Below are 235,004 nucleotides of genomic sequence, written 5' to 3'. Positions count from 1 at the left end.
CTGTCATTACACAAGACTGTCACCCTGTCATTACTGTCACCCTGTCATTACACGAGACTGGCACCCTGTCATTACACGAGACTGGCACCCTGTCATTACACAAGACTGGCACCCTGTCATTACACGAGACGGTCACCCTGTCATTACACGAGACTGTCACCCTGTCATTACTGTCACCCTGTCATTACACTAGACTGGCACCCTGTCATTACACGAAACTGTTACCCTGTCATTACACGAGACTGTCACCCTGTCATTACACGAGACTGGCACCCTGTCATTACACCTTCCTGGAGAAGAACTGCAGCGTAACGACACATATCAGTGAGTTCAGCAAATCTAAAATGCAGTATCCACTTCTGGGCACATGTGCTGTCAGGTTTCTAAGCTTTATGCATCCTTATTGACTGAATGGCTATGTGTGAGTGGTGGCTGGATGGGAATGGTATACAGGGGACTGTTGCTCTCAGAATAAGAGACGCTTAAACACTTTCTCATTTCTTCCCTCGACACTATCATCACCTGTGTGCCCCAAATAACAGCATAGCAAATTGTAATAACGCACAGTGAAATCGTGGTAAGGCAAATGTAAGCAGAGAGATGTGGTAAAGCATATTAAAAACATGGCAAATTATGTTAAACTATTGTAAATCCATAGTATAACCATAGTATAATCACAGATACCACTGGTAGAGCATGGTGAAAACTATTGCTAAGCACAGTTAATGCCCAGTACTGTATAAGTGCAGGGAAAGCATGTTCCTGTGTTAAACGTTTGTTGCACACGCAAACTCAGACACACGTTTTTAATAAGGTGGGCTATTGATTCTCCTCAGAATGCTACCAACTGAATTATTTAATGTTTTGCTGACAAAAAAAAAAAGAAAAATATGTAACCAATTAATGTAATTACGCTGTTATGTTGTACAGGGAACAGGAAACCCTGAAAAAGACAGACCCACAGGGTCTCAGAGTTTCTCTCCTGTGCTGTGTGCTGCAGATGTGGAGGGCCGTGGCTGTGACACCACAAGCCACTGGAGAAGGGGAAAGCTGCCACTGTGAAACCTCGTCTCCAAAAAGGACAGGCCAGGCCCACCTGATCCATCTGTGACCTCCAGAGGAAACAGAAATGCTCTGTTTTATCAGGCTGTTATTTAGTTGTTGGCTTTGACAGTTTGTGCTGCTCATGACTGTCCAGATGAAGAGGGTTTTAATTAGAGCTATTGAAACCTTTGAATTGGCACAATTAGGGTTAGCATTAATGAGTTCTGTGTGTGCTGATTCGAACAGTGGGGCCTTTTTACTAGTGAGGGGTGGAGCAGTGTGGGGTCAGGAAGAGAGGGAAAGGGGAAAACAGAGTGTCAGCCGACACTGGGAGAGTTAAATCATTTCAATGACAGCCAGCTTTGATGTCCTAGTTGATTAATTCTGTGATTCAACTGAAAACTCAGGAAGAAACCACAGTAAACAAACTCACACTGCTCCACAAATTGCATTTTTTTTTTTAACTTAAGGTCAGGAAAATACAAAGTAAAGGGATTATAAACCATGTCAAGTCTGGTTCAATTAAGGTAGAAATGTTTTAAGAGACATTCAGTGGCAAAAGAAACAGTGGATTACTTCTCCAATTTATCACATTTTGGGAAAGCAATATAAGAAAATACAAAAGAAAGAAGCGTTTTGCAGTCTTTTAAACATGTTGGAGTCTTTTCAATTGAGCCAGGGGTGGATAAAAATATCTTTATACAGTGGACCCTCATTATTTCACTGTCTGATTTACACAACATTTGTGATTTATACAAGAAAATATAGGACTTTTACAATTTGCTGTCAACATGGCCTAACAGTGGATGAACTAAACTGAGACTTGCATGCATTGTTGCATTGGTAGCTGTGCTTGTTTTCATAATCCAGCTGCTGCTCAAATGGGTTGTTTGCACCCTAAAGTAACATGCAATAGAATAAACTCAATAAACAAAAGTACAGTACTGAATACTGTCAATAGTACACTGAATACTATAAATAATACACTGTACTACTAGAAATATTACACTGAATACTATAAATAATACACCAAATACTATAAATATTACACTGAATACTATAAATAATACACTGTACTACTAGAAATATTACACTGAATACTATAAATAATACACTGTACTACTAGAAATATTACACTGAATACTATAAATAATACACCAAATACTATAAATATTACACTGAATACTATAAATAATACACTGTTCTACTAGAAATATTACACTGAATACTATTATTATTATTATTATTATTATTTATTTCTTAGCAGACGCCCTTATCCAGGGCGACTTACAGTCGTAAACAAATACATTTCAAGAATCACAGTACAAGTAATAATGCAATTAAGAGCAAGATAAATACAATGACTTTGGTTCAAGCAAATACAAGTGTGACAAAATACGATTCAATAATACAGCAGATAACAGTGTTAATGATAGTTACATCAGGATATAATTAAATACAAAATACTACAGATTAAAAACTTGGCAGCTTACAGTGCCCTGAAGTACAGGATTAAATGCAGTAAAATAGGGGGCAGATAAGAGCAAGTAAAGCGCATTTAAGGAAGGGTGATAAGTGACCCAGGGGAAAAACAGAGGAGTTCTACAGGTGCTTTCTGAAGAGGTGAGTCTTGAGGAGGCTCCGGAATGTGGTCAGGGACTGGGCAGTCCTGACATCTGTAGGAAGATCATTCCACCACTGTGGGGCGAGGGTGGAGAAGGAGCGGGCTCTGGAGACAGGGGAGCGTAGAGGAGGTAGAGCCAGTCTTCTAGTGCAGGAGGAGCGGAGAGGTCGAGTGGGGGTGTAGGGAGAGATGAGGGTCTGGAGGTAGCTGGGTGCAGTCTGGTCAAGGCATCTGTAGGCTAGTACAAGAGTCTTGAACTGGATGTGAGTGGTGATCAGGAACCAGTGGAGTGAGCGGAGTAGTGGAGTTGCGTGGGAGAAGCGAGGCAGAGAGAACACCAGGCGAGCAGTGGAGTTCTGGATGAGCTGGAGCGGACGGGTGGCAGACGCAGGGAGGCCAGCCAGGAGGGAGTTGCAGTAGTCTAGGCAGGAGAGTACCAAGGCCATCACAACTTCAGTAGAGCTCTCAGAATTCCGTCTAAACGCTAAGAACATCTGATACATAAGAATGTAACCATTATCCTGTCCCCCTTCAACACTGCCCCTATTGGATATAAGAAATACCGCATTTAGAGCAAACGTGCTACAGTATTTGACATCCACTAGTGTAGCAGGGAACAGGTCAGTGGTTACATTCTGCTGTACATAGACAGTTTAGACATGATTCTGAGAGCTCTACTGAGGCCACAGTTAAAGTAATGCTGTGAACCTCATGCATTTTATTTATTACATTGTTAGTTCTGTTTCATCTTCATGGCGTCTATCTTTGCAGTTTCCTTGTTTGGTCAGAACCCCAGTGCCTCACCTTGTGAATGCGCTGCTTTCTGGATTGTGTAATGAATTGGCATCTCAGCCCATTGAATTGAATGGAAAGACGAGGGCTGCACATGAACCGCAATCCATAGAGGAACTTCTTACATTTCAACCAAAGAGCAAGCTCTGTAGAGGAGCGGTCAGTACGAGGCTTACAGTATGCTGATATCAGTGTTATTAACTCACCGCTGCTAGGAGGGAATTGATTACATTTGCCAGCGCTGAGTCATTCAAGCGTGGTTTAAATCCTGTTGCTGTTGAGATGTTGCTCTTTGGTGGAAGCCACAGGGTGCACTGGACTCTGTGCTCCCTCGGGGCTAGGGGGGTACATTGACCTGAGAATAATTCAGAGGTGGCCCCTACTGGTCAAGCACTTGATGAATCCAGATGGAGGCTCCACAGGTTCAGTAGCTTGGTATCATCTGTTAAAAGAGGCGATTGGCGTGACTGCAGGACGGAGGGTGCTGTTTGTTTCAGTTGTTTGCCTGCTTGGCTTACATTGGCAAAGCGTTTCCTCCAGTCTTTTATGAACTGAATGGAAGTAATTTCACGGTAATGTTAAAGACATTCCAAATGCAGCTTTAATGTGTACATTAAATATTTGATTCACAATTACTTTCCATGTTTAAAGTATACATAATTACTGACCAATGCAAAATGTGTGTGAGAATGGATGATGTTAAATGTATATGTGTCTACTTTTTGGTTCCTGGATCCTTCTTGAGAAAAGAAAAAGGCAGCTGATTAGTTAAAGAGGGGCAGTTGGCAACTCTGCTGATGCAGGCCCCATGATATGTCAACGAAAGGTCACAACCTTCAAAACAAATAAACTGGGACTATAATCTACAGGGAACCCAATAGGTGATGTATTAAGAACCTCTGTGTGGAGCAACATCCAACTGGACAGTCCTTACAACCATGCTACCGCCCCAGATGAAACCTGCAAAACCCTTGCATTAGACTCAATTCATGTGCTATGGTTCAGTTCAAAACAATTGCATTAGACTCAATTCATGTGCCATGGTTCAGTTCAAAACCCTTGCATTAGACTCAATTCATGTGCCATGGTTCAGTTCAAAACAATTGCATTAGACTCAGTTAATGTGCTATGGTTCAGTTCAAAACTTGCATTAGACTCAATTCATGTGCCATGGTTCAGTTCAAAACAATTGCATTAGACTCAGTTAATGTGCTATGGTTCAGTTCAAAACTTGCATTAGACTCAATTCATGTGCCATTGTACAATTCAAAACCCTTGCATTAGACTCAATTCATGTGCCATTGTTTAGTTCAAAACCCTTGCATTAGACCAGTGTTTCTCAACTGTTTTAGTCATTAACAATGCTTTTTAATTAACATAAATTATTAATTACATTTAATTCCACTAGTTCCGAGAATTACAGATAAATAATTCATAAAACGAAAAAATAATTAACTCCAGTCACTGGTATAATGATATATAGTACATAAAATGTGTACTATTATTGAATATTTCCGACATATCTCCTTTGCTTGCGCCATTGTGTGGATAACAATAAGAATAAACTGTGAAATTCAGACTTGTACTGTAGCATGGCAACAGGCATAAATGGAACGGCTGCTTCATTCTAATTGGACCATATTAAATTTGCATGACAAACCGGATAGCACAACTGGCAGTGATGTTGCTGAGTAACAACACACATTTCTGACTTGATGTTTACACAATCTTATAGTTCACAAGTCAGTGAGTACATCACTGGCACATTGTGTGGAAGTAGTTAATCAACATTTTAATCAACATAAAAGTTTCCTTAAAATTTTAATTAAGAAGGAAGCACGATGGCCCCCTTTTTAGATAAAACGCCCCCTTCCTGCCCTCTTGGATGTAAATGCCCCCTTTTGGCTTCAGAATGCCCCTTGGGGTGTGGTATCGCCCCTTTGAGAAACACTGCATTCGACTCAATTCATGGTTCAGTTCGAGCATTGCATGTCTCAGCTTTGTTACTGAAGTGCCATGCCCACCACAGCCCCACCTCCTTCAGCCTGAGTAAGATGCTGTACCTGCATTGGACCAGCCGTCTCTAAGATGCTGTACCTGCATTGGACCAGCCGTCTCTAAGATGCTGTACCTGCATTGGACCAGCCGTCTCTAAGATGCTGTACCTGCATTGGTACCCCTGGGAGTGATTTCACTTGGCTAGCCCTTGGGTCAGGTTTGATTATGCTGGTCGTGTGTGAATATTCCTTCGGTAACCAAGCTCTATTACCGGTACTTGATTATTCCATATTTATCACGGTTGCCAATATTTTTACCTTAGTTACCCAGTGATTCACCACCGTGCTTTCACTATGTTTAGGCGAGTCCAAATAGTTAAACCATCGACACACTCACCTCTCACCCTTAATGTAATTTCTTTTGAAAAAACGGCAGTTCAACTTGAATAAAAATTGAATACTTTATTTCCTTAATTCAAAACAATCCTTTTGGCATCCTGTTTGACTACCAAAATGAAAGTAATCTTGAATGAATGTAGACAATTATGAGCTCAGTGGAAATTTTATAACAGCTGGGCAAAGCACTGACCTTTAGCCTTCTGTGGGAAACATGCCACAGTCCAAAGGTTTTGGGAAATATTTTAGGGCTGTTAAAAAAAAGAAAGAAAGAAACTGAAAGAAAAGGACTTCAAACAAGTAAAAAAAAATAAGGTCAGGTGGCAGAACCTGCTCATCTGGATTTAATTTCACAAATTCCACTTCTTTTTCCACTTGTCTGTTTACAGGCCTGGAGTAGCCCTTCAAGGTGCCCTGTCCTGGTTTCGTTTGTCTGTGCTGGCTGGGAGTAACCAACGCTCTCCCTCCCCCTCCCCCTCCCCGCCCCCCCTCTCTTTCTGCCTTCAACATGAAGCGCGTGAAAGAGCAGCGGGTCAGTGGTTTGAAAGGGGCGAAGCTTGTGTGAAAAAGGCCATGGAGCTGGCCTGCAGTGTCCTGCACCTGCACAGTCTATTCAGCACCACTGTTTACACACTGTCATCCACAATGAATGCTTCCCGTGTGCCTCTATGGGCTGCCCTTTCCCTGGGATGGGACCCCATCCTGAGTCCTTGTGCCTGTTTAATTGAGCATACAGCGCTCTTGATTAAATGCCTGCCCTGTCTCTCTCTCCTCTCTGCTTTCTAAATGAGGGGACCTATCTGTGAATCAGCGGTGTGGGCCAGCGCCTTGGAGAGCTCAGAGCCGTCAGGGAAACGTGTCTCGTTCTGTGAGGGAGCGCAGACTGGAAATGTGAACTGGGGGCAAGCGGAGGTCCCGGCCTTCACAGGGAAGGCACGGAGTCCGCAAGGCCCTAGAGCCTGCATCTTGTCTGCACTGCACAACCCAACAAGAGCGGCAAGAAGAGAAAGAGTGGGATTGCTTTACTGCTCTACTCCCTGATTACACCTGAAGCACGAGGTCTTGCTTGACTTGAGGGCATCACAAACTCCCACAGGGTTTCTTTATAAATTATATGTCCAAGGCCTGAATAATGGCAAGCTGATTCGCTAAAAAAGGTCCATAAACCATTATAACCAGCCTCAGACCTCATTACCAGACGCTGGAAGCCATGTGTCTGTGCCCCACATGGAGAACTGGAAAAAAAGTATTTTTAAAGGAACTACTTCCCCCCCCAGTAGAAAAACCTAAAATGCATTGAAATAAAATGGACATTTCAAATCTTCATTGACATATATTTGCAGAATTATATTATAGATGACAAACTAGTTTGGCTTTAGCTGCCAAAAACAGCTGATAATATTTGGTACTTCCATATGTGGATGTATTATTGCTCAGTACCATGTGTCTGTATTATTGCTCAGTACCATGTGTCTGTATTATTGCTCAGTACCATGTGGATGTATTATTGTTCAGTACCATGTGGATGTATTATTGCTCAGTACCATATGTCTGTATTATTGCTCAGTACCATGTGTCTGTATTATTGCTCAGTACCATGTGTCTGTATTATTGCTCAGTACCATGTGGATGTATTATTGCTCAGTACCATGTGGATGTATTATTGCTCAGTACTTTCTCCCTCTGGGTTTACATCTCTAAAGACAACGTGCAGTGTACACATTAGTAGAAAGCAAATGATGTTAAAATGAAGCACTGATAAAGAGATCTGCCCTATATTGCATGTGTCTATGCAACTAGAACCAAAGAGCAGCTCCTATTCAACACAGCTCATATTCAAGGCAACTTAACAAAAAATTCTGAACACAATATTTGAATATTTGCAGTAATAACCACAAAGAATGATTGCAAACATCCAAAAGGAGTAAAATAACTAACTAAAATGTCATTTGAACCAATGAATCCTCTGAACAGGTTGAAGACATGAGCTTTAGAATGTTTCATTTGTGCCGCTATGGTTACGGTTTCAACTTCGTTTCCATGTGATTTCCACCATTAATATCTCAGCAGTGGCAGGGGGTAGAGTGATGTTCTTTGGAACATAAACATTTTGTCTCTTTTTAATCTTTAAACAGCCTTTCAATATGATTAGTATTTTAAAAGATAAAGGAAGAGTCAAAATGTTAAAGTTTCCTCTGCGCACAATAATTATCCAGAACTGGAGAAATAACGGTACAGCTACAGCTTTAGTACTCGGCACGGAGGTAGCGGTCTCTTCTGACTTCATTTCCTACGGTGGTTAGAATTTGAATGGATTTGTAGTTAAGTTATTCTTTTTGTACTGTCGGTTTTTGTTGCATCAGCTCAACTCAGAAAGACACGCGGCCAACACACAAGGCACTGTGAGAATGCTGCCTGCATGACGGAGAATATCAGCTTTCTGCAGCTGACCTCGTGGAACTGATTTCGAGCTGCAGGTCTCCCGTTGAGGACTTCCATCCCTATTCAGTGAAGCAGCTTTGCACCCGTGTCTTTTTCTCTCTGCCTGCCACACCAACAGCCTGTCATTTTTGCACACTCACTGCCACTACCTCACAGAAACACAGACGGGCCTTATACGTCCAATTAATTAACAACATTTAAAAACTATCTTTACTTTTTTATTTTAAACTGTTAGTTAAAACTTAATATGAAATGCTTAATGGATGCTTGTGGCAGTGTGGCAGGGTGAAAGCCCTGCTGGTGCACGGGTGTGTGTGTGGGGAGGATATTGGGTGGCAGGGAAGGGGTTAAATTCCTCCCTTCAGAAACACGTGGTGTATTTAAAGGGTGATCACGGGTGTTGTGAGGATGGTGATGGTGAAGGTGCTGTGCAAAGCGGTGTGCGGTTTGTTGTTTTTGTATTGTTTGTATGTATTGTAAATAAATGTGCTTGAGCTCTTAAACTGCAAGCTTTCTGGTCTCTGAGTCTCCTTGCCGACCCGGTCACATTGCTATAAACTCGCTTCCTTTAAGTAAACATTATAGTGGCATGATTTATGGTTTAAACTAATGCCTGATTTCACTGGCCAAGTAAAAAGTGATTCAGTGCTCGAAACTTGTTCTGCATCAAAAGGTCACTGGGGGATTGTGGGATAGTATTGTGCTGTGCTTTAAAGAAACCCGTAGCAGTACTATGTTCGGAAAAAAAACTGCCCGTGCTGATGACGTAGTTCTGTGACCAGGTCTGGCACATCTGGAACTTCATCACAAACCAGGCCAGAACAAGCGTCCGCGGCCGGCCAGGGCCGATCGGTGAAAATTCCTCCACCCCAATCGATATAGCCATATAGGAAATTATTTAAAGTGCCTATGACACCCTCCGAACCATTTTTAGGAAACATGTATGACTAACAAGTATTCCCAAACGAGATTGTTGGCAGTGATACATTTTTTTTTATTTTTTATGGGAGTTCCCAGGGGGTGGCGCACAATTGGCAGAGCACCGCCCGGGGGGGGCTTAGATCAGCCAGGGTGTCCTCGGCTCATCGCACACCACCGACCCCTGTAGTCGGGTTTGCCTGTGAGCTGCCCAGAGTTGCGTTGTCCTCTGACACTGTAGCTCTGAGGTGGCTGCTTGGTGGATCTGCAATGTGAAAAGAAGCGATCAGCTGACAGCACATGCTTCGGAGGACAGCGTGTGTTCGTCTTCGCCGCTCCTGAGTCACCGCGGAGGTTGTTGCAGTGAGCTGAGCCTAAAAATAATTGGCTACTCTAAATTGGGAGAAAATAATAAAAAAAACAATTGCCGACTAACAATTGCCGACTACTAAAAAAAAAAAAATAATAATAATATTGCCACTGGATAAAACATTAGATGTATTTATTTATTTATTGTTTTCAGTTCAGGTGTTTTGGGTAGAAATAGGGTATTTTTATTTCCATTATTTATGTACTTTATAAAAGCTGACCACAGATATGAAATATGAAAGACAAAAATAAATAAAAAACATATACAGTATGCCTTATTTTACAATGCATTTCCAGTGGATTGATTCACCTTTATGCTGCCTCGGGGAACAGGTTTTTTAATTGTTTTTTACATATCACAGTGTAATGTTTACAGGAAGAATTATTATTAAAAATGTATCTTTGCTCATAACGTTTAAGGTATCTCAGAAGTTGTTTAGTACAGTATAAGTGATAACAAACTCAGACATTTCAAACAGAAATAAAAAAAAGAAATTAAGGCTCTATCTACATTCTTTTAGCCCAAACTGCAATAGTCAATAAAATCAATACACCTTTTCAATTCACACTGTGTGCAATATCAATAAACCAAAGATTGAACCTACATATTTAGCAATTGGATTACAGTATTTATTATATTATATGACAGAAATAGTAATACCAAACATTTTTTTCCAAACATTAAACTTTCCAGTACATCGTAAGCACAATACTTGTTGTAATGTTGTTGAAGCTGACACCCTGGGATTCTTCAAGAAGCTGCTTGATGAGATTCTGGGATCAATAAGCTACTAACAACCAAACGAGCAAGATGGGCCGAATGGCCTCCTCTCGTTTGTAAACTTTCTTATGTTCTTACAGTGCCTATAGTAAGTATTCACTCCCCTTGGACGTTTTCACAGTTTGTTGTGTTACAACCTGAAATCTTGATGCATTTCAATGGGATTTTTTTCCCTTTGATTTACACAACCTACTCAAAACTTTCAGTGTTTGAAAAAATGGTGGGGGGGGGGGGGGGGGAGGTGCAAAAACAAATCAATTAAAAAATAAAAACCTGAAAAGTCTTCATTAGATAAGTATTCACCTGTCTTTGTAAGGCCCCACAGTTGGGCAGTGCATTCAAAGCAAAGATACTACCATGAAGACCAAGGAGCTTTCGAAGCAACTCCGGGATAAAGTTGTGGAAAGGCACAGATCACGGGAGGGGTATAAAAATATATCAAAGATATTGAATATCCCTTGGAGCACAGTCAAGTCGATCATTAAGAAGTGGAAGGTATACGACACCACCCAGAATCTGCTTAGATCAGGCTGTCCTCCCAAACTGAGCAGCCGGGTAAGAAGGGCATTGGTCAGAGAAGCCAGCAAGAGGCCAATGACAACTCTGAAAGACCTACAGCGTTCCATGGCTGAGATGGAAGAAACTGTCCATGTGTCAACAATAGCTCAGGTACTCCACAAATCTGGCCTGTATAGAAGAGTGGCAAGAAGGAAGCCATTTCTGAAAAAAGCCCATGTAAAATCCCACTTGGCAATTTGCAAAAAGACATGTGGGAGAATCTGAAAAGATGTAGCAAAAGATTCTGTGGTCCGATGAAACAAAAATTGAACTATTTGGCCTAAATGCAAAGCATTATGTCTGGTGCAAACCCAACACAGCACATCACCCAGGTAGTACCATCCCTACCGTGAAGCATGGTGGTGGCAGCAGGGATGCTTTTTATCAACAGGGACTGGGAAGCTTGTCAGGGTAGAGGGCAAAATGGATGGAGCTAAATTATTATTATTTCTTAGCAGACGCCCTTATCCAGGGCGACTTACAATTGTTACAAGATGTCACATTATACATTATTTCACATTATACAGATATCACATTATTTTTACATACAATTACCCATTTATACAGTTGGGTTTTTACTGGAGCAATCTAGGTAAAGTACCTTGCTAAGGGTACAACAGCAGTGTCCCCCACTTGGGATTGAACCCACAACCATCCGGTCAAGAGTCCAGAGCCCTAACCACTACTCCAGACTAGACGGAGATTCACCTTTCAGCAGGACAATGACCCCAAGCACGCAGCCAAAGCGACCCTGGAGTGGCTTAAAAACACAAGAAAGTGAATGTCCTAGAGTGGCCCAGTCAAAGCCCAGACTTGAATCCGATTGAGAATCTGTGGCAAGACTTGAAGATTGCTGTCCACCAACGATCCCCATCCAACCTGACAGAGCTTGAACAACTTTGCCAAGAAGAATGGGCTAATATTGCACGATCCAGATGTGCAAACCTGGTAGAGACTTACCCCAAAAGACGCACAGCTGTAATTGTTGCCAAAGGTGGTTCTACCAAGTATTGACTCAGGGGGGGTGAATACTTATCTAACCAAGACATTTCAGTTTTTTTTATTTTTCATTACTGTTGTTGCACAATAAAAATTCTCTTGCCTCTTCAAAGTGTTGAGTAGGTTGTGTAAATCAAAGGAAAAAAATCCCATTTAAATGCATCAAGATTTCAGGTTGTAACACTACAAACTGGGGGGGGGGGGGGGGGGGTGAATACTTACTATAGGCACTGTATGTTCTAATAAGTGTTTAACCATTGCTTACCACAATAAGAATTGAGAACTTGTTCACACTTGCATCTTATACCGGTATCTTTGTGGAACAGTATCGCAACGTCTGTTCACACTGGATTTGTTCCCAGCGTCAAACCGGTAAGACCTAGACAAGCGCATGTTTCGTACCGGTGTAGGTCCAGAAAGTGGAACATTGTTAGAATGTGGTACATGTACCAAAACGTGACCCGTGTAAGGTCACAAAATGGTACGCTGTCAAAAAGTGGTACGTTTTTATATTAAGTCTTTTACTGTGCCAGTTTATGTACCAGTTTTTTTTTCGTTTTTCAATATATACACTGATAGCTGTATAGCCTACAGTACACTGTGAAGCTAGAAAGTGTTGAACAGGCTACTGATGTATGCTTGCTTATATACATTTCAGAACCATTCATTTTGTTCATAAGTTGCTACAGACCTTAACATTGCGTTCAAACAATATGTAGATTTAGCTCTTGGAATCTACATTTATTTTCAAATGTTTACATGTGATTGTGTTCCCTCATTTAAACAGATGGATAGAATATATAATAATTGTATTAAATGTCACATGCATTTTTAATACTAAACATATCGGAAGAGACGTGTTCCCAATCAACCAATAAACACCCTTATGGTATTAACAAGCATAATCAGCGTTATTCAAGTCATACCTATCATTTGAATCTAGGCAGAAAATTGAACTGCAGGTTATGAACATATTTAATCATAAATCAATGCAACAGTTTGTCTGAGTTGAGGTGAAGTATAATACTTCCCTCTTTCTCTGGTTTCACAACAAAACAAACAGAACTGCAATATTGTGTGCATGCAAAGCTACATGACTGCAACGTCATGCTGTGTGACGTCCATCAAGGTCTTTAAACCCTTACAGATGCTGCCTGTGTGCGCGCTGTCCCAAGGACTCAGCACTGGATAGGTCATGCTGGCTACAGCTAGATAATAAAGTGGAGATAAAATAGTGTTTGTACTCTACCTAGTCACTCTGTATAGGAATGTTACCGTGGAAATGTAAGCTACATTAATATGTGCAGTTCACCCTGGCTCTATAACAGTATCAATGTTAATATGTGCAGTTCACCCTGGCTCTATAAGAGTATCAATGTTAATATGTGCAGTTCACCCTGGCTCTATAAGAGTATCAATGTTAATATGTGCAGTTCACCCTGGCTCTATAAGAGTATCAATGTTAATATGTGCAGTTCACCCTGGCTCTATAAGAGTATCAATGTTAATATGTGCAGTTCACCCTGGCTCTATAAGAGTATCAATGTTAATATGTGCAGTTCACCCTGGCTCTATAAGACTATCAATGTTAATATGTGCAGTTCACCCTGGCTCTATAAGAGTATCAATGTTAATATGTGCAGTTCACCCAGGCTGTATAAGACTATCAATGTTAATATGTGCAGTTCAACCTGGCTCTAATGGTACAAGAGTGTCATTTAGTGCAACAAAGTGCCATTTGTATTTCATCAGGGAAGTCTAGTGGGTATGTTTCCTGACTCCCCTTCACATGAGATTATGTCATAAAAGTCACTGAGGCGAGTCATCGAAATTTGACACTAAATCAAATTACCCTCCTTCTTGAACTTTTCAGGATCCTTCACTTTATGAAGTCTAACCAACATGCTGACCACCCATTGAACTTCACTGCAGCCCAAAATACCAAAACACAGTGAAAACACCTCTACAATACTTCCATTGGACACATCTATAATATACGCAGGTATTTCTGACTTGCTGCTCTACAGTTGACTAATTGCTGCTACCTACTTCTATATTGATGTACATTTAAATTGTTACTATACTTGAAGTCTTTGCTATTGATATTGGGATTTTGTGATTACCAATTAACCTACTAGACTAAAAGTGTCTCGACTTACTTTACTATAAAATACCTGTCTATTCCTTTTGTGCCACCAGTTGAAAGGGAGCTACACCTGTGCTTTCACAGAGGTGTACCAGTTTTGTGGCTGTCATACACAGAAACATTTTTAAAGCAATGAATCCAGTCACATGTTCATTATTTTCATTCGCTATGATTCCAAAAAAATTCCACGCTTGTGATTTTACCTCTCGAACTACTATCCACTATGATATAAACCCTGCGCTATCTTCACAGACATTTTTAATATCACCAAGTAGACGTGATAAAAGGATCTTGCGACGTATCAAACAAGCAGCAAAACAAAACGTGAACACTGTTTACTCAGCTGACTCCCGCCTAATCACATCCTGCTTTAGTACAGGAAATACCGGTATATTTACCTTCTAATACGTTATTACAGACGAATACACTGACAGGACACAGAAGGTTTTTGTGATTCAAATTCAGACCTGAGCCTGATCCGAAAATTACATTTTTGGACCCGAACCGCAAACCGCGAAAGTTCAAAATATACAGTTGAAAAAATACCGAGAGCCTTATGACAAAGGTCATCACAGTTATAAAGACACAGATTTGAAAGACAATATATGGGCCTCAGTTGTATAGATGGCAGTTTTCAAACCTGTCGCATCGCCTCTGTGTCGCTTCTGCTGTGTATGTGTCAAGTCGCTGCGAAAGTGTCTCGTCAATTTTAAAAATTGCATCTTGTCTGGTGTGTGGCAGCCTTTAGTCCTGTAACACCAACGGACAGAAATGATCATGGAAACCACAGGAAGGCATGATGCACAACTGAAAGATGTTTTGGGCTAATGAAGTCCATATTTCAGGACCTAAGTAAGTTTCCAGGATCCCTCTGTTTCCATAGAGCATCTGGTTGTTGCTGTAGCTCTACTTCACAGTATTGATGTGTCTTTTGATGACGATGATATTAGGACAACAAGATTGAGTAAAAGACAGGAATTAATTCAGAGCGCATTATTGCACACATGCAGTTTACATGCCAATGTGTAGAAAAACATGTAGTTAAGCAGTTTTATTCTACATTTTTGCAGTTTTACGTTACAGTAAAATAATACAGTGAAGCTGCAGTAATAAATAAATGTGCACATCCATGAAAATAAATGACCAATGAATTCAGCTGTAATACGTTCTTACTTGTGGGTGGTTACAGGCACTCAACCTAGGGCCTCATACCTCACAACGCACCCTTGTGTGATAACTAGTGCTTGAACTTTTCACTTTTTATTTGCCGAATCCCTACCTCCCTTTAAATGTCAATTAGTCGTTGTTAAGCTAATAGAGAACTATTAATTACAAACTGGGTTTAAGATTTATTCTCTTCTTTGCTACAAGTCAAGGAGATTTTAAATGCAGAACTTGCTATCAACTCAGTTTTGGGTATTTTCTGTTGAAAAGAAAATCTGTCAAGATAACTCTGTTAAATGAGTGAAAATAACAATAGCACAGCGATAAACTAAGGGAGTGCAAGAATTAAATGGAATTAGGGTCCGCGATGAGCAATTCATTTGTCACCTCTGTTTGAAATAAAAAATAAAGTGAAACAGAATCAGGCTCAGTCAAGATATGAAGGTAAAAACAAGTGGCATTGTTTTGTAATTAACAGCAGTTAAACAGAATCAGTTTAAAGGGACGTCAAAAATAAACCCCAAATACTTTAAGTCCTATTGATAACCCTAACCCTGTCATGGGTTGTTGCTTACATAACAAATACTAATATTCAGTACAAAGTTAATTACAAAATATTAACTTCAATAGTGCAGCTTGAAGCCACCAATTCAGTAAATGCCACACCACCCATAACTCAGCTGCATCCAGGTTAGGCATTTAGCAGAGATTCTGAGATGAGATGGACAGGGCAGCATTCAGTGATAAGGGGAGCAGTGACAATGGCAGAGATAGGAGAACCTTTAAGAAGGAAAACTTCCACTAAACAATAAGGGAAGAAGTGAAACACTTTTTGAAATCTTTAGCAACACAATGAAAAGTTAAATGAAGAAATGGTGACTGGGTATCCCTATCAAGGATGTAAATAACCCATTACAGATATCATTATAATTAATAAACAGGTCACCATGTCCTGTATCCACAACATGTAGTATATATCATAATAAATGCCTATGCAAAGTTTAATGAAACTCTGGCACGCAGTTCCCAAGAGCTAGCCTTCAATAGCTCAGAGAATCATGTGTCAGTAGTGTGAGGAAGTATGTTGGCATGTGCAATGCTCACACAGTATATGGAATAACTTCTTGTAACGTGTGCAATGTCACACAGTATATGGAATAACTTCTTGTAACGTGTGCAATGTCACACAGTATATGGAATAACTTCTTGTAACGTGTGCAATGCTCACACAGTATATGGAATAACTTCTTGTAACGTGTGCAATGTCACACAGTATATGGAATAACTTCTTGTTATGTGTGCAATGTCACACAGTATATGGAATAACTTCTTGTAACGTGTGCAATGCATATTTTTATCCAATTTGGGGAAATGGTTTTGTAGCCTTCATTAGCCCAGCTAATCAGAGGTGAAAGTTCACGCAAACGTGGCCACAATGAACAATTGTGGATGTCCCAATGCACTTGTGCTAATGAATGTCCATACCAAGTTTCATCACAACTGAATGTCATTAAAACATCCAGGCATCTCCCCTGTATCCTTGTGTGACCAGGATGGCTGGTGGTGACGTCAGACCCAGAAGTTAGACAGACAACAGTACTGGTGTTGAATGCTCTGGTGTGCGAGTTTAATTATAAACACAAAGTTTAAACACCACAAAACACTTATACACAAAACAAACGGCACGTTGGCCAAAATAAATAGACTAACCAAACAGTGGACAAACCCCAAACCAGTATCGTGCTGGTCCTTTCAGCACGAGTAGCAATTGTTTCTTTTTAGTTCTTTTTATGCAGCTGTGCTGGGACTCGCTTCCTATATCGATCATTCACTTGAATCCCAGCACAGCCCCCATACAAATACCCACTTTAATCTGCATGTGACGTGATTGTGCAATCCCTGTGCCCAAATACAAATATACATTTTAAATCACCTGTGCTACACACCCCAAGCTATACCGTGCACCAATACCTACATAAAACAACAATAGACAATGCAAAATACACCCAGGGGCGGGGGTACCCCGTCACACCCTGTCACCGGGGAGCCGTGCAAATGGAAACGTTACTGAAGTGAATGAGGTAGCAAAATTAATTTTAAAACCACCCTTAATAAAACATGTTAACAACGTTCAACAGCAGAGGAACTGTGGAAATGTGACTGGAATTCATGTTCACTGCTCTTCTCATCATTGCAACAGCAGAGGAGCGGTGCAAATGTGACTGGAATTCATGTTCACTGCTCTTCTCATCATTGCAACAGCAGAGGAGCTGTGGAAATGTGACTGGAATAGATGTTCACTGCTCTTCTCATCATTGCAACAGCAGAGGAGCGGTGCAAATGTGACTGGAATAGATGTTCACTGCTCTTCTCATCATTGCAACAGCAGAGGAGCGGTGCAAATGTGACTGGAATACATGTTCACTGCTCTTCTTATTGTTTAGTGGAGCTTGTTAAAGGTGTTGTTGCTAACATTTTAAAATGTATTTTCTTACCTCTTCCATGTTCATTGCTTCCCTAATCACTGAATGCTACCCTGCCCATCACATCTCAGTATATCTGCTTAAAGTCTACCCTGGATGCAGCAGAGTTATGGGTGGTATGGCATTTCCTGTCTTTTGTGGCTTCAGCTGCACCACTGAAGTTAATTTAATTGTCTCATTTTTTGTAAGGAATTTCCTGACTTTTGTGGCTTCAAGCTTAAACCATAACAATATTTTTTAAACAAAGTTTTTTGTAATGAATGACCCTCCATAACTTGAGTTACCCAGCCCTATACACAGGTGTGCATCTGCAGTGCTGATTTTTGACACAATGCTGACCCCTAGTGGTGAGCTGAGGTAATGGAACATAAGCAGGCAGCCAATGCTTTGTACAGTGGTTGAGACGTTTGTTGTTTCACATGCAGGCTCTGTTACATGTGCAAATGACTTAAATGTAATGACTGTTGCTCGTTCCACTATAACATGCACTTCAACTGGCGATCCTGTGTTGAAAATGTTCAAATTGGTTAATTTGAACGAGGTTTTAACTTACTACACAGCTCCTACCAGTGCCAAATGGTGTAATGCTCTTTCTCTAACAGTCATAGAAATCCAGCTGGTTCTGTTTAATATGAGGCATTCACTCAGTTCTAACAAAGTGCAAACTAGACATCAAACATAAACATGCCATGTTGCATTCAAACAGTGCAGGTGAGAGGTGCAGGGGCTATGCCATTCAAACAGTGCATGTGAGAGGTGCAGGGGCTGTACCATTCAAACAGTGCAGGTGAGAGGTGCAGGGGCTATGCCATTCAAACAGTGCAGGTGAGAGGTGCAGGAGCTATACCATTCAAACAGTGCATGTGAGAGGTGCAGGGGCTATGCCATTCAAACAGTGCAGGTGAGAGGTGCAGGAGCTATACCATTCAAACAGTGCAGGTGAGAGGTGCAGGGGCTGTACCATTCAAACAGTGCAGGTGAGAGGTGCAGGAGCTATACCATTCAAACAGTGCAGGTGAGAGGTGCAGGGGCTGTACCATTCAAATAGTGCAGGTGAGAGGTGCAGGAGCTATACCATTCAAACAGTGCAGGTGAGAGGTGCAGGGGCTATGCTAATTCACTACCCAAAGCTCATCCTCCAGTGTAAACACTAACCCATGCTCAGGGAGGTACAGAGTGGAGCTTGTCACAGTGACCATTCGCTCTCCCCCAGAATCAGGCGGCTCGCAACACAGCATGTATTCTATAGCTTTTAAATGCAAATAACATGACATTAAATGACCTATTTAACCACAGGGGTCCGGATTCTTTCCTCATGGGCACCACTGTAGAGGCAAGGGCTAGACGCAAACCACAGACCGAACAGTTCAAAGACGAATGTCTTGCATTCAGCTGAAAAGCAAGCTCTGTAGTCGAGTGGTCAGTACATGTCTGATGCTCATGTCAGTGTTATTATCTCACCAGCCACTGAGAGGAGATCCAAGTTAAACAGGTTTGGTGGTTCCAGCTTTTGGCAGATTTAAGATCACAAAAACCTGCACACAATTCCACACTACTGACAGGGAGGCCAAGGACTGAATGGTGTTCGGGTTAGGGTTTTACTTTGTAATAAAAAACAGCAAAAAAACCACAATTTGAGCCTGAAAGTAATTGTAGCTAAGAAAAGAATTCTATAAATTGCAGCTGTTTTGCATGTCCATCAGCTACATGACTCAGATATGCAGTTTTGAAAGAACCTCATGTAATAGCAAACATCATATCTGGTACTAAACTAGGTTAAAAAATGTGATCAGTTTCATTGCCTTTTTCTCAGGATATCTGTTACACCTGCACTTCCTGGGTTATTTCAGCTTGTCTTCAGGGTCAAAGTGTGTTACTGGCTGAAAGCATGTTAGTCAATAGGAGAAGCAGCTGGTTGGTTAATGACAGGAAAGAAGCTGTTGAAGGGGTAGGAGCAATCTCACCCTCCAAGTGAAATTACCAAGCAAGTGCAACACTATCTGAAAGCAGGGCTTTAACCAAGTGTGGTACCAGATAGCATGTTGTTTTTAAAGACATGTTTACTATAACATCAAATTCATTCTTTCTCAGAGTGGCCTGCTGGTTGAACTGGGTGGTGTCTAGGACCCCAAGGAAGGCCCTTACACTTGGGAGGGTGCAGCAGTTCACAGCACCAGCGGGACAGACAACTCCCACGAGACCAATCAGGAGTGAGCTGCTAACAGGCTGTGGGCAGGAGGGGGATCAACCACAGCCCACAAACAAGCAAACAGTACTTTGAACTTCCAGCCCCTAAGACACCCCAACCTCCCCCCACCCGCCACACAAGTGCATCAGGAGGTCACTGAGATGGGGAGGGGTCTGTGAGACTCACAGACAGATAGATAGATAGACAGATAGTCATAAGATTATACAATTAAAAATAGAAAATTAGTTAGGTTATGATATTGGATGACACATTGTCCCAGGGGCTGCAGGTGGAGCTAATAGAATGCTCTGTGCATTGATGACACATTGTCCCAGGGGCTGCAGATGGATCTAATTAATTCCTCTGCAATGATGACACATTGTCCCAGGGGCTGCAGATGGAGCTGATTGATTCCTCTGTGCAATGGTGATATTGGATGACACATTGTCCCAGGGGCTGCAGGTGGAGATGATTGATTCCTCTGTGCAATGATGACACATTGTCCCAGGGGCTGCAGGTGGATCTGATTGATTCCTCTGTGCAATGGTGATATTGGATGACACATTGTCCCAGGGGCTGCAGGTGGAGATGATTGATTCCTCTGTGCAATGATGACACATTGTCCCAGGGGCTGCAGGTGGATCTGATTGATTCCTCTGTGCAATGGTGGTATTGGATGACACATTGTCCCAGGGGCTGCAGATGGATCTGATTGATTCCTCTGTGCAATGATGACACATTGTCCCAGGGGCTGCAGATGGATCTGATTGATTCCTCTGTGTAATGGTGATATTGGATGACACATTGTCCCAGGGGCTGCAGGTGGAGCTGATCGAATGCACTGTGCAATGGTGATATTGGATGATACATTCTCCCGGGGGCTGCATCTGTACACACCGGCTGCACTGACAGTATCCCCACTGACAGATTCACATAAATGAATTAATTAGTTATTAAAAGGATCACCCTTATAAAACTGTTTCCCACAGTAAAATCATAGTAAAATGTAATAAAGCATACTGAAAGCATGGTAAAGCATAGGTAAGCATTGTAAAGACCAGCAAGGTATGGTAAAGCATATTCAAAACCATGATAAACCGGGGTAAAGTACGGTAAATACATAGTATAATCATTAGGAAAGCATGGGAAAACTGCAAATATACTGTGGTAAACTTTTATAAGGGCCACTGTTCAACATTGCTCAATTGATTAATAAACAGTAAATCAGTGTTGAACAGTAAACGACATGAAAGGGTCTGCATCACCCATCCAGGGAAGTCCAGAAGACACAATGCAGTGTAAAGCTGGCCCAGAATAATATCAAACACTATGGAATATAGACCTTTTAATTGATAAATAGATAGTAATTGAATACAAGCTTTTTTTGTTAGGCACACACTTCGGAGGACAGCGTGTGTTCGTCTTTGCCCTCCCGGGTCGGCGCGGGAGTGGTAGTGGTGAGCTGAGCCTAAAAATAATGGGATATTGTAAATTGGGAGAAAATAATAAAAATAATTGGCGACTACTAAATTTAAAAAAAAAAGAAGAAAGTCATTTGAAGCTACTTTTTAAAAATCTGTCTAATTAAACACGATCCTACTTCAGACCACTTCTTTTATGATTTTGTATTTGATCTATTGTTACCATTTGCCAAGGAGATGTACAGGTACTTTGTGAATCTCTCTGCACACTGAGTGCAATCTCACCTTGCTGTGACCTGGCTAACTGGAAATGGACTTTGTCTTCCACTGGCATCTTTTTTTCTTTGGTCAGCTGTGCTGCCATGGCACAGAACCACATGACTACAGAACAAGTCCTTTTCCATAGTCACTTACCCAGACGACAATCACACTGTTCAATTATCATGCAGCATCATTATGTTCTGGAAAACGGTGCTGCCAATTAAAACCGCACTGATGTCAAACATAGGTCAACAGTTTAGGGGGTCAGATGGGTGCATTCACTCTATTCATCCAATAGCGGAGATGCGCCGAGTGCTGGGTTCTCAACCCTATCCCACGGTTGTTAGAATGAGCTTCCTGTAGCAATGAATGTCATTTCATTTAATACTGCAGCACAGTGTTGGGGAAGTTACTTAGAAAACCAAATCAGTTACAAGTTACTCAAAGAAAACTGTAACTAGGTACAGGAACGTATTAGCTTGAAAAATATGAACTAGTTCCAGTTACATCTTAGGCACAGGTTACAGTTTACAGTACAGAGATATTTTTTGTAGTTTGATCAGGCTGCAGCTCGAAATATTCTTTGAAAATCCAACTATCAAACCTACCAGTTCTCTCCTGTGACACTATTTTCGAGCAAGATGATCTGAAAGCACATTCACTGGGACATGTAAGGGTTTATTTGCACTGCTGAAATGCTTTCTGGTGTTCTGCATTAGTCCTTTATTTTTAAATGCAACGGAAATGAACTATGTTATTTTTTTTACATTAGTTGTAATCTTACTGCATTTCGTTACCTATTTTAAAAGAGAAATTACAGTTACAAGTCACTGAAAAATGTAATCAGAGTGCAGCTGGGTGTTACATGTGATGAAAGCAGCAGTGTTGTTGGAGCTGAAGAGAAGATTCAAACGAATTATTGATTTCATTGAGAAAGTAATTGCTCAGTGAATATAGTAAAATACAGGTCTGCTTCATTGTACAGATTTGAATGATTTTGAATGTTTGAACTGTTACAACTGAACACTAGTGTAAAACATTTCATTGCAAGTAACTTAAACAGTAGTCATGTAATTGTAGTTTCATTTGTCAAATACCAGCCCTCTACAAGCAACATTGTTGGTACATACACTGCCTGACAATTTTATTAGAACCTGTAACTAATATAGGGTTGTGCCAACGTCTGCCCTGATCACAGCCTTGCCATGACCAGGGATAGATTCCACAAGGTGATGGAAGGTGTCTCGAGGGAAAGTTTATTCCATGCTTGTACTCTGCTTTTATCATAGTTTAATCCATGCTTGTACTCTGCTTTTATCATAGTTTAATCCATGCTTGTACTCTGCTTTTATCATAGTTGAATCCATGCTTGTACTCTGCTTTTATCATAGTTTAATCCATGCTTGTACTATGCTTTTATCATAGTTTAATCCACTTGTACTCTGCTTTTATCAGTTTAATCCACTTGTACTCTGCTTTTATCATAGTTGAATCCATGCTTGTACTCTGCTTTTATCATAGTTGAATCCACTTGTACTCTGCTTTTATCAAAGTTTAATCCATGCTTGTACTCTGCTTTTATCATAGTTGAATCCATGCTTGTACTCTGCTTTTATCATAGTTGAATCCATGCTTGTACTCTGCTTTTATCATAGTTGAATCCATGCTTGTACTCTGCTTTTATCATAGTTGAATCCATGCTTGTACTCTGCTTTTATCATAGTTGAATCCATGCTTGTACTCTGCTTTTATCATAGTTTAATCCACTTGTACTCTGCTTTTATCAAAGTTTAATCCACTTTCACTCTGCTTTTATCATAGTTGAATCCATGCTTGTACTCTGCTTTTATCATAGTTGAATCCATGCTTGTACTCTGCTTTTATCATAGTTTAATCCATGCTTGTACTGTGCTTTTATCATAGTTGAATCCATGCTTGTACTCTGCTTTTATCATAGTTTAATCCATGCTTGTACTCTGCTTTTATCATAGTTTAATCCATGCTTGTACTCTGCTTTTATCATAGTTTAATCCATGCTTGTACTATGCTTTTATCATAGTTTAATCCACTTGTACTCTGCTTTTATCATAGTTGAATCCATGCTTGTACTCTGCTTTTATCATAGTTTAATCCATGCTTGTACTCTGCTTTTATCATAGTTTAATCCATGCTTGTACTCTGCTTTTATCATAGTTTAATCCATGCTTGTACTCTGCTTTTATCATAGTTTAATCCACTTGTACTCTGCTTTTATCAGTTTAATCCACTTGTACTTTGCTTTTATCATAGTTGAATCCATGCTTGTACTCTGCTTTTATCATAGTTGAATCCATGCTTGTACTCTGCTTTTATCAAAGTTTAATCCATGCTTGTACTCTGCTTTTATCATAGTTGAATCCATGCTTGTACTCTGCTTTTATCATAGTTGAATCCATGCTTGTACTCTGCTTTTATCATAGTTTAATCCATGCTTGTACTGTGCTTTTATCATAGTTGAATCCATGCTTGTACTCTGCTTTTATCATAGTTGAATCCATGCTTGTACTCTGCTTTTATCATAGTTGAAACCACTTGTACTCTGCTTTTATCAAAGTTTAATCCATGCTTGTACTCTGCTTTTATCATAGTTTAATCCACTTGTACTCTGCTTTTATCAAAGTTTAATCCACTTTCACTCTGCTTTAATCATAGTTGAATCCATGCTTGTACTCTGCTTTTATCATAGTTTAATCCACTTGTACTCTGCTTTTATCAAAGTTTAATCCACTTTCACTCTGCTTTTATCATAGTTGAATCCATGCTTGTACTCTGCTTTTATCATAGTTGAATCCATGCTTGTACTCTGCTTTTATCATAGTTTAATCCATTCTTGTACTCTGCTTTTATCATAGTTTAATCCACTTGTACTCTGCTTTTATCATAGTTGAATCCATGCTTGTACTCTGCTTTTATCATAGTTGAATCCATGCTTGTACTCTGCTTTTATCATAGTTGAATCCATGCTTCTGCTCTGCTTTTATCATAGTTTAATCCATGCTTGTCCTCTGCTTTTATCATAGTTTAATCCACTTCTACTCTGCTTTTATCATAGTTGAATCCATGCTTGTCCTCTGCTTTTATCATAGTTGAATCCATGCTTGTACTCTGCTTTTATCATAGTTGAATCCATGCTTGTACTCTGCTTTTATCAAAGTTTAATCCATGCTTGTACTCTGCTTTTATCATAGTTGAATCCATGCTTGTACTCTGCTTTTATCATAGTTGAATCCATGCTTGTACTCTGCTTTTATCATAGTTTAATCCATGCTTGTACTGTGCTTTTATCATAGTTGAATCCATGCTTGTACTCTGCTTTTATCATAGTTTAATCCATGCTTGTACTCTGCTTTTATCATAGTTTAATCCATGCTTGTACTCTGCTTTTATCATAGTTGAATCCATGCTTGTACTCTGCTTTTATCATAGTTGAATCCATGCTTGTACTCTGCTTTTATCATAGTTGAATCCATGCTTGTACTCTGCTTTTATCATAGTTGAAACCACTTGTACTCTGCTTTTATCAAAGTTTAATCCATGCTTGTACTCTGCTTTTATCATAGTTTAATCCACTTGTACTCTGCTTTTATCAAAGTTTAATCCACTTTCACTCTGCTTTTATCATAGTTGAATCCATGCTTGTACTCTGCTTTTATCATAGTTTAATCCACTTGTACTCTGCTTTTATCAAAGTTTAATCCACTTTCACTCTGCTTTTATCATAGTTGAATCCATGCTTGTACTCTGCTTTTATCATAGTTGAATCCATGCTTGTACTCTGCTTTTATCATAGTTTAATCCACTTGTACTCTGCTTTTATCAAAGTTTAATCCACTTTCACTCTGCTTTTATCATAGTTGAATCCATGCTTGTACTCTGCTTTTATCATAGTTGAATCCATGCTTGTACTCTGCTTTTATCATAGTTTAATCCATTCTTGTACTCTGCTTTTATCATAGTTTAATCCACTTGTACTCTGCTTTTATCATAGTTGAATCCATGCTTGTACTCTGCTTTTATCATAGTTGAATCCATGCTTGTACTCTGCTTTTATCATAGTTGAATCCATGCTTCTGCTCTGCTTTTATCATAGTTTAATCCATGCTTGTCCTCTGCTTTTATCATAGTTTAATCCACTTCTACTCTGCTTTTATCATAGTTGAATCCATGCTTGTACTCTGCTTTTATCATAGTTGAATCCATGCTTGTACTCTGCTTTTATCATAGTTGAATCCATGCTTCTGCTCTGCTTTTATCATAGTTGAATCCATGCTTGTCCTCTGCTTTTATCATAGTTGAATCCATGCTTGTCCTCTGCTTTTATCATAGTTTAATCCACTTCTACTCTGCTTTTATCATAGTTGAATCCATGCTTGTACTCTGCTTTTATCATAGTTGAATCCATGCTTGTACTCTGCTTTTATCATAGTTGAATCCATGCTTCTGCTCTGCTTTTATCATAGTTGAATCCATGCTTGTCCTCTGCTTTTATCATAGTTTAATCCATGCTTGTCCTCTGCTTTTATCATAGTTTAATCCACTTCTACTCTGCTTTTATCATAGTTTAATCCATGCTTGTCCTCTGCTTTTATCATAGTTGAATCTACTTGCACTCTGCTTTTATCATAGTTTAATCCATGCTTGTACTCTGCTTTTATCATAGTTGAATCCATGCTTGTACTCTGCTTTTATCATAGTTGAATCCATGCTTCTGCTCTGCTTTTATCATAGTTGAATCCATGCTTGTCCTCTGCTTTTATCATAGTTTAATCCATGCTTGTCCTCTGCTTTTATCATAGTTTAATCCACTTCTACTCTGCTTTTATCATAGTTGAATCCATGCTTGTACTCTGCTTTTATCATAGTTGAATCCATGCTTGTACTCTGCTTTTATCATAGTTGAATCCATGCTTTTACTCTGCTTTTATCATAGTTGAATCCATGCTTGTACTCTGCTTTTATCATAGTTGAATCCATGCTTGTACTCTGCTTTTATCATAGTTTAATCCATGCTTGTACTGTGCTTTTATCATAGTTGAATCCATGCTTGTACTCTGCTTTTATCATAGTTGAATCCATGCTTGTACTCTGCTTTTATCATAGTATAATCCACTTGTCCTCTGCTTTTATCATAGTTGAATCCATGCTTGTACTCTGCTTTTATCATAGTTTAATCCACTTGTACTCTGCTTTTATCAAAGTTTAATCCATGCTTGTACTCTGCTTTTATCATATTTGAATCCATGCTTGTACTCTGCTTTTATCATAGTTGAATCCATGCTTGTACTCTGCTTTTATCATAGTTAAATGCATGCTTGTACTCTGCTTTTATCATAGTTTAATCCATGCTTGTACTCTGCTTTTATCATAGTTTAATCCATGCTTGTACTCTGCTTTTATCAAAGTTTAATCCATGCTTGTACTCTGCTTTTATCATAGTTGAATCCATGCTTGTACTCTGCTTTTATCATAGTTGAATCCATGCTTGTACTCTGCTTTTATCATAGTTGAATCCATGCTTGTACTCTGCTTTTATCATAGTTGAATCCATGCTTGTACTCTGCTTTTATCATAGTTTAATCCACTTGTACTCTGCTTTTATCAAAGTTTAATCCACTTTCACTCTGCTTTTATCATAGTTGAATCCATGCTTGTACTCTGCTTTTATCATAGTTTAATCCATGCTTGTACTCTGCTTTTATCATAGTTGAATCCATGCTTGTACTCTGCTTTTATCATAGTTGAATCCATGCTTGTACTCTGCTTTTATCATAGTTATATGCATGCTTGTACTCTGCTTTTATCATAGTTTAATCCATGCTTGTACTCTGCTTTTATCATAGTTGAATCCATGCTTGTACTCTGCTTTTATCATAGTTGAATCCATGCTTGTACTCTGCTTTTATCATAGTTGAATCCATGCTTGTACTCTGCTTTTATCATAGTTTAATCCACTTGTACTCTGCTTTTATCAAAGTTTAATCCACTTTCACTCTGCTTTTATCATAGTTGAATCCATGCTTGTACTCTGCTTTTATCATAGTTGAATCCATGCTTGTACTCTGCTTTTATCATAGTTTAATCCATTCTTGTACTCTGCTTTTATCATAGTTTAATCCATGCTTGTACTATGCTTTTATCATAGTTTAATCCACTTGTACTCTGCTTTTATCATAGTTGAATCCATGCTTGTACTCTGCTTTTATCATAGTTGAATCCATGCTTGTACTCTGCTTTTATCATAGTTGAATCCATGCTTCTGCTCTGCTTTTATCATAGTTGAATCCATGCTTGTCCTCTGCTTTTATCATAGTTTAATCCATGCTTGTCCTCTGCTTTTATCATAGTTTAATCCACTTCTACTCTGCTTTTATCATAGTTGAATCCATGCTTGTACTCTGCTTTTATCATAGTTTAATCCATGCTTGTACTCTGCTTTTATCATAGTTGAATCCATGCTTTTACTCTGCTTTTATCATAGTTGAATCCATGCTTGTACTCTGCTTTTATCATAGTTGAATCCATGCTTGTACTCTGCTTTTATCATAGTTTAATCCATGCTTGTACTGTGCTTTTATCATAGTTGAATCCATGCTTGTACTCTGCTTTTATCATAGTTGAATCCATGCTTGTACTCTGCTTTTATCATAGTATAATCCACTTGTCCTCTGCTTTTATCATAGTTGAATCCATGCTTGTACTCTGCTTTTATCATAGTTTAATCCACTTGTACTCTGCTTTTATCAAAGTTTAATCCATGCTTGTACTCTGCTTTTATCATAGTTGAATCCATGCTTGTACTCTGCTTTTATCATAGTTGAATCCATGCTTGTACTCTGCTTTTATCATAGTTAAATGCATGCTTGTACTCTGCTTTTATCATAGTTTAATCCATGCTTGTACTCTGCTTTTATCATAGTTTAATCCATGCTTGTACTCTGCTTTTATCAAAGTTTAATCCATGCTTGTACTCTGCTTTTATCATAGTTGAATCCATGCTTGTACTCTGCTTTTATCATAGTTGAATCCATGCTTGTACTCTGCTTTTATCATAGTTGAATCCATGCTTGTACTCTGCTTTTATCATAGTTGAATCCATGCTTGTACTCTGCTTTTATCATAGTTTAATCCACTTGTACTCTGCTTTTATCAAAGTTTAATCCACTTTCACTCTGCTTTTATCATAGTTGAATCCATGCTTGTACTCTGCTTTTATCATAGTTGAATCCATGCTTGTACTCTGCTTTTATCATAGTTGAATCCATGCTTCTGCTCTGCTTTTATCATAGTTGAATCCATGCTTGTCCTCTGCTTTTATCATAGTTTAATCCATGCTTGTCCTCTGCTTTTATCATAGTTTAATCCACTTCTACTCTGCTTTTATCATAGTTGAATCCATGCTTGTACTCTGCTTTTATCATAGTTTAATCCATGCTTGTACTCTGCTTTTATCATAGTTGAATCCATGCTTTTACTCTGCTTTTATCATAGTTGAATCCATGCTTGTACTCTGCTTTTATCATAGTTGAATCCATGCTTGTACTCTGCTTTTATCATAGTTTAATCCATGCTTGTACTGTGCTTTTATCATAGTTGAATCCATGCTTGTACTCTGCTTTTATCATAGTTGAATCCATGCTTGTACTCTGCTTTTATCATAGTATAATCCACTTGTCCTCTGCTTTTATCATAGTTGAATCCATGCTTGTACTCTGCTTTTATCATAGTTAAATGCATGCTTGTACTCTGCTTTTATCATAGTTTAATCCATGCTTGTACTCTGCTTTTATCATAGTTTAATCCATGCTTGTACTCTGCTTTTATCAAAGTTGAATCCATGCTTGTACTCTGCTTTTATCATAGTTGAATCCATGCTTGTACTCTGCTTTTATCATAGTTGAATCCATGCTTGTACTGTGCTTTTATCATAGTTGAATCCATGCTTGTACTCTGCTTTTATCATAGTTTAATCCATGCTTGTACTCTGCTTTTATCATAGTTTAATCCACTTGTACTCTGCTTTTATCAAAGTTTAATCCACTTTCACTCTGCTTTTATCATAGTTGAATCCATGCTTGTACTCTGCTTTTATCATAGTTGAATCCATGCTTGTACTCTGCTTTTATCATAGTTGAATCCATGCTTGTACTCTGCTTTTATCATAGTTGAATCCATGCTTGTACTCTGCTTTTATCATAGTTATATGCATGCTTGTACTCTGCTTTTATCATAGTTTAATCCATGCTTGTACTCTGCTTTTATCATAGTTTAATCCATGCTTGTACTCTGCTTTTATCATAGTTTAATCCATGCTTGTACTCTGCTTTTATCATAGTTGAATCCATGCTTCTACTCTGCTTTTATCATATTTGAATCCATGCTTGTACTCTGCTTTTATCATAGTTTAATCCATGCTTGTACTCTGCTTTTATCATAGTTGAATCCATGCTTGTACTCTGCTTTTATCATAGTTTAATCCATGCTTGTACTCTGCTTTTATCATAGTTTAATCCATGCTTGTACTCTGCTTTTATCATAGTTTAATCCATGCTTGTACTCTGCTTTTATCATAGTTGAATCCATTCTTGTACTCTGCTTTTATCATAGTTGAATCCATGCTTGTACTCTGCTTTTATCATAGTTGAATCCATGCTTGTACTCTGCTTTTATCATAGTTGAATCCATGCTTGTACTCTGCTTTTATCATAGTTTAATCCATGCTTGTACTCTGCTTTTATCATAGTTTAATCCATGCTTATACTATACTTTTTAATTTGCTTTAACATAATACTCCGGGCTTTACAATGCTTACCTATGCTTTTCTATGCTTTCACTGTGCTTCATTGCACTTTAAGGGTTAGCCACAATTTGGAGAGCTTCACTGAGATCAGCAGGATGCTTTTAAATATTTCTGAGATTTAAAAAGTCACCAGTATGAGATGACTGAAACTAAAGGTATGCAAAGGGAAGCTAAACAAGGAGATGCTAGTGACGATCTCATTGGTATTTCACACCCATACCCTGCGCTGTTTGAGAAGGAAGTCAGCACTGAGAAATGCATGCATGGCTGTCACAAAGATGGCCGGAGTGGGTGGCATCAGACCAGAAACAGGAAAATAAACAGAGAGAGATGTGGAGTTTGTGAAGCTGAGCGAATGCTTTCGCTCAGCATTTAATAATTACACAGAACAGAAAATAAAAGGGTTGAACAAACAGAAAACACAGGGCACGGCACTTACGCCAAAATAAAAAGACAAACAAAACGTACTACACTTAAACAGACAAACGAACAAACACGGTGAGTGAAAACACTTACTATTTTATTATTCTTTTCGTTTATTTTAACTCCTCTCCACACCCGTTCTCCACTCACCGAACACCCAACCCCGAGTGAAAGAAATGTGCATCTATATATACTGTTGTGCTGGGATTCAATTAATAATTAATTATTCACTTGAATCCCAGCACGTGAATTAATTCTGTGCAACCCCGTGCTCACATATTACATTTAACCAGCACGTGAAGTGATTTGTGCCCTCCTCGTGCCTACATACAAATCTGCATTTTTAAATACACGTGAAACACAGACCCGTTTATATCCCGTGTACCAATGACTATACACCAACATTAACACACGCAACATACAACACATAACACACAAAATACACACAGGGGCGGGCACTTCGTCACATATACCCCCCCCTGTGCAAAGCACACATGGCCTCAATGGCCACCTCCCCCCTTAAAAATCCAGCAGTCCAGAACAAAGTCTTGGGCTGGGAAGGGAGTCTTCAGTGGGCCCATGGCTGGCCATGCTGTCAGCACCCCTGCCGGTAGTGGCACGGCTGACAGCCTGCTGGTCCACGCCTGCAGCGAAATTGCTGCTGGGGATGCTGGTCTCCTGACCTCTCCCCCTTTCTTTGTAGCCGGTAGCTCCCCTTGGTGGGGCTCCGACCACAGTACTTCCGGCAGCGCAAGTGCTGCAATGGGAACAGGTCTCCGGACCTCCCCCACGATCTCCGGCAGCGAAACTGCTGCAGTGGGAGCAGGTCTCCTGACCTCCCCCACCTTCTTCGTGGCCGGCAGCTCCCCTTGGTGGGGTTCCGGCCACAGTACTTCCTGCTGCGATGCGGAGCAACTGGCAGCCCCAGGCGATGCGGAGCGGCTGGCAGCCCCAGGCGATGCGGAGCGGCTGGCAGCCCCAGGCGATGCAGAGCGGCTGGCAGCCCCAGGCGATGCGGAGCGGCTGGCAGCCCCAGGCGATGCGGAGCGACAGGCAGCCCCAGGCGATGCGGAGCGACAGGCAGCCCCAGGCGATGCGGAGCAAGCATCCTTGGGCGAAGCGAGGCAGGCATCCTTGGGCAAAGCGAGGCAGGCATCCTTGGGCGAAGCGTGGCAGGGTCAGGACAAGCTGGGGTGCGGGTGTTGGCCCTCTTCTCGACCTCTGCGGCCGGGCGGTTCTTCCCCGTGCTTCCCTCAGCAGCCTATGCAAGGGCTGCTGAGGACTGCCAGCATCTAATCCTGATCCTTCTGGTGAAGGGAGAGGCAGCTCCTGCTCCTCTCCCCCTGATGGTGATGGAGGCAGAGGCAGCTCCCGCTCCTCTCCTCGTGATGGTGAGGAAAGTGATACCAGCAGGCATTCATCCTCTGCTGGTGGAAAGGGACCCAGCAGGTATTCACCCTCTGCTGGTGGACGGGAACCCAGCAGGCATTCACCCTCTGCTGGTGGACGGGGACCCAGCAGGCATTCACCCTCTGCTGGTGGACAGGGACCCAGCAGGCATTCACCCTCTGCTGGTGGACAGGGACCCAGCAGGCATTCACCCTCTGCTGGTGGACATGGCGGAGTCAGAGGCAGCTCCTGCTGCTCTGCTCCTGCCGGTGGAGGTGGTGGAGGCAGAGGCAGCTCCTGCTGCTCTGCTCCTGCTGGTGAAGATGGCGGAAGCAGAGGCAGCTCCTGCTGCTCTGCTCCTGCCGGTGAAGGTGGGAGCAGCGTGTAGTCTCCTGGCGACGAAGGTGGGAGCAGCGTGTAGTTTCCTGGCGATGGAGGTGGGAGCAGCGTGTAGTCTCCTGGCTACGGAGGTGGGAGCAGCGTGTAGTCTCCCCCTTTTGCAGGGGACTGGTGCTGCTCTGCCTCTCTTGCAGGGGACTGGTGCGACTCTGCCTTTCTTGCAGGGGACTGGTGCGGCTCTGCCCCTATTGCAGGGGACTGGTGCGGCTCTGCCTCGGCAGGGAAAACCAGCAGGCATTCTTCCTCTGCTGGTTGTGCTGGGGAAACCAGCAGGCATTCTTCCTCTGTTGGTTGTGATGGGGAAACCAGCAGGCATTCTTCCTCTGCTGGTTGTGCTGGGGAAACCAGCAGGCATTCTTCCTCTGCTGGTTGTGCTGGGGAAACCAGCAGGCATTCTTGCTCTGCTGGTGAAGGTGGGAACAGCTGCCTCTCAGGCTTCGGATTCCCGCGGTCCCCCCGTCTGGGCGCTGGACGCTCGCGGTCCCCCCGTCTGGGTGCTGGACGCTCGCGGTCCCCCCGTCTGGGCGCTGGACGCTCGCGGTCCCCCCGTCTGGGCGCTAGTTCCTCCTCTTCATACTGGGTGTGGCATATGGCTAACGTGTGCCCATAAGCCCCACAGCCAGGGCATAACTCTGCCGCGAGGTTCTTTAAAAAAACCTCCCAGCCATCATCCCCGACCTCCTCCCTTTTGGGCTGTGGACGCCCCGACTCCTCCCTTTTGGGCTGTGGACGTTCGGGCTCCCCCCACTCAGGCGTAGGACGTTTGGGCTCCTCCTGCTTGGGCTGTGGACGCTCAGGCTCCTCCCGCTTGGGCTGTGGACGCTCAGGCTCCTCCCGCTTGGGCTGTGGACGCTCAGGCTCCTCCCGCTTGGGCTGTGGACGCTCAGGCTCCTCCCACGTGGGCACTGGAGAGGGCAGCGACTGCTCCTCTCCCTCTTGCTCACTGGAAGGCATCCCTCCCATGTCTGCAGCTAGGTACCCCAGCACCACCATGGTGAGGTCACGTACTGATGCCGGGTTGTGCTGTTGCTCCCAGTCCTCCCATCGTTTCCCATCTCGCATCTGCAGCGTGTGAATAACCCAGGGGAGGTCACTGGCGAAATTCCCCTCGGGGTGCACCAGCCAGTCCCAGGGAACCCAGTGGCAGTGGGGGTAGATGGGTGGCTATTGATGCTTGGGGTGACAGCTGCTTCCGCTGCTTCCTGCAGCTCTTTCTCCCCATCCTCGCTTTACTATTTTTTTTTTTTTTTTTGTAATCCAAAAAATGCGGTTCCTGCTCTGGCCTGAGTCCTGGAGGCGCTGTAGATCCCACGGAGGACACCACGTGTCACAAAGACAGCCGGAGTGGGTGGCGTCAGACCAGAAACAGGAAAATAAACAGAGAGAGGTGTGGAGTTTGTGAAGCTGAGCGAATGCTTTCGCTCAGCATTTAATAATTACACAGAACAGAAAATAAAAGGGTTGAACAAACAGAAAACACAGGGCACGGCACTTACGCCAAAATAAAAAGACAAACAAAACGTACTACACTTAAACAGACAAACGAACAAACATGGTGAGTGAAAACACTTACTATTTTATTATTCTTTTCGTTTATTTTAACTCCTCTCCACACCCGTTCTCCACTCACTGAACACCCAACCCTGAGTGAAAGAAATGTGCATCTATATATACTGTTGTGCTGGGATTCAATTACTAATTAATTATTCACTTGAATCCCAGCACGTGAATTAATTCTGTGCAACCCCGTGCTCACATATTACATTTAACCAGCACGTGAAGTGATTTGTGCCCTCCTCGTGCCTACATACAAATCTACATTTTTAAATACACGTGAAACACAGACCCGTTTATATCCCGTGTACCAATGACTATACACCAACATTAACACACGCAACATACAACACATAACACACAAAATACACACAGGGGCGGGCACTTCGTCACAATGGCCCACTTGTTTACCTCGGTTTATATACTGTATATCACCATCTCTTTCCTCAAATACTTACCGTTTTATATTTTCAAGTCTCTGGCTACAAAGTAGGGATAAAATCATTACTAATGATGAAAACATTTCAGCTCAGCCCTTGTAAATAACCAGAAAGCAGGTATTGTACCAGACACTTAACCTTCATAGTGGACCAACCCACACTTTGGGGAAAATACAGTATAAATAGGCTTGCTACTTTTCGTTTTTAATCAGTAAAGCTTGTTAAATGTCAAATTCCCCCAAAATATGAGTTTGACTGAAATAAATTTATATATGATAAACGTCGTTAAAACCACTCGCTATTTTTTATTTCTTACCAAGATTATAATTAAAAAATCATATTATAATTTAGAAATCATCTCTAGTTTGTGTAGTTTTAATACTTGCTGTCTGTCCCGTCTCTGTTCCGCTCTGAACGGCTGGCGGTCGCTGTTGGTCATCTCAGTTACTACGTAAGAAATAACCCACGACGGTGTGCAGTAAGACAATTCTTACCACACACCCTGGAGTGGGTTATTTTGCCTAGAAAATGGCTAATTTTTTTTTATTTTTTTTTTTAATAATTGCACAAACTAACTTTTTTAAGGAAAAAATTAGAATTATGTATTATGTATCCATCCACTGAAAAAAAAAGTCCCTGAATACATATATTTTGTGCTTTTTTATTTGCCATTAACATTACATTGAATGTTCCCATTTATCGTAAAAGTTTCGAGATACAATGGCATTTGGGAATTGAAAGCAGACTAATTTCCCACATCTGAGGGAGGATTCATGGAAGTACACAGAAAGAGTACTCAGAACTGCAAACACAAGTCAAAAAGGAAGTTAGAAAGGCCAAGAGAGAGATAGAAATCAATATTGCTAAGGGGGCTAAAACCAATTCCAAAATGTTTTTCCAATATTATAACAGCAAGAGAACATTCAAAGAGGAGGCTAAATGTCTAAGAGACACAAATGGTAAAATCATAGATGAAGAAAAGAAATAGCAAATATACTAAATGATTACTTTTCACAAGTTTTTACAAAGGAGGATACGGACAACATGCCCTACATGTCGACCTGTTCCTATCCAGTTTTAAATAACTTTAGCATAACAGAGGCAGAAGTGTTAAAGGGACTAGGAGCTTTTAAAATAAACAAATCCCCTGGGCTAGATGAGATCCTCCCAATAGTACTCAAAGAAATGAAAGAAGTTATTTACAAACCACTAACCAAAATCATGCAACAGTCTCTTGACACAGGGGTTGTACCGACAGACTGGAGAATAGCAGATGTAATACCGATTGTGGCAGGATGGCTCGCAGTGGTGAGGTGTGGTGATGTCACGGACCAGGAAGTAACTGAAACCAAAACAATAGATGGGCGGGTGAAGCTGAATGCAACTGCATTCAGCGTATTTAATAAATAAACAAACAAAAGATTTAAACAAAACAGAAAACAGAAACCAAAGGGCACGAGGGCCAAACAAATAAACAGACAAACAAGTAAGTGTCGTGCTGGCTAATCCAGCACGTTTTAGCAATTGTATTGTCTCCTTGCTCTCTCCTCTCTCTGCTCTCCGTACTCTCCTCTGTACACTCAACAACCCCTGCAGAACGGACAGCTGCAGCTTCTTATACTCTGGCCGAGGGGTTAACTGGCTGTTAATTATCTTATTACCCCTCGGCCACAGTCTGCACGCGTTTGGTAAGGATGCATGACTGTCAGCTAGTTAAATAATCAGTAGCTGATCAGTCATGCATCCTCACGAGGTTTTTAAATATAAATAAGAAATACGCAGCGCTGTTATCCGTGCCGCAAACAATAATACAAATAATAATAATTAGGGGCGGGACACTCCGCCACACCGATCCACAAAAAGGGAGACAAAACCGAACCAGGTAACTACAGACCAATAATCCTGACTTCTATTATATGTAAATTTATGGAAACTATAATAAGATCCAAAATGGAAAATTACCTATATGGTAACAGTATCCTCAAACTGAATGCAGTAGGGATTCAAGGAAATGCATGCACATGGATTAGGGAGTGGTTAACATGTAGAAAACAGAAAGTACTGATTAGAGGAGAAACCTCAAAATGGAGCAAGGTAACCAGTGGTGTACCACAGGGATCAGTATTAGGTCCTCTGCTATTCCTAATCTACATTAATGATTTAGATTCTGGTGTAGTAAGCAAACTTGTTAAATTTGCAGACAACACAAAAATAGGAGGAGTGGCAAACACTGTTGCAGCAGCAAAGGTCATTCAAAGTGATCTAGACAGCATTCAGAACTGGGCAGACACATGGCAAATGACATTTAATAGAGAAACGTGTAAGGTACTGCATGCAGAAGAAGGAATCTATGAAAAAGATCTAGGAGTTTATGTTTACTCAGAAATGTCTTCATCTAGACAATGTGGGGAAACTATAAAAAAGGCCATCAAGATGCTCGGATATATTGTGAAAAGTATTGAATTTAAATCAAGGGAAGTAATGTTAAAACTTTACAATGCATTAGTAAGACCTCATCTAGAATATTGTGTTCAGTTCTGGTCACCTCGTTACAAAAAGGATATTGCTGCTCTAGAAAGAGTGCAAAGAAGAGCGACCAGAATGATCCCGGGTTTAAAAGGCATGTCATATGCAGACAGGCTAAAATAATTGAATCTATTCAGTCTTGAACAAAGAAGACTACGCAGTGATCTGATTCAAGCATTCAGAATCCTAAAAGGTATAGACAATGTCGACCAATGGGACTTTTTCAACCTGAAAAATGAAACAAGGACCAGGGGTCAGAAATGGAGATTAGATAAAGGGGCATTCAGAACAGAAAATAGGAGGCACCTTTTTACACAGAGAATTGTGAGGGTCTGGAACCAACTCCCCAGTAATGTTGTCGAAGCTGACACCCTGTGATCCTTCAAGAAGCTGCTTGATGAGATTCTGGGATCAATAAGCTACTAACAACCAAACAAGCAAGATGGGCTGAATGGCCTCCTCTCGTTTGTAAACGTTCTTATGTTCTAATGTTCTTATGTTACATCACCACAGGGTAATCACATGATCCCTCACACAGCACCCTAGACGTATTACATTACCACTGAGTGATCACGTTGTCAGAATTCTCCCAATGTACTCTTTTATTTAGGTATATGCTCTGAGCACACTCTTAAACTCAGGGGAGACGTTCAGGAGGACATAAAGATGTTTCAAACTCCTGTAGTGGTTTTGTTCGTGCACTGGGCTTGCAACGTATCCAGATGACTTTTTAATAATACAGAAAATTGCACAGACTCATTTAATTTGAAGTTTTAACGAATCAGAGCAGTAGTAGTGCTCTTTTCGGTTTATTAAATGCTTATGTTAAAAATAGGATTGGTTGGTTGCGCAGACAACCATAAATAAGAACATAAGAAAGTTTACAAACGAGAGGAGGCCATTCAGCCCATCTTGCTCGTTTGGTTGTTATTAGCTTATTGATCCCAGAATCAGCTTCTTGAAGGATCCCAGGGTGTCAGCTTCAACAACATTACTGGGGAGTTGGTTCCAGACCCTCACAATTCTCTGTGTAAAAAAGTGCCTCCTATTTTCTGTTCTGAATGCCCCTTTATCTATTCTCCATTTGTGACCCCTGGTCCTTGTTTCTTTTTTCAGGTCAAAAAAGTCCCCCGGGTCGACATTATCTATACCTTTTAGGATTTTGAATGTTTGAATCAGATCGCCGCATAGTCTTCTTTGTTCAAGACTGAATAGATTCAATTCTTTTAGCCTGTCTGCATATGACATGTCTTTTAAACCCAGGATATTTCTGGTTGCTCTTCTTTGCACTCTTTCTAGAGCAGCGATATCCTTTTTGTAACGAGGTGACCAGAACTGAACACAATATTCTAGGTGAGGTCTTACTAATGCATTGTAAAGTTTTAGCATTACTTCCCTTGATTTAAATTCAACACTTCTCACTATACAGTGCCTTGCGAAAGTATTCGGCCCCCTTGAACTTTGCGACCTTTTGTCACATTTCAGGCTTCAAACATAAAGATATGAAACTGTAATTTTTTGTGAAGAATCAACAACAAGTGGGACACAATCATGAAGTGGAACGAAATTTATTGGATATTTCAAACTTTTTTAACAAATAAAAAACTGAAAAATTGGGCGTGCAAAATTATTCAGCCCCCTTAAGCTAATACTTTGTAGCACCACCTTTTGCTGCGATTACAGCTGTAAGTCGCTTGGGGTATGTCTCTATCAGTTTTGCACATCGAGAGACTGAAATTTTTGCCCATTCCTCCTTGCAAAACAGCTCGAGCTCAGTGAGGTTGGATGGAGAGCATTTGTGAACAGCAGTTTTCAGTTCTTTCCACAGATTCTCGATTGGATTCAGGTCTGGACTTTGACTTGGCCATTCTAACACCTGGATATGTTTATTTGTGAACCATTCCATTGTAGATTTTGCTTTATGTTTTGGATCATTGTCTTGTTGGAAGACAAATCTCCGTCCCAGTCTCAGGTCTTTTGCAGACTCCATCAGGTTTTCTTCCAGAATGGTCCTGTATTTGGCTCCATCCATCTTCCCATCAATTTTAACCATCTTCCCTGTCCCTGCTGAAGAAAAGCAGGCCCAAACCATGATGCTGCCACCACCATGTTTGACAGTGGGGATGGTGTGTTCAGGGTGATGAGCTGTGTTGCTTTTACGCCAAACATAACGTTTTGCATTGTTGCCAAAAAGTTCGATTTTGGTTTCATCTGACCAGAGCACCTTCTTCCACATGTTTGGTGTGTCTCCCAGGTGGCTTGTGGCAAACTGTAAACGACACTTTTTATGGATATCTTTAAGAAATGGCTTTCTTCTTGCCACTCTTCCATAAAGGCCAGATGTGTGCAGTATACGACTGATTGTTGTCCTATGGACAGAGTCTCCCACCTCAGCTGTAGATCTCTGCAGTTCATCCAGAGTGATCATGGGCCTCTTGGCTGTATCTCTGATCAGTCTTCTCCTTGTATGAGCTGAAAGTTTAGAGGGACGGCCAGGTCTTGGTAGATTTGCAGTGGTCTGATACTCCTTCCATTTCAATATTATCGCTTGCACAGTGCTCCTTGGGATGTTTAAAGCTTGGGAAATCTTTTTGTATCCAAATCCGGCTTTAAACTTCTCCACAACAGTATCTCGGACCTGCCTGGTGTGTTCCTTGTTCTTCATGATGCTCTCTGCGCTTTAAACGGACCTCTGAGACTATCACAGTGCAGGTGCATTTATACGGAGACTTGATTACACACAGGTGGATTCTATTTATCATCATTAGTCATTTAGGTCAACATTGGATCATTCAGAGATCCTCACTGAACTTCTGGAGAGAGTTTGCTGCACTGAAAGTAAAGGGGCTGAATAATTTTGCACGCCCAATTTTTCAGTTTTTTATTTGTTAAAAAAGTTTGAAATATCCAATAAATTTCGTTCCACTTCATGATTGTGTCCCACTTGTTGTTGATTCTTCACAAAAAATTACAGTTTCATATCTTTATGTTTGAAGCCTGAAATGTGGCAAAAGGTCGCAAAGTTCAAGGGGGCCGAATACTTTCGCAAGGCACTGTATATCCGAGCATCTTGTTGGCCTTTTTTATACCTTCCCCACATTGTCTAGATGAAGACATTTCTGAGTCAACACAAACTCCTAGATCTTTTTCATAGTTCCCTTCTTCAATTTCATTGTCTCCCATATGATATTTATAATGCACATTTTTATTGCCTGCATGCAATACTTTACACTTTTACACTTTTCTCTATTAAATGTAATTTACCATGTGTCTGCCCAATCCCAAATAAAAAGCAGTCTGGGCGATCCAGTGCTTTACAGGTTTAACAGCATTAGTACTTCAATACAGTAATACAGATATGGTTATCATATGCTTAGCCCTTAGGCCAGCCATGCAAAAAGCTAAAACACCCACAGCTACATTTTAAAGCATTCAATATATCACTCTCTTAAAACTAACACATAATTTCTCTACCTTATAGCAATGCATCAATATAAAAGAGATATTAAATTCAAATATATGCTTACCTTCCAGTATATGGAAGTGTAGTGTAGGATACATTGAAAAATAAGAACTGTCTTCAAAAGGCAGACTTGTGAATATGACCTAACAGCAATCAGTTTTTCAGAGATCTTCAGAGCATGGATCACATCAGCTTGTAGTTAGCAAGTTGAGCGATACTTGACTGGGGTTTTACCTAGGTTTTTATAGGATTTTCCCTCCATTGAATACATCAGGTCCCAAGTAAATCTAATCATCACTCGGCCTTGACATTTCTTATCTTTAAGTTAATGATACATTATTATTATTATTATTATTTATTTCTTAGCAGACGCCCTTATCCAGGGCGACTTACAATCGCAAGCAAATACAAATACATTCAAGTGTTACAATATAAGTCATACAATAAGAACAAGAAATACAATAATTCTCAAGTGTGACAAACCACAATTCAATAATACAGCAGATAATAGTGAAAGTTACATCAGGATATGATTAAATAGTGATAGTTACATCAGGATATGATTAAGTACAAAATACTACAGATTAAACACTTGGCAGATTACAATATTCTGAGGTACAGGATTAAATGCAGTAAAATAGGGGGCAGATAAGAGCAAAATAAAGCATATTTAAATGAAGGGTGATAGTGTCCCAGGATACAACAGAGGAGTTCTACAGGTGCTGTTTGAAGAGGTGAGTCTTAAGGAGGCGCCGGAATGTGGTCAGGGACTGGGCAGTCCTGACATCTGTAGGAAGGTCATTCCACCACTGCGGAGCAAGGGTGGAGAAGGAGCGGGCTCGGGAGGCAGGGGAGCGTAGCGGAGGTAGAGCCAGTCTTCTAGTGCAGGCGGAGCGGAGAGGTCGAGTGGGGGTGTAGGGAGAGATGAGGGTCTGGAGGTAGCTGGGTGCAGTCTGATCAAGGCATCTGTAGGCTAGTACAAGAGTCTTGAACTGGATGCGAGCGGTGATCGGGAGCCAGTGGAGCGAGCGGAGTAGTGGAGTAGCGTGGGCGAAGCGAGGTAGAGAGAACACCAGGCGAGCAGCAGAGTTCTGGATGAGCTGGAGCGGACGGGTGGCGGACGCAGGGAGGCCAGCCAGGAGGGAGTTGCAGTAGTCTAGGCGGGAGAGTACCAGGGCCTGGACTAGGAGCTGGGTAGCATAGTTGGTGAGGAAGGGTCGGATTCTTCGGATGTTGCTCAGGAAGAATCTGCAAGTGCGTGCCAGAGTGGAGATGTGCTGGGAATAAGAGAGGCAGGGGTCCAGGGTGACTCCAAGGTTCTTAGCTGAGGAAGAGGGAGAGAGTGTGGTAGATTCCAGAGGAACAGAGATAGAGAGATCAGAGGAGGGGGAGGAGGAGGGAAAGAAAAGGAGGTCAGATTTAGAGAGGTTGAGTTTGAGGTGATGCGAGTGCATCCAGGAGGAAATAGCAGACAGACAGGTAGAGATACGGGAGGAGATGGTGGAGTCAGAGGTGGGGAAGGAGAGGAAAATCTGAGCATCATCAGCATAGAAATGGTATGAGAAACCATAGGATGCGATGAGGGGGCCCAGGGAGCGGGTGTAGAGAGAGAACAGGAGAGGACCCAAGACTGACCCTTGGGGGACTCCAGTTAAGAGAGGGTGAGGTGTGGAGGTTGCTCCACGCCAGGTTACCTGGTAAGTGCGGTTGGAGAGGTAGGAGGAGAACCAGGCCAGAGCAGTGCCAGAGATCCCCAGGTCAGCAAGAGATGATAGTAGAATAGAGTGATCAACAGTGTCAAAGGCAGCAGAGAGGTCGAGGAGAATTAGGACAGAGGAGAGAGAGGCAGCTCGGGCACACTTAAGTGAGTTGGTGACAGACAGAAGGGCGGTTTCAGTGGAGTGAGCAGAGCGGAAGCCAGATTGGAGAGGGTCAAGCAGAGAGTGGTTGGACAGGAAAGCAGAGAGCTGGCGGTGTACAGTCCGCTCGAGGGTTTTGGAGAGGAAGGGTAGGAGGGAGACAGGACGGTAGCTCTGGAGGGAGGTGGGGTCGAGGGTAGGTTTTTTGAGGAGGGGAGTGATAGAGGCTTTTTTGAAGGCAGAGGGGAAGATGCCAGAAAGTAGAGAGGTGTTGGAGGGAGGAGATGAAGGGGAGTAGAGCAGGAGCAGCAGCTTGAAAGAGGTGAGTGGGGAGGGGGTCCAAGGCACACGTGGTGGGTTTGTGACCCTGGAGCAGGGAGGAGAGGTCAGAGTCTGAGAGGGGCAAGAAGGTGGAGAGGGAGGGCGAGTTAGTAGGGGATGTAGTGGGTGTAGGGGTTGGAGCAGGAGGGGGTGCGGGGGAGGGAGAGGTGTTAAAGAGTTTGCGGATATCTGAGATTTTAGAAGAGAAGAAGGAGGCAAAGTCGTCAGGGGAGATAGAGGAGGGAGGAGGAGGGGGGGGGAGGGTTTAGGAGGGAGGAGAAGGTAGAGAATAGTTTACGTGGGTTGTTAGTGGAGGCTTGGATTACAGATTGGAAATAAGCACATTTAGCAGAGGAGAGAGTAGAGGAGAAGGAGGAGAGAAGAGTGCGGTAAAGGTCTAGGGCAGCAGGGAGTTTGGTTCTCTTCCATTTCTTTTCAGCAGATCGCAGTGTGATTCTTGCCGAGCGGAGCACAGAGGAGAGCCAGGGATGGGGAGGGGAGGGGCGAGCAGGTCGGGAGGTGAGGGGACAGAGGGAGTCGAGGGAGGAGGTGAGTGAGGAGAAGAGGGTGGAGGTAGCAGAGTCTACGGAGAGTTGTGAAAAGGAGTCGATAGGAGGGAGGTGAGAGAGAGCAGTGGAGGCAAGGACAGAGGGGGAGAGAGAGCGGAGGTTACGGCGAGAGGTGACAGTGGGGGTAGGAGGAGCAGGGAGAGGGGGGAGAGACAGAGAAAAAGAGATGAAATAGTGATCAGAGAGGTCCAGGGGGGTGACAGAGAGGGTGGAGGGGCAGCAGGCCCTGGAGAAGGTGAGGTCCAGTTGACGGCCAGCTTTGTGGGTAGGAGGGGACGGAGAGAGACAGAAGTCGAAGGAGTGAAGGAGAGGGAGGAATCCAGCAGAGTGGCTGGGGTTGGAGAGATGGATGTTGAAGTCACCCAACAGGACAGTCGGGGTAGATAGAGAGGGGAGGGAGGAGAGTAGATAGTCGAGTTCATCCAGAAAGTGAGTGAGAGGCCCAGGGGGGCGGTACAAAACAATGAGCAGGAGTTGACAGGGAGAGGTTAGTTGGACTGCATGAAATTCAAAGGTAGTGACAGAGAGGGAGGTGAGATCAGAGGGGACAGAAAAGAGTAAGGGAGAGAGGAGAAGACCCGTCCCACCTCCCCGTCCGGTGAGACGCGGGGTATGGGACAGGACGTAGAGAGAGGACAGGGCAGCAGGAGTAACAGTGTTATCAGGGGACAGCCAGGTTTCAGTGAGAGCAAGGAAATCGAGCAGAAGAGTGACAGTTCCAGAGTGCACCAGAGAGTGTGCGGGAGGGGGGGAGAGGCAGAGAAATGAGGTTAGAGGGGTTGGAGGAGCAACAGCGGAGGGAGGGCAGAGGACGAGGACGGGAGGACAGAACAGGGATGTGACAGACAGTCATAGCAGGACAAGCAAGACAAAAGGCACAGTAGGAGCAGTGGGGTGGAGGATACAGACCTGACTAGTAGATGGCTTCTTCCAGAGCGCTGTTAGGTTCGGATCTAGTCGAACAGCGTCTCAGCGCAGGCCTCCCCTCGCTGGACTCCCACAGCTAGACTCCCGGCTCTTTTGTTGAGGCTCTTCTGTTGGCTGGCGCTTCGTGCTGGCGCTAAAATAAGCTGCTTGAATAAATGTTGTTACCCCTGCTTGGCAAAAGAACCAACTAAACTGTGTGGAAACCAATCAAATAGCAAAATCAACTGCTAATCAATTTAGCCACTCACCTGGTACTAATCACACACAAACTCAGCCAATTCAAACACCACCTTACAATGTCACCAAATGTAGTAGTTACAATTACAAAAAGCAGGAACTTATCTATCTGCCTCTCTCCCTGGTTCCCTGTAGACTGAACTAATTACCAGATGCCCACTCTTAAATAACTCCCTTCACTTAGCAAGGGAACTAGCTGCTAACTGCTCTGGAGACAATAGTTTCACACACTTTGATGGGATCACACAACTGCAGGAGCTGTGTGGAGACCAATTCAAATGCAAACTGCTCTAATCAAGTTAACCCACCCTGATTCAAATTTACAAATTACAAATTAAGTACTCAAAATAAGCACACTGCCTGGGATAAAATCACACACTCCTCCCCAATTAGAAACACCAGGTAATGATACTATATAGTTAATGGAAAAATTACTAGGAGCAGGATCAAATACCTATCTTGCTTCAGATGCTGGTTACCTGGTTACCTGGTTACCTGTAGACTCCCACAGCTAGACTCCCGGCTCTTTTGTTGAGGCTCTTCTGTTGGCTGGCGCTTCGTGCTGGCGCTAAAATAAGCTGCTTGAATAAATGTTGTTACCCCTGCTTGGCAAAAGAACCAACTAAACTGTGTGGAAACCAATCAAATAGCAAAATCAACTGCTAATCAATTTAGCCACTCACCTGGTACTAATCACACACAAACTCAGCCAATTCAAACACCACCTTACAATGTCACCAAATGTAGTAGTTACAATTACAAAAAGCAGGAACTTATCTATCTGCCTCTCTCCCTGGTTCCCTGTAGACTGAACTAATTACCAGATGCCCACTCTTAAATAACTCCCTTCACTTAGCAAGGGAACTAGCTGCTAACTGCTCTGGAGACAATAGTTTCACACACTTTGATGGGATCACACAACTGCAGGAGCTGTGTGGAGACCAATTCAAATGCAAACTGCTCTAATCAAGTTAACCCACCCTGATTCAAATTTACAAATTACAAATTAAGTACTCAAAATAAGCACACTGCCTGGGATAAAATCACACACTCCTCCCCAATTAGAAACACCAGGTAATGATACTATATAGTTAATGGAAAAATTACTAGGAGCAGGATCAAATACCTATCTTGCTTCAGATGCTGGTTACCTGGTTACCTGGTTACCTGTAGACTCCCACAGCTAGACTCCCGGCTCTTTTGTTGAGGCTCTTCTGTTGGCTGGCGCTTCGTGCTGGCGCTAAAATAAGCTGCTTGAATAAATGTTGTTACCCCTGCTTGGCAAAAGAACCAACTAAACTGTGTGGAAACCAATCAAATAGCAAAATCAACTGCTAATCAATTTAGCCACTCACCTGGTACTAATCACACACAAACTCAGCCAATTCAAACACCACCTTACAATGTCACCAAATGTAGTAGTTACAATTACAAAAAGCAGGAACTTATCTATCTGCCTCTCTCCCTGGTTCCCTGTAGACTGAACTAATTACCAGATGCCCACTCTTAAATAACTCCCTTCACTTAGCAAGGGAACTAGCTGCTAACTGCTCTGGAGACAATAGTTTCACACACTTTGATGGGATCACACAACTGCAGGAGCTGTGTGGAGACCAATTCAAATGCAAACTGCTCTAATCAAGTTAACCCACCCTGATTCAAATTTACAAATTAAGTACTCAAAATAAGCACACTGCCTGGGATAAAATCACACACTCCTCCCCAATTAGAAACACCAGGTAATGATACTATATAGTTAATGGAAAAATTACTAGGAGCAGGATCAAATACCTATCTTGCTTCAGATGCTGGTTACCTGGTTACCTGGTTACCTGTAGACTCCCACAGCTAGACTCCCGGCTCTTTTGTTGAGGCTCTTCTGTTGGCTGGCGCTTCGTGCTGGCGCTAAAATAAGCTGCTTGAATAAATGTTGTTACCCCTGCTTGGCAAAAGAACCAACTAAACTGTGTGGAAACCAATCAAATAGCAAAATCAACTGCTAATCAATTTAGCCACTCACCTGGTACTAATCACACACAAACTCAGCCAATTCAAACACCACCTTACAATGTCACCAAATGTAGTAGTTACAATTACAAAAAGCAGGAACTTATCTATCTGCCTCTCTCCCTGGTTCCCTGTAGACTGAACTAATTACCAGATGCCCACTCTTAAATAACTCCCTTCACTTAGCAAGGGAACTAGCTGCTAACTGCTCTGGAGACAATAGTTTCACACACTTTGATGGGATCACACAACTGCAGGAGCTGTGTGGAGACCAATTCAAATGCAAACTGCTCTAATCAAGTTAACCCACCCTGATTCAAATTTACAAATTACAAATTAAGTACTCAAAATAAGCACACTGCCTGGGATAAAATCACACACTCCTCCCCAATTAGAAACACCAGGTAATGATACTATATAGTTAATGGAAAAATTACTAGGAGCAGGATCAAATACCTATCTTGCTTCAGATGCTGGTTACCTGGTTACCTGGTTACCTGTAGACTCCCACAGCTAGACTCCCGGCTCTTTTGTTGAGGCTCTTCTGTTGGCTGGCGCTTCGTGCTGGCGCTAAAATAAGCTGCTTGAATAAATGTTGTTACCCCTGCTTGGCAAAAGAACCAACTAAACTGTGTGGAAACCAATCAAATAGCAAAATCAACTGCTAATCAATTTAGCCACTCACCTGGTACTAATCACACACAAACTCAGCCAATTCAAACACCACCTTACAATGTCACCAAATGTAGTAGTTACAATTACAAAAAGCAGGAACTTATCTATCTGCCTCTCTCCCTGGTTCCCTGTAGACTGAACTAATTACCAGATGCCCACTCTTAAATAACTCCCTTCACTTAGCAAGGGAACTAGCTGCTAACTGCTCTGGAGACAATAGTTTCACACACTTTGATGGGATCACACAACTGCAGGAGCTGTGTGGAGACCAATTCAAATGCAAACTGCTCTAATCAAGTTAACCCACCCTGATTCAAATTTACAAATTACAAATTAAGTACTCAAAATAAGCACACTGCCTGGGATAAAATCACACACTCCTCCCCAATTAGAAACACCAGGTAATGATACTATATAGTTAATGGAAAAATTACTAGGAGCAGGATCAAATACCTATCTTGCTTCAGATGCTGGTTACCTGGTTACCTGGTTACCTGTAGACTCCCACAGCTAGACTCCCGGCTCTTTTGTTGAGGCTCTTCTGTTGGCTGGCGCTTCGTGCTGGCGCTAAAATAAGCTGCTTGAATAAATGTTGTTACCCCTGCTTGGCAAAAGAACCAACTAAACTGTGTGGAAACCAATCAAATAGCAAAATCAACTGCTAATCAATTTAGCCACTCACCTGGTACTAATCACACACAAACTCAGCCAATTCAAACACCACCTTACAATGTCACCAAATGTAGTAGTTACAATTACAAAAAGCAGGAACTTATCTATCTGCCTCTCTCCCTGGTTCCCTGTAGAAGGATCTGTTCAACTCCTTTTTCAAAACTGATTGAATATAACTTCTTGCCAAAAAACATTGAAACATGATTTCATCGCTCTGTTTTTCCAACTCCTCCTTTTTCTGAAGTCAGGTGGACCAAAGTTCACAGAATCCTTGCTATAATATAATCCAAGTATATGTGTATATATGAGAGATGTTTTTAATATGTAACACCAGCTCTATTTGATTATATTTAGCTAAAATTATATTATTATTTAGTCAAAAATGTATATGTCCGTCTTAGCCACATATTATATTACCTTTTCAGTGTGTTGTCAATGGGCCAGTTTAACTTCATATACAAATGCGTGTTAACAAAGTATAGGACAAAGACTGCCTTTGAATAAGCATACAGTGGTCAGTTCAGTTAGTTTCATTTAAATTTAAGCTATAATAAACATGTGAAGTATAAGAGCCTGTGGCAGAGCAGGGCTCTGCCCTTGGAAATATTGGCAGGCCCAAGGTTATTGTGTCAGGTGGGAATAATTAACAATCAATTAGAACCCAGCCACCTGACATAAAAGGAGGCCTCAGCTCCTCATTAGAGAGAGGTAGCTGAGGAAGTAAGTGGTTTTTCTTTGTGTGCTGTATTTTTTTTGTTAATTTTGCAATCCAGTGAAGGCAAAGCTCAGCCTGGAAGCCTTATTTCTGTAAGTTTTTACTTTGTGTTTATCGTTTGTGTTTAAGAACCTTTTTGTTTGGCCCTCGTGCCTGTTTATATTGTGTTTTTTATTTAATAAAAGTATTTTGTTTGAACTGCAGTCTGTCTCTGGGCCTCATCTCTTGCGCCATCCTGTCTCACAGCCTTATTTGACTGTTCCATGCTTGAACTATGCCTGACCTCTCTGTTTCTAAAATTTGCCTGCACAAGCAGGTTTCAGACACCCTGTTTACTTGCCAAGGCTAGTTTTTTATTAATATGAAACTCCACTGTAAGCACTTTTCCAAATTCACCGCATGAAGTAATTTTTTGGCTAATTCAAGAGACACCTGGACCGGTATCTTTTCAGATAATACCAAAAAATACTTACATCCTAATTTTTAGCTTAGCTCTCATTATTTTCTTATAATATAATGAGATACATACTCCTGTCTTTCAAGGTTGGCAAATCCTGCTTTCAAGAGCCAACACCAAATCCTGATTTGAGGTGCCAAAGACTAAGCGTTATTTCTTGAAGGTCTAATGTCCTTCCAGAATTCTACTGTGTGTCTGAGACAAACATCTAAATATTTCACTTTACAGTTTCCCTGTAAATAAGTAACTTTGTTTATTACTGCAGTAAAATCTTTATATAAACTAAACATGTATATTCTTTGGTTTAATTGCTATTGTAATGTCTAGACTTTTTGTTTAGTTGGAGAAACTGAACTAATTCTTAAATCGATTAAATGAAATGAACATTATTGCAAACGTGCCAACAGTATGGTTGCAATATTGTCAGTGCAATGCTTCTGTTATAATAAACTTTTACTGTGTTCTTTCAACAGTTTATCTTTAAATGGCATTAAAAGATATATTTCTAATTAAGTTACTTCAGTATAACAGTTGCTCCTAGAAATTGTAATATTATTTTACTCCATTGATAAATCTTTCAAGATTTTAATGGAAGGTCCAGTTATTTATATCTAAATACAGGCTAGCATTAATATACCAGAATGCCATAGTGCTACCGTGACTGAACTAAGTCTGACCTTCTTCACTGTTCATACAAAATCCAGTTAAAGCATGTTTTAAGACAACCTTTGGTTTTTGCTAATTTTAGAGTTGATTAATATGAAACACTATCGTAAGCATTTTCCAGTACTCATTATTTCAAACCAATATCTAACTTAACGTATTAACACGTCCTATGCTTTCCATTCCCATCTCTTCCTGCCAGGTTCTAATTCATTTGTGTTATGATAGAAAATGATTATTGTAAGACAAACTCCTATCTTCTGTTATACGAAAGGTATTTCCATTTGTTAATATTAACGAGATCGCTCATTATAGAGATGATCTTGGCTTTTAAATCACTGACCATCAAAAATCCCCTCTTCATCGGCCAAAACCAATGAGTCATCTTCAACACGGCTTTTACTACAAGCAGGTGAGAACAAGGTTACAACATTAGTTGTATTCCTTCAGCAAGTTTACTGTTAGAGTTACAGTTTATACTTTAAATGATTTTCTAACATTCAGATACGTCAATATAGCAATCTCTTATAAACTACAATTCTATTTTGCTACATTGATACACACAGAAGGCAAGAGGCTAATTTTTTATTATTAATATTAATATGAATTGAATATATTAAACTTAGGACTGCTCATACATTTACTTCATGTTATTATATTAGGTTTCTTATTTATTTAAATACTTTTGTTTTTTCTTACTATGATCAAACATAGTTCGATTGCTTCTAGCATATTAACTGTATTCCATAGATTCTGCCATTCTGCTCTCACTGGATCAGAATGTTTTGAGTCTAATTAAACAAGATGCTTTTGCCTGATAAGGGAAGTTTGGAACTTTCAGCAGGTCAGTCTGACCTTCAATGCAATGAACTCCTTCTCACAGGCCTTACACAGATCTGCTAATAAGAACATAAGAACATAAGAAAGTTTACAAACGAGAGGAGGCCATTCAGCCCATCTTGCTCGTTTGGTTGTTAGTAGCTTATTGATCCCAGAATCTCATCAAGCAGCTTCTTGAAAGATCCCAGGGTGTCAGCTTCAACAACATTACTGGGGAGTTGGTTCCAGACCCTCACAATTCTCTGTGTAAAAAAAGTGCCTCCTATTTTCTGTTCTGAATGCCCCTTTATCTAATCTCCATTTATGACCCCTGGTCCTTTTTTCTTTTTTCAAGTCAAAGAAGTCCCCCGGGTTGACATTGTCTATACCTTTTAGGATTTTGAATGTTTGAATCAGATCGCCGCGTAGTCTTCTTTGTTCAAGACTGAATAGATTCAATTCTTTTAGCCTGTCTGCATACGACATGCCTTTTAAACCCGGGATAATTCTGGTTGCTCTTCTTTGCACTCTTTCTAGAGCAGCAATATCCTTTTTGTAACGAGGTGACCAGAACTGAACACAATATTCTAGGTGAGGTCTTACTAATGCATTGTAGAGTTTTAACATTACTTCCCTTGATTTAAATTCAACACTTCTCACAATATATCCAAGCATCTTGTTAGCCTTTTTTTATAGCTTCCCCACATTGTCTAGATGAAGACATTTCTGAGTCAACATAAACTCCTAGGTCTTTTTCATAGTTCCTTTCTTCAATTTCACTATCTCCCATATGATATTTATAATGAACATTTTTATTGCCCGCATGCAATACTTTACACTTTTCTCTATTAAATTTCATTTGCCATGTGTCTGCCCAATTTTGAATGCGGTCTAGATCATTTTGAATGACTTTTGAATGACTTTTGCTGCTTCAACAGTGTCTGCAAATTTAATGAGTTTGCTTACTATATCAGAGTCTAAATCATTAATGTAGATTAGGAATAGCAGAGGACCTAATACTGATCCCTGTGGTACACCACTGGTTACCTCACTCCATTTCGAGGTTTCTCCTCTAATCAGTACTTTCTGTTTTCTACCTGTTAACCAATCCCTAATCCATGTGCATGCATTTCCTTGAATCCCTACTGCGTTCAGTTTGAGAATTCATCTTTTATGCGGGACTTTGTCAAAAGCTTTCTGGAAATCTAAATAGACCATGTCGTATGCTTTGCAGTTGTCCATTTTCGATGTTGCATCCTCAAAAAAGTCAAGTAGGTTAGTTAGACATGATCTCCCTTTCCTAAAACCATGCTGGCTGTCTCCCAGGATATTGTTACCATATAGGTAATTTTCCATTTTGATCTTATTATAGTTTCCATAAGTTTACATATAATAGAAGTCAGGCTTATTGGTCTGTAGTTATCTGGTTCAGTTTTGTCTCCCTTTTTGTGGATCGGTATTACGTTTGCTATTTTCCAGTCTGTCGGTACAACCCCTGTGTCAAGAGACTGTTGCATGATCTTGGTTAGCGGCTTGTAAATAACTTCTTTCATTTCTTTGAGTACTATTGGGAGGATCTCATCCGGCCCAGGGGATTTGTTTATTTTAAGAGCTCCTAGTCCCTTTAACACTTCTGCCTCTGTTATGCTAAAGTTGTGGTCTGAGTTTGCCAATGGTTCTCTGACCTCTGTTTTAGTTATTCTGTCTTCATTATTTGAAAAGACTAAATCAAGGCATGCCTCCCCTCTAGTTGGTGCCTTGACAAATTGCGTTAGGAAGCAGTCATTTGTCATTTCCACCATTTCAATTTCGTCCATCGTGCCCCCCATTGGGTTTTCCCATTTTATACGGGGGAAGTTGAAATCCCCCATTAGTATGGCTTCTCCTTTTCTACACGCATTTCTAATGTCATTGTACAACAGATAATTTTGCTCAGCATCTGAATTTGGCGGTCTATAGCATGCTCCTATTATTATGCCCTTTGAATTTGTGTCCATTATTCTGACCCATATTGATTCTGCATTGTTTTCTTTGTCCTGATTTAACACCTGGGCTTCAAGGCTATTTCTTATGTATAGCGCTACCCCTCCGCCTCTTCTGTCCTGCCTGTCTTTCCTATACAGTGTGTACCCACTAATATTATATTCGTCTCCATCACTCTCAGACAACCAAGTTTCTGTAACACCTATCACATCGTAGTTACTTGTTAGTGCAGTAGCTTCAAGTTCTAACATTTTGTTTCTGAGACTTCTAGCATTAAGATAAATACATTTAATAGTTGTCTTACCTGAGTTGTTGCCCTTGTTTTGATGTAGTCTCCCTTCTGTTTTTTTGTTTTCTCCCCCCTTCCTTTCTAGTTTAAATGCTTCTGTACCGCCTGAAGGATCCTTTCTCCGAGTAGATTGGTTCCCTTTCTGTTTAAGTGCAGTCCGTCCCACCTGTATAGATAGTCCTTGTTGTAGAAAGTGCTCCAATGTTCAAGAAAGGTGAAGCCTTCCTGTGTGCACCACGATTTCAGCCATGCATTTTGATTTTGTATTTCCAGCTGTCCATATGGTCCTTTGCAAGGCGCCGGCAGTATCCCAGAAAATACCACAGTTTTGGTCTTGTCTTTTAATTTCCTTCCTAGCTCTCTGAACTTGTTTTGCAGGGATCTTGGCCTGTCTCTTCCAATGTTGTTTGTACCAATGTGGACGACTACTACCGGGTCATCTCCTGTTCGTTCTAGGAGCCTGTCCACGTTCTCAGTGATGTGCTTGACAGAGGCTCCTGGAAGGCAGCACACTGTTGTAGTAAGGGGGTCCAAACTGCGAACTGAACTTGCTGTGTTTCTCAGTATGGAGTCCCCAACAATCATGACCTCCCTTCTTTTTGCTGCCTGGCCAGCACTGTTTATAGGGTCCTGGGTGTTGTTTCTTTCATTCTCTTGATGTTGGTTTTTGTCATCTAAATGTTGAAGTGGCTCAAATGTGTTGGCTGTCTGGATTTCTGGTGGTTGTGTTTGACGAAGTTTCTTTTTTTCCCTGCTTCTGCCTATCTGAACCCAGTTGTTTCGACTCTCTTCCATCTCCCTGGTGGCTTTCAGTCTGCTAGGGGTGCAGACTTCCATGAATTGTGGGTGTGTCAGCTCCTCAAGCTCCTGTTGCTGTCTCATTTCCTCCAACTCCTTTTCTAGCAGGCTTAATCGCTGAAGCAAGTCCTGGATGGTGCGGCACTTTACACAAACTTGGTTGAGCTCTGTTGGGTTTTCTCGGATTTCCCACATCATGCAGTTGTCACAGATTACTGGCTTGAAGACCATTTTTTTTGTTTAGTGTAGCTTCTGCAGCTGTCAACCTGCTTTCAAACTGCTTCTAACTGCGCTGTACTTGTCCACGACTGTACTTCTCCCACGATGTCGCTTCCACACGCTGTCGCTTGGAAGGTCCCTCACACAACACCCTAAACGTGTTACATCACCAGAGTGATCACGTGATCCCTCACACAGCACCCTAGACAGTAATAGCGCTAAGAAATGTTTTTAATGTGTATTTTAACGATAAACTAATCTGCTTTATAAATGCTATGTTTCATCACATTGTTACTTGACAAATTAGAGTGATTTAATTATTATGGCAATTAGAAAAAAAACGACATTTTGACACAAATGTATTTATAAAGGAATATCATACTAATGTTTTCCTTTTGTCTGATCTGGAACAGAATTCCTTTTCCAGTTCAGGCAGATTGATGTCATCCAGAATGTGTTGGTGTGAGTGACAAACTTCTACGGCGTTCAGTCTGCTTTGTGTCATGCCGCTGCGCAGCAAGGACTTCAGCCGTCGTAGGGTGCTACAATTGTGTTCTGCTTGGGCCAAAGAGTCTGGTGAAACAGAATCTTGCAGATGGCTTCCTAAAAATGTTGCTAATATCCATTTCTAAAATCAAAACCGTTATTGTACGCAACTGAAGCAATGACATGCAAGCAGTGATGTGCGAAACGTCCACAGGACCAGTTCATTGTGTAAAAAAAGGAGGGGTGGAGATCTGGTGTGTTCCAGTCCCAGGAAAACGAGTTACCCATATTTTTAAGTATTCTGAATCATAAAACCATTTAATAAGATTGTTAAGAGGTCATGAAAGTGGGGGGGGGACAGTTCATGAAGAGTGGAGAGGACTTGTCCCCCTTGTGATCTGCACCTATGTCCCTCGCACAACACCCTAGGAAAGTATTACATCACCACAGGGTGCGTCTTCATGGGGAGGGTGCTGCCGAGTCGCTGTCAGGTTGTTTTTCATGAAACATATAAAAAAATATCTCCAATAAATGATCCAGTGCACCCCCTGTAATCACAATAACCCTCTTGAACCATGCCCTTATTTTATATTGCTTATCTAGACAGAGGGGCATGAAGCACATCTGACCACAGCAACACGAGGCAGAGGAAACACAAGCTTAGTAAATCCTGACCAGATCCACATGGAGTCTGAAGACCTGCTGAGGGGTGGAGAGCACCAGGCTACCTGTGTGAATGAAACATCCAGGAGTCAAACTAACCACAGGGTTTTTTTATTCAATTTTTATTTTTTCAAACTCTTAATGAGAAAAAGAAAAATAATAATAAATTATAAGTAAGTACATTTAAATAAATTAGATTGATCTCATGCAAAATTCCCTGAAAAAACAAGGTAGAATATTGTTATTTTAAAGAATCAAACAATCCAACTGTTCTAGTGCTGGAGTGGATAGAGGCATGTCTGACAGGAGGCACTGAGCACGCTCCAGGCTCCTCAGCGTGTCACACAGGGGCGGGGCTGTGAGGTGGCTGCAGCACCTGATTGACTTACCTACTAACAGCCTCTGAACAGCATTGGACAAGGTCTTATCCAATCAGATTCCTATTGATGCCTGTATAATACAAACTCTTCAAGTGCAACATTTCAATCACAGTCTATGCTGCATAGTCACAGTAGGCATGTATCACAGTATCTATATCTAAAATGTGTCCAGAATTATAATTCCTCATCTGCCTTCGTATTATAAATGGTTTGCTTTCAGTTGTATGCACAGCTGTATAAGTACGTAATATATAATTAACTAAACCAGGCAACTAGCGTCTCTGCAGTAATCAGGACCCACGTACACACTGGCAGTGCATCTCATAGTGAAGTGAATCACACACACTGGCAGTGCCTCTCATAGTGAAATGAATCACACTGGCAGTGCCTCTCATTAGTAAAGAGAGTCACACTGGCAGTGCATCTCATAGTAAAGTGAATCACACAAACTGGCAGTGCCTCTCATAGTGAAGTGAATCACAGTGGCAGTGCCTCTCATAGTGAAGTGAATCACACATTTTATATAATAATATTTTTAAATATACTGTATATAATAACTTTTTTTAAATGTGTACAACTGACCTTGTATATATGTTTTTGTATCATCATTAAACAATTACATATTTGTCAACTATATTTTTGTGAATTATATCATGAATAAATACGCTTTTAACTACACCCCCGTTGCAGGGAATAATAAAGGATAACAAACATCTGGGTGCTTAAATTATAAGTGATGTCGTTAATGGATGGAGCTGCCTTCGTATGTGTTGCAAACCCACTGGAAACAATGGAACCTGCCCACCATAAGCCCCGCCTCTGGAGACACACCAATCAGAATCCTGCACCCCTCCAGCAGAAGTTGACAAAAGAATGAAGGAAATTCACGAGTTAAAAAGCAACAGGGAAAAGTGCATTGATGGAGATTGTTGTACAAAATGCCTGTGATGAAGTGGAACTAAGTGGAATCTGGTAAAACTGTGCTTGCAGTACCACTTTAAAACCTGGACCTTGTGTGGCAGCAGTGAGCAGATAAAACATACAGGGAAGCTGAGCTTCTAATACTATGGTGTTGGCCAACGATTTTTTTTTGTTTACTTTTTTTATACTAATAAAATAATACTTGTTTTTGTTTTGCTTTTTTTTTCAAAGACAATAAACAAAATAAAAACATCACCAGCACTCCACAGTCAACAAGTCCCATTTAAAGTGAAAGCTGCAGGTACAAAGGTAGGAAACCGAGGACATTGAGCTTGTGAAGTGAGCACACCTAGAGAAGTGTGGCTAATCCAGACCCTCATCCATCACCCTCTTTTTTAACAGTTTTAAGAAAATAAATTGCTTTAAATGTGCTCTTTGACTAGATATTTACAAAGACACATTTTGGGTGGGTGATGGGAGAAGGTATTCTTTGCTTAAAAAAAACTGCCCTGCTCTGTTTATCATATTACAAACTATTCAGGAGTTAGTTTAGAGACTCCGCTCCTAACCCTGTGTCCAGACTTGCCAGTTAAGGCCCTTTCAAAGCTAACAGAAGGAAACAAAAGCAACATACTCCCAGAACTGTAAAACCAGAGCAGACCTATTTACAGTACCTTGTGTATCATTGCGCATACCAGGAACTAAACAGAAGGACAATCACATGACCCATGAGGTGGGAAGCTAGCTGGCTTGTAAACCTGAGAGTCGGCAAGGGTTTCTAAACTGCCATTGGAGTAGTGCATTAAACACAGGAGGTATGGGATCCATACATTCAGGATGACATTCAGCATGAATATCCATTCCCACAATAAAGGAACCCCCGGTGGAGTGGGGTGTGTTTAAAAGAGCCCCCTCACCCACTAATGACACAGGGCTGCAGTCAGCATGAACTCCACGTTCACTATTCTAAAGGGATCATTCCCTTGTCATGGTTTCAATGGCACAGGCCATTGGACAGTGTGCTGGAGGGCCCTAGTTAAGGTTGTCTGAAGTGTCTTTAACAAGCCTTTGTTAAAGCCTGCAGCTTCGCTCACTGTCTACAGTGTAATGTCCTACATTAGCCACCAGGTAATGAGAAGAGCCCAGGTATTAAAGGATTAGGTGAATCTTTCACAGAACTTCTTCATCCTGTAGGCACATATTTATTATCATGTTAGCCTTCACCAATGTAGATGTACCTGATAAAGATGAAGATATGTTGAAGGATTGCCTGCTTGCACTACAAAGAATGGTGGAGAATTAATTTTGAAAGCATTACCTGCAACCCAACCTATTTAGTCTTACAGTTATGTAGTACTAAACCAAAGGGTTTGTACAGTATGATATTCTTTACCACATGGAAGGCAATTCAGTTTTAGTTTTAGGCTTCTAGAACAGAACAGTAAGACCTTTGCATCAGCTGGACATAGACGTGTCAGACTAAGCATGCACTTGCATCTGGTGATCATTTGTAAATCTAAGAGAGAACGTGGATGTGTTCTATCAACCATCAGATCAGCCACTGTACCCCAGCTTTATACGAAGCCCTCAATACCAGTCACTGTGTTTGTAGAATACACTTCTGTTGCCCATTGGTGAGTCTATAAACCCAGAGCGACTCTCAACTCCACGGGGATGAGCTTCAGCTAACAGACAAGACAGCAATCTCTGGCCACCTCTTTTCCTTCATATGTAAATAACACATAGAAACGGATATCCAAAATATACAGAAAGTATGTTACTATATATTGGAAGTTTTGTCCCAGGCAATTTGTATTTGTCCAGTTGTGTCTTGCTTCAGACCGTGTCCACTTTTAAAATCCACAAATCCTGTAACACGCTTTGAAACCAAAAAAAAAAAAAAGTGTATGAATTCTGCAGTAGATCTTCCTGAAGCTGTGCCATGCTTCCGTTTGCTTTCTGTTTAAACGTACGGTCATTGGCAGCTCGGAAGAAACTTCATTAGATTTTCTTTTTTTTTTGTCTTTTTTATTTTAAATAATTCATTTAAAAATATCAGTCACTCTGAGAAAAAATAGACTTCTGCTTTCACAGACTTTGTAATTGATCTCTCTTTTCTTTGTTTGTTTAAAAACCGTTTTTTTCTGTAAGAGCTGAAATAAAATAAAGAACACAAGTGCACATCCCCCGACACACGCTTGCAGTGAGGGAGACGCGTTCCCTTTATTTTCTCTCCCCTCACACTCAGCTATGTACCAAAGCGTACTTTGAAAGTGTGGGCTGCTAGATTTCCAGAGTCCCAGTGAGGGGGTCCAGAGAAAGGGTAAGGGCCCCGCTCTCTCTCGCGCTCCCCCGGACTGCCCTTTTAAAAGCCCTGTATATGGCAATAGGCCTCCAGTGCTGAGAAGAGGATGTAGAGGAGCCAGAGGCAGATAAAGAATCCCGATGTGGCGAGTCTGTGTTTGCGCGGGCCCCCAAGCTCGCCCCCTATGTGTGCCCTGCGGCGGTACAGCAGCACGGTGATGCCCAGGAAGGCGAAGATGGTGTAGAGGGTGACGGAGAAGGCGAGGGAGCCGGCCTGCACCTCAAAGTCCTTGCCCTGCGATTTCCAGTAAATGGCTGCCACGGACCAGGCCAGGCCGATGCCCAGGAACACGTTCACTGCGTTGCTGCCCGTCACGTTGCCGATGGAGGCGTCCGCGTACGAGTCCTGCACTGCGGCCACTTTGCTGGCGAAGGTGTCTGCAATAGACAGACAGGCAGTGTTGGAGATGGCTGCTCAGTACTCAGAATGCCCTTCTAAAAGCACTGTAGTGTTAAGTATAGTGAGTACGGAAGCATGCTAATGGTAAATCAGAAATAAAAGGAAACATGGCTAACCATGTTGAGGAACAGTAAGGGTCCCACGCTGACCCTTGAGGGACCACACTAACTTCTTCACCCCAGTTTCACTGAACACATCTCACTAGTTGTATTGCTTAGTAAGCAGTTAAATGTACATAGTGGATTAAGGTAAAATCAATGGAGATTTACAGCACCACAAATACAGTTGTTCAATTTATCAAACTTCAGAGATAGACCTAAATTGTACAGAATGCATTCACAACTTAGTAATAGGTTTACACTGTAGAAAGCAAATGTTTAATTTATTTTTAAATGTCAGCTTAGTAACTAAGAACAAGTGATACTGTAGCACGTTCTAATTCAAAGGTCATAGGTCATTCTCTCACCTCTGCATCCTTCTCACCTCCACATCATTCTCTCAACTCTGAATCATTCTCTCACCCCCACATCATTCTCTCATCTCCACATTCTCTCACCTCTGCATCATTCTCACACCTCTGCATCATTCTCTCACCTCCACATCATTCTCTCACCTGCATCATTCTCACCTCCACATCATTCTCTCACCTCCACATCATTCTCTCACCTCAGTATCATTCTCTCACCTCAGCATCATTCTCTCACCTCCACATCATTCTCACCTCCACATCATTCTCTCACCTCCGCATCATTCTCTCACCTCCACATCATTCTCTCATCTCCACATCATTCTCTCACCTCCACATCATTCTCTCACCTCCACATCATTCTCTCACCTCTGCATCATTCTCATCTCCACATCATTCTCTCACCTCCGCATCATTCTCACACCTCTGCATCATTCTCTCACCTGCATCATTCTCTCACCTCCACATCATTCTCTCACCTCCGCATCATTCTCTCATCTCCACATCATTCTCTCACCTGCATCATTCTCTCACCACATCATTCTCTCACCTGCATCATTCTCTCACCTCTGCATCATTCTCTCACCTCTGCATCATTCTCTCACCTCCACATCATTCTCTCACCTCCACATCATTCTCTCACCTCCGCATCATTCTCTCACCTCTGCATCATTCTCACACCTCTGCATCATTCTCTCACCTCTGCATCATTCATGGTCTTTAGTTCCTATTCTTGTCTTGTTTCAGTTTTCTGAGGTCAGTGTGGTTCACAGCAATATTTTCTCTACTGAAGACCATGACAAGATGCCTCTAGTTCAGGGGTCTCCAATCCTGGTCCTGGAGGGCCGGTGTCCCTCCTGGTTTTTTTTCCAACTGTACCCTAAATTAATTAATTTGACCTATTAAGTTTCTAATTTGCATTGGTCTAATTAAGTAATTTAGGGTATGGTTGGAACAAAAACCAGGAGGGACACCGGCCCTCCAGGACCAGGATTGGAGACCCCTGTTCTAGTTAGTTTCCCACAGGGGCTTTTTGCATCATCAAAGTCTGACTATTAGTCTCACCTTCATCACCTGTGTGAGCTTCCCTGTGATGAAAACCATTCCCTGCATCTTGTTAGCAGCAGCAATGAACTCAGCCAGTGCATCACAATGCACAGGTGTTGAAGGTGAGACTAATAATCAAATTAGTCTCACAGTTTTAGTATATTGCTATGAAACTAGCTCCAGTAAGTTTCCAGGATGTGATGAAGAATAGATACTAAAAAAATGGAACTTGTAAGACTCCATCAATGATACGTGGGTGAGAAAATGATTTGTTTTATACCCTCATTTACTCTAACTTTAAATCATGTTGAAATCAGGAGCCTGACCAGGGACGGAGGTGCCCAGCGCCACAAAGACCACGGCGGTGACGGAGTCTTTGAGGCCGATGGTGCAGCCGAAGTGGGATGCCAAGTCACCGATGATGGCGGTCAGGATCCCGATGATGCCGATGGACACCGCAAAGCAGGCCCAGCCGTTCCAGTACTCAGTAGGCGGCACACAGGCGAAGAGAACTTTCCAGAACACCGTGAGGAAGTGCATGACATAGTCGAAGCAGGACGGCAGCCTCTCCTCCCCTGAGTCATCCTCGTCTTCATCACCTGGAGAGAGAGAGGGAGGGAGAGAGAGCGAGAGACAGGGAGAGGGAGGGAGAGCGAGAGGGAGGGAGAGAGAGGGAGACAGAGAGAGAGAGCGAGAGGGAGGGAGAGATAGAGAGAGCGAGAGACAGGGAGAGAGGAAGAGAGAGGGAGAGCGAGAGGGAGGGAGAGAGAAATAACAGAATATATGTTGGCATCTGAGATATATTAAAACCAGTACACTGTAAATTCAAGGTATTCAATACAGTATTCCATGTTTTTTTATGACATGAGTTTCAGTAAATTGAGATGTTCTTAGCATTAAAATTCAATATTTTTGTCAAACTGCTGACATAAGTTTTACATCATGGAAAATCATGGAAACTACAATAAGGACCAAAATGAAGGAATATTTATATAGTAACAATATTATAGGTGACAGCCAACATGGCTTTAGGAATGGTAGATCCTGTTTAACTAATTTTCTAGATTTTTTTCATGAGGTGACTACTAGAGTGGACAAGGATAGTGTGTATGACATCTTTTTTTTCAAAAACCATTTGTCAAAGTACCACATGAAAGGCTATATCTAAAGATTAAATCAGTAGGAATAAATGGTAAAGTAGCAGCATGGATTCATAACTGGTTACAAGACAGGAAGCAGAGAGTTATAAATAGAGGACAGGCATCAAACTGGAGTAACGTAACAAGTGAGGTGCCACAGGGATCAGTATTGGGACCATCGCTTATCTTAATCTATATAAATGACTTGGACCAAGTCATACTGTATTCCTTCAAATTTAAGATGCACTTTTTGAACCATTTTTTGCTTCTCAAAAATAGCCTGAATCTTAAATTTGAGTACAGCATGGTAATGCATGTATTAAAACCTACAACAAAAGATGTGACTATCCGAGTACACAAACAGCAACGTGACTGCTGAGAAAAGACAACAAAGACGTTTGCCTGAATACACAAGCATCAACGTGACTTACTAATGAGAAAAGACGAACCAAAACATTACTGCCTGATCTTGAAGCAAAGAAGCATCATTAGCTTCATGAGGAATACCAAGAGAAACGTTTACAATTTCAGCGTTTCCAACAAAAAGCACCAGCTTGGACAGATCGGAAATGCTGATCAGACCCCCGTATTTTTCGACATGCCAATGCGATCAATGCTGTTTTGTTTGCAATGCGATCAATGCTGTTGTGTTTGCGATTATTATTATTATTTATTTCTTAGCAGACGTCCTTATCCAGGGCGACTTACAATTGTTACAAGATATCACATTATACAGATATCACATTAATTTTACATACAAATACCCATTTATACAGTTGGGTTTTTACTGGAGCAATCTAGGTAAAGTACCTTGCTCAAAGGTACAGCAGCAGTGTCTCCCATCTGGGATTGAACCCACAACCCTCCGGTCAAGAGTCCAGAGCCCTAACCACTACTCCACACTGCTGCCCTATTAGACCTTAAACCTCATTAATTAGACCTTAATTAGACCTTAAACCTCATTACATAATGGTAAATTCCTTCCATTATCCCAGAAAGTAAGACACACTGTCAGTAGCTCCCAAATTAATAAAATAAGAAATAAGATAAATGTTAACCATCCAACAATCATTTGTGTAAATAGGTATTGTAATGAGGAAGAAGTAAACTCCCATTTTAAGATTTGTATGATCTCATTTACCAATATATACTAGGAACCTTCACCCATCCCTGTGAATTAATGCTGCTATTTTGTTTTTTCTTCAGCTGTATTATAAACCGTCATTTTGTATAATGGTTTATTATATAGGCTATAACAATGCTGTGTAAAAAAAAAAAAAAAAAAAAACAGTTGTGTTGGACCAGTATCTATTAGCTATTAAGTATATTAAAGGGGTGAAATGGATGGCCATAGATACAGGCAACTGAAACTGATGTGATCAATGCTGTTGTGATTGCAATGTGATCAATGCTGTTGTGATTGCAATGTGATCAATGCTGTTGTGATTGCTGGGTTATTTGCCTGATGTTGAGGAGTGTTGTGTCATGCTTGATGTTTCCGGGATGTGTGATGCTGTAAGTGAGTGGTGGTATGTGTACGACAGAGACACCATCTTAAGTATTATACAGTAAGCAGCACAATAAACAAGCTCTGTGGTTAATCTACAACAACACTGTTTCGTGTCAGTTTTGTATGATACAACAGTGTAATTGAGGTTGTATCTTTGTAAATGCATATACTTGTAAAGCACTTTATAGGCGCTATATAAAAATACATTAATTTCCTATTAAAACTGGATGTTTTTAGCTCAAGTTTTTTGACTATTGTTGCTGCTTTTTTCACTCCTTTATCAACTTTGAAAGTATAATCTCTTTCTTTCTTTTCAAAAGTACAATTCTCTTTCTTTCTTTTGTCTGAAAGTGGGCATGATTTGAAATGTGTTTACTCCAACTCCAAGAAGCACAATTTATTTCTGAAATAAAAACTATTTAACACTAGAACGACCAAGGCGGTCATTTTGACCGTTTTTGGGATTTAAATTGAAATGGCGGTTTGTGTGTTTAAGATGCTTGTGTTTAAGGTGCTGTGCTTTCCTGACTTTTCCTAAATATATGTACTAATTACACTGACAAAGAAAGAATCACGTAGCTGCAAAAATTAGCGAGATAAAATACTGTCATACCTATTGCGTCAAGGAGCGGTCAAATTGACCGATACATATAAAACATATTATGACAATTAAATGTTGTGGTATTATTTGTATTTATCAGTCAGGACTTGCAGCCGTATTGAAGTTTGATTATATCAGTAATCAAGTGAACCGTCTGTTGACATTTCTGTTGTTTCAATGAGCCTCTGATAGCCCATCAATCAGCCTTGACAGTTCACTGCGCCAGGCACTGCGTCTGTCTGCACTGGTTACTATAAGTCACACGTCTTTCTAAGAAAGTCATTGTTACCCCAATACACACTGCAAATAGGTTGCTAAAGATGCAGGACAGAAAAGAGTGTTTGGAATTACTACAAATTTTACCAAACAAGATTCTGATGCAGCAGAGACGGACAATGCGGTAAGTGAACTGCATATTTTGAAAAGCAGTATCTGAGTGATTTATGCCAGCACTTACACTTTGTAAACAACTGTACATGAAGTGCGGAGTAGTGGTTAGGGCAGCAGTGTGGAGTAGTGGTTAGGGCTCTGGACTCTTGACCGGAGGGTCGTGGGTTCAATCCCAGGTGGGGGACACTACTGCTGTACCCTTGAGCAAGGTACTTTACCTAGATTGCTCCAGTAAAAACCCAACTGTATAAATGGGTAATTGTATGTAAAAATAATGTGATATCTTGTAACAATTGTAAGTATCCCTGGATAAGGGATAAATAAATAAGCTAATAAATAAATAATAATAATAATGAAGCCCATTCTGTTCAAATGTTTATTTATTGATGTCATTTCGATTATAGTATGTATGTATATAAACGCATAGCTTCGGTTGTGCTGTGTTATATACTGCTTTAGTGCCACTTCAGTACAGAAAGCCGGTATTCCAGGTTTCCCAGGATGCTTAGAGCACATCAGTGTGATCTGGCAGCAAATTCAAACAGCTAAAAAGTAGACGAAGGAGCTCCATGTGACATTCCTGGATTTAGCTATTGCATACGGTTCAGTACCACATGAGCTTCTTTGGACAGCAGTGGATTTTTTCAGTGTACCAAGGTCAATAACAAACTTAGTGAAGCCTACTTCAGAGATTTGCAATTTTGTTTTTCAACTTCAGAATTCACCACTACATGGCAATGTCTAAAAATTGGAATAATGGCAGGATGCACCATTTCTTCACTGGCATTTACCATGAAAATTGAATTATTAGGGCGTCAAAATGGGTAGTGGGAGGAGAACGCTTGGCTTCTGGAATGCGACTGCCACCAATTAGAACATACATGGGTGATATGACAATCATGACTACAACAGTAGCCTGCACTAATTGGTTATTGGGCAAACTTATCAATAACATTGAATGGGCACGAATGCAATTCAAGCCCACCAAGTCAAGGATCATCTCTACAATTAAAGGTAAAGTAGTGGATAAGAGGTTCTACAATAACGGTGAGGCAATACCAACAGTGTTTGAGAAGCCTGTGAAAAGACTTGGGAGATGGTATGGTGAGGACCTAAAGGACACAGTTCATGTGGGAGAAGTGAGACAACAAGCAGTGGAAGGGTTGAAGAGCATAGACAGCAGCGCTTTACCAGGCAAACATAAACTCTGGTGCTTTCAGTTTGGTCTACTGCCAAGACTTCTGTGGCCACTGACTGTGTATGAGGTTTCCTTGACAACAGTAGAGAAGCTGGAAGCGTTAATCGAGGTATGACACAGGCCCGGTTTTTGGGATGGAACCGCATAACAGTCTCGCGTTTTGATTGGTCCATGTCTGTCACATGAATATGTCGTCACACGAGTGGAAAAGCGTGCAGGCATTTTTAACATTGTGATCAGATAGAGAGAGTGATCTGCTTTCCACAATCTTACCATTAAAATATAATGTGGTATTACACTGTACTGATATTACAAACTATGAGGAATTACTTTATATAAATTATCATGTTATGCACGAATGTAAGAATTGGCTTTCTGTGGTGGTGTACTTTTTCTTTCAAGTAGCATATATCTATAATCGTTTTTGCGATATATTTTAATATAAAACATACACGCTATTGCAGTTTTGTTACAGAATACATTAGTTTATCTCTAATGTAATCACAGTTTTACATATAGACTGCCCCTGTTTTCATTTACGTCCCAAATTCTGGGCCGCTTTGCTTTTCAGATAATGTCCCAAATTCTGGGCCGCTTTGGTTTTTAGATAACGTCCCAAATTCTGGGCCGCCTTGGTTTTTAGATAACGTCCCAAATTCTGGGCAGCCTTGGTTTTTAGATAACGTCCCAAATTCTGGGCCGCTTTGGTTTTTAGATAACATCCCAAATTCTGGGCCGCTTAGCATTTCTGAATTCAGCCCAGTTTTGGGGAATCAGCTGACAGCCGAGTTTATGCATGCACAGTTTACCATAAACTGGATCGTGAATTCATTTGAGAGTAACCCTTAGTACATTAATCAAAGCTCATGTATTTTTTACTCTCCCCAGAAATCTTTTTTTTTTTTTTAATGAAAAAAACAAAAATGTAAATGTTAAAAAAACGTATTTCTTATTACATGAAGAAACTACATTGCACTGAAATAGATACATGAAAATTAATTTAAGCAGTCGTTTTCCTTTATTAAAGGCTAATATTAAAACACATTTTTGGGAAGGAACATGGTATTCTGAAAAAAGGACATCTCGTTTTCTTATGTAACGTCCATCAATATATTGTAGTGTTTCAGGTTCTTTTTGGACAGAAATGAGACTGCAACTGTGAGTAGATGAAGGCCGTTTATTTTGACAATAATTAAATAATCACAAAATAAAATCATAAAGTGAGGGAAAGGAGACTGGGAGTCGAAAGTGAAAATAAATGATTGTAGTAATTTTTCTTTTACCCTACCCTTCCCAGTCTTTTCCCCGCCCCTCTTGTGCGCAAAACCTGAACTCCAATTCCCCTCCACACACGTGTACCACCATGCAATCCTGGCACGCACACACCACCATGCAACCCCTGCACGCATACACCCACCATGCAACCCCTGCATGCATACACCCACCATGCAACCCCTGCACGCACACACCACTATGCAACCCCTGCACGCATACACCCACCATACAACTCCTGCACGCATACACCCACCTTAGCAATTCTTTGCAAAATATATTTTCGGGTATTCAGCCCCATTCATGTCTATGGCAGTGTTATAAAACACATTTTCAGGCATATCTCTCGAACCCGAGCACGTAGAACCACCATTCAAAGTGATATAGACTCAGGGGAGCACCCCAAACCACCCCCTAAAAAGGTGTGGTGGTTCACCCAAAAACTCATGTCATGACGAAAAAATTCACTTTGCCAACCCGTCCTGGCATTTGAACCATGAAAATGGTGACTCCTTGTGCGGGGCCCCATGGGGCCCCAACGCAAAAAAAAAATCAAGTTCCTAACCCCCACAGAACCCGAGATACGCCCTGTCAAAAATGTCCAAAAACTACCCTTTTCGGGGTCATATCTCCATGACCCCGGGGCCTAGAAACCGGGTTGAACTTCCTAGGGTCATGTCTGGAGGCCCTCTTTCACAGGGAGCAACCCGTTTTCAAATGCTACATTTTCAACAAATGTTCACATTTTCAGCATGATGGCATGTCAAGGTTGCATTTCCAATAGCTTTTGAGCTCCAGGTTGGCAAAAAAAGTCTAAACTGGTGTCCTTTCTAGCTGGGGACACGTGACTTGGAGGGATCGACAGGGGCCCCGAGGTGGACCTCCATACCGATTTTCAAGTCTTGGGGACCCCCGGAACCCGAGATACAGCACCCTGAAAAATGTCTATGGGAAATCCCATTATAAAACCCCTTTGGGGCAACGGCCACCATCTGGCGGTGGGGTGGCGTTTGAACCCGTGGCTGATGTCTTTCTTTAGCTAAGACTCTTGTGCATGCAAAGAATGTCCTTCTGAGTTTGTTGGCCCAGGGGTCGTGGAGATACGGGTACGATAAGAGACCACCCCCTTCCCTATGGCAAATCCCATTATAAAAACACCATCGGGGTAAGGCTCAGCTAATGGCGGTCGTGGGTCTTACGAACTCGAAGGAACCCATTTTCTTTAGCTAAGATTGTTGTGCATCTAAAAAGAGTACAGAAGCACCAATTTAAGTCCATTCCAAGTGTTTTGTGATCACAGTATCAGCCTGAGTGTATCGGAGCACAATTTTGCACCAAAAGCGAGGGGAGGCGAAAAAAAGCACTACATACCCTATTCTTTAAGATATCACTTTGCACTGCAAATTTGAGGAACGCAACCACTTAGCAACTTGCAAATTGGTACTGCAATTTAAAGGCCTGTAGTGCCTAACTGATTCAAGTGTTTTTGGAATGATTCTTGCAAAGACTGATTTATAAGAAAAAAGAGAGATTGACAAACAGCATTTTGCTTTATATGCAGAAACGGGCAACTACAAGAGGGTGTCAAACAAGCTGTGAATGTCCCAGGAGGCTACAGAGTACCTCTGAGTATGAATCCAGATGCTCGCAGTACCTTTTCTTAGATGTCCGAAACCACTGTATCGCTGTATAAATGTATACCCTATAAATATCACTTTTTATTGTGTATTTGAGGAACACAACCAATTACAAACTTCATTTGAATTGCTGTGCTATCAGAATATCAGTGTATAACTTTGCTGGGTATTGCAGTGTATGCTGGGTATCAAAAGGTCTTCAAACTTTTACAAAAGGCCGTCAAAGTTACAAAAAAATAGGTGTGCTCCTAACCTAATACTTGTCTTTTTAATTCTGTGCATCCAAATACTTGTAGTTAAAAGTTTTAAGAATTAAGCTTACTGTTTGTTGTTCTGTCCTAAACCAGCAGTTTGTCACCCAGATTTATTAAATAAACGGGGGGGGGGAGGGGGGGGGGGTCATCAGATTATTCTCCATTTTATTGTAACTGAGGTACCGTTCAGTTGAGCGAAAATTGTAAAGGGGTACTCGAGCTGAAACCTCCAGATAGAAGGGCTACAGTTTCAAAAAAAGGTTGAAAACCCCTGCACTATAAATGATCAGGAATAGATAAGGGAAATGCTGACTAATACAATACAATAGGATTTATTTGAAGTTGTTGAAGGGCACTGGTCTCTTAAACCCAGAAGTTCTGATAAACCCCTATGCCTCACTATATATTGATGGACATTACATAAGCAAATGAGATGACCTTTTTTTTTTTTTTTGGTATACCATGTTCCTAAATGTTTTCTGAGGAGAGTAAAAAATACATTAACTTTGATTCATGTACTCTTAAATGAATTAACAGCCCAGTTTATGGTAAACTGTGCATGCATGACTTAGAAACTCGGCTGTCAGCTAAGCAGAATATCTCAAAAACTGGCCTGAATTCGAAAATGCAGAATTCGGAACGTTATCTGAAAACCAGAGCAGCCCAGAAATTGGGATGTTATCAAAGCGGCCCAGAATTTGGGACGTTATCTAAAAACCAAAGCGGCCCAGAATTTGGGACGTTATCTAAAAACCAAAGCGGCCCAGAATTTGGGACGTTATCTAAAAACCAAAGCGGCCCAGAATTTGGGATGTTATCTGCAAACCAAATCGGCCCAGAATTTGGGACATTATCTGAAAAGTAAAGCGGCCCAGAATTTGCGACGTAAATGAAAACAGGGGCAGTCTATATGTAAAACTGTGATTACATTAGAGATAAACTAATGTATCCTGTAACAAAAGTGCAATAGCGTATATGTTTTATATTAAAATATATCGCAAAAACGATTATCGATATATGCTACTTGAAAGAAAAAAGTACACCACCACAGAAAGCCAATTCTTACATTCGTGCATAACATGATAATTTATATAAAGTAATTCCTCATAGTTTGTAATATCAGTACAGTGTAATACCACAATATATTTTAATGGTAAGGTTGTGGAAAGCAGATCACTCTCTCTATCTGATCACAATGTTAAAAATGCCTGCCCGCTTTTCCACTCGTGTGACGACATATTCATGTGACAGATATGGACCAATCAAAACGCGAGACTGTTATGCGGTTCCATCCCAAAAACCGGGCCTGTGTCATACCTCCGTTAATCAGTTCATACATCAGGAAATGGTTAGGATTTCCACGCTGCCTCAGTAGAGTGGGACTGTATGGTAAAGGGATACTGCAGCTGCCAGTCTCAGCTCTAACCGAGGAGTTCAAGTGTGCCAAGGTTCGATTGGAAATGAAAACTGGTAGAGTCACACAACAAATGTGTGAGGGAGGCAGCACGTGTTTTGAAAATAGGAAGAATGTGGGAGGCAAAGGAAGCTGTGGAAGATGCAAAGGCTGCCCTTCGTATCAGTGATATCATGGGGCAAGTTCAGCATGGAAGAGGAAGCCTTGGTCTCAGTTCAGCTCCTCCTACATGGCACTAAGCAGACTCAGCTCAAAGGAGGAAGCTGGTAGTTAACAAGGTGCAAAAGCAGGAGGAGAGGATGAGGTGCGTAAAGGCAGTTTCCCAGGCCAAGCAGGGAGGATGGACGAAATGGGAGAGTGTGGAACAACGCAAGATTGGCTGGCAAGACCTATGGTCAATGGAACAGAGCAGGATCAGTTTCCTCAAGTTTCCTCATCAGGTCAACATATTATGGTCTCCCATCACCACAGAACCTTAATCTATGGGTAGGAGAGGATCCGTGGTATCCTTTGTATTCATCGGCAGCTACATGTAAGGTGGGTCTTAGTCAAGGACGGTTTACTTGGTGCTGGCAGATGTTGGATAATGGCTTATTTTCCCACCTGAGACTGCCACCACTTGCCTTCGACCTGATATTGTCTTGTGGTCTGGATCAGCACGTCTTGTTCACCTTGTAGAGTTAACAGTGTCATGGGAGGATGCTGTGGATGAGGCGTATGAAAGGAAGAAACTTCAGTATGCTCAACTAGCTGCTGATGCGGAACAGCGAGGATGGAGAGTCCAGGTTTACCCAGTGGAGGTGGGTTGTCAAGGATTTGTGGCACACTCCACAATCCAGTTTCTGAGTTGAGACACATAGTGAAGAACTTAACTGAAGCAGCAGACAGGAGCAGCAACTGGCTCTGGTTGAGACGAAAAGATTCTGGTTGAGGACCTCAAGCATCGTAGAAAGAAAGCAACATCGATGTAAAGGAAGGTAAGTAATCTGGGCTTAGCTGAGTGGAGGATGGAGGGGGTGATGCTGGGATGTCAGAATCACTGTCGAGCCCTCTTAAGGTGTCATTGGCTAGTCGACGAAACACCAAGGATGGAAGGTGCCCACTTGAAGACCCCAGAGAAGTACCCTACTCGGCTCTGTCCAGATGGTTGTCATGCTGATGCACTAGGGAGACCACACTGTGGTTGATCCCTGGAGCCAGCATTGCAGCCATTGTGTGTGCTGATGCGCCAGGGAGGCAAAATAGGCTGATCCCTGGAGCCAGCATTACACTTCAGCCATCAACACTAGGCAGAAGGAAATCTACATTATCAGATGGAAGGAAACGCAGAGGGATCACATTAGTTTACAGTAAAAGAAGCTATGTCTTAGTTGGTGCTTATCTTGGCGAGAGCGAAGTCCAATATCAGCATGAAGTTTTAACACCTACTCTCATGTAATGGAAATCATGTAGGCAATATAAACCCATATATTAAAAATAAAATGGATACTTATTTACATCGTTTCAGTTTTGTATGTATATGATATAACTGTATATAAACATATATAAAACTGTATATAAAATATTTGTTTATTTTTTACCATTTTTTGAGATTGCGTGTTATGTAATGTCTGTATATAAACACATTTCTGTTGAAAAGTCCATTTATTTACAATGTTTAGGTTGTGTAGATGCTTTATATGACATTCTTGAATAAAGCTACGACTTATATTCAGTGGTTTGTCCATTCATTATAATATTTATGTTGTTTTTAATACACTGGTCATTCTAGGTGTGCCTATAACACGGTGTTAAGCAATAGAACCCTGGTAGAGGGCATTACCATTTTGAAGATTTAGAATGGCAGATAACTAATCAGAAACAATTCCCCCCTACATGTATTGTCCTAGTTGTTTATTTTAGTTTGGTATCTACTGTATATTGAAGGGTTTTTTTCTGAAAAATATGTGATAATGACGATTTAATACAATATTACAGTAATAAAAAATCTCATTAAGTAAAATAAACCCAGCAGCTCATCAAATGATCTTCTAAACAAAGTAGAGAAGTACTCTTGTAGAATGTGTGCTGTTATCCCCACAGGGATTACACCCCCTATATATAGAGGAGGTGTGCATACGTAAGTCACACTGACATGTTTGCATATGTCTGGAGAAGCACAGATTCTGGGATACAGGGGGGTGTCTGTCTGTCTGTTCATCTGATGGCAATAGGAGGGGGTGTGGTGCTTTACAAGGGTTAAATGCAGTTTTCTGATCAATTTGGTAGATTGAAGGGATGGTGGTTTAACAGGGGTCATAGTGAAGGAGCAACATTAATCAAATCAAAAAGCACCCAAGTACCTGCACTGACTGTGATGGCCTCCATGAACTGGTCCCTCCAGGAGTGAGTGCCCACCACAAGGGCCAGGTTAGTCTTCTTAATCAGCTTGTCAACAGTACTCTGCAAGGAAAAGACAGGCAACAGAATGGGCACAGAGCTTAAACCAGTAAGTCTCTTCCTAAGGATCTTCAATAGCTATGCAGAATGGGCACAGAGCCAAACCAACAGGTCCCTTAGGATCTTCAATAGCAATGCAGAATGGGCACAGAGCTAAACCAGCAGGTCCCTTAGGATCTTCAATAGCAATGCAGAATGGGCACAGAGCTAAACCAGCAGGTCCCTTAGGATCTTCAATAGCAATGCAGAATGGGCACAGAGCTAAACCAGCAGGTCCCTTAGGATCTTCAATAGCAATGCAGAATGGGCACAGAGCTAAACCAGTAGGTCTCTTCCTAAGTATCTTCAATATGATGCAGGCTGAGTATATCATTAATATATCCAGAGGTTAAAAACAATGTCATACTGAAATGGTTAATGTTCACTGGACACCACCGGTAATGGAATTGAGAGAATCACAGAATACAGCTGTGTAGACCGTTTGTCAAAACATGTGTTCTGTATCATTGACATGGCCAGAGGTTAAAGCAATCCAGCAGTGAGGGGGTGCACTTTTACTAGACAACACAGCTAATGGAATTCAAGGAAAAAAATCACAGAATACAGATGTGTACCTAACATTAGGACAATAACTAAAAGTGTGTAGTCTCTATGCTGCTGTATCTTCAATTGTAGTCCCTAGGTCAGATGGTAGCCTGTTTTTTGGCACTTTGCCAAAAAAAACAGGCAGGAAAGGGTACATTTTTCTTATGCAACACCACGATTGAACTTGAGCCAGAGAATCACAGAATACAGCTGTGTACCGACTATGAATGAAAGGAGTCAGAGCGTTAGGTCTTTATCATCTGGAAACCAAAAGGCTACACGACCCCAATATAGCTGTCATCTCAGGTCCCAGGTCAAAGTGTACGGAGAACATGTGTTTAAATACCCAATAAAGATAATTCATGAATATGTGTAATGGCTTTACTTCAATTAGCACTCTCAGTTACAAAGCTCAAGATCAAATACATAAGAATTGACACTGTTATCTCTTTGTGACAGAAAGACAATGATTCTTGGTGGTAAATCTCCCTCCTGACCTGTGAGGGTGCTAAGTAACGGGAACAGAGTACCCTGGACTGCTTGGCCTGACACTTTGTTCCGAGGGTTAAAATTAAGTCGGTCATTTAGAAAATAGACGGAGCTTCGGTACACTAACTCATCGACCCGGAAGGGAAATGATGTGGCAGCTGCGGATTGGAGGAGCGGCTGCAATCATTTACCAAGGGGTCATGAGTGACGGTATAAATAGGGGTCGAAGCAATGTTATATGTTCCTTCGTTTTAGTTATTGTGAGTGACCTGGAAGAACCTGTATTGTTGTGAATAATCGTGAGTGTTTGTTTTGTCAATTTGTTTGTTTGTATTCACTAGACAGCTAACACATTCCTGAGCTGTCGCCAGAGGCCAGCACAAACCCAGATCAGCACTTCACACGTATCACTGTAAACTGTATCTGAACCACAATCACTAATTCACACACTAACCGGACTTGTGTATGTCTTTTGTGTTTAATGTGGGGATACAATAACAGGACTATTATTTCGGGACTAACCAGGGGATTATAACGTAAGTAATACACGCCGCTGTATTACTTACCAGCATTATTATTTACTGTTTGTTTTGCCGTCAGGCACTGGACATAAAAGAAATAAAAACAAACCTTTGCACCTGGATTACAATGGTCTGTCTGTTCTTTGATCACCTGCAGCTGCACACTATTAACCACTTTGCCACCCTCTTGCATTCATTTTATCAATGGTTAGTAAAATGAATATGGTACAAAAACAGAAAAGAAAATGTGTATCAATATAGCAGAAGTCAGTATAATAATCTCAACAAGCAATAATATTCATGTAGTATCTCAGCTTCAGTGCAAACATAAGTTACATGTGAAAGCTATCATACATTCATTGTCTTTCTATAAGAACTAGAACTTGTCTTTCTATAAGAACTAATACTACTCCAGGCAGCAGATATAATAATATCAGCATGCAAGCATGATAACTGTTTGAGTGAATATTTCAAATACAACCCAGATGAATTCTAATTAATAGAATATTACCAAACCGTACTTCATTCTTTATCAATCTATTATTAAATATATACAGTTGCAGACAAAAGTATTTGGGCAGTTAAAAAAATGAGAAAAACCATAATGAAAGTGATTTCTATAATTTCTAATTGTTCTATTGAAACATTAATTAAAGTAGATTCAGTTTTATAATAAAACAACAAATTATTACATAACATGCATAAAATGAAAAATAACATGCAAAAATGAATTTCATACTTTGACAAAAGTATTTGGGCAATCAACATATTTCATATGAAACCCATTCCAGGGTTCATAGTTTTTCTGATACAAATTTCGAGGACTTTTCAAGGACCATTTTGACAAGTTTCAAAGATCTAATTAAGGATTTTGACATAATATTCAATGTTGATAACTAATATCCATCTATAAAAATAACACTTTTGCATTATTTTACTGCACTGAGTCAGTTTTGGAGTGTTTAATTCTAAAAGCAGTAGACCAATTCAGTGTTTTAATCAATGTTTTAATGAATTTTGTGTCTCAATCATAGGCGCCTGTGGCAGAGCAGGGCTCTGCCCTTGTAAATATTGGCAGGGATGGGGTTAAATTCTCCTCCATGCCCAGGTTTATTGTGTCAGGTGGGAATCATTAACAATCAATCAGCACCCAGCCACCTGACACAAAAGAAGGCCTCAGCTCCTCAGTAGAGAGAGGTAGCTGAGGAAGCAAGTGTGTTTTTTTGTTGCTTGCTGGTTTTTTCTTTGTGTGCTGTTTTTTTTATTTATTTTTGCAGTCCAGTGAAGGCAAAGCTCAGCCTGGAAGATTTATTTTCTGTAAGTTTTACTTTGTGTTTTATTGTTTGTGTTTTAAAAACCTTTTGTTTGGCCCTCGTGCCTGTTTATTTGGTGTCTTTTATTTAATAAAAGTTTTTTGTTTGAACTGCAGTCTCTCCTGGGCCTTATCCCTTGGGCCTCATTCCTTGTGCCACCCTGTCACATGTGGTGTTAGAGTGGGAGGCTCAGATCAGTACTGCAGGATTTTTTTTTGTGAGCATTTTTTTTTGTTGAAAAAAAATGGGCAGAAGAAGCAGGCAGCGGCAGCAGCGACAGCAGCAACAAAAGCTGCTGCCACCCCAGCTGGATGATCCAGTCAGCCTTTTTCCCTGGTGTTCCTGGTGTGGGAAGGAGGGCCACTGCTGGAGATCCTGCCCAGAGGTGCCACCAGCGGACTGGTGTGGGCGCTGCAAGGAATACAGCCACAACTGGGCAAGATGCTCCTACGTCCAAGCCCAGGAAGAGGAGCAACTGTCAACCCAGGTACCAGTGTCCACCCCTCTACCTCCACTGCCACCGTGTCCACCATCATCCCAGGAGATTTGGGACTCGTTGGTACACCCAGAGGGGGACCTCTTCAATGACCTCCCCCTAGCCATCAACGCCCTGTGGTGCCGAGATGGGGGGAGGTGGGATGAATGGGAAAGGCAACACCACCCAGCGTCCATCCAAGAAATTGCCCTGATGGTTTTAGGGTATCTGGCCGAAGACATGGGAGAAGCCCCAGTCGTTTGAGAGCCAGAGGGGGTGGAGCTGCCGTCCCGAGAGCCAGAGGGGGTGGAGCTGCCATCCCGAGAACCAGAGGGGGGTGGAGCTGCCGTCCCGAGAGCCAGAGGGGGTGGCGCTGCCATCCCGAGAACTAGAGGGCGTGGAGTTGCCGTCCCGAGAGCCAGAGGGGGTGGAGCTGCCGTCCCGAGAGCCAGAGGGGGTGGAGCTGCTGTCCCGAGAGTCAGAGGGGGTGGAGCTGCCGTCCCGAGAGCCAGAGGGGGTGGAGCTGCCGTCCGGAGAGGCAGAGGAGGTGGAGCTGCCAGCCCAAGAGCCAGAGTGGGTGGAGCTGCCGTCCGGAGAGGCAGAGGAGATGGAGCTGCCAGCCCAAGAGCCAGAGGGGGTGGAGCTGCCAGCCCGAGAGCCAGAAGGGGAGGAGCCACGGACCAGAGAACCGGAAGTGTAGTAACCACGAACCAGAGAACTGGAAAGGGAGAAGTCTGACGCCCATCAGCAGCCCTTGCACATGCTGCTGAGAGGAGCTCAGTGGAGGCGCACCCGACTGTTACGGCATGAGGTGCCAGCCCGACCTCAGGGGCCGCTAGAATGGCCACAGCCACCACCGCCGATGCCGGAGTGGCTGAAGCAGTTGCCACCGGAGGAGCTGGAACTGCCGTTGCCGGAGTGGCCGTCGTCTCTGCCTGCTGTTCCCGAGGGTCCGCCTGCTGTTCCTGAGGGTCCACCTGCTGTTCCCGAGGGTCTGCCATCTCCGCCTGCTGTTCCTGAGGGTCTGCCTGCTGTTCTCGAGGGTCTTCCATCTCCGCCGGCTGTTCTCGAGGGTCTTCCATCTCCGCCGGCTGTTCCCGAGGGTCCACTGTCTCCGCCTGCTGTTCCCGCGGGTCCACTGTCTCCGCCTGCTGTTCCTGAGGGTCCTCCGTCTCCGCCTGCTGTTCCTGAGGGTCCGCCGTTCCCGCCTCCGCCACCAGAGGGAGACGGGCCGCCGTTCCCACCTCCGCCACCAGAGGGAGACGGGCCGTCGTTCCCGCCTCCGCCACCAGAGGGAGACTGGCCATTGTTCCCGCTTCCGCCACCAGAGGGAAACGGGCCGTCGTTCCCGCCTCCGCCATCAGAGGGAGACAGGCCACCGTTCCCGCCTCCGCCACCAGAGATGCCACCAGCGCTGCTCCTGCTGGAGGGTCCAGGTTCCCTGCTAGCGTTCGCGTGCTTTGAAGGTCCGGGGCCCCCACCATTGAAGCTTGGGGGTTCCGACATCAACCCAGCCCACCACCGCCTGCTGAAGTAGCCCACCCGAGGGACATAAGGGGACTCTTGGGGGGAGGGCTTGGGTTCAAAGGGTGGGGGGGAGTTTGGCCGATTTGCGGCCTGCGTACTTTGTACATGGGGGGAGGTGTGTGCAGGTCTCTGCCCTTGTAAATATTGGCAGGGATGGGGTTAAATTCTCCTCCCTGCCCAGGTTTATTGTGTCAAGTGGGAATCATTAACAATCAATCAGCACCCAGCCACCTGACATAAAAGGAGGCCTCAGCTCCTCATTAGAGAGAGGTAGCTGAGGAAGCAAGTGTGTTTTTTGTTGCTTGCTGGTTTTTTCTTTGTGTGCTGGGTTTTTTTTAAATTGTTGCAGTGAAGTCAAAGCTCAGCCTGGAAGATTTATTTGCTGTACGTTTTACTTTGTTTTATTGTTTGTGTTTTAAAAACCTTTTGTTTGGCCCTCGTGCCTGTTAATTTTGTGTCTTATTTAATAAAAGTCAGTTAAATACAGTGGAAAGTGCATAATACATGGCAGTAGCTTAATACATGAAATAGTAGCAGCAACACGCAGCTAATAACAGCTATCAGGCTTAAAGAGCACGGAAAGCAAGACAGAACAGGTGGCTCTTGAGAGTTGATTTAAAGCGAGCGACGGTGGGAGAATCATGCACCAAAGCTAGGAGAGAGTTCCAAAGAGCCATGAAGCCATGAAGCTAAACGAGCGTTCTCCAAGTGTGGTGCACTTTTGCTTGGGGATAACAAGCAGGCCATGCAAGTAGCACCAAATGGTACAACCAGTGGCATCTCTGCACAGTGCTGCACCTAGAATTTCTACATGCAGTTTATTAAAGGGAAGTGTTAAACAAAGAAATGCAATTACTGTTCTTTTGCAGGTAAGTATTCCCTAAGTAAGGCAATTCAAAATACTTGCCATGTCAGAAGCATCGGTTTACTTTATACAAAAAAGACTTCATTCTGAAGCAAATGCAAAGACATGTTTTTTTTCTGAATAAAACAAATTTCACAGTATACATTTAACAGTATAAACTTATACTATTCCTAATCTACATTAATGATTTGTTTTCTGGTATAGTAAGCAAACTTGTTAAATTTGCAGACGACACAAAAATAGGAGGGGTGGCAAACACTGTTGCAGCAGCAAAAGTCATTCAAAATGATCTAGACAGAACTGGGCAGAAACATGGCAAATGACATTTAATAGAGAAAAGTGTAAAGTACTGCACGCAGGCAATAAAATGTGCATTATAAATATCATATGGGAGATAATGAAATTGAAGAAGGAATCTATGAAAAAGACCTAGGAGTTTATGTTTACTCAGAAATGTCTTCATCTAGACAATGTGGGGAAGCTATAAAAAAGGCCAACAAGATGCTCGGATATAGTGTTGAATTTAAATCAAGGAAAGTAATGTTAAAACTTTACAATGCATTAGTAAAATTAGTATTGTGTTCAGTTCTGGTCACCTCGTTACAAAAAGGATATTGCTGCCCTAGAAAGAGTGCAAAGAAGAGTAACCAGAATTATCCCGGGTTTAAAAGGCATGTCGTATGCAGACAGGCTAAAAGAATTGAATCTATTCAGTCTTGAACAAAGAAGACTACGTGGTGATCTGATTCAAGCATTCAAAATCATAAAAGGCATAGACAATGTCAACCCCAGGGACTTTTTTGACCTGAAAAAAGAAACAAGGACCAGGGGTCACAAATGGAGATTAGATAAAGGGGCATTCAGAACAGAAAATAGGATCATTCAAGAAGCTGCTTGATGAGATTCTGGGATCAATAAGCTACTAACAACCAAACAAGCAAGATGGACCAAATGGCCTCCTCTCGTTTGTAAACTTTCTTATGTTCTTATGTTCTTATGTTCTTATGTTCTTATTACACAATGGGTTAAGCTATTACGCCTGATTCAACTGAACACTTCTACCAAAGCTGCATCTTCCACCCACGACATCAGCACGCCTGTCTCCACCCCCACAGGAGACAAAACTACATGCAGGACGGTGCTCAGTGCCATACATCTTCTTGAGCCTACTGCATAGAATGTACGCAGTGACCAAAGAATTGTAATAGATACATTTATATTTCAGGGAACCAGGGTTATGATAATAACCTAATGTTCCCTTTCAAGTACGAAATGTATTCCATTACACAATGGGTAAGTATACCCAAGCATCCGCAAGGACATGACTTGCAGAACAGCCAATTTGGTGAGACACAGGGCCTGCCACAGTTATAAGGCACGGTAACGCCACAGAATGCAGGATTACCTATGCATGTGCTTCTGAGTCCGGCTGATACGCCGCTGTCAGCACCCTGGTTCTAAAGGCAGGGTTCCGAAGATCCAGGACATTAGGCCTGTAAAACCTTGTGAAAGTGTGGGGCGTGGCCCACACCGCTGCATCGCAAATGTCAGAGACTGATGCACCATGAAACAATGCCCAAGAGGTAGCAAGACCCCTGGTGGAATGACCTGTGACCTTCTCTGTGGGGGGCAAGTTGGCTTGCTCGTAGGCAATCTTGATTGTCTGCACGATCCAATTTGACAGGGCTTGACTTTGGTTCTTAGCTCCAAAGCATATAAACAGTTGCTCAGATTGTTGCCAACTTTTTGTCCTGTCAGCGTAACATGCTAGTGCCCTTCAGAGACAGGTATTTAAGCTCTGTAGAATGCAGAGGTTCAAAGGGTGGTTTCGTGAGTGCATGCAGCACCACATTTAACCCACTGAGGAACTTTGTCCTTCAAAGGAGGCCGAAGCCTCCGTGCCCCTTTCAGGAACTGGCTAGCCAGAAAGTGAGCACCTAGGGACACTGAGTCAATTTTAACATGGCAAGCCGAGATGGCTGCCAAGTAAACCTTCAGAGTCGAGGCGGTCTTACCCTCATCAAAAAGGTCCTGCAAAAACTGCAGAATGACTGGCATGGGGCAAGTCGTGGGAACAACCTGACATGCCAAACACCAAGTTTGGAACACACCCCACTTGTATCCATACTGAGAGTGCGTTGCAGCAGCACTCGCATTCTGAGAGTCGATATAACTCTCTCTGACAAGCCTAACTGGCTGAACCGGAGCCGTTCGGGGCCAGACCCAGAGCTGTAGGCTTGATGGGTTGGGGTGCCACAATGTCTCTTGTGCCTGGCTGAGCAGGTTGCGGCACGTGGGCAATTGCCAAGGCTGGTGGCGCAATAGCTGTACCAGCGTGGTGAACTATGTTCTCCTGGGCCAGTACGGGGCCACTAAAAGTACCCTGGCTCGTTCCTGCCTGATTTTTTCCAGGCACATCTGAAGCAATGTTACCGGTGGAAAGGCATAAAGGAGAGTCCTCGGTCACTCGTGTGCAAGGACGTCGACTTCCAGCAGACCCCCATTCCCCAGAATGGAGAACCAAAGGGGACAATGAGCGGATTCCTGGGAAGCAAAGAGGTCGACCTTTGCTCCCAAACCTGTCCCAAATCAGGCTCATCACCTTGGGGTGGAGCCTCCACTCTGAACCGCACAGGACTCCCCTTGATAGGAGGTCTGCGGCATGGTTTTCTGCTCGTGGCAGATGTATCGCTGTCAGGGAGAGCAGGTGCTCGTGAGCCCACAATAAGATTTTGTGGGCTAACCGATGGAGACTGGGCAAGGGCAGACTGCCCTGGTGGTTGATCTAAGCCACCACAGTTGTGTTGCCCATCCTGATCAACACGTGTCTTCCCTGCACCTCCTGGAAGAAACTCTGCAAAACCAGAAAAACTGCCAGCAGCTCCAGGATGTTTATGTGTCACCCCACCCAAGGGGGCTGCCACACACCTTGCGCTCCTCGTCCATTTCACATGTTCCAGTCTGAGCCGGAGTTGACGATAGTCCATGGTGATCACCTCTCGCCTGGTGATAACGCCACACCTAGACACAGGTGAGCTGGCTGTTTCCATCACGAGTGGGCCTCCATACACTGTCGGGACACCTACAGGTGGAGATGTGGTTGCAAGAGGGGATGATTCAGAAGTTATAACCACTCCTGAAAAGGTGGGAGGGCCCTGTTTGAACTGGAGCGAGTAGCCAAGCTGTACTGTGGCGAGCACCCAGATGCCCTGATGTCACTCTCCACCCCTACGGCTGCTGCTGGTGGTTTCGCCGTTGCTTTTTGTGCATAAAGTGGTCGGCGGTATTTGCGGCGGTGCGGTGTCTGGCTGTCCCTATGGTGGGGAGCCTCCGGACCTGCAGACACTTCACAACTGTACACGAATAAATTGTATTTCACCACTTGCACGTTAGCACTCACTCTGGACTTGGGATTGTGTGTGTGTCTTTGTGTGTGTTTATACTGTGTTTATTATTTCGGGACTGTAACACATTGTTTAGAACAGTGCAATACACATTGCTGTGTATTGCCTGGGATTATTAGTTTGGACCGTGAACTTTGTTGTCTGTCTTGTATTATGTATCACATCACCTCTACACCTGCGCACTGCAAACCACTTTGCCACACGTGGTGTCAGAGCACGGGATGGATCATGCTACACTGTCGGAGCTGCTGGAGGTGCTGGATAGCAGACGGGAGGCTGAGGAGAGAAGGAGAGAGGAGAGGTACACAGCTCTGATCGAGAGGGTTGGAATTGTGATGATGCCCAATGCATCAACAGGACCTGTGATGACGACCCCAAAGGCTCGGGCACAAAAGATGACAGCAGAGGATGACCCAGAGGCATACCTGGTCACGTTCGAGCGGTTGGCTACCACTGCGTCATGGCGACGGGAGTTCTGGGCTAGCTAGGGCCCTGCCTAATCCAGGAGGCTCAGGCAGCCTACCAGGCCATGACAGACTCCGAAGCTGCCCAGTGCGACCTGGTGAAGCAAGCCAATCTCCGTTGCCTGACCATCACGGGGGAATCACACAGTACAATTCCGGGAGTACCAGAGATCACCGGAGACACACCCCAGGGTAATTGCGCAGTGATTGTGTGACCACATGGTGCACTGGCTAAGCCCTGCCCAGATGGGCGAGGCTATCGTCACTGAGAAGTTCTGCAATGTGGTCGGCGCCAAAACCCAGGCCTGGATACCACAATTCCGCACCACAATTCCACCACCCTTGAAGCTGCCGTGAAACTGGCCGAGGATTTCGAGGACTCCCTGATTTCAACCAAGACCAGCCTACTTACCGCTCCCTCAGCAGGGAACAGTCGAGCACCGACTCCTCTCCCAGTTCCACCACTACCCGAGACTGGACCAAGACCTCCTAGACCACCGACCCCAATGGGCAACCTTACCTCCCCATCATGGAGGCCAAGGTTGGCCCCCAGCTGGGGTAGGTTTGCTGCCCTTGCCCCTCCCCTTCAAGCTCTTGTATGGCCGACAGCCTTGTGGCATCCTCGATCAGTTGAGAGAGGGGTGGGAAGAGCACAAAGGCTCATCCAAAAATATAGTGAAGCATGTGCTCCTACTCAGAGATCGCCTGGATTCGGTTGGTCGATTGGCCCAGGACAATCTAAAATCAGCTCAGCACTGACAAGAACTGTACTGTTGCTCCTCCCCACATCAGAGTTGAAACTGTGTGCTAAATGGTAAGGGCCATATGAGGTGATTCGGGCTATAGGAAAGGTAAATTATGAAATTAATCAGCCTGATCGCCGAAATGAACGTGAAATTTACCATGTTAATTTGTTGAAGCCCTGGCAGGCAAGGGAGGCCCCAGGCGAAGTACAGGATGATTTAGGCCCCTGTCTAGCACCAGAGACATTCTAATGGGGGAACAGTTACTTCCAGATCAGCAAAGAGAGCTGCGTAAGTTAATTGAGGAGTTAAATTATGTTTTTTCTGACTTGCCCGGTAGAACTAACCTTGTTGAATATGCTATTATCACTCCTCCAGGTGTCACAGTGCGAGAGAGATCTTACTGGATGCCAGAAAGTCAGCGAGATGGCGTTAGCAAAGAAGTACGGGCGATGCTCGAACTTGGGGTGATTGAACCTTCCAGGAGCAAGTGGTGCAGTCCGATTGTGATAGTCACCCAAAAGGATGACACCAACTGCTTCTGCATTGATTTCTGTAAGGTAAACGCTATTGCCAAGTTTGATGCCTACCCCATGCCTCGGGTTGATGAGCTTCTCGACAGACTCCGAATGGCTAGGTTCATCTCCACTTTGGACCTGACGAAGGGATACTGGCAGATCACCATAACACGCAGCTCTAGAAAGAAAACTGCATTTTCAACTCCTGATAGTCTGTAGCCACTTCATAACCATGCCGTTTGGGCTACATGGTGTGCCCGCTGCCTTTCAGAGACTGATGGACCAGGTCTTACACCCACATTGTGAGTATGCAGCAGTGTATATTGACGATGAGGTTATCTACAGCTCCACCTAGCAAAAGCATCTGGCTAGGATCACAGCCATCCTTCAGCTCTAAGGGTAGCTGACAGCCAACTTGAGAAAATGTGCGTTTGCTAAAGCAGAAACTCAATATTTGGGATTTATTATGGGAAATGGACGGGTGAGACCCGTTATCACCAAAGTCCAGGCTTTCCTTCGGTGGGATATGTTACACAGAAAGAATGAATCTTGGTTATAAATCTCCCTCCAGACCTGTGAGGGCGCTGTGTAAAGGGAACAGAGTGCCCCGGACTGGATGGTCTGACAATTCATTCCAGTGAAAGGTGGAAGTCGGCCATCTAGTAAGGGGGCGGAGCTACGGTATACCAAGTCATTGCCCCAGAAGGGAAGCGATGTGGCAACCACGGATTGGACGAGAAACAGTTGCACTCACTAACCAATGAGGCATGACTGACGGTACAAAAGGGGACGTGGCTAAGCGATCTGTTCCTTTGTTATGGTTGTGAGTGAACCTCTAAAAGGAGAACCAAAACGTACCGTGAGTGTTTAGTGTTTGTTTGTTTTGTCATTTCTAATTGTACTCGTTTGTTCTTGTTAGACGGCTAACACGTACCGGGAGCTGTCACTTAAGGCCAGCACCAACCCGGACAACACTTCACCACAGTGTACTGCCTGGGATTATTAATTACGGTCACAACGACCACGGATTACAAATAAAGATCAGTTTGGACCGTGAACTTTGTTGTCTGACTTTTGTTACGTATCACATCACCTCTACACCTGCGCACTGCAAACCACTTTGCCACAGCTCTGCACAAGCATCGACCGGTAAGCAACCAGGATGCTCGTGTAGTTACCCTGCTGGGTAGCTAGAGCTTCTGCCACATAGGCCTTTTTTAACATCGTCTCCGTCACCTTGCACTATTTGTTAGGGCATGATACATCTTTGGAAAGGACCGCCAGATGTGTGCCTTGTACAAGGGAGGCAATGGATGCTGTGACAGGAACAAAGTGGCCAAGCCCCAACCCGATATAACAGGTCAACAGCTCTGGGGATGGCCGGGGCCGTCGCGGGGTGTCCCCAAGTTGATTGGACCTCATGCAGAAAGTCCGGGTGGACAGCGGGCTTCGAGGTCCTTCTAGAGGGAGCTGAGGGCCTGTCAAAAATGAAGCGCTTCGACTCGGACTCCTCAGGCCACGGCACTTCCAGTGCTAAACACAGAAAGGCCCGCCCAGGAACGCTGGCTTGCAAGCAAGCCTGAGCCCAGACTGCTGCGACTGCTTAAGCAGTAAGCCGAGCGCACAGCACCTGGAATAAACAAGGGAGAAACACAAATACAGCAGCTTCAACCACAATATATATTTAAATGTAGTTTAAATTCACAATATGCATGTAAAAAACAAGACTAATAACTCCAGGTATAAAACAGAGAATAAATAATATTAATTATACTGTGTACTGATCTGCGGAGTGCAGGAGCAGGCAAGCCCGCTGCTGCCGCTGGCCAGAAGGCCGTGAAAACAGTAAAAAAACACAATTACATTATTTACATTTTTTGCTTTAGTGGTTTATCCCAAAGGGAAAAAACAAGCAGAAATATAATAAGACAGGCTTATCTGACTTCTTCTGGTCAAAGATAGCAAATTGTTCACTTTCTCGAATGCTGAGTCACTCTCTGTGTAGCTGAAAGGCTGAAACAGAAAATGGCCCTGAGCCCCGTCCTGCACGCAGTTTTCAATCCTGCTGACGTCGTGGGCGTAGACGCAGCTTTTTAGTGTTCACTTGAATCGGGCGTAATAGCTTAACCCATTGTGTAATGGAATACATTTTGTACTTGAAAGGGAACCTGAATGCCTGAGTGACGTTTCAACTACAAAAACCCTCTGTGTCTCTCGTCTCTCAGTGGATACCCACACAGTAACAGTACACCCCTGTTACACTATTAGTAACCAATTTTTGGTTTTAAGAAATATGAAAGTAATAGAAGTAAGCAGAGGATTTCAAAGAATATTTTTCTTGACAATGATTGTTGTTCCTAAGCAGTGGCGGCTCATCATAAAGGCTACGGAAGCTAAACCCCGGAACAGACAGGCACGGCACTGCTGGCAGAGATGCCAACTTATCAAAGTACAAAATAGTAGCGAGTGAAGCGAGGCAAATTTTTTTTTTTTAAAGCCAGTGGCTGCTAGCCCCTAGAAATTAAAAAGTTCTTAGGCTCTGGCAAGCCAATGACCTCATTTTTGCTGTTCAATCTATAATTTTGGTAATTGTAAACACACAGCACTTAGAAATTAAAATATATATATATATATATATTGTAATAGGGTGTGTGGAATTGTGTTGGAAAATAGTGTAAAGAATTCACCTCTCTTGCGGGTTCGTTGCCCCTTTAAAACCAGTGACCCAACAGACACAAATGGATTTTTCTTGCGCGGTTGCGCTATTTTAATAAACAAAGAAACAAACAAAATACAAAACAAACACCTAGCTCTGTATGAGCACTAACTGACACACACAGGAACTCCCTGACTAACACGGGACAGCTAAGCTGTTTCCCCGTCTTTTCAAAAAAACCCCGGTTTAACACAGCACTTACGTTTATTCAATGGCTACTCGGAGACAGCACACCTCTCTGCCTCCTTCCACTCAGCAGCCCCGAGCAGACTGCCTGCTCTCTTTTTAAACCCCACCCGGAGCTAATTTTTAATAACGCCCAGGTGCGGATGATAATTAATAATAAAACAATTAAACAAAACAATTCAAACAATAAACCAATCAATCCACAACAAAAGTGCATTCCACACAGGTTTCTCTCACAGGGAGGTTTTAACCCCCTCCCTGCTGTCTCACCCAACCTGCTTCCTTACAATAGATATATCAGCTTGAGAATGAAGAGGGCACTGTTCCCAGAAAGCTCCTTATCTTAAAACTTTTTAAAGAAAAGGGTTATGTGCAGAATGTCCACTAGGGGATCAGGAGTCAGTTCTCTCTCATGCTTAACTAGCTGATTAGTAGGAGCAGCTGAAGTCAAGCTGTCTCCAATTAAGCTAAATCAGGCAGAGATATAAGCTGTCTCTTTGTCAGTGCTCGGTGATCGCGAGTGAGAGAGTGTGGAAGACTAAAGGCAAGATTTTTCATGGTCTGTGAAAAGAAATATAATCCCTTACTACAGAAATTAACCCTGTGTTTAGTTACGGTTTGGTAACTGTTTTTTTGTTTGTTGGACAAGCGGCTTATCCGTTCCAACCGTAGTTTAGGAAAGCCTGTGTTTAGTTAGTGCTCTGTGGAGAGCTAGGCCTTTTCTTTTGTGCCCTGTGAGGTGCTGTGTTTTTTTTTTTTGTGTTTTCTTGTTTATTTCAAACCTGTAAGTAATAAACTGCCAGTCCTGCTTTGAAGACCACTTTCAGCCTCCAAGCGCTTTTATTCTGATTCCAGCTTACCCTTCTAGCCACTGGGTTACATTGTGGTGTCAGAAGTGGGATCAGAGCGCCCCCTAGTGTCTTGGAGGGATAGCGACAAGCAAATAAAATTCCACTGCTGCCATGGAAGATGTACTGAAAGCTTTGTTACAGGCCACCGCAGCCCAACAGGATCAGACTGCAGCCCAGAGGGAGACTAACCGACTACAGCAGGAACAGTTGTGTCTACAGAGAGCCCAGTTGGAACATGCCCGGCAGGAGAGAGTGGAGATGGCTGCTAGACTTGACTCCCTTGAAGGTTCCCGGACAAGGGTGACTGACATGAAGCCAACTCACCTGCTACAGAAAATGACCAGGGACGATGACGTGGAAGCGTACCTGTTGTCATTTGAACGTGTGGCCACCAGAGAAGCTTGGCCAAAAGTAAAGTGGGCTGGCCTTGTGGCCCCATTTCTAATAGGCGATGCCCAAAAGGCCTATCATGACCTGGACCATAATGCAGCGGCCGACTATGACCAGCTCAAGACGGAAATCTTGGCCCGGGCAGGTGTGACCACCGCAGTAAGGGCCCAGCGGTTTCATGCCTGGAGTTTCAAGCAGGAACAAGCTCCCAGGTCACAAATGTTTGACCTGGTTCATTTGGCCAGACGGTGGTTGCAGCCCGATGTGAATACTGCTAACAGAGTGGTCGAAATACTGGTCCTGGACAGGTTCCTGAGAGCTATGCCACCCCCTTTGCGGAGGTGTGTAGGACAAAATGAACCCTCAACTCTGGATGACTTTGTTGCGGTCGTAGAGCGATTTATGGCCGCTGAGGATTTAGCCCTCCATCCAAGTGTCACTTCAGCCAGGAGTGGTCTACGGTCCCCCCGACTGAAACAACACCCTGACAAGAATTCGGGTAAGCCAGAACTAAAGGAAGAGCGGCCGCTGGCTGCGAAGGGACTGGGGATAACTGGGGATTATAGAGGAGCTGTTAATCCACCAATTGTAGAACGGTATAAAAACTACAAGTGTTTTAAATGCAATGAGTTTGGCCACATAGCTATACAATGTCCCAATGAAACTGAGCCAATGCAGTGCAATGTAGGTGAGCAGAACTACTGTGGTGTAGCGAGTGTGGTAAATGTGGCCCTAGCTGCTCATAAGTTTATGGTAAAGGTTTTGGTGAACGGGAAACAAGCTCAAGCCCTCACTGATTCCGGAAGCGCTGTCACAGTGGTTTCACCTAAATATGTGAAGCCAGAACAATTAGACAATAGTCGTAGGACCGGTATCACCTGTGTGCATGGAGATATTAATTACTACCCCACCTGTGAAGTTATCATTGAATTTAACGGTATAATAAATGCTATGAGAGTTGGAGTGATAACCAGACTGCCACACGAGGTGATATTAGGTAGAGACTATCCAGGTTTTGAAGACTTGGTAAAATTAAATGGGGAATTGGCCCCCCCTACTGAGAGTGGTGTGCAGGGTGAGAGTAACCCTCATGAGGGCTTGAAACAGGTGCTCCCATTCACTGACCAGGAACTGGACCCACCTAGCGCTAAAGTACGTAAAACACGCAAAGAAAAGCGAGCTGACCAGTATCAGTGGAATAAGAACATTTTTGAACAGGCTTTAGTATTGTTGGGAAGGGGTACAAAAAGGGATAAGAAGGGAGTTAGCACTCAGTGTGGGGCCCAGGATATACTTGATGAGACAGGCGCTACACCAGCATTAATGGACGGAAATGGTCCTGACGCCGTTGAGCAGTGGGTGGTACCAAGTGTGCAGTTTGTGAGAGACCAGGCTAATGATCCGTCTCTAGTAAATGTTAAAAGCCAGGTGGTGGAAGTAAACGGTGTTACCGTGGAGGACGCTCCAAGTAGGGGTGCAGGAGCCTATTATGTAGTAAAGTATGACCTGTTGTATAGAGTCACCCAAGTAGGAGAGGACCAGGTAGAACAACTGTTAGTGCCTCAACAGTACCGTAATACCATAATGCACCTGGCACATAGTCATTTGTTTGGCGCTCACCTGGGAATTGAAAAGACCACTCAGCGCATCTTAAAAAGGTTTTTTTGGATCGGACTATATAAGGAAGTTGAACGTTTTTGTAACTCATGTCCTGAGTGTCAGAAAACCAGTCCCCGAGCTAAGTTACGAGCACCTCTCGTACCGCTTCCTATCATAGAAACACCCTTTGAGCGAATCGCTATGGACTTTGTTGGTCCTCTAAGTCGATCCGCTAGGGGGCACGAGTATATTTTGGTGGTCTTGGACTATGCCACCAGGTATCCGGAAGCGATACCCTTGAGAAACATGGCAGCTAAAACCGTAGCAAAAGAACTGTTCCACATGTTCACGCGGGTAGGTGTGCCAAAAGAAATCTTAACAGACCAGGGGACGCCCTTCGTGTCGAACCTGATGAAAGATCTGTGTGATCTTTTAAAGATTAAACCAATCCGTACGTCAGTTTATCATCCACAAACCGATGGTTTAGTGTAGAGGTTCAATAAAACCTTAAAAGCCATGTTAAGGAAGGTTATTGATAAAGACGGGAAGGATTGGGATTTGCTACTTCCGTATCTCATGTTTGCTGTTAGGGAAGTGCCACAGTCGTCAACTGGGTTCTCCCCATTTGAATTGTTGTACGGTCGTCAACCTAGGGGGATCCTAGACATTGCCAAGGAGCTGTGGGAAGAACAGGGTGGTCATAGGAAGAACCTTGTTGAACATGTAATGGGTATGAGAGAAAGAATACAAACCCTGACACCTATAGTTAGGACACATCTCGAGAAAGCACAGGCCGCACAGTCTAGACACTATAATGTACAAGCGCAAGTTAAGACGTTTCTGCCTGGGGATAGGGTTATGGTTTTGGTTCCAACTTCAGAGTGCAAATTGTTTGCAAAGTGGCAGGGACCCTATGAAGTCATAGAAGCACTTGGCCCGGTGAACTACAAGATAAAACAACCAGATAAAAGAAAGAAAGAGCAGATTTATCACATCAATTTGTTGAAGCCTTGGAAGGACAGGGAACCAGCATATGTAGCAACTGAGGTTGGGGCAGCATGTAGTAGGTCACCTGTTCCTGAAATTAACATAGGCCCTGAACTGACCGAAACCCAGTGCCATGAAGTATTTGAGATGTTACAAGCTGTCACAGATGTCTTTTCAGTTCTCCCAGGGAAGACTCATGTGATAAGCCATGACATTGTGACGGACCCCGGTGTTAAAATAAACGTGAGAGCCTATAGAGTTCCAGAAGCAAAACGCGCCGACGTAACCAAGGAAGTAGAGAGAATGCTTCAACTAGGAATAATTGAGGAGTCGAAAAGTGAGTGGACAAGCCCCATAGTTTTAGTTCCTAAGCCCAATGGAACCTGGCGGTTCTGTAATGACTTCCGAAAGCTGAATGAAGTCTCAAAGTTCGATGCGTACCCGATGCCCAGAGTGGATGAGCTCATTGAAAAGCTAGGAAAAGCTAAGTATCTAACCACTCTTGACTTAACTAAGGGGTATTGGCAGATACCACTTACTGATACAGCCAAGGAAAAGACTGCATTCGTTACTCCAGATGGGTTGTATCAGTACACGGTGATGCCCTTTGGCCTACACGGTGCTCCCGCTACCTTCCAAAGGTTGATTGATAGGATCCTAAGACCTCATTTAAAGTTTGCCTCGGCCTATTTAGATGACATCGTAATATATACTGAGGATTGGGAATCTCACCTATCTAAGGTAGAGCTTGTGTTAGGTAGCCTTAGAGAAGCAGGCTTGACAGCAAACCCAGAGAAATGTTACGTCGGGTTAAAAGAGGCTAAATATCTAGGATATGTGGTAGGCAATGGACTGGTCAGGCCACAAATGAGTAAAGTTGAAGCCATTCAAAACTGGCCTCGGCCAGTGAATAAAAAGCAAGTCCGGGCTTTTTTGGGAATAGTGGGGTATTACAGGCGGTTTGTACCTGACTTTGCAACCAAAGCAGCCCCCCTCACTGAGCTGAGCCAAAGGACCAACAATGGTCAACTGGTCTATCGAGGTAGAAAAAGCATTCAGTTATCTGAAAAATATACTCTGTAGTGAACCAGTCTTAAGGGTACCTGATTTTAAAAAACAGTTTATTTTGCAGACAGATGCTTCAGACGTAGGGCTTGGGGCAGTACTGTCACAAGTAGAGAATGGGGAAGAACATCCAGTTTTGTTTTTAAGTAGGAAGTTGCTACCCAGAGAACGTAAATATGCCATTGTGGAGAAAGAATGTTTAGCAGTAAAGTGGGCAATAGAAAGAAAACAAACTCTAGAGTGACCAGGTGGTTTCTATCCTTGCAACCTTATAAATTCAAAATAGAACATCGCAGTGGGTAGCAAGAATGGAGATGCAGATGGTCTCTCTAGGGTACACTGTTTTGTTAAGTCAGATGCTCTAACCCAGGGGTTTGAGCTGAGGGGAGGGGTGTGTAATAGGGTGTGTGGAATTGTGTTGGAAAATAGATATATCAGCTTGAGAATGAAGAGGGCACTGTTCCCGGAAAGCTCCTTATCTTAAAACTTTTTAAAGAAAAGGGTTATGTGCAGAATGTCCACTAGGGGATCAGGAGTCAGTTCTCTCTCATGCTTAACTAGCTGATTAGTAGGAGCAGCTGAAGTCAAGCTGTCTCCAATTAAGCTAAATCAGGCAGAGATATAAGCTGTCTCTTTGTCAGTGCTCGGTGATCGCGAGTGAGAGAGTGTGGAAGACTAAAGGCAAGATTTTACATGGTCTGTGAAAAGGAATATAATCCCTTACTACAGAAATTAACCCTGTGTTTAGTTACGGTTTGGTAACTGTTTTTTTGTTTGTTGGACAAGCGGCTTATCCGTTCCAACCGTAGTTTAGGAAAGCCTGTGTTTAGTTAGTGCTCTGTGGAGAGCTAGGCCTTTTCTTTTGTGCCCTGTGAGGTGCTGTGTTTTTTTTTTTGTGTTTTCTTGTTTATTTCAAACCTGTAAGTAATAAACTGCCAGTCCTGCTTTGAAGACCACTTTCAGCCTCCAAGCGCTTTTATTCTGATTCCAGCTTACCCTTCTAGCCACTGGGTTACAATATATATATTTTCAAAACTATCAAAACACAAAATGCTGTGTAGTATCCAATAATTAATGAATTATTTAAAGCAAATTAAACTTCAAAACCCATTTGCACAAACACAGTGGGAGTGTCAGATTTTGCATATTGGTGGTGTGATACAGTCATGACTCCGACCATGTTTAACAGAGAAGTCTGTCCGGCAGTATTCACAGAGAAGTCTGTCCGGCAGTATTCACAGAGAAGTGTGTCTGGCAGGATTCACAGAGAAGTCTGTCCGGCAGTATTCACAGAGAAATGTGTCCGGCAGGATTCACAGAGAAGTGTGTCCGGCAGGATTCACAGAGAAGTCTGTCCGGCAGTATTCACAGAGAAGTGTGTCCGGCAGGATTCACAGAGAAGTCTGTCCGGCAGTATTCACTGAGAAGTGTGTCTGGCAGGATTCACAGAGAAGTGTGTCTGGCAGTATTCACAGAGATGTCTGTCCGGCAGTATTCACAGAAAAGTCTGTCCGGCAGGATTCACAGAGAAGTCTGTCCGGCAGTATTCACAGAGAAGTGTGTCCGGCAGGATTCACAGAAAAGTGTGTCTGGCAGTATTCACAGAGAAGTCTGTCCGGCAGTATTCATAGAGAAGTCTGTCCAGCTGTATTCACAGAGAAGTCTGTCCGGCAGTATTTACAAAGAAGTGTGTCCGGCAGTATTCACAGTCTGTCCGGCAGTATTCACAGAGAAGTCTGTCCGGCAGGATTCACAGAGAAGTGTGTCCAGCAGGATTCACAGAAAAGTGTGTCTGGCAGTATTCACAGAGAAGTCTGTCCGGCAGTATTCATAGAGAAGTCTGTCCAGCTGTATTCACAGAGAAGTCTGTCCGGCAGTATTCACAAAGAAATGTGTCCGGCAGTATTCACAGTCTGTCCGGCAGTATTCACAGAGAAGTCTGTCTGGCAGGATTCACAGAGAAGTCTGTCCGGCAGGATTCACAGAGAAGTCTGTCCGGCAGTATTCACAGAGAAGTGTGTCCGGCAGTATTCACAGAGAAGTGTGTCCGGCAGTATTCACAAAGAAGTGTGTCCGACAGTATTCACAGAGAAGTCTGTCCGGCAGGATTCACAGAGAAGTCTGTCCGGCAGTATTCACAGAGAAGTCTGTCCGGCAGGATTCACAGAGAAGTCTGTCCGGCAGTATTCACAGAGAAGTCTGTCCGGCAGTATTCACAGAGAAGTGTGTCCGGCAGGATTCACAGAGAAGTCTGTCCGGCAGTATTCACAGAGATGTCTGTCCGGCAGTATTCACAGAAAAGTCTGTCCGGCAGGATTCACAGAGAAGTCTGTCCGGCAGTATTCACAGAGAAGTGTGTCCGGCAGGATTCACAGAAAAGTGTGTCTGGCAGTATTCACAGAGAAGTCTGTCCGGCAGTATTCATAGAGAAGTCTGTCCAGCTGTATTCACAGAGAAGTCTGTCCGGCAGTGTTCACAGAGAAGTGTGTCCGGCATTATTCACAGTCTGTCCGGCAGTATTCACAGAGAAGTCTGTCCGGCAGGATTCACAGAGAAGTGTGTCCGGCAGGATTCACAGAAAAGTGTGTCTGGCAGTATTCACAGAGAAGTCTGTCCGGCAGTATTCATAGAGAAGTCTGTCCAGCTGTATTCACAAAGAAGTCTGTCCGGCAGTATTCACAAAGAAGTGTGTCCGGCAGTATTCACAGTCTGTCCGGCAGTATTCACAGAGAAGTCTGTCCGGCAGGATTCACAGAGAAGTCTGTCCGGCAGGATTCACAGAGAAGTCTGTTCGGCAGTATTCACAGAGAAGTCTGTCCAGCAGTATTCACAGAGAAGTGTGTCTGGCAGTATTCACAGAGAAGTCTGTCCGGCAGTATTCACAGAGAAGTGTGTCCGGCAGTGTTCACAGAGAAGTCTGTCCGGCAGTATTCACAGAGAAGTGTGTCCAGCAGTATTCACAGAGAAGTCTGTCCTGCAGTATTCACAGAGAAGTCTGTTCGGCAGTATTCACAGAGAAGTCTGTCCAGCAGTATTCACAGAGAAGTGTGTCCGTCAGTATTCACAGCAGACGTGAGATTCAGACACCACTTCTTTTAATAATGACTATTCTGGGGTAAATTCCTCTCGATATTTCTGACAAGCCAACCTCGATCTTTTAGATGGAGGAGAGTGACATTTTTTGTTTCATTTGTGATTCCTATTTTAATAACTGATAAACGACCAAGCAAACATGCAGTTGATATTGATAGCAAGGCGACATTTGCGCAGCAGTTTCTGAAGGACCCCTGAACCGGTTACTAAGCAACCCAGCTCAGAGATTTTACTATTCAGCCAGTTAAAATGCCACAATAAACTGTCAATGAAATACAGTATTAAGAACAATTAATTCATTAAAAAAATGAAAAAACACACATGGTATTGAAATAGTATTTCATAAACATTCAGGGAGTATCCATAATTTATTTATGTATTTAATAAAAATGGTAGTATTATACCTCTTCGACGTAGCGCCGTAGCAGAACCTCCAAAAAACAGTAGCTGCTACGGCCAAATCGGAGCCGTTGGCATCTCTGCACTGAGCATTTTCACGATGCGGTACCGCTAGTCTGCACCCGGGCACACATGAGCGGTATGCACTACGGTACAGTACAGTAGTTGTCATTACCGAACCATAGGCTATGTCCTCAAATATAATTTACATAACGGCCAAAAGTTTTGCATCACTTAGTAGAGTATTAGGATGCAGACATCATTAAAAAAAAACAAAAAAGTATATGAACATAATTTCGATATTTTATTTAACATCATGCAATCAAAAAAACTACAAAATGATATCACAAAACTCTACCAGAAACTACAAAGTAGTACTGTATTTCATGTTAGGTTTCCAAATGTTACATTTTTAAATTTTTGGAAAACACAAAGCGATATGTAATTTAATATGTTAACGTAAGATTAATTTATAGGGTTGGTTGCAAAACTTTTGGCCATGTCTGTAATGCCCCCCATATAATCTACTAAATAAAAACACTGGTTTGTTTATCAAAGTTGTTTTTCTGTCATCTATATGCAGGTGTATGAAATGAAAAAGTGATAATAGTATCAAATTGTCTACAGGAAGGATGCTTATCAGGGGCGATTAATACAGACCTGCCTATCCTTGTATGAAATATAGCAGGGATCAAACCCTTCAGGGTGCTTGGACACCTCCATAGACAACAGTTTCATTCATAATTTTTCCTGCTAAGCACGTATAGTCAGCACTTGGCTGTGATTGGTTAATCCACCGACGGTACCACGTGTCAGCAAGAAGAAATCACTCTGGATTCGATTTGAGCGACACAGCTCAGCGTACCCACAGGACAAGCTGTATCGTCCCGTGCTGATCTGTCCAACACCATATGAAAGCAATGGCAGTGATACAGGCAGCAAAATCTCTTGCGAGCCTCGCCTGTCTGTCCTGCGCTTAAGCCTATGTGTAATTTTGCAAAAGTAAAAAAGTATTTAACTTTAAAAATAATCGCAATTCAATAACCATACTGTCTGATCTGTGAGAGCCGTGTATTGCGGGTGGGTTTCGTTTAGTCTCGATAGCCATGTATCGCGGGTGGGTTTCGTTTAGTCTCTATAGCCGTGTACCGCGGGTGGGTTTCATTTAGTCTCTATAGCCGTGTACCGCGGGTGGGTTTCGTTTAGTCTCTATAGCCGTGTACCGCGGGTGGGTTTCGTTTAGTCTCTATAGCCGTGTACCGCGGGTGGGTTTCGTTTAGCCTCTATAGCCGTGTATCGCGGGTGGGTTTCGTTTAGCCTCTATAGCCGTGTATCGCGGGTGGGTTTCGTTTAGCCTCTATAGCCGTGTATCGCGGGTGGGTTTCGTTTAGCCTCTATTGCCGTGTATCGCGGGTGGGTTTCGTTTAGCCTCTATTGCCGTGTATCGCGGGTGGGTTTCGTTTAGCCTCTATTGCCGTGTATCGCGGGTGGGTTTCGTTTAGCCTCTATTGCCGTGTATCGCGGGTGGGTTTCGTTTAGCCCTATTGCCGTGTATCGCGGGTGGGTTTCGTTTAGTCTCTATTGCCGTGTATCGCGGGTGGGTTTCGTTTAGCCTCTATAGCCGTGTATCGCGGGTGGGTTTCGTTTAGCCTCTATTGCCGTGTATCGCGGGTGGGTTTCGTTTAGCCTCTATTGCCGTGTATCGCGGGTGGGTTTCTTTTAGCCTCTATTGCCGTGTATCGCGGGTGGGTTTCGTTTAGCCTCTATTGCCGTGTATCGCGGGTGGGTTTCGTTTAGCCTCTATTGCCGTGTATCGCGGGTGGGTTTCGTTTAGCCTCTATTGCCGTGTATCGCGGGTGGGTTTCATTTAGTCTCTATAGCCGTGTATCGCGGGTGGGTTTCGTTTAGTCTCTATAGCCGTGTATCGCGGGTGGGTTTCGTTTAGCCTCTATAGCCGTGTATCGCGGGTGGGTTTCGTTTAGTCTCTAGAGCCGTGTATCGCGGGTGGGTTTCGTTTAGCCTCTATAGCCGTGTATCGCGGGTGGGTTTCGTTTAGCCTCTAGAGCCGTGTATCGCGGGTGGGTTTCGTTTAGTCTCTATTGCCGTGTATCGCGGGTGGGTTTCGTTTAGCCTCTATAGCCGTGTATCGCGGGTGGGTTTCGTTTAGTCTCTATTGCCGTGTATCGCGGGTGGGTTTCGTTTAGCCTCTATAGCCGTGTATCGCTGGTGGGTTTCGTTTAGTCTCTATTGCCGTGTATCGCGGGTGGGTTTCGTTTAGTCTCTATTGCCGTGTATCGCGGGTGGGTTTCGTTTAGCCTCTATAGCCATGTATCGCAGGTGGGTTTCGTTTCGTCTCTATTGCCGTGTATCGCGGGTGGGTTTCGTTTAGCCTCTATAGCCGTGTATCGCAGGTGGGTTTCGTTTAGTCTCTATAGCCGTGTATCGCGGGTGGGTTTCATTTAGCCTCTATAGCCGTGTATCGCGGGTGGGTTTCGTTTAGTCTCTATAGCCGTGTATCGCGGATGGGTTTCGTTTAGTCTTTAGAGCCGTGTATCGCGGGTGGGTTTCGTTTAGCCTCTATAGCCGTGTATCGCAGGTGGGTTTCGTTTCGTCTCTATTGCCGTGTATCGCGGGTGGGTTTCGTTTAGCCTCTATAGCCGTGTATCGCGGGTGGGTTTCGTTTAGTCTCTATAGCCGTGTATCGCGGGTGGGTTTCGTTTAGTCTCTATTGCCGTGTATCGCAGGTGGGTTTCGTTTAGTCTCTATTGCCGTGTATCGCGGGTGGGTTTCGTTTAGTCTCTATTGCCGTGTATCGCGGGTGGGTTTCGTTTAGTCTCTATTGCCGTGTATCGCGGGTGGGTTTCGTTTAGTCTCTATTGCCGTGTATCGCGGGTGGGTTTCGTTTAGTCTCTATTGCCGTGTATCGCGGGTGGGTTTCGTTTAGACTTTAGAGCCGTGTATCGCGGGTGGGTTTCGTTTAGTCTCTATTGCCGTGTATCGCGGGTGGGTTTCGTTTAGTCTCTATTGCCGTGTATCGCGGGTGGGTTTCGTTTAGCCTCTATAGCCGTGTATCGCGGGTGGGTTTCGTTTAGCCTCTATAGCCGTGTATCGCGGGTGGGTTTCGTTTAGCCTCTATAGCCGTGTATCGCGGGTGGGTTTCGTTTAGCCTCTATAGCCGTGTATCGCGGGTGGGTTTCGTTTAGTCTCTATTGCCGTGTATCGCGGGTGGGTTTCGTTTAGTCTCTATAGCCGTGTATCGCGGGTGGGTTTCGTTTAGTCTCTATTGCCGTGTATCGCGGGTGGGTTTCGTTTAGTCTTTAGAGCCGTGTATCGCGGGTGGGTTATGTTTAGTCTCTAGAGCCTGTTTACATTTTTTAACCTTACATCATGCAACATGTAGCCTCAAAATGGGTGGGATTCTGTGTATTCTACCTGCAATCACCCTATATCTGTCAAGTTTCACTGTATTTGTATTGGCTACACGATGCAAGCTAGTGGCTAGCCTCTACCACTTATAATTAGACTTACTCTTGACGTGTCTGTTGCCAGGCAGGTTATGGATCACATGTGGCTACTCCCTTAAGTTTCAATTTCCATATACAGTACGTAGTATATTTTTTATAACATTGTAGATTTTTAAATTCATACGCCATTTTCCTTGTTTTCAATTGAGGAAAAAATAAAAATAAAAAATAAGAATAAAGGTCATCCAAAGCCTAAATTGGAGCTTCTTCAGCAGGGTGGACCAAAACAAAACTCCCTTTTTAATTGCTCATTGTACGAAAAAATGAAATGGCTGACTGCGAGTATTCACAGTTTGGTTTTTCAAACCAACTCTACATCTTCCCCGTGGACTCCGTGGGCTACAGTGATTTAAAAAATCTTCCACAGGCTCTAAAAATATATTTTCTACAAATGACTTCAATCCAGATTCATCAATCAAGTAGGTCCACAATGGTTTTGTTATATTTTGTTGCTTGCCTTATGTGCTGCGCACACTATATTACTATATTACATTTCTTATTAAATTATGAAGTACCTTTTGAAACATGCAAGCTTTTGGACAATGATTCTTGACCATTCTTCAACGCTAAATTATTCCAGTTCATTCAAATTCCGAGGACTTCTCTTGTGCACACTCTTCAACTCATACCAAAGATCCTCAATCGGATTTAGACCGGGACTTTGACTAGGCCATTACAGAACCTTGATTTTATTCTTCTTTAACCATTCTGAAGTAGATTTTGATGTGTGCTTTGGATCGTTGTTGTGTTGGAACGTCTAGTTGTGCTATAATTGGCCAATATCTTTTGGTATGCTATGGAATCCATTTTACCATGTATTGGAACTAAATTCCTGTGCCGTTAGAGGAAAAACAGTCCCATAAAAGGATATTACCACCTTCATGCTTGACAGTAGGTATGGTGTTCTTTTCGTTGAACGCCTCACCGGACTTTCTCAAAACATAAAGACTATCAGCATGACCAAATAGCTCGATTTTTGTTTCACCACTCCACAAAACCTTTGACCAGAACTCCTATCCATCATTCAAATGCTGTTTTACAAACTTTAAGCGACTGTCTTTCTGACGTTTTCCTAACAGTGGCTTTTTTTTTGGTCTGTGACCATTGAGACCTTCACTGTGCAATACTCGACCTATGGTTGAAATGGAAACCCCAGTCCCACTTGCAGCCAATTCACTTTGAATATCTTTGGCAGTCATATATTAGAGGTCAGCACAGGTAGAAAATCAGGAACCGGGTACCCGCTATGAAAACTACCTGGATATCCGGGTTTGGGTTGGCTCTGGACGATGAGCCCAAGGCCTACATCGTCATGTTTGAGCACGTGGCGATAGTGGCAAGATGGCTTCAGAAATGGTGGGCCACTCAACTTGCCCCTTGCTTGACTAGAGAAGCCCAGCAGCCTATCGTGCCATGACACATGAGGCCACCTTCGACTGTGACCCCACCTCACCTCAACAAAAGTAAAATATACTTTAAGGAAATGTTCCTTTCAGTGCAGTGTGGAACACATTTGATAGTAAATTTAAGTAACATACTAAGAGTACAACTATAATAAGCAATACTTGGGAGTTATTCAAATATAAAAATAGCTACTGCCTGTTTTGTTTCCACTCTTTCTCTATAAGCTGAATCCAGCTCCTGATGTACAGGTGTTTTAGTTTGTTCAATCACAGATACGAAATCACTGCCAACTATTACTGCTGCTTTGTGGAATTCAGATTTTTCTTGACGTTCTTTCAGTTTTGTAACTGCTGAACCCCAGATTTGTAAAGGACTTGTGTATAACCTGTCAAGTTTCAGTTTTTCTACCAAAATGCACGCAATATTTACAGTAGGCTCCATCAAATTCTGCAAAAACAAAATATGTGTTTTCATTTTTTTATTTTTATTACATACTTATTTTTTTAAACAGTGTACATTTGACAGCTATTTTTCCTCATCTAACATCTCGTCCCATGATGGTAACTGGAACGTTGCTGCAGCAGGTGATCCTGGTTTAATACCCTGATTGCTTTTTTTTTTTTTTTGGGAGGACAACAATCTTTCTCTGCACTACTCTCACTGAAAAATAAATACATAAATGAATTCATTCATAAACACATTGCCATTAGATTTACAGTCTATTTTATTTTAAAATAATAGTAATATATTGGAGTGATAATCTGATATATAAGCATTTCATTTCTATCATTACGGTATAAACATATCTACATGTTTTAATAGTTTCACAAATTGATGGATTGTGCATGTCCAATAAATAACTATTATTGCTTCTATTCGAATCTAATAAAAAAAAAAGTATATATTTTTTAATATAGCATTAAAATCTAAAGAAATATGTCAATATGGTAAACAGCAAACTAGGTTAGCAACACTAAAAGCGAAAGAAAAAAAAACATTTTTTGCCAGGGAATGTTTGTCTTGAAATGCTTCTAAACAGTAAACTTCGCTTTTTTAAAAACATCCCAACAAGTACTGTACACGCTTGACCACAATGTTGACTCTGAAATAATTTTAGAAATTACACAACATGATTATTTCTAATCCGCGAATATCTTAGTGACTGGTGTCTTTTTGTTGTAACTTTACTAGATTGCTGCATTTAAATGTCAGGTTCATGCATTAAGAAAGCAGCATCACTTATTTGCTAATTTACAAAAAACTAAATAATACCTTAAATTTAAAAGATTAGTCTGTGCATTTCCAGAGCTCTCTTGGCAGCCATTTCTGAGTTTCTTTGTAACCAATAGAAGATCAGCTTTTCCCACAGCTAGCCAATCAGTAGTGATAGGGGTGGGAGGTAAACACTTTTTAAAATGTTTGTGTGTAGGTGCTAGACTTCCGCAATTCAGTTTTCAGAAAAATACACCCAGAGTGTCTTTCTAGCAACAGAACAAAGATAAGAAAAATAAATAAATAAAAACTTGTTGTCTGATGGAAAAGTATAACGGCAAAACTTTTTGTCCCTCACACAAATGATGTAGTCGCGGGCACTGGGCAATACAAATTGCACTCCCCTGCAGTGGTATCTGGAGCTGCAACCTTTTAACTTCCAGGTGAAGCACCATGCAGGTAAAGAACACCAACATGCAGATTTTTTTCTCGGGAGGGGAGACCACCTGGGGAGTTAGGGTTAGCCGAGTGATCCGCATCACTCTGAGGGGTGGGATATGTGACAAGGAGAGAAGGAATCTGAGCTGCAAGTCTACCTCCCGACGAGGAGGGGCGCTAAGCAAGGCTGGTGGTACGCCTTCACAGGGAGGAGCCAACTCGATGGTAGGACGGAACTGGAAGTCGGCCATCTTGGAGAAAGGGCGTAGTTGTAAGTGCTAAACAAATCTATTGTGATTAGCTGTGTTGTACGCAGTGATTGGACAGAGCGTGGCACCCTGCTGACCACAGGGAGGAGTTTGGCAGTACAAAGGCAGCTACGTGAGTATGGCCATTTATGCTGAAAATACTAACGCACCGGCGCTTTGTTTTTGTTTTGTGTATTTGTGTTACAGAGGAGCAGCGGATTGGGAGCTGCAGCCACAGAGCCAGCACAAACCTGGAGCACCACTACCTCTGCACGAGCACAACAGCAACACCACTCTCAGAGCACTTTTCCATGCACGGGTGGAATAAACAGCAAGACTTTATTAGTTGTTGATATTTTTGTTTGGGTATTGAAAACCTGCCATTTTACTCCATACCATTGCTGGTATAGGGAGACTGTGATTGTTTTAATTGTTTGGATTACAAATTACGCGCTAATGGACATTCACTTCTTCCCACACCACTCACCTCCTGACAGTAACACATGCTGTATTAACTGTCTTGTTCTTGTTCAGTATCGGTAATGCTTGCTGTATTAACTGTATTGTTATTGTTGTTCAGTATGGGTAATGCTTGCTGTATTAACTGTCTTGTTCTTGTTCAGTATGGGTAATGCTTGCTGTATTAACTGTCTTGTTATTGTTGTTCAGTATGGGTAATGCTTGCTGTATTAACTGTCTTGTTATTGTTCAGTATGGGTAATGCTTGCTATATTAACTGTCTTGTTGTTGTTCAGTATGGGTAATGCTTGCTGTATTAACTGTCTTGTTATTGTGTTCAGTATGGGTAATGCTCAAGAAAGCCCCATTGGACAGCCCCAGTCTATGTGGAAGCATTAAGTAGCGGAGCAGAAGGAGGGTCACGCACCTTGAACTCGTAGGACTCCTCAATGATCACCTCGAGCTTCGAGTGCTGCCCCAGCACCGGCTTCCCCATCTCCGCAACCCGCTTCGCTGCCTCCTCCTCCACCGACAACTTGCTGTCCACAGCCTCTGAGAAGAGAGAGACAGACACAGAGGGGATAGGGAGAGGAACCAACTCCAACAACATCTTACTTTGAGAAAAGAAATTAAGAGCACTTGAAAATTTACAGCAAAAAACAGATTTAATGAGATCTTAATTTATACCTAACTACCAGAAACGTGTAGAGTGTTCCTTTGTGTTTTCTTTGATTTTAATTAAAGCATGTATTCATTCTTTTATCATAGATTAATGTGCTTCTTTTTGGCCTAGTTATCACTATAAATGATACACTGTATTTAAGCCTTTTTTTTTTATTTTTACCTAGTTAATTAAAATAACTGATTGAAGTCTTTATTACTGGATATTTTAGAAACATTTTCTCAGCGTCATTCTCAAACACACCACAAGGGGGCGGTGACTATCACAGTCAGTACTATTTTGTGTCTATATCTGTGTCAAAAATGTTTTTTATATATGCCTGCTCACATATTTGCAATGAATATTTTGTAGAGAGTTGTGAAAGGAATGCCATATTAAGAATACAAATGATATTTCTTCATGTCCAATACTTCCTATATTAAGCTATTTGTAATGGCTTTTTTGCATGTTAGTTGTGGCATGCACAGTACATTAAGCTTGAAGAGGTACTACAAATGTATTTCCATCTTTTCAAGGTCTCACCTCTTCCTATGTAATAGATACTGCAGATACTTCAGTGCTACACTTCCCATTGCATTTCAGAGGTGGCACGAAGGCAAATTAAAAAAGCAACGCCTGCTTACAGGAAGGCAAGCCAATGGGTTTCCTTTTACAAGAAGCAACGCCTGCTTACAGGAAGGCAAGCCAATGGGTTTCCTTTTACAAAAAGCAACGCCTGCTTACAGGAAGGCAAGCCAATGGGTTTCCTTTTACAAGAAGCAACGCCTGCTTACAGGAAGGCAAGCCAATGGGTTTCCTTTTACAAAAAGCAATGCCTGCTTACAGGAAGGCAAGCCAATGGGTTTCCTTTTACAAAAAGCAACGCCTGCTTACAGGAAGGCAAGGGTTTACTTTCATTAGAAGCAACTGGCTTATTTCAGTAGCAACAGCTTTCCTTTATGAGGGGAAGTGCAGCATTCAAAAGGCCATCTGCAACTGTATTGTTCACACAAAGTGTCGAGGGTCAGCGGTCGAATCTGGACCACGGAAGAGGTAAAAATAATAAATAATAAATAAAAAGCATTACAAACTTATTTTAAAAAGGTTGATCCCAGCATGTTGTTTTCTCATTGCAGGATGTAGAAGGGGAGATGAATAACACTGTGTAACACTTTTTTTTTTTTGTTTGTTCCTGGGTAGTAAGTGTTATTTCCTAATTGCTTATGCCTCAAAAGTATAGAAAATGATTATTATTCCCCACAAACTTTGCTTTTGTGACCAGGACAGTGATATTTTGAAATTTACCTATTTTCCAGAACATTCCAGATAGATTCAGTGCTGAGTAAACTTGGAGTAACTTCTAAAACTTTCTAGAATTTTCCAGTAATATAAATAGTAGTATAAATACAGGGGCCTTAAGCCCACCAGTTCAGTTTAGTTCCAGCTGCCTTAGTGGATACATATCTGCATTTTTCTGAGATGGCATCAAGAGGCTGCAAGCATCCGGCAGACGCATTTTGCTATGTCTGCGGCCAATTTATCAAGACAAGAGTGAAAAAGTACTCAGTGGAAGCATCTGCTAAGATATGTGAGGCCTACAAGGCATATTTCAGCATGCCTGTCGGGGATCAAGACAAACCCTGGGCACCTCATTTCACCTGCGAGCACTGCAAAAAAACTCTGGAAGGTAAGATGGACAATTGTTGCTCGGAATTTTATGTTATAAAATTTGTTAAAATTTTTAAAATTGTAAAAGTTTTTAATTTTAAAATGTTTTACAATTTTCAATGTTATTGAAAAAATATATCATATATGAAAAATGTTGCGAGAATCTCTTACACATTAGTCATGGGTGAAATAAATGTATTTTTGTAGGATGGTACAGAGGGAAAAAGAGAGCCATGAAGTTCGCTATCCAAAGAATTTGGCGGGAACCCACTGACCACTCAAGCAACTGCTACCTCTGCATGGTGGACCCTTCCAAACGTCGGACTGGTAAGAATGCACAACATCAAGTGGGAGCCACTGGTGGACCCCCGGAAGGTGCTGATGCCACCACTGCACATCAAATTGGGCCTTATGAAACAATTTGTCAGAGCTCTAGATAAGGAGTCGGCAGCCTTCAAGTACCTTCAAGACTTCTTCCCTAAGCTGTCTGAAGCAAAGGTCAAAGCCGGTGTCTTCGTCGGACCACAGATAAAGAAGATCCTGGAGTGCAATGAATTCCCCAAGAAGCTCACTAGTAAGGAGAAAGCGGCTTGGAACAGCTTTGTCGCAGTGGTTCGGGGCTTCCTGGGCAATCACAAGGCCGAAAACTATGTGGAGCTGGTTGAGACTCTGGTGAAGAACTATGGTACAATGGGCTGTAGGATGTCCCTCAAAGTCCATATCCTTGATGCTCATCTTGATAAATTCAAGGAGAACATGGGAGCGTACTCGGAGGAGCAAGGCGCTTCCACCAGGATATACTGGACTTTGAACGCTGCTACCAAGGACAGTATAACGAGAACATGATGGGAGACTACATTTGGGGGCTGATTCGTGAAAGTGATTTACAATATAATCGTAAATCTTGAAAAACTACTCACTTCTAAATCTTTTGTAGTCATTTTTGTATTACTTTAGTATAAATACATGTTAATTTGGATTCATATGTTGTTTTTTTCTGACTTTATGTGAACGAAAAGACACAAATTCGCCCGTTTTCTCATTGGAAATAGGTAAATTTCAAAATATCACTGTCCTGGTGTGGCAATGCGCCCCGCCCCTGTGTGCATTTGTGTGTTGTGTTGTATGTTGCGTGTGTTAATGTTGGTGTATAGATTGGTACACGGGATATAAACGGGTCTGTGTTTCACGTGTGTTTAAAAAGTGTAGATTTGTATTTAGGCACGAGGAGAGCACAAATCACTTCACGTGCTGGTTAAATGTAATATGTGAGCACGGGGTTGCACAGAATTAATTCACGTGCTGGGATTCAAGTGAATAATTAATTTAGTAATTGAATCCCAGCACAACAGTGTATATAGAGACACGTAGCACTCAGTCGGGGGTTGGGTGTTCGGAAGAGGAGAACGGGTGAGAGAGAGAGGAGAAACTAAATAGTGTAAAATAGTAAAGATAAGTGTTTGTTCTCACCGTGTTTGTTTGTCTCCGTGCACCGTTTGTTAAGTGTCAGTCGTTTTGTCTGTCTGTTTATTTTGGCGTCAAGTGCCGTGTCCTGTTTTGTATTCCGTTGTTTAAACCTTTTTATTTTGTTATTAAACGCTGAGTGCAGCCATTGCACTCAGCTCATCACAACCACCGTCTCTGTGTTTGAATTCCTTTCTGGTCTGACGCAACCCACTCTGGCCGTCTTTGTGACACGTGGTGTCTTCGTGGGATAGCCGCGCCTCCAAGCGTCAGACCAGGAGGGTCTGGATTAAAAAAAAAAAAAAAAAAAAAAAAAAGATTACAAATATTGTTTTGGGGGAAAAAAAACAAAACAAAACAAAAAAATCAATGGTAGAAGACGCCATCAAACTGCGGGGCTGGTTCCTAGAGAATGCTGGGCTGGAGGCCCAGTCTCTGCCCATAGTCGTCCGGGTCCTGTGGATGATGGACAGTGAGAGATGGGAGGCATATCAGCAGGAACACACCCCAAACACCTTGGAGGAGGGTGTGGAGTTTGTCCTCAACTACCTGGAGGCAACCATAAATGGAACAGCAGCCCAGGTAGCAGGACCACCAGCAGAGGAGTACCTGCTGTCCCCATCTCCACCAGCAGAGGGTGAGTACCTGCTGTCCCCATCTCCACCAGCAGAGGGTGAATGCCTGCTGGTTTTGCCTTCACAGCCCAAATGGGAGGAGCCTGAGCATCCACAGCCCAAATGGGAGGAGCCCAAATGTCCTACGCCTGAGTGGGAGGAGCCCGAATGTCCTACGCCTGAGTGGGAGGAGCCCGAACGTCCTACGCCTGAGTGGGAGGAGCCCGAACGTCCTACGCCTGAGTGGGAGGAGCCCGAACGTCCTACGCCTGAGTAGGAGGAGCCCGAACGTCCTACGCCTGAGTGGGGGGAGCCCGAACGTCCACAGCCCAACAGGGAGGAGTCGGGGCGTCCACAGCCCAACAGGGAGGAGTCGGGGCGTCCACAGCCCAACAGGGAGGAGTCGGGGCGTCCACAGCCCAACAGGGAGGAGTCGGGGCGTCCACAGCCCAACAGGGAGGAGTCGGGGCGTCCACAGCCCAACAGGGAGGAGTCGGGGCGTCCACAGCCCAAAGGGAGGCAAGTCGGGGCTTCCACAGCCCTGGGACCCAAGCCACCAGCAGAGGGAAAATGCCTGCTGGTTCAGCCCCAGGAGCCAGAAGGGGAGGAGTTACAGGCTCAACCCCCTGAAAATTTTTGGGGGGGAGAAGGGCAGGATGCTGGTGTCCCCCAGCAGCCTCTCGCTATGCTGCTGAAGGCAGCACGGCGTGCACATGCCCAGCCGCCACAGCAGAGGGAGCCAGCACCGCCAGGAGCAGAGGAGCTGGAGCTGCCTCTACCTCCACCACCTCCAGGAGCAGAGGAGCAGGAGCTGCCTCTGCCTCCACCACCTCCAGGAGCAGAGGAGCAGGATCTGCCTCCGCCACCACCACCGCAAGGAGCAGAGGAGCAGGAGCTGCCTCTGCCTCCGCCACCACCACCGCAAGGAGCAGAGGAGCAGGAGCTGCCTCTGCCTCCACCACCTCCAGGAGCAGAGGAGCAGGAGCTGCCTCTGCCTCCGCCACCACCACCGCAAGGAGCAGAGGAGCAGGAGCTGCCTCTGCCTCCGCCACCACCACCGCAAGGAGCAGAGGAGCAGGAGCTGCCTCTGCCTCCACCACCGCAAGGAGCAGAGGAGCTGGAGCTGCCTCTGCCTCCACCACCGCCAGGAGCAGAGGAGCTGGAGCTGCCTCTGCCTCCACCACCGCCAGGAGCAGAGGAGCAGGAGCTGCCTCTGCTGCCCGTACCTCCGCAGGGAGTACGGTGGCCGGAGCCCCAGAAAGGGGAGCTGCCGGCCACGAAGAAGGGTGAGGAGGTCTGGAGACCACTTTCCCCAGCAGCAGTTTTGCTGCAGGAGTTCTTGTGGCCGGAGCCCCACAGGAGGGAGCTGCCGGCTACGAAGAAGGGGGAGGTCGGGGGACCACCTGCCCCCGCAGCTTTTTCGCTGCAGGACGGGACCAACAGGCTGTCAGCCGTGCCACTACCGGCAGGGGTGCTGACAGCATTGCCAGCCAAGGGCCCACTGAAGCCTCCCTTCCCAGCCCGAGACTTTGGCCTGGACTGCTGGGTATTTAAGGGGGGAGGTGGCCGTTGAGGCCATGTGTGCTGCGCACAAGGGGGGGTATATGTGGCAATGCGCCCCGCCCCTGTGTGCATTTGTGTGTTGTGTTGTATGTTGCGTGTGTTAATGTTGGTGTATAGATTGGTACACGGGATATAAACGAGTCTGTGTTTCACGTGTGTTTAAAAAGTGTAGATTTGTATTTAGGCACGAGGAGAGCACAAATCACTTCACGTGCTGGTTAAATGTAATATGTGAGCATGGGGTTGCACAGAATTAATTCACGTGCTGGGATTCAAGTGAATAATTAATTTAGTAATTGAATCCCAGCACAACAGTGTATATAGAGACACGTAGCACTCAGTCGGGGGTTGGGTGTTCGGAAGAGGAGAACGGGTGAGAGAGAGAGGAGAAACTAAATAGTGTAAAATAGTAAAGATAAGTGTTTGTTCTCACCGTGTTTGTTTGTCTCCGTGCACCGTTTGTTAAGTGTCAGTCGTTTTGTCTGTCTGTTTATTTTGGCGTCAAGTGCCGTGTCCTGTTTTGTATTCCGTTGTTTAAACCTTTTTATTTTGTTATTAAACGCTGAGTGCAGCCATTGCACTCAGCTCATCACAACCACCGTCTCTGTGTTTGAATTCCTTTCTGGTCTGACGCAACCCACTCTGGCCGTCTTTGTGACACCTGGTCACAAAAGCAAAGTTTGTGGGGAATAATAGCCATTTTCTATACTTTTGAGGCATAAGCAATTAGGAAATAACACTTACTACCCAGGAACAAAAATTGTGTTACATAGTGTAATCAGATTCACCTCCCCCTCTTACCTTCACTCCCACATCCATGCAAACCAAATGAAGTGCATTGAATTGGTTCTGAATCAAACACCATGTGTTTCCCTTAGATATTTCTTTCTTTAGGGGTGCAGCCCTTCAAGTCACAGGTTTGAAGTTACTGAGGGATTTCTTAGGGGGAATTTAATATCAGGTTCATAAACACTGCTACTCAGAGAGGTTTGATACCTTGGCACATGAAACTGCAACTATCTGCCTACTGCTTAAGCCACTGACTCACAAGGCATTGATACATGACATGTACATTCAATGACGGCTTCAGTGAATGATCACATTCTCCTGTGCCATGTTTCACACTTAATCATACAGCACAGTATCTCCAAGCCCTTCGCACAGCAACTTCAATTAAAAATAAATAAATAAATAAATTACAAATGAAACCCTGTTTACATCACTAGGGGGCAGTGTTTAAAGTTACTGGTGTACCAAATGAAGACATGTTTCACAGTTCTTTTGAGGCCAGAGTTGCTTTCAACTTTTTTTTTTAAATCACCAGGATGTGTTGATTGAAACAGAAAGTGATATACAAAGCGAATCTAAAGACTCTATCGGATAACTGTGATGTTACCAAGCTGCTCTTTCACTAACGCTGCGGGAGATCAGGATTGCTCATGCCCACTCTGACAATAAATATTTCATTCAATAATTGCCTTTTACCAGAAGAGTTGTCTTGCCCCTGGAGACCCATTCCTTGCAGAAAAGCCTGTCATCTCTTACATGAGCTCTTTGTTTCTGATTGCGAAGCCATGAAGTCATGATGTATTAAATATTTAGAGTGCCATTAAACTTCAGGACAGATGACTTAGTTAATAAACAGACCCCCGGCAGCACTGAAGAGCTTTTCCATAAAGCCTGGCTCCCCTGCCAGTCTTACATTATTGTGTCAGAACTCAACTCTTCCATTGACTTTTGTTATTGTCTGTAAATGAAAGCACTATGAAATAGGGTTTAGCGCCAAAGCATACAGTGATTGTAGCTGACCATTCACCATCAGCAAGGTAACCTATTCTACCCCTTCACCACTCTCTGTGTAAAGAAGTGTCTCCAGCCCTCTAGTCTAGCTCTACTCATATCCATCTGTGTCCTCTAGTCCTGGTTTCTGTGCTGTGCTTACAGTATGGGCTAGGGTTAACTTTGCCCCACTCTCTTAAGTTGTTGTAGGCTTCAGTTTATGTATAATATTTAAACAACCAGGTCCCAGGGCCAGGCCTGTTAAATGTACTATGTTAAAGTGAAGGCAGACAACCAATTAATTCCATAAATATGACATGCTGAGCACTTCCCATGCATGAAATAGGTCTCAGATGTGAAGTTATGAAAGAAACACATGTTATAGTAAACATGACTTTGCATTTGAACACATGCTAGATGTTACTAGTTAAATAAATCTGGTACATTTCTGTTACTGTTGCACCTTGGTCACCTGGAGGGTGACATTCTCCCCACCCATTCAATGGCTTCTTTAGTGTCATTAACCAACTAGCTGCTTCCCCTGCTGACTGACATGCTTTCAGCCAGTAACACGCTTTGACCCACACTGCTGAGGTGACCCAAGAAGTGCAACAGTGTAACAGATATCCTGGAAAAGAGGCACAGAACGTTCATGTTTTAAATGAACACCCTATGAAACTAACAGAAGTGCAACAGTGTAACAGATATCCTGGAAAAGAGGCACAGAACGTTCATGTTTGAAATGAACACCCTATGCAACTAACAGAAGTACAACAGTGTAACAGATATCCTGGAAAAGAGGCACAGAACGTTCATGTTTTAAATGAACACCCTATGCAACTAACGGAAGTGCAAAATGTGTGGAACTATTTAGCTAGCTGCCATCCCTTTAACAAGAGCACAGGCCCTGTTACTACACAGCTAGGTCATCACTCTTTCAAAGCAACACGTTTCAGACCCACATGGGGAATGAACGTGCAGGCGTGGAATTATTCCATTAGGAACTTTAAACATGCAAGCCACAGAGAGGAGGTCAGTCCGCGGTTAACCAGGCAGCAGGACCATTACACTGCAGACACGTCCCACTACACTGCGGACACGACACGTCCCATTACACTGTGGACACATCCCATTACACTGCGGACACGTCCCACTACACTGCGGACACATCCCACTACACTGCGGACACGACACGTCCCATTACACTGTGGACACATCCCATTACACTGCGGACACGTCCCACTACACTGCGGACACGACACGTCCCATTACACTGTGGACACATCCCATTACACTGCGGACACGTCCCACTACACTGCGGACACGACACGTCCCATTACACTGTGGACACGTCCCACTACACTGCGGACACGACACGTCCCATTACACTGTGGGCACATCCCATTACACTGCGGACACGTCCCACTACACTGCGGACATGACACGTCCCATTACACTGTGGACACATCCCATTACACTGCGGACACATCCCACTACACTGCGGACACGACATGTCCCATTACACTGTGGACACATCCCATTACACTGCGGACACGTCCCACTACACTGCGGACACGACACGTCCCATTACACTGTGGACACATCCCATTACACTGCGGACACAACATGTCCCATTATACTGCAGACATGTCCCATTACACTGCGGATACGACACGTCCCATTACACTATGGATACGTCCCATTACACTGCGGACACGACATGTCCCATTACACTGTGGACACATCCCATTACACTGCGGACACGACATGTCCCATTACACTGCGGACACGACACGTCCCATTACACTGCGGACACGTCCCACTACACTGCGGACACGAAATGTCCCATTACACTGCGGACACGACACATCCCATTACACTACGGATACGTCCCATTACACTGCGGACACGACATGTCCCATTACACTGCGGACACGACACGTCCCATTATACTGCAGACATGTCCAACCACTCTCTGCTTGACCCTCTCCAATCTGGCTTCCGCTCTGCTCACTCTACTGAAACCGCCCTCCTGTCTGTCACCAACTCACTTAAATGTGCCCGAGCTGCCTCTCTCTCCTCTGTCCTAATTCTCCTCGACCTCTCTGCTGCCTTTGACACTGTTGATCACTCTATTCTACTATCATCTCTTGCTGACCTGGGGATCTCTGGCACTGCTCTGGCCTGGTTCTCCTCCTACCTCTCCAACCGCACTTACCAGGTAACCTGGCGTGGAGCAACCTCCACACCTCACCCTCTCTTAACTGGAGTCCCCCAAGGGTCAGTCTTGGGTCCTCTCCTGTTCTCTCTCTACACCCGCTCCCTGGGCCCCCTCATCGCATCCTATGGTTTCTCATACCATTTCTATGCTGATGATGCTCAGATTTTTCTCTCCTTCCCCACCTCTGACTCCACCATCTCCTCCCGTATCTCTACCTGTCTGTCTGCTATTTCCTCCTGGATGCACTCGCATCACCTCAAACTCAACCTCTCTAAATCTGACCTCCTTTTCTTTCCCTCCTCCTCCCCCTCCTCTGATCTCTCCATCTCTGTTCCTCTGGAATCTACCACACTCTCTCCCTCTTCCTCAGCTAAGAACCTTGGAGTCACCCTGGACCCCTGCCTCTCTTATTCCCAGCACATCTCCACTCTGGCACGCACTTGCCGATTCTACCTGAGCAACATCCGAAGAATCCGACCCTTCCTCACCAACTATGCTACCCAGCTCCTGGTCCAGGCCCTGGTACTCTCCCGCCTAGACTACTGCAACTCCCTCCTGGCTGGCCTCCCTGCGTCCACCACCCGTCCGCTCCAGCTCATCCAGAACTCTGCTTCCCGCCTGGTGTTCTCTCTGCCTCGCTTCGCCCACGCTACTCCACTACTCCGCTCGCTCCACTGGCTCCCGATCACCGCTCGCATCCAGTTCAAGACTCTTGTACTAGCCTACAGATGCCTTGACCAGTCTGCACCCAGCTACCTCCAGACCCTCATCTCTCCCTACACCCCCACTCGACCTCTCCGCTCCGCCTGCACTAGAAGACTAGCTCTACCACCGCTACGCTCCCCTGCCTCCAAAGCCCGCTCCTTCTCCACCCTTGCTCCGCAGTGGTGGAATGACCTTCCTACAGATGTCAGGACTGCCCAGTCCCTGACCACATTCCGGCGCCTCCTTAAGACTCACCTCTTCAAAGAGCACCTGTAGAACTCCTCTGTTTGTATCCTGGGACACTATCACCCTTCATGTAAATGTGCTTTATTTTGCTCTTATCAGCCCCTATTTTACTGCATTTTAATCCTGTACTTCAGAATACTGTAATCTGCCAAGTGTTTAACCTGTAGTACTTTGTATTTAATCACATCCTGATGTAACTATCACTATTTAATCATATCCTGATGTAACTATCACTATTACCTGCTGTATTATTGAATTGTGGTTTGTCAAACTTGTACTTTACTTGAACAAAAGTTATTGTATTTCTTGCTCTTATTGTATTACTTGTATTGTAACGCTTGAAATGTTTTTGCTTACGATTGTAAGTCGCCCTGGATAAGGGCGTCTGCTAAGAAATAAATAATAATAATAATAATAAATGTCCCATTACACTGCGAACACGACACATCCCATTACACTACGGATACGTCCCATTACACTGCGGACACGACATGTCCCATTACACTGCGGACACGACACGTCCCATTATACTGCAGACATGTCCCATTACACTGCGGACACGACACGTCCCATTACACTACGGATACGTCCCGTTACACTGCGGACACGACATGTCCCATTACACTACGGACACGACACGTCCCATTATACTGCAGACATGTCCCATTACACTGCGGACACGACACGTCCCATTATACTGCGGATACGTCCCATTACACTGTGGACACATCCCATTACACTGCGGACACGACACGTCCCATTACACTGCAGACATGTCCCATTACACTGTGGACATGACACGTCCCATTACACTGAGGACACAACATGTCCCATTACACTGTGGACACATCCCATTACACTGCGGACACGACACATCCCATTACACTGCGGATACGTCCTATTACACTGTGGACACAAGACGTCCCATTACACTGTGGACACGACACGTCCCATTATACTGCAGACATGTCCCATTACACTGTGGACATGACACGTCCCATTACACTGAGGACACAACATGTCCCATTACACTGCAGACACGTCCCATTACACTGAGGACACGTCCCATACACTGCAGACACGTCCTATTACACTCTGGACATGTCACATCCCATTACACTGTAAACATGTCCCATTACATCTTTATTTAAAACATGCAATCTTGTATTATGCTTTCAGATAGTGTAGCACTGCCTTGGTCATTTCACCTGCTATGGCACGTCTTCATCTGAGACCGATGAGTGCAAAACAGGTCAAGTTTATGGAAGTATTTGGTCACTTAACAGAGCAGATTTCTGGAATCTGGTTGTTTAAACATTATACATAACCTGAAGCCTACAACAACAAAGAATTCGGGGCCATGACGTTAACCCTTTACTTGAAGCACAGCACAAAATCCCTGACAGGGAAGCCTAATCATGTAACAGGAGTGAATCTGGGTTTTGTTTTGTATTAACACTGATTGAATCCATACAAATATTGCTCCACAGTCCCTCAGTTCAGTGTACAGACTTCCAGTCTCCTAAAAGATGTCATGCTTACTTAAAACATCACTGAATTCTTGGCTTAGAATGCTATGTGGAAATGCATGTAATAACAACAGTGATGTGGAAATGCATGTAATAACAACAGTGATGTGGAAATGCACATAATAACAACAGTGATAACCCCCTGTCCAGCTCCCAGTCCTGTGCTTTACTTCACTTTTTTACACAGAGAAATGTGAGGGTCTGGAACCAACTCCCCAGTAATGTTGTTGAAGCGGACACTCTGGGATCCTTCAAGAAGCTGCTTGATGAGATTCTGGGATCAATAAGCTACTAACAACCAAACGAGCAAGATGGGCTGAATGGCCTCCTTTCGTTTGTAAACTTTCTTATGTTCTTATGTTCATTTAAGATGTGTTAACATTAGGAGCAGTAGGTAAGAGAAGTCATGGACATTTGTAATGAAAGTGCACCGATTAAGCAACATCTTTTTTTTTCAGTAAAAGAGTATAACCAATCATAATCCTTGGTTTAAAGCATATCAATAGAAGTGTGTGCAGCTGATGAGATTAGTCCAGAAGCCGTGCTTCCATTTGCTATTTAGATCTCAGATGTGCAGACCAACTGGGGGTTCTTTACACCAGTATAGTACTAGATCTCTTTACCCTAGTATAGTATATATAGTACCTGTGCCCCTGGCTGCTCCGGGAGTCCAGTGTATGAGACAGGAGCCCTGGGGATACCCATGCCCCTGGCTGCTCCGGGAGTCCAGTGTATGACAGAAGCCCAGGGGATACCCATGCCCCTGGCTGCTCTGGGAGTCTAGTGTATGACAGAAGCCCAGGGGGTTAAACTGTCAGCAGCTGAGATACAAAAAACATGGGAACCCAGATTTGCTGGCTCTAAGCCCCCCAGCATTAAATATTATTATTTGTTTTTTTTTAATTATTATTATTCATCAGGCTTTTATCGTTTTTATCCAAAGCAACTTACAGGGGGGGACCTATGCAACATAACTGCTGCTGCAGAGTCACTTACAATAGGACTTTGGTCTCATCCAAAGGACGGAGCACAAGGAGGTTAAGTGACTTGCTCAGGGTCACACACAGTGAGTCAATGGCTGAGCTGGGATTAAACTGGGAATCTCCTGCGAACAACCCCTTTATTTAACCACTGGACCACCAAGCCTCCAACACCTCAACTAATGCTATCACAGAAGCTGGCTATTTCAAAAGATGAATATCTGTCTACGGATAGGCCTCGGCCTTATTGTAGCAGTGTGGAGTAGTGGTTAGGGCTCTGGACTCTAGACTGGAGGGTTGTGGGTTCAATCCCCAATGGGGGACACTGCTGCTGTACCCTTGAGCAAGGTACTTTACCTAGATTGCTCCAGTAAAAACCCAACTGTATATATGGGTAATTGTATGTAAAATAATGTGATATCTGTATAATGTGATATCTTGTAACAATTGTAAGTCGTCCTGGATACTTTATTTCGAGGCAGAAGTGTGGAGTAGTGGTTATGGCTCTGGACTCTTGACCGGAGGGTCGTGGGTTCAAATCCCGGTGGGGACACTGCTGCTGTACCCTTGAGCAAGGTACTTTACCTAGATTGCTCCAGTAAAAACCCAACTGTATAAATGGGTAAGTGTATGTAAAAATAATGTGATATCTTGTAACAATTGTAAGTCGCCCTGGATAAGGGCGTCAGCTAAGGAATAAATAATAGTAATAATAATAATAATTGTAGAGTCACATATATGAAGATAGGACCACTTACCTTGTGCCAAGAGAAGAGCTGAGAGAGAGACAGAGACACAGAAACAGAGAGAGAGAGAGAGACACAGAGAGAGAGAGAGAGAGAGACAGAGACACAGAGAGAGAGAGAGAGTCAGTCACATGTCTAATTAAAGCTGTGAGATGAAATCACATAGTAAATTAGCACAGTAGTTTCTTATCATGGTTAACCACAGCTTTCCCCATGCTTTACCGAGGTTTGTCTATGTGTTTACTTACAATGCTTTATTGCGCTTTACCATGTTATACTGCAGTAAGCTTTTCTAAGGGCGTCAGTTAGCTGCAGAACAAGACTGTGTGCTTTATAACTGTAAATCAAATTAAGACACAAATAATTACAAAAATATTTTTAAAAATCTGTTTGTTGAAATGTGATTAAAGCTATAAAACATGATTTAGTTCCTTCACTTTTAAGTAAGATGAAATGTGCTTGCCTGTTATTATAACTAACATGAACAGATGAAAGGCTGTATGTGTGTTCGTAAGTATGTTACACTTTCAAGTTCTACTTATATCCAGTAAACCACTTAGCCAAATATCGTGAATTGCTCATTGAGCAATCATTGAGTTATCTGGGGAAGTAAGAAGGTGCTTGTGTAGGAGGATGGAGGCTGGGTGTGAGCTGGCGACCTCGCACACCACAAGAGAGCATCTTACCCACAATCCACAATGCTTTATATCATCTCATCTCACGGACAAGGGACAGAATCTGTACCGGCAGCGCATCACACAGCACTGCCCGCTACACCTGCCTGCCTGTCTTTAACTGTAGCATTCTTCCACATATCTCATTGTGATGAAGGCATTGAGCTTAGAGACGGGCCTGTCTGTCCATCCATCACGCTATCATTACATGTTTCAGTAGATAAAGGTCATGGTCATCTACTTACAGCAGTACATATTTACAACTGTATGTATTGTTCTTTTTAAAACTAAGCACATATACAATATATTAGCATTTCCTGAATCTATTTCTAGATGCATTAGCTCATAAAGTGCTCATTCAGTAGTGTATTCCCTGAAAGTTAGCATTTATGCCAGCAAGTGTTTCCCCTGTGACTCTTGCAGCTTGACGTTTTAAAGATCAGAAGTTTCTCCTCTATATTCCCTGACCCCTGGCCACCTGCCACATACATGTTTCAGGTTTGCAGCTGCATTGATCAACAGCCAACCCCCTCCCACCTCCTCTCAGCTCCTACACAGGGGAGCGAGAAGGGTGTAATGGTTAATCGCCACAGGAAAATGTCTCTGCAAAACTAGGCACACACTGTATAATTTATGTGTAAGCCTAAAAGCAACACTAAAAATAAATAAGTACTTGGCCCTTGATACTATTGTTACAATACCATATGAAACTCTAAATTCTGCCAAAAATGTAATAAAGCGTATAAGTTATATAGTATAAAGGGACAGGCGTACTTTATTAATGTAGTCCTTAAGACACTACAGTACAATATGTTTTCATAGAGGATGAATATAGGCTCCTTGGCATTCTGTTAAGCTTTTTCTCCTGTAAAATGACACTTTATCATTGAGGCTGGTCTTTTCTTACATGTTCAGGATTGTTGCTGTGAAAGTTCTTGGATTACAGATTACCAGGGAGTCTACACCCCAGCCATTAACCCATCCAATACCAAACCAATTTTCCATTTGCTACAGTGTTTTATTTACAATCAATCAATCTTTATTTTATACAGCGCCTTTCATGATGAATCGCCTCAAAGCAACAGTTCAGTTAGAGACTCTACTGCGTCGGAAGTGCTGTTTGTGTTCCACCTTGTAATGAGTATAAAAATACTAGTGAAAGAATATTTGAATAGCCGTTTAGATTTAGTATTTGAACAAGAAAAAAAAACCACGTCTATGACAGCACTTAGGTTTTCCCTAATAAGCACGCACAAGGAGTCCCACCTTGCCTTCGCCATGATAAAAGGTGCAAGAGAAGATTAGACAGATTGTTACGGGCCTCTTAGGAAAGGACAGCAGAAAGCATCGTACCAAAACTTCAAGAAGCTGATACTGTATGAGCCGAGTTTCTACAAAGTTACAGGTGTGCAGGCGTTTGTTTAGATTAATGGAGAACAAACATGTAAGTGGCATACATCCCCGCCGCGATTGTAAATAAGCAATCAGGATCATGGAAAAGTAGACCACTACAACCTACTGTATATCCACAGCATGTAAACATGTTTGAAGACAACTGGATAAGTGGATCTCTAGATACAGGTACATTGAGAGAGGCGCCTCCTTATACTGCAAATCACCAGATTGGGATTCCTCAGAGTCTCAATAACTTGAGCTACAGAATGTCCTCCACATTGGATAAGCAGTTCTCTAGATGTATGTCTTGTACACTGGTACCGATTCCTATGTGGTGTCCCTGGATAACAAGCATCACAGCTGGGGGGATTCCATTGAAAACTACACTGTGGGGATATGTACAGCACAGTGCTGGTAAGAATGCATGTTTTCATGCATGCAATGTGCTTAGAAGCTGTTTGCTTTTCCAACAGGACAGCTCATGTTGTCACATACATTCCATCACAGATATTGGAAATGATCGCTGTCTGTTCCGGGCGTATTTTTGGCTCAAGGAATATCACAGCTTGATGAGGCTTCACAGGATAGCATGTCTCCGTTCATATTGGCTGTCTGGCAGAGGAAAGACCTTGCCACTTTCCCTTTGGGTGTAAAATGAAACGCTGGTGTTAAGATCCACATACTTACTGATATTGAAAAGTTTAGTACAGTGAAAGAATCAATATCTTGGATGATCTGGTAACTGAGTCTGACTTTTAAATGACACACCTTTCTTTGAAACTAGTGCTTTCCTGTCTGTTATATAAAAGTAAGACTGTACTAATTAACAATACTGGAGGTCCTACTTTTTAAATCTGTCAGACACATGCTGAAGCACTGTCTGGCCTGCCAGGTGTGCTGTCTTGTCCATTGGGAGGATGCAGCTTTTGTATATGACAGAATACAAACCAGGAACTGCAAATGAATCCTTCATTTGACGGAGAGCCCGTTCCACAAAATGTTTCGTCCAAGCCTTGTATGTAATAGCATAGTCCTACTAAATGCACTACATGAGCTCTTCAGAAAACAGGTGTGACGGAGCCTCTTTCTAAACATTTATCATAATAAAGTGTAGTGTGTTTTAAGAGCAGTTTCTTCTGTATCTACTCTATACTATTTCAGTCGATTTCCTTTTGAAAGATTCAGTGCACTAATTCCTCACTCCCTGAGCTACACTGCCACCATACTATTACTGTATCTATGCTTCTGTTCCCAGCTGCTCAGAGTTACAAGCACTTAGCGACACTGCATAAGGAGTTTCTAGTGCCCATTATAGCTTTTAGCACTCATCTTCTCACCAGCATGAGGGCTTTGGAGCCAAGTCACTCTCATCAATGTTCCCTTCTAACCTGTTAAGATTATCTTTCCTACTCCACGGTGGTCAATTTCTTAGCTGGAAGCACAAATCACCTGTACAAAAGGCATCCATATAAACTGCTACATCAAGGTAGTCGGTCTGGCGCTTGTACAGGACAAGGGTGTATAAACTGCTTGGTTGAGAATACTGCACACATCTACTGCACCGTCTCTCGTCAGGTGTTGCCTAGCGATGGTAGCAGGTATAAAAAGGTTGAGTCAAAACTTTAAAGCTGCTTTGCTCTTATTTGCCCTCATCTACTGTATAGTTAGTACCAATTAATGGCAATAATGTGTGGATGTCTATTTTCCTTTCACCCGGGGCACTGACATTTTGTACTGCCATACTGCCAGGTGGTGCTATGAATGGACACAAAACATGTTGTGAAACTAGCAAATGCAACACATTTGTACTTGTAACCTTTCTTTAGACCTGAGAGCCAAGTCAGATTAATAAGTACTAAAATATTGTGTAGACAAGCCCAAACGAGGGAACACTTTGATTTGTGTTTTCAAGGTTTTATTTCATTTGAATTCATATCTAACCACTTCAAACTTGTTAAAGGGAATTACTCTCCCTTGTCTATCTGCACAGCTCTGGAACCCAGGCATCCAGAAGCAGCCACGTGGAATGTGAGGTCAGTCAAAGGACAAGGAGAAAACCTGATGTGTCAATCAAATCCACTCACAATGTGAAGAACGCAGACAAAAACGAGAAACCCTGAAGTGTCAATCAAATCCACTCACTATGTGAAGAATGGAGACAGATTCTGAGATGGGTTTCCAGTGTCAGCTATGCTTAAGGTTGCCCCATGAGGTATTAAATATGCATTTACCAGGACGTATGCATGTATTGTGAACAGGAGAGAAGGAATCTGAGCTGCAAATCTACCTCCCAACCAGGAAGTTAAGTGAGGTTGGTGGTACAGTGGGATGGGCCAATATTTTATTGTACGTGTCCAAGGGCCCTTTACTAACTCACTGTTTTCAATAGTTTCAAATGTTGTTTTGCAGAGGGAGCACTATCTATGGAAAAGACTGACACAATAAATTGGCCAACAGTGTACATGTATTACTATGTGCGCACTAACGCCTGAATATTTTTTTAAACTAAACGTTTAAGCAAAATTCTAAACTTTTTACACCCCAAAAGCACTTCAGACATTTCAGCTGTGCAAGGTTGAATCCTAACATTTGCTGCACAGGGTACATGGGTTCACTCAATTCAAAGTGAAATCTTTAGAAAAACTAGGTAAGAAATGTTTTTAAAGCTGTGAAATTGTATTTCTCAATTGAACACTGCATCACTAGTATTTTCTGCATGATACACTCTGCATATCGCTGCAAATCTGTAGAAATCCAGTCTCCCCTCAGCCATGCTGTTGATTGTCTCCAGCAGTAGACACTTTGTAGTTACTGAAACGCCTGGTAATGTCATGTCTAGACTAGAACTGGGAATTAATCCAAGTCCAAGTGAATAGATGGGTAAGGAAATTACTTCTGGAGCAATGATGAAAACAATGCTCATGAAGTGCAACAATCCGCAAAGTGCAGGGTGCAGACATATTAAAAACTGTGGTAATTATTACAAGGGGTGGGGGATGTCCTGCAGCTGCAGGTCACTAAGAGGTCAGATGGCAGCTAGGTGGTGTACACTAATTCACTAGTCCTTCATGCATTTCACCTCTGGAGGTCTGGGCTTCACTTCTGAGCGCCTTGTAATTTGAAGCGTCAAATGAAATTTGTTTGGTGCTCCCCACTTAGAACCCAGTGGACACTGGAAAACCAGAAATGTCATAGAAATGTGTTTTCAAGACTTGTAAGTACACCCTGCTTGTAGGGAAAAATAGGTATTGGGAGTTCGCCTCAAAAATGCATTGAGCACAACTGGTAATGCACGAGAAAAAGCGGATTGGGAAATGCCAGCAACAATTGCGACTGTTTAAACGTGCTTTTAAAAGTTCTTAACAAATTGATGCAATTGTAAGTGTCGCAATTGCCGGCAGCTTTAGCACATCTCATTATAATATTTGAGAACCCTCACTCGCACTATCTCCACCCCATCTTTCCAAATGTATGCAGGAACGCACATAATTAGATATTCATCTAAGGCTGAACCGCAAAGCAAAACTGTTGCCGCAAAGCATTCCCTAAAAAGCGCTACAGCATTGCGCTTGTTTAGTACATTTCACCCTTGACTTCCGACTCGTTTGCAACTGGTTTGTGACTATTGCGACAGCCACAACACTTTAGTACATCTACCTCTCAGCTTCCACAGTTCTTGCTATTAATAAATGCATCGTTTACTCATTACTTTGTTGTCCAACCTCTGTCTGAATTCATGTGCAGATCTATGAACAGTAGGGGGCTTATTTCCAAAGTGTTTAGTCTATTATTCACTCCTATTTTATGAAAGGAGAAAAGCCATGTAAATGTTATGCTATGAGAAACAAGCACGCCGGGTGTGCTTAAGAGGCCTGATTCATGACAAATATGAATCTCTTTAATTGTTTGTTTCTAGTTCTAGTCATACATAAAAGAGTAAAATAGTCTGGCTGTAAAACTGCAGTGCATACTTTACTTCTAATATGCCAGGCTCAGAGTGGAAGCAGCACATACTGCACAGTAAGTGACAAAACACTTCGACTCCATCTCGGATTTGATCCACTCAGAAGACAATGACCTCCTTGTACACTCCTCACACCCTGTAGTTACCGCTTGAGTTAGGCTAAATACAAACAGATTGTCCTCTGTAAACCTTTGAATCAACGGACATCATGACTGCAAGGCTAGTTCTGGTTTATATTTCTGTCACTGTCTATGGTTTCCTAAGGACTGTTTTTATATTTAAAGCCCATTTTGACTAATTAGCTCAAGTTTACTCTCCATTCAATCTTTTAACAGTTTAGAGAGGGTTTATTTGTGTATTATTTTTTAAAGTTTAACCTGACAGAATGTTTATGAACACTCTTCAAAAAGAGTCCTTAAAGTTTGTAAGTAGGGTCCAATACAGCACCCAGAGCTTGATATGAAACAATAGCTCACAACTGTGCAGCATAATAGATCAGCTTGGCCGAGTATTGTTTTTCATAACATGCAAGCGGGTATATTTTCTATTTCTTGGCCCCTGGGTTTTGGAGAAGTTTTGGGGAGGTGAAAAAAGCAATGAAAATGTTTTGTTGTTTTTGCTGCCCCCAGACCTGATATTCCTCGTATCAGCCATTTCAGTTCACCAAGCACAATGAAGACGTTTTGATAACTGTAATGATTCAAGCACAATGAAGACGTTTTGATAACTGTAATGATTCAAGCACAATGAAGACGTTTTGATAACTGTAATGATTCAAGCACAATGAAGACGTTTTGATAACTGTAATGATTCAAGCACAATGAAGACGTTTTGATAACTGTAATGATTCAAGCACAATGAAGACGTTTTGATAACTGTAATGATTCAAGCACAATGAAGACGTTTTGATAACTGTAATGATTCAAACACAATGAAGACGTTTTGATAACTGTAATGATTCAAACACTGAGCCGATGTGGGATGGATATTTGAAATTAGTGTGGTGGGAATAACAGGGCAGGCATTAATATGGAGGGACAATGCTCCAGATAACTGTGTTTAAGCTCCATTCAGACCCGTCCATTATTATTACCAGGGAATAAAGTCAATGATCTATTTCATGATTTAATCTTACAGCAAATAAAACATTTTAATTTAGGGAAGGGTTAGTCTGGGGGGTTAGAGAAGGCTTAGTCTGGGGGGGGTTAGAGAAGGGTTAGTCTGGGGGTTAGAGAAGGGTTAGTCTGGGGGGGTTAGAGAAGGATTAGTCTGGTGGAGTTAGAGAAGGGTTAGTCTGGGGGGTTAGAGAAGGGTTAGTCGGGGGGGTTAGAGAAGGGTTAGTCTGGGGGGGGTTACAGGGGTTAGTCTGGGGGGGTTAGAGAAGGGTTAGTCTGGGGGGGTTAGAGAAGGGTTAGTCTGGGGGGTTAGAGAAGGGTTAGTCTGGGGGTTAGAGAAGGGTTAGTCTGGGGGGTAGAGAAGGGTTAGTCTGGGGAGGTTAAAGGGGTTAGTCTGGGGGGGGGTTAAAGAAGGGTTAGTCTGGGGGTTACAGAAGGGTTAGTCGGGGGGGTTGTAGAAGGGTTACTCGAGGGGTTAGAGAAGGATTAGTCTGGGGGGGTAAAGAAGGGTTAGTCTGGGGGTTAGAGAAGGGTTAGCCTGGGGGGTTAGAGAAGGGTTAGTCTTGAGGGGTTAGAGAAGGGTTAGTCTGGGGGCCAGGGAGGGGGCTGCTACTGCACCTTTTTGCAAACTCATGTCCACCATGCGCGGGTCGGCCAGCTCGATGTAGAAGTTCTTGTTCTTTTCGTACTCCTCGTCGTCAATAACTCTCACCTGAATGGTTTTGCTGCAACAGAGGACAGGGAAGATGAGAAGAGAGAGAGAAGAGAAAGAAAACAAAAACAATGTCACAAAAAATCAGGAGAGAATAGGGCAGAAGAAAAGGGTTACAGGGCAAAGGTCAGCAAGTTCAGCTTGCACTCCTTTCTGTTTTATTCTCTTGTCATTGCCTAACTCTTGTCACATATTGTGTATGCAAAAAATAAAATCTGAACAGTGTTGTAAAATACTCCTCCTTTAAGGTTTTCGTTTACCTTTGTGTTTATATACAGTGGTACAGCTATAGCCAAATGTTTTGCATCACCTAGAATTTTAAAATTGAGACATAATTAAAAAAAAAAACTATGTTAACATAATTTAGATATTTTATTTAACATCATGTAATCAATTAAACCACAAAATTATATCGCAAAAGTCTACCAGAAACCATAATAGTAGTGCAGTATCTCAAGTTAGATTTCAAAATGTCACATTTTTTAATTTGTCAGTTTTTTGTCAAGTATATGGAAAACTATAAAGCAGTATGTAATTCAATATGTTAACTTAAAATTATTCAGCAGGTTTCATGCGACTTTATGAAGCAAAATGAGTTAATGCTTAACAAAAAACTCACAAAAATGACAAAAATGTGACATTTTGAAATCTAACATGATCTACTGCACTACTATTATGGTTTCTGGTAGACTTTTGCGACAATAAAGTCATACAGTCAGGGAGCACAGGGACCATCCCCTGGAGTGCAGGTGAGTCATACAGTCAGGGAGCACAGGTACAATGCCCTGATGCAAGTGAGTCATACAGTCAGGGAGCACAGGGACCATCCCCTGGAGTGCAGGTGAGTCATACAGTCAGGGAGCACAGGGACCATCCCCTGGAGTGCAGGTGAGTCATACAGTCAGGGAGCACAGGGACCATGCCCTGATGCAGATGAGTCATACAGTCAGGGAGCACAGGGACCATGTCCTGGAGTGCAGGTGAGTCATACAGTCAGGGAGCACAGGGACCATGTCCTGGAGTGCAGGTGAGTCATACAGTCAGGGAGCACAGGGACCATGCCCTGATGCAGGTGAGTCATACAGTCAGGGAGCACAGGGACCATGTCCTGGAGTGCAGGTGAGTCATACAGTCAGGGAGCACAGGGACCATGTCCTGGAGTGCAGGTGAGTCATACAGTCAGGGAGCACAGGGACCATGCCCTGATGCAGGTGAGTCATACAGTCAGGGAGCACAGGGACCATCCCCTGGAGTGCAGGTGAGTCATACAGTCAGGGAGCACAGGGACCATGTCCTGGGTGTGAGAAGTTGCCACTGGGTATGTCACTCCCACAGGTTAGGGATGAACCCCATGAGCTCATCCTGGTAGCTCACTGATATCCTAATTTCATTGACCTCTGACACCTGGGAGTCTAGCTATCAGTCCTGCACCTTTCACCATTTCAAAGTCTCTCTGAGAGGGCTAATTTAACTGGCCTCTGACACCTAAGAGTCTTGCTATCAGTCCAGCACCTTTCACTATTAAGAAGACAATTCCTTGCTAAAAGAGAAACTATGTACATTTCAACAGACAGACAGTTCTGCCCAAGGGAAGCAGACAGGCCTTCTAACAATGATCTTACCAAAGCCTTTATGTTTAATGAGTTACAATGATTACCAGTCCCTGTGCTCATTATCATTACAATGGAAATCCCAACAGGTCCATTTAACATGATGGTTACTGTCTCATTCCACTCACCCCAATGGGCCGAGCTGCTCTATGATCTACAGATGACAGTCTCTTAACTGCTCTATATTATTTTACTCAGTACAGAAAGTGCATTCCAGTTGATTATTAAGCCACTGTGCCCCTTTACTCCTCTTTAGAGGACATGCACCCCGGAGCAGAGGTTCACAGTCTGTGGTCTGGGGACCAGCTGAGCACTACAAGTAAATTCCAGGTGTTCTCCCAAGAATTCCCTCAATTAGTTTACTGGCTGAATTCACAGATTTCCATCTACCAAACTTCAGCTACATGCCACATAATTAGGGCTAACTTTCAATTCAGTCCTAAACCTCCACATGTCTAAAGAATAATTAATGAATCAACACACTTAATTCTGGATAATTAGAAAACACGCCCTAATTATGAGGGACAGTTATGGCTATTCTAGAAATTGATGCGTTTAAAGAAAAAGCTTACCTTGGGACTTGCTGTTTTAGAAAAAATGGATGAACCAACAAAAGCATTTCTCTGAGAGATCGCACACAGCAATATCCCCGAGTGTCTCAACTCCCTGACTGAAGGCATGGTGATGGACTAGTGGATCTGATACAGTGGGTTGACAGCCGTAACGTTAGAGTTCATTACACGTATAATAAAGCTGCAGAATTCATAAATACGTACCGAGCACTGGCACAAGAGCTGCATGGCACAGATTCCAGTATAAACAAACAGTGTGTTAACGTTCCTCAAAAACTGATGAGCTACTACAGCCATGATCAATGCAGAATACAATCACATTATATTCAACCAGCTCACAAGTTTCTGAAGGTAGGACGGATTTTCAACCCACAACAAGTTTGTAGTTTGGATAAAGAAACCCTGGCCGTTAGATTCAATTTGCTACAGTATTTGATTCAGCTATTTGAATCCAGGGCTTGATGCTATTTGATACAGTATTTGATTCAGCTATTTGAATCCAGGGCTTGATGCTATTTGATACAGTATTTGATTCAGCTATTTGAATCCAGGGCTTGATGCTATTTGATACAGTATTTGATTCAGCTATTTGAATCCAGGGTTTGATGCTATTTGATACAGTATTTGATTCAGCTATTTGAATCCAGGGCTTGATGCTATTTGATAGTGTATTTGATTCAGCTATTTGAATCCAGGGTTTGATGCTATTTGATACAGTATTTGATTCAGCTATTTGAATCCAGGGCTTGATGCTATTTGATACAGTATTTGATTCAGCTATTTGAATCCAGGGTTTGATGCTATTTGATACAGTATTTGATACAGTATTTGATTCCAGGGTTTGATGCTATTTGATACAGTACTTGATTCCAGGGTTTGATGCTATTTGATACAGTATTTGATTCAGCTATTTGAATCCAGGGTTTGATGCTATTTGATAGTGTATTTGATTCAGCTATTTGAATCCAGGGTTTGATGCTATTTGATACAGTATTTGATTCAGCTATTTGAATCCAGGGTTTGATGATAGTATTTGATACAGCAGTAAATCAGAAATGTAGGGATATCAGCTATATGCAAAAGGAAATGGTAGTGGAATCTTGGAGAAATGCAGAATAACTATTTCCCAATTTAACAAGAAAGGCTTAAAGATAAGTAACACTTATTGGCTCCTGTCACAAAGACGGCCGGAGTGGGTGGCGTCAGACCAGAAGCAGGAAATAAACAGACAGAGAGGTGTGGTTTGGTGAAGCTGAGCGAATGCTTTCGCTCAGCATTTAATAAACAGAACCGAAAATAAAAGGTTTGAACAGACAAAACACAGGGCACGGCACTTGAGGCCAAAATAAATAGACGAACAAAACGGACTAGACAGACAAACAAACACGGTGAGCAGATACTCTAACTATTTACTTTTATACTTCACAATTACCTCCGTCTCCAATCCCGTTCTCCACTCACCGAACACCCAACCCTGAATGAATGAAATGTGCATCTATATATACTGTTGTGCTGGGATTCAATTACTAATTAATTACGTGAATTAATTCTGTGCAACCCCGTGCTCACATATTACATTTAACCAGCACGTGAAGTGATTTGTGCCCTCCTTGTGCCTAAATACAAATCTACCTTTTTAAATCACACGTGAAACACAGACCCGTTTATATCCCGTGTACCAATCTATACACCAACATTAACACACGCACACAACATACAACACATAATATGCACACAGGGGCGGGGCACATTGCCACAGCTCCTTATGAACAACCTTTTTTCACATTATATTCAAAGAACAAAACAAAACCAATAAAACAAACACCCACAAAGCTTATATATGTTACATAATCTATCAAAGCCCAGATTCCAATCAATTTCTATATTAACTATACTGTTCAAGGATCGGTGCCAACAAATGATTGCGTAAAAGTGTACAGGTAAATTAAAACTTATAAATACATTTATAGTTATGAGTTCTCTGAAATAATATATTAAAAAAAACGTCCTTTTAAAATTATTCACAGGGATGTAAGGGATAAATAAATGTCAGTCACCATCTACAGTGTTCTGTTTCTTAATCTGCTAATATATATTTTGTAGTAATGGGATGAGCAATTCAAATGGTTAAAGTACTGTGATGGGATGATTGCTTAATGATTGATCATTACGTGGCTTACTGTGGAGGCTATAGCGACATCGTGTGGCGAGAGGACTAAATTACAGGTTAAAAAACACAGGGCCCTACACATAACGCACCAAAACACCAGCCCCTGTCAACATCATACCCATCAAATGTGTTCCACACGTTCACTGTGAAAGTAACCACATGCCAAGCAACAAAAATGTGGTGTAGTTTTTTTTACAACACAATACCATAGTCTTAACAATAATATAATTTGTACAGTAGTAAATTCCAGAGCAGTCCCCACCCCCCTTAGAAAAGAAACGGTAACTCTAGAGCAGTTAAACAGGGCAGGTGGAGGAGACACAACGAGATCCAGACTCACCACTATGGGTCACATAGGCAGGCGTGTACCTGATGCCTAACTCAAGGATCTGTGCATGAAATACTTATTTAATATCTCAGGCAACATCTTTTTTAGATGGACATGATACACAGCCTGAACGAACACAAGATTTCTGATACTATTAGATACCAACTCAGGCCAGGTCAGTGATTGGCCCCCTTGACAAAGAAACTTCATAACAGATTTGAAACAGGTTTATATGATGGTTTCAGCTTCCGTTGTGTTAATATGTATGAACTAGAGTTAGCTGCCACCAACAGAGGGTTTCCTGCTTTTGTCTTCCATTCAGTCCTGGGCCTCTCTCAGGCACAGACTGCCAAACGTTCCAACAATTGAGTGCACTACTGTCTACTGTGGGCTAGACTCAGTACCCAGGCCCCCAGAGGTGAAGGGCATGAAGGTGCTGAGTGAGCCTGCTGTGCAACCTCGCCCTCAAACTGCATGCTGGTCTTTGTCTTGGACAGCAAATCCTTTCAAAGAATGCTCAAGACTGAATGAAATCACAGCTCAGGAAACCCGATTCTACCAGACCAGCACGGAGAGAACCGCACTGGAAGACGCTTTTCAATATGGATATTTTAAAAATACGTGCTCCGTACTGCCTGCTTTGCTACCTTGTAATAACTAATAGGTTACTGTACAATACCTTCAATGAGTTAGCTGCAGTATATTCTTATTGATATCATATTTATAGAAAGTGTCAACAAGAGATGTCCCGAACATCCCTGACACCCAGTACTGCTTATTCTCCCGCCACACACCGCCCATGGCATAGCCTCTATTTCTAAAGCTAATAAAGATGGATTTGTATACCTTACTGTAACAGTAGGGCAGGCAGTGGTTATAAAGAAACATGCTCAGGTTGATTGGTAATTGGTTAATTGGGTAACTGGTTAATTGTAAATTCTGGAAAGTTCATGCTTTCAGTAGGAAGTGGGGAATTCAATTAATCAATGATCAGGTGGGAGGATATAAATAGTCTGCTCTGACAGATTGGGGGAGCATTTTGTTTGAAAGGAGTGAGTGAGTGATAATGGTGAAAATCAAAACTGAACAAATTGTGTTAATGTTCTTAGGTACTTAGGGAAAGCCTAGTGAAGATAAAACAAGTATAGTGAGGGAAATAACTGTACTTATTGTGTGGGGTGGTTACCGTGTTTAAGCCAAGGCACCTTCATCATAGACTTCATAGTGTTTTTCAGTTACTGTTTTCTGTAATGCTTGGTTTCTGCACTGCTGTCTCTATAGAGTGTGACCATCGTGGACAGACACTGCTGCCACTATAGAGCAGTGGCCTGCAATGGCACTGTCTGCGGTCCTTGTCAAACATTTCTAAGAGTTTTCTATATTTTCCTGGAATGAAGACCTGGGCCATATGATATCTAATGTTCTGGAGTTATTTATTGTGATATCCAATGTTCTGGAGTTGTTGATTTTGATATCCAATGTTCTGGAGTTGTTGATTGTGATATTCAATGTTCTGGAGTTGTTGATTGTGATATCCAATGTTCTGGAGTTGTTGATTGTGATATTCAATGTTCTGGAGTTATTTATTTTGATATACAATATTCTGGAGTTATTTATTTTGATATACAATGTTCTGGAGTTATTCATTTTGATATTCAATGTTCTAGAGTTGTTGATTGTGATATCCAATGTTCTGGAGTTGTTGATTGTGATATCCAATGTTCTGGAGTTGTTGATTTTGATATCCAATGTTCTGGAGTTGTTGATTGTGATATTCAATGTTCTGGAGTTGTTGATTGTGATATCCAATGTTCTGGAGTTGTTGATTGTGATATCCAATGTTCTGGAGTTGTTGATTTTGATATACAATGTTCTGGAGTTATTTATTTTGATATACAATATTCTGGAGTTATTTATTTTGATATCCAATGTTCTGGAGTTATTCATTTTGATATTCAATGTTCTAGAGTTGTTGATTGTGATATCCAATGTTCTGGAGTTGTTGATTGTGATATCCAATGTTCTGGATTTTGGCACTGGTTTGTAATACATTCCGATGACTGAAAAAAAATGTTCTCTTAAATTTGAAAACATTTGGATGTATTTAAAAATAAATAAGGAATCCCAACAGATGTCACTAAATCGCGGTAAACATAATGAATAACTTCATTTTGCACATTACGAGCAGTTCACATTGCCAGGTTATTTTTAGGGCGTAACGTTATTATGTTAATGAAAACCACGACTTGTTTCAGGATAGTATTTGGAAGTGTTAAGCCTGATATTGGCAAAGTTTGTAAGCATTTGTTTTCCATTGAAGCACACAGTAAGAGTTTTAAGATGTCCCCATACATACACATACATGGTTTCAAAGACCCTGATTAGTACTAGTCCTGGACTACCCCAATGTTAATTTAGGGAAGGTAAACTAAGATTAGTGCTAATATGGGTCTGTGAAACCAGCCAATAAAGTATAAATACTGTCTCTACAGAGTGTGACCATCGTGGACAGACGCTGCTGTCTCTACAGAGTGTGACCATCGTGGACAGACGCTGCTGTCTCTACAGAGTGTGACCATCCTGGACAGACGCTGCTGTCTCTACAGAGTGTGACCATCGTGGACAGACGCTGCTGTCTCTACAGAGTGTGACCATTGTGGACAGACGCTGCTGTCTCTACAGAGTGTGACCATCGTGGACAGACGCTGCTGTCTCTACAGACTGTGACCATCCTGGACAGACACTGCTGTCTCTATAGAGTGTGACCATCGTGGACAGACGCTACTGTCTCTACAGAGTGTGGCCATCATGGACAGACACTGTTGTCACTATAGAGTGTGACCATCGTGGACAGACGCTGCTGTCTCTACAGAGTGTGACCATTGTGGACAGACGCTGCTGTCTCTACAGAGTGTGACCATCGTGGACAGACGCTGCTGTCTCTACAGACTGTGACCATCCTGGACAGACACTGCTGTCTATAGAGTGTGACCATCGTGGACAGACGCTACTGTCTCTACAGAGTGTGGCCATCATGGACAGACACTGCTGTCACTATAGAGTGTGACCATCATGGACAGACACTGTTGTCACTATAGAGTGTGACCATCGTGGACAGACACTGCTGTTTTTAAGTAACAAGTCTTCAAAGAGTTCAAATTATCAGTCATTTGGATTCAGTCTTGGATTCTGAAGCACCAGTCATGCAAGGGGCAGCACATTTCCACAAAAGTGTGCACTACATGTATATGATGTATGGTCTAGCACCAATTTATTCAATACTTATTTCAGAGAAAAAATAATATCAATACGTGTTTTAGTGAAGAGTTTTTGTTAATCTTCAAAACACCTTCCTCTGCCCTGTTTTTTACAATGTCTTTTGATCTGCCCTCCTCTCAAGTATTCTCCCTCAATATTAATCTAATCTTTTTCAAGCCCCCCAGTGGAAGTACAACCTGACATTTCCACTCAGTCACCATAACCTGCTGACAGGCAGACAGAGTTTATAAACCACAGGGAAGTGAAAACACATTCTTGGTCTAGGTAGTTTTTAAATTTGCCTGGTAGATGATTTTTCCGACACTGTAATTTTTTGAAAAAAATGCATCTGTTTACAAACGTTAGACGAATTTCGAAATATACTATATATTTTATAAATAAAAAATAAATTAAACACATTGAAAAAAAAACAATTGTTAAACCTTTCTCTGTTTCACTTGAATTATTACAACTAAATAATCAGGTATCTTTCACCAGCTGCTTTAAAATGCATTAAATAAAGCACCCACCAACAGACTTCCTGTAATGAAAATAATCAAACTCAGTAATTCATTAATATACCTAATTTAAATATGAAAGCTTACCTAACTTTTATATCTATCTATCTATCTATCTATCTATCTATCTATATATATATACTGTATATCTATATAGATATATGTGTAGATTTATATGTCTGTTTTTTCCCAAGGGGTGCACATTATAGAAGTCAGTAATGAGAACCACATTGCATTGAATGGAGGAGCTCTATCTCTTTTACAAGTGGGTCTTGATGCACACAATCACAGTCAGTTACAAGGTGATCACAATCTGAAAAGAGCATCAATTATACAAAAAGAATCAACTGCATTTTTTTCGTACAGCTCTTAATTCCGCGTTAATATTGTAACGACCCGGACAATTGTATTGTTGCAGGACTTGTTGTCTGTCCCGTTTGTCTTGTCATTGTATTGTAAGGGGAACGGGTCACGCCGTTAGTTGGCAGCGGGAAAAGGGGGACTGCAGACCATGGGTCGATTGGTTGAGCCGGACAGTGGCGGGAGATGAGGGGAGGTTATATAAGGTGGTGGATGAGTGACAGAGGGGGGAGAGACGGAGAGTGGGAGAGAGTGACAGGGACTTGAGAGAAAGTGAGAGAGATAGCAATAGAGGATAAAAAAAGGGTTTGTTGTTTTAGTGGCGTGAATTCCGGCCCCTGACAGGAATTCCCTGTTTATTAAAATAAAAATTCATTTGCCTCGGAAAATGAAGCAGGAACCGGCGGAGATGGCAGTTTCACCGCCACTGGGAGGAGACGAGCTGCGTTGCAGGCTGGAGGACCTTGTAGCAGAGCTGAGTGTCAGAGGGGTGCAAAAGACAAGCGCCAGTAGGACCAGAAACAGCGGGGAACGAATACAAGGCGGGAGCCTGCAGGGCGAAACAGAACGAAGGGCCAAGATGGCAGAGGCTGTGATCGGGAGATCTGCCACAAGCGCAGGAGATCAGTGTGTCATCAGCGTCGATAGCGAAGACGGACCTGCGGCTGAAGCATCACGGCGCGTCAAACAGGAGGCAACGTCACAGTGGGGCGGAAGTGGGGCAGAGCACAGGGCATTGAGTGTCCATGTAAAAAAATTTGTCCAGGAAGAAGTGACGTCATCACGGTGCGCAGGAGCAACATTAGAGCTGCTGGATCAAAACAAAGGGGCCTGCATCAACAAACCCACTTATGATGGTAAGGCCGACTGGCGATTGTTCTTAATACAGTTTGAATCAATGGCGAAATTAGAAGGATGGTCTGATAAGGAAAAAACTGTAGGCATTATCACCAGCCTGACCGGTGATGCCTTACCATACCTCCGGTTTATTGATGTAGCTCATGGTGACAGCTACGAAAGTGTGTTGGCACAATTAAGTGACTGTTTTGTGGGGATCCAGGTAGCTAGGCCCCGAGATGGGCCCCGTGCCGACCACGGGAGTGGAAGTAGAGCAAGTGTGAGTGACAGGATGCAGGGGGCTGGCCGAAGTACGGTAAAAGCAGGCCGCTATGACGGGACATCGCCTTGGGAGGCATACCAGGCCAAATTCAAGATGGCTGCGCTCAACAATGCCTGGAGCCCGAAAGAGAAAGCTGGCCAGCTAGCGGCAGCCCTGGACGGGAAAGCACTGCAGGTGCTGCTAGACCTGGGCCCAGACGAGCTGGACAGCTATGATGTTATCGCCATGGCCCTGGACCGCCGCTTTGGGAGAGTAGAGCCTGCTGTCGGCCTGCGCCAACGCCTGGCCACACGGATCAGAGGCCCCGGAGAGAAGTTGGGTGTACTTGCAGCAGATGTCCTGTACTTGGCCCGGCGGGGGTACCCCGACTACCCGCCAGCCACGCAAGGGGACTTGCCCATGGAGGCCTTTGTCCGTGGCCTGACCCCTAATGCCCTGCGCCAGCAGGTCCGGCTCACTGCCCCAACCTCCTTAGAGCTCGCCTTGGCCCACGCAGAACGTGTCGAGGCTCTGCTCGAGGAGGGTGAGCGTGACTGGGCCCCTGGGGGAAACCAGCGAGAGGGGAGAGAATGGACCGACCGCCCCAGGCCCACTGCACGTCAAGCCCAAGCAGAAGAGGAGGAGACTGCAGACAGCCACGCTGCTCCTCCCTGGATCTCTGACCTGGCCGCCCTGATCCGAACCGTATCCACACAGGCCCCCCACACGCGCCTGTGCTGGAACAGTGGCAAACCTGGGCACCTACAGCGGCGATGCCCCTCCGCTGCAGCCCCACCCAACCGCTCATCGTCGGAAAACACCAAGGGGCCCGCGTAAGTGGGACAACGTGGGCCCCCCATCCTGTCTACCATACTTACCACCGTCCACCTGCACCACACACAGCTGGGGCCCGACCACCAAGCGGGGAGAGGGTGCCCCCCCACTCTCCTGAAGCCACTGACAGCAATCCACACAGACCAGCTGTGGTAGTCGGGAGAACCACCGCAGGGGACTTTTATCATGTTCCTGTCCAGATTGAGGGGGTCCCCTGTACCGCCCTGGTGGACACCGGCTCCACGGTGACCCTGGTCCGTCCCGATGTGCTCCCAGAGGGGGTCCGGCTGGAACCCACAACTGTTCAACTCCGCACAATCACTAGGGAGCTGACGCCTATGAAAGGGAGGGGCAACCTGGCCATAGAAGTGGCTGGGCGGACAGTACATCACCCTGTCTGGGTAGCAGCTGTCCAGGATCCCTGCATACTGGGTCTGGACTTCCTGTGCTACACAGGCGGGCAACTGGACCTCCGAACCGGGACATTGCACTTACAAGGGGGCCCGGCCCTGGCCTTGGCCTATCCGGAGGGGCGAGCCTTCCCGCCGGGGCAGCTGGGCCGTGACCGGGACTCCTTTGCTCGTCAGGGCCAGACTGCTAAGAGAGGGGAGCTAATGAGCCAGCTATACCCACTGTTACACCGCCATGGCCCACGCCACTCCATGTTGGGTCGGGGGACCTCAGCCCTCTCCCGGACCCCACCACGCCAGCGCATACTGACCCCCTCTCCGACCCCTGCCCCCAGGGGCAACACAGCATTCCGACGGGCCCAGCGTCGGAGAGGACTTCCACTCCCACAGCCCTCCATGCCAGCCCAGGGGACCTCAGCCCTTCCCTGGGCCCCCAGCGGCTAGGGACGGAGACCCTCCTTTTCCAAGCCCCCATCAGTAGCAAAGATGACCGCGTTAGCTCCAAGTTCGTCTGCTACCCCCCCCCCCAGGTACTATGGAGGACCCCACTGTTGCCACAGTGACCACAGTCTGGAGCCAGAATTGTGAGGGGCTTCACCCGGAGCAACATGCCCAGCTATGGGAGCTGTTACTGACCTACCGCCATAGCTTCGCTACCAACCCTGAAGACGTCGGCCGGACACACATGGTCCAACATTCCATCGACACAGGGGAGGCCCAGCCCATCAAGCTGCGGCCCCACCGCCAACCACTGGCCCGACAGGAGGCTACAGAGGAGGCACTGAAGGAGATGCGGGAGGCTGGAATCATTGAGCCCTCAGAGAGTCCCTGGACATCCCCGGTGGTCATGGTTCCGAAGAAAGATGGCAAGTGGCGCTTCTGTGTCGACTACAGACGCCTGAATGATGTCACGGAGAAGGACTCCTACCCCCTCCCCCGCATCGACGAGTCCCTGGACCTGGTGGCCGGGTCGAAGTGGTTCTCCTCCCTTGACCTAAGGAGTGGCTACTGGCAGGTGGCCCTGTCCCCGGCTGCCCGACCCAAGACTGCCTTCTCCACTGGCCGAGGGCTCTGGCAGTTCACCGTGATGCCGTTCGGACTTTGCAACATTCGAGCGACTCATGGAAAAAGTGCTGGTCGGCATGCCCCCTACAGAGTGCCTGGTGTACTTGGACGACCTGCTGGTCCATGGGAAGACCTTCCAGGCGGCCCTGGCCTCCCTGCGAGAAGTGCTCCGACGAGTCAAAGAGGCAGGACTGAAGCTACACCCTGAAAAGTGCCAGTTCTTGCGCAAGGAGGTTACCTTCTTGGGTCATCGAGTTGGAGAGGACGGTATCAGTACGGAGCCCTGCAAGGTCGCAGCAGTCAGAGACTGGCCTACCCCCATCAACCTCCGCCAGCTGAGAGGCTTCCTTGGACTAGCGTCCTACTATAGGAGGTTTGTGCAGGGCTTCGCCACCATCGCTGCCCCCTTACACTGCCTCCTGCGTAAGGGTGAGCCCTTTGAGTGGACCCCGGAACGTCGGGAGGCATTCGACAGCCTGAAAATGGCCCTGTGTCAGTCCCCTGTGTTGGCACCCCCAGACCCCCACTCCACCTTCTTGCTGGACACTGACGCGAGCGACGAGGGAATCAGAGCTGTCCTGCCACAGCCGGGGTCAGACGGTGAGCAGGTGGTTGCATACTACAGCCGGTCGCTCAGCAAGACCAAGCGCCGGTACTGTGTGACGCGACGGGAGCTGCTGGCAGTGGTCGAGTCGGTCCGCCACTACCTCTGTGGGCTCCCCTTCACAGTGCGGACGGACCACGCAGCCCTGCAGTGGCTCCTGACCTTCAGGGAGCCGGAGGGACAGGTTGCCCGCTGGATAGAACAACTACAAGCGTTTAACTATTCCATCCAGCATCGGGCAGGGGAGAAGCACGCTAATGCGGACGCCCTGTCCCGCCGACCCTGTGCCCAGGAGGGCTGTGCACACTGCGACCGGAGGGAACAGAAGGAGGCCGAGCTGTCCTCAGGAAGTACGGAGCAGTGCTGTACGCTGGTGCCAGTGGAGAGGACGGAGTGGAGGAGGCACCAGGAGGCTGACCCAGACCTCTGTCCTGTGCTGCAGTGGCTGGAGGACCAGTGGAGACCACCCTGGGAAGAGGTAGCAAGATACTCTACTGCCACCCGGGGGCTCTGGTCGCAGTGGACAGGGCTGGGTTTGAAGGATGGCGTCCTCCAACGGCACTGGAAGGAGCCAGCAACAGGGGAGGTGAGATGGCAGGTGGTCGTCCCCCAAGCGTTGCGCCTGGAGGTGCTCAAGGCTCACCATGGGACCCCAGGCATCGGCCACTTCGGGGTCACGAAGACGCACAGTCCTTCTACTGGGGGCAGTGCAGACGGGACGTTGAGGACCATTGCCGGCGCTGTGACACCTGCACTGCTCGAAAAGGACCCCCGGGCCGGTCGCACGCCCCCCTCCAGCAGTACCAGGTCGGTGGACCCATGGAGAGGGTCGCTGTGGATGTCTTAGGCCCCTTTCCACGCTCAGAGAAGGGAAACCGGTTCGTCCTGGTGGCCCTTGACTATTTCACGAAGTGGCCGGAGGCGTACGCTTTGCCAGACCAGGAGGCAGAGACGGTCGCTGAAGCACTGCTGGGGGGGTTCTTCAGCCGGTTCGGGATCCCCCAGGAGCTCCATTCAGACCAGGGGCGCAACTTCGAGTCCCGGTTCTTTGCGGAGATGTGTCGGCGCCTGGGGATCCGGAAAACCCGGACCACCCCCCTCCACCCGCAGAGTGATGGATTGGTTGAGCGTTTCAACCGCACGCTGGCCGTACAGCTGGCTGTGACCACCGCAAGCCACCAAAAAGACTGGGACACCCACCTGCCTCTTGTGTTGATGGCCTGTCGTTCAGCTGTGCAGGACTCCACTGCCTGCACTCCAGCTCTGCTCATGCTGGGTCATGAGCTCCGCACACCAGCGGAGATGATCTTCGGTCGCCCCTCAGACACCCCCAGTGTGCCCCCAGGTCCAGAGTACGCCCGGAGGCTGCAGGACCGGCTGGAGGTAGCGCACCACTTTGCCCGGGACCAAATGCAGGCTGCTGGTGTCAGGAAGAAGCGGAACTACGACCTCAGGGCTCGGGGCCGCCACTTCATCGCCGGGGAGCTTGTTTGGATCTTCAGCCCCAAGAGAAAGCGAGACGTTGCCCCAAGCTGGACAGCTACTGGCTCGGGCCCTGCCAGGTCCTGGAGTGGATCGGGGAGGTAGTGTACCGGGTGCAGCTTCCACCTAGAGGGCGCAAAGTGGTCCTGCACCGGGACCGGCTGGCCCCCTACCTGGGACAGAACCCAGGACAGACTGACACAGCGACCCCTGACAGTCCCCTCTTGCCTCCTGCTGATTCACCCTGTCCTGCTAGTCCCTCACCTTCTACCCAAGTTCCTGACAGCCCCTTGCCTGGGAGCTCCACACCCTTGGACTCGGTCAGTCCATCTGCTGTGACTGACGGGGGATCGACGCCTGTGAGGAGACCATGGCCGCAACGACATCGTCGGCTTCCGGGCCGTTTTCGAGACTTTGCCCTCCCTCAAGGACGAGGGACTAAGGGGGGGGGGGGGCTGTGTAACGACCCGGACAATTGTATTGTTGCAGGACTTGTTGTCTGTCCCGTTTGTCTTGTCTATCTTTTATGTTATGTGTATTGTAAGGGGAACGGGTCACGCCGTTAGTTGGCAGCGGGAAAAGGGGGACTGCAGACCATGGGTCGATTGGTTGAGCCGGACAGCGGCGGGAGATGGGGAGAGGTTATATAAGGTGGTGGATGAGTGACAGGGGGGAGAGACGGAGAGTGGGAGAGAGTGACAGCGACTTGAGAGAAAGCGAGAGAGATAGCAATAGAGGATAAATAAAGGGTTTGTTGTTTTAGTGGCGTGAATTCCGGGCCCTGACAGGAATTCCCTGTTTATTAAAATAAAAATTCGAGACCGAAAATTCCACACTGTCTCCGTGAGTCCTGCTTCATAAACCTGACGAAAACGCTACAATATTCTTTTGATTCTGTGATTCCGTCCATGCTCTCGTTAACACGGATTTCCTATAAGACCTGAAAAAAGGCAATGCGATGGAACCAGAAGCCAGTGTGGGAAGTTTTGTATGCTGGAAACTATTGTATTCAACACTGCTTTGCTGACTGTTTGTTTGGCCTGAGTGAAGAGATACAAAAGAGAATATAATATCTTTGGAGATACACAACAACGCAGGAAGTTGGTCTGTCCTTAATTTATGCAAGAACTCTTTAGAGTGATCACGCTGAAGAACAGGTCAGGTTTCCTTAAAGGTGAAAACCATAGAAAGGGATGCATATCTTTGCAGAAAATATGCAAAAATAATTTGATAATATATTTTACTGTTAAGTTGCATTTTTAATCGACGTTTACTGTTTAAACGTTTAAACCCTTACAGCCCTAACTAAAACCCTCCCTGTCAAAACTCCAGCCGGTTCTGAATCCTGCTGCCTTCACTGGCTGCCTGCTTCATTTAGGATTGATTTTAAGATCTTGTCGTTGACCTATAAAATCCTTCATGGCGGCGCTCCTGTAGTTCAAGGAGAAGCAGCAGAGTGATCAGAGTGGCGAGTTTTGAATTAATTTGAATTCTTACTTTTGCTTTTTTTCACTACTTTAACTAATCATTGGTGTCTGATTCAGACTCATTCAATATCTCACGTACACTTCGGTTTCCCAAAAGGTCAACCTTTACATAAATCTCGTCCTGTTTATTGCAATAAATTCCAATATGTCTGCGTTTTTTTTTTCAAATTCTAGTGGTGTATGGATATCCACCTTTTGAAAAGAAGTGTCGACCCATGGCGAGATATGCTGTAATAGCATCAGCCCCATATGACCTGTTTTGACAAATCAGGATAGAATATTTAAAATACCCATTTTATAAAAATAATTATTAATGGGTAGAAACAATTGGCAAAAATACTATATTAAGAACATAAGAACATAAGAAAGTTTACAAACGAAAGGAAGCCATTCAGCCCATCTTGCTCGTTTGGTTGTTAGTAGCTTATTGATCCCAGAATCTCATCAAGCAGCTTCTTGAAGGATTCCATGGTGTCAGCGTCAACAACATTACTGGGGAGTTGGTTCCAGACCCTCACAATTCTCTGTGTAAAAAAGTGCCTCCTATTTTCTGTTCTGAAAGCCCCTTTATTTCTGATTGGCTGAGACCTTCTCCCTAGCCATTAGCTATCTGGTGATAACACAACAGTGCGGAACTTCTTTCTCCAAAGTGGCCTCATCACAGTAAAGAAAATCAATACACCAACTGTAACTGTACGCCTGGGTAAACAAAACCACTTGAGTCAGTCAGTCAGTATGACAGCAATCCCTGGGATTATTATTATTATTATTATTTATTTCTTAGCAGACGCCCTTATCCAGGGCGACTTACAATTGTTAGAAGATATCACATTATACATTATTTCACATTATACAGATATCACATTATTTTACATACAATTACCCATTTATACAGTTGGGTTTTTACTGGAGCAATCTAGGCAAAGTACCTTGCCCAAGGGTACAACAGCAGTGTCCCCCACTGGGGATTGAACCCACAACCCTCCGGTCAAGAGTCCAGAGCCCTAACCACTACTCCACACTTAACTACAAAAGTCCTGCAGCTGAAAACATTGAAAATCTTTTCAACATCTTACCATACTGAGGTAAATGAAGCAGATTTAGACAACCTAGAAATGAATAAAACTGAGGAAAATACCAAGCGTCAGACAAAATGGGCTCTGAAAGTTTTCTGAGACTGGCTAACTGAAAAGAATATTGACATTGATTTAAAAACAAAATGTCACAGCAGCAGCGCCATCTACTGGACAATCCCCACACATACGTGCTGAAACAAGGAATGGCAACACCCAGTTCAATATAAAGCCTAAACAAGAAACTATTATTGAAGCTCCAAAAAAAATTAAAAAAAAATAAACCTGTTTAAAATCAAATGTTTTACTGTTAAGATAACACTTTTTGTTGCTGTGGAACTTATTTTTCTCTCAATGGATGGCTACACAAATAAAAATTATTTAAAAAAAAGTTTAAAGTCTTCTTTATTTACTAACAACAACACACTCCTAGACCCATTTAGTATTAGCAATAATACACTCCATATCACTTCTTGGGTGTTTGAAGGACTTGACTTAGTCTCGTGCCTCATAACACACCCAAGGCATGGTGATATCGCATGATAAGACACACCCTGTCGTGTATTATTGCTTAAATAACAGTTTTCATATTTCCATGTAAAGTCATTGTTATAGGATTTAGGGTATTGTTAGTTTTAGGCTGAATAAGTGTTGTGAATATCTTGAAGGATATACTGTTGTGCTGGGATTCAATTACTAATTAATTACTCACTTGAATCCCAGCACGTGAATTAGTTAAGTGTACTCCCGTGACCACACATTACATTTTACCAGCACGTGAAGTGATTTGTGCCCTCCTCGTGCCTAAATACAAATCTAAATTTGTAAACACACGTGAAACACAGACCCGTTTATATCCCATGTACCAATGACTATACACCAACATTAACACATGCACGCAACATACAACACATAACACACAATTGCACGGAGGGGCGGGGCATATTGCCACAGAGATACTGAAATTGAAGAAGGAATCTATGAAAAAGACCTAGGAGTTTATGTTGACTCTTCATCTAGACAATGTGGGGAAGCTATAAAAAAGGCCAACAAGATGCTCGGATATATTGTGAGAAGTGTTGAATTTAAATCAAGGGAAGTAATGTTAAAACTTTACAATGCATTAGGAAGACCTCACCTAGAATATTGTGTTCACTTATGGTCACCTTGTTACAAAAAGGATATTGCTGCTCTAGAATGAGTGCAAAGAAGAGCAACCAGAATTATCCTGGGTTTAAAAGGCATGTCGTATGCAGACAGGCTAAAAGAATTGAATCTATTCAGTCTTGAACAAAGAAGACTACGCGGCGATCTGATTCAAACATTCAAAATCCTAAAAGGTATAGACAATGTTGACCCAGGGGACTTTTTTGAACTGAAAAAAGAAACAAGGACCAGGGGTCACAAATGGAGATTAGATAAAGGGGCATTCAGAACAGAAAATAGGAGGCACTTTTTTACACAGAGAATTGTGAGGGTCTGGAACCAACTCCCCAGTAATGTTGTTGAAGCTGACACCCTGGGATCCTTCAAGAAGCTGCTTGATGAGATTCTGGGATCAATAAGCTACTAACAACCAAACGAGCAAGATGGGCTGGTAGTTTCTATAACAGCGAATTCTGCTTCCATTCATTTTCTTGATCTCGTTAACATGCATTTTGATTAACGAGTTCTCTTTATCTAGTCATTGAGGCAGGAAGTGATGTACGTGGCCTGTGACAATGAAGCTTTTTAATGAGAAAAGCATTAATTAACGACCTTGTTTCAAAGCATTAACGGATTGATTGTACACAGACACAGTCCCTGCAGGTATGACAGTAACATGGTCACTCTGGGGTCAGGAGGGGATGTGGTTTGTAGCACCAGGTGAAGGTAGCAGGCTGGCGGTGTGCGGTGAAGCTTCCTGAATCCTGTCCCTGTCCCTGGTGCGAGGCAATTCAGTCCATTCTTACCTTCTGACTGCACAGTTAAAAGAGTTGAGTAAGACCTCTCGAGTGCACAGAATGTTTCTAATGCATTCTCTCCCCACCCCCACCTCCACCCCGCCTCTGCTCTCGAGTTCCTGGATGTAAAAGAAGACATTGGCTCAGTCGTGGGATCGGAGGACGCCCACTCAACCTTCAGTTCTCCTGAGCTGTGTGGGGAATTGCAGCAGTGAGGGAACATAATTGGACAGGCAGAAAATCAGGGGTAAAATAATTGGGCACTCTAAATTGAGTTGGATTCACATATTTCTGATAAAGTGTGAATGGTCTCTTGATGGCCCCATTAAGAGCAGTGTGTGTGTGCTAATTATCATGAGTGTGACGTTTAACTGAACAGGGGTGTGAATGGCTAGTTAGTGCAAGTTTTATAGGCAAGAAAGAACAGAAGAAAAAAGAAAACATCAAATTAGAAAAGGAAATAAAACATGATCAGGATGAGACGCTACAGGCTGTAGACTAAGGCATCACAACCCCTTTCAAGCTCTACAGGTTGTGCAGCTGGGCATTGCCACTCCAGTGCTCTGCAGCGGTACCGACAGGCTGGGCATTGCCACTCCAGTGCTCTGCAGCGGTACCGACAGGCTGGGCATTGCCACTCCAGTGCTCTGCAGCGGTACTGATGGTCTGGGCATTGCCACTCCAGTGCTCTGCAGCTCCTGCAATTAGTTGACTACCAGTTTCTGAGGTCGATTGTCACTTTACTATTCGATTAGTCGACCATTCGGAGATACTCCTAGTAGTATGTGGAATACTAAAAGTCCATTTAGCAGTATGTCATATACTGTGCAACAGACATGTGCGCTGGATTGCATTAGTTTACGTGTGATTTCCTCCCAGTGCATATTTTTTTGTCCGAAGTAAAGTGTTATAATGTTTTTTCGGACATTTACCGCTTTACTTGGTAAATGTCGAAGATTTGCCAATATTCAGACTTTTACCGTGACATAAATATCACATGAGCTGCAGTTCTACTCAGAAGTGATTTGCCATTTACAACCGACCGCAGCGACAAGGTGGTACCAGGAAAATAATAAATACAAAACTTTAATGTCTCTTAATACAGTATTTTATTCTACGTTGTGTCTAATGCCTCGTTTCCACTGCTGGCCATGGTCGGTCACAGATGGCCGCGGACAGTAAAGCGGTGTTTCCACTGCTGCCACAGCAGCCCTGGCCGGACGTGGACAGTAAAGGGGTGTTTCCACTGCTGTCACAGCAGCCCTGGCCCGACGCGGACAGTAAAGGGGTGTTTCCACTGCTGCCACAGCAGCCCTGGCCGGACGCGGACAGTAAAGGGGTGTTTCCACTGCTGTCACAGCAGCCCTGGCCCGACGCGGACAGTAAAGGGGTGTTTCCACTGCTGCCACAGCAGCCCTGGCCGGACGCGGACAGTAAAGGGGTGTTTCCACTGCTGCCACAGCAGCCCTGGCCAGACGCGGACAGTAAAGGGGTGTTTCCACTGCTGCCACAGCAGCCCTGGCCGGACGCGCACAGTAAAGGGGTGTTTCCACTGCTGCCACAGCAGCCCTGGCCGGACGCGCACAGTAAAGGAGTGTTTCCACTGCTGCCACAGCAGCCCTGGCTGAACGCCGACAGTAAAGGGGTGTTTCCACTGCTGCCACAGAAGCCCTGGCCGGACGCGGACAGTAAAGGAGTGTTTCCACTGCTGCCACAGCAGCCCTGGCCGGACGCGGACAGTAAAGGGGTGTTTCCACTGCTGCCACAGCAGCCCTGGCCGGCCGCGGACAGTAAAGGGGTGTTTCCACTGCTGCCACAGCAGCCCTGGCCGGACGCGGACAGTAAAGGGGTGTTTCCACTGCTGCCACAGCAGCTCTAGCCCGACGCGGACAGTAAAGGGGTGTTTCCACTGCTGCCACAGCAGCCCTGGCCGGACGCGGACAGTAAAGGGGTGTTTCCACTGCTGCCACAGCAGCCCTGGTCCGACTCGGACAGTAAAGGGGTGTTTCCACTGCTGCCACAGCAGCCCTGGCCGGACGCGGACAGTAAAGGGGTGTTTCCACTGCTGTCACAGCAGCCCTGGCCCGACGCGGACAGTAAAGGGGTGTTTCCACTGCTGCCACAGCAGCCCTGGCCGGACGCGGACAGTAAAGGGGTGTTTCCACTGCTGTCACAGCAGCCCTGGCCCGACGCGGACAGTAAAGGGGTGTTTCCACTGCTGCCACAGCAGCCCTGGCCGGACGCGGACAGTAAAGGGGTGTTTCCACTGCTGCCACAGCAGCCCTGGTCCGACTCGGACAGTAAAGGGGTGTTTCCACTGCTGCCACAGCAGCCCTGGCCGGATGCGGACAGTAAAGGAGTGTTTCCACTGCTGCCACAGCAGCCCTGGCCGGACGCGGACAGTAAAGGGGTGTTTCCACTGCTGCCACAGCAGCCCTGGCCGGACGCGGACAGTAAAGGGGTGTTTCACTGCTGTCACAGCAGCCCTGGCCCGACGCGGACAGTAAAGGGTTGTTTCCACTGCTGCCACAGCAGCCCTGGCCGGACGCCGACAGTAAAGCGGTGTTTCCACTGCTGCCACAGCAGCCCTGGCCGGATGCGGACAGTGAAGGGGTGTTTCCACTGCTGCCACAGCAGCCCTAGCCCGACGCGGACAGTAAAGGGGTGTTTCCACTGCTGCCACAGCAGCCCTGGCCGGACGCGGACAGTAAAGGGGTGTTTCCACTGCTACCACAGCAGCCCTAGCCCGACGCGGATAGTAAAGGGGTGTTTCCACTGCTGCGACAGCAGCCCTGGCTGGACGCGCACAGTAAAGGGGTGTTTCCACTGCTGCCACAGCAGCCCTGGCTGGACGCGGACAGTAAAGGGGTGTTTCCACTGCTGCCACAGCAGCCCTGGCTGGCCGCGGACAGTAAAGGGGTGTTTCCACTGCTGCCACAGCAGCCCTGGCCGGACGCGGACAGTAAAGGGGTGTTTCCACTGCTGCCACAGCAGCCCTGGCCGGACGCAGACAGTAAAGGGGTGTTTCCACTGCTGTCACAGCAGCCCTGGCCGGACGCGCACAGTAAAGGGGTGTTTCCACTGCTGCCACAGCAGCCCTGGCCGGACGCGCACAGTAAAGGGGTGTTTCCACTGCTGCCACAGCAGCCCTGGCCGGACGCGCACAGTAAAGGGGTGTTTCCACTGCTGTCACAGCAGCCCTGGCCGGACGCGGACAGTAAAGGGGTGTTTCCACTGCTGCCACAGAAGCCCTGGCCGGACGCGGACAGTAAAGGAGTGTTTCCACTGCTGCCACAGCAGCCCTGGCTGAACGCCGACAGTAAAGGGGTGTTTCCACTGCTGCCACAGAAGCCCTGGCCGGACGCGGACAGTAAAGGAGTGTTTCCACTGCTGCCACAGCAGCCCTGGCCGGACGCGGACAGTAAAGGGGTGTTTCCACTGCTGCCACAGAAGCCCTGGCCGGACGCGGACAGTAAAGGGGTGTTTCCACTGCTACCACAGCAGCCCTAGCCCGACGCAGACAGTAAAGGGGTGTTTCCACTGCTGCAACAGCAGCCCTGGCTGGACGCGCACAGTAAAGGGGTGTTTCCACTGCTGCCACAGCAGCCCTGGCCGGACGCGGACAGTAAAGGGGTGTTTCCACTGCTGCCACAGCAGCCCTGGCTGGCCGCGGACAGTAAAGGGGTGTTTCCACTGCTGCCACAGCAGCCCTGGCCGGACGCGGACAGTAAAGGAGTGTTTCCATTGCTGCCACAGAAGCCCTGGCCGGACGCGGACAGTAAAGGAGTGTTTCCACTGCTGCCACAGCAGCCCTGGCTGAACGCAGACAGTAAAGGGGTGTTTCCACTGCTGCCACAGAAGCCCTGGCCGGACGCGGACAGTAAAGGAGTGTTTCCACTGCTGCCACAGCAGCCCTGGCCGGACGCGGACAGTAAAGGGGTGTTTCCACTGCTGCCACAGAAGCCCTGGCCGGACGCGGACAGTAAAGGGGTGTTTCCACTGCTACCACAGCAGCCCTAGCCCGACGCAGACAGTAAAGGGGTGTTTCCACTGCTGCAACAGCAGCCCTGGCTGGACGCGCACAGTAAAGGGGTGTTTCCACTGCTGCCACAGCAGCCCTGGCCGGACGCGGACAGTAAAGGGGTGTTTCCACTGCTGCCACAGCAGCCCTGGCTGGCCGCGGACAGTAAAGGGGTGTTTCCACTGCTGCCACAGCAGCCCTGGCCGGACGCGGACAGTAAAGGGGTGTTTCCACTGCTGCCACAGCAGCCCTGGCTGGCCGCGGACAGTAAAGGGGTGTTTCCACTGCTGCCACAGCAGCCCTGGCCGGACGCGGACAGTAAAGGGGTGTTTCCACTGCTGCCACAGCAGCCCTGGCCGGACGCGGACAGTAAAGGGGTGTTTCCACTGCTGCCACAGCAGCCCTGGTCCGACTCGGACAGTAAAGGGGTGTTTCCACTGCTGCCACAGCAGCCCTGGCCGGATGCGGACAGTAAAGGAGTGTTTCCACTGCTGCCACAGCAGCCCTGGCCGGACGCGGACAGTAAAGGGGTGTTTCCACTGCTGCCACAGAAGCCCTGGCCGGACGCGGACAGTAAAGGGGTGTTTCCACTGCTGCCACAGCAGCCCTGGCCGGACGCGGACAGTAAAGGGGTGTTTCCACTGCTGCGACAGCAGCCCTGGCTGGACGCGTACAGTAAAGGGGTGTTTCCACTGCTGCCACAGAAGCCCTGGCCGGACGCGGACAGTAAAGGGGTGTTTCCACTGCTACCACAGCAGCCCTAGCCCGACGCAGACAGTAAAGGGGTGTTTCCACTGCTGCGACAGCAGCCCTGGCTGGACGCGCACAGTAAAGGGGTGTTTCCACTGCTGCCACAGAAGCCCTGGCCGGACGCGGACAGTAAAGGGGTGTTTCCACTGCTACCACAGCAGCCCTGGCTGGACGCGCACAGTAAAGGGGTGTTTCCACTGCTGCCACAGCAGCCCTGGCTGGACGCGGACAGTAAAGGGGTGTTTCCACTGCTGCCACAGCAGCCCTGGCTGGCCGCGGACAGTAAAGGGGTGTTTCCACTGCTGCCACAGCAGCCCTGGCTGGACGCGTACAGTAAAGGGGTGTTTCCACTGCTGCCACAGAAGCCCTGGCCGGACGCGGACAGTAAAGGGGTGTTTCCACTGCTACCACAGCAGCCCTAGCCCGACGCAGACAGTAAAGGGGTGTTTCCACTGCTGCGACAGCAGCCCTGGCTGGACGCGCACAGTAAAGGGGTGTTTCCACTGCTGCCACAGAAGCCCTGGCCGGACGCGGACAGTAAAGGGGTGTTTCCACTGCTACCACAGCAGCCCTGGCTGGACGCGCACAGTAAAGGGGTGTTTCCACTGCTGCCACAGCAGCCCTGGCTGGACGCGGACAGTAAAGGGGTGTTTCCACTGCTGCCACAGCAGCCCTGGCTGGCCGCGGACAGTAAAGGGGTGTTTCCACTGCTGCCACAGCAGCCCTGGCCGGACGCGGACAGTAAAGGGGTGTTTCCACTGCTGCCACAGCAGCCCTGGCCGGACAAAGACAGACAAGGGGGTGTTTCCACTGCTGTCACAGCAGCCCTGGCTGGACGCGCACAGTAAAGCGGTGTTTCCACTGCTGCCACAGCAGCCCTGGCCGGACGCGGACAGTAAAGGGGTGTTTCCACTGCTGCCACAGCAGCCCTGGCCGGACGCGGATAGTAAAGGGGTGTTTCCACTGCTGCCACAGCAGCCCTGGCTGGCCGCGGACAGTAAAGGGGTGTTTCCACTGCTGCCACAGCAGCCCTGGCCGGACGCGGACAGTAAAGGGGTGTTTCCACTGCTGCCACAGCAGCCCTGGCCGGACGCGGACAGTAAAGGGGTGTTTCCACTGCTGCCACAGCAGCCCTGGTCCGACTCGGACAGTAAAGGGGTGTTTCCACTGCTGCCACAGCAGCCCTGGCCGGATGCGGACAGTAAAGGAGTGTTTCCACTGCTGCCACAGCAGCCCTGGCTGGACGCGCACAGTAAAGGGGTGTTTCCACTGCTGCCACAGCAGCCCTGGCCGGACGCGGACAGTAAAGGGGTGTTTCCACTGCTGCGACAGCAGCCCTGGCTGGACGCGTACAGTAAAGGGGTGTTTCCACTGCTGCCACAGAAGCCCTGGCCGGACGCGGACAGTAAAGGGGTGTTTCCACTGCTACCACAGCAGCCCTAGCCCGACGCAGACAGTAAAGGGGTGTTTCCACTGCTGCGACAGCAGCCCTGGCTGGACGCGCACAGTAAAGGGGTGTTTCCACTGCTGCCACAGAAGCCCTGGCCGGACGCGGACAGTAAAGGGGTGTTTCCACTGCTACCACAGCAGCCCTGGCTGGACGCGCACAGTAAAGGGGTGTTTCCACTGCTGCCACAGCAGCCCTGGCTGGACGCGGACAGTAAAGGGGTGTTTCCACTGCTGCCACAGCAGCCCTGGCTGGCCGCGGACAGTAAAGGGGTGTTTCCACTGCTGCCACAGCAGCCCTGGCCGGACGCGGACAGTAAAGGGGTGTTTCCACTGCTGCCACAGCAGCCCTGGCCGGACAAAGACAGACAAGGGGGTGTTTCCACTGCTGTCACAGCAGCCCTGGCTGGACGCGCACAGTAAAGGGGTGTTTCCACTGCTGCCACAGCAGCCCTGGCCGGACGCGGACAGTAAAGGGGTGTTTCCACTGCTGCCACAGCAGCCCTGGCTGGCCGCGGACAGTAAAGGGGTGTTTCCACTGCTGCCACAGCAGCCCTGGCCGGACGCGGACAGTAAAGGGGTGTTTCCACTGCTGCCACAGAAGCCCTGGCCGGACGCGGACCATAAAGGAGTGTTTCCATTGCTGCCACAGAAGCCCTGGCCGGACGCGGACAGTAAAGGGGTGTTTCCACTGCTGCCACAGCAGCCCTGGCTGGACGCGGACAGTAAAGGGGTGTTTCCACTGCTGCCACAGCAGCCCTGGCCGGACGCGCACAGTAAAGGGGTGTTTCCACTGCTGCCACAGCAGCCCTGGCCGGCCGTGGACGGTTCTTCTGACCCGCTTTGCTTTATCGTACCCGATGTGTCCAGACTGCTGACACAGGAAGTACGTCATCACGTAGCAGGGAGGCGTGTGCTTGAATAGGAAGCTGGCAGGGAACAGAAACACATTTAACCCTTTACAATGGCTGCTGTCGAACAACATTGTGGTGGCATGTGGGAAAACGAGGAGACTGCACTGTTGTATCTATATGGGCTGACTCGGAAACACAGAAACAATGAATGGGGCTGTGCGGAATATTCGAGTCTTGCAGATAATGGATTCACACGAACACATAACAGGGCCAGGAGAAAATAAACAAACTGTGGGTTGACTCCAGAAAAATGAAAGACAGCAACAATCGGAGCAGGAACAGCTGAAAAACATTATTGTTTTATGAACAAAAGGACAGTGTTTTAGGGTGCCGGCCTGTGAATGAGCTGCAGGGTCTTTTGAATAGTACCTGTGTGGAGAACGCCACGATGGAACATCTGAAAAACATTATTGTTTTATGAACAAATGGACAGTGTTTTAGGGTGCCGGACTGTGAATGAGCTGCAGGGTCTTTCGAATAGTACCTGTGTGGAGAACGCCATCATGGAACAGCACCCTACAGGTAGGATTTTGCATATTATCATTAAAAAAAAAAATTATGTAAAGCTTAGTAAACCATAAGCTTATAGAAGCTGTTTTTCTTTCTTGTAGATAAAACATGCAGTGACATTTCTGTAGATAAATGCATATAAGCTTTACTGTTCTCTCTGAAAGCAGGAAACTGTGTCTGCTAACAATGTTCTAACAGTAATCATGCTTAGTTAAGCATTCAGAGCACTACAGTGATTCTAAAGTAAAATGTGTCTTGGGGGTTGTTACAGCTTTACGGGAGAGATCACAATACTTTGTTGCCCAGCCCCCTTTTGGAATATTTTTTTTGCATTGAGCTGATGTTAAAAATGTCTGTTTCTGGCATAGATAAAACACGAATGTTACCTGCTTGTAAATCCTGCATGTTAAAGATGTGTTCCTTGCTCATGGTGCTAGATTCATGTATTGATTTTAACATGGAATGTTTAATGAACATGGACAGTTATTTTCATAACATTCATGAAGCTTCAGTGGCAGTTTGGAAGCTGTGCTTTTTGATGTTATGTTGTTTTCATTTTTTTTACACTCAGTGATCTTTCCAGATGTGTTTTAATTCTCTAGAAGACCTGCAATTGACAACTGCAGATCCTCGCCACCTCCAGAACAGCCACAGATGTGTGCAGCTCTCCCTGGTGCCAGGATCAGCAGGAGGGTGCTGGCAGCTCGTCATCGTCGCTGTGTGGAAGACCACCAGCATCCCACAGAGGGAGGTGTTTTTACAGAGTCATTACAGTGCATCACCACACTACATGTCATGTGAATATTCTCCCTTTGTTAGATAGCTCTTGTCCACTGCCATACAGTGTATGAGATTAATAAACCCAGGCCTTTTCTTGCGGCACATTGCAAAGAAGGCTGCTTGTCACTCTGTCCGTATAACCATACATTTATGAACCATAGAGACTTTAACTTGCAATGGCCCTTTGGTTCTGAAGTCAATAGGGAAATATGTAAAATGTTTTGGAAATATGTAAAAACTCAAGTATTTCTTTTTTTTTGGAAAACAGGAAGGAAAAGGAAGGCTGATGTGGAAAGTGAGTTGACCAGCTACCTCCAGGAGTCAGATGAGAGAGATTTCAAATTGCAAGAGAAGAAAATGGAATGAGTAAGGGAGCGGCCGAGGAATCCAATGCAACTGCTGAGGAATCCAATGCAACGACAGAGGAATCCAATGCAACGACAGAGGAATCCAATGCAACGACAGAGGAATCCAATGCAACTGCTGAGGAATCCAATGCAACGACAGAGGAATCCAATGCAACGACAGAGGAATCCAATGCAACGACAGAGGAATCCAATGCAACGACAGAGGAATCCAATGCAACGGCAGAGGAATCCAATGCAACGACAGAGGAATCCAATGCAACGACAGAGGAATCCAATGCAACGACAGAGGAATCCAATGCAACTGCTGAGGAATCCAATGCAACGACAGAGGAATCCAATGCAACGGCAAAGGAATCCAATGCAACGGCAGAGGAATCCAATACAACGACAGTGGAATCCAATGCAACGGCAGAGGAATCCAATGCAACGACAGAGGAATCCAATGCAACTGCTGAGGAATCCAATGCAACGACAGAGGAATCCAATGCAACGGCAAAGGAATCCAATGCAACGGCAGAGGAATCCAATACAACGACAGAGGAATCCAATGCAACGGCAGAGGAATCCAATGCAACGACAGAGGAATCCAATGCAACGGCAGAGGAATCCAATGCAACGGCAAAGGAATCCAATGCAACGGCAGAGGAATCCAATACAACGACAGAGTAATCCAATGCAACGGCAGAGGAATCCAATGCAACGACAGAGGAATCCAATGCAACGACAGAGGAATCCAATGCAACGGCAGAGGAATCCAATGCAACGGCAGAGGAATCCAATGCAACGACAGAGGAATCCAATGCAACGACAGAGGAATCCAATGCAACTGCTGAGGAATCCAATGCAACGACAGAGGAATCCAATGCAACTGCTGAGGAATCCAATGCAACGACAGAGGAATCCAATGCAACGACAGAGGAATCCAATGCAACTGCTGAGGAATCCAATGCAACGGCAGAGGAATCCAATGCAACGGCAGAGGAATCCAATGCAAGAGAAACACGAAGGCAGAGAAGCGAATCGGCAGAACTACACATTGTTGAGAGGGGTTTGTCCAGCCTGGCAACATCACTGGGGCAACATCACTGGAGCAACATCACTGGAGCAAAACCTGGCTAAGAACTAAAACCCCTCTAACCACAAACAAAATTTGGCACTTTATGTACATAGTTAGCTTGATTGTTTGTTAAATTTAGCATTGCTAATTTAAAGTTATTTGTTTAAAATGTGTAATAAAAGTGTTTTGTTCTGGTTATTTGAGTTTGTTTCTATTTAAATTCCCTTGGCAGTCCACTACTCTATACAAAACAATACACCTGTACATAAATGTTGGCAATGCAGTTTATTAGTCGTTAACATCACCTTGACAACAATAACAATTTTATCATAAAACATTTTCCTACCTACTAGTTCAACATTGTAAAATGTGCAGACAGGGCTTGTCTGTAGCATGTCTGTTTTCTGGCATGATGGTCACCGGCTGCACAAGCTGCTCTGACAGAGTAAACGCTGACCAGTCCTCGTAATACCTCACCCCCTTCTTCACAGATGTTATGCAGCACACAGCAACTCACAGCCATTTGTGTTGTCAGCATAAGGCTGCAGTCATTTCTCTTTAGCAATTATATAACACATTGGTATGAATAATGCAATAACATTGTATTGAGCTTATTTGTCACAGTTGAAAAACGGCATGTGTGTAATACTGGTATGTGCCGTTCCCTTGGCTGCACAAATGCAGTTCGTTTTTTTCCGGTTTTAAACTTTCATTTCGGTTTTGCCGAGTGGATGTCAAAAACAGCTGAAAGAGTTGATCAAAAACCAAACCGATCATAACGACTTGCATCCCTAGTATGGGGAATACTGAGTACATGATACAGTGTCCAGGAAGCGTCCAATAAAATATATGATCTAAACAATTTATTCAAGTATTACACTACTGTGAAACCAGAGTGACTGCATATCACTGGCTGCACACCACAAGAAGAGCAATACAATTAACTGCTTTTCCTCAAGCTGAAGAAACTAAAATGTAAATAAAACAACACAAGTAATGACTGCGTCCACACATTACAAACCCCAACATAGGGAATCACAACAGCCAAGGCGTCCTGTAATGGCTGGCACAGCAAACCCCACAATGCTTCTCAGTCTCTTTGATTCTCTTGCTCACTGTAACCCCTGTGATATTTAAAAACACCGCCCCCAGCACCATCTATTTTCTTTGATATCTGTCAAAGACAAGTGTCACCTTCAGAGCTGCTGCCCTTTCTCTGCTGTGTAAATGCCAGTGCATTGATACAGCCCCCCTCCATGCACTCGCGTCTCTCCCAGCACTCAGCAGCCTGCTCCTGGGCAGGCCGGGGTCAGGCACGCTCCAGTGAAAATGTCTGGCGGAGAGAAGCCGCCATCACGGGAAAAACTCATCGGCCATTACTGTCAGCACAGTGTGCTCTTAATATGATTCTATTAGTTATATAGGGGCTGGTAAGATTACTACTACGCCCAAACAGGCGGTGGGCAGATGTGCTGGTCTTCTCCCTCTCAGTTTTCTTTTCTCTTTTTGTCAAATGCTTTTTTTGGCAGCTCCTGAATGAGCTGGTGTCACGTGCTTTAGCAAGTGGGCAGAGGAGAGAAGCCTATTGATTACAGTCCCAGGGGAAAGGCAGCAGCTGCTTTGCAAAGTTGTAATTCTCGGTGTTTCAGATACAGCCACTCAGCACACTTCAGTCTGTAGGTGGTGCTTGAACCTCTACTCCCTCACACAGTGCAAAGATGCAGTACAGTACAAGGCAGGACTTGAATATTTTTGCTTACAAAAAACCCACCAATGCAATTTAAAATGAGGTAGCTCTGTAGTACCTGATGCAGTAGCAAATCTCCTGAGCAGTTGTGGGGATTGCTGTTCTTAACATTATTTAACATAAGTTAGAGAGAGGGGATATACTGTATGGAGGTCTCTGTCTGTACACCCATCCGTCTGTGTATCACACTTACATTCCATTTACTGTAAATCAGTCATTTTAATATAGTTTACCATGACACTAACACATCTGTCCTACATATCACTTATTGAATTTAATGAAATGATTCATTTCCAGTTCTTTTTCTAACCTGTTCTGTATATGTTGTTATACATCATGGTTAAAGCCTGGGACACACATGAGCGGCCCGTCACCGCTGGCAGGGAGCGGTGAGGGGCGACACCACAAAATTGGTGGCCACACAACAGCGTATGCAGTGGTGGTTTCCAAAGTAAACCATGCCCCTACCAACACAGACAAACTGGCCACAAATGATGGACTGGAGTTCCAGTGATGATGAGACGGAAGAGAAAGAATTTCAAACTGAATTTTATTTATTAAAGAAAATATTGTTATTTACGGACCAGGAAAGAAACGGGAGGACTTGTACTGTGCAACAGTGTGTTTCCCATCATCTCAACGCTACCTTGTCATTCATGAATAGTGAGCTGATTTAAAGGGTGCAGATTTGAAATGTACATGTATTGCTTCACTCTGTGTTTGAGATTCTTAATTACATTTTAAATAAACAGCAATGAAAGAGAGAAGAGAAGTGATTTAAGGGCAACCATTCATTATGCTTTATTATTATTATTATTATTATTTATTTCTTAGCAGACGCCCTTATCCAGGGCGACTTACAATTGTTACAAGATATCACATTATACAGATATCACATTATTTTTACATACAATTACCCATTTATACAGTTGGGTTTTTACTGGAGCAATCTAGGTAAAGTACCTTGCTCAAGGGTACAACAGCAGTGTCCCCCACTGGGGATTTAACCCACAACCCTCTGGTCAAGAGTCCAGAGCCCTAACCACTACTCCACACTGCTGCCCTACTCCACACACTTTTAAAAAAACTTATTTGTGTTATGTTACTGAAAGCTTCACTTTTCTTACAGAATTAAATATCAAGTCTAACAGGCACCAAATAAAACCAGGCCAACATGTTTTGAATGTGATTTGGGATGAACTTGTTTTGAATGTGATTTGGGATGAACATGTTTTGAAGTGATTTGGGATGAACATGTTTTGAATGTGATTTGGGATGAACATGTTTTGAATGTGATTTGGGATGAACATGTTTTGAATGTGATTTGGGATGAACATGTTTTGAATGTGATTTGGGATGAACATGTTTTGAATGTGATTTGGGATGAACATGTCTTCCTGTTCCTCATGTGTGTGATGAAGTAGTATAAGATATTAAATCACACTAATTCTGTTGATAAATATTCTGAAGTTTTCAACCAGATATGACGTATCAAGCAATCCCAATCCACCCATCTGATTGGCTAGAGTTGCTGCTGCTGCAAAATATCGCTCGCCTGATTAAGTCACGATGGTCACGTGATTTTGGTTGGAGTCTGTAATTAAATAGAGAGCAATGAACTTTACCAACACTACTTGAAACTCCGCCTTAACAAAAAAAACAAAACGTTTTTTTCAAGGTTGCATGAATGATGTTGAACTAGCTCGGGTGCCTTTGCAATGTAGCTGTGGACACTTTACTCAACACATTAAAAATGAGCAACACAGCAGAAAATAAGCACGATCTGCACAATATCCAAGAAATGCATGTCATGAAAGCAGAGATTTATTGTTTTGTTCAACGTGCAACATACCGGTAGATTACAGTCTAAAACAAGCTGTGATAAACAACAAAACATAAAAACAAAAAAGTAAAAATAACTGCAAACTGTACCAAAGCAGAAGCACACAACAGACTTTTTTTTAACTGTCTTTGTTAACTGTAAACGTGATTTTCTAAAAGTTGGTTAAACCTACATTTTTATTTGCTGCCTTGTAATGCAGGGACAAAAACCCAAATGTTATATAAAATTAACATTTTTGTTGATATGCTGTGAAGTTTACCGTTTTACAGGATTAAATCACTTGAATTTAGTGAATATCAGTTTGTCACACTGATATTGTGAAAACCATAATAAATAAATACAAATATTTCAATTAATTTTCTTTTTTCCTACTTTCATAGACAGACTAATATTATTTGTATGTAGATATATTGTATTTAAAAAGACATTGCTGAATTTTCATCCGCATGACTTCACACACCATTTCCCCTTTCCTCCTTTCCTCTGTGATTTTGTTCAAATTTACCCCAACTGCTCCGCGACTTTTGGTACAACTTTATTATCATACTGATAGATCTCATGTTGAATTTATAGGTGTGGTGAGGGATGTATGTTACTGACATACTGTGACAGACCCGGAGGCAAAATAGGAAGTTTTTAGCTGTATTTTATTTATTTATAACAAAACAAACAATAACATGGCTCACAATACTCTCCAACACACTCTCTCCAAACAGTGCATCTTCCTTCCTTATATATTAGTGACATGACAATTAATCAATAAACACCCCCACATTCCACACGTGAACAATTAACAAACACACACACATACACACGCACACTGTCACACATACTTATTTGCACAACTAATTATCACCGGTTACCATTCATGCAGTAACTGACAGTATTTTGCAAAGAAAAAAAAGTATCTCAAATATCAAAATGTTTGCAGTGTCAGCGTAAACATGTGCTAATGTTCTGCAATGGTGAGGTTAGATTTGCACAAGCAATGCCTGGAGGTTGTGATAACTATGCAATCCTCTTGGGGTAATGAAAACCCTGAGAAACACAGACTCCAATCCATTATCTTAAACTGCACGTGAAAGGTTTTTGTAATCACTGTGTTTGAATGCATTCATATATACAATAAAACTTGCTCAACAGCCAATCAAAGCACGACTTGTTGGTCGTTTCAGCCAATTAGAGCACTGATATTAATTTCTTATTTACATATCAGGAGCCTAAGTCCAGCCCAGCCTATGTTGTTGTTTAGTCTTCTCTGTCAGTAAATTCTACAGCTAAAGATAGAGCCGTGCAGATATACCTACAGCCCCATCTGACCTTGCATCCCATTTGAACGTGTCACAGTTTAGTTCAAGCAAAGCACATGTGTTTTCTAATGCTAGCCACGTGTAAATATTCCCTTTGATTGATCCAAATATATATAAAACTCTAAACAAGGTGGTAGTGAATGGGTTAATTCGTAATGGAACTAGAAAATCAAAGAATAGAGCTGTGTACCAAACGCAGCGACGTGCCGTCTATGTATGCAACCATGCATTGCATGCCTTGGAATATATTTGATTCCACAACATTTTTAATATGTAGCCTTGTATGCAAGTAATCGATTCAGTCTTCTTGTTTTGTTGGTCCAAGTTGTATCAGGTTGCCTAGGCAACGCAACGCAGCGTGCACCTCACTTCCTGGTGGCCTTCCTGGTGACCTCACTTCCTGGAGGTTGACTAATCCGTTTAGTGCACGAGACTTTGCAACAAAAACAGAAATTATAAGAAATGGAAGGCCAAAACCAAAATTGCAAGTAGTAAGAAAAACAGGAAAAGAGTTTAAACGATATTTCAGCGAAGCGATGGACAATTGTGAATGGATCTGTGGTATTTGGTTTACTGAATTGCTATTAGTAGCCTACATTATAAGAAACTGTTTTTATCTGTCATCTAAACGTTGTTGCATGCCTTGCTAAAATGTCACGGCACCCCACTGACCAAACATTAAGACCAGAACTCAAACAAGACCTCACATGACCTCAATATGGCAGACATATGATATAAGAGATCAATGCCATTGTCACCAACACATTGGCATGACACAACAGCATACTGTAACACTGCAATATTATGTCAGGACCTCAAAGGGTTTTTGAGCTATGAAGCTTTGACTCTTAAGGGTTAATTTAATTTTGATGACCCATACATACATACTGTAAGACTGCAATATTATGTCAGGACCTTAAAGGGTTTTTGAGCTATGAAGCTTTGACTCTTAAGGGTTCATTTAGTTTTGTACCACAACCATGATCGACCACAGAAGACCACAGAAGCCAATATCTCGAAGCAGTATACATCCGCAAAGTAAAGTCACGTCAAAGTCCTGTTCTTTAGTATTTACCTCTAAACCACTGTGCATAAATAGTTCATATCTGCTTAGCAGCTCAAAGATTAGTACAGTATAATTTCAAAATGATCACCCACCTCTACACATTCGTGATTTCGATTGAGTGGATTTGCACTCTAGTATTAGGGTGGGTGAAGGAGGCGTCTGCTATGGAGCGCTCTGCACTAGAGCCCTGCAGCAGGAGCGGGAAAAATGACTGGGTGGGCAAAAAGTTCAAATTGCGGTCATTTGCGGGAACAGATTAAATCTCTCATCTGTTTACCAACAGTAGGCGAAAATTCCTAACTCTTTTGTTTGAGCTTCTCTTTTGTATGCGTATTTAGCTCCCGCACTCTGAATCCGGGTCAAGTAAGGTCAGAGAATCACAGGTCTCGTTGTCGTTCTGTGATGTCACATACGCAGACTGTCACGGCTGTATCAGCTTGCTGTCAGTGTTTTTTTTTAAAATGACTGATCTAAAACCTGAGGACGTAGAAGTTTTAATACAAAAAATTAGTCCAATGTTACATACAAACCTGTAACTTCATCAAGCGAAATTGAGTTTGACAAGTAATAGCGTAGACCAATACAGCTACACAATTGTTTTCCAATAAATCAGTTCATGTTTTTGGGGAACGCAAACTAAATGGAATGCAAATAAGGCTTGGGTATAAATAAAGCTAACCCATATGATAATTGAGTACACAGACATCAAAGAATCCAGGTTTAGTACAGAGTGGAGCAGTGCCCCTGAAGCCAGTGTAAAGGAAGGAATAATGTACTACCTTTCTTTGAGAGTCACAGGTTTCATCTCCTACATCACTGCTCCTTTCATCTCCCTGGATCCACTCATGCAAAGAGACAGACTTGAAATTGAACACAAAGACTGCACCTCCTCAAAACCCTTAATCCTAATCTTGCAGTGCTCGACGTCCTATCACATGCTGACCAGGTAACAAAGGGAGATTACCAAGTTTAGAGGTTTAGACAAAACTAGCGCTGGGGTGAACATGTTCTTTTTAATGTTCGAATATTCTATCTGAGTATTCTTTCATTTTCACTTTGCTTAAAAAGGTGATGATTGATTTGAAGAGATGAAACTGTAACAGATTAACAGTTTTATACAAACACTAGCTTTCAGGACCTCAAAGGTCAAATCGTAACTGTCACCCCTTTACTGTACTCTTTGCTTGTTGTATATAACTGTCACCCCTTTACTGTACTCTTTGCCTGTTGTATATAACTGTCGCCCCTTCAGTGAGCAGTGACCCCACATGTTTATTGGAGCTCTGCAGTGTGCCAGGAGAGAAGACCTGGCCTGAACATGGCAGGATATTCTCTACCTTTGTGTCTGAAAATAAATAATTTCTTTGAAAATGCACTTTGAGTAACTGTTTACTCGACTACCTAGAGAAGTAAGAGTTTACCCAAAGGACCCTTACTGTAAGCTGTGCATAACTAATGGAAACAAATGAAAAACATTTTACTGGTAATTGAATATTTTCCTGATCAGTTAAAGAGGTCATTTTAAAATGAGCAGACACTATATTTGGGATGTGCAATGTATTCGCAGTGCTTTTGAAAAGTGAGTGACTAATAACTGGCTCCTGTCAGGTAAAGCACAGAACAGCATGGCAATATGCCTCTCTCTTCCAAAGCTCTCCAATACCAGCAAACTGCAAGCCTTAAGAGTGCTCCAACACATCCAAGCACAGATAGCAAAGCTCTCCAATACCAGCACGCTGCAAGCCTTCAGAGTGCTTCAACACATCCAAGCACAGATAGCAAAGCTCTCCAATACCAGCACGCTGCAAGCCTTCAGAGTGCTTCAACACATCCAAGCACAGATAGCAAAGCTCTCCAATACCAGCACACTGCAAGCCTTCAGAGTGCTCCAAAACATCCAAGCACAGATAGCAAAGAGAACTGGGAAATTGGAGGACTCCACTGATATGATGAAATGATTTATTAAGAGTAAGTTTTCTGGCAGCAGTAAGTGCAGCCTGTTCAATGATACATCTGGGAGGCCAGCAAAGAGAGAACAATATCAGCCTTAAAGTGACAGGAGCTAGCAAAACAATCCCATACAACTGGTGCACTTTGATCATTATATTGGTGTCAAAAGTCCAATTTTCAGAAATGCATGTTATGGAAAACAGGTATTTTTATTATCTGGTACTACACAAGGTTAAAGAAATCTCAATTTGCAAGCCATGCTTTCAATAGTGTTACACTTGCTTCGTTGTTTCACCTGGAGGGTGAAATTGTCCCCACCCCTTCTTCTTTGTTGTAATTAACCAATCACCTGTCTATCCTGTTGACTGCTTTACAGTACTTTCAACCAGTAATATGCTTTGACCCATTAGACACTACTGAGGTGAAATAATCCAGGAAGTGCAAGTATAAAAGATTTCCTGAGAATAAGGCATAGAAACTGAGGACTTCTATTATCCCTTGTAGTACCAATATAATGTTTGCTATAACATGTGTTTCTTTCAAAACTGCACATTTGAACCCTATGTAACTAACAGAAGTGCAGGTAAGATGAATGAAATTATTATGAAATTAACATTGGCCTCTGTCACAAAGACGGCCGGAGTGGGTGGCGTCAGACCGGAAGCAGGAAGGAATTCAAACACAGACAGACGGTGATGGTGATGAGAAATGCTGAGTGCAATGGCTGCACTCAGCGTTTAATGACAAAATAAAAGGTTTAAACAGAAAACACGGGACACGGCACTGGTAGCCAAAATAAACACAGACAAAACGACTAGACACTAACACACAGGTGAAACGGAGACGAACAAACACGGTGAGAATACACTTATTATATTTATAATTACGCTGACGATTTTACTCCTTCTCTCTCACCCGTTCTCCACTCTCTGAACACCTAACCCTGACTGACTAAAAATGTGCCTATTTATACTGTTGTGCTGGGATTCAATTACTAATTAATTATTCACTTGAATCCCAGCACGTGAATTAATTCTGTGCAACCCCGTGCTCACATATTACATTTAACCAGCACGTGAAGTGATTTGTGCTCTCCTCGTGCCTAAATACAAATCTACACTTTAAATACACGTGAAACACAGACCCGTTTATATCCCGTGTACCAATCTATACACCAACATTTACACACGCAACATACAACACATAACACAAATGCACACAGGGGCGGGGCGCTTTGCCATATATACCCTCCCTTGTGCGCAGCACACATGGCCTCAACGGCCACCTCCCCCCTTAAAAATCCAGCAGTCCAGGACAAAGTCTCGGGCTGGGAAGGGAGGCTTCAGTGGGCCCATGGCTGGCCATGCTGTCAGCACCCCTGCCGGTAGTGGCACGGCTGACAGCCTGTTGGTCCCGTCCTGCAGCGAAAAAGCTGCGGGGGCAGGTGGTCCCCCGACCTCCCCCTTCTTCGTAGCCGGCAGCTCCCTCCTGTGGGGCTCCGGCCACAAGAACTCCTGCAGCGAAACTGCTGCTGGGGAAAGTGGTCTCCAGACCTCGTCCCCCTTCTTTGTAGTCGGTAGCTCCCTTTGGTGGGGCTCCGACCACAGTACTGCCGGCAGCGAAGAAGCTGCAGTGGGAGCAGGTCTCCGGACCTCCCCCACGATCTCCGGCAGCGAAACTGCTGCAGTGGGAGCAGGTCTCCGGACCTCCCCCACGATCTCCGGCAGCGAAACTGCTGCAGTGGGAGCAGGTCTCCGGACCTCCCCCACGATCTCCGGCAGCGAAACTGCTGCAGTGGGAGCAGGTCTCCTGACCTCCCCCACGATCTCCGGCAGCGAAACTGCTGCTGGGGTTGGTGGTCTCCAGACCTCCTCCCCCTTCTTCGTGGCCGACAGCTCCCCTTTCTGGGGCTCCGGCCACCGTACTCCCTGCGGAGGTATGGGAAGCAGAGACAGCTCCTGCTGTTCTGCTTCTGGCAGTGGCAGAGGCAGAGGCAGCTCCTCTGCTCCTGGAAGTGGCAGAGGCAGCTCCTGCTCCTCTGCTCCTGGAAGTGGCAGAGGCAGCTCCTGCTCCTTTGCTCCTGCCGGTGTAGGTGGCGGAGGCAGAGGCAGCTCCGGCTCCTCTGCTCCTGCCGATGTAGGGGGCGGAGGCAGAGGCAGCTCCTGCTCCTCTGCTCCTGGAAGTGGCAGAGGCAGCTCCGGCTGCTCTGCTCCTGCCGGTGAAGGTGGGAGCAGCGTGTAGTCTCCTGCCGATGGAGGTGGGAGCAGCGTGTAGTCTCCCCCTTTTTCAGGGGACTGGTGCTGCTCTGCCTCTCTTGCAGCGGACTGGTGCGGCTCTGCTTCTGAAGGGGAAACCAGCAGGCATTCTTCCTCTGCTGGTTGTGCTGGGGAAACCAGCAGGCATTCTTCCTCTGCTGGTTGTGCTGGGGAAACCAGCAGGCATTCTTCCTCTGCTGGTTGTGCTGGGGAAACCAGCAGGCATTCTTCCTCTGCTGGTTGTGCTGGGGAAACCAGCAGGCATTCTTCCTCTGCTGGTTGTGCTGGGGAAACCAGCAGGCATTCTTGCTCTGCTGGTGAAGGTGGGAACAGCTGCCTCTCAGGCTTCGGATTCCCGCGGTCCCCCCGTCTGGGCGCTGGACGCTCGTGGTCCCCCCGTCTGGGCGCTGGACGCTCGCGGTCCCCCCGTCTGGGCGCTGGACGCTCGCGGTCCCCCCGTCTGGGCGCTGGTTCCTCCTCTTCATACTGGGTGGGGCATATGGCTAACGTGTGCCCATAAGCCCCACAGCCAGGGCATAACTCTGCTGCGAGGTTCTTTAAAAAAACCTCCCAGCCATCATCCTCGACCTCCTCCCTTTTGGGCTGTGGACGCCCCGACTCCTCCCTTTTGGGCTGTGGACACTCGGGTTCCCCCCACTCAGGCGTAGGACGTTCGGGTTCCTCCCACTCAGGCGTAGGACATTCGGGTTCCTCCCACTCGGGCTGTGGACGCTCAGGCTCCTCCCACTCGGGCTGTGGACGCTCAGGCTCCTCCCACTCGGGCTGTGGACGCTCAGGCTCCTCCCACTCGGGCTGTGGACGCTCAGGCTCCTCCCACTCGGGCTGTGGACGCTCAGGCTCCTCCCACTCGGGCTGTGGACGCTCAGGCTCCTCCCGCTCAGGTACTGGAGAGGGCAGCGACTGCTCCTCTCCCTCTTGCTCACTGGAAGGCATCCCTCCCATGTCTGCAGCTAGGTAACCCAGCACCACAATGGTGAGGTCACGAACGGATGCCGGGTTGTGCTGTTGCTCCCAGTCCTCCCATCGTTTCCCATCTCGCATCTGCAGTGCGTGAATAACCATGGTGAGTTCACTGGCGAAGTTCCCCTCGGGGTGCACCAGCCAGTCCCATATTTCCCGGGACGGTGGGGAACCCGGTGGCAGTGGGGGTAGAGGGGTGGCTACTGCCCCGTTGTGGCTGTCCTCCTCCCAGCCCGGCATGCAGGATGAGGGCTGCAGCTGTTGTTGTTGCTGCTGCTGCTTCTGCTGCTTCCTGCAGCTCTTTCTTCCCATCCTCGCTTTACTATTTTTTTTTTTTTTTTTCACAAAACCCCCTCTCCTGGTCTGACGCTTGGAGGCGCTATTATCCCACGATGACACCACGTGTCACAAAGACGGCCGGAGTGGGTGGCGTCAGACCGGAAGCAGGAAGGAATTCAAACACAGACAGACGGTGATGGTGATGAGAAATGCTGAGTGCAATGGCTGCACTCAGCGTTTAATGACAAAATAAAAGGTTTAAACAGAAAACACGGGACACGGCACTGGTAGCCAAAATAAACAGACAGACAAAACGACTAGACACTAACACACAGGTGAAACGGAGACGAACAAACACGGTGAGAATACACTTATTATATTTATAATTACGCTGACGATTTTACTCCTTCTCTCTCACCCGTTCTCCACTCTCTGAACACCTAACCCTGACTGACTAAAAATGTGCCTATTTATACTGTTGTGCTGGGATTCAATTACTAATTAATTATTCACTTGAATCCCAGCACGTGAATTAATTCTGTGCAACCCCGTGCTCACATATTACATTTAACCAGCACGTGAAGTGATTTGTGCTCTCCTCGTGCCTAAATACAAATCTACACTTTAAATACACGTGAAACACAGACCCGTTTATATCCCGTGTACCAATCTATACACCAACATTTACACACGCAACATACAACACATAACACAAATGCACACAGGGGCGGGGCGCTTTGCCACAGCCTCAAACGTGTAACTTTCATCAAAACAGATAGACAGGAAGAAAAGGTGTAACTTGTTGAGACGCCTTAAGAACTGCAAAGGAAGGAAGGAAGCTTTGCCATGGCAGCTCTGTAGCATATCATAGGTTTTGCTTGAATTTCACTTCAATAGTAATCCTGTTCTGAATTGTCAGGTGGGCTGCTGTTGAAGGAAGCCTGAGACATTCCAATACATTTCACTGACTAGAGCAAGTATATGAGTAACATACTGTACACCTCCCATGGCACCCCAACCCACTGGAATAGAGAGGTAAGGGCTGGACGAGAACCACATTCTCTGGTCGAGATGTAAGTACAGCGCTTATGCTGAATGCCAGTATTATTGACTCATAAGCCGCTAGGAGAAGATACATTCAACACAGCTGCAATTACAAAATGAGACCTATCATGAAAACGTAGATCACCTGACAGACGAGCATTGCCTTCAAATGGGCTAGATTGAAAAACCTTAAGGACTGTTTTAAGGAATGTTTTGTTAAGCCCATTGTATTTATTAAATCATGTTTACAGTCCACTCAATCTTTTCATCAGGGTTTATTGGTTTATTCTCATTTTTCAATGCGCTGTTTAACGTAAGAGAATGTTTATCTACTTGGACGCATGGATCTCTCTCTGGAAGGCCTACCTGTATTAAAGTGTTGCAGACATACATACACTGACATCCATCCAACGAGTTGAAGCTATGAATAGAACACACAGAGTACAGAAGAGGATTGCAATGATACACGTCCAGCCACGCTGATGCATGCTATTAATATCATAACCCTGCTGGAACACGGTCTATCATGTGAAACCCAGGTTTGTGTGACAAGCAGTTTGTGTTGTCCTCCAGGATGCAGAGGATACTGCTCTTCTATCTCCATACGAAGGTGAGCTGAAGGGTTCCTTTTATTACGCTTTCGTTATTTCCTTTTCAACATTTATTACTTGATACTTGCCTAACCACGTGGTCTCTGAAACACTGTTTTCTTCTACTTCTATTTCCTAATATTTATTGAACACTTTGGAAGCCACAAGAGTCCTTCTTGTCTACAAGAACCTTCTAATTAAAGCACAACCTACACCAGCGTGCAACCATCAACTGCCCCCCTGCAAGCAGATGAATGAAATACAGAACCATATTCTCTTTGTCATTCTTTTACTCTCAGAGAATGTGGGATTTTGTTACACTCACTAGGGGCAGAGTGTTGCAAGGGGCCAGGTTAATGGTTACACTCCTGATTTACTTGATGGTTGGACATCAGAGCTCAGTTCAGGCCACTTTAAACTCCAGAGTTTATAAAGTCACCAACAAGTGATAAATGACATAGAAAATTACATGGTGTGACTCTATACAGCTTTAGGACTTGGATATTCCCTACTCAGACCAATTTGCTTTTATGCAACTGCAGCCACCTCATTAATGAAACCCGACTAAGACAGCGGTAACACTCGACAAGTGCAGATCTGACACTCTCAATAACTGATGTCAAACAATGGTAACACCGAGCTTCATGATCATGGATAAGAGATTCTAATGGAAAAGTGTGCCATACAGTACGTACGTGGATCCCCTTGGCAGGAGACTTCACCCCTAGCCGGGTATAATAAACAGTTAGATGGAAAGCCAAGCAGACTGCAGAAGATGATGACTACAGAGGCTTGCGACTTCAGGGATGCAACTATCAATAGCCACCACTAGTGCTGCGTCTATTTTTATCAAATCCTGTAGGTGAAACTTTAATAGTCTTCCTCACAATTTTGACCTTGTGAACTATGCACATTTTTCAACTATTTTATAAATACGTGTGTGTGATAGAGAGAGAAAGGATTAATGTTGTAAATCTCACTCCCAACCAGAAACGGCGCTGTGTAAGGGTGAGGGTATGCTACCTCCTAGATGGACCGCCTTGATGGTAGATGGAAACCGGAAGGTGACCATATTAGGAGGAGTGCGTAGTTGCAAGTACTCAGGACGACTCCATTGCAGTCAGCTGCGGGGCGGCCCTCTATTGGAGAAACCATGTTGACGGGTTGATTGCAGGGAGGAGTTTGCTGGGTACAAAGGGGAAGCAGCTACGTCAGTACCTACTCTTGCACTGAGATGATGAGCGAGCAGCCGGAGCGGTGTTTTTGTTGTTTTGTTACGTGCTGTCTGTTTTGTGTATTTTCACAGAGAAGGAGTAGGAGTGAGGGGCTGCAGCCACTGAGCACTCACCGCAATCCCTGAAGAAAGGAGCACAGTTTTGTGCACGGAACATTGTGGTTTAGGAGTGTCTTTCTTTTTGTTATTGATTATTATTTTTATTATTATTTATTGTTAAAAACAATAAATCACGGATATTTATGGGAGAATCTGGTATGGACATTGTATTTATTGCACCACGTCACTCGCATCCTGTCAGTGTGGTATGAGAAGAGTGTAAACCAAACATAACAGCATTATAACAGAGCATTTCTCAGCAGTCCATTGCATTTCTAATTTTGCTAAATATAGCCATCTCATTTTTACAAAAGCTGGAACATCACTTCTAAAGTATATTGCTCACTGACAGAAGAGTGCGTCGCTTAGAGAAGACACCAGCGCTAAAAATAGCTCTGCCGTGTACTTTCACTGGCAGGCACCCAGTCATGTGCTATTCTTGCTTTCAAACTGCATGCACTGATTTTCTGTGAAGCGTTGTTTTGCATTTTAGCTTAACAGAAGAATTGTTTTTTATACGAGCACAGGATTTAGATCTGTCACTGTGCAGCTCAGCTGAATGTGCTTACTCTAAAGTAGAGCACACAGGACACAGTAAAATCCCTATTTGTTAAAGGGGTTGGGATACAACTGCAGGTAACCAATTCTTACCATAAGCAATTAAGAGCAACAGAATCTGGGGCTATATGAAGGGACCTGTCTTTTAGCCCACCTGTCTTACAGTTTCTGTTACCCCTTACAGTTTACCACACTACATTTGCACAGTAATCTTGCAGTTTCTCCATGCTTTTCCCATGGTTATTTTCCCATGCATTCACAATAATTTACCACGGTTTGCCATGTTTTTTAATATGCTTTGCCATACCATGCTGGTCTTTTCAATGCTTACCTATGCTTGAACATGCTTTCACTATGCTTTTACTACAGTAAACTTTTATACTGTAGGAAACAATTACAATCTTTTACGGTACATGTGGATTATCGATTTGTTCATGCTGATAGCCCTAATTTTTACAACTTTGGTAGCGGAACTTCCATAAGAGTACATCATGTACAGTAGGCACGGAGCTCCTTCATGGTACTGCAGCAGAACTGTAAGTCGGGTGCCATGGTTACAGAGTGCAAGAAGAACGGCAGACACATTCATATCACTTCACCCCTGTGGGAATGGCACTAATAATTAGAAGCAATTCACTGTGTACACCACCAATGCATTGAAGTAATGTGAAATTAAATATAAAACTTAATGTATTAAACATGTTAGTTAATGAATGTTCTTATTAAACAGAGAAACAGCCTGGATAAAGACATTTTAAAACTTTAATCCTCACTAATATTGCTGCAGTTTTCCTGTGATAAGGTACAATTTAATTTCTAAGGGCTGCCAGCATATTTAAAACAGCACCAATCACTGCCTGGCACAGTCCGCTTGTCTTGGCACGGGCTGTGATTTGGACCTTGTCTGCCCAATTCATAATGTCCCTAATAAATGTTTACCAGGATAACATGCACATTAATTTAGCAGGTTTGAATGGGGTTTATCAAGTTTCAACTGTGTATTACACTATGCCATGTATTTATATCACATCCGTCAGGATATGTAACCAGAGGATTGAAGATTTTGCCTTTTTAAAGTTTTTAAACAATGGTTACAGGTTCATTTGCATTGAATTAGCATTAAAGATTTGGATCATTATACGAAACAGTCTGCAAGGGATATCAGATGCTTGTTTTGACTATTGGTTCGGTCATTTATTTTCAATAATAGCTATAACATTAATGAATGGATCTGACAGGTTAATATGTTTTATACCCAATTCAGATGGAATCAGGTTTAACCCTAATGTATTCCGGTGGGTAGATATTGGTCCTTATCAAGTTTAAACATAAAATCAGAAGAACAGTAGCAAGCTTTTCTATAAGAACATAACAAATGTACTAAAGAGAGGAGATCATTCAGCCCCTCAGGGCTCATCCGGTTCCCAGAAGCTGGTTGAATTAAAAACTTTGTCAAGTCGGGTCTTAGAGGGTCCCAATAATTCAGCATCAACATCATGGCTAGATAACCAACAAGAACTGTAAAATATATTAGTTAGCACAATGCATAGGCTTTATATGTCATTGGACTAAGATAAGACAGTCTCCCTTTCCTCCTGAGCAGTGGAGCTGTGGAAGGCAGTGCAGAGCGGGGGTGCAGGGTGTGGGGTGCACTGTATCACCTCACCCAGTGCACACAAGCACACTTCATACTGAACACACTGTGCTTCATACTGTATACCTTCTACTGAACACACTGTGCTTCATACTGTATACCTCCTATTGAACACACTGTGCTTCATACTGTATACCTACTGAACACACTGTGCTTCATACTGTATACCTCCTATTGAACACACTGTGCTTCATACTGTATACCTTCTATTGAACACACTGTGCTTCATACTGTATACCTCCTATTGAACACACTGTGCTTCATACTGTATACCTATTGAACACACTGTGCTTCATACTGTATACCTTCTATTGAACACACTGTGCTTCATACTGTATACCTCCTATTGAACACACTGTGCTTCATACTGTATACCTCCTATTGAACACACTGTGCTTCATACTGTATACCTCCTATTGAACACACTGTGCTTCATACTGTATACCTACTGAACACACTGTGCTTCATACTGTATACCTCCTATTGAACACACTGCTTCATACTGTATACCTCCTATTGAACACACTGTGCTTCATACTGTATACCTCCTATTGAACACACTGTGCTTCATACTGTATACCTGTTGAACACACTGTGCTTCATACTGTATACCTTCTATTGAACACACTGTGCTTCATACTGTATATCTTCTATTGAACACACTGTGCTTCATACTGTATACCTATTGAACACACTGTGCTTCATACTGTATACCTATTGAACACACTGTGCTTCATACTGTATACCTTCTACTGAACACACTGTTAAAGTGAGGTTTCCTGGGTTAAGCGTATAGTAGGTATAAAAAATAACCAGACGGTATTCAAAATTCTGAATGTACTTATTTAACCAGGATAGAACCCTTGAGATATACATCTCATTTCAAGGGAGTCCTGACAGTATGCAGCAGCTACATTTGTGTTTTTAAAAAAAGCTGTTGCAATTGAAAGTTATGTTTATGTGTTATCTTACTGTTTCATTTGAGGTAGCTCACATTAGAACTATTTGATCTCATTGATCCTTTCCAATAACTCTTTCTACTTTGCCTTATAAACTCAGCACCTTTACTTATGACCACTGGGACTCAAGGACCTAACTTTACAGTCAACAGTCTGAAGACACAATTGTCAGTCAAGAAAACAATCTACAACTATTCAAGAACATCAATCTGCAGCATGTCCTTCGACTACCCTCCGCAAACAGCTCTGCACAGTTTGTTAAACGTCCCCAACACCTATTTTGGAACCTGCTGAATGGACTGGAAAGAAACTATTCCAGATGTAATGGGGTTAACTTTAAAATGTGCTGTAAATAGAGCGGAAGTGAAGTGCTGCAGAGCACTGAGACATCACGCGATCACCATGGGGAAACACTTCTGGCAATTGAATAGAGAGGCGGACCTGCCCTTTCCAGCGAGGAGTGCTGTTCCCTGATCTCATTGTGCAAGTCAAAGTGCTGTTCATGAGTCCAAGTCAAAGTGCCTGCTCCCTGATCTCAGTGTGCATGTGTGCAAGTCAAAGTGCTTTACCGCAGTCATTGTGGGCAGAATTGTTTCTGCCCATAATGACTGTCTACCTTTAAATACAAAGCAAAAAGTAAGACCGCTCTGTAATCATGTTCTTTTTCCCCTATGGTGTGTTGTTGATGAATCACACGTTTATCTTGCTTAGATTACTGCATGACTTATGAAGCTAACTGATTTCTCTCCAGAATTAAAACATTTCTGTGACAACACAGGTTACGAAGCCTTATTCAATTGGGAAAATCAGACCCAAAGTTTTAACACTAGAACGGCCGCATTATAGGCATACCTAGAAAAACCATGACCGGTCAATTTGACCAGCATATTAAAAACAACATAAGGAACGTCATATAAAGCATCTACACAACTGAAATATTATAAATAAACAGAAATGTGTTTACATACAGACATATTACATAAAGCACAACCTCAAAAAACGGTAGAAAATGAAATAAACAAATATTTGAAAATAAATGTGTGTATATACAGGTATATCATATACATACAAAACTGTACAACTGAAATGATGTAAATAAGTATCAATTTTTTTAAATAGTTTATATTGCCTACATAACAAAGCGCATATACGCAACTGAAGCTAAGTTTACAGTCAGATTTGTGTATATACAGTTATATAATGTACATACAAAATTCCTCCAAGGGCATTGACTGGGGATCATCTTGGTGTCACTGCTGCTGGAAGATTCAAGATTCAGAGCCAGATTCGTCATTTTCCGTCTTTGCTACATCAGAATCTTGTTTGGTAAAATTTGCAGTAATTCCAAACACTCTTTTCTGTCCTGCATCTTCAGCGATCCGTTTGCAATGTGTATTTAGGTAACAACGAATTTCTTAGAAAGACGAGTGACTTATAGTAACCAGTGCAGACAGACAGCCTGGCGCAGTGAACTGTCAAGGCTGATTGATGGGCTATCAGGAGGCTCATTGAAACAATAGAAATGTCAACAGATGGCTCACTTGAGGAATGCAGACTGATATAATCAAATTTCAATACGGCTGCAAGTCCTGACTGATAAATACAAATAATACCACAACATTTAATTGTTATAATATGTTTTATATGTATCGGTCAATTTGACCGCTCCTTGACGCAATAGGTATGACAGTATTTTATCTCGCTAATTTTTGCAGCTACATGATTCTTTCTTTGTCAGTGTAATTAGTACATATATTTAGGAAAAGTCAGGAAAGCACAGCACCTTAAACACAAGCATCTTAAACACACAAACCGCCATTTCAATTTAAATCCCAAAAACGGTCAAAATGACCGCCTTGGTCGTTCTAGTGTTAACTAATACATCAGTTCAAATTTCACAATCACAGCTGTTTAAAAAAGAAACAACATGCACGTTTTAATACAGTAACAAATACAGGCAGGGTTGACTAGAACCAGAGAAATGCAGTTTATTTGCATTACTATTATATCAGAGAAGAACAAGCATGTCAGTAACATACGTCAGACATATCAGCAAATAAATGTTTCATCACCATTTGATATGCGATTCTACTAGGGGTGCGCGATAATACCAATATACTGGTATATTGCGATATTCATCAGGCAATACAATAATCAGTATTTGAACAACACCAGGAGTTTTGGTTAAACTGATTCAGGGAAATGTCTACTGGAAAATGACAGCTATTACCTCGCAAGATAATCACTTCCTGTGAGAACTCGTAATGCAAGCAGTGCGAACACAAAAGAAAATATGGCAGAAGCACACAGAGATTTTGAGCTGCTTAAATTCTGCAAAGCAAAGTCACATGTGTGGAATCATTTCCTAATAAAAAAATCTAAAAAGGATGGCTGTATAGCATCAAACATTGCGGTATGTTGTTTATTCAAGTCTAATGTCAAATATGCTGGCGGTACCATCAACCTTATATACAGCGGTGTAGTCCTACATCTTAAAGTACTGGAACACCAATTCAAATATAGATTTTTCTAAAACAAATTATATGAATTCACGTTTTATTTGTACATTGAACTTGGGGTAACATTTAATAGGTAATGCATGCGTCTCGCATTAGACTTTTTAGGCTACTCCCTCTTGATCAGTGCTGCCAGATGGCGGTTTTCCAGCCAAAGTTGGCTTGTTTTGAAAGCATCTAGTGGGTAAATGTTGTCTTTGGTGGTTTGGTTATTTTTTTGGCTATATTTACCATGCATGTTTTTTTATATTCCTTTCGACTATGAGGTCATCACCACGGCAGAACTTCAATCCCCACGATGCCCTGTATAGTATGTCACATCCTCCCTGTCTTCAATCACCACGATGCCCTGTACAGTATGTCACGCTCGCCCCGTCTTCAATCCCCACGATGCCCTGAACAGTATGTCACGTTCGCCCCGTCTTCAATCCCCACGATGCCCTGTACAGTATGTCACGTTCGCCCCGTCTTCAATCCCCACGATGCCCTGTACAGTATGTCACGCTCGCCCCCTGTCTTCAATCCCCACGATGCCCTGTACAGTATATCACATCCTCCCTGTCTTCAATCACCACGATGCCCTGTATAGTATGTCACATCCTCCTGTCTTCAATCACCACGATGCCCTGTACAGTATGTCACGCTCGCCCCGTCTTCAATCCCCACGATGCCCTGTATAGTATATCACATCCTCCCTGTCTTCAATCCCCACGATGCCCTGTACAGTATATCACATCCTCCCTGTCTTCAATCACCACAATGCCCTGTATAGTATGTCACATCCTCCCTGTCTTCAATCACCACGATGCCCTGTACAGTATGTCACGTTCGCCCCGTCTTCAATCCCCACGATGCCCTGTACAGTATGTCACGCTCGCCCCCTGTCTTCAATCCCCACAATGCCCTGTATAGTATATCACATCCTCGCTGTCTTCAATCACCACGATGCCCTGTATAGTATATCACATCCTCCCTGTCTTCAGTCACCACGATGCCCTGTACAGTATATCACATCCTCCCTGTCTTCAATCACCACGATGCCCTGTATAGTATATCACATCCTCCCTGTCTTCAGTCACCACGATGCCCTGTACAGTATATCACATGTCTTAAGAGAATTTTAAATAGCTTTCAAACCAGCACTGTTTTTCTATTGTTCAAATTGGGAGCACATGCCATACTTCAGAGGATCCAACAAAAATGATTTCCTGGACATTTCATATGAGAGTTTAATTTGCCATATTACATTCTCATACTTTAAATTCCATAAAAATGACAACAAGCACAGTTTATACATGCAGATCTATTGTGATAGCAAACCACTTCTTCAGTCTGACCCAAAAGGGCATCTCCTGTAGCTGTCATCAGCAGTGTGTGACTCTGTCCCTGAGCTGTCACACTGCAATGTGACAATACGATCAGGCCTAGCCGAGCCCACGCACACCACAGCCCCAGGGCCAAGCACAGAGTGAGACTCTGCAGCTCCGCCAGCCCCCTCTCCCAGCACTCGTACAGAGTGGCAACAAAGCAGCTTCAAACAGGCTTTTACACTGAATCTCCCTTGAGCTCGGCTGCAGTACCTGCACTCAACAGCCTTCTTCATTCCATTCAGTGCCAGCCACGCCTCATTTTTAGATATACAGCTATGGCCAAATGTCTTGTATCACCCATAGAATTAACACATTTAATAAAGTCGAATGAAACCTGCTGAATAATGTTACGTTAACACTTTGAATGACATACCGCTTTGTAGTTTTCCATATACTTAATGAAAAATTGACAAAAACTGCAAAATTTTACATTTTAAAATAGAACATGAAATACTGTACTACTATTAGGTAGACTATTGCGCTATCATTTTATAGTTTATTTGATTACTTGATTACTCAGTTATTCGGTGAGGGACAAGGGTAAACGGCTGGTAGAGTACAATGAATTACGTCGACAATTTGCTTCAGAAGTCTTTTCTCTGTTTATAGAAAAGTTGGAGGTTAAAAGGCTGGGTGTACACCAGCCTCATGACATTAAAATTACACGAAATGACAAGAAACAAAACCAAAGATTTTGTGTGTCATGGTTTGACAGGGAGGATTGGCTGAAGGCTTGTTCAGCTACAAAAAGACACAAATAAACCTCATGTTAGTACTTTATTTTTTAAATGTAGTCGTCGCCAATGGTTTTTACCCTGGTTTTCTCCCCAATTTCGAATGTCCAGTTGTTATTTGTATCCCAGTTCATCGCTGCAACCCCCTGGCAACTCGGGAAATGGAGGTTGGAACATGCGTCCTCTCGGCCAATTGTGCACCGCTCTCTGGGAATCCCCAGTCATGGGTCGGCAGTGTCATAACCTGGATTTGAACCTGCAATCCCCAGGCTATAGGACGCATCCTGCACTCCACATGGAGTGCCTTTACTGGATGCGCCACTCGGGAGCCCCCCCATGTTATTACTTTATGAAATGTGTCGTTGGCCACTGTTTACTGTGAAGAAACGGCAATGGCAAGGAATGAAAAAAAAAAGGAAAAAATAAATAAAATGCTGTTTCACATCATGTACTATTTATTTCGGGAATAATCAAAACAACGTTTAACTTGAACTTCTATTTGGCATCCTTTGTTTCGTAGTTAATTCGTAGGGTAAAGTAAGGCCTACAACGTATTCTTTACTCCTGGATATTTTTCTACTTTATCTTGCTGTAAAATAAAGGCACACACACAGGGGCCACACACCCCCTGCCCCTGCCTGCATTCTGAGCAATATAATGGCTTTTATTACGTTTTGAAAACGAACGAATATCCAAACGAATATTTAAATTATGAGCAAATATGCGAATATGAAAATCAACTGTTTGTCCCAGCGTTAATATATATATATATTATATATATATATATATATATATATAGATAGATAGATAGTGAAACAATTGGACCCACTCGGGTTCGTTGCCCCTTTAAAAATACGACCCAGCACAACAGAAATGGAGTTTTAAAGCGTAGATGCGCTGATTTCTAATAAACACCAAAAATAAACAAATACAAAACAAAAACCTAACTCCGTTTTGGAGCACTTACTACACAGGTAATTTCCCTGACTAACTTGCAGGACGGCTAAGCCGATTACCTGGCACCACAGAACACAAACTTAACACGGCACTTACTATTCAGACTGCTCGGAAGCAGAGCACCTTCCTTCTGCCTCCTTCTACTCAGCAGCCCTGATCAGCTTAACTGATCCTCTTTTATACCCTGCCCTGGTCCCAATCCCTAATTACTGCCCAGGTGCAGGGGATAATTAAATAATAAAACAGTTGAATTAAACAATAAAACAATTAACAAAATTAACTAACAGAAGCATAAAACAATTAAACAATAAACAAAAGGTGCATTTTTTTCCATTTTACTCTTCAGGGAGGTTTTAACCCCCTCCCTGCTGTCTCACTCAACCCGCTGCCTTACAATATATATATATATATATTGTGAGCGAAAGTGCTCTATTTTGTAAGACTCTGACTGAATATGCTATTCTAAAGACTGAGTCGGAAACAGAAATGGCGAACCAATAGGTGAGATTTTATTTACAAAGAAAACAAAAGTAGAGACAAAACTAAATATGAGCACCAAAATAAAAACTAACCCAGGTCTGGGCACTAACTCACTTTTCAAGCCCTGACTATTGATTAGGGAGTGGCTAATCCACACCATAATAATAAAGAAGAACTGTACACACAAACATAATGCAATTAAATCCCATAAAGATTTACTTTAAGTCCACTGGTACATGCACCTCTTCTTTTCAGTCTTTTAATTGTCCACACTTGGTGCACTTAGTCCAGTAAAGAAAAAAGAAACACAGCATCTCTTTCTTGTTCCTGGGTAATCACGTTGGCTTGCCAGTCACTCCACCAATTAAGTATAGGAATATGTATTCCGGTTGTAGTGCTTGTACTCACAGCTTGTTGTAGCGTTGCAGGTAAGTTTATATCCGATTTCAGAGCAGTGTCTTCAGTATTACTGTTCTGTCCTTTGCGTTGAATTGCGTACACCAAACGCTTATTTTTAAACAGCGCACCTTGCTGTATTTACGTATTTCATCGTCCTTTGAAGACTGTCCCTTACAGCCTCTGCTCGCTGTATAACAGTGTCACCGTTTAGTTTAGTACTAACAATATTTTCCACTCTTTGGCCCCCACAGGCACGTCCTGCTAGGATCTTTTTTATAACGCTTAAAAACAATCCAACACTCAGGCCTCACTGCCGTACCACCACCACCACTTGCTACAAAACACTCCCCTTTTTATTACCCAGAATCCCGCCGTTACAGAGCCCCTGAGTTCCAGGAACTAGGGGAATTGTAGTCTTTTAAGCGGCGGCCATTTTAAAACAAACGAAAAGAAAATCTTGTGACCAACAGTACAGTTATCGCTGTTCTTTAAATAGAAATCCCTACTATTTCTATTGGGACTAACAACCGATAACCCTCTATTTATCACATATCCTTTTCCCCAGCTCAAACCTACTGGTTGGAGCGGTTTCATCACCCTTGCTATATACCCTGGACAAACCATCTGCATTTGCATTCTTTAACCCACTTCTATGTTCTATCTTATATTTGTATGGTTGTAATGCCAGGAACCACCTTGTCACTTTTGCATTTTTCTCTTTATTTTCCTTCATCCATTTTAACGGTGAATGGTCCGTCACTAGAGTAAATTCTCTACCGAGCAAATAATACCTTAGTGTTTCTATAGCCCAACGTACTGCCAAACATTCCTTTTCCACCATGGCATACCTTTTCTCTCTAGGTAATAACTTGCGGCTTAAATACATAACCGGGTGTTCTTCTCCGTCCACTATTTGTGACAGCACCGCCCCCACCCCTACTTCCGATGCATCCGTCTGTACAATAAAAGGTTTTGTGAAATCTGGAACTTTTAACACAGGACCACTACACAACAGTTCCTTCACCCGATTAAAAGATTTTTCTGTCTCCCCAGTCCACTTTACCTTATTTGGTGCAGACTTCTTAATTAAGTCTGTCAGTGGAGCTGTGATGGATGAAAAGTCCTGTACGAACCGACGGTAATATCCAGCTAAGCCTAGAAATGCCCTAACCTGATTTTTATTTTGCGGAACTGGCCGTTCTTTGATAGCTTCTACCTTGCTAACTTGTGGTTTTACTGTACCCCCACCCACAATATACCCCAAATATTTGGCCTCGGACAAACCAAAAAAACATTTATCTGGGTTAGCTGTTAGTGCAGCTTCTCTGAGACTTTGTACAACTGCTTGTACCCTAGCCAAATGTTCCTCCCATGTCTCTGAGAAAATCACAATATCATCTATGTATGCTGATGCATACTCTACATGGGGCCTCAGTATTTTGTCCATTAATCTTTGGAACGATGCTGGAGCTCCATGTAGGCCAAAGGGCATTACTTTATATTGAAACAGACCCCGGGGCGTTGAAAATGCAGTTTTCTCCTTAGACTCCTGGCTTAATGGAATTTGCCAATAACCTTTAGTTAAGTCTAATGTCATTAGATATTGAGCTTTACCCAGCCTCTCAATTAATTCATCTACCCTTGGCATTGGATATGCGTCAAACTTTGATACGTTATTTAACTGCCTGAAATCGTTGCAAAACCTACAAGTGCCGTTAGGTTTCGCCACCATAACAATTGGACTATTCCACGGGCTGGTGGATTCCTCAATTATATCTAACTTTAACATGGTTTCTATTTCTTTGTGTACATCGATCAGTTTAACCTCAGGTATACGATATGGCCTTACTTTTACTCTTACTCCAGGGGGTGTGATTATTTCATGCTGGGTGGCAGTCGTTCTTCCTGGCAACTGGGAAAACACATCTTGATTTCTTTTAACTAGCTCTTTCACTTCTTTCCTTTGCTCCAACGACAATCCTGCACCCATATTTACAGGTGTCTTATCTATTTCACTGGCGTGTATAGTCAATACTTCGCGGTCTACCCATGGTTTTAATAAATTGATGTGGTACAATTGTTCCGGCTTACGTTTATTGGGTTGACTTATCCTATAATTCACTGGCCCTACGGCTTCAATGACCTCATACGGCCCTTGCCAATGGGTAAACAATTTGCTTTCTGGGGTGGGAACTAAAACCATGACTCTATCACCGGATTGAAAGAGCGTGGCTTCGCCGTTTTGTTATAATTAGTAGCTTGTCTCGTTTGCGCCTGTCTCAGATGTTCCTGTACAATGGGGGTTACTTTTTCAATACGATCTTGTAATTTTATCACGTAATCAACTACATTTTTCCCTTTAGATTTTTGCTCTTCCCAGGTTTCTTTTGCAATATCAAGTATACCTCTTGGTTGTCTCCCATATAAAAGTTTGAATGGTGAAAACCCGGTCGACGATTGTGGGACTTCCCTTATGGCAAACATGAGATATGGTAGCAATAAATCCCAATCCTTACCGTCATGACTAATTACTTTTCTTAACATCGATTTTAGCGTTTTATTAAATCGTTTGACTAATCCGTCCGTTTGTGGATGGTAAATCGAGGTACGAATAGGTTTTATATGCAGCGTGCTACATAATTCTTTCATTAACCGATTAACAAATGGTGTGCCCTGGTCTGTTAATATTTCCTTTGGAATCCCCACCCTTGTAAATACCTGTACCAATTCTTTAGCAATAGTTTTTGATGCAATATTTCTTAAGGGAATAGCTTCAGGATAACGTGTGGCATAGTCCATAATCACCAGAATATATTCGTGTCCTCGAGCCGATTTGCTCAAGGGCCCTACAAGATCCATAGCAATCCGTTCAAATGGGATGTCGATTATGGGCATAGACTCTAGGGGTGCTCTTAAATGGGGTCGAGGACTTGATTTTGGGCAAGATTTGCAAAACTGTTCTACGTCCTTTCGGATCCCTAACCAATGAAATCTTTGTAAGATGCGCTGAAGTGTCTTCTCCCCCCCTAAATGAGCTCCGAATAAATGGTTGTGTGCTAATCTCAAAACTGAATTCCTAAACTGGTGTGGTACCAGTAATTGTTCTACCGGGTTTTCATTAATAATCGTATTTCTGTAAAGTAAATCATTTTTTACTACAAAGTGTTCCTGTGGATTAATGATTGCATTTTCTACCAGTGTTCCATTTACTGATACCACCTGTCGCTTTACATTGACTAATGTCGGGTCATTTTCTTGTGCCCGAGCAAACTGGTCGCTGTTAGGAGAAAAGGATTCATCCCAGCTACCTGCTTCTTCCTCTGTTTCTATCAATGGTACTGGTGCTCTTGTTTCTGCTAATATGTCGTCTACGGTGCACTGTGTTGCCACCCCTTTCCCGACTCGTTTTGTACTCTGCGTGACTAATACGTGTGTGACTGGAGCCCCTCTCCTTTTCTCTCTCTGACGCTGCTTTCTAGTTTTTAATATTTTTCGGGTAAAACTTTCCTCAAAAAAACACTCTGTATTGGCAAAGGGGAACAGTTTTACTACGCTTTCTGGAGATTCTAGGTCCCTCTCTTGCTTTATTTCGGGATTAACCAATTCCCCGTTTAACTGCACCAAGTCTTCAAGCCCTGGAAAATCTCTAACAAGAATTACTGGGTGAGGCAACCTGGGGATTGCCCCTACTCTCATCTCTTGTTTTACTTCCCCACAAGCTACTACAACCTGAGTAGTAGGGTAATATTTTACATCCCCATGGATGTAAGTAACTCCGGTTTTTAGATTCTTAGTCAATAGGCAGGGGTCTACAAACTCAGGTGACACTAAGGTAATTGCACTACCTGAATCCACAAGGGCGTTAGTTGTGTTCCCGTTAACCATTACAGAGACTAAAAAAGGATACTTCCCTTGGGGTGAGCTAGCCACAATAATACTTCCACAAAAATTATCATTAACATTACATTGCATTGGTTCCTCACTCTCAGTGCAATTCTTTGTAATATGTCCTAATTTTTGACATTTGTAACACCTGATATTACTATGGTCAAATCATACATTCCACTATTTCCCTGGTACCCACTCCCAAAGTCATTGTCTCTGTATTGTCCCTTCACAGTCTGTGACCGCTCCTCTACCCTCTTAAAGCCCTCTGCCTTACCCAGTCTTGGGCTGCTGCGTTGTTTCCATCCTGGGTTGGTCGAGGGTTGCCGAGCCAAATCCTCGGCGGCGAGTTGTCGTTCCACCAAAGCGACAAATTTGTCAATAGTAGAGGGGTCTCCCTGTCCCACCCATTTCCGAAGGGTTGCAGGCAGTGACCGTAGATAACGATCCATCACTAGTATCTCTACTATCCGGGATGCAGTGTTGACTTCTGGCTTTAACCACCTGTTGGCCAGATGGATCAAATCGAACATTTGAGATCGAGGGCCCGTACCACTGCTGTAGTTCCACGCATGGTATCTCTGGGCTCTCAAGGCTGTTGTGACCCCTGCTCGAGCCAGGATCTCTGATTTTAATAGTTGGTAGTTGTCTGCGTCGCTTTGCTTTAGGTCATAATAGGCTTTCTGTGCCTCGCCTATCAAGAAGGGCGCCAGTATCCCAGCCCACTTGACCTTGGCCCACCCTTCTCTAGCTGCAGTCCTCTCAAACGCCAGGAGGAACGCCTCAATATCATCTCCCTCTGTCATTTTCTGGATCACATGTGTGGATCGAATTGGCACACTGCTGAGTGGCTGTTGGCTCCCCTGAGCCAAGTGCTGCATTATGGCAGTTCGCTCCTGCCGAGCTTCATTCAACTGCTCCTGTATCAGTCGGTTGCTTTCTTGTTGCGTCTGCGCCAACATCTTGAGTACCTCAACCAAATCCGCCATTTTTTCACTTACTCAATCGTTATAGCACTGGGAGTCTTGGTGGATATGATGACTTAGCGTTCAGTCAGAAATCCCACCAAGTGTGAGCGAAAGTGCTCTATTTTGTAAGACTCTGACTGAATATGCTATTCTAAAGACTGAGTCGGAAACAGAAATGGCGAACCAATAGGTGAGATTTTATTTACAAAGAAAACAAAAGTAGAGACAAAACTAAATATGAGCACCAAAATAAAAACTAACCCAGGTCTGGGCACTAACTCACTTTTCAAGCCCTGACTATTGATTAGGGAGTGGCTAATCCACACCATAATAATAAAGAAGAACTGTACACACAAACATAATGCAATTAAATCCCATAAAGATTTACTTTAAGTCCACTGGTACATGCACCTTTTCTTTTCAGTCTTTTAATTGTCCACACTTGGTGCACTTAGTCCAGTAAAGAAAAAAAGAAACACAGCATCTCTTTCTTGTTCCTGGGTAATCACGTTGGCTTGCCAGTCACTCCAACAATTGAGTATAGGAATATGTATTCCGGTTGTAGTGCTTGTACTCACAGCTTGTTGTAGCGTTGCAGGTAAGTTTATATCCAATTTCAGAGCAGTGTCTTCAGTATTACTGTTCTGTCCTTTGCGTTGAATTGCGTACACCAAACGCTTATTTTTAAACAGCGCACCTTGCTGTATTTACGTATTTCATCGTCATTTGAAGACTGTCCCTTACAGCCTCTGCTCGCTGTATAACCGTGTCACCGTTTAGTTTAGTACTAACAATATTTTCCACTCTTTGGCCCCCACAGGCACGTCCTGCTAGGATCTTTTTTATAACGCTTAAAAACAATCCAACACTCAGGCCTCACTGCCGTACCACCACCACCACTTGCTACAAAACACTCCCCTTTTTATTACCCAGAATCCCGCCGTTACAGAGCCCCTGAGTTCCAGGAACTAGGGGAATTGTAGTCTTTTAAGCGGCGGCCATTTTAAAACAAACGAAAAGAAAATCTTGTGACCAACAGTACAGTTATCGCTGTTCTTTAAATAGAAATCCCTACTATTTCTATCGGGACTAACACCCGATAACCCTCTATTTATCACAATATATATATATATATATATATATATATATATATATATATATATACAGTCATCTCCAAAATTATTGGCACCCTTGATAAAGATGAGCAAAAAAGGCTATATAAAATAAACAACACAGGTAACGAGCTATATTTTATGCTCAAATATATGGGAAGACCATATTCTTTTATTCTAATACAATTGCTCAGAGAAAGTAATAAAAAATGTTCTCAAAAAGATAGGTGTCAGAATTATTGGCACCCCTAAAGATTCTTATAAATAAAATCAAACAAAATTAAATCTGCATTAACATTCTACTTCTGTAAGTTCATCTCAGTCTTAAGGAACTGTATTGTGGCCTTCCATTGCTTCCTGTTTCACTGGGGTATAAAAATGAGGTAACACGCATATGAAATCCATTTGTCATCCATCACGTTAATTAAAACAATAACTAAACACAGAATTACAATTTAAAACTAAAGGGCAGTGCAGCTCAATACCTGCAAGGAGACAGGGCTCACAAATAAAAAACAACAAAACCAATACAGCCCGTCTCCAGCACTCCTCTAAAACCCCAATGCCTTTAAAACACATACATGACAGAATGGAGACCAACAACGCAGGCAGGGAGATACGCCTGAACCTCGTCTTCTAATATTAGCAGCACAAGCATATCCATGTAGTATAAAAAATAATAGATGAGCCTCTTCAGTGAGTTACAGGAAAACAATTCCATCTTGGGTTTCCATGACAGTTTATAAATTACTCAACCTTCGGTCTCTTAATTTATGTCATCACAGAAACCCTAGATGGAATTATTTTCCTGTAACTCACTGAAGCCCATATATTTTATATATATATATATATATATATATATATATATATATATATATATATATATATATATATATATATATATATATACTGTATATATATATATGGGGAAACGCAGGACTACACCTCTGTCACAAAGAAGGCCAGAGTGGGTGGCGTCAGACCAGAAAGGAATTCAAACACAGAGACGGTGATGGTGATGAGAAATGCTGAGTGCAATGGCTGCACTCAGCGTTTAATGACAAATAAAAGGTTTGAACAATGGAATACAAAACAGGACACGGCACTTGACGCCAAAATAAACAAAAGGACAGACAAAACGTACTAACACACAAACGGTGGATGCACAGACAAACGAACAAACACGGTGAGTGAAAACACTATTTTTACTATTATTATTCTAACAATTATTATCTTTACCTCCGTCTCCAATCCCGTTCTCCACTCACCGAACACCTAACCACGAGTGACTAAAAATGTGCCTATTTATACTGTTGTGCTGGGATTCAATTACTAATTAATTATTCACTTGAATCCCAGCACGTGAATTAATTCTGTGCAACCCCGTGCTCACATATTACATTTAACCAGCACGTGAAGTGATTTGTGCTCTCCTCGTGCCTAAATACAAATCTACACTTTCTAAATACACGTGAAACACAGACCCGTTTATATCCCGTGTACCAATGACTATACACCAACATTAACACACGCACGCAACATACAACATATAACACGCAAAATACACACAGGGGCGGGCACTTTGCCACATATACCCCCCCCTGTGCAAAGCACACATGGCCTCAACGGCCACCTCCCCCCTTAAATACCCAGCAGTCCAGGCCAAAGTCTCGGGCTGGGAAGGGAGGCTTCAGTGGGCCCATGGCTGGAAATGCTGTCAGCTCCCCTGCCGGTAGTGGCACGGCTGACAGCATGCTGGTCCCGTCCTGCAGCGAAAAAGCTGCGGGGGCAGGTGGTCCCCCGACCTCCCCGTTCTTCGTAGCCGGCAGCTCCCTCCTGTGGGGCTCCGGCCACAAGAACTCCTGCAGCGAAACTGCTGCTGGGGAAAGTGGTCTCCAGACCTCGTCCCCCTTCTTCGTGGCCGGCAGCTCCCCTTTCTGGGGCTCCGGCCACCGTACTCCCTGTGGAGGTACGGGCAGCAGAGGCAGCTCCTGCTCCTCTGCTCCGGGCGGTGGCGGAAGCAGAGGCAGCTCCAGCTCCTCTGCTCCTGGTGGTGGTGGAGGCAGAGGCAGCTCCAGCTCCTCTGCTCCTGGCGGTGGTGGAGGCAGAGGCAGCTCCAGCTCCTCTGCTCCTGGCGGTGGTGGAGGCAGAGGCAGCTCCAGCTCCTCTGCTCCTGGTGGTGGTGGAGGCAGAGGCAGCTCCAGCTCCTCTGCTCCTGGCGGTGCTGGCTCCCTCCGCTGTGGAGGCTGGGCTGGTGCGCGCCGTGCTGCCTTCAGCAGCATGAATAGAGGCTGCTGGGGAACACCAGCCTCCTGCCCCTCTCCCCCCCAAAAATTTTCAGGGGGTTGGGCCTGTAACTCCTCCCCTTCCGGCTCTTGGGGCTGAACCAGCAGGCATTGGGTCCCAGAGCTGTGGAAGCCCCGACTTGCCTCCCTTTGGGCTGTGGACGCACCGACTCCTCCCTTTTGGGCTGTGGACGCACCGACTCCTCCCTTTTGGGCTGTGGACGCACCGACTCCTCCCTTTTGGGCTGTGGACGCACCGACTCCCCCCTCTTGGGCTGTGGACGTTCGGGCTCCCCCCACTCAGGCGTAGGACGTTCGGGCTCCTCCCACTCAGGCGTAGGACGTTCGGGCTCCTCCCACTCAGGCGTAGGACGTTCGGGCTCCTCCCACTCAGGCGTAGGACGTTCGGGCTCCTCCCACTCAGGCGTAGGACGTTCGGGCTCCTCCCACTCAGGCGTAGGATGTTCGGGCTCCTTCCACTCAGGCGTAGGACGCTCAGGCTCCTTCCGCTTGGGCTGTGGACGCTCAGGCTCCTCCCATTTGGGCTGTGGACGCTCAGGCTCCTCCCATTTGGGCTGTGGACGCTCAGGCTCCTCCCATTTGGGCTGTGGACGCTCAGGCTCCTCCCATTTGGGCTGTGGACGCTCAGGCTCCTCCCGCTCGGGCTGTGGACGCTCAGGCTCCTCCCGCTTGGGCTGTGGACGCTCAGGCTCCTCCCCATAACTGCGGAAGGGACAGTGGGCGAACAGGTGATCCTAGTCGCAGAGGAGGCACCCCGGCGATGGCTTGTTACATCGCCGTGGGTGCCTGGCCCTTAGGCGGCACTCCTCCTCCCTGTCCTTCACCTCTTTATCCGTCTCTGCCTCCCGCTTGGGCTGTGAAGGCAAAACCAGCAGGCATTCACCCTCTGCTGGTGGAGATGGGGACAGCAGGTACTCACCCTCTGCTGGTGGAGATGGGGACAGCAGGTACTCCTCTGCTGGTGGTCCTGCTACCTGGGCTGCTGTTCCGTTTATGGTTGCCTCCAGGTAGCTGAGGACAAACTCCACACCTTCCTCCAAGGTGTTTGGGGTGTGTTCCTCCTGATATGCCTCCCATCTCTCACTGTCCATCATCCACAGGGCACTTTGCCACAACCTCCCAGAAGGTCAAGGCTGAAAAAACCTTAATTTGTTAATTGTTAATTATCACCTGCACCTGGCTATTATTGTAAATTAGAGCCAGGTGCAGAGTATTAAAGGAGAGCCGTCAGTCTGCTCAGGGCTGCTACTGTTTGAAGAAGCCTGATTGATGGTGTGCTCAATCCTATTAAAAGGTACTGTGTGAAGCCTTTTGTTTTTGTCTTGAAAAAATGTGTGTTTTTTTTTACTTGTCAGGTAAATGGCTTAGTCGTCCTGCGAGTGAGTCAGGGAACCGACAAATGCATAGTTAGTGCTCAAACAGAGCTAGGTTTTGTTTTCATTTTATTTATTTTGTAATAATTAAAGTGCGCGTCAGCCCTTTTTCATTCAAATCTGTGTGTTGGGCCGTGTTTTTGAAGGGAATGGAACCCGAGCGAGCCAGTGTGGCAAGCCTCCGTGTTACGATATACAGTGCTGTGGAAAAGTATTTGCCCCCTGTATGATTTTCTGCATTTTTGCATATTTTTGACACTGAATGTTATCAGATCTTCAACCAAAACCTAATATTAGATAAACGGGACCCTGAGTGAACAAATAACACATCAATTTGATACATATTTCATTTATTTATTGAAGAAAGTTATGTAACACCCAATGCCCCCGTGTGAAAAAGTAATCGTCCCCTTAGACTCAATAACTGGTTACGCCACCTTTAGCAGCAATAACTGCATCCAAACGCTTCCTGTAGTTATTGATTAGTCTCTCACAGCGCCATGGAGGAATTTTGGCCCACTCCGCCATGCTTCAACTCAGTGACATCTGTAGGTTTTCGAGCATGAACTGCTCGTTTCAGGTCCTGCCACAACATCTCAATGGGGTTTAGGTCTGGACTTTGACTAGGCCATTCCAAAACTTTAAATTTCTTGTTCTTCAACCATTCTGATGTAGACTTGCTTGTGTGTTTCGGATCATTGTCTTGCTGCATGACCCAGCTGCACTTCAGCTTCAGCTCACGGACAGATGGCCTGACATTCTCCTGTAGAATTCTCTGATACAGAGCAGAATTCATGGTTCCTTCAATGATGGCAAGGTGTCCTGGTCCTGATGCAGCAAAGCATCCCCAAACCATGACACTACCACCACCATGCTTGACCGTTGGTATGAGGTTCTTACTGTGGAATGCAGTGTATGGTTTTCGCCAGACATAACGGGGTCTATGTCGGCCAAAAAGTTCCACTTTTGACTCATCTGTCCATAGAACATTGTTCCAGAACTCTTGAGGATCATCCAGGTGCTTTTTGGCAAACTTAAGATGAGCATTCATGTTCTTCTGAGTGAGCAATGGTTTCTGCCTTGCTTCTCTGCCATGAATCCCATTCTCTAATGGTGGAGTCATGAACACTGACCTTAGCAGAGGCAAGAGAGGCCTGCAGATCCCTGGATGTTGCTGTAGGGTTCTTTGTGACTTCCTGGATGATTTTACGCATTGCTCTTGGAGAGATTTTGGCAGGACGGCCACCCCTGGGAAGACTGACTACTGTCCCAAACTTTCTCCATTTGGATAATATGGCTCTGACTGTGGTTCGGTGGAGCCCCAGAGCCTTAGAAATGGCTTTTTAACCGTTTCCAGACTGATAGGCATCAACAACATTTTCCCGGAGGTCTTCAGGAATTTCTTTTGTTTGTGGCATGATGTGCCTCTAGAATCTGTGTGCTGACAACTTCACTCTGATGGTAAGGGCCAAAGTTAGTCAGATTTATATTGGGCAGGGCTGGCCCAAATCAGACCTGGTTGTTAACCAAAGTACTCAAACAGCTGATGCTAATTATCCCTTTAATTGGGTTGAGTTAACTAGAGGGGGGGCAATAACTTGTTCACACCTGAAGATTGCATGTTTGATTACCTTGCACACCAAACAAATGAAAGAAGCACCAAACTTTGGTGTCATTTTTTCTCTCAGACTCCCTCTATATACTACTACAACCCACCAAAAAATCTGACCAAATACAATGTGAAAAATGTGCAAAAATGCAGAAATTCAGACAGAGGGCAAATACTTTTTCATGGCACTGTATATATTGTAACGGGCACGGCTGGACTGACTCGCCGTTGCCACCTGTTGGCGAATGGAGTGCCGTGCCCAGAGCCAGTTTTCTACACTTGGGTTAATGTGTAGAAGAGGATGCTGGGAGTGAGAAATATGGTAGGGGAAAGCTGAATTATTATTGTTGTGTTTCGTTATTAGTTATTGTAAAGTTCCAATATTGTTAAATGCATTACCCTGTAATTGTTATTACCCTTCCGGTGTATTTTGAGTAAATATGTGGATGTCACCTTGAGAGGCAGAGTAGTGCTCTGGGGTGGGGAAGGGCTGTCTGTGTCTATGTGGGAATGGTGCTGACTTGTTGTTAGCTGCCTAATAAACTGCATTAAACGCGAGATCCTTTGTGTGTGTCTCCAATAATTCCCGTGCTCGCTACAACAGTGCTCCCTCGCTATAAGGCTCTCAGTTATAACGTGCCTCGGATATAACGCTCCTACAGCATGTCCCCCAATTCCCTATACTAGTGATTTCATGCAATATTTCTACAGTAAATACAGTACCGGTGTTCAAACTGTAAACAACTCCTCAGTGTAATTTCCATTTCTGTCTCCTTTTTGATACAGTATCTGAACTGAAGAAAAGCTGCGCTGGCACTTCATAACACAGTCATCTTATTCAGCATTCGTTTTGTAACTAAATAAATATTAGGAATAAATATTAGGCCTATTACGTGGTTATCTTTCCTAATGTATTTTCTTTTTTGCTGCGAGAGGAGCTGCAGCTTTCTCCGGGAGACGAGACTCTTCAGCCCCGCTCCGACAGCCAAACCTGGGGCGAGCCCATTCCCTCTTCCCCTCACCTGACCCGCTCTCCTTCTTGCACTTAGTTTGCTTGTCTGTCCCTTTGAACTGAACTCCCGACCTCCGTTTAGCCAGGCTATTTATAGTTTAAAGTGGGATTCTTTTTTTTTTTTTTTTTTTTAAATACAGCGTTGATTACATGGTGCTTTATGCGTGGTTAATTCACGGAAAGTTACATTTTTGCTTCACTATATGTGCATTATACAGAGCAGTGTTTCCCAGACTTTTTGATTGGTGACCCAAATGAACACAGGAATAATGAGCCCACGACCCAAAATTATTCACTATTCTGTATTTTAACTGAAATACTTCTTAACCAATCAAAAATCGACGTTTAATATATTTGTAACTACACTACACTATATAGGCATTCAGGCTTTGATAGTTTTACAGGTTGCTAAAATGTTTGCTTTTATCAAATTAATTATTTGTAAAAAATAAAAATGGTGTTACAATTTGCTTATGATTGTAAGTCGCCCTGGATAAGGGCGTCTGCTAAAAAATAAATAATAATAATAATAATAATAATAATATTAATAATAATAATAATAAACTAACATACTGTAACGACGAGGCATTCAAACCTGGGGGGGGGGGGGGCACTTCTATGAACATTCTCTCACATGACAGCGAGCCCAGGGACTGCAGGGGATTTGCAAGAGAGCCTCCATGGGGATTGATGGACGATGTGAGGGGTGGGATGGGAATGCGTGCCTGTGTTTGGGGGAGCGCGCACGACGGAGCCTGTAAGCTTGGCAGAGGGAGGGACTGGGTGAAGAGTGTGGGTTTGGAGCTGTAGGAAAGCCTGCTGGTTTTTTGTTTGTTTGTTTGTTTTTTAATTACCGAGTCTGACATGCAGAGACTGTTAACTTTGTGTGTGTTACTTAACTGTTTATTAAACCCTTTTATTTATCCTGTGTTCGTTATTTTATTGCATTTCAGTGGCACCCTGTGACTGCTTTGACAGGCGAGGCACAAATCACAAGATAGTTATTACCACCCCCACTCAATGGCTAACGTACTAAAGGTAAATTTACTTTGTTCAGCTCATTGCATATATGCCTCCGCTGAGAGCATTTTAATGCATTCAAATAATAGACTGCAGTCGCAATGTAAAATATACCCCCATCAGTTAAAAAACATTAGCACTGTAACAACACACAATTTACAGAATTGCGGATACAAGTTTTTATAATCAATTCGCAAATCAGAAAATTAAACCACATATTTAGTTCTACGCCATTAAAAGAGATGTAACCTTTTGTCTTATTAGTTGAAAGAAGGAAACATGGCTTCCATTTTATGAACTCCTTGCCGCGTTCATTTACCGTATTTCTTCATAATCTCCAGTGCTTGTGTTTCTGTGTCCTTAACAATTGAACGTCTCTCTTGGGATCTTACTGTAAAACTTATTTTCCTCAGGTCGCATATAATATCAGATTCAACTAAAGCCATTACTGAACATATTAAAATCGCACAAACGGCTGTGGTTACCATAGCAACGCCTTCAGAAGGGGACTCCCCAGCGTGGCGAGTTGCCATGGTATCGAGCAGCTTTGTGAGGCACTCAAGGTTTGTGTGTCACGCGGCAGTGAGGCAGCACTTCATTCTTCCAGCTTTCTGGCGTTGCGCTTACACTGCTGAAAGCGAGCTATGACTTTTAAACAATGTCACTAGCACTTCTGTGGACTTACATGTGGTTAATATGCTTAAATGTGTTTATATTTCTCAATTAAATAATATGAATATGCAAAAGAAAAAAAATGTAGCCTTTGGGAATTACTGGTGAAGCCATGACCCACTTACCTCGGCTGACGACCCGCCACTGCTGCATTTATTTTATTGAACTGCTCTTGCAGCAATATCCTTTTTGTAACCAGGTGACCAGAACTGAACACAATATTCTAAAAGAGGTTTTACTAATGCATTGTAAAGTTTTAACAGTACTTCCCTTGATTTAAATTCAACACTTCTCACAATATATCCGAGCATCTTGTTGGCCTTTTTTATAGCTTCCCCTCATTGTCTAAATGAAGACATTTCTGAGTCAACATAAACTCCTACTACACCTACACTTCCTGTGTCATTTCATCTAGCATGTTTCTGGCTCCAACTCCAACATAAAGTACTACACGTTTATCATAGTCTCAAGGGAGCAGATTTTTCTTTTTCAATGTATTTCTTTCAAACGGTATCAGAAAATGAACAGCAATATTGTACTTTATCGTCAGCTAACAAAAATAGAATAGCACTCAATAAATTACATTTCTCTTCAGGTAACCTAAACAACATAGCCCTCAGTAAGTTACCTTCGTTAGTCTGAAACTTGAAAGCTTACGGTATAACACAAACGGGTCTGTTAAATGCAGTATTCTAGGTTGTAGTGCAAATGGTAATTTACAGTAATATATACTGTATATTATTTAGGTTAGCTGAAGATAAATTGAATTTATTGAGTGCTATTCTATTTTAGTTAGCTGAAGAAAAAGTACCATATCCATGTCATATATACAGTGCCTTGCAAAAGTATTCAGACCCCTGACCAATTCTCTCATATTACTGAATTACAAATGGTACATTGAAATTTCGTTCTGTTTGATATTTTATTTTAAAACACTGAAACTCAAAATCAATTATTGTAAGGTGACACTGGTTTTATGTTGGGAAATATTTTTAAGAAAAATATATATTAGGGATGGGAATTTTAAACGTATAAACTATGGAAGTGGTTAAACATTGAATAATATGCTAGATGTAAAACCGGTAACGTGACAAATTTCACCAAATGGATATTTTTTAATGTATTCGTTTTAGTAATTTATCATCATATACAGCAGTCCGTCGCGTATCCGACTGCTCTAGTGCCACAGTAAGGGTGGATATTATAAAAAGGAAGGGGCTTGGCAATTGCCTCCAAGTATCTTTTCTAATTGGTGCAACAGAAAGATTGACACTGGGGCGGGTTTTATTCTCGGCTGATCTGGCGCTTCATTGGTGCACTCTGTGTTCATGCTGTAGTGGGTGTGGTATGGTTCAGTCCACACGGGGTAAAAAAAAACGTTTTTTTCTGACGTTTGTTATATATTTTTATTATAATTGCATCTCTAAAAAATTATGCCAAATAAAATTGCTGTGTCAACAGAAGGGGATATTTAAATAATAAAAAAAAGAAAATGGATTTCCTGTTTGTGGCACCAATCCCTGAACAGTAGAGTTAACAATGTATTGGAATCTGTGCATTTGATAGATTCTGTAACAGATGTATTTTTTTTAGATTCTATTGATTTTTTAGTATTACATGCAGGACAGCTGCTATAATATTGTTACCTTTATTAAAAATGTGCACAGATGAATCTACTGGTTAATCAACTAATGCCCATAAATTAACTGATCAAAAATTGAATTGTTGTTGTTTACTTTGTAGTTAAGTTTGCAATGTTAAAACGTTATTTGCTTATTTAGGGGTTCTTTGCTTAGGAAATACTAACCAGGGCTGTGAGTATACATCAGAATGTAATATAAAGAGCTGACACCTGCATAGCATGTAAACGTTCATAAAAATGTACCAAATGCACATCCCTAATATATATATATAGACACTCACACTCACACACAGTGTTGCCCTTCCTTGGTCACTTCACAGATATAATGAAATTGCCCCCACACTTTCAAGGGCCTCTTCCCTGTCATTAACCAACCAGCTGCTTCCTCTGTTGACTGACTTGCTTTGCATCCAGAAACATGCTAGGTGAAATGACGCAGGCAGTGCAAGTGCAACAGATTTCCTGCAAGTAAGGCATTGAAACTGAGAACTTTCTTTAGCATTGTGTGTCACCAGATACCATGTTTTAAAATGGCAATGCACAGCATGCTTCTTTCAGAGCTACGCCTCTGAGACCCAGCTAGCTAACTGAAGGGCAAAACAGGCTAGATTCATGATAGCTATGTTTTTGTTCGCTACAAACACTTCAAAGCTGCACCGTGGCGAGGCATGAACTCCACGAGGTCTCTGTACACAACTGGTGGAATCTCACATCTGCTGAAGGCTATTTCATGTTGATGTATTGAGACAGAATGCATTATTAAAATAGAATATGTCATTTAGCCACGCTCAGCCTATAAAAAAAAGAGGGTTGTAATTCAAAGTTCTGGCTCCTAATGCATGGATCCAAACTGTGAATTAGTGCTGACTGAAAGCAATAAAACAAAACTCCATCCCACTCTGTATTTAAACTTCAGAGACACACATTCACAGTCTAACATGGACTTTGAACTGTAATTAGAAAGGTACCCGGATCTATCAGTAACATGAAAAAGAAGATCCCCATGTATCCACTGCATACACAGAGAAACATATACTGTACGTGTGGCAGACACACAGATGGACAGGTGCGTTCATACTCCCACAGACTCTTATTCTCTTAATAACTAGAATGTTATTTTTAAATCTCATAATAATTGGATAAGCATTTCTCAAGACAGATAGACCCCAAGGTTATGATACTCAATGACAGTCCTGAGCACGACGTATGGGAATTTGAAAAGGGGTTCTCTAGATAACAGAAAATATGCAAGTGTGACATATGTGCGTACATACGATTGCCTCCACTGTATCTGCCAGTGGACATATGCATGCCCAACATGTTTCAGAAGACAAACTGAATGGCAGAGAGGGTCTAATCGCTTACAAAAGACCATACCTTTTTGTCATGTAAACTAGGTTGTGAATAAGGTTCTGATGTATGTTATATTTCAGTATAAAAAGTAACAACATCATAGGAAACGGCTGCTGTAAAAGGCAGCTCCTCTTATTACAGTCCCTAATCTGATCCCCTGAGCAGAGAGAGAGTATGAAAGGAATGTTCCCTTTCAAATCCCCTGCATCTTTTTTCTCCCAGTGTCACCCTGATTATATAACTGCCACGTGCTAAAAATAAAGCCTGCAGTGATTTAAAAAAAAAAAAAAAACCCACACAGTCAGAGATTCATAAGACGCAAATTTAACAATGTCTCCATAGCAACCAGTCTTCCTGTATGTGCAGAGAGACAGGCTTGTCTCCTCGCGGACAAACCCACACCCCATAGCTCCTCTTCAATCTGCACACACTGGGAGTGCTGTGTAGGGACTGGGAGACAGAGCGGGAGATCACTTGTTTGTGCCTGTGTATTCTTCCTGTCTGTGTTTATATTGTTCTGTGGGTGGACACACAGAGAAATAATTGGGCCAGATACAAACATTATCGATTCATATTTTCTGGGATCTTTGTTTAAATAACTGTTTGCTTTTTTGGTAACCACTGTGGTGTTAGTGGCTCTAAGAGCTTCACCAATGCACCAGTATAGTGTCAGTACAGAATAGCATAAGGGGCACTGTGCTTCACATGAGACATTCAGCCAAGGTGCTGTCCAGGCGCTGACATGGAAGAAGATCTGGGTGGTAACCAGGCTTTCCTGGCTAGATCCCAATGAAGGTCAATAAAACCTAAACCCCTGGACTAATGATATTCTCTTTAGTTCCTTCGCCAGTCAGATCAGAGGGATTCCACTGTATAAGTTAACTGTAAATGTATCATACAGACATACAGAAAAAAGGCATGGAAACCTCCACTGCATCCTTGTCTCTGCAGCTTAATAGAAATTACAGTTGTGAAACAAAATTCATACTGCCACTAAATGTATGAATTCCCAGCCCCCAGCAACACAAGATCCATTATCTTGTGCTGTGCCAAGATTGATTGACAGTGTCATCCTAGGCTGTCTCATTAGTTGCAGTGAGGTTATTTTTTACCAATACATGTAACAGGAAAAGTTCATACAATCCGTTACTGCTGCTAATACAATGGTCTTAATACAGAACAGGTGACAATAAAGAGATATCTTTAGATATTGACATTGAGAGTTAATGATGCAGGGCTGGAAATAAGGACTCCTATTGCATAGCACTTCCACCCATTCCAGGTTTTAAAATGATTAGCCACAGTGTATAGGTAACAAGCTCAGCTGTGTCTTCTTAAACTCATAGTAAAAGCAGAAATGGATCAAACTGCTATGCCACTGGTTCCAAACCTTTTGCAATGTAGGGACCACCTTGGTGTTTGGATTTTCCTCACGGACCACTTGCCACGCATTTTTTCACAACAGCATTTTGAAACTATTTGTTATGTGTATATGTATAAGTACATGTAGAAAGTATTTATATAACATACCTAACTTAATGAGATCCCTGGGCTTGAATCTTCACTACCAGTTCATCAAGGAATGTTGTCATTTTGTGCATTGAAAGTGAGAGCGGTAATATATTTGAAGGTGATGCTTGGTATTGCATCACAGGGAGCTGTAATATATTTGAAGGTGATGCTTGGTATTGCATCACAGGGAGCTGTAATATATTTGAAGGTGATGCTTGGTATTGCATCACAGGGAGCTGTAATATATTTGAAGGTGATGCTTGGTATTGCATCACAGGGAGCTGTAATATATTTGAAGGCGATGCTTGGTATTGCATCACAGGGAGCTGTAATATATTTGAAGGCGATGCTTGGTATTGCATCACAGGGAGCTGTAATATATTTGAAGGCGATGCTTGGTATTGCATCACAGGGAGCTGTAATATATTTGAAGGCGATGCTTGGTATTGCATCACAGGGAGCTGTAATATTATTATTATTATTATTATTATTATTATTATTATTATTATTATTATTTATTTCTTAGCAGACGCCCTTATCCAGGGCGACTTACAATTGTTACAAGATATCACATTATTTTTACATACAATTACCCATTTATACAGTTTGGGTAATTTTGGGAGTTGTTTGCGAACCATCTGAGTCTTATTTCCAACTCTATGATGTCAAGATGGTCTTAATAGAGAACAGGTCTGTGGCAATGTGCCCCGCCCCTGTGTGCATATTATATGTTGTATGTTGCGTGCGTGTGTTAATGTTGGTGTATAGTCATTGGTACACGGGATATAAACGGGTCTGTGTTTCACGTGTATTTAAAAAGTGTAGATTTGTATTTAGGCACGAGGAGGGCACAAATCACTTCACGTGCTGGTTAAATGTAATATGTGAGCATGGGGTTGCACAGAATTAATTCACGTGCTGGGATTCAAGTGAATAATTAATTAGTAATTGAATCCCAGCACAACAGTATATATAGATGCACATTTCTTCCACTCGTGGTTAGGTGTTCGGTGAGTGGAGAACGGGTGAGGAGCGGAGGTAAATGTTAGGAAAAAGAATAATAAGAAGGAGTAGTAAAATCTGCTCACCGTGTTGTGTTAGTCTGTCTGTGCACTGTTTAGTTCGTTTTGTTTGTCTATTTATTTTGGCCTCAAGTGCCGTGTCCTGTGTTTTTGTTGTTTCAAACCTTTTATTTTCTGTTCTGTCTGTTAATTATTAAATGCTGAGCGCCAGCACGCGCTCAGCCTCACCAAAACCCCAAGTCTCTGTCTGTTTACTTCCTGGCTCTGGTCTGACGCCACCCACTCCGGCCGTCTTTGTGACACGTGGTGTCAGAAGAGGGATAAACAGCGCCTCCAAGCGTCAGACCAGGAGAGGGGGTTTTGTGTTTTAAAAAAAAAAAAAAAAAAAAAAAAAAACCACAAGACTGTTTTAAAAAAAAAAAAAAAAAAGTGAAAATGGAAGGCTGGAGAGACGGCTGCCGGGACCTGGAGGACCTCCTCGGGGGCCTCGAGGACCAAGGCTGGTGCATGGCCTGTGGAGTCTACGGACACACGGTGGCGATCTGCCCCTTCCAAGGTGAGGAGGAGGAGGAACCGGCCCAGGAGAGGAAGGTGGGGAGGAGGAGTAAGAAGAGAAGGGGGAAAGGAAAGCTGCAGCAGCAACAGCAACCACAACACCAGCCGGAGGAACAGCAGCCCGGGTGTTACTGCTGCGCTGAGCCTGGGCATTCCAGCACCAACTGCCCCTGGTACCCCCTCGGACAGCTACCCCAACTATGCCCCATCTGCAGAGGTGAGCACTTCGTGGCCCACTGCCCTGTCCATCAGGAGAGGGAGGAGCAGGGGTCGCCTCAGTCTCCACCACCAGCAGGGGGGGGTAGACTGCTGCTCCCACCGCCCCAACCACAACTGCAACAGCGGCCAGAGGAGCCAGAGAACCTGTTCCCCTGGTGCACCTGGTGCGGAGAGGTGGATCACCGCTGGAGGGACTGCTCCGAGGTGCCACGAGCTGGTGCGGGCGATGTGAGGAAGGGGGACACGACTGGTCGGGATGCCCCTATGCCAGCTCGCCAGTACCCGAGCGGGAGGAGCCTGAGCGTCCACAGCCCGAGCGGGAGGAGCCTGAGCGTCCACAGCCCGAGCGGGAGGAGTCTGAGCGTCCACAGCCCGAGCGGGAGGAGCCTGAGCGTCCACAGCCCGAGCGGGAGGAGCCTGAGCGTCCACAGCCCGAGTGGGAGGAGCCTGAGCGTCCACAGCCCGAGCGGGAGGAGCCCGAGCGTCTTACGCCTGAGCGGGAGGAGCCCGAGCGTCCTACGCCTGAGCGGGAGGAGCCCGAGCGTCCTACGCCTGAGCGGGGTGAGCCCGAACGTCCACAGCCCAAAAGGGAGGAGTCGGTGTGTCCACAGCCCAAAAGGGAGGAGTCGGTGGGTCCACAGCCCGAAGAGAGGGAAGTCGGGCCTTCCACAGCCCTACGACCCAAGCTGTCAGCAGAGGGAGAATGCCTGCTGGTTCCACCTCCACCAGCAGAGGGAGAATGCCTGCTGGTTTCCCCGTCAAAAGCGGAGCCGCACCAGTTCCCTGCAAGAGAGGCAGAGCAGCACCAGTCCCCTGGAAAAGGGGGAGACTACACGCTGCTCCCACCTCCATCGGCAGGAGACTACACGCTGCTCCCACCTTCACCGGCAGGAGCAGAGCAGCAGGAGCTGCCTCTGCCTTCGCCACCACCATCGCCAGGAGCAGAGGAGCAGGAGCTGCCTCTGCCACTTCCAGGAGCAGAGGAGCAGGAGCTGCCTCTGCCTCCGCCACTGCCATACCTCCACCACAGGGAGTACGTTGGCCGGAGCCCCAGAAAGGGGAGCTGTCGGCCACGAAGAAGGGGGAGGAGGTCTTGAGACCACCAACCCCAGCAGCAGTTTCGCTGCCGGAGAACGTGGGGGAGGTCCGGAGACCTGCTCCCACTGAAGCAGTTTCGCTGCCGGAGATCGTGGGAGAGGTCCGGAGACCTGCTCCCACTACAGAAGATACTGTGGCCGGAGCCCCGGAAGAGGGAGCTGCCGGCTACGAAGAAGAGGGGAGGTCAGACCATTCCCCAGGCAGCTTTTCCGCTGCCAGGACTGCCCCGGCTGAAGGAGTCAGTCTGGGAGCTGTCAGCACGTCTGCAGATAGCATGGCCAGTAGCAACCTGGCTACTGGCAACATTGCCACCTGTGGGCCCCTGGAAGCCTCCCTTCCCAGCCCGAGACTTTGGCCTGGACTGCTGGATTTTTAAGGGGGGAGGTGGCCGTTGAGGCCATGTGTGCTTTGCACAGGGGGGGGTATATGTGGCAATGTGCCCCGCCCCTGTGTGCATATTATATGTTGTATGTTGCGTGTGTGTGTTAATGTTGGTGTATAGTCATTGGTACACGGGATATAAACGGGTCTGTGTTTCACGTGTATTTAAAAAGTGTAGATTTGTATTTAGGCACGAGGAGGGCACAAATCACTTCACGTGCTGATTAAAAGTAATATATGAGCATGGGGTTGCACAGAATTAATTCACGTGCTGGGATTCAAGTGAATAATTAATTAGTAATTGAATCCCAGCACAACAGTATATATAGATGCACATTTCTTCCACTCGTGGTTAGGTGTTCGGTGAGTGGAGAACGGGTGAGGAGCGGAGGTAAATGTTAGGAAAAAGAATAATAAGAAGGAGTAGTAAAATCTGCTCACCGTGTTGTATTAGTCTGTCTGTGCACTGTTTAGTTCGTTTTGTTTGTCTATTTATTTTGGCCTCAAGTGCCGTGTCCTGTGTTTTTGTTGTTTCAAACCTTTTATTTTCTGTTCTGTCTGTTAATTATTAAATGCTGAGCGCCAGCACGCGCTCAGCCTCACCAAAACCCCAAGTCTCTGTCTGTTTACTTCCTGGCTCTGGTCTGACGCCACCCACTCCGGCCGTCTTTGTGACAAGGTCCTAATAAAGAGATGTGTGAGTTACTGAAGTCAAGATGGTCTGTACATACGCTAGTCACACGGAAGAGGCTTACTGGAAATACGAGCAAGGAGAGGTGTTGTTTTTGCTCTTATTAAGATAAAATTGGACTCATTCAATAGTCAACATCACAGCTTTGGAAAAATGACCTTCAAAACACTAAAAGAGACAACTAAAACTTAAAAGGATAACCAGTGACCACAGTGACAGTTCTTAATTTGAATATCAATGTTCTGCAACAAAGAGTCAGAGTCAGAGTCAGCACCCAATGCTGAGCTGGAATCAAACAATTAGTATGACCAGGCAGACCAAAAAAACAGTTTTAAATTGCTAAAAACGCACATGCACCATGAGGTAGGTATGAGTGTGCTTCATGACAAGACCCGAGGCGTGGCCATGTCTCTGTACAGGAATGCAAAGTCTTATTTCCATCCCTGAACTTGTTGCTATTCTTACGTTTAACTAATGGTTTTAAAACTTTGGTTAGCGAATCTTTTACTGGCCTATTTACAGAGGTTTTGGTATTTTGGGGCAATGAAACTGCATTTGCACTTCAGTAGTAAATGTCCAGTTACTGTCCCGGTCCTGTCAAAAAAGTACAGGAGTGCAGATCCAAGTTTCGGGTGTGAAGACACCGGGTCTGGCTTTGTAACTCTAGCCTCTAGCACAAGCTGCAGCTCAGTGCTGCGTCCATGCCTTTCGCAGACACTTGTCACAGCAGTGGAATGTGCTGGACTCACTCGGGGTATTTATAACCTGCTTGCTGCCACCTGAGATTTTAAAACTGTCACATCTCAGAATCCCTAATAAGACACAGCGGGTACTCCAAGTCTAGGAGCTCACGGTGCAGACCCAGAAGAGTTTGGAAGGGTACCACTGGGTCAAATGTGTGAAGGGACCTGGCCTTGCATGTTGAAACATGAATTCCTGAGAAGCAGAAGCCAGTGAAGGGATGCCAAGGTTGGGGAGGAGTTCTGGGAGTGCAGATGTGTTTCAGCACATCTGCTGAAGGGGCTGCAGTATTTTGTACCAGCTGAAGTTCACAGAGCGAGTTCGTAAAAATGCCTCAGCATCAGTTCCAAGAGGTACTGGTATCATAAAACAGTAGATCACCATGACCTACTGCAAGTACATAGGCATCCACTGATCTTTGTTTTTAACATCCAGTTGCACCTTGAATTGTAGAATGCAGAAACTGGCAGTAGTCCTGATTTGATAATAGAATTGGATGACATTGTGTAACTGCTTGGTTTCATAGTGGAATTGTAACATCAGATTCCACTGTTCTGATAATAATTTTGAAGGTGGTTGTTTGGAAAGCAGCGGTGGTTCATAGGTATGCAGGCAAGGTGGCAGAGCTGCAGCACTCGCTACAGGTCCCCAGCCATGACCGAGAACTTGACTGGGAGTGGATTGGAATTGCTTTACAAGGTGAGATCCGTACGTCCTGCCATTCAACAACATTGATTCTGGCCATCAATGCATGTCTGCTGGTCTTCAGAGATGGACAGTTACTGAGCTACACCAGATAACCCAATTCTCTGCCCACCAGTCGTGTGATCTGGGACCAGCAATGAGCCTCCCCTGGAGTCGGTCCAGAACAACACCCATAAATAATGCCATTGTGTGAGGGCAATCACTCACCAGAGCTGCGACAGAAAAGGTGACATCACCACTGCTTCAGAGAAGGTACTGCACCACATCTAGGGTGGGAAGCTGCTGAACTACATCGCCCCTGTGGAATCGCTGTTTGAAATGCTCCACACACCAGCAGTAAACAGTTTCTCAGCTCTCCAGCATTGTCTTCCTGCAATATTATGAGCTCTAAAATTCTCTTAATTCTAGTCGCCTTTGCTAAATGAAAAAATAAACCCCAACAAACAAATGGACAAGAAAGGGTTCACAAAGCTAACAGTCTTGTTTATTTGTTCAGTTATTTTGAATTCCTACATGAGAAAGTGTATCACGGTATGTCACAATGAGGCTTACAGCTGAGAAGCTGATATTTTCCTCTTCCTGTAAGCGTGCACTTCCCTGCACGTGTGCCATGATGGTTAGTATACAGGAGCAGCAGCTCAGTGAGCCTGCCTGCAGAATGACACAAGCAGAGTGTGTGTGTGAGATAAAAGGGAAGCCTTGCTGTGTGTCCTTGTGTCCTAATGAGCCCTGATGCGATTACCACTAGGCTCTCTCTTCAGGTGTGTATCACTGTACCCAATCACTAAATCAAAGCCCTACGAGAATATCTCTCCACACAGGCACACCTTCTCCCAGCTGCATTCCAGCCACGCTGCTCTCTGCTGTTCCTTTAACAAGCCTGTGATTCAATTTGTAATGCGTAGTTCTGCACACTCAAACAGCTGGGTGCCCATTACAGTCCAAGGGGATTGAGTGTTTTACATGACTGCCAACAGAGGGATGCCCAGAAGTCATTTTTGCCCCCTTGTTAAGATGTTGGTCATACTATGCTATAACTAACCTTTAATTTTCCATTACTACAGATTTATAGCAAAGGAAACAGGCGTATGCTTAAGGACTCATGTCACCTGAATATCTCATTTATGTGTAAGGTTGTTTTTAGGTAACTTCTAATATCATTATAATTCCTTTTTAAATTACCCATACTATTGTATGGCATTTGCAATCATTCTTTAAAGTACTTAACACAGTCTTGTCAAGAAATAAGAAAGCACAGTATTTGAGTAATTGCAATAATAACCATTTATTTATGTAAGAGGATTGCATAAATAAAACCAAAATCTGAAGCTGCTTAGTCTTTCATTAATGTAGTGATACATTCAGGAATACCAAAATAAACAAAATTTGATTTAATTTGAATTTGAATTACGTTTATTTTGGTATCACTACATCAATGAAAGAGTAAGTAGCTTCAGATTTCAGTTGTATTTATGCAATAAATTCAATAGCAAACATTTGTTAAAGTATTTTCCAATGCCTTCAAATTCATCTATTAAGTTTATTTTAGTATTTCCATATTTTAAAATGCTATTGCTGACTGATTCAGTGACGCTTGGCCTTGATTACTGTCTCTGTCTTGGATGAATTGAAAGCAATATGGGCCTTTATATTGGCTATGCCCAGTTTATCATGCTGTACTCAAATCAGTCTTCTGGGCTTGTATCTTATTAAAAGGAACTTTTCCAACAGTTTAACCATATTTATATTATTATTATTTGTTTATTTAGCAGACGCCTTTATCCAAGGCAACTTAAAGACTAGGGTGTGTGAACTATGCATCAGCTGCAGAGTCATGTACAACAACGTCTCACCCGAAAGACGGAGCACAAGGAGGTTAAGTGACTTGCTCAGGGTCATACAGTGAGTCAGTGAGTGAGCCAGGATTTGAATCGGAGACCTCCTGGTTATAAGCCCTTTTCTTTAATCACCGGACCACGCATGTGAATATTTCAGTGTAAATGTTTTAATATTCACTGCCACCGCTGTGTCATTTTGTTTCAAGGATAAAAACATCTGAACTTCGAACGACTGGAAGAATACTTGTACAGTCTGCTTTTAAACATGCATTTGCATGTGCTGAATACTGTCAAGGTTTCTTTTTTTCACCTTATAAATATTGCCAGACTGCATCCCATGATTTCTCTACCGGCAGGTAAAAAACTGGTTCATGCTTTTGTTTTCTCCAGGATCGATTACTGTAACGCCCTGCTCGCTGGGGTGTCTAATAGCATCCTCACTAAAATTCAATTTGTTCAAAACCCTGCAGCCAGAATGTTGTCTAGGTCCCGCTCAAGAGATCACATCACTCCTGTCTTGGAGGCCTTGCACTGGATGCCTATCAGGTTTAGAATTGATTTTAAAATTTTAATGCTGACATATAAGGCTCTTCATGGGCTAGCTCCGACTTATCTGTCAGATCTTTTATCTTTTTACACTCCCACTCGCAGCCTCCGCTCTGCTGATCTCACACTGCTGTGTGTCCCGCCTGCTCGCCTGTGCGCTATGGGCGTGTGATGGAGAGAGAAAGGGTCAATGCTGTAAATCTCCCTCCCAACTAGAAAGGGTGCTGTGTAAGGGGGAAGGTATGCTGCTTCCTAGATCTGCCACCTTGGTGGTAGGTGGAAACCGGAAGTTAACCATATTAGGAGGGGCGCGTAGCTGCAAGTACTCAGGACGATTCCATTGCAGTCAGCTGCAGGGCAGCTCTCTATTGGAGAGACCATGGCGACACGTTGACTGCAGGGAGGAGTGTTCTGGGTACAAAGGGGAAGCAGCTACGTCAGTACCTCCCCTTGCGCTGAGAAATTGAAAGACGACCGTCCGGAGCTGGTGTTTTGTTTTCTATTTTTATTACGTGTTTGTTTGTGTTTTCTCGTAGAGGAGCAGGAGGACAGGAGGCTGTAGCCACGGAGCCAGCACGTACCCCAGAGCACGCCCTCACCACAGAGCACAACACAGCACAGCGCATGCACCACGATCCCCGTTGGAGAAGAGCACAATTTCGTGCACAGAGGATTGTGGTTTAAGGAGTGTCTTTTGTTTACCTTTTTTGAGTTGGGACTTGTTGCTGTTTTACCCCAATACCATCGCTGGTAGCGGGGTATATTATTATTTTTCATTTGGATTATTTTTGTGATATTTGTGTTAATCATTAAGGAGGATTATTCTTTGGGAGATAACAATCTGGACATTCCATATCTTTTGCACTGCACCATTCATCCTGTCACAGTTGGTGTCAGCAGCGGGATTCGGGATGGACGCCGCCGCGTTGGGAGCAATATTGGAGGCACAGCGAAGACATCAGGAAGATTCTGTCTCCTCAGTCCCTCAAGACACTACAGGCACTCAGCACCTGCTGCCACCACTAATTACCATGACACCAGCGGAGCTGTCAGCTGCATGAGCCCAGGCAACGGCAGGTTTATCCATTCACATGGTGGCCTAGTCTCTAGATCTGAAGCCTTACATTATGACAGGGCTGTCCAGAGCTTTGCAGCACAATTAGCCCCTCCAGGCCTGTGAATCCCCTGACCTGTGAGCCAAGATGCATCTGACAGTCAACTTCAATTGGAAGCAGGTCTATAACCTGTGCTATTGAGTTATACTCATACAACAATACCCCCCACACACAAAGTGACACAGAAATGATTTGTACTGTGTCACAAAGACGGCCGGAGTGGGTGGCGTCAGACCAGAAGCAGGAAATAAACAGCAGAGACTTGGGGTTTTGGTGAAGCTGAGCGCGTGGTCGCGCTCAGCATTTAATAATTAACAGACAGAAAATAAAAAGGTTGTAACACAAAACACAGGGCACGGCACTGGTAGCCAAAATAAAGAGACAAACAAAAACGAACACACACTAACAAACAGGGACGAACAAATACGGTGAGAAACTCTTATTATTATTATTATTATTATTGTTATTATTATTCTCATTACCTCCTCTCTCTCCCGTTCTTTCGCCCTGAACACCCAACCCCGAGTGAATGAAAATGTGTCTATATATACTGTTGTGCTGGGATTCAATTACCAATTAATTATTCACTTGAATCCCAGCACGTGAATTCATTACATGCAACCCCGTGCTCACATATTACATTTAACCAGCACGTGAAGTGATTTGTGCCCTCCTCGTGCCTAAATACAAATCTACATTTTTAAATACACGTGAAACACAGACCCGTTTATATCCCGTGTACCAATCTCTATACACCAACATTAACACACGCAACATACACCACATAAACGCACACAAGGGCAGGGCACATTGCCACAACTGTCATTAGTATCACCTTTTGCTTAAAGGAGAAAACTACCTTTTACAAAACTTGAAAAAATAAGGATGATCACCACCGCTAACTCGACTCACCTTTACAGGAAGAATAATCTCTCACTAAAACTTAAAGGAAATCCAAGCCACTGTAAATGGCAATACTACAATGATAGACAATTTTATATAGATACAATTCAAGATCCCTACGAGTTCCCCACCATGGATGACACCGTCCAAGGTTGAAGTCAATACAATAAATAGTGCCCCTCCAAATAGAGCATTTAAACAGCTAGATCAAAACCAAGCAGGGGTACCTTCTTCTACACTCAAGGTAAATTAAAGCATGATCGCAGTGCAGGGCTTGAATTTCAGCGCGGGATCGTGGGAATCGCACATTTTCCAAGTTGCTCCCACATATCTGCAACTTTCAGTGCAGGAAAACCCCAAAGAGATATTTTAAGACCCCAAGCTACTGTATTTTCTTGTTTGTAAACTTTCTTCTTCTTATGTTTTTAACGCACCAAACGTTTTCTTTCTGTTTCCATCGTGGACGCTGCGCTTGCTGCCAATACCATTACTCTCGTAGCCTAATTTTAATATTTATTTATTTATGTATTTATTTATTTATTTATTTAGTGAGACAGTTAATTGATCAGGGCGGTTATGTGATGGTCGTTCATGGTAGTTCATAAATAATAATTCATAAGCCATTTTGTATGTTGTTAGATGTGATTTATTCATCTGGCAGGCACTGCAGAGCCCTTGCACAAATAATTAGGAGTCGTGTTCCAGGGATGTATGCAAAGGAAAGTGCCAACAATCTCCCCACAAATCAAAACACAATATGTTGCACAATTTAAACTTTTTGCTTAAGATGTAATTTTTTTCACAGATTTTTGAAAAATATACAGTATATTCACAGAATCCCTTGTGTTGTAAAACCTTGGCCCTACAAAGATCCTTCACTGTTCAGATCAACTGAAGAGCCACCAGCAAGTTTAACACAAACAACAAGCTGGTGACAGCTGAGTGAAGAATTAAAATACCTACAGGTTCACAACTCCCTTAGTCTGCCCTTCTGCTTTCTGAAGACTCCAGTTCTTAAAATAGCACAAGCTGCTTCTGCGTTCGTAAGACAGCCTGATCCTATTCCATGGTTCTCACTATTTTGCCATATGAGCATGATTCCCAGTGATTAATTGTTTCATTCCACAAGTGGCCACATTTTCACCCCCCCCCCCGTGCACTATCCTGGTCGATACAGCTTCCACTGCCTGCCTCAAGTGTCTGGGTAATTGTGCATATTGATTGCTGCTTATCAGCCTTTACTGTTCACGGCAGCCATCATCTTCCCAATCAAGCAGTACCCAATTTGCCAGTAGACCAATTCAAATGGTAGGGTTTTTCAAAAACTTGCATCTACAGTCCAGGGTGCATATAATGCCCATATAAGGTTACAAGGTTCATACTCAGCTGTGTCACTTTACAAAATCTAACCCAAACCCCATCGCTTCTGCTCTGAGAAAGCAAAAACACAGGAGCTATTTATCGTGACTTGCTGTATTTTTGTTTAATTGATTTCATTCGAATGCAATATGAGCCATCTTTGTACTAGGGTTGTTAGTTTCCTTTTAATTTCCTAAACGTTAGTATTAAACATGTTTAAATCGTTAACTTATTGGTAATCAATCAGAAAAGCAATCATAAGAAGCCTCCAATGCTTTTTATAAATTACTGCAACGTGTATCTGTGTATAGCACTGCATGTGTGCAGCATTTCATTGTATATAGAAAAGACTGTGAAGAAATATTGAATACAAAATAAATTGTCTTCACAGTACAATTACTACAGTCGGCGCCACATCATCGGGACACTGATAATCTGGATTTCTGCTGAAATGGGACAGAATTCTAGGAGACGGTTCTTCCCAATGCTATTTATGTCATTTAATTGGGACGTCACTTTGTTTAATTGGGATACAGTAATTTCAAATGATGAACGGAGATTGCTTTTCAGAGCAAGACAGGTTTGCGTAGCGCAGTGCAGTGACTACGTGATTACGCTGTGACTTGCACAAATTGCGTAAACCAGGTTGAACTCTTGAAGGAGCTGGAGTCTCCTGTGGTTTCTCAGGCTGCTGTGGCAAAGAAATGTGGCGTGTCAACATCGCAGGTGCCTCGCCTTGTGATAAGATGAGATTTCATTATTTTTCATTTCATTTAGAAATAAAAAACAGCAATTCATTTTGTTTAGGAATAAAAAAAAATTGACTCGTATTTCAAATGATTGTATTTAACATTTATTCATAATGTGATGTGATTTTATTAGTTTTCTTTTCATTTCAAAATAAAAAAAACAGTAAAAACTACTTCTCTCTTGTTCATGTCGTAAATTATGAACGTAAGTGTGACTCAGGTCCTCTCAAATGCCTCTTGTTTAATTGGGACAGGCGCCCTGATAAAACGGTGCTGACTGTACTATGTAAATACTATGTAAGGTTATATTTGACCTACATATTTTTGACTATGGTTGGACGTTTAGGCAAAATTCTAAACTTTTTAAACTCAACTATTAGCAACCCCAGTCTGAACTCTGAACTCTCTCACTGTACTTGATCGGTGGTTGTGCTCCGAACGGGCAAGCTTTCTTTTTTATTTCCATCGAATACACAGAGGGGCGTACTTACAAAGCATTTTCAAAACTGATTCGCTGGTAGGATGGGGCCAGCAAATCAGATGCTAGTTAACACGAGCAGGAGAAGAAGAGCACGTCCACTGTTTGTGTGGCAAAAATACTGTAAATAGCAAGGCAGGGGGTTCGGTGCAGTTTCGTTGATAAACTTAAATAATGTTATTAACTATGCGCGTTCAAAAATGTAATTCTTGAATCGATTATCCAGCATTTATATTGATGTATATAATGAGGAATGGAATCAATCAAAAAATCGATTTTCGATTTAATTGTAGCAGTCCTACCGCTTATACTCAGGGACAGGCGCATGGGCTTGTATAGGAAACCAAAGCAGTAACTGCACTGTGTCAGAAAACAGCGAGTACCCAAGTATAAGCATACTTGAGTGTTTATATGGTATATGTCATAGTTGATATTTCAGCTTTATTTCCTTTCATAATTTCGTCAGGAAAAAAACTTTCTTAGCTTTCAAACAGTCTTACTGTAGCTTCAACTTTCCTCCGTGGCTCATTTGCCAATCAATGACCTGGGACAAATTAAAGGTACAGATGACTAGATACATCACTATTGTTTAAAGATAATTAGAAAGCCCAAGTGGCACAGAGACATGTTAATTACCAGGGCTAATGGGCCCGATGGGAGTTCCTGATTCCAGATGTGGAGGGTCTCATTGCTAATCTATGTTTACAAAGACTCATACAGGGAACTCCTTGCACTGAGCCATAAGGAGAAATTCAAACCTATCAGAACAGCTTATACAGTTACTCCTTTAAAAGTCTGTTTTCCAATTCCAGGCACAAATGTAATGGAAAAGAAATGACGCATCGATTTCAATTTGAAATGCAGCAGCATAAAGTCTGCTTTCTTTTTTTTTTCTTCTGTCGAACACAATCATAAATCACAATGGGCTTCTCAATACTTTAGCATTATTCAGTCTCACACGACACACAGAGGCAAATAGAAACATGTATAGTGTACAGCAGTGTGAATGTTAAGAAAATGGTCCACACTCCCTGAATAAAGGATTCATTAAGGGGGTGCATGGTACAGTTTGGCACATTTAGGGATGGTACATATTTTAGTCATGTGACCAGCCACCAGTTTCCCTTAGATTGCCAGGCACTTGCACGACCTGAGACTAGAAATAGCCTTCAGCGATTCACACCATTGAAGAATGAAGCCACCTTTGAAAATGTTACATATACACCCGCCTTGGCACTGTATACTTAATATTGGGTTTGGCCAATTTGCACTGATTAACACCTTGACACAGTGTGGCATGGACTACACAAGGGGCTGGTAGATGTCTCAAGCAACAATTAAATATATGAGTTCATCCCAAACATGCTCAATTGGATTGAGATCTGGGGATTGTGGTGGCCATGGAAGATGCCTGAAGTCTCTGTCATGCACCTCAAACCATTCATGCATGATTCTGGCACAGTGGATGGATGCATTATCATCCTGAAAGTAGCCATCACCATCAGGGTACTAGTGCAGCATTGTTGGGTGGACTTGATCTGCAATGATGCTTGAGTAAACTACTTATAGAGTAATCATGGGACCCAGGAGATAGCTGGAGAACATGCCTCACACCAGGGTGATGCCAAATCCAATCGGGCAGACGGGTCACAATAAAGTGGCTAGGCTGAGAAATGCACATCATACTGTGCTGAAACTTGCTATGGATATTCTTTATCAGAAATTACTAACAGATTATTAATATTAGCTGGATATACTGGGAAGCATCTGCTCATCAGTCTGTATGAACGTACAGCTATACACACAATCACACACCATATACATGCCGTGGATGTAGTTTCATTTTTTTTTACATGATATTAATAGCTGTTATATTGAATAATATGAGAAAGGCATTTAAACAGCTATAAAAGCAGATTTTGTTATACCGTTTTTTAAGCCAACAAGATATACAGCGCTGCTTTGATATTTCACAATCCGATAATTCACTAATCTGGTTACTTCACGGTCAGGCTATGTTGACAGTAAATAGTCAGGTTCACTAATTCACTGTTTTCAATATTTCAGGTTTTTTGATGTGTACGACCTCAGGTAGTGAAATAAAGAAGTGAATGCTGTATTTCTTTTCTCTTTTCCTGGTTTTACCTTACGATTCTAAAACAGAAATAGATCAAATTAAACCTGGCCAATGCTCTTTGCCTGCTGTCAGTCTCAGCTCGCCCCAGTCCTCACAGCACAGAGATCTAAGAGTACGGTGTCCATTTTAGGACATGCTCAGACATCACTCCTTCCCGTGTCAGGAATCACCCCTCCTCGAGTCAGTCGTCAGGTGTCAGCCATCAGGCATCAGTCCTCCTCGAGTCAGTCGTCAGCCATCAGTTCTCTTCGAGTCAGTCATCAGGCATCAGTCCTCTTCGAGTCAGTCATCAAGCATCAGTCCTCCTCGAGTCAGTCATCAGGCATCAGACCTCCTCGAGTCAGTCATCAGGCATCAGTCCTCCTCGAGTCAGTCATCAGGCATCAGTCCTCTTCGAGTCAGTCATCAGGCATCAGTCCTCCTCGAGTCAGTCATCAGGCATCAGTCCCCTTCGAGTCAGTCATCAGGCATCAGTCCTCCTCGAGTCAGTCGTCAGCCATCAGTTCTCTTCGAGTCAGTCATCAGGCATCAGTCCTCCTCGAGTCAGTCATCAGGCATCAGTCCTCCTCGAGTCAGTCATCAGGCATCAGTCCTCTTCGAGTCAGTCATCAGGCATCAGTCCTCTTCGAGTCAGTCATCAAGCATCAGTCCTCCTCGAGTCAGTCATCAGGCATCAGTCCTCCTCGAGTCAGTCATCAGGCATCAGTCCCCTTCGAGTCAGTCATCAGGCATCAGTCCTCCTCGAGTCAGTCATCAGGCATCAGTCCTCTTCGAGTCAGTCATCAGGCATCAGTCCTCCTCGAGTCAGTCATCAGGCATCAGGCATCAGTCCTCTTCGTGTCAGTCATCAGGCATCAGTCCTCAAGTTTTTTTTTTTGTTTTTTTTTTCAGGGAGAGTGAGGGGTTGGACGGAGTCGTCTGAATCACCCAATCAAACAAGAGCAAAAAAACTTTCGGTTCTTCCATTGGATGACACAGATGTCAGTGTAGCTGCTGATTGGTGCAGCCATTTTTATCTTTCTTTAGCATTTAATATGTATATTTTAAGCATTTAAAAAAAACACTTTAAAAGTTACCATGTGCAATTTCATTATTTGAATTTGTTTGTATTTAAATTATAAGGCAAATCTTCTGAGCATACGGCATCAGACATAACAGTTTTTTGTTTGTTTGTTTTTTTAAACAGTTTCGATGTATTTGTTTATTTAATTTATTTTTGTTATGTGAAGCGTTTTGAGATGTCTTATGTGAAATGCGCTATATTAAAATAAATGGATTGATTGATAACCCTGTCATTAATCATTTTCTGATGTAATAAAGTGTGTGTGTTTGTGTAGGGATGGATAAACCCGGAACGGCAGAACTCGAATAAAACTTAACTTTGCATTGTCCTATAATAACAAAATCATGTCTCATATTGTCTTTATTATGAATTCTTGGAAAAAAAACGGGTTTTACACACCAAAATGAAACAGAAGATAATCTAAATGACATATAAACCAGGTCTATTGCACTACTGAACAGACCCAAGGCTTTTGCCCCAGCACATAAAATCATGTCCCCAAAACAATTGCCCCATACTCTGATAGGATGAAGTGTCCCCTATTAAACTGCAGTAGTTTTGTCTTGGGGAATAATTCCAGAAAGTGGAATTTTTCAATCAAGCTTTCCATATACGCTGTTTACGTATATTACATTAGCTACTACTGTTCCAAAGCATTTGCCCCAGGTAATATAATCAAGCCCCCAGAATAACTGGAGTCCATTTAGGTAGAATTAAGTTTACCCAGTCCCTGCACAAACACACACTTTATTCAATCAAAAAAATGATTAAACACAGGGTTATCAATCAATCAATTTATTTTAACATAGCGTTATGTCTGATGCAGTATGCTAAGATTTGCCTTACAATTTAAATCCAAACTAATTAAAATAATAATGAAATTGCACATCGTAACTGTTGTAGATTGGGGGGTTTCAACAAACGATTAGACTCACACCGTGTATTACTTCTAAATGAACACGCTTTATTGTTAATCACACATCAGGTACCACGCACTCAACTTTTCACAGAATCCAGTTCTGAACAACCTTCCTACCAGACCCCATCTCCCTGTAATAAAGGTTCCCACCTATCACATTACACAACATCCCTCCCCTTTTAGTCTTTTACTAAGTTGTTGTTATTATTGTATTTATTTTTGAAGCTTACAAGTAACTACAACATAAACTGTGTGAGTAAGCAGGGGTGGACCACCCTGTCCTTGTACACCTTCTGGGCATTAGTCTGGCCCCTGGACTGAACTAACTACTATAAGTCCAGCCTGTCTGGTGGTTTTCTTGCTCACACAGGATAGCGTCTCTGTAAACTCGCCTGCCCTGCAGTGCTTCTCATAGGATCAATCTCCGAAGGTGTTCCTCTAGCAGTAACATCAACAGAAACAGCTGGTTCGGGCCCATTAGGAGGGTCCAGTCCATCTCCAGCGGAGGCAGGTGAATGCTTCCCTCTCCTCTAGGGTGTTGGGCACCTCCTGGAAAGCGGGGCACTGTGCCTCTTCCTCATTCTCTGGTAAATGTGTTGCCCTGGACAACAGCAAATGGTCAATGTGCACTCTGTCTCTGAGGCGGACTGTATACACTAGTGGCCCACATCTGCTGATGACTGTTCAGTGTACCCATTTCTCCTTCCTTTCCTGGAAACAACGTACACTCACACAGTCTCCACTGGCGAAGTGTCTTGTTGCCTTTATCATGCTGGGGTTTTTGTTTAATCTGTTTTGCTTCCACATGCTTGTGTATATTTGGTCGCAAGAGGCTGAACTTAGTGTTTAGCTGGCACTTAAGAAACAATTCAGCCGGCGAGCAGCCAGTTAGAGTATGTGCCATGCTTCTGTACTGGAATAAGAAGTTTGCCAAGCGGTGGTTCAGTGTAATATGAGTATTTCTGTGCGTAGCACTGAACACTTGTTTTCTTAATGCTTTCTTGAGAGTCTGTACACATCTCTCTGCTAATGTCAAGGTGTGCTTGATGCCATTCCCCAGCATAAACTGTCGAAACTCTGCTGAAGTGAACTGTGGACCTTTATCTGGAAGGGTCACTTCCAGCCATTTAGAATGGCTGTCCACCACCACTAAGAAATACTGCTTGTCCTTTTCTGCAAAATCAATGTGGATTCTCTGCCAAGCTCTCATGGCCCATGTCCAGGGGTGTAACGGTACTGTTGTAGGAGAATTTTGCACAGCTTCACACACCAGGCAATTTCGAACTTTCTGTTCAATTTCCTTGTCGAGTCACCAATAGCTTCTTGCTATTGCTTTCATCATGCACATACCTGGATGTTCTCCGTGCAAGTCTCCTAGCAAGCGTTTTCTGTATGTGGCCGGTATGATTACTCTTAACCCCCACAATATGCAATTTTGTTACGTTGATAACTGCTCTCTCTGATTGAAATAAACTCAGAAATTGTCACTCACTGTATTAGGCCAGCCATTTAAGGTGAATTCACAAACTCTGGCAAGGACAGGATCCTTTCGTGTCTCTTCTGCTATGATCAGTTTCCTCATCAGGTCAACATATGATGTTCTCCCATCACCACAGAACCTAAACCTCTGGGTAGGAGAGGATCCCTCATGTCCTTTGTGTTCATCACCTGCAACATTAAGGCACATTTTGACAGGATGTAAGGTGGCTCTTAGCCAAGGACGGTTTACTTGGCGCCATGACCAGGTGCTGCGATGTTTGGCCTTAGCATTGGAAGACAAGCGTAACATGACCAATAAGTTGCCACCTGTTCCATCAAAACATTACACACAAAAGACAACATTCCTCCGCCCAGGACAGCAACCACCAAGACAAGGTGTTAAAACCAATCCTCGCCCAGGACAACTGGAAGCTGCTAGAGACTGGAAAATGCTGGCAGATGTTGGTCAACGGCTTATTTTTCCACCTGAGATTGCCACCACTAACCTTCGACCAGATATTGTCTTGTGGTCTGGATCAGCACGCCTTGTTAACCTGATAGAGTTAACAGTGCCATGGGAGGATGCTGTAGATGAGGCGTATGAGAGGAAGAAACTGCGGTATGCTCAACTAGCCACTGAAGTGGAACAGCGAGGATGGAGAGTCTGGGTTTACCCAGTGGAAGTGGGTTGTCGAGGATTTGTGGCACACTCTACAACCCGGTTTCTCAGAGACGTCGGATTCAGTGGCCAAGAGTTGCGTCGCACAGTGAAGAACTTATCTGAAGCAGCAGAGAGGAGCAGCAACTGGCTGTGGTTGAGACGGAAAGATTCTGGCTGGGGATCTCAAGCACAATAGAAAGAAAAAAACGCTGATGTACAGGTAAGTAAGCTGGGCTGAGTTGAGTGGGGGACGGAGGGGGGTGATGCTGGGACGCCAGAATCACCATCGAGCCCTCTTGAGGTGTCGTGGGCTAGTCGACAAAACACTGAGGATGGAAGGTGCCCACTTGAAGACCCCAGAGATGTACCCTACTTAGCTCAATCCAGACGGTTGTCATGCTGATGCACTGGGGAGGCCACACTGTGGTTGATCCCCGGAGCCAGCATCGCAGCCGTTGTGTGTGCTGATGCGCCAGGGAGGCAAAATAAGCTGATCCCTGGAGCCAGCATTACACTTCAGCCATTAACACCAGACAGAAGGATATCTACATCATCATATAGAAGGAAACGTAAATGGATGGAGACACATATGGATCACATTAGTTTACTGTAAAGCTACGTCTTAGTTGGTGCTTATCTTGGCGAGAGCCGAGTTCAAATCAGCATGAAGTTTTAACATCTACTCTCGTGTAATGGAAATCATGTCTCTAGATGAAACTGGCAGTCTGTCTTCATGGCTAAATAAAATATGTTAGCATCTTCTACCACTGGTGCTGTACCAAGACATGGCAATTGAGATAATGCATCTGCGTTTGCGTGTTCTCCAGACCTTAGATATTCTATGTCATAATTGTATGCCAACAGTAATAGTGCCCAACGTTGCATTCGGGCAGCGGCCAGTGTGGGAATGGCTGATTTTGGGCCCAAGATAGCTAATAATGGTTTATGATCAGTAACCATAGAGATATTTCTGAGACCAAGTGCCTCTTTCTCTATCTGCGCGTAGTTCTTTTCACTGCTAGTCAGTGTCCTTGATACAAATGCAATGGGACATTCATTTCCATCTTCCATGACATGGGAGATCACAGCTCCTACTCCATATGGAGATGCATCACAGGCTAATCTGAGCGGTTTGCCTGTGTCATAATGAACTAGTATGTTACTAGTTAGCAGCTGTTGCTGCAGCTCTGAAATGCCTCTTCGCATTTGCTTGCCCACTTCCAGTGCCGTTCTTTTTGTTAAAGCTCATGTAATGGGTTCAGTGTTGTGGCTGTTTTCTAAAAACCGGCCAGAATAACTGAATAATCCGAGAAAAGAACGCAGTTCGGTTACATTGTTAGGTCTGTAGGGTGTAAACCTTCTGCATTCACTACGTGACCCAGATATTCTACACTGGGTGGCATGAAAGTGCGTTTTGATGACTTAACATGTACACCATGGTGTTCTAAGCGGTTTAGACTTCATTTAGTGTCTTCAGATGGTCATTTCTCTGATTTGCCAGTGATCAGAATGTCATCTAAGTAACAAACTACATTATCCAGTCTCTGTAGAATTTGGTCCATGACAGGCTGAAATATAGCTGGAGCGCCTGACACACCGCAGGGCAGTCTATGGTATCTGTACAAGCCCCGATGTGTGTTTATGGTCAAAAACTCTTCTGAGGTCTCCTCTAACTTGAGCTGCTGGTATGCATTTGACAAATCAAGTTTACTGAAGCAAACTCCCCCATCTAACTTAGAAAATAAATCTTCTGCATGTGGTAGTTTGTATGTTTCTTCAGATATGCCCAGGTTGATAGTAACCTTATAATCCCCACATATTCGGATAGTCTTATCTTGCTTGGGCACCACTACAATTGGTGCAGCCCAGTTTCTATGGCTGACCTTTGAAATGATGCTATGAGCTTCCAGTCTGTCTAATTCCTTCTCAACGGGTTCTCGCAGCACAGTACTGGTCTGGGTTTGTGGAACAATGGCTCTGCTCCAGGCTTTACTTTTATCCGAGATTTGAAAGTTTTAATAGGTGTCAGCTCTTGCACAAACACTGTCTTATGATGCTCTAACAGCTCTTTGACTGTGCTGTTCAAGGTATTTGCCCCTCATACACTTGGAAAATGTTTGACTAGTTCAGTTTTATATTCCTCAGCCAATTTCGTCCCAGCAGTATAGGTCTATCGCCCTTTGCAACTTTCAAAGGCAATACAGCAGACTGTTAATTGTATTTCATCTTGACTTTAACCTGTCCCAGTATTGGTATTTTCTCTCCAGAGTAGGTCTTAAGCTGCAAGTTACTACTTTCTAGTGGCCTGTGCAACAGAATCTTCTGGTAAAGGGTTTCTGGGACAATGCTTACTGTTGCTTCTGTGTCTAACCGCATATTTACTAGGGTGTCTTCTAAGCACAATGAAATGGAGATTACCTTTTCCCCTTCACTGGCAGTATACACTGTAAACAATTCCAAAACATCCCCACCACTGCTGTCACTGTCTTCCTGCTCCTCACCCACAATGTGTGTCGTTCCCCCCCTCTCTCCTATTACTACAACTACTCTCTATATGCCCAATTTTTTTACATTTGTGGCACTGTTCTGTTTTAAAATGGCAGTTGCTTGAATTATGTTTTCCTCCGCATCTGTAGCAGTTATTCTCCTGTGTGTTGCTTGCTCTCCTCTCCTCTAAAGGTTTTCTCCTGCTGGAAAACGGCACGTATTTGTTGTTGTGAGCGTTCTTTCCCTTGCCCACTTGTGTGAAAACGAAACCGCTTTGCTTGGGCTTGTAATGCGTCTGCAGTGCTTGTACTAGTTCTCAGGTTTTTCTGGTGCGATTACATTTTTAAGCAGCCTGTATGCTTCAGATCCTATTACAGACAAAAATACACTCACATGTTTTCCGTGTTCTATCTCATTAGCAGCCAGCCAGAGTTCAACCAGCTCCATATAGGACTCAAAATCTTCTTTCTCCTCTGGAACTGAGCTATTTTCCCGATCAGAGATATGGTCGCTGCTTGTTGCTGTTTCTTTTTTATTTTTTTTATTTATTTTTTTACTTAGACGTTCGCAACATCCTTGTCACCAGAAATGTTGTAGATTGGGGGGTTTCAACAAACAATTAGACTCACACAGTGTATTATAAATGAACACGCTTTATTGCTAATCACACATCAGGTACCACGCACTCAACTCTTCACAGAATCCCGTTCTGAACAACCTTCCTACCAGACCCCATCTCCCTGTAATAAAGGTTCCCACCTACTACATTACACAACAGTAACTTTTAAAGTATTTTTTTAAAATACAAATATTAAATGCTAAAGAAAGGTAAAAATGCATGGACCAATCAGCAGCTACACTGACATCTGTGTCATCCAATGGAAGCACCAAAGGATTTTTTGCTCTTGTTTGATTGGGTGATTCAGACAACTCCATCCAACCCCTCACTCTCCTCGAAAAAATAAAAAAAAACCTCGAGGAGGACTGATGCCTGATGCCTGCCTGGAGGAGGGGTGATTCCTAGCAAGAAAGATACTTCGTTTCGTCACCTTCCCAAGAAGACAAGCTGCATATAGAGGCTGGTTTGAAATCGCACGTTACCCAACGTACTCGGAGCAGTGGAGGGGACACAAATCCCAACCCAAGCTCAATAAGGATGGATTGCGCTTCTAGCAGACTACACCACGTGCGCTTGCTGGCTGAAAAAAAAATCTTGAAACCACATGACAGCTGTGTGACATCTTGACACAGCATTTAACCAATCAGAGAGTTGAAGGGGCGGGTTTTCTGTGTTAAACACTTCGATAAGCTAAAACGTTAAAATGACTGCTAAAAAATAACCGATTATTTTCAAAGCAAAAATAGTGAAAATGAATGCAGGGGGTCAAAATAAGCCGGCTAATACATATTTGCGCCGGCAACTTTATTAAAAATATTAAGATTATTTTCAGGTATCAGTCAGTCCATTTTTTGTCATATTATTGTACTATAATAGCTATACATATGCATCAAAAAGCATATTCCTTTTGTTGTGATATCGTAAAAATATGTACCCAGGTGCTTGTGAGAGATATTGGGGGTTCATGTATAGAGGCTGTACGCCTTTAAGAAGAAAGGCATGATGGGATATCAGCTGAACACTTGTCAGCTGACATACAAATGCTTAAGTGCAGAGGTGCTGGATTATTACACTCCTGTTTCATGCAACAGTTATGATGGTGACCAAACGTGTGCGAGTACTGCTGTGAAAAAAAAATGGTTAAAATGAACAGTTAACAAAATGCTCTGAAAACCTAACAGAAAGAAAACAATTTAAATGAAGCAATAAGCTCAATAAATAAGCCAAAAACTAAGTGAAAAAGTTACTGTTTTTTGGGGGTTTTGTGTGAACTCCAATAACCCTACGTTATCTTTCCCCAGTCAAATCGTAGAGTGCCTAAACAAGCACGGTAATTTACCATAATAAAAAAAACAGTAATGAAAAAGAAAATGTGGAACATAAAAAAACACAACCAGATATAGTCAACAAAAGACAACACATTATTCAAATTCATTATTCAAAGTCGCATTATATATTTAAGGTAAGGCAAGTTTATTTATCCGTTAGGTGCTCCTGGCTATAATGTTCTGCCACCCGGCTGTACAGAATACCTGGGGATCACCCCTTGCTATACTGTGGATTCAGTCCTGGAGCTGGCTCCCCATTTTTACAGTCTAACTACGCATGCCTTAGCTGCACTTCACATCGACAATTTCACTTAGAATTACTGTTCGTTTTATTTTGTACTGCACATCACAAACTAAAATATACAAAACAATTAAAAACAAAGCATTAATATCATACTGCTATGATATACACAAGCATTGCACAACAGAAGAGGCAGAGGGGTAGCACTATACATAAGAAATAGTCTTGAAGCCCAGGTGTTAAATCTGGACAAAGAAAACAACGCCAAATCAATATGGGTCAGAATAATGGACAAAAATTCAAAAGGCATGTGGCAGAGTGTCCCGCCCCTATATATATATATATGTGCACTGTTTTTTATTTGTATCATTGTTTGTGACGCGGATAAGAGCGCCGCATATTTTGTTTTTGTTTTTAGAGTTTAAAAACCTCCCGAGTTAATTCATTGATTAATTGTTGCTAATCGGGAGATGGTCACTGTATATAAACCTGCAGCTCTCCTCAGGGGAGAGTGTGTTAGGAGTGAGAGCGGAGGAGGAGAGAGTACGAAACTTATAAATAACTTGTTTATTTGTTTGGCCCTTGTGCCTTTTTGTTTGTTTAAATCTTTAGTTTTAGGTTTATTTAATAAAACGCTGAGCGCCGTAGTGCTCAGTTCCACCATTCCATTCCTTGTTTGGTTTCTGTTTACTTCCTGGTCCGTGATGTCACCATTCACACGCCACTCAACAGCTGCTCGACCACAAGGCATAATAATAGGAGCATGCTATAGACTGCCAAATTCAGACGCCGAGCAAAATAATCTGTTATACAATGACATTGGAAATGCATGTAGCAAAGGAGAAGCCATACTAATGGGGGATTTCAACTTCCCCCATATAAAATGGGAAAACCCAGTGGGGAGAACGACGGACGAAATTGAAATGGTGGAAATGACAAATGACTGATTCCTAACGCAACTTGTCAAGGCACTGACTAGAGGGGAGGTATGTCTTGATTTAGTCTTTTCAAATAACGAAGACAGAATAACTAAAACAGAGGTCAGGGAGCCATTGGCAAACTCAGACCACAACATGGTCTCATTTGAAGTATTTTTTAAAACCCCAAAAGTAATGACTAAAGCTAAGGTTTACAATTTTAGAAAAGCAAACTATGAAGGTATGAAACCGAGACTAACAGAAGTAGATTGTAGTAACATAGAGAAAACATCCACAGAAAAAGTAGTACTAGAGGCGCAAAACAATTACATCCCAAAAGTAGACAAATCTAAATCTAAAACAAAATGGCCAAAATGGTTTAACCCTTTGCGGTCCTATGTCGGACTTGGTCCGACATAGAAATTTTCCCTTTCCGGTCCAATGTCGGACCCTGTCCGACAACATCAAAAAGACGCAAAAAACAGGTCTCTAGTCGTTTTTTCGCCGGAAAAATCCGAGAAAACCATTCAATGGCCGAGTGAGACCGAGAGGAGCCGAGAGAAGCCGAAATTTTTTTTTTAAAAAAAGGGCTGTATCTCATGAATAGTGATAGACCCGACACCACATAGATAACACGGACATACACAAACAAGATAGCTGCTTCTGCATCCAGCGCTCAGAGAATATCACAGACATTTGCAGAGCTTTTTGAGATGTTATTGTAATAAAATAATGACTTGGATCGCATTATTGAGGGGTTTGGTGATAAAACGAGTGATCAAGAGATGATTTATTGGTATGTACTATTATTACAAGTTATTTGAAAAATATAGCGAACGAGGGGTGGGGCGGTGCTGGAGATGCAGTACTGAGTGTCCTGTTAATATGCAGTGCCTTTTAACCCTTTGCAGTCCATTTATTAAGTGCGTGTCAGGCGCGCCAGGTCCAATTTATTTTCATACGCGCAGTTAATTTTAGACTCGCTGTTTAAAAGTATTTTTTTTCCACAGTCAAACGGGTTTGAAAGGCCCTGCATATCAACAAAGCACTCACTAGGCATCTCCAGCCCCACCCCACCCTTTCATTCTCTACAGCTTTCACATATGCTAAGAAATAAATAATAATAATAGTCGTACATACTGATCGATCATCTCCTGATCACTTGTTTTATCACCAAACTCCTCAATAATGCGATCCAAGTCATTATTTTATTACTATAACATCTCAAAAAAGCTCTGCAAATGTCTGTGATATTCTCTGTGCGCTGATTCAGTAACAGGCAGCTTGTTTCCTTATGGCCGCCCCTATCTGATGCCAGGGGCAAGTATGTCTATTCATGAGATACGCCCAATTATTATTTATTTATTTTTCGGCTTGTCTCGGCTCCTGTCACTCCCACTCGGCCATTGAATGGTTTTCTCGGCTTTTTCTGGCGAAAAAACGACTAGAAACCCGTTTTTTGCGTTTTTTTGATGATGTCGGACAGGGTCCGACATTGGAGCGGATAGGAATAATTGCAATGTTGGACCAGCTCCGACATAGTACCACAAAGGGTTAAACCTGTTTTACTGTGAAAGAAAATACTTTTAAACAGCGCATCTAAAATAAACTGCGTGTGCGAAAATAAATTGGACCTGACGCGCCTGACGCGCTGAATAAATGGACTGTATAGGGTTAATAGATCAATTTTAAAAAATATTCAGCGAAAAAAGACACTTTACAAAGCATTTAAAAAGGACCAAAAACAAAGTACACAGAAAGAGTACTTGGAACTGCAAAAAGGAAGTTAGAAAGGCCAAGAGAGAGATAGAAATCAATATTGCTAAGGGGGCTGTGACAAAGAGAGAGTGAACTCTTGTTTTAGATCTCCCTTCCGACCGGTGAGGACGCTGGGGAGCAGGAGCAGGCGGAGCCGCGGTGCGCAACATCACAGACCCGGTCGGGAAGCGAGGTGGCAATCGCGCATTGGCTGACGGTGGTTGCCCTCGCTGACCAATGGGGACGGGACGGGGCGTACAAAAGGGGGCGTGGCCCAGGGTTCTGTTCCTTCTGGCAAGGTACAGTGTGTGAGAGAGAGAGAGAGAGAGAGAGAGAGAGAGAGAGAGAGAGAGAGAGAGAGAGAGAGAGAGAGAGAGAGAGAGAGAGAGAGAGAGAGAGAGAGAGAGCATTTTTACTGCAGGATATACAAGCAGGGAAATAAGTAAACGGAAAGGAAGAAGAAGAGTTATTATTGTGTGTGTGTGGATGTACCTGCTAACCCCTTCACCCTTTGTCTGTCCATAGAGCACTGACGGGACACTCCGGGAATACTTTGGAGGAGAGCGGACCCGGAAGTGCCGGACTGTTTACAGTGGTTCATCTCGCTGGGAGTGAGGAAGGACGGACTGTGTTTTTGTTTGATTATACTTGCGTTTTGGTTTCGTTTTCATTTGGGACTGCAACCCCTTTCTTTCCCTTTGTTTGTCGGGTTACACATTGCTGTGTATCCCGGCGTTATTATTGTTGGATTTTTGTTTGTGGATTAAAAACCCGGAGTTTACCAACAAAACCTGGACTGGTCTAACGATCTTTTACACCACACCCTCAGCCAACCTGTCACAGGGGTTAACCAATTCCAAAATGTTTTGCCAATATTATAACAGCAAGAGAACATTCAAAGAGGAGGTTAAATGTCTAAGACACAAATGGCAAAATCATAGACGAAGAAAAAAAAGAGCAAATATATTAAATGATTACTTTTCACAGGTTTTTACAAAGGAGGATACGGACAACATGCCCCACATGTCGACCTGTTCCTATCCAGTTTTAAATAGCTTTAGCATAACAGAGGCAGAAGTGTTAAAGGGACTAGGAGCTCTTAAAATAAACAAATCCCCTGGGCCGGATGAGATCCTCCCAACAGTACTCAAAGAAATGAAAGAAGTTATTTACAAACCGCTAACCAAAATCATGCAACAGTCTCTTGACACAGGAGTTGTACCGACAGACTGGAAAATTGCAAACGTAAAACCGATCTACAAAAAGGGAGACAAAACCGAACCAGGTAACTACAGACCAATAAGCCTGACTTCTATTATATGTAAACTTATGGAAACTATAAGATCCAAAATGGAAAATCACCTATATGGGAACAGACAGTCAGCATGGTTTTAGGAAAGGGAGCTCATGTCTAACTAACCTGCTTGATTTTTTTGAGGCTGCAACATCGACAATGGATAATTGCAAAGCATACGACATGGTTTATTTAGATTTCCAGAAAGCTTTTGACAAAGTCCCGCATAAAAGATTAATTCTCAAACTGAATGCAGTAGGGATTCAAGGAAATGCATGCACATGGATTAGTGAGTGGTTAACATGTAGAAAACAGAAAGTACTGATTAGAGGAGAAACCTCAAAATGGAGCAAGGTAACCAGTGGAGTACCACAGGGATTAGTATTAGGTCCTCTGCTATTCCTAATCTACATTAATGATTTAGATTCTGGTATAGTAAGCAAACTTGTTAAATTTGCAGACGACACCAAAATAGGAGGAGTGGCAAACACTGTTGCAGCAGCAAAGGTAATTCAAAATGATCTAGACAGCATTCAGAACTGGGCAGACACATGGCAAATGACATTTAATAGAGAAAAGTGTAAAGTACTGCACGCAGGCAATAAAAATGTGCATTATAAATATCATATGGGAGATACTGAAATTGAAGAAGGAATCTATGAAAAAGACCTAGGAGTTTATGTTGACTCAGAAATGTCTTCATCTAGACAATGTGGGGAAGCTATAAAAAAGGCCAACAAGATGCTCGGATATATTGTGAGAAGTGTTGAATTTAAATCAAGGGAAGTAATGTTAAAATTTTACAATGCATTAGTAAGACCTCACCTAGAATATTGTGTTCAGTTCTGGTCACCTCGTTACAAAAACGATATTGCTGCTCTAGAAAGAGTGCAAAGAAGAGCAACCAGAATTATCCCGGGTTTAAAAGGCATGTCGTATGCAGACAGGCTAAAAGAATTGAATCTATTCAGTCTTGAACAAAGAAGACTATGCGGTGATCTGATTCAAGCATTCAAAATCCTAAAAGGTATAGACAGTGTCGACCCCGTGGACTTTTTTGACCTGAAAAAAGAAACAAGGACCAGGGGTCACAAATGGAGATTAGACAAAGGGGCATTCAGAACAGAAAATAGGAGGCACTTTTTTACACAGAGAATTGTGAGGGTATGGAACCAACTCCCCAGTAATGTTGTTGAAGCTGACACCCTTGGATCCTTCAAGAAGCTGCTTTATGAGATTCTGGGATCAATAAGCTACTAACAACCAAACGAGCAAGATGGGCTGAATGGCCTCCTCTCATTTGTAAACTATATATACAGAATCAACACAGCAGCTCTTGAGCCTCTATTTAAAAGTTTTAGCAAAAAGTAAACAAACCAGAGTATGCGTGCGCACGCATAGTGATCTCTATGGAAAGCTCTTTGGGACAAAAAAGCGTCGTGCTGCTTTAGAGCGAGTCAGAATCTCATGAGACTGAAAAAAGGCAAGCACGTCATTCTGAAATACCTTGCTTAAACAGTGCCCAAATTGCTGGAAATGTTATGTAGTGATTTCTATACAGATTTTATATACCATATATTTTTTTGCCGACTTTCTGTTATGTGGAATGTTATAAACAAGAACCAAAAGGGTGAGTTTTTTTCCCCTTCATTTTACAACACCATTTCCATGTTTGTTTTATTTGAAGCGTTCAAGTTAAATTTCAGTTTTCGTTTGCTTGTTCAGCTACAAAAAGGCACAAGTAAACCTCATGTTCTTACTTTATGAAAACGTGTCGATGGCCGCTGTTTACTGTGAAGAAATGGCAATGGCAAGGAATGAAAAAAAATGTAAAAAATAAATAAAATGCGTTGTCAACTTTATGTACTATTTATTTTGAAAATAAACAAAAGGCTGTTTAACTTGAGCTGCTTTTTGGCATTGTAGTTGTTTTGTAGTTAATTCACTGGGGCAAAGTAAGGCCTACACAACATATTCTTTACTCCTGGGATATTTTTCTACTGTTACGTATTGCTGTAAAATAAAGACACACGCACACAGGCCACGCCCCCTGCCCTTGCTGCTATTATGTCTCTGCCTGCGTTCTGAGCAATTACTACTTTTTGAAAACGAACAGATATCCGAACCAATATTTAAATTACGAGCGAATATCCGAACATGAAAATCCTGTGTTCGTCCCAGCACTAGTTGTATGCAGTGTTAATAATATAGTCCCCCAGTGAAAAGCACAAAATTTCCAAATTCTGTGGCAGGGGTCCATGATTTCTGCAACAGAAATTCTTGAATTCTGCGGTAGCCTTTTAAAAGTCAAAAACAACCTGGTTCTTTGTTCTTTTCTTTATTTTTTATAGGGATTTTTTCAAAGTTATTACAGTACATGCTAAAACAAATAGCAGAATGAAACCACAAAAACATTTATTTAAACTTTAATAACTTTTATTAATTCCAAAAACAAAATTGTGAGGCCACTGTCAGCAGGTAGAAAAGTAAAATAAATTCTCAAATATATACTGGCGTTTTGCAGTTTTAACCCTTTACTGCTCTGAGGACAACATACTTTGAAAGTGAGCAACTGGAACTAGAAACAATACTGAAAGTATTTTGCTCAATTCCCTCGAATGTCATAGTCCTTCAAATAGTGTTGATTCTGAATAAAACTGACAAAGAAAAATAAAAATCAATTTTAAAAATGTTCTCCATTTTCTTAGGACTGTGTGTCAGGTGTTTAATCCTGCTTTCCCATTGAAGTCGAGGAAACAGGGCTCTGATGGCTTCTTCAGAAACGACATGCACGGTCTGCAAAACAGTTTACACTCGTCCTCATACAAGAGTCCTGGGTATTCCCCAGCACGACCAGCCGCTGTTTTACTTCCTAAGTGGATTTTGCCTCCAGACACGTTTGCTCTTAACAAATTTATCAATTTTAGCTCAGGATTTTAGTAGTCACAGCACGTCAGTGTCTATATATCCCTACGAGTGTCTACGAGTGGTTTGCTTTTCCTAAGAGCGGGTTGAGCAAGATAAACAAAACACAGGTATTCAAAAATCTCACTGCGCCCCCTTGTGGAATGTTTAAAAAACTTGAATTTGTTCTTATGAATACTAGTTAGGATTGTTGCCATGGAAAATCAATAATTCTGCAACCCAGGGTGCATTCCGTGAAATCGCACTGCGATCCGCGATCGTTTTTTTCACAGGGGACTAATAATAGTGCATTATGAATACTGCAATACAATTTGAAATACAGACTTATAAATAGGGCTTCTGTTTTTCGGGTTTTATTAATTGTATTTTTCGGTGCTTTTTTCGGGGCTTTTGTTTTTGATATATTGTATGAAATTAGTGTTTTCGGTTACTTTCCAAAATGCTTGAGCGTTTTTTGTGTGTGTGTGTGTGTGTGTGTGTCAAAATATGTATAGTAACTTGACAGTACTTGCACACTTAAGTTGTACCTTCTTTCTTTTGCTGTCTTCCACAACGAAATCCCTATGGTCACAAGCACATTCTTCTGGGGTTTTTGTGTGTAGGCATTTCTGTACATTTCGCCACAATTCTGTTTTAAATCCTCAGTGTTTTAACTGTAATACAGCTTTAAATCCCTCTAACAAGCCTCCATCCTGATTGTAATCTCGTTTTAAATCTCGCAAGCGGAGTCTCCAATAGAAATGTAGAAATGTGCTGTCACTCAGTAGTTGGGGTGGGTTTAAAGTATTCAGAACTAATCAATGATAGATACAAGTCAGGAAGGCGGGACATTGCCCAGCAGCACTGGGAAATGTATTTATTATTATTTTTGTAGTAGGTTTTATTTTTTTAAATGTGAAAAGGGTAAAGTCAATGTGAATAGATTAACCATTTGCACAGTTTTTACTGTGTTTTTTGGCTATCCACCAATTTAATTTATTTTGTATCGGGGGTGTTTTATCAGGTTGTATCGGTTAAAACAGAAAATCAGAAGCCCTATTCATAAATGGCATGCTTTTATAGTAGCATGACCTCTGATTCCATCCCTATAGTTTTGAGTTGTGAAGATAGCAGCAACTGTTTAAAATCCAGCAAAAATGGAAGGTCACAACACAAGTTAAAAAGCACTTTGATTTTTTTACCCATTGAATAATACATCTGTGGAGAAATCTACCAATCTACCCAGTCTTCCACAGTCCAAACAGTATCTTTATGCTCTCAATGTTTCCTCTGTTCACATGTTCTTTGGAGGTCGTTTTAAATATGTATGCTGCCTCTTTAAGGGTATGTGGTAGACAATAGGTGTCTGTCAAAAAACAAACTGACTTTTACCGCAACTACAAGTAACTTGGTGGGAGCTGTTAATCGCAGTCCAATCACAGAAAGTTGGCAGCATGTTATCGAGATCACTATCTGCTTTAATATGTGTTTGCATATCCCCAGTCGGTGAGGACAAGCTGGTAAAGAGGTCTTATTTGAATGTGCAATGCTTTGCAATGATCCTGTCAAAAAAAGTAGTCTATAAAATCATTTAAACACCAAACTCTAATAAGAGCTCCCCAACACAGAGACTGAGCTTCAGAAGATTCTAATCCCTTCTAATCCCAAAGGTGTACCTGTAAAGAACAGGAATTCTGATATGTTTAAACACCATGGAGGAGAGAGGTCCAGCAAAGATAAATGGACCAGCATACAGGTTAGCACATCAGTCCATCTATTCTATTCTATTCCCACACCCTGCCATTCCTACCCGGAGTAAAGTGTCACCTACCAGGTCTCATCATTCCTGAACTCCAGCTCTCCATAGGTGTCCTCGAAGTCCTCACCTCCACCCTTGGCCAGCCCTTCCAGGGTGCGGTAGGGGACGATGACAGTGCCTCGTGCCCCTGAGGTCCTCAGCACCTTGACATCCATCACACCAACGCTCTCACTAACATGCAATGCCTCGCACTCGAAGGTGAAGATGCCGGCGTGGTCGTCGTCTAGGATGGTGACCGTGGCAACGGACGGCACACCCAGGATGGCTTTTGGGAAGGGCAGACTGTTTCCGGACTGCAGCTCCTCTGTTTCCAACACCCGTACATTGCTGATCCGCACAAAGAAGTGCTCATCCTCCTCAAAGATATCATCATCAATGATCCCAATGCTTATCTCCTTCTGCGTCTCGCCTGATTTGAAGACCGCTGTCCCCTCGGTGAACTCGTAGTCAGCCCCTGCGTTGGCCGAGCCGTCCTCCGTCTTGTAATCCACGTAAAGTGTCTTGCAGATGTCACCACCCTTACGTACGATGGTAAGCATGGCTGCTCCGCAATTCTCCAGGCACTGGTAGGTGCACGGGTCAAAGTAGACCTTGGAACAAAACTCCTCAGGCTCGTCAATTCTCACCTCTTGGACACTGTTGCTTTTCTTGACCTGCTCGGCCGCATGCTTCTTTAGGATGTTGCCTGCACCCGTCATCATCCGGGTGGCCTGGATACGGTAGAAAGCCCTGCTCTTCTGCTGGTGGGAAAGGGCGTAATAGTTGGCCATCTCCACTAGCTGGTCCATCTCCTTCTCTGGGTGCTTCTGCTTGAGATCCTTAAGGATGCGGATCATGTCCCGACGAGATTCGTCCACCTCCTTCCCATCCATAAGGCCTATCAGGTTACCTGCTCCACCATCCAAAAAGTGTGAGTTGACCATCTTTCCGTCCATCTCAATCCCTTTAGACCTCTCACCTTCTGTCTCAATGATGACCCCTCGCCCCTTGTCTGTCCGGTATTTCTTGTGCATGAACTTATAGAACAGCAGGCGCTGGTCGGCCACCCAGGCCAGCATCACACAGATGGGGAAAAAGGCCAGGGTCAGCAGGCCTTCCCAAATCTGTACCACGTTGGGGGAGAAGACAGCAAGGATCATGTAGAGCCAGATGTAGGCGAAGATGCTCCAGGCCGCGGTCACGAAGAAGACACGCAGGTGCTTGATCTTACGGGTCTCCCCCTGTGGGATAACGGAGACACAGATAGCGATGATTACGAACATGTTGAAGGCAGCACTCCCCACGATGGTGGAGGGTCCCAGATCTCCAGCCTTGAAGCCATGACCGCAAACCTCAATTACGGAGAGCAGGATCTCGGGGGCTGAAGAGCCCAGAGCCATGAGGGTGAGATTGGAGACTGTCTCATTCCAGACGCGGATGGTGGTGGTGGAAGTCTCACCATTTGGCCTCTTAATGATGATTTCTTTCTCCAGTGAGGTAATAACCTCAATAGCTGCCATGAAGCGATCAGCAATGATGGAGACCCCCAAAAACATGTAGATCATGGCCACGAAGTAAACAATGACCCGGGCTATTTTGTCACCCAGGGAAGGGTCCTCTGGGTACCAGATGGGCAGGATGATGCCCTCTTTGCACACGTAGTTGCCCCCGCATGATGCGTTTTGGTTGGTGGGGCTCTCGGTTCCTGTAGAATCAGCCTCTGCATGTAGGAACACCGATGCCACAGCGACTAGGCCCAACCAGAGGAAGGTGTACGTCCCCGGCTGTACCAGCCTTGCCCACGCCATCCACACACCTGTGTCTAGAGAGTTCTTGTCTCTTTACAATCGGGTCTCCAGAACTGTGCAGTCTTCACCCACTCACACTCCTCCTGCAAACCAAACACAAACAAGTAGTTTAACACCTTTCAGCCAAACAGTCACAACAAGAGAAGGAAAGGACCCCCATAGCGTTACCAGCTACTTTCTAAAGTCTGTGTTAAATACCAGCAGATGCAGGAGGCCACCTGTTTTGACAGACATATTCAGCACTGCTTTGACATCAATTCCTACTCTGTAGTCAGCAGCTAAGTGACGCAGCAGCTTTTCATTTAGTAAATCTCAAAATGGAGTTCATTTAAGGTCAGGCCATGTGTACAGTTCACTAGAGCCCTGTACTGTAGTGTATATCCCCTTGTTAATTTGCTACTTTCAATATTTCACAATCATTTGTTGTCAGATAGAGTAATAATGAGGGTGCATTTTTACTATGAATTAGCAATGTGATTTAAAGCAGTCTAACTGGAACGCAAGCCTCTGAATGAGTTGCACCAGCACACATTTAAAGAGTGATCCTCCCTAGAACAGAGGTCCTCTTTATATACATTCAAAATGATCCAGTGCAGTGGTACCCAACATCCCATTAATTTCTAGTAATGCAGAATGAGTGGGGGTGGGGCTTTTATCACCCAGTTTATCCCACTCAGGCTCCTTACTAAATATAATGGTATCTCTGAATAGATCATTGTCTCTTATTTAAATATATCCAAAAAATATATTAAAAAACCCATCCCATATTATCAATTTAATGCAGAATGACTGTGTGGAGCATCTTCATTTCACCCCAAACCATGCTGCTGGAGTGGTAATTGCCTAGACTGGTACCACTGGTAGAATTTGTCAGTCACCATTGCAGACACATCTTTGGGAGTAACATCTGAAATGGCTTGATCATTAAAATCTTTGTGTATATGTAATGAGGATAAGATTAGCTATTCAGGGATACCCAAAGTAAGTGTGTTTAGTATGTAAGGAGTTAAATAAATGACCCCCCCCCCCCCCCCGGTCATTGTGTTAAAAGGCTGGAATATATTTATTTGTTTATTTTATTAAATAATTTGAATTGAGTTGAAACCTGGAATTGGGCCCAGCATCCCTGCCCGTTTTTACAAGCTCAGCTGTTGCTGTTTATTAAACCAGGTTGTGAACTTGTGAAACGATCTGATTATTCATCCTTAAAGTTAGTGCATTCTGAAACAGGCGTGGATGAAACGGTGCAGGGCTAGGTCAGGGTGCTGGTCAACATCCCACTCTGATCAAACCTCAGAAAACAGGCAGACTGAGTACAGTTTTGATAAGTGTACATCCAACCCAATGAAATAACGCTGCCCAGATCAAATAGAAATCCATTTAAAACTGCAACCCCAGGGGCTGACACTAGGGGGACTGCATTTACACCCCTCTGCAACTGTGGCTAAAAATCTCTATAGAAAATCACAAATCCCTAAAGTGGTCACTTTTCAAAGCAGAATAACCTTCAGAAATTCAGAAGCAGGCCCAGTGGTTGAACAGTGATTGGCATTTCTGTAAGGAAAAGTCACTAAGTATTGTAAGTTACGCTCTGTTCTGAAACTACTGCAAAGAACACACAGGTATGAAATGTAATAGAGTATATCCAGTATACATGGCAGCTCTGTAACTATGTTTCCAATTATTTCTGAGCAGATTCAAAACCTAAAAAAGGAGAGGAATGGACAAATACTGTAGAAAATGTTATACATATACAATACAGTAGGCTGCAATACAAAATAATGAAATGTTGTGGCAGGTAACACACAATGCTGAGGAGCAGCAGAGAAGCAGAACTGTAATGGCAGGTCAAGTCACTAAAGCATGACATAACAATGTAGCCCTGCTATGCACAACACAACAACAGATGAAATGACTGGGTGTGTATGTTAGGATAGAATCACAATCTGGTCAATCTTAAATTTTACTGGAACTGTCAACATTGACCAGGTAAGGTGATAAATGTCTGGAATCTCTGGCTTTTCAGACATTATTATTATTATTATTATTATTATTATTATTTATTTATTTATTTATTAGCAGACGCCCTTATCCGGGGCGACTTACAGTCGTAAACAAAAATACATTTCAAGAATCACAGTACAAGTAATAATACAATTAAGAGCAAGATAAATACAATGACTTTGGTTCTAGCAAGCACAAGTATGACAATAATACAGCAGATAACAGTGTCAGTGATAGTTACATCAGGATATAATTAAATACAAAATACTACAGATTAAATAACACTTGTGACAGATTACAGTAATCTAAAGTAGAGGATTAAATGCAGTAAAATAGGGGGCTGATAAGAGCAAGTAAATCGCATTAAGGAAGAGATATAAGTGTCCAGAGGGAAAAAAAGAGGAGTTCTACAGGTGCTCAGACATGTACCAAAGCTTATAGGTAAAGGCACCTGGTTATTCTTGAGATTCACCAGTAAATGGCTGAAATCAAGCGTTATCTGTTTATTTCAGAAATCTACTGCTTTACTTGGTAAATGTCAACATTTACCAGTAAATCTTATGATGTGCCAATATTCAGACTTTTCCCGTAACATATATAATTCCTTTATAATGCCTATAAATGCACATGATAATCTAATAATGAAAGAACATAATGCTTTACAAACTATTTGAATAAATACATCATGCATTTCAGAAAGGTATTCATCGTAAAAGTCTGCCTTTTTCAGGTATTTTTTTCATTATTATTATTATTATTATTATTATTATTATTATTATTATTATTATTATTATTATTATTTCTAACCTCCTACATTAGCAGGAGCGTACTGTATCTGCCAGAATACAGCTCACGTTAAAACAAGGCGGCTTGGGGATAAACAAACTGTACAGTCAACTCGGTCCTGCTTTCTGATAAAGCAGTGTGTCTGATAATAAATATAGGCAAGTGTATGCATTTTAATGCAATATAAAATATTAAAAATATGCCTACCGGCACTATAAGGTACAATTCTTTTGGATAACATGTGGAATTCTCTTTACTCCAGAGGAGTACAGTGCACTGCAGTGTAGGATCACGTGCAATGCAGGAGTGAGACAGTCACAGAGCGGGACACCCAGCGAAACGACGGCTCAATCATTCCCTATTTTGGGAAGGGACATGCAGAGAGCAGGCTATATTTGAACCATGTAAACAAGAACTCAGCACTTGTAGTAGCACAACAGCTGTTCTGAATTAATCATAAATGTACGCGAGTTTTCTTTACCTTCTCCCTCCCACTCGCTACGCCAGTCCGCCGCTGTAATCGCCCTCCTTTCCTGTAAAGGGAAACCCAGGAATAAACCAAATTTTCATCAGTATTTCAATTTTGCGGAGGATATTAAAACAAACCCATCTCTTGCGCGCCCCCCACACACCTGATGGCGACATTTCAGAAGACCGGATTCTGATGTATTGTTATTGCTAAAACATGCGTGGTTTAGTACCGCCGTCACTCGTACAAAAATACACAGTAATACGTACGTGTGGTGAAATAAAATGCGCAAAAGAAGGCTGTGTGTGCAGGGCAGAGGAACTGCTGAAGCGACAGAAATTCGAGGTTTTCTTCATCTTCACGGGACACTGTTTCTGTGGTTCGCGTTTAGGTTTGATTGCACTGCAAATCGTCTTAATCTCTGGAGAGTCGACGGAGCACAATTCTACCCCCGTCCGTCTGAAGTGCGTCCTGTAAAGCGATCCTTTTGATTTGAATGTTTTATTTATCTGTTTAATCAATCAACTCGTCCGGTCTAGCGGGACACCATACATGCACCTCCACAGACGGGTCTTTGCTTTTGTGAAATTAAAAACACAGAAGGAAAGAGAAAATATAAACGTTTGATCTGTTTAAGAATTTATAAACGGTCGGCTGTTGAAAACAGACCCCCGTCCAACCTGACCACTTAAAATATCATTCTGAACCCCAAATGAAGGATGCTGAAAATCGCTTTTAATTTCAGCCTGTCGATTCTGTGCTGCTCGGTTGCAATGTACCCTCTGGACAGTACTAGATGTGTTAGGGCATCACCAAATGTTTTGTCAAGAATTGTGATGTAATGAAACCGACGATAACCGTACGAATTAAAGCCATTCACAATAGACTTGCTATGTGTCTGTTTATAATATGTATCTCCTCTTCTCATATATTATAACATGTGTACATACCAAAGGGATGAAACGACGGTGTAAATGATGTGTTCATTCTCTAAGAATATGTTTGCAAACAGAATCATTCAAATTCCCGTTTTCATTTAATAAATCAACTATATATTACTATTAACACACAAAACCCATATTTTATTTGCCCGCTGCATCGTCTCACGCCGGTACATTGACACCCGGCTTTAGAATCCATTGCCACTTGTCTTGCGCCCATAATACATTCTGACACTCGGTAAACCATGCAATCAACAGCAGCCTTAAACAATTCCAAATTCACTTACCCACTTACCTGGGGTTTTTTGTATTTCAGGGATATTTGTCCCCTTCTTTTTTCGCCAGCTCTCTTTCTCTCTCTTCGTTTTAATTCCGATTGTCTTTATTTCAAACGTGTCCCCCCTCCACACACTCTTTAGTGCACCCCCGGGGCGATCGCTTCACGCAGACACGATTCCAGCCCCTGATCTTTGGTAGCTCATTGATCTGCTTGATGGAGGGACTGCTTTCCCCTTCCCCTGTCTGGCCTTTTGCTGGCTTGAACAGCTCTCTCGTGCTTTCGCAGCTGTGGAGAAAGAAAGGCGACCTGGGAATGCTGCTGCTGCTGCTGCTGCTGCTGAGGCGTTGGGTCCGCGCACAGGTCTCCTCAGATCAAAAATGCTTCATTTTGCCTCCTACCGGCCTGTTCAATTTTGGTTGTCTTGCAATTAAACAGCGGGTGCTGGAAAAAAAAATAGAAATAGACTAAAAGAGATACTAATATATATATATATATATATATATATATATATATATATATATATATATATATATATATACAGTACTGTGCAAAAGTTTTAGGCAGGTGTGAAAAAATGCTGTAAAGTAAGAATGCTTTCAAAAATAGACATGTTAATAGTTTATATTTATCAATTAACAAAATGTGAGTGAACAGAAGAAAAATCTACATCAAATCAATATTTGATATAATATTAGGGCTCTGTGGGGGTCATACCATCACTTCCAGGACTCCTTGTTCTTCTTTACGCTGAAGATAGTTCTTAATGACTTTCGCTGTATGTCTGGGCTCGTTGTCATGCTGCAGAATAAATTTGGGGCCAATCAGATGCCTCCCTGATGGTATTGCATGATGGATAAGTATCTGCCTGTACTTCTCAGCATTGAGGAGACCATTAATTCTGACCAAATCCCCAACTCCATTTGCAGAAATGCAGCCCCAAACTTGCAAGGAACCTCCACCATGCTTCACTGTTGCCTGCAGACACTCATTCGTGTACCGCTCTCCAGCCCTTCGGCGAACAAACTGCCTTCTGCTACAGCCAAATATTTCAAATTTTGACTCATCAGTCCAGAGCACCTGCTGCCATTTTTCTGCACCCCAGTTCCTGTGTTTTCATGCATAGTTGAGTCGCTTGGCCTTGTTTCCACGTCGGGGGTATGGCTTTTTGGCCGCAAGTCTTCCATGAAGGCCACTTCTGACCAGACTTCCCCGGACAGTAGATGGGTGTACCAGGGTCCCACTGTTTTCTGCCAATTCTGAGCTGATGGCACTGCTGGACATCTTCCGATTGCGAAGGGAAGTAAGCATGATGTGTCTTTCATCTGCTGCAGTAAGTTTCCTTGGCCGACCACTGCGTCTACAGTCCTCAACGTTGCCCGTTTCTTTGTGCTTCTTCAAAAGAGCTTGGACAGCACATCTGGAAACCTCTGTCTGCCTTGAAATTTCTGCCTGGGAGAGACCTTGCTGATGCAGTATAACTACCTTGTGTCTTCTTGCTGTGCTCAGTCTTGCCATGGTGTATGACTTTTGACAGTAAACTGTCTTCAGCAACCTCACCTTGTTAGCTGAGTTTGGCTGTTCCTCACCCAGTTTTATTCCTCCGACACAGCTGTTTCTGTTTCAGTTAATGATTGTGTTTCAACCTACA

The 235,004-nt window shown here is 43.6% G+C and overlaps 1 protein-coding gene across 3 annotated transcripts; it reads right to left on the bottom strand.

The window, feature by feature from the left end:
* Positions 1 to 55,083: 55,083 nt before the first annotated feature.
* On the bottom strand, positions 55,084 to 233,790 carry slc8a3 (solute carrier family 8 member 3). Of its 3 annotated transcripts, XM_058987209.1 has the most exons (9): positions 233,372 to 233,790; positions 232,148 to 232,199; positions 227,102 to 228,959; positions 123,822 to 123,928; positions 116,068 to 116,085; positions 102,307 to 102,431; positions 72,308 to 72,407; positions 60,877 to 61,149; positions 55,084 to 59,015 (listed from the first exon to the last, which is right to left on the bottom strand). In XM_058987209.1, exons 3-9 carry the CDS (start codon positions 228,874 to 228,876, stop codon positions 58,639 to 58,641), a joined length of 2,775 nt encoding a protein of 924 aa, XP_058843192.1. In that variant the 5' UTR covers positions 228,877 to 228,959; positions 232,148 to 232,199; positions 233,372 to 233,790; the 3' UTR covers positions 55,084 to 58,638. The 3 variants fall into 3 exon arrangements, with proteins under 3 accessions (XP_058843192.1, XP_033893243.3, XP_058843193.1); XM_034037352.3 differs by lacking the exon at positions 232,148 to 232,199; XM_058987210.1 differs by lacking the exons at positions 116,068 to 116,085; positions 232,148 to 232,199.
* Positions 233,791 to 235,004: the final 1,214 nt, after the last annotated feature.

The sequence above is a fragment of the Acipenser ruthenus genome, chromosome 15 (genome assembly GCF_902713425.1).
Source record: "Acipenser ruthenus chromosome 15, fAciRut3.2 maternal haplotype, whole genome shotgun sequence".
Lineage (NCBI taxonomy): Eukaryota > Metazoa > Chordata > Actinopteri > Acipenseriformes > Acipenseridae > Acipenser > Acipenser ruthenus.
This window is presented reverse-complemented; position numbering and strand designations above follow the sequence as displayed.

Coding starts and splice junctions, on each gene's coding strand:
- slc8a3 (XM_058987209.1), bottom strand. CDS start 228,876: ATGGCGTGGGCAAGGCTGGTACAGCCGGGGACGTACACCTTCCTCTGG. Junction 123,929..227,101: donor TTCAGGAATGATGAGACCTG/GTAGGTGACACT, acceptor CCTCTGTTGCAG/CAAAACCATTCAGGTGAGAG. Junction 59,016..60,876: donor GCTGGGCACCTCCGTCCCTG/GTCAGGCTCCTG, acceptor TGTCTATTGCAG/ACACCTTCGCCAGCAAAGTG.